Below are 255,813 nucleotides of genomic sequence, written 5' to 3' on the forward strand. Positions count from 1 at the left end.
TAGGACGCTATTCCGACGTAATTTTGCGAGAAGAATCGATTGGGCGCAGTCCCAATACGCTGCGAGCAACGGATCAAAAGTTACAGACAAAAAACTGCAGATTTTCATCGTCATTTCTCTGCTGTTGGTCCTACGCTTTTTTTAATGTGTTTTTTGAGTTCCTGGGGTTCCAATTAGCCTAGAAACGCTCATACAAATCAATTCGGAGCCCAGAAATTTTCGGCTCCAAAAATCGCAAAAAAAGTAAGGCTAACCCCTTTGTATTTTTGGCGAAAATTTCGACGACTTTGAAAAGTGCTGCAATTAATTCTGTAGGGCACTATTCCGACGCAATTTTGCGAGAGGAATCGATTAGGCGCAGTCCCAATACGCTGCGAGCAACGGATCAAAAGTTACAGCAGAAAAACTGCAGATTTTCATCGTCATTTCTCTGCTGTTGGTCCTACGCTTTTTTTAATGTGTTTTTTGAGTTCCTGGGGTTACAATTAGCCTAGAAACGCTCATACAAATCAATTCGGAGACCAGAAATTTTCGGCTTCAAAAATCGCAAAAAAAGTAAGGCTAACCCCTTTGGATTTTTGGCGAAAATTTCGACGACTTTGAAAAGTGCTGCAATTAATTCTTTAGGGCACTATTCCGACGTAATTTTGCGAGAGGAATCGTTGAGGCGCAGTCCCAATACGCTGCGAGCAACGGATCAAAAGTTACAGGCAAAAAACTGCAGATTCTCATCGTCATTTCTCTGCTGTTGGTCCTACGCTTTTTTTAATGTGTTTTTTGAGTTCCTGGGGTTCCAATTAGCCTAGAAACGCTCATACAAATTAATTCGGAGACCACAAATTTTCGGCTCCGAAAATCGCAAAAAAAGTAAGGCTAACCCCTTTGGAATTTTGGCGAAAATTTCGACGACTTTGAAAAGTGCTGCAATTAATTCTTTAGGGCACTATTCGGACGTAATTTTGCGAGAGGAATCGATTAGGCGCAGTCCCAATACGCTGCGAGCAACAGATCAAAAGTTACAGCAGAAAAACTGCAGATTTTCATCGTCATTTCTCTGCTGTTGGTCCTACGCTTTTTTTAATGTGTTTTTTGAGTTCCTGGGGTTCCAATTAGCCTAGAAACGCTCATACAAATCAATTCGGAGACCAGAAATTTTCGGCTTCAAAAATCGCAAAAAAAGTAAGGCTAACCCCTTTGGATTTTTGGTGAAAATTTCGACGACTTTGAAAAGTGCTGCAATTAATTCTTTAAGGCACTATTCCGACGTAATTTTGCGAAAGGAATCGATTAGGCGCAGTCCCAATACGCTGCGAGCAACAGATCAAAAGTTACAGCAGAAAAACTGCAGATTTTCATCGTCATTTCTCTGCTGTTGGTCCTACGCTTTTTTTAATGTGTTTTTTGAGTTCCTGGGGTTCCAATTAGCCTAGAAACGCTCATACAAATCAATTCGGAGACCAGAAATTTTCGGCTTCAAAAATCGCAAAAAAAGTAAGGCTAACCCCTTTGGATTTTTGGCGAAAATTTCGACGACTTTGAAAAGTGCTGCAATTAATTCTTTAGGGCACTATTCCGACGTAATTTTGCGAGAGGAATCGTTGAGGCGCAGTCCCAATACGCTGCGAGCAACGGATCAAAAGTTACAGCCAAAAAACTGCAGATTTTCATCGTCATTTCTCTGCTGTTGGTCCTACGCTTTTTTTAATGTGTTTTTTGAGTTCCTGGGGTTCCAATTAGCCTAGAGACGCTCATAGAAATCAATTCAGAGACCACAAATTTTCGGCTCCAAAAATCGCAAAAAAAGTAAGGCTAACCCCTTTGGATTCTTGGCGAAAATTTCGACGACTTTGAGAAGTGCTGCAATTAATTCTTTAGGGCACTATTCCGACGTAATTTTGCGAGAGGAATCGATTAGGCGCAGTCCCAATACGCTGCGAGCAACGGATCAAAAGTTACAGGCAAAAAACTGCAGATTTTCATCGTCATTTCTCTGCTGTTGGTCCTACGCTTTTTTTAATGTGTTTTTTGAGTTCCTGGGGTTCCAATTAGCCTAGAAACGCTCATACAAATTAATTCGGAGACCACAAATTTTCGGCTCCGAAAATCGCAAAAAAAGTAAGGCTAACCCCTTTGGAATTTTGGCGAAAATTTCGACGACTTTGAAAAGTGCTGCAATTAATTCTTTAGGGCACTATTCGGACGTAATTTTGCGAGAGGAATCGATTAGGCGCAGTCCCAATACGCTGCGAGCAACAGATCAAAAGTTACAGCAGAAAAACTGCAGATTTTCATCGTCATTTCTCTGCTGTTGGTCCTACGCTTTTTTTAATGTGTTTTTTGAGTTCCTGGGGTTCCAATTAGCCTAGAAACGCTCATACAAATCAATTCGGAGACCAGAAATTTTCGGCTTCAAAAATCGCAAAAAAAGTAAGGCTAACCCCTTTGGATTTTTGGTGAAAATTTCGACGACTTTGAAAAGTGCTGCAATTAATTCTTTAAGGCACTATTCCGACGTAATTTTGCGAAAGGAATCGATTAGGCGCAGTCCCAATACGCTGCGAGCAACAGATCAAAAGTTACAGCAGAAAAACTGCAGATTTTCATCGTCATTTCTCTGCTGTTGGTCCTACGCTTTTTTTAATGTGTTTTTTGAGTTCCTGGGGTTCCAATTAGCCTAGAAACGCTCATACAAATCAATTCGGAGACCAGAAATTTTCGGCTTCAAAAATCGCAAAAAAAGTAAGGCTAACCCCTTTGGATTTTTGGCGAAAATTTCGACGACTTTGAAAAGTGCTGCAATTAATTCTTTAGGGCACTATTCCGACGTAATTTTGCGAGAGGAATCGTTGAGGCGCAGTCCCAATACGCTGCGAGCAACGGATCAAAAGTTACAGCCAAAAAACTGCAGATTTTCATCGTCATTTCTCTGCTGTTGGTCCTACGCTTTTTTTAATGTGTTTTTTGAGTTCCTGGGGTTCCAATTAGCCTAGAGACGCTCATAGAAATCAATTCAGAGACCACAAATTTTCGGCTCCAAAAATCGCAAAAAAAGTAAGGCTAACCCCTTTGGATTCTTGGCGAAAATTTCGACGACTTTGAGAAGTGCTGCAATTAATTCTTTAGGGCACTATTCCGACGTAATTTTGCGAGAGGAATCGATTAGGCGCAGTCCCAATACGCTGCGAGCAACGGATCAAAAGTTACAGGCAAAAAACTGCAGATTTTCATCGTCATTTCTCTGCTGTTGGTCCTACGCTTTTTTTAATGTGTTTTTTGAGTTCCTGGGGTTCCAATTAGCCTAGAAACGCTCATACAAATCAATTCGGAGACCAGAAATTTTCGGCTTCAAAAATCGCAAAAAAAGTAAGGCTAACCCCTTTGGATTTTTGGCGAAAATTTCGACGACTTTGAAAAGTGCTGCAATTAATTCTTTAGGGCACTATTCCGACGTAATTTTGCGAGAGGAATCGTTGAGGCGCAGTCCCAATACGCTGCGAGCAACGGATCAAAAGTTACAGGCAAAAAACTGCAGATTTTCATCGTCATTTCTCTGCTGTTGGTCCTACGCTTTTTTTAATGTGTTTTTTGAGTTTCTGGGGTTCCAATTAGCCTAGAAACGCTCATACAAATCAATTCGGAGACCAGAAATTTTCGGCTTCAAAAATCGCAAAAAAAGTAAGGCTAACCCCTTTGGATTTTTGGCGAAAATTTCGACGACTTTGAAAAGTGCTGCAATTAATTCTTTAGGGCACTATTCCGACGTAATTTTGCGAGAGGAATCGTTGAGGCGCAGTCCCAATACGCTGCGAGCAACGGATCAAAAGTTACAGCCAAAAAACTGCAGATTTTCATCGTCATTTCTCTGCTGTTGGTCCTACGCTTTTTTGATGTGTTTTTTGAGTTCCTGGGGTTCCAATTAGCCTAGAAACGCTCATACAAATCAATTCGGAGACCAGAAATTTCCGGCTCCAAAAATCGGAAAAAAAGTAAGGCTAACCCCTTTGGATTTTTGGCGAAAATTTCGACGACTTTGAAAAGTGCTGCAATTAATTCTTTAGGGCACTATTCCGACGTAATTTTGCGAGAGGAATCGATTAGGCGCAGTCCCAATACGCTGCGAGCAACGGATCAAAAGTTACAGACAAAAAACTGCAGATTTTCATCGTCATTTCTCTGCTGTTGGTCCTACGCTTTTTTTAATGTGTTTTTTGAGTTCCTGGGGTTCCAATTAGCCTAGAAACGCTCATACAAATCAATTCGGAGCCCAGAAATTTTCGGCTCCAAAAATCGGAAAAAAAGTAAGGCTAACCCCTTTGTATTTTTGGCGAAAATTTCGACGACTTTGAAAAGTGCTGCAATTAATTCTGTAGGGCACTATTCCGACGTAATTTTGCGAGAGGAATCGATTAGGCGCAGTCCCAATACGCTGCGAGCAACGGATCAAAAGTTACAACCAAAAAACTGCAGATTTTCATCGTCATTTCTCTGCTGTTGGTCCTACGCTTTTTTTAATGTGTTTTTTGAGTTCCTGGGGTTCCAATTAGCCTAGAAACGCTCATACAAATCAATTCGGAGACCAGAAATTTTCGGCTCCAAAAATCGGAAAAAAAGTAAGGCTAACCCCTTTGGATTTTTGGCGAAAATTTTGACGACTTTGAAAAGTGCTGCAATTAATTCTTTGGGGCGCTATTCCGACGTAATTTTGCGAGAAGAATCGATTGGGCGCAGTCCCAATACGCTGCGAGCAACGGATCAAAAGTTACAGCAGAAAAACTGCAGATTTTCATCGTCATTTCTCTGCTGTTGGTCCTACGCTTTTTTTAATGTGTTTTTTGAGTTCCTGGGGTTCCAATTAGCCTAGAAACGCTCATACAAATCAATTCGGAGCCCAGAAATTTTCGGCTCCAAAAATCGCGAAAAAAGTAAGGCTAACCCCTTTGTATTTTTGGCGAAAATTTCGACGACTTTGAAAAGTGCTGCAATTAATCCTGTAGGGCACTATTCCGACGCAATTTTGCGAGAGGAATCGATTAGGCGCAGTCCCAATACGCTGCGAGCAACAGATCAAAAGTTACAGCAGAAAAACTGCAGATTTTCATCGTCATTTCTCTGCTGTTGGTCCTACGCTTTTTTTAATGTGTTTTTTGAGTTCCTGGGGTTCCAATTAGCCTAGAAACGCTCATACAAATCAATTCGGAGACCAGAAATTTTCGGCTTCAAAAATCGCAAAAAAAGTAAGGCTAACCCCTTTGGATTTTTGGCGAAAATTTCGACGACTTCGAAAAGTGCTGCAATTGATTCTTTAGGGCACTATTCCGACGTAATTTTGCGAGAGGAATCGTTGAGGCGCAGTCCCAATACGCTGCGAGCAACGGATCAAAAGTTACAGCCAAAAAACTGCAGATTTTCATCGTCATTTCTCTGCTGTTGGTCCTACGCTTTTTTGATGTGTTTTTTGAGTTCCTGGGGTTCCAATTAGCCTAGAAACGCTCATACAAATCAATTCGGAGACCAGAAATTTCCGGCTCCAAAAATCGGAAAAAAAGTAAGGCTAACCCCTTTGGATTTTTGGCGAAAATTCCGACGACTTTGAAAAGTGCTGCAATTAATTCTTTAGGGCACTATTCGGACGTAATTTTGCGAGAGGAATCGATTAGGCGCAGTCCCAATACGCTGCGAGCAACAGATCAAAAGTTACAGCAGAAAAACTGCAGATTTTCATCGTCATTTCTCTGCTGTTGGTCCTACGCTTTTTTTAATGTGTTTTTTGAGTTCCTGGGGTTCCAATTAGCCTAGAAACGCTCATACAAATCAATTCGGAGACCAGAAATTTTCGGCTTCAAAAATCGCAAAAAAAGTAAGGCTAACCCCTTTGGATTTTTGGCGAAAATTTCGACGACTTTGAAAAGTGCTGCAATTAATTCTTTAAGGCACTATTCCGACGTAATTTTGCGAAAGGAATCGATTAGGCGCAGTCCCAATACGCTGCGAGCAACAGATCAAAAGTTACAGCAGAAAAACTGCAGATTTTCATCGTCATTTCTCTGCTGTTGGTCCTACGCTTTTTTTAATGTGTTTTTTGAGTTCCTGGGGTTTCAATTAGCCTAGAAACGCTCATACAAATCAATTCGGAGACCAGAAATTTTCGGCTTCAAAAATCGCAAAAAAAGTAAGGCTAACCCCTTTGGATTTTTGGCGAAAATTTCGACGACTTTGAAAAGTGCTGCAATTAATTCTTTAGGGCACTATTCCGACGTAATTTTGCGAGAGGAATCGTTGAGGCGCAGTCCCAATACGCTGCGAGCAACGGATCAAAAGTTACAGCCAAAAAACTGCAGATTTTCATCGTCATTTCTCTGCTGTTGGTCCTACGCTTTTTTTAATGTGTTTTTTGAGTTCCTGGGGTTCCAATTAGCCTAGAGACGCTCATAGAAATCAATTCAGAGACCACAAATTTTCGGCTCCAAAAATCGCAAAAAAAGTAAGGCTAACCCCTTTGGATTCTTGGCGAAAATTTCGACGACTTTGAGAAGTGCTGCAATTAATTCTTTAGGGCACTATTCCGACGTAATTTTGCGAGAGGAATCGATTAGGCGCAGTCCCAATACGCTGCGAGCAACGGATCAAAAGTTACAGGCAAAAAACTGCAGATTTTCATCGTCATTTCTCTGCTGTTGGTCCTACGCTTTTTTTAATGTGTTTTTTGAGTTCCTGGGGTTCCAATTAGCCTAGAAACGCTCATACAAATCAATTCGGAGACCAGAAATTTTCGGCTTCAAAAATCGCAAAAAAAGTAAGGCTAACCCCTTTGGATTTTTGGCGAAAATTTCGACGACTTTGAAAAGTGCTGCAATTAATTCTTTAGGGCACTATTCCGACGTAATTTTGCGAGAGGAATCGTTGAGGCGCAGTCCCAATACGCTGCGAGCAACGGATCAAAAGTTACAGGCAAAAAACTGCAGATTTTCATCGTCATTTCTCTGCTGTTGGTCCTACGCTTTTTTTAATGTGTTTTTTGAGTTTCTGGGGTTCCAATTAGCCTAGAAACGCTCATACAAATCAATTCGGAGACCAGAAATTTTCGGCTTCAAAAATCGCAAAAAAAGTAAGGCTAACCCCTTTGGATTTTTGGCGAAAATTTCGACGACTTTGAAAAGTGCTGCAATTAATTCTTTAGGGCACTATTCCGACGTAATTTTGCGAGAGGAATCGTTGAGGCGCAGTCCCAATACGCTGCGAGCAACGGATCAAAAGTTACAGCCAAAAAACTGCAGATTTTCATCGTCATTTCTCTGCTGTTGGTCCTACGCTTTTTTGATGTGTTTTTTGAGTTCCTGGGGTTCCAATTAGCCTAGAAACGCTCATACAAATCAATTCGGAGACCAGAAATTTCCGGCTCCAAAAATCGGAAAAAAAGTAAGGCTAACCCCTTTGGATTTTTGGCGAAAATTTCGACGACTTTGAAAAGTGCTGCAATTAATTCTTTAGGGCACTATTTCGACGTAATTTTGCGAGAGGAATCGATTAGGCGCAGTCCCAATACGCTGCGAGCAACGGATCAAAAGTTACAGACAAAAAACTGCAGATTTTCATCGTCATTTCTCTGCTGTTGGTCCTACGCTTTTTTTAATGTGTTTTTTGAGTTCCTGGGGTTCCAATTAGCCTAGAAACGCTCATACAAATCAATTCGGAGCCCAGAAATTTTCGGCTCCAAAAATCGCAAAAAAAGTAAGGCTAACCCCTTTGTATTTTTGGCGAAAATTTCGACGACTTTGAAAAGTGCTGCAATTAATTCTGTAGGGCACTATTCCGACGTAATTTTGCGAGAGGAATCGATTAGGCGCGGTCCCAATACGCTGCGAGCAACGGATCAAAAGTTACAACCAAAAAACTGCAGATTTTCATCGTCATTTCTCTGCTGTTGGTCCTACGCTTTTTTTAATGTGTTTTTTGAGTTCCTGGGGTTCCAATTAGCCTAGAAACGCTCATACAAATCAATTCGGAGACCAGAAATTTTCGGCACCAAAAATCGGAAAAAAAGTAAGGCTAACCCCTTTGGATTTTTGGCGAAAATTTTGACGACTTTGAAAAGTGCTGCAATTAATTCTTTGGGGCGTTATTCCGACGTAATTTTGCGAGAAGAATCGATTGGGCGCAGTCCCAATACGCTGCGAGCAACGGATCAAAAGTTACAGCAGAAAAACTGCAGATTTTCATCGTCATTTCTCTGCTGTTGGTCCTACGCTTTTTTTAATGTGTTTTTTGAGTTCCTGGGGTTCCAATTAGCCTAGAAACGCTCATACAAATCAATTCGGAGCCCAGAAATTTTCGGCTCCAAAAATCGCGAAAAAAGTAAGGCTAACCCCTTTGTATTTTTGGCGAAAATTTCGACGACTTTGAAAAGTGCTGCAATTAATTCTGTAGGGCACTATTCCGACGCAATTTTGCGAGAGGAATCGATTAGGCGCAGTCCCAATACGCTGCGAGCAACAGATCAAAAGTTACAGCAGAAAAACTGCAGATTTTCATCGTCATTTCTCTGCTGTTGGTCCTACGCTTTTTTTAATGTGTTTTTCGAGTTCCTGGGGTTCCAATTAGCCTAGAAACGCTCATACAAATCAATTCGGAGACCAGAAATTTTCGGCTTCAAAAATCGCAAAAAAAGTAAGGCTAACCCCTTTGGATTTTTGGCGAAAATTTCGACGACTTTGAAAAGTGCTGCAATTAATTCTTTAGGGCACTATTCCGACGTAATTTTGCGAGAGGAATCGTTGGGGCGCAGTCCCAATACGCTGCGAGCAACGGATCAAAAGTTACAGCCAAAAAACTGCAGATTTTCATCGTCATTTCTCTGCTGTTGGTCCTACGCTTTTTTGATGTGTTTTTTGAGTTCCTGGGGTTCCAATTAGCCTAGAAACGCTCATACAAATCAATTCGGAGACCAGAAATTTCCGGCTCCAAAAATCGGAAAAAAAGTAAGGCTAACCCCTTTGGATTTTTGGCGAAAATTCCGACGACTTTGAAAAGTGCTGCAATTAATTCTTTAGGGCACTATTCCGACGTAATTTTGCGAGAGGAATCGATTAGGCGCAGTCCCAATACGCTGCGAGCAACGGATCAAAAGTTACAGACAAAAAACTGCAGATTTTCATCGTCATTTCTCTGCTGTTGGTCCTACGCTTTTTTTAATGTGTTTTTTGAGTTCCTGGGGTTCCAATTAGCCTAGAAACGCTCATACAAATTAATTCGGAGACCACAAATTTTCGGCTCCGAAAATCGCAAAAAAAGTAAGGCTAACCCCTTTGGATTTTTGGCGAAAATTTCGACGACTTTGAAAAGTGCTGCAATTAATTCTTTAGGGCACTATTCGTACGTAATTTTGCGAGAGGAATCGATTAGGCGCAGTCCCAATACGCTGCGAGCAACAGATCAAAAGTTACAGCAGAAAAACTGCAGATTTTCATCGTCATTTCTCTGCTGTTGGTCCTACGCTTTTTTTAATGTGTTTTTTGAGTTCCTGGGGTTCCAATTAGCCTAGAAACGCTCATACAAATCAATTCGGAGACCAGAAATTTTCGGCTTCAAAAATCGCAAAAAAAGTAAGGCTAACCCCTTTGGATTTTTGGCGAAAATTTCGACGACTTTGAAAAGTGCTGCAATTAATTCTTTAGGGCGCTATTCCGACGTAATTTTGCGAGAAGAATCGATTGGGCGCAGTCCCAATACGCTGCGAGCAACGGATCAAAAGTTACAGACAAAAAACTGCAGATTTTCATCGTCATTTCTCTGCTGTTGGTCCTACGCTTTTTTTAATGTGTTTTTTGAGTTCCTGGGGTTCCAATTAGCCTAGAAACGCTCATACAAATCAATTCGGAGCCCAGAAATTTTCGGCTCCGAAATTGCAAAAAAAGTAAGGCTAACCCCTTTGTATTTTTGGCGAAAATTTCGACGACTTTGAAAAGTGCTGCAATTAATTCTGTAGGGCACTATTCCGACGCAATTTTGCGAGAGGAATCGATTAGGCGCAGTCCCAATACGCTGCGAGCAACAGATCAAAAGTTACAGCAGAAAAACTGCAGATTTTCATCGTCATTTCTCTGCTGTTGGTCCTACGCTTTTTTTAATGTGTTTTTCGAGTTCCTGGGGTTCCAATTAGCCTAGAAACGCTCATACAAATCAATTCGGAGACCAGAAATTTTCGGCTTCAAAAATCGCAAAAAAAGTAAGGCTAACCCCTTTGGATTTTTGGCGAAAATTTCGACGACTTTGAAAAGTGCTGCAATTAATTCTTTAGGGCACTATTCCGACGTAATTTTGCGAGAGGAATCGTTGGGGCGCAGTCCCAATACGCTGCGAGCAACGGATCAAAAGTTACAGCCAAAAAACTGCAGATTTTCATCGTCATTTCTCTGCTGTTGGTCCTACGCTTTTTTGATGTGTTTTTTGAGTTCCTGGGGTTCCAATTAGCCTAGAAACGCTCATACAAATCAATTCGGAGACCAGAAATTTCCGGCTCCAAAAATCGGAAAAAAAGTAAGGCTAACCCCTTTGGATTTTTGGCGAAAATTCCGACGACTTTGAAAAGTGCTGCAATTAATTCTTTAGGGCACTATTCCGACGTAATTTTGCGAGAGGAATCGATTAGGCGCAGTCCCAATACGCTGCGAGCAACGGATCAAAAGTTACAGACAAAAAACTGCAGATTTTCATCGTCATTTCTCTGCTGTTGGTCCTACGCTTTTTTTAATGTGTTTTTTGAGTTCCTGGGGTTCCAATTAGCCTAGAAACGCTCATACAAATTAATTCGGAGACCACAAATTTTCGGCTCCGAAAATCGCAAAAAAAGTAAGGCTAACCCCTTTGGATTTTTGGCGAAAATTTCGACGACTTTGAAAAGTGCTGCAATTAATTCTTTAGGGCACTATTCGTACGTAATTTTGCGAGAGGAATCGATTAGGCGCAGTCCCAATACGCTGCGAGCAACAGATCAAAAGTTACAGCAGAAAAACTGCAGATTTTCATCGTCATTTCTCTGCTGTTGGTCCTACGCTTTTTTTAATGTGTTTTTTGAGTTCCTGGGGTTCCAATTAGCCTAGAAACGCTCATACAAATCAATTCGGAGACCAGAAATTTTCGGCTTCAAAAATCGCAAAAAAAGTAAGGCTAACCCCTTTGGATTTTTGGCGAAAATTTCGACGACTTTGAAAAGTGCTGCAATTAATTCTTTAGGGCGCTATTCCGACGTAATTTTGCGAGAAGAATCGATTGGGCGCAGTCCCAATACGCTGCGAGCAACGGATCAAAAGTTACAGACAAAAAACTGCAGATTTTCATCGTCATTTCTCTGCTGTTGGTCCTACGCTTTTTTTAATGTGTTTTTTGAGTTCCTGGGGTTCCAATTAGCCTAGAAACGCTCATACAAATTAATTCGGAGAACACAAATTTTCGGCTCCGAAAATCGCAAAAAAAGTAAGGCTAACCCCTTTGGATTTTTGGCGAAAATTTCGACGACTTTGAAAAGTGCTGCAATTAATTCTTTAGGGCACTATTCGGACGTAATTTTGCGAGAGGAATCGATTAGGCGCAGTCCCAATACGCTGCGAGCAACAGATCAAAAGTTACAGACAAAAAACTGCAGATTTTCATCGTCATTTCTCTGCTGTTGGTCCTACGCTTTTTTTAATGTGTTTTTTGAGTTCCAGGGGTTCCAATTAGCCTAGAAACGCTCATACAAATCAATTCGGAGCCCAGAAATTTTCGGCTCCAAAAATCGCAAAAAAAGTAAGGCTAACCCCTTTGTATTTTTGGCGAAGATTTCGACGACTTTGAAAAGTGCTGCAATTAATTCTGTAGGGCACTATTCCGACGTAATTTTGCGAGAGGAATCGATTAGGCGCAGTCCCAATACGCTGCGAGCAACGGATCAAAAGTTACAACCAAAAAACTGCAGATTTTCATCGTCATTTCTCTGCTGTTGGTCCTACGCTTTTTTTAATGTGTTTTTTGAGTTCCTGGGGTTCCAATTAGCCTAGAAACGCTCATACAAATCAATTCGGAGACCAGAAATTTTCGGCTCCAAAAATCGGAAAAAAAGTAAGGCTAACCCCTTTGGATTTTTGGCGAAAATTTTGACGACTTTGAAAAGTGCTGCAATTAATTCTTTGGGGCGCTATTCCGACGTAATTTTGCGAGAAGAATCGATTGGGCGCAGTCCCAATACGCTGCGAGCAACGGATCAAAAGTTACAGACAAAAAACTGCAGATTTTCATCGTCATTTCTCTGCTGTTGGTCCTACGCTTTTTTTAATGTGTTTTTTGAGTTCCTGGGGTTCCAATTAGCCTAGAAACGCTCATACAAATCAATTCGGAGCCCAGAAACTTTCGGCTCCAAAAATCGCGAAAAAAGTAAGGCTAACCCCTTTGTATTTTTGGCGAAAATTTCGACGACTTTGAAAAGTGCTGCAATTAATTCTGTAGGGCACTATTCCGACGCAATTTTGCGAGAGGAATCGATTAGGCGCAGTCCCAATACGCTGCGAGCAACAGATCAAAAGTTACAGCAGAAAAACTGCAGATTTTCATCGTCATTTCTCTGCTGTTGGTCCTACGCTTTTTTTAATGTGTTTTTTGAGTTCCTGGGGTTCCAATTAGCCTAGAAACGCTCATACAAATCAATTCGGAGACCAGAAATTTTCGGCTTCAAAAATCGCAAAAAAAGTAAGGCTAACCCCTTTGGATTTTTGGCGAAAATTTCGACGACTTTGAAAAGTGCTGCAATTATATCTTTAGGGCACTATTCCGACGTAATTTTGCGAGAGGAATCGTTGAGGCGCAGTCCCAATACGCTGCGAGCAACGGATCAAAAGTTACAGCCAAAAAACTGCAGATTTTCATCGTCATTTCTCTGCTGTTGGTCCTACGCTTTTTTGATGTGTTTTTTGAGTTCCTGGGGTTCCAATTAGCCTAGAAACGCTCATACAAATCAATTCGGAGACCAGAAATTTCCGGCTCCAAAAATCGGAAAAAAAGTAAGGCTAACCCCTTTGGATTTTTGGCGAAAATTCCGACGACTTTGAAAAGTGCTGCAATTAATTCTTTAGGGCACTATTCCGACGTAATTTTGCGAGAGGAATCGATTAGGCGCAGTCCCAATACGCTGCGAGCAACGGATCAAAAGTTACAGACAAAAAACTGCAGATTTTCATCGTCATTTCTCTGCTGTTGGTCCTACGCTTTTTTTAATGTGTTTTTTGAGTTCCTGGGGTTCCAATTAGCCTAGAGACGCTCATAGAAATCAATTCAGAGACCACAAATTTTCGGCTCCAAAAATCGCAAAAAAAGTAAGGCTAACCCCTTTGGATTCTTGGCGAAAATTTCGACGACTTTGAGAAGTGCTGCAATTAATTCTTTAGGGCACTATTCCGACGTAATTTTGCGAGAGGAATCGATTAGGCGCAGTCCCAATACGCTGCGAGCAACGGATCAAAAGTTACAGGCAAAAAACTGCAGATTTGCATCGTCATTTCTCTGCTGTTGGTCCTACGCTTTTTTTAATGTGTTTTTTGAGTTCCTGGGGTTCCAATTAGCCTAGAAACGCTCATACAAATCAATTCGGAGACCACAAATTTTCGGCTCCAAAAATCGCAAAAAAAGTAAGGCTCACCCCTTTGGATTCTTGGCGAAAATTTCGACGACTTTGAGAAGTGCTGCAATTAATTCTTTAGGGCACTATTCCGACGTAATTTTGCGAGAGGAATCGATTAGGCGCAGTCCCAATACGCTGCGAGCAACGGATCAAAAGTTACAGGCAAAAAACTGCAGATTTTCATCGTCATTTCTCTGCTGTTGGTCCTACGCTTTTTTTAATGTGTTTTTTGAGTTCCTGGGGTTCCAATTAGCCTAGAAACGCTCATACAAATCAATTCGGATACCAGAAATTTTCGGCTTCAAAAATCGCAAAAAAAGTAAGGCTAACCCCTTTGGATTTTTGGCGAAAATTTCGACGACTTTGAAAAGTGCTGCAATTAATTCTTTAGGGCACTATTCCGACGTAATTTTGCGAGAGGAATCGTTGAGGCGCAGTCCCAATACGCTGCGAGCAACGGATCAAAAGTTACAGGCAAAAAACTGCAGATTTTCATCGTCATTTCTCTGCTGTTGGTCCTACGCTTTTTTTAATGTGTTTTTTGAGTTCCTGGGGTTCCAATTAGCCTAGAAACGCTCATACAAATCAATTCGGAGACCAGAAATTTTCGGCTTCAAAAATCGCAAAAAAAGTAAGGCTAACCCCTTTGGATTTTTGGCGAAAATTTCGACGACTTTGAAAAAAGCTGCAATTAATTCTTTAGGGCACTATTCCGACGTAATTTTGCGAGAGGAATCGTTGAGGCGCAGTCCCAATACGCTGCGAGCAACGGATCAAAAGTTACAGCCAAAAAACTGCAGATTTTCATCGTCATTTCTCTGCTGTTGGTCCTACGCTTTTTTTGATGTGTTTTTTGAGTTCCTGGGGTTCCAATTAGCCTAGAAACGCTCATACAAATCAATTCGGAGACCAGAAATTTCCGGCTCCAAAAATCGGAAAAAAAGTAAGGCTAACCCCTTTGGATTTTTGGCGAAAATTTCGACGACTTTGAAAAGTGCTGCAATTAATTCTTTAGGGCACTATTCCGACGTAATTTTGCGAGAGGAATCGATTAGGCGCAGTCCCAATACGCTGCGAGCAACGGATCAAAAGTTACAACCAAAAAACTGCAGATTTTCATCGTCATTTCTCTGCTGTTGGTCCTACGCTTTTTTTAATGTGTTTTTTGAGTTCCTGGGGTTCCAATTAGCCTAGAAACGCTCATACAAATCAATTCGGAGACCAGAAATTTTCGGCTCCAAAAATCGGAAAAAAAGTAAGGCTAACCCCTTTGTATTTTTGGCGAAAATTTCGACGACTTTGAAAAGTGCTGCAAATAATTCTTTAGGGCACTATTCCGACGTAATTTTGCGAGAGAAATCGATTAGGCGCAGTCCCAATACGCTGCGAGCAACGGATCAAAAGTTACAGACAAAAAACTGCAGATTTTCATCGTCATTTCTCTGCTGTCGGTCCTACGCTTTTTTTAATGTGTTTTTTGAGTTCCTGGGGTTCCAATTAGCCTAGAAACGCTCATACAAATCAATTCGGAGACCAGAAATTTTCGGCTTCAAAAATCGCAAAAAAAGTAAGGCTAACCCCTTTGGATTTTTGGCGAAAATTTCGACGACTTTGAAAAGTGCTGCAATTAATTCTGTAGGGCACTATTCCGACGCAATTTTGCGAGAGGAATCGATTAGGCGCAGTCCCAATACGCTGCGAGCAACAGATCAAAAGTTACAGCAGAAAAACTGCAGATTTTCATCGTCATTTCTCTGCTGTCGGTCCTACGCTTTTTTTAATGTGTTTTTCGAGTTCCTGGGGTTCCAATTAGCCTAGAAACGCCTATACAAATTAATTCGGAGACCACAAATTTTCGGCTCCAAAAATCGGAAAAAAAGTAAGGCTAACCCCTTTGGATTTTTGGCGAAAATTTCGACGACTTTGAAAAGTGCTGCAAATAATTCTTTAGGGCACTATTCCGACGTAATTTTGCGGGAGAAATCGATTAGGCGCAGTCCCAATACGCTGCGAGCAACGGATCAAAAGTTACAGACAAAAAACTGCAGATTTTCATCGTCATTTCTCTGCTGTCGGTCCTACGCTTTTTTTAATGTGTTTTTCGAGTTCCTGGGGTTCCAATTAGCCTAGAAACGCTCATACAAATCAATTCGGAGACCAGAAATTTTCGGCTTCAAAAATCGCAAAAAAAGTAAGGCTAACCCCTTTGGATTTTTGGCGAAAATTTCGACGACTTTGAAAAGTGCTGCAATTAATTCTTTAGGGCACTATTCCGACGTAATTTTGCGAGAGGAATCGATGAGGCGCAGTCCCAATACGCTGCGAGCAACGGATCAAAAGTTTCAGCCAAAAAACTGCAGATTTTCATCGTCATTTCTCTGCTGTTGGTCCTACGCTTCTTTTAATGTGTTTTTTGAGTTCCTGGGGTTCCAATTAGCCTAGAAACGCTCATACAAATCAATTCAGAGACCAGAAATTTTCGGCTCCAAAAATCGGAAAAAAAGTAAGGCTAACCCCTTTGGATTTTAGGCGAAAATTTCGACGACTTTGAAAAGTGCTGCAATTAATTCTTTAGGGCACTATTCCGACGTAATTTTGCGAGAGAAATCGATTAGGCGCAGTCCCAATACGCTGCGAGCAACAGATCAAAAGTTACAGACAAAAAACTGCAGATTTTCATCGTCATTTCTCTGCTGTCGGTCCTACGCTTTTTTTAATGTGTTTTTTGAGTTCCTGGGGTTCCAATTAGCCTAGAAACGCTCATACAAATCAATTCGGAGCCCAGAAATTTTCGGCTCCAAAAATCGCAAAAAAAGTAAGGCTAACCCCTTTGTATTTTTGGCGAAAATTTCGACGACTTTGAAAAGTGCTGCAATTAATTCTGTAGGGCACTATTCCGACGCAATTTTGCGAGAGGAATCGATTAGGCGCAGTCCCAATACGCTGCGAGCAACAGATCAAAAGTTACAGCAGAAAAACTGCAGATTTTCATCGTCATTTCTCTGCTGTTGGTCCTACGCTTTTTTAAATGTGTTTTTTGAGTTCCTGGGGTTCCAATTAGCCTAGAAACGCTCATACAAATTAGTTCGGAGACCACAAATTTTCGGCTCCAAAAATCGGAAAAAAAGTAAGGCTAACCCCTTTGGATTTTTGGCGAAAATTTCGACGACTTTGAAAAGTGCTGCAAATAATTCTTCAGGGCACTATTCCGACGTAATTTTGCGAGAGAAATCGATTAGGCGTAGTCCCAATACGCTGCGAGCAACGGATTAAAAGTTACAGACAAAAAACTGCAGATTTTCATCGTCATTTCTCTGCTGTCGGTCCTACGCTTTTTTTAATGTGTTTTTCGAGTTCCTGGGGTTCCAATTAGCCTAGAAACGCTCATACAAATCAATTCGGAGACCAGAAATTTTCGGCTTCAAAAATCGCAAAAAAAGTAATGCTAACCCCTTTGGATTTTTGGCGAAAATTTCGACGACTTTGAAAAGTGCTGCAATTAATTCTTGAGGGCACTATTCCGACGTAATTTTGCGAGAGGAATCGATGAGGCGCAGTCCCAATACGCTGCGAGCAACGGATCAAAAGTTTCAGCCAAAAAACTGCAGATTTGCATCGTCATTTCTCTGCTGTTGGTCCTACGCTTTTTTTAATGTGTTTTTTGAGTTCCTGGGGTTCCAATTAGCCTAGAAACGCTCATACAAATCAATTCAGAGACCAGAAATTTTCGGCTTCAAAAATCGCAAAAAAAGTAAGGCTAACCCCTTTGGATTTTTAGCGAAAATTTCGACGACTTTGAAAAGTGCTGCAATTAATTCTTTAGGGCACTATTCCGACGTAATTTTGCGAGAGGAATCGATTAGGCGCAGTCCCAATACGCTGCGAGCAACAGATCAAAAGTTACAGCAGAAAGACTGCAGATTTTCATCGTCATTTCTCTGCTGTTGGTCCTACGCTTTTTTTAATGTGTTTTTTGAGTTCCTGGGGTTCCAATTAGCCTAGAAACGCTCATACAAATCAATTCGGAGCCCAGAAATTTTCGGCTCCAAAAATCGCAAAAAAAATAAGGCTAACCCCTTTGTATTTTTGGCGAAAATTTCGACGACTTTGAAAAGTGCTGCAATTAATTCTGTAGGGCACTATTCCGACGCAATTTTGCGAGAGGAATCGATTAGGCGCAGTCCCAATACGCTGCGAGCAACAGATCAAAAGTTACAGCAGAAAAACTGCAGATTTTCATCGTCATTTCTCTGCTGTTGGTCCTACGCTTTTTTGAATGTGTTTTTTGAGTTCCTGGGGTTCCAATTAGCCTAGAAACGCTCATACAAATTAATTCGGAGACCACAAATTTTCGGCTCCAAAAATCGGAAAAAAAGTAAGGCTAACCCCTTTGGATTTTTGGCGAAAATTTCGACGACTTTGAAAAGTGCTGCAATTAATTCTTTAGGGCACTATTCCGACGTAATTTTGCGAGAGGAATCGATGAGGCGCAGTCCCAATACGCTGCGAGCAACGGATCAAAAGTTTCAGCCAAAAAACTGCAGATTTGCATCGTCATTTCTCTGCTGTTGGTCCTACGCTTTTTTTAATGTGTTTTTTGAGTTCCTGGGGTTCCAATTAGCCTAGAAACGCTCATACAAATCAATTCAGAGACCAGAAATTTTCGGCTCCAAAAATCGGAAAAAAAGTAAGGCTAACCCCTTTGGATTTTTGGCGAAAATTTCGACGACTTTGAAAAGTGCTGCAAATAATTCTTTAGGGCACTATTCCGACGTAATTTTGCGAGAGAAATCGATTAGGCGCAGTCCCAATACGCTGCGAGCAACGGATCAAAAGTTACAGACAAAAAACTGCAGATTTTCATCGTCATTTCTCTGCTGTCGGTCCTACGCTTTTTTTAATGTGTTTTTCGAGTTCCTGGGGTTCCAATTAGCCTAGAAACGCTCATACAAATCAATTCGGAGACCAGAAATTTTCGGCTTCAAAAATCGCAAAAAAAGTAAGGCTAACCCCTTTGGATTTTTGGCGAAAATTTCGACGACTTTGAAAAGTGCTGCAATTATATCTTTAGGGCACTATTCCGACGTAATTTTGCGAGAGAAATCGATTAGGCGCAGTCCCAATACGCTGCGAGCAACGGATCAAAAGTTACAGACAAAAAACTGCAGATTTTCATCGTCATTTCTCTGCTGTCGGTCCTACGCTTTTTTTAATGTGTTTTTTGAGTTCCTGGGGTTCCAATTAGCCTAGAAACGCTCATACAAATCAATTCGGAGACCAGAAATTTTCGGCTTCAAAAATCGCAAAAAAAGTAAGGCTAACCCCTTTGGATTTTTGGCGAAAATTTCGACGACTTTGAAAAGTGCTGCAATTAATTCTTTAGGGCACTATTCCGACGTAATTTTGCGAGAGGAATCGATTAGGCGCAGTCCCAATACGCTGCGAGCAACAGATCAAAAGTTACAGCAGAAAAACTGCAGATTTTCATCGTCATTTCTCTGCTGTTGGTCCTACGCTTTTTTAAATGTGTTTTTTGAGTTCCTGGGGTTCCAATTAGCCTAGAAACGCTCATACAAATTAATTCGGAGACCACAAATTTTCGGCTCCAAAAATCGGAAAAAAAGTAAGGCTAACCCCTTTGGATTTTTGGCGAAAATTTCGACGACTTTGAAAAGTGCTGCAATTAATTCTTTAGGGCACTATTCCGACGTAATTTTGCGAGAGAAATCGATTAGGCGCAGTCCCAATACGCTGCGAGCAACGGATCAAAAGTTACAGACAAAAAACTGCAGATTTTCATCGTCATTTCTCTGCTGTCGGTCCTACGCTTTTTTTAATGTGTTTTTCGAGTTCCTGGGGTTTCAATTAGCCTAGAAACGCTCATACAAATCAATTCGGAGACCAGAAATTTTCGGCTTCAAAAATCGCAAAAAAAGTAAGGCTAACCCCTTTGGATTTTTGGCGAAAATTTCGACGACTTTGAAAAGTGCTGCAATTAATTCTTTAGGGCACTATTCCGACGTAATTTTGCGAGAGGAATCGATGAGGCGCAGTCCCAATACGCTGCGAGCAACGGATCAAAAGTTTCAGCCAAAAAACTGCAGATTTTCATCGTCATTTCTCTGCTGTTGGTCCTACGCTTCTTTTAATGTGTTTTTTGAGTTCCTGGGGTTCCAATTAGCCTAGAAACGCTCATACAAATCAATTCAGAGACCAGAAATTTTCGGCTCCAAAAATCGGAAAAAAAGTAAGGCTAACCCCTTTGGATTTTAGGCGAAAATTTCGACGACTTTGAAAAGTGCTGCAATTAATTCTTTAGGGCACTATTCCGACGTAATTTTGCGAGAGAAATCGATTAGGCGCAGTCCCAATACGCTGCGAGCAACAGATCAAAAGTTACAGACAAAAAACTGCAGATTTTCATCGTCATTTCTCTGCTGTCGGTCCTACGCTTTTTTTAATGTGTTTTTTGAGTTCCTGGGGTTCCAATTAGCCTAGAAACGCTCATACAAATCAATTCGGAGCCCAGAAATTTTCGGCTCCAAAAATCGCAAAAAAAGTAAGGCTAACCCCTTTGTATTTTTGGCGAAAATTTCGACGACTTTGAAAAGTGCTGCAATTAATTCTGTAGGGCACTATTCCGACGCAATTTTGCGAGAGGAATCGATTAGGCGCAGTCCCAATACGCTGCGAGCAACAGATCAAAAGTTACAGCAGAAAAACTGCAGATTTTCATCGTCATTTCTCTGCTGTTGGTCCTACGCTTTTTTAAATGTGTTTTTTGAGTTCCTGGGGTTCCAATTAGCCTAGAAACGCTCATACAAATTAGTTCGGAGACCACAAATTTTCGGCTCCAAAAATCGGAAAAAAAGTAAGGCTAACCCCTTTGGATTTTTGGCGAAAATTTCGACGACTTTGAAAAGTGCTGCAAATAATTCTTCAGGGCACTATTCCGACGTAATTTTGCGAGAGAAATCGATTAGGCGTAGTCCCAATACGCTGCGAGCAACGGATTAAAAGTTACAGACAAAAAACTGCAGATTTTCATCGTCATTTCTCTGCTGTCGGTCCTACGCTTTTTTTAATGTGTTTTTCGAGTTCCTGGGGTTCCAATTAGCCTAGAAACGCTCATACAAATCAATTCGGAGACCAGAAATTTTCGGCTTCAAAAATCGCAAAAAAAGTAATGCTAACCCCTTTGGATTTTTGGCGAAAATTTCGACGACTTTGAAAAGTGCTGCAATTAATTCTTTAGGGCACTATTCCGACGTAATTTTGCGAGAGGAATCGATGAGGCGCAGTCCCAATACGCTGCGAGCAACGGATCAAAAGTTTCAGCCAAAAAACTGCAGATTTGCATCGTCATTTCTCTGCTGTTGGTCCTACGCTTTTTTTAATGTGTTTTTTGAGTTCCTGGGGTTCCAATTAGCCTAGAAACGCTCATACAAATCAATTCAGAGACCAGAAATTTTCGGCTTCAAAAATCGCAAAAAAAGTAAGGCTAACCCCTTTGGATTTTTAGCGAAAATTTCGACGACTTTGAAAAGTGCTGCAATTAATTCTTTAGGGCACTATTCCGACGTAATTTTGCGAGAGGAATCGATTAGGCGCAGTCCCAATACGCTGCGAGCAACAGATCAAAAGTTACAGCAGAAAGACTGCAGATTTTCATCGTCATTTCTCTGCTGTTGGTCCTACGCTTTTTTTAATGTGTTTTTTGAGTTCCTGGGGTTCCAATTAGCCTAGAAACGCTCATACAAATCAATTCGGAGCCCAGAAATTTTCGGCTCCAAAAATCGCAAAAAAAATAAGGCTAACCCCTTTGTATTTTTGGCGAAAATTTCGACGACTTTGAAAAGTGCTGCAATTAATTCTGTAGGGCACTATTCCGACGCAATTTTGCGAGAGGAATCGATTAGGCGCAGTCCCAATACGCTGCGAGCAACAGATCAAAAGTTACAGCAGAAAAACTGCAGATTTTCATCGTCATTTCTCTGCTGTTGGTCCTACGCTTTTTTGAATGTGTTTTTTGAGTTCCTGGGGTTCCAATTAGCCTAGAAACGCTCATACAAATTAATTCGGAGACCACAAATTTTCGGCTCCAAAAATCGGAAAAAAAGTAAGGCTAACCCCTTTGGATTTTTGGCGAAAATTTCGACGACTTTGAAAAGTGCTGCAATTAATTCTTTAGGGCACTATTCCGACGTAATTTTGCGAGAGGAATCGATGAGGCGCAGTCCCAATACGCTGCGAGCAACGGATCAAAAGTTTCAGCCAAAAAACTGCAGATTTGCATCGTCATTTCTCTGCTGTTGGTCCTACGCTTTTTTTAATGTGTTTTTTGAGTTCCTGGGGTTCCAATTAGCCTAGAAACGCTCATACAAATCAATTCAGAGACCAGAAATTTTCGGCTCCAAAAATCGGAAAAAAAGTAAGGCTAACCCCTTTGGATTTTTGGCGAAAATTTCGACGACTTTGAAAAGTGCTGCAAATAATTCTTTAGGGCACTATTCCGACGTAATTTTGCGAGAGAAATCGATTAGGCGCAGTCCCAATACGCTGCGAGCAACGGATCAAAAGTTACAGACAAAAAACTGCAGATTTTCATCGTCATTTCTCTGCTGTCGGTCCTACGCTTTTTTTAATGTGTTTTTCGAGTTCCTGGGGTTCCAATTAGCCTAGAAACGCTCATACAAATCAATTCGGAGACCAGAAATTTTCGGCTTCAAAAATCGCAAAAAAAGTAAGGCTAACCCCTTTGGATTTTTGGCGAAAATTTCGACGACTTTGAAAAGTGCTGCAATTATATCTTTAGGGCACTATTCCGACGTAATTTTGCGAGAGAAATCGATTAGGCGCAGTCCCAATACGCTGCGAGCAACGGATCAAAAGTTACAGACAAAAAACTGCAGATTTTCATCGTCATTTCTCTGCTGTCGGTCCTACGCTTTTTTTAATGTGTTTTTTGAGTTCCTGGGGTTCCAATTAGCCTAGAAACGCTCATACAAATCAATTCGGAGACCAGAAATTTTCGGCTTCAAAAATCGCAAAAAAAGTAAGGCTAACCCCTTTGGATTTTTGGCGAAAATTTCGACGACTTTGAAAAGTGCTGCAATTAATTCTTTAGGGCACTATTCCGACGTAATTTTGCGAGAGAAATCGATTAGGCGCAGTCCCAATACGCTGCGAGCAACAGATCAAAAGTTACAGCAGAAAAACTGCAGATTTTCATCGTCATTTCTCTGCTGTTGGTCCTACGCTTTTTTTAATGTGTTTTTTGAGTTCCTGGGGTTCCAATTAGCCTAGAAACGCTCATACAAATCAATTCGGAGCCCAGAAATTTTCGGCTCCAAAAATCGCAAAAAAAGTAAGGCTAACCCCTTTGTATTTTTGGCGAAAATTTCGACGACTTTGAAAAGTGCTGCAATTAATTCTGTAGGGCACTATTCCGACGCAATTTTGCGAGAGGAATCGATTAGGCGCAGTCCCAATACGCTGCGAGCAACAGATCAAAAGTTACAGCAGAAAAACTGCAGATTTTCATCGTCATTTCTCTGCTGTTGGTCCTACGCTTTTTTAAATGTGTTTTTTGAGTTCCTGGGGTTCCAATTAGCCTAGAAACGCTCATACAAATTAATTCGGAGACCACAAATTTTCGGCTCCAAAAATCGGAAAAAAAGTAAGGCTAACCCCTTTGGATTTTTGGCGAAAATATCGACGACTTTGAAAAGTGCTGCAATTAATTCTTTAGGGCACTATTCCGACGTAATTTTGCGAGAGAAATCGATTAGGCGCAGTCCCAATACGCTGCGAGCAACGGATCAAAAGTTACAGACAAAAAACTGCAGATTTTCATCGTCATTTCTCTGCTGTCGGTCCTACGCTTTTTTTAATGTGTTTTTTGAGTTCCTGGGGTTCCAATTAGCCTAGAAACGCTCATACAAATCAATTCGGAGACCAGAAATTTTCGGCTTCAAAAATCGCAAAAAAAGTAAGGCTAACCCCTTTGGATTTTTGGCGAAAATTTCGACGACTTTGAAAAGTGCTGCAATTAATTCTTTAGGGCACTATTCCGACGTAATTTTGCGAGAGGAATCGATTAGGCGCAGTCCCAATACGCTGCGAGCAACAGATCAAAAGTTACAGCAGAAAAACTGCAGATTTTCATCGTCATTTCTCTGCTGTTGGTCCTACGCTTTTTTTAATGTGTTTTTTGAGTTCCTGGGGTTCCAATTAGCCTAGAAACGCTCATACAAATCAATTCGGAGCCCAGAAATTTTCGGCTCCAAAAATCGCAAAAAAAGTAAGGCTAACCCCTTTGTATTTTTGGCGAAAATTTCGACGACTTTGAAAAGTGCTGCAATTAATTCTGTAGGGCACTATTCCGACGCAATTTTGCGAGAGGAATCGATTAGGCGCAGTCCCAATACGCTGCGAGCAACAGATCAAAAGTTACAGCAGAAAATCTGCAGATTTTCATCGTCATTTCTCTGCTGTTGGTCCTACGCTTTTTTAAATGTGTTTTTTGAGTTCCTGGGGTTCCAATTAGCCTAGAAACGCTCATACAAATTAATTCGGAGACCACAAATTTTCGGCTCCAAAAATCGGAAAAAAAGTAAGGCTAACCCCTTTGGATTTTTGGCGAAAATTTCGACGACTTTGAAAAGTGCTGCAATTAATTCTTTAGGGCACTATTCCGACGTAATTTTGCGAGAGAAATCGATTAGGCGCAGTCCCAATACGCTGCGAGCAACGGATCAAAAGTTACAGACAAAAAACTGCAGATTTTCATCGTCATTTCTCTGCTGTCGGTCCTACGCTTTTTTTAATGTGTTTTTCGAGTTCCTGGGGTTCCAATTAGCCTAGAAACGCTCATACAAATCAATTCGGAGACCAGAAATTTTCGGCTTCAAAAATCGCAAAAAAAGTAAGGCTAACCCCTTTGGATTTTTGGCGAAAATTTCGACGACTTCGAAAAGTGCTGCAATTAATTCTTTAGGGCACTATTCCGACGTAATTTTGCGAGAGAAATCGATTAGGCGCAGTCCCAATACGCTGCGAGCAACGGATCAAAAGTTACAGACAAAAAACTGCAGATTTTTATCGTCATTTCTCTGCTGTCGGTCCTACGCTTTTTTTAATGTGTTTTTTGAGTTCCTGGGGTTCCAATTAGCCTAGAAACGCTCATACAAATCAATTCGGAGACCAGAAATTTTCGGCTTCAAAAATCGCAAAAAAAGTAAGGCTAACCCCTTTGGATTTTTGGCGAAAATTTCGACGACTTTGAAAAGTGCTGCAATTAATTCTTTAGGGCACTATTCCGACGTAATTTTGCGAGAGGAATCGATGAGGCGCAGTCACAATACGCTGCGAGCAACGGATCAAAAGTTACAGCCAAAAAACTGCAGATTTTCATCGTCAATTCTCTGCTGTTGGTCCTACGCTTTTTATAATGTGTTTTTTGAGTTCCTGGGGTTCCAATTAGCCTAGAAACGCTCATACAAATCAATTCGGAGACCAGAAATTTTCGGCTTCAAAAATCGCAAAAAAAGTAAGGCTAACCCCTTTGGATTTTTGGCGAAATCTTCGACGACTTTGAAAAGTGCTGCAATTAATTCTTTAGGGCACTATTCCGACGTAATTTTGCGAGAGGAATCGATGAGGCGCAGTCACAATACGCTGCGAGCAACGGATCAAAAGTTACAGCCAAAAAACTGCAGATTTTCATCGTCAATTCTCTGCTGTTGGTCCTACGCTTTTTTTAATGTGTTTTTTGAGTTCCTGGGGTTCCAATTAGCCTAGAAACGCTCATACAAATCAATTCGGATACCAGAAATTTTCGGCTTCAAAAATCGCAAAAAAAGTAAGGCTAACCCCTTTGGATTTTTGGCGAAAATTTCGACGACTTCGAAAAGTGCTGCAATGAATTCTTTAGGGCACTATTCCGACGTAATTTTGCGAGAGAAATCGATTAGGCGCAGTCCCAATACGCTGCGAGCAACGGATCAAAAGTTACAGACAAAAAACTGCAGATTTTCATCGTCATTTCTCTGCTGTTGGTCCTACGCTTTTTTAAATGTGTTTTTTGAGTTCCTGGGGTTCCAATTAGCCAAGAAACGCTCATACAAATCAATTCGAAGACCACAAATTTTCGGCTCCAAAAATCGGAAAAAAAGTGAGGCTAACCCCTTTGGATTTTTGGCGAAAATTTCGACGACTTTGAAAAGTGCTGCAATTAATTCTGTAGGGCACTATTCCGACGTAATTTTGCGAGAGAAATCGATTAGGCGCAGTCCCAATACGCTGCGAGCAACGGATCAAAAGTTACAGACAAAAAACTGCAGATTTTCATCGTCATTTCTCTGCTGTCGGTCCTACGCTTTTTTTAATGTGTTTTTTGAGTTCCTGGGGTTCCAATTAGCCTAGAAACGCTCATACAAATCAATTCGGAGGCCAGAAATTTTCGGCTTCAAAAATCGCAAAAAAAGTAAGGCTAACCCCTTTGGATTTTTGGCGAAAATTTCGACGACTTTGAAAAGTGCTGCAATTAATTCTTTAGGGCACTATTCCGACGTAATTTTGCGAGAGAAATCGATTAGGCGCAGTCCCAATACGCTGCGAGCAACGGATCAAAAGTTACAGACAAAAAACTGCAGATTTTCATCGTCATTTCTCTGCTGTCGGTCCTACGCTTTTTTTAATGTGTTTTTCGAGTTCCTGGGGTTCCAATTAGCCTAGAAACGCTCATACAAATCAATTCGGAGACCAGAAATTTTCGGCTTCAAAAATCGCAAAAAAAGTAAGGCTAACCCCTTTGGATTTTTGGCGAAAATTTCGACGACTTCGAAAAGTGCTGCAATCAATTCTTTAGGGCACTATTCCGACGTAATTTTGCGAGAGAAATCGATTAGGCGCAGTCCCAATACGCTGCGAGCAACGGATCAAAAGTTACAGACAAAAAACTGCAGATTTTCATCGTCATTTCTCTGCTGTCGGTCCTACGCTTTTTTTAATGTGTTTTTTGAGTTCCTGGGGTTCCAATTAGCCTAGAAACGCTCATACAAATCAATTCGGAGACCAGAAATTTTCGGCTTCAAAAATCGCAAAAAAAGTAAGGCTAACCCCTTTGGATTTTTGGCGAAAATTTCGACGACTTTGAAAAGTGCTGCAATTAATTCTTTAGGGCACTATTCCGACGTAATTTTGCGAGAGGAATCGATGAGGCGCAGTCACAATACGCTGCGAGCAACGGATCAAAAGTTACAGCCAAAAAACTGCAGATTTTCATCGTCAATTCTCTGCTGTTGGTCCTACGCTTTTTATAATGTGTTTTTTGAGTTCCTGGGGTTCCAATTAGCCTAGAAACGCTCATACAAATCAATTTGGAGACCAGAAATTTTCGGCTTCAAAAATCGCAAAAAAAGTAAGGCTAACCCCTCTGGATTATTGGCGAAATCTTCGACGACTTTGAAAAGTGCTGCAATTAATTCTTTAGGGCACTATTCCGACGTAATTTTGCGAGAGGAATCGATGAGGCGCAGTCACAATACGCTGCGAGCAACGGATCAAAAGTTACAGCCAAAAAACTGCAGATTTTCATCGTCAATTCTCTGCTGTTGGTCCTACGCTTTTTTTAATGTGTTTTTCGAGTTCCTGGGGTTCCAATTAGCCTAGAAACGCTCATACAAATCAATTCGGAGACCAGAAATTTTCGGCTTCAAAAATCGCAAAAAAAGTAAGGCTAACCCCTTTGGATTTTTGGCGAAAATTTCGACGACTTCGAAAAGTGCTGCAATTAATTCTTTAGGGCACTATTCCGACGTAATTTTGCGAGAGAAATCGATTAGGCGCAGTCCCAATACGCTGCGAGCAACGGATCAAAAGTTACAGACAAAAAACTGCAGATTTTCATCGTCATTTCTCTGCTGTCGGTCCTACGCTTTTTTTAATGTGTTTTTTGAGTTCCTGGGGTTCCAATTAGCCTAGAAACGCTCATACAAATCAATTCGGAGACCAGAAATTTTCGGCTTCAAAAATCGCAAAAAAAGTAAGGCTAACCCCTTTGGATTTTTGGCGAAAATTTCGACGACTTTGAAAAGTGCTGCAATTAATTCTTTAGGGCACTATTCCGACGTAATTTTGCGAGAGAAATCGATTAGGCGCAGTCCCAATACGCTGCGAGCAACGGATCAAAAGTTACAGACAAAAAACTGCAGATTTTCATCGTCATTTCTCTGCTGTCGGTCCTACGCTTTTTTTAATGTGTTTTTCGAGTTCCTGGGGTTCCAATTAGCCTAGAAACGCTCATACAAATCAATTCGGAGACCAGAAATTTTCGGCTTCAAAAATCGCAAAAAAAGTAAGGCTAACCCCTTTGGATTTTTGGCGAAAATTTCGACGACTTCGAAAAGTGCTGCAATCAATTCTTTAGGGCACTATTCCGACGTAATTTTGCGAGAGAAATCGATTAGGCGCAGTCCCAATACGCTGCGAGCAACGGATCAAAAGTTACAGACAAAAAACTGCAGATTTTCATCGTCATTTCTCTGCTGTCGGTCCTACGCTTTTTTTAATGTGTTTTTTGAGTTCCTGGGGTTCCAATTAGCCTAGAAACGCTCATACAAATCAATTCGGAGACCAGAAATTTTCGGCTTCAAAAATCGCAAAAAAAGTAAGGCTAACCCCTTTGGATTTTTGGCGAAAATTTCGACGACTTTGAAAAGTGCTGCAATTAATTCTTTAGGGCACTATTCCGACGTAATTTTGCGAGAGGAATCGATGAGGCGCAGTCACAATACGCTGCGAGCAACGGATCAAAAGTTACAGCCAAAAAACTGCAGATTTTCATCGTCAATTCTCTGCTGTTGGTCCTACGCTTTTTATAATGTGTTTTTTGAGTTCCTGGGGTTCCAATTAGCCTAGAAACGCTCATACAAATCAATTCGGAGACCAGAAATTTTCGGCTTCAAAAATCGCAAAAAAAGTAAGGCTAACCCCTTTGGATTTTTGGCGAAATCTTCGACGACTTTGAAAAGTGCTGCAATTAATTCTTTAGGGCACTATTCCGACGTAATTTTGCGAGAGGAATCGATGAGGCGCAGTCACAATACGCTGCGAGCAACGGATCAAAAGTTACAGCCAAAAAACTGCAGATTTTCATCGTCAATTCTCTGCTGTTGGTCCTACGCTTTTTTTAATGTGTTTTTTGAGTTCCTAGGGTTCCAATTAGCCTAGAAACGCTCATACAAATCAATTCGGAGACCAGAAATTTTCGGCTCCAAAAATCGGAAAAAAAGTAAATCTAACCCCTTTGGATTTTTGGCGAAAATTTCGACGACTTTGAAAAGTGCTGCAATTAATTCTGTAGGGCACTATTCCGACGTAATTTTGCGAGAGGAATCGATTAGGCGCAGTCCCAATACGCTGCGAGCAACAGATCAAAAGTTACAGCAGAAAAACTGCAGATTTTCATCGTCATTTCTCTGCTGTTGGTCCTACGCTTTTTTAAATGTGTTTTTTGAGTTCCTGGGGTTCCAATTAGCCAAGAAACGCTCATACAAATCAATTCGAAGACCACAAATTTTCGGCTCCAAAAATCGGAAAAAAAGTGAGGCTAACCCCTTTGGATTTTTGGCGAAAATTTCGACGACTTTGAAAAGTGCTGCAATTAATTCTGTAGGGCACTATTCCGACGTAATTTTGCGAGAGGAATCGATTAGGCGCAGTCCCAATACGCTGCGAGCAACAGATCAAAAGTTACAGCAGAAGAACTGCAGATTTTCATCGTCATTTCTCTGCTGTTGGTCCTACGCTTTTTTAAATGTGTTTTTTGAGTTCCTGGGAATCCAATTAGCCAAGAAACGCTCATACAAATCAATTCGGAGACCAGAAATTTTCGGCTCCAAAAATCGGAAAAAAAGTAAGGCTAACCCCTTTGGATTTTTGGCGAAAATTTCGACGACTTTGAAAAGTGCTGCAATTAATTCTGTAGGGCACTATTCCGACGTAATTTTGCGAGAGGAATCGATTAGGCGCAGTCCCAATACGCTGCGAGCAACAGATCAAAAGTTACAGCAGAAAAACTGCAGATTTTCATCGTCATTTCTCTGCTGTTGGTCCTACGCTTTTTTAAATGTGTTTTTTGAGTTCCTGGGGTTCCAATTAGCCAAGAAACGCTCATACAAATCAATTCGGAGACCAGAAATTTTCGGCTCCAAAAATCGGAAAAAAAGTAAGGCTAACCCCTTTGGATTTTTGGCGAAAATTTCGACGACTTTGAAAAGTGCTGCAATTAATTCTTTATGGCACTATTCCGACGTAATTTTGCGAGAGGAATCGATGAGGCGCAGTCCCAATACGCTGCGAGCAACGGATCAAAAGTTACAGCCAAAAAACTGCAGATTTTCATCGTCATTTCTCTGCTGTTGGTCCTACGCTTTTTTTTAATGTGTTTTTTGAGTTCCTGGGGTTCCAATTAGCCAAGAAACGCTCATACAAATCAATTCGAAGACCACAAATTTTCGGCTCCAAAAATCGGAAAAAAAGTGAGGCTAACCCCTTTGGATTTTTGGCGAAAATTTCGACGACTCTGAAAAGTGCTGCAATTAATTCTGTAGGGCACTATTCCGACGTAATTTTGCGAGAGGAATCGATTAGGCGCAGTCCCAATACGCTGCGAGCAACAGATCAAAAGTTACAGCAGAAGAACTGCAGATTTTCATCGTCATTTCTCTGCTGTTGGTCCTACGCTTTTTTAAATGTGTTTTTTGAGTTCCTGGGAATCCAATTAGCCAAGAAACGCTCATACAAATCAATTCGGAGACAGAAATTTTCGGCTCCAAAAATCGGAAAAAAAGTAAGGCTAACCCCTTTGGATTTTTGGCGAAAATTTCGACGACTTTGAAAAGTGCTGCAATTAATTCTGTAGGGCACTATTCCGACGTAATTTTGCGAGAGGAATCGATTAGGCGCAGTCCCAATACGCTGCGAGCAACAGATCAAAAGTTACAGCAGAAAAACTGCAGATTTTCATCGTCATTTCTCTGCTGTTGGTCCTACGCTTTTTTAAATGTGTTTTTTGAGTTCCTGGGGTTCCAATTAGCCAAGAAACGCTCATACAAATCAATTCGGAGACCAGAAATTTTCGGCTCCAAAAATCGGAAAAAAAGTAAGGCTAACCCCTTTGGATTTTTGGCGAAAATTTCGACGACTTTGAAAAGTGCTGCAATTAATTCTTTATGGCACTATTCCGACGTAATTTTGCGAGAGGAATCGATGAGGCGCAGTCCCAATACGCTGCGAGCAACGGATCAAAAGTTACAGCCAAAAAACTGCAGATTTTCATCGTCATTTCTCTGCTGTTGGTCCTACGCTTTTTTTAATGTGTTTTTTGAGTTCCTGGGGTTCCAATTAGCCTAGAAACGCTCATACAAATCAATTCGGAGACCAGAAATTTTCGGCTTCAAAAATCGCAAAAAAAGTAAGGCTAACCCCTTTGGATTTTTGGCGCAAATTTCGACGACTCTGAAAAGTGCTGCAATTAATTCTTTATGGCACTATTCCGACGTAATTTTGCGAGAGGAATCGATGAGGCGCAGTCCCAATACGCTGCGAGCAACGGATCAAAAGTTACAGCCAAAAAACTGCAGATTTTCATCGTCATTTCTCTGCTGTTGGTCCTACGCTTTTTTTAATGTGTTTTTCGAGTTCCTGGCGTTCCAATTAGCCTAGAAACGCTCATACAAATCAATTCGGAGACCAGAAATTTTCGGCTCCAAAAATCGGAAAAAAAGTAAGGCTAACCCCTTTGGATTTTTGGCGAAAATTTCGACGACTTCGAAAAGTGCTGCAATTAATTCTTCAGGGCACTATTCCGACGTAATTTTGCGAGAGGAATCGATTAGGCGCAGTCCCAATACGCTGCGAGCAACGGATCAAAAGTTACAGACAAAAAACTGCAGATTTTCATCGTCATTTCTCTGCTGTTGGTCCTACGCTTTTTTCAATGTGTTTTTTGAGTTCCTGGGGTTTCAATTAGCCTAGAAACGCTCATACAAATCAATTCGGAGCCCAGAAATTTTCGACTCCAAAAATCGCAAAAAAAGTAAGGCTAACCCCTTTGGTTTTTTGGCGAAAATTTCGACGACTTTGAAAAGTGCTGCAATTAATTCTTTAGGGCACTATTCCGACGTAATTTTGCGAGAGGAATCGATGAGGCGCAGTCCCAATACGCTGCGAGCAACGGATCAAAAGTTAGAATTAAAAATAGAAAGACGCATTTTTTAAATTTTCCTGCTACTGATCTCCGCCTCGCAATTTCTTTACTGTAGGTCCCACTGTATTCAAACTTTTCCATCGTAGCTTGAGAGACGATATCGATGAGCGTTCGGGACGTCCAAAAATAGCAACATCTGACGATAATATCGCGAAAGTTCATCAAACGATGTTAAGGGGTTACATCTAGTCATCGGCCGAAAAAAAGGCGTATTTTGTCATTTTTTGGGGGGGAAAATGGTTACAGGTTTCGAATTTTTCTTTCCATAGTAAGGGGGATATCTTTGAGTATGTTTTAGAATTTTTCCATTGGAAAAATTAATAAATGGTAATTTTACAGTGTATCCGTACGGACGCTGTTCAAAAAAGGCCTTCAGCGGTGACCACTGCAACTGCCGAACCAATCATCTGAAATCAAATAATCAAACAAATTTAGTTCTCTGTATAGTATTATCTAGTCTTTAATCTTAGGATTTGACAAAATATGAATTTTTGAAAAAATGGTCGCTAATCGAAAGTGGTACTCCAAATTCCGGTCAAAGAATCACTCTATTTTCCTTGATATTGAAAAAAGTATGAATGGAAAAAAAATCCTCCCATTAAAGACTGCCTTCAGATATAAAAAAATGTATGCAAAATTTCAGACAAATCGTTCCACTCGTTTTTGAGATATCGTGGTCACAGATTTCTAAACGAGAGTCGAAATAAAGTAAGAAAGATAGCACAGGCTGTGAATACATCTAAAGACCGTGTTTGTCACGTATTGAATCAAGCCTTAGGCATGAGTAACCTGTTTGTGCATTGGGTGCCGCCTGTGTTCACGTTCAACCAAAAACTTGTTTGAATGAACATTTCCAATGCTCTGTTGACGCAGTTCGGGTGCAATAAAACACAGTTTTGGCGCCAATTAATTACTGTACACGAAACTTGGATATACCTTCATACACTTTAACCAAGAGTACAGTCAAAACAGCGGATTGCGAAGGGAAAATCAGCTTCAAAAAAACAAAAACTGTTTTTTCGGCTAGGAAAGTGATGGTGATTTTTTTTTGGCATAGTTGAGGACTCATCTTAATCGATGCTATTTTATTTTGTAGGGCAAAATGCTCGCTGCTACTTCAAAGTCGTTAACTCCTCGAGCCTCCTTTTAGTGAATGCCACATGTAGACCTTAGAGCATATAATACATAAAGGTAACCAAACCTATCCTGTCCCATAAACGGTGAGTGAAGAAAGGATAGGTATCGAAGCTTGAGTACCTTTCTCTCTCACAAAATGTGATTGGCCGGTTTAAAATAGTCACGTGGCTATGTCAGAACTGCACCAAGCGATGCGATAAGGGAGCAGACTGCGGAAATAGAAAATGACAAATCAAATTGTTCGAGCGTTAATTTTCACAAGGAAGGGATATTAGAAACTGTATGGGTCAGGTTACTGTTCACATTCCCTTCGGAATCAGTTTCTCACATATATTTGATATTACACAGATTACCAGCGATACACGAAATACGTTCCTTTCAATCATGAATAAGTATTATATAATATAAGCGCTAACCAGTAATTCCTCCATGTTTATTCTTAATTATCGCTGATATTGAGTTTTCATTAAACATAAGTACTGATAATATATTTATTCTAAGTGCTCAGTTAGTAGCGATATAAGTAAAGTAAGGTACTAAGTTAAGTGTACAGTTTAATAAACTATGGTCAAAGTGCCATTGTATGAATAGAACTATCATGTTTTGGCACAGTTAATGCATTAGCACATCAATGATTTCTTCAAACCCAAAATCTCAAAAATTCGATCCAAATACCAAATTCGTAAAGCAATTAGTTCTCTTTCGAACAAAAACTATCCTTTTTTGTTACAATTTTATTGTGATGAATTCTTAAGTGTAAATTTAATATAATATGCTAATATAGAATTGCATTCGGTTTTGAGTTTTACGAGATATTAAATGGGACAATATCGGAAGTCATACATTTTCTTTACAGTTAATTTTTTCATTGAACATCATCTGCAGTTCCAACAAAAGACTAACGATAAAGTAATTGAGCTCGTAAATACTAAACAATCAACTTGTTATGTACAACAGCATGATATTTTTTTAATTGCAGGCATTAATGAGTATCACATTTACATATGGACTCATTAAAATAAAGTTCAAAATTTACCGATAAAAAATGAGTGAAAAATATAAACCTATATATTGCGATGTTATAAACTTGTAGATATTTTCTGTGCAAATACGTGGTGAAGGGGCGGATATTATATGTATGGATATGATATCCACCCATGAGATAATTGATCGTAAAAATGTATGACCCTGACTACAAATGTAAAATGTATATTTTCAGACGATGAATCATTTTCGTTGACTACTTTGTTGAATTGAAGGAAAAACAAATGAACTGATTTCGCAATAATTGATATTTGCAAGCTCAGTTTAATAAATATTTGTTGCGTTAATAAGTCTCTTGTTTCTATTTACAGTATTGATTTCTCCTTCCATATTGTGCATTTCATATATTGCAGCCGTATGGATGCTAAGATGGTGAGAAATGACTATATAATCTTCCGATATCTTATATGCTCTGCTTTTTACAGCGGTTTCAATATGACCAACGTTTTGTTCAAAACAGCATGAGAAGTTAGTGGAAACAGTACTCTAAGCGTATTTTAGACGCACGGTACCTCGCAAGGTACGAAGACTTGTCAATATTCGCAAGATTTGCTGACAGATCAGTTTCTTAGGCTCTATATGTACAGTTGTCAAGATAATATCTGTTATACTTTGAAAATTGTTTTTTTTTTAATGTAAAATGTTCAAAACAATCGGGGTACAGCGCTTTTCATAGAATAGAACGTTTACTTGACTTTATTATTTTCAGTATACACAAAAATTAACAACCGTTTTTATCAAGTTATCACTGAAGTATGTCGGAGGTCAACGCAATTACTAAATTTCCGACATTCCAGTACGAAGACAAAGACTTCAACTTTGTCGTCACGGCGGGTCACGGATTAAAATCCAGATTTGATTCGCTCCTCACAGAGAAATGGAAAGATGCAAAAGAAAACGGAATATTGTGGATGAATTTAAACATTGCAAAAGAGAGAACTTTGCCAGGAAATTACGGTCTCCTAGTCCAAGTAAGTTTTCTGACAAAAAAGTATAACTTGCAGGTGCAAATATCATTCTATACTTCGAATCATTTACTTGATTTCACACAATACATGTTAACATACACTGCAGCTGCATCCGGATAAAGGGAAAAAACGACGCAAGCTCCAAATTATCAAGTCGATATTACAACCCTTCGATTCCAAGGAATTCAATTTTGCGAATTTGCCAAATGAGGAGATCTTGTTTGACGTTGGCAATGGAGATGGGAATGATATCGTAGCTGTGAACGTCAGCCCTTCTGGAAACTACCACAGCTTACTGATTGTCGAGCGATTTAAATGCTTACCGCAAAGAGCTACCAAGCATAGTATCAGAAAAGCTGTTGATTTGATGCTCCTGAGTAACTCACCGTAAATACGATGCTGCGTCATGTGTTATTATTTACGTCCAGTTACAGTGTTAATTAAAATTGCATGTACACTCGCGTTAATCATCGAAGCTAAATTTACGAACTGAGGCTATCTTATTTCCATTTTCAGGTACTTCAGAATAATTTTCAACAGTTCATGTGCGCGTGCATCTATCAATCACTTACACTGGCATTTGTACTATTTGAAACGTGACATGCCGCTTGAATCCATAGTGAGTGAATTTTTTTGGCCTTAATGAAATTTGACAATAAGTACCATTTTGGTCGGAACGAATAACAGGTGTTCGATAATTTCAGAAACTCGACCATCTTCGAGGTCCCGTGTTTATGCTGAAGGAATTTCCAGCCAAAGGATTTTGCTTGAAGTTGTCCTCATTTTCGGATTCCAACGCGATCTGCGATTTAGTTTCGTGGACGTACCTCATCATAGATTGTCTCCACAAGTCCGAAATTCCTTACAGTATCTACTTAACCAGAGCCAAGGAAAATGTTGGCGATAAAGCTTATGAGGATATTCGGGTTTATATTTGGGGACGAAAGCCTGAAACTGTGGTGACAAACCGCCACGATTTTGTGCCATCTGTGTGCGAGTTTTTCGGACATTTCATAGTCACAAGTAAGTATTATAAAGATAAGACGAATGTTACTTGTGACGATTAGTCAGGAGCATTCAGATTCTATTTTATTTCAATCTGGTATGCTATTTTCTTATTTACCAGGTCGACAATTGTACGACGACTTAACCGAAGAATTGGCGGATGAAATTTTAAACGACCTCACTTCAGACAGCTTCTTGGCTGTGAGAGATCATGTATTAGGAATGGATCTGAATGGGAGGGGATTGGTAATGACTCTATGAACAAAATTAAGTGGAAACGAGGTTCCTGTAACATCCCATAATATTGCGCAGTAACATTCTTTGTAACGCACTTGCAACATTTGCGCAACATCTTGGTAACCACGAAAGCACCCCTCATTCACATTTCATTTGTAACGTTTCAGAACATCCCAATAACAGAAACTATATTTCAACGACGTTTACTAATAGTTTGATTAAAATCCCTAATGTCAAATTTCTCTGGTGTTTTTTGTGTTCTGCAAAAATTTCAACAATATTTATATATTCCAATAGAATCTTACATATTTCTATTCTAGTTCTATTATAACGAAATTTGTATATTTCAATAAAACAAAACGTAGTACATGAAATTTTTTGGATATAGTTAATAACGTTCTTTCGTTTTATGTCAAGAACACTGAGATATAGTAATAGTGGAAAGCGCACTGTGCACAAGAGATGGGTCGCCAGTCTATCTCCACTATCACGTATATTCCAGTTCCTAGCATTCTTTTTTTTCGCTCAAACATTATAATCACAGTTGTTGTGTCAGGCGAGACTAACGTGTCACGTAGGCACTTATTATGGGATTTTCCTATCAATAAAGTGCGCGGAGTAAAATTTATCGTATGAAACCTACCATATTTATAATAGTAAGTCCAATGAAATTTGTGTTTGAATTATAATTCATGTTAAATTCGTTCTAATATTTCATTGGTACTCGTACAAAACGTACGCAAGTCGAACTACCATATTTTTTCTGTGGGTTGTACGATAAACTTTTCTCCTTGCATTAGTACATAAATATGGAAGCCTACCGTAATATACAACAACGAACCGATAACTATGAAACAATTTGAAATCATAAATTGAGAATACGTCATAATTGCGATACACATTGTAAAACGTATAAAACAAGATTTCGCTGTAGTGAGGAACTAATTAATGAAGACATAAAATCGAGAAACAGGAGATGATTATATTTGCAAAATACATTGCAAAATCCTACTTCAAAACCAAACAATCATGCACTTTGGATCCACGCAGATTTTTGAAAAAATATATCCATACAAATTTCTGCATTCGTATTTTAATATTACATACTTGTTACATCGACTGAAGAAATCTTTGCGACTTGATATTTAGGTAAAAGGTAGATATCCAAAAACTGAGGCATTCGGTGTTTACAAAAAGTATGCACTATTTATTCATACACAATACTCTGTAACATGGCTTGCACAGCACGTCCCAAACGTACTGTATAAGCTTACAATTAAATAAAGAACTCGAAATAAGTGATAGCAGAATCAGATACTGTCGTAGTATAATTTGAGCAGAAGTTCCTCTAAATTTATGAATCGTTACACGCTACAGCTGCAGTCTACGCTCTTTCAGTGATCATATTCAATTTGAGTCAAACAAGACTGCACGTCATTTACTTAGGCAAATGCTGGGCAACAGGCCGGAAGCCGTCCTTGTCAGCTACGTAGGTTACCACATAGGTTTGCCCATCGAGACCAACGAAGGCGAAGCTGCCCTTTACAACCAAACTCTCTTCGTCGGTTCCCTCGTTCACCAATTCAGCTGTTTCTTCTTTTTTCTGGCCATCGCTCAACTCGTAGCTGTATTTGTAACCACTGACTCCGATGTTGTTCTGTTCTTCCTGTTGCACGATGGTTACTTCGTTCGGACTGCCCTGCGGCGCCGACACTACCGTCCCCAAAATAGCTGCGAAGACGAGAATCTGAAAATCAAAATTGCCCCGTGCTGCACAATCAGGTGGTACCATAACTACATTTCGGACCCTGGAATTCACAAGCGGTTACCTGGCGGTGATAAATGTGCCAGACTGACTGTCATGACCGCCGTGTTTAACCCTTTGAAGCAAACATTTTTTTTTTTTTTTTTATCAATTTATTTTTATGTTTGAAATATTTCCGTGAAACTTCATATAAGTCCAGGGGTTTTTGACAGCACTGATAACGAATCCGACATTACATTCTGAAAATGTGAACAATTGTAGGCCGCCATATTGAATTCACCAGCTTGGATGAGGAATTTTGAAAATTTAATGTCAGATTCGTTATCAATGCTCCCGAAAATCACATGGTATTGATTTTTAAGAAAAAATTCTGAAACGTTTCGTGAGAGATGTATTTCTCCGAAAAAATCACTTTTTGTTTGTAATTATTTCTCTATAAAACAATAACAATAAATATTTGTTTTTGATGGATAGTTTTTTTATATTCCGTAACATCTCAGCTACCAACAAAATGCAAAAGACTCGACAGAAATCCGTTAATTAGAGAATAAGTTGCCGAAAAGTAATGTAATTTAGGTGGTACTTCTCAGGGACCACCATGACGCAAAGGGTTAAAGTTTGAACCAATTTTTCGGCCCATGTTTTACTTTAGATTGAATCAATGTCATAAAAAGAAGCTAAATTTTGTCAACTGAGCATTCTACTAAACGTCAGAAATTAGTTGAACAATCAACAATCTCGTTCTTGAACACGGAATTCAACATAAGTTTGCCGTAGGTGGAATCGAGTTAGGTTATCATGTCAATTTTTTTCCAAAATGGTGGACGGTCTTTATCATGGCGGGAAATTTAAACCAGCCTCCAGAGACAGTAGAGTTTAAGCAATCGTCTTAGCATGAATAATATTCATTCTCCTGTATAAAAACGATAGAATAGCGCCGATGTGATCTAACGTGTCACAAAATGTCGTCTACACTTCCACTGTGTTGAGTAATAATATAAATTTCGAGAGAGTGCTATAATCCTATTATCCCAGAAGTGGGAATGAAGTTTGACTAAGGATAAGAATCCACCCCATTTCACGTAATCGATATCACCCACCGCTATCTTCATGATTAGACTGTTTTCTCTCGGTCCTAGCAGGTTTTCTTCTCGCAAAGATATTTCCTTGTATAGAATAGCGGCGACGATTATAACAAATCTCGGAGACCAGGATAAGTAATAAACGTGGAACTGATGATGCACTTTGCGAGTCCCTTTATATAGCCGGAAAATTGTCCTCTTCGCCTTACCCCTTCTTACCGGTTTCTGCTGGAAAAATGCGACATTGCAAGGACAGTGTGTATCTTCGCTAGATGCAACGACGCGACTGCATTGATGAACATACATACGCAAAGGTCCGTGAGGCCAACGAATCAGAAAAATATTTCCGATCAGGTCAGAGTTAACATTTTGCGTTGAAAATTATTTTCCGCACCGAATTTAACTCAGCTAGTTATCTAGTTTCAATAGCATTTTTGAACGTACCAACGTTTTATAATTTTATGCTCATATACAAAGCAAAAAAAAAAAAATACAAATATATATATATATATTATATATATACATATCACCTTAAATATTTGTATTGATCATTTGAGCATCCAAGAACTTAGTCGACAAGTAATAGCTGTATTTAACTTTCACCGGTTCTCGAGAAGAAAGGTTTGATGTATTGTGAAGATCTCACGTGGCTCTGATTGCTCGCGGGCATTATTACCTGAAAAAATGCTACATTGTATGTACACCGCAAATATTTCTATCTCGATTTATGATTATGAATTTTATGTTAATGAGAATTTATTGCAAGTTGTACTTCCGATGGTTTTAAATTCAATGTCTGGTTCTTGCATAATTATTTTGAAAATGCAAGTTTGTTTATGGACTTATATTAATAATAAACCCCTCGAGTGTATTTTAATTGGAATTCTTCTCAGTTATTTACACCCGACACGCACGAATGGGCTATAAATCTCATTGTCAGTATAAACTACGGGAGGCGACGCGACGTCTTCCAGCAAATTGTGAAAGTATAATCTGCAGTTTGATCTTTTCGTACCACGCATGGACCAAAATATATTCAGTTAAAAGGCTGACAATTTATGTCCAGGTCAGTCTTAAATCTTGAAAATTTTTTACATGAATACCGCGAATTTAATGCACAAGGCTTTACAGGTAATTCGGTACATGTACCCAATGAATGAGCGAATTGTACGCTAAAAGAATGGCTAATTTCGAGGCCCTTGGAGTCGGCAAGTGTGTCACGTTGTCGCTGGGGTGAATGAAAATTAAAAATATGCGCTCGCACCTGCGCGAAAATCGGCAATATTAGATCAGGATCCTTGAGGACACTTTCGCAGAAACATTGCAGCAACGTAACTTTGCAAAGTTTTAACATGTTTCAGTGAGCAACATTGCAGCAGCTTGTCTTCAAAGGGTTTAAAATGATGTTCAAGTTTCTACAATGTCGTAAGTGCAGTTTATGCCTCTCATTCGCAACGCATTCTTCCACACGTACTTCAGGCATTGAGTGGTCTGCATGACGTGGAAAGAGAGACGAACAGTACCGTTGCGCAAGATCGTCAGGCCCCGCAAAATGGGCCTCTGGACTTACGTTGCAAGACACGAGATATTCCTCAGGCGCATCTTCAAATGGCAAGGTCATATTCGACGTTATGTCAGCGAGGTTGTTTCGTACCTGCACGAAGCCAGTCTAAAACTAAATGTCACAATCAATTAAATCGTTGATTTGGGCCCGTTTACTTGCGAATTGCCGTTTGTTCTCTTTTTCAAACATCTTTGATTTCAGTCAAGGAGCCTCGACAACATCCACATCGAAAATGTCATGTGGCTTTCAAGCAATTCAAAAATTTCAAGAAGATGCGGTAATGACTCTCCATATTGTTTAACAGATTCCGTAATTTATTTATCCTTCATTCCACTTATCATTATACTTCTCTGCATACATCGGAGTCGGAAAACACATGTGATTGATACCGCACATCAATCGTTAATCACCACTCATATTATTTCAGGTAATTAAGGTATAATAATCAGGACATAAACCGGTTAGCTTTGCTGCATTTCTATCTCTCAAATGCATCTGAGTGCATCCGCAATTTGTTGTTGTAATTTTTTTAATAGCTACACAGTACAAGAAAAAAAAATAGCGAGTATTCTGAAACACGGCTTTGATCTACTATATTTATTCTAATATAATTCTGAAGGAAAGACTTTTTTTTCATTAATACAGAATCAGCTCAAGAAATCAAAAGTTTTATGTAGAAGAAAGACTTTTTTATTTTGCGATTAAGCAACATTGATAATAAAATTTTGTTCATTCTCCGTAACTGATTTTGCGAAAAGATCGGCAGAATATAAAGTGTGCTATTTTCTTCGTTGTATTATGCAATCATTATCGCTTTTTTATATAATATGTATAAAAATATATGTGTTACAACGCCGCCATTTATGACTCATTAATCAAATATAGAGACACAGCGGCAATTATTTTGCCGTATGAGTCTCCTTCGATTTTGTGTCAAGTGTTACCTCGCAAAGTAAAAGCATTTTGCAGTCTTGTCAGTTCTAGGTAACAGATCAGCAGTCAATTTGTAATGGAATAAAAATTTTCTGCTAGTCATGTCTATTCATCTATTAAATTTCGCAATTATATTCATGAACGTAAATTTATAACACATATCTTCTCGATTGGAATGGATTTCGTTACTGCTGGCCAAAGTTTAAAAAAAATCTTGCATAATCATTCAATTTTTTATTCGCAAAGTTTAGTACTTATTAATGTCACATTTCGATAAAATATTATAAATACGAAGAACTGTATGAGAAAATTACTCAGGCCTCAATTATTTTACTGAAAATTCATTGAAAATTGTTCAAAAATTGATAAACTCGACTTGAGAATTTTATGAATTAATTCAGGCAGTGTGATTGATTAGTATTGGTGTATTGCAGGCCATAAATTTTCCTCACCTTCTTAGGCGATGGATTTTTTACCTTTTTTTCCATACCTGCCGGCAGAGTTCGTGTCATCTATTGCCGCGTTCAGTGTCGCAATGGATTTAGCTGCCTGCTGAAAGGTCGTCTAGTCACATTTGCAGGTGACCTCAGCAGCCATTCTGCAGAGGAAAAGTGAAGTCCACGTATCTTAGCAACACAACCACCTGAGAAAGTGGACAGAAATTATGGATAAGTGGTTTAAAAAATGCAGCTTTATTTTCTCATTCTCGCTAAATGTGATAATTGAATTTCAGACCACTAAGAAATGCTTCAAGCGTTTAGAAACTCAGCATCTTGAAAGGTATCCAAATCACGCTGACCATGCAACCAGTCGAAATTCAACACGTGACGAGTTTTAAATAGAACCTTTCCGCTAGATAGATGTAATCGATTCCGTTGCAAGGATCGTGTAATGTCATTTACATACCTGCATTAATCAGTAACGGGTTTTCAACTGGGAAGGAACGTCGTTAGAAAAAAAAGTTCTAACCTTCGATTTTTTTATTTTCTAATGACCCTGCTTTCTGCGTCTAAAGAAAAACCAAAACGTAACAGATCGTTGACTTTTGATGGAATGGAAGTACACTGGCGTTAATGAAAAGTATAACTGTCATCGAAGTCTGAAATATTACTCAAATTGCGTAATTTTGAAAAGTTTGAAGTATTCCAGATACCTTAATTTCGCAATATTTCTGTAATGTTGCATACACAGTTTTACAGAGAGTACAATAACGCAAATTGCAATATAATTACTACAATATGGTTAGAATATTTCGTCCTCCAATAGGAAATTGGAACATTATCACATTATATTGTCAGTGATTTGAACGTATGCATAAAATTTTAATGTTCCTATAACGCGGGAGCTGGAATTTCAATAAATAAATATGATAGCCATTTGTCTACAGTATCGCGGGCTGAGAGTCTAATAAAATGCTAATGAATACCATCAAGAGCTATGCTTTTAACACGAAAATTAGCACGACAGTTTCATTGGATTGAAATGGAGAGCTGCTTAACACGTTCCTATAATATGCAGAATTGAATAATTCCATATGCATGAAGCAATCGCCAGACTTATAGGAAGCTGTTTTATCACGGTGAGCATGTAGGCTGAAATTGCCTGCAGCTCCTGAAGAAGATTTTCTCCGGTATGCAAACATTTCGTCAATACGTATCGTGATCTACGTGCAAGGTTATATAACTGGACTTTCTTCTGTGTCAGCGTATATTCGTTTAACGATTATGTTACCAAGAGAGATCGTTCGATGTCGCGGTGATGTCGAGTGGCTTAATGAATTCACCAATACTGTCAACGCATTTTTGTAATTACTGAATTCACGCCCCGAATTGAATGGAATGTCGAAGATTTTTCCTTGCTTGATAATTTCCATTTCGGTCAAGTAATCGGGTTGAAGTTTAATCAGGAAAATAAAATGAACGGGTAGAATTTTGCAATAGCTACTAAATGATAATCATGAGAAATGTCTATTTCTAATCTACTATTTCAAATCATTTGCGATTATTTGATCTAGTTTTTTTTCATTGCTATCAAGTGATAAATTACCAATCCATCGAACGGACCAAATGATCAATACCCGAATAATCGATGGTGCGAATTTCTATGTCCCCGAATATTATTGCAGGGTAACGGTAATCGGCGGGCATCGGGAAGCCCAGAAGTCTTCTTTGTAGGAAGTGTAAATGTATGTTTCGAAATTTTATTGCACCACAAGTAGTAGGCAAAGCCTAGAGGTTGCTACCGATGGTCGAAAAGTGGGGACAAGATTTTGGGTCTACTAGGAGTATAAATAATCGGCAAAGAAGATTTGTCTTCACAGTCTGATCACAGATCACAAGACACAGTCCCAAATTCTACCGACAACATGAAGATGGTGCGTTCAGTAATCGTGATTCACACACATAAATATAACCAAAATCGAGCTCTTCATCATTCGGTTCAAGCTACTTAGAACAGACTTCAAACTAATCATATTTTCACAAAAGCTACAAAAATCTGTAAAATCTTATCGACGATAAAATTTTTCGTTATTACAAACTGTTCAAATTGATTCAATCAAGTAAAGATTATTTATACATTGATTTGACCGGTACTGCAGATGTATTCATTAGAGTAATTCATTTGAAGATACAAGAAGCTAATCAAAGTGATAAAATGAGCTATGAAGTTTAATTTGAAAAACACTCAGAGTCGATGAAAAAACGTGTTTGAATTATTTTATCTCCGTGTTCGACATTGGCAGAAAATCGCTTTTTACTGTAGATCCATGAAACTCGAACGTGGTAGTAACAATTGGTAATAATTTGACCCATTGTGCGTTTCAGATAATCGCCTTCGCCGCCCTTGTGGCCGTCGCCATGAGCGCTTCAATCGATGCCGACCGCCTGGCTACGATCCAGGCTGAAGACCCCCAGGACAACACCGGGTTCTCAGACTACAAATATGGCTACCAACTATCGAACGGTGCGACCAGACAGGAGTCCGGCCAGCTGGTGAACCCCGGCAGCGAGGACGAGCACTACAATGTCGTTGGTAGCTACTCGTGGGTCGACCCGGTCACCAACGTGCAGTACGCCGTCAGATACACCGCTGACAAGGATGGTTTCCACCCCGAGGGCGACCATCTCCGAGCCTAATTTTCCGCCATGTAAACAATAAAAACATGTGCAGAATTTAAAAACCGATTTTCGTCATTTCGACTTCCCGCTTCGGTGTTTTCAGAGAAAGAGAAAAGAGGACAAGGAAATTGGTCATTGGAGTAATCCCGATCACGAAAAGTTGAATTTTCACTATATTTCCACGTTTTTGGGGTCTGAAGAATCATCTTCGTCGGTTTTCCCAGTACTTTTGCGATCTATTTCCTGTCTGGTGATATCTGGGGAATGATTTTGGTTTCAATCGACGCGGCTCTCCTAACCTTAAAACTGATTGTGAGTAGAGCTTGGATCTGATCGGTTCGGTGATTTTCGAGTTATTCCAATAACAAGATCGAACAAAAATTCAAATGACAATGTGTCGAGGACGAGTCAATGGATTTTTATCATCTTAACTCACAACTGATAACATTTTGGACTGATGGGTGCGTTATTTCTCAAGCTATTGCGAATACAAATATTTTAAGATAATCTTACATGATGATATGTCGAGAACGGCTCGAAGAATATTGATGATTTTCGTCTCTCAGTGATACGGTTTTTTTTAAATTCGAAGTGGTTAGATCTTGGGTCGAGTATAAGGTTCAACAGTATTTTAGTTGTTCAGAAAATCGATCTAAAATTTAATGAATGCGATATCTCGGCATCGTTTCAACGAATTCTTATGATTTTATGACTTATGATGACTTTAACGCGACAGAGTCTACAATAGACTTCGCAATTTGATCTACTAAGGATGTCAATTTCGTGTGGACTGAACGTTGATCGTAAGCATTTCTTACCCGTCTTACCTACTAGATAGTGCGGTATTCGAAAATCACTGATACATGTACGATAGGTACATATAAAATAGGCATTATATAATCGATGATTAAAGCAAGAGAGTTATATTAGACTGCACCATGGCCTTGACAATGGTGCGCTTTATCACGCAATGGGTTTACTTTCCAACGATCAGACACGTTCGAATAGCTCGTAGTTAGAAAGGTGCACGTGTCGACTGAACCCTGCCCACGCATTTGGCCAGCGATTAATGGGACTAATTAGATCTCAAGTTTCATCACTTTCTTCCTTAGGTTCACGGGCATCTTATTCATAAAAGTTTCATCATGATCTGCGGGGAAGGATAAATTCAAAACAGCTATCGGAAGTCCATGAATCTTACGCTACACACTGGGGTCATAACAACCCCACGGCATGTCTATCGTAAATTCCACATAAAAACCATCCAAAATAATCTGAATAATGAAATATCGCAAAAATCGTTAATTCATTCTTTTTACAAAAATTCAACTTCAATACCTTTTTTCGTCTCGCAATATCTGCATATTTTTTTCTTACATATCTGTATTGGAAATTCAGTGAGTTACGATATTTTGATTAGAATAATCTATTTTCCGGTATTTTGTTGCTTTATGAATTTATTTTCATATTCAAAATTTTAATTTCCCTTGAAATATAATAGTTAAGAATATCTCAGAATTTTTTTCAAGTTATTTGAATCGATATATATCCGTTTCTGCGTGATTAATGATCTTGCGTGTGGGGTCTCTAGCGACACCAGCGTGACACCAGTGTTATACAGGTGGTGTACAGACTAGAACTCTCATTCATTCCAGCCAGGACGATAGCTATAGTGTTGAGTGACGTGCTTCGATTACATGACTCATTCAATGTTTGCCGAACTGAAACGGTTTAAGTTGTAAGATAGTCGCTAAAAGCTAAATGTACATAGTATGAGAGTGTTAATGATTTTAATGGACTTGAGTAAACCTCACAAGTTGGTAAAAAAACTGTTAGATTTTAACGGTAATATGAATATGGAGTAGAAAGTCAATTTAAACTTTTAGAAAGTTATAATGAAAACCGTTTTTTTGCCCGATGTTAGATCCTCCAATTCATATGATAGGTTATGTTGTCCTGCTACTGATGAGGCTCTTTTTTTACATCCATCGATAATCGTCGTTGCTACCTGCATCACAGCCATGACGTAACGTTCATGTCATCCCATAATATCTCCTCTGAACAACATCGGAAGAGACGATTCCAACTTTGGTTACGCACTCTCCGACAGTCACGTTAGGCGAGAGTTTAACCAGGCCAAGAACGCTGATTCCAAAAATGAGATACTTGCTGTCGAAGAGGACTTTTTTCACGTTGACCCTGAGTCGATGATGAAAGTCAACGATAATTGTTTATTTTCATTCGGCATTTACTGCGCTTGCAAATTTAGTGGTAGATTGTCCCGTGACTTTTTGAAATGTCGTAACTCGTGAGTTTGCTCATAATCAAAAACATCAACGACCTTTTCGATCGCGCATTGGACGATGTCTGTGATTGTTTAAACTTTGAAAAGATATGCATCATTGCTATTCTGAAAGCTTCAAGTAGTTCGCTTCTCAACACTGCACGTTGCATATAGCTTCTTGACCTTTCTCAAAATCGAGGTTCTTAAACACATATTATATGTATATGACATTCCACTCCAAACTGACCTACGTCTGACGTCCATTATCGATGATTTTTTTTATTCTTAAGTATGGTGTACAAAAAGAACATCTTTCATCGGGTCTTAGATTTTTTGGTCCACAGGTTTTATTTTACTGCTCCTAAAACATGGAAACCCAATTATAGAATCGAGAGCCCAATCAATTGGCTTCAAGTTTTTCTTATAAATTCTTTGTTACACAGCAAAAATTTTGAGAGTAAGGTGAAAGTGGGCAAGGTTTTGGTTTAGAAGCTGCAGTGATTAAAAAACAAATGATTGAAAAGTGAGAAACATCGAATTAAATTTAAATTTTAAAAATACAAATTCGTGTTCTATTCGATTTGTCTTCATTTCCATTTTGGTCTAAAAATATTCGTTCGTTAACAAATAATCTATCTAAGTCATTCCATTTAAGCTATCGATTCGATAATTGGGTTTTCATGTTTCAGCAAGTAGTGAAATCAAATCCGTGGTCTAAAAAATTTTAATCTCAGTGAAAGATGTTTTTATACAATACAAAAAATCGCCGATGAGGAGGGTCAGATGTAGATCGGTTTGGTGTGGAATGCCTCATATATAATTAAGGAATACCTCTAAGCTATGCTAATTTTCATAAATTAAGTTCATGCGTGTATAATGTAATATTGTGATGAGTTGAAAGTCGAGCTGGAGTATGGATGTAAATGTAAGCATTACTGGAATCCTTGGATTTTTACTGATATTAGCAGTTGCGTAATTCATACCTTGAAGACCATAAAAGAAGAGTTCGATATTTATACTTACAAGGAACATCAGTTTGGTGGTCCCCTTCTGATTTCGTTGAGACTCATGTATGTTATAGAACATTGAAAACTGAGAGACACGATTTTTTTTATCTGCGGAAAAACGATTTAGAGGGGTGAAAACGATCCCCAAAAATGGGGACCCAACGACGTGATTTCCTGATGCGTGTGATGCATTTTTGCTATTTTCAAAGCTCAATAAATTATGGCATTAATACCGATTTACAGGAGACTTTTAAGACTAATTGGACTTTCGGGAACTCGAATAAAACAGCTAGAACGCCGTACTATCAACACCTACGGAAGTAGGACTAAATTTTCTCATTTTTTGGTTCTAAATTTCGTAAAGTTAAAAAAAAAAAGAAGAGACAAAATTTTCTCGCTTGTCGAATGGGTCTCGCAAATGCGTATTTTAATCGAGTTGAGACTCTTCTCAGTTATTGCCCTTCTCAAAATAACCCAGTTGATATCGGTGTATTTTTATTTTTTTATTTTTGTAACACTTATCGTTAGTTGAAAATCAAAAGCCATGATCATCCTTATGGTGTTTCATTGACTAAAAATCATTTGTTCCCAGCATCTTATGAAATTTCCTCAACTGTCATGTGTAAATCTCTTTATATATAAAAATCCCGTGTCACGATGTTTGTTTACAATGAACTCCAAAAACCCTGAACCAATTTTGATGAAATTTCGCAAATGTATATTTCTTGGTTCAACTTGAGAGGCAGGATAGTTTGTATCCGGATAAGTGACTCTCAATATTTTTTATTGCAACTTTAAGGACTGTTCATAGGACTAAAGGGTAGTAAGTCATTTACAAGTTCCGTAAGTGTTTAATAGGTGGCGGTGTAAGTTAATCTGTCGAGTTCCATGAGTTTTTAATAGATGGCGGTGTGAGTCAATCTATTGACATCTGTATTAAGCATCTATCACCGCACTCAACATCCTGTTTTATCTAGTTTGTGTAAGTGTTTTTCATATAGTTGCATATCGGGGGCTTAGATTAGGTTCGGCTATAGGTTAGGTCATGAAGTTTGTACGAGGACGAAGCCGCTACGGGTCAGCTAATATACTATATATTTAATAGTATGTATAGCTTATCAAAATATAAATACACCCTAAAGGATCAAGTATTGATCGACAAAATCTGTTCTCTGCTTTATTGTCCCAGATAAGGTTACAGTCCTTGAATGTTGAGCAATCCAGTAAAATTTTGAGCTCACAAATGTTAATTTCGTCAATTTTCACGAAATATCTGATTAATCCCATTTAGTTTGGCATGACTTATCTTGTCTTGCGTCGATTCTGCAAAACAAAAGCGCGAATTTTTACGAAACTCAAACAGCTTATTGTTGGTTCATAAATAACAATAAATTGAATTCTGTAAGTACATTAGATATCAAAGTTAAAAATTGACTACTGCAAAGTCACCGACTAAATGTTCGATTCTATCTTTGCAATTTGGCGTGAATTGTATCGAAATAAATAATAATAGTAAAAATCACAGTGTAGACCAGCTCAGTTACATAAACCTGCTACCATATTATCGCTAATCCAGGTTTGCAATATATTAGTTATATAATCGTATGGAGTCGCATTCGCCTCATTGATATTGACAGTCGAACAATTCTCTGAACCGTTCACTTCTAACTACCGACAGATAGTAAGACAGCAAGAAATGCAAGTATAACAAAAGTACTGTAAGTTTACTGACAGTTTGAAGCGTTGCAGCTGGCTTTCCGGATAAATGCGATGGTGATTTTGGCGACGAGTCGATCTTCTTTACCGTTTGAGACTGTACAAAAGATTTCAAAGGATTATGTTATAAAGTAATAAGATTAGAACAAATTCATGTGGATTACTTTCCTCGGACAGATGCTAATTAATGACACTAAAGGATTAATGTAACATATCATACCTTTACATTCTGAGATGCCAACGTTTTTGGCCCACTCGATCGACTCAGAGATTTTGCTGAAACGGAATGTACGTTTCACAGTATGCAATATTGTGGAAATATTTCTGAAATATCAATATTTTGCAACGACAGCTTCTAGAATCATTGCATCAATATTGCTTTTTGTATATGCAAAAAAGTAAACACCAAAATGTTTCTACTGGGTACGTGCAACATTTTGGAAACGTTGCTGGAATGTTTCTGAAATATTTCGTAATGTGTCTGAAAGATTTTTAAATTTGCAAAGTTACGTTACTAAAATGTTTCAAGAATGTTACGCCCGAAATTTTTCAATGTTTGCCCAGTCGCGTTACTACGATGTTTCTGTAATATCGCACAAATTATGTCAAATATTGCGAAAATTGCAAAATTACGTTGTTGCAATGTTTCTGCATTATAATATGCAGTTTGGTTCTAAAATCTGTTCCTCTGTAGTCAAGTTTCTGTTCTTACGCAAATGGCAACAGGAGAAGCCGATATTATCCTTAGGAACGATTGGCCTCCGTGGTTGTGTTGGGTCGTGTTTTGGTCTTCGAATGTTGCTAATTCCGATGTCTGGCAACTGAAAAATATTGCAAGTATCAGCTTTAACAGTAATTAAACAATAAGAGGACAAAAAGCATTCAATTGATAATTACTACTACAAAATGGGTATAACAGTGAAAACTTTCGTACCGTTGATTTGAACCGCGTTTTTCCACTTGGCACGATGCGTTTCTCAGATTCCCCTATAAACAATTATGAATTAACTGCCGATGTCTGTGTGTTCGATAAAAAAATCGGCGCCAAGCGCCATGAGATCGACATCATCAGAATTCTTTTCAAACTGTGAAAATTACCGAAAAAGTCCACATTGCCTTTAGTCATCATTGATTTAACTCCTTCGATTTTTAACCTTCCACCCGTGTTCGAACGACTTCGAATCTATGTAGTAACAAAATAACGACAATGAGTTAAAAATTAGCACTAGTAGTTACTGCAATTATGGCGTGTATATAAACGCAGTAAAATTTTCTAAAACCATGAATTTTCATGCGAAGAAAAATTCTTTTAAATGCAAGCTGTTCGAATTGTGCGAACTATTTTACGCCCAATAAGCAAAAGCGCACACACACCTTGTGTCGTGTCACCTGGCAGCCATCTTCGCCAGCTCGTAATCGGACTTGTCTGATTTCCATGTCTTCTGTATGTTGATTATACGCGTGATTAATCTCTATTTCACCAAAACCAAGTTATTTAGACAAGAAATACTCAGTACAGAAGAAAACCATAAAACTTTTCTTCTATAAATAAAATAGTTACTGTTTATGTGTCGACAGGAATTTTCTAAATTGTCTTCGGGAGCATCACACCTGCCTCTTCCAGTTATCTTCGTACTCGTGAGTTGTACTTTTTGATTCTCTGGTGAAAGCGAAACGTCCTGTGCGAAGAAAACTCACATGTAAATCAAGAGTTAAATTGAAGATCGTGATGAAGACCCCAGAAAGAGCGATGGAAAATTGAGCATTCGATATTCTTATAAAAACAACCGTCTTACGTTAAATTTGACATAAGTTTCGTCCGATGAGTCGTACTCCGATACTTCTGGAATATCCCGAAGCCTCATGCCTTCGACGCTGGGCAGACAGGCTATTCCAATGTTGTCTTTGGGTCCTGAATATCTTCGTCTTAGTCCCGTGAATTGCTCTGCATCTGTCAGTTCATTCCCTGAAATAGATATTTCTGAAAACTCGATCTTCAAAGTGCAGCCAACATCGCAGAAACATTGCGACGATATTTTGACATCATACTTGCAGCATCGAAATTGTAGAAATATTGCAGCAATATTTCAATTTTCAAAATTCGATTAGAAAGAAAGTACAATGCGTTTCGAATATTCGAAAAATTGCAAATTTACTTGGCTGCAATATTTCGGCAATATTTCAAATCTAGCAAAGATACGTAGTTACAATATTTGTCCAATATATCAAACTTTCCAAAATTCATGGCTGCAATGTTCCAAAAATATTTCCAACCCTGCAAAGTTACATAATTACTCCAATGTTTTGGCAATATTTTGTGCTTTGTGGGATATAAGGTGCGGATAAACAACATTTTTTCATCTAATATATAAAACTAACTTTATGTAGTATTCAGGGTAGTCGGTGAAGAGTAAAGGCATCTTACCTGCGGAAAACATACAGGAAATCCCAATATTGTCCCGGGGCTGGCAGATGCCACTTCTGAAGTGCACGCGTTTGGAACATTCGATGTCATTTGGCGGCGCCTTTGCATTTCTCACCATTGTGCAAAGAACTTAGCGCTGCACTATCCGAATCTCACAAGGGACGACTTCTGCCACTTCGATGTTGGTGATCGATCAGGATGAGAAGATATTTTCTCTGGAAAATTCTCTTTGACAAAAGTTCTGAAATGAAGTGTGCCGATCATGGAAACAGAATTGACGTAAAGTTGTAACACTGAAGTAATGCGATTAATCGAAACATTTTGTGACAATTATATATGAGAGTGGCTAACCCTAAAATTTTTCGAATAAATCACGAATAATTATCACTCTGGTAATGGTAATTTATTATAAAAAGAGAGCACCAACTTTCGTGCCAAATACTTAATGAAATACATTTACTATGCGGGTCAAAATATCATTTATCCTGATCAACTGTAATCAGCAAGGCGTATCACAGATTCCATGCCACCGAAGACAATTGCCGACCGATTGCTGTCCAAGGCTACGATTGCTTTATTTACATGAAAGGATCCCATTACCTGGATAAGAGTAAAAGAAAAATTGCCAAATACGGTATACTGAGGATAAGAAAACGAGCCACGAGTACTAACTTTTTTATCTTTAAGGCTGATAACTTCCACAGCACTGGTTCCGGAGCCACCGCATAAAACAGTGTCGCCGTATGGATCGCCGTCGAAGAATTGCACCGCGTAGAGAAACTCGCCGTCAAGTGTTGTCGGTCGGTTTTGGGGACTGATCGTCTCTATTAGCTTGCCGCTCGTCATATCCCAAAGCTGAAGACTGCCGCTGACGACCCAGGAGCCAGTTAGTATCCTAGAATCCTACTTAGCGAAATGGAAAACAGAAAAACATTACGGGTTCACTGAGCTGCAATAGTTTCGAAACTTACTCTGACATCTATGGCATCTCCGCAGATATGAGGTCCTTTTATGACCCTAACAGATCCCAGGGTTGCTCTGGTGTCCCAAATCTAAGGGCCGATCAATGTGAAAATGATGCGTGATGAGTCGTAAATTCATGCCTGAATGATTACCCTGACAGTGTCGTCCCAGCCACCGCTGATGAATACGTTTTGTTGCCCGTGGTGAAACCTCACAGCAAATACTCTCATTCTGTGATACTTGTTCACCTTGTCCTCTACCACGTCCGCCGCATTTTTTCTGTAGTTCGATATCATCTGGAAGAAATTTGAAGTTCGTAATTTGAGGTCCTTAGAAAATTGACATTAGAAATCACCTTTGCTGTTTCGATGTCGTATAGTCTTATCGCGGCATCCTTACCAGCTGATACTAAGTGTTCACCGGTAATATTCACGTCAATTGTGTTTATCTCGTTCTTTGGTTCTGGTGAAATAAATTGAAACGACGATATTGATGATTATCCCAATAGTTGTAATTATAGCTAGTCTGCAAACGCATGATACCCACAGAACACGAAATATTGCAGTAATATTAATGTTTCAGCAATATTGCGCGCTTTGTGATAACCCAAGGTTTCTCTAACCTACGATAAATCGAGAGAACTCGTAGGTGTTAGTAGTGCAGGTAAATATATTGCCGCAGGCACTGGACGCGTAAAATATTTCTGTTCGCGACGGATTAAATCGACAACACATCACGGGGAATGATGACTCCATACTGCTACGAAGTGTCGCTTTAAGATCACCAGTGTCACCATTTCGGACCTGCGGACACAGAAAATAATGGGTAACTTTTTTGAAGACACGTCAGAATATTTGAATTCTTCAGGATGCTATCTGCATTCACGATCTAAACGACACATATAACCATTTAAACGATTACTACCTGGATACCACCGGTGCCAAATGACGCCGCAAAGACTTCCCCGTTGGGAGAGAACCGTGCGCTGTAAAGGCCGTTGAAGGTTTCCGGAAACTTGACCTCGTTGGTTATCCGGCAGCGATTCTTCGATTGAGAAACACTGATTCTTGTCTTTTGGAGCCAGGTGTGTCGCCGCTGAAACTCAGCTGCGGTTATTCTCCGGTCGGTGTAGAAATTGGGCTGCTTCACAATGGACACGCCCTTCGCTCGTTGTTTGTCCTATCCGAAATTGAAATCAACCCAGCATTATACACCTTGACATGCCGGAGAATGAAGAAAGTTAGTAAGTCACAATTATTACCTTAGCGTCGCTGGGCTCAGATAAACTCGTCATTTGACCCTTTGATGACTTCCGCGTCTGGACGGCTGAGGTTTATGAAATGAAAGAAAAGGTCATAGCCCGAGAAATCTGCACGCAGTGCCAACATAACCTGCTGACTGAATTCTATAACCGCTGAAAAAACCGATTGCATCATACCTACTTCGGCAACTGGGATCTTGCCATCTTTATGGAGATGATGTTTGGGCTGTTTCCCGGTTAAAGCATCACCCATTTTCCGCTGAAATTTTTTTACGTTAATTAAGGACGTTTGTACTGATTTTCAGTTAATGCGGGAAAAACAACAGGAAATCCTGGCCCATTATTATAGCCATACAAACAGTTTTGAGTGTTATAGGGAAATCCGAGTGTGCTCAAAACGTACTTTATAAAACACCTACCGTCAATCAAGGCTGGTTCATTACGCTCGAGGCTCAAGGCTCAAAGTCAATTGCTATTGTTGTGACAAAATAAAATTGTGAAAAATGAGAGTCTATATTTCAAAATGAGTTTTTGTAGTCCACATGGACTAATTTTGTATGGTACGTATTAAGATGAGCACACTTCTCTTTCCAATTTAGGTGAATTCCAAAATTTTGCATATTAGGCGTACACATCAGTCTGATTTGTTTTTCATTTCTACGTGTGCCTCTGATCACGAACTTCACCCGCTGATTCCATAATTAACTCTTTTACAGACACAATTGAGATGGTTGACGACGGTTGTCCAAGGGACAGAGAGAGAGAAAGAGAGACAGAGAGATTGGTCAGCGTATCGCACACGTCTGTTAGCAGAACGACAACTGGATGAAAGAACAGTCTAATGACATCGGGCCAACGCTGCAGTCATGACAGAAAGTCTAGAACGCGTTAGCTTTCGGGCCAGAATTCTGATACTGTACGGAGTATTCAATTTTCTACCGCTCCAACAATGCAGTAATGTCAAACGTGAGTACTCTGATCCAAAAAAAACTCAACTTATATTTCCCGGCTTCAATGGAAACAAGCTTAGAGTAATTTTTTACCACTCCAACGGCTGAAGTATTTCTCAACATAAATTTTTTCAAATACAATGAAAGAAAATTCTGAAACTGAAGTATTTAATAAGAATCAAGTGCATGACAGTTTAAACTCCGTAGTAAGTTTCAAAAACTTTGATATTAACCATTTTGTTTCAACGACGGCAAGCCTTCGCGGTTTGTTTTATACTGCGATTTCAAATTTGTATTAATTCGTCCTTGTGGCGGGATATTTGATCGTGATAATTTCGTTTTCTTCTTTGGTAACCCCCATGCGTACTGTTATGAGAGTCGTAGATATCACAATTTAGCTTTGATGATGGCCACTTTGCATGGTCGAGCAAAACGGTCTCTTGTCCTCCAGCCAGTTATCCGACCAGCGATTATCCATTCAAGTGTTCCAATCAGTATAGAGTTGTCTAACAAGGTATCTCTGTTCAAACACTAGGCAGAAATTGCCGTTCAAATCAAAGAATGAAGTGTGCATCAGTTATTGGATTCGAATATTAATAATTATAACTTTGTGATGACCGATGAGTAGTAATTTGAGTATTTACTTAATCGAGTTCTCATCACTTGAACTTACAATTAAACACCATTAGCAAGTAGCAAAGACGAAGTTGATAGTCGAACATAATAAATTATGATATTTAACTGATCGCACGAAAAATCCTAACATGAAACAAGTGACGGTGACAGATGTGCCGGGAAAGCCAGTGTGGAACGAGACGTGGACAGATCACTTGAGAAAAGACCTCCTGCTGAATTATGACAAGTTCGCAAGACCAGCTCAGCACTTCAACACAACGACAGTCACAATTGATATCACAATTCGTCATGTCACTATTGTAAGCTTGTTCTATCAAATAACAATACCCTTGGCTGAAATTCGGCCCTTCAAAATAGCCAATTGTTGACAAACCGTTGATTGCGTCTCATTACAGGAAGACCTGAAGTCAATGATGACTGTGTACGCTTGGGTAAAAATGGTATGTTTCGATCCGGATAGATTTTCCTTTCTCAAACAATGCATTTACGGTTGTTCTAACTGGCTCGGCAATTTCAGTCCTGGACCGACGACAAGCTTAAATGGAATGCTTCGAACTACGGTGGTTTGACGCACCTTCATCTCGGAGATCATGAAGTCTGGCAGCCGGATATTGTTCTCTATAACAGGTACATGCTGCTACTACGACAGGATTGAAAGCATTGACTGCAGTCAATTCATTCATAACAGCTACTCCGTTTGTTTTGCAGTGCGGCTGGCAGTGCAATTGACCATTACGGAAATACACACTGCATAGTGAGCGAGGATGGAACTGTGCTCTGGGTTCCTCCGTCGCAATTCATGGTCTTCTGCGACCTCGATTTGCGCTTTTGGCCATTCGATACTCAAGTTTGTTTTCTGAAACTCGGCTCTTGGACATTCGACGGTGAACAGGTCGACCTACAATTTTCAGAGGTCGAGAATCAGGTTGGTAAACAGAATAATGATGGTTTCTCGTTCTGATGAAACCCTTCTCCCATAGCCAGACCTTTTGACACGCAACTCCGAGTGGCTACTGAAAGGTTTGACCCGTGAACGTAACGTCGCCTACTATCCATGCTGCCCTGAAGCCTACATCGATGTAACTTACAACCTCACCATGCAGAGACAATCCCCGAACTACGCGGCCATCGTAATGACTCCGGCGACTGGTAAGTTTGTTTTTACGGCATGTGCATTGAAAAGTCCACTTTTTGTGGCAGTTTTCTTTCCATAAAGTGACGCTTTATAGGGCAGCGAACAAAGTTGCGGAATAAAGTCTTTATTCCGCAGTTTTGATACGCAGTTCGAAGTGCGCATCCCAAACTACCAAATAAAGTATCTTCGTCGAACAGATCGTGACATAACCTCACTCTTCGTTTTGCTTTTCAATGCCCATACCGTAAAAAATATTGTATGTGGCATGCCCGTAAACCGTTTTTTGGCTCGGATAATTTCAGTACTCGCTTCCGGCTCGCCTTCAGCTCGTCCTGAAATCTTTATCCTTGCCAAAAAAACAGGTGGTTTACGGGCATGCCACATAAATAGCTATTGTTCACACCCTTTGCTTCAGTCATTGAGTCGTTCATTTTACAGCCATCGTGTTCCTGACGTTGGTCATCTTTTGGTTGCCTCCTCAGTCAGAGGACAGAATCACGGTCGCGGCTTGCACAATGGTTCTGATATCCTTGTTCCTGATTTATTTCAACCAGAAGTTACCAGCGACTGCTCATGACACGCCTCTAATCTGTGAGTGTATTAATTCTGAAAGCAAAATCTTTAGGTACTTACAAAATTTCAACTCTTGTGATTAACTTTCGAAGATTCGGATTGCACACTCAAAATTCCGAGTTCATTCTTGGGAACTGTGAAGACACTGTTTGAAGAATTGCACAGTAATATTATTTACGCTAATGATGGTAAATAGGAATAAGACATCCCAATCATGTGGTACAAATGAATTCATGCAAATTCTAATAACACAAGTTACAAGATGAGAACAGTTAAAAAAAATATTTTATAATTACAATGTTAAAAATAACTAAACTTTGGAGTTTTTCATCGGATATTAATAATTTGGGGCTTTTTTGTGCGCCATAGAGATCTCGAGAGATCGTCTCAAATTTTTTTTACAAACTGTTATCTCCAGAATTGGTAAAAATAGATTTATGTAAGTGCCGTACAACTAATGTTTGAAAAAAGTTATATTTCAGTGCTACGTGGGGGTGAATATGAACGAGCGGTGGTTACGATTGATTTAATAATACATCAGAAATGCTCCCAAGTAATACCGAATGAAAATTATAAAGGTGACCTACCCTGCAATAATCCAGTAAATGTTATAAATATAGTATATATAATATATGTGATTTCCTGAACTTCTTTCGGACAATTTATGGGGTCTCGCCAACGAGAAGAATAAGACAAAAAAATTTGAGAAACGAATGAAAAAATATCAAATTTCAATAGTTTAAAACGTTCTGATTGTCAAATATTCTTTTGAATTATTGATGTCTTAGCCTGTGTTATTCAAATTTGCTCAGCGTAATTTATATTACAAAATAGGGAAGTGATTTCATTCCTCTTTACTATCCCTGACGTAAATAACATTCCCCTTTCCGCAACTTTTGGTTCTGACTATGGTTCGGCCCTCAACTTTGAGAACAAACCCTAAACATTTTGAGGTCAACACGGAAATGGGAGGGGGGGGGGGGGGTTGGAGAGCTGTCAACTCACCCCAAAGTTGAAAGTGAATTTCAGAGTCAATTCGCGTTTTTCGTAAGAAAATACTAACACCCGAAATTAGTATCTCAACCTGGGATGCAAGTTTACCAACCTTACCATTTCAAATTCCTCCACAGTGCATTTTTACAACTGTAGCCTGTACTTGGTTAGTATATCACTGATAATCTCGGTGATGGTGATCAATATGTCCAAGAGGTCAAACTCAAGACGGCTGCCCTGGAGAGTAAAGCAGTTCCTAGTAGGTCAGCTGGGGAAAATTCTTTGGCTCGATGAGATGGTCCAATTGGTGAGCAAGATATGAAGAAGACTAGAGACCAGGAGACCGAACTCCTATTCGAACCCGCAGTTTGAAGTGAATGGCAGCCGCTTGGCGGTGCTGCTAAGCGTAGAATACTTGCGCAATCCGATACTGCGCATCTCCACATTCATCTGTTTCGAGGTGGGGGGGGGGGCTCGAATTATTTTGAATTATTTGATTGCGCAGTACCGCATTGCGCAAGTGTTGCGCGCTTAGCAGAGCTGCCAGATACAGACCTACCCCCACCACTAGACTTCGGTCTCCTGGTCTTCAGTTTTCTTGCAAGATATATTTACCGCATGCAAAATTCCCAGAATTAATAGGTAATTTATAACTTCAAAATAACAGGTTAAAGTACAGAGAGCGAATGCTGGCGAGGAGATGCGAGAAGGCAACGTCACCGATGCGAATCAGTCGATTTCCGGAACACTCGGCACTTCTAGTCTCAACGATGGCGACCGGCAGAATATCCTCACTCCACCAAAATCCACTCAACTTGAGTGGACTCTGGCTGCCATGGTACTCGATCGAATTGCCTTTTTGTTCTACTGCTTTGTCTTCGTTATTCTCGCAATACGCTGCTCGGTCTGAGAAAAAATCTCGTTTTACAAAAACAAGAAAAGAAAATAAATATATATAAACTTTAATAATAATAATAATAACGTGTTGGTCGTTCCACTTCTTTTCCTTCGTTTTCTTCTTATTATTGGAGAAATTTATTCACAGGAATAGTCATAACTGATTATTATTGTATATGAGTGTATAGATTATCTGTTATAATATAAATGTTCCTTCTGGTTTATTATGGCTTTTCAGAAAATGCTTTACGACTACTAGAAAATAGATTATACATTATAAAAAATATTTTTACATCATGCTACATTAAGCAAAGTTAAAAGCTATACAGAGTATAATTAATTCAATAAAATTTATTTTGTTATTGATTGGTTTTTTGATGTGTTTTTTTCCCCCTCTAATATCGCACAGCTGCTAAAAATACGGTACAACGTTAAAAAGCGTATAAATGGCTAGATAAAATTATAAACAGATGATTAAATGAAATGAAGATGTAATGTGAAAATTAGGATCTTCGCAATTGAGAAGAAAAATCTTATTGGGTGTATAGAAGAACAAATATAGATCCCAATTTTCATCTCATTTGTCTTTTTTGTTCGTTATACTATTATTCTATTTTTTTCTCTTTTTTTTTTTTTTTTCTTTTTTTGGTATGTAAAAATGAGCAATCAAATCTGCAGTATTGAAATAAACAATTCACCGACAGCTATTCGCAGAATATAGAAGAGAAAAAATATAATACATAAAAAAATACTCCACCCAATTATGGAGATTAGAAACTTGTATCAACTTGACATGAATTAAAAAACGAGAAAAAAAAATAGAATAATAATCTACTCTTTGAATAGTCGGTGAAATATTATACTTCAATCTTGTGTATTGTTGATTCGTTTCGTTTAAATTCGCTTTTTCATTAATATTTTCGGTTTTGAGTTTCTTCTTATAATCAAGCAATTCTGAGTTGCACATGATGGAATGAATTCGAGCATTTTGCACGGAGCAAAATCTGTTTAAACCAGCCCGTCGAAGGTACGTGAATATGAATCTATATGTACATAAATACGCAGAGTCAAAATGCCGGATGGCTGAAAATTTTGACTTATGGACTTGCCCTCTTAATAGTTACAGATAAAGCTTCTTTGGCGAAAGGAATATTTAGGTCTTATCTACGATGCGACAGACTCTAGGGTGTGTGCGTGACGTAGAGTTCGTATATGACAACGTCACCGCAGATCTTGATGGTGTCGATACTCTCGAGGGAAACTCTATGTCTGAATTCGCCGATCATTTTGCTCCCCAACCATATAGTATAAGCTTCGTACTCGCACGCCAAGCTGTATAAAAAATCGTACAAGAAATCAGCTGCGAAGAGACTGAAAACAACTTACAGATTGATAATTCGAAACAGAATTCTTACGTTAATACGAATTCTCGACCTGGTCCCCAAGACAGAACGCCTTCGTGTCGTTCTTCGTGTTCCCAGCTACCGTTTTTCCAACAATTCATAACAACGCACGGCTCCGCGCTACCGAAGAGAAACCGAGGGTTCAAGTGCAGCCCGATTTCCGGATGAGGATATATCGTTCGCCCTTTTTGCAAATTGAGGTAAAATCTGTCGGGAAATAAGAAGATGAGTGATTAATCTGGCTGATTCTGACGCCCCAGCCTATGAATTTTTCGCTCAGATGCGTTTCAAGCTCAGAAAACATTATTGAATTAAACGATGGCTTTTTTCCATGTTTTATTCAACTGACTTAAAAACTACTGACCCGATCAAATTCCAAATCTTAATAGTTCTATATTGAGAAGAGCCGTGTTGATTGGGACCAAAATCATTGAAATTAAGTAACTCAATTTTCCATATTTGGAGGGATTACAATAACTTCTCATACAGAAGAGTGGAAGTTAGGAAATACGAAATACACTAAATATTAGATCTTGAGTCTGACTTACGAGTGAGGAAGCAGCTTCAGTCGCCCTTTGACGGATATACGAGTCCCGACTGTGATGCCTTCCGGAATGGAAACGGTGACTGGAATATCCTGAAGATCATGACACACGAGAATTAGCTCGTTTGTGACTTCATTAAAGCGCTCAATATGATCGGCTCACCAAGTTGTTATTCAACGGTTTGTCGGTAAAAAGTTCGAGGTTGTGTTTCGGCGGGTAAAGTTCTGAGTCTGGGTATTCTTTGAAGGTCGTCACCCTGGTTCTTACATCTTCGACGTCCCCCTGAACCTGAAGTACGGTCACAGCAGCTAAGGGGATTCGGTATGCGAATGAGCAAAAGTGCTCACCGTCGATGGCTATCTGCGAAAATACAGGCGAATAGCAATAAGACGTTGAAGAGAGTTTTCGGTTCATTTAACGCATAATCAAGCCTCGGAAAACCTCATGCAGACTGTCATGTTTCCATTATGTCACATCGAATTGATTAATGCCAGAAAGGGGTAAGGAACAAAGTTTTTAAAATTAAATATGTGATGGCGTCGGCCGACATTTTGGTTTCCATCCAAATATGTCACGTAAGAAAAAAATTTGTACCTGGTATTCGTTCGGAGTGCAAAATATCATTAGATGAAAGTAAGTATCTCGGTGAAACAGAAATCCGCTCCGGCCGGAAGACGAACATCTTTCTTCTTCCTGCCATTGATTTCGCAGCTTTGAATTCCTGACTACGTAGCCCCTCTGCAGCCGTGGATTGAAATGTAGAGCCACATTATCCGCAGATGAATTGCACGATAGATTCACCGAAAATCTATCACCAGAAAAAATACTGATATTAACTTCAACGTAGCTTTTCGGTCTCTATACGATTTCAGTTTATCCACTTTGCTTTACCATAAATGGAAAAAAAAATTTCACGAGGAGCTGGTATTTTGAGCCGGGCCATTGCATCTGCCTATCAGATTTATATTGTTGCAGCTATCTTACGTTTTGATTTTTCAGTTGTTTAATAAATTCATAGGAGCGAGCGTAGAAGTGATTGAGTGGCGTCGCAACATTCTATGAAAATGATACAGCGAAAATGAATAATCTCCGAAACGATGCTGCGTAGCAGATTGTTTCTTCGAGGTTCGATAATTTATGAATAAACGAAGTGCTGAAAATAATCGAAATGTAGAAAAATTTACTTTTTCACGTGTACGTGTCACTTATTTTTCAAACTCAATGATGATAGCCCAATTCTATATTCAATGCTGAACACGGATATCCAAAAATGATTGATTTTCATGCAATAATCACACCGTGAAAGAAGAACCTGTAATTTATAATAATTGATTCACGATCTTATAGAATTCACGAGTCTCGGAGGCTCGCATGACAGTTTTACCGACGGATTTAGTGTATTTGATTGACGTGTACTCTGACTACATACGAAAGTAATTTTTCCTTGATTTCGATGATTTTTGTGATTTCGTTAAATCCTATTACACATGAATCATCGAATCCAAAAGAAGCAACCCGCTACGCAGCATCGTTTCGGAGATATATTCATTTTCCGTCAAACTGGAACTTCCTGAAGGGATAGAAATCCCCAAGAGAAAAGCGTTGCTTCTAACAATATACCTCCTAATGACGGAGATTCCCAATAACGGACGCGCACTCTGACGGGGATGCATTTTTCCACGAAAAAACTTCATAAGATACTCTCGTAAATTTCGACGTTAACGCATATATCTTCAAATATCGAACTCCACATATCTCAAACGAGGAAAAGGTCTCAACAGCCCCACTCTATACATAATTCTAAACAAAAATACTCCAACACATTTTCATTCGAAGCAGAAATAAAGAAATGGCACGGATTCTACGAAATGGTAAAAGTAAATTCGCAGAATTCATGCCACTTCTTTATTTTTGCGTTGAATGAAATTGCAATTGAAATTGGAGTGTTTGGGTTCAGAATTATGTAAAGAATGGGGCTGTTAAGCCTTTTCGGCGATTGAGGTCGAACGTGACACGTTTGCAAAATTTTCAGCTTGTTCAGGGTTTTCTGAACTCTTGGCTGTTGATGGGTCGTCGCGCACGTTGGGGTTTGCTACATATGTATATAAATACAGCACATGTGTGCAATAAAAAATGAGCCATTTTCTGCATAACGGAAACTTCTCAATAGCGGACAAGATTTCCGGTCCCGAAGGTGTCCGCTATTGGGAAGTTTCATTGTATAACCAATTCCAGAACTCAATATAGGTACACATATGTAGATTCATAAATGGGTTTGATTCAATGAGTGTCTTAGGATAGTCTAGAATATGGTGAGCCAAATAATCACACTGAATCAATACAATCCATCAAAGTCTAAGGTGCAGTGGTAGTTACTCGTTGCGAATTTGCAATAAGGCGTTCGAAAATTTTAAACCGACTACTCACCTAATCGCATTGAAGGGTATGTATCCAGTGATGATTACGGCTGTGCCAGGACTCAAACGAATTTCCTGTCCAGGAGACGAGGGAGACTGAAGCATCGAAACAATGTAATGAAACTGAGTTACAAAATGGTGGATGCAATGATGCGAAGAATTGAAAAAAAATGATATCATATTAGGAACACATGAGCCGGTTTGATCCACTCCGAATAATCCCGCAATATTACGAAAACATTGTAGCAACGTGATTCTGCAAAGGTTCAAACAGTTTCAAATATTCTGCAGTCTGGAAAAATTCCTGAAAAATTTGGATGTCTTCTTTTTTATGTATACTTGCTATACCGATGAAAAAATTGCAGCTAATTGAAATATTTTTGCAACGTGGCAGCTCCGATTACGATACATAAAATTACATTTTAGCAATATGGTTTCTGTATGCATAGATTATCCCGAGTGGCAGCAACCGGGTCTCGGGATGATTCATAAGGATTGGTAAGGATCCGTACATAAAGGAGAGTCAAGGTGGAAATCACGCCCGCGGTCATTGACCTCGGGCCCGTTTAACGAAACTATTCGCATCCGAGCGTAGGGGTGCATTTCTGGATCAGTTTTTTGGAGCTGTGCGCTCCGCCAGGTCATCCTCGATAGTTTTTCGTACACTCCACGACGGATCCGCAGTGTTTCTGAAAAGCATTGATTCGCATGTTTTCTCTTCTCGAATGCAGTACAATTTTTCAATGATATTCAATATCCGACTAGGCTATCGAGTTCCGAACTCAGAAGTTAGCAGAGAAGCCTTTTTGTTCACGAAGTGTATTATATGTCGTAGGAAAGTAGTGACTTTTATTGATCTAGGAATAGAGTTGCGTGCGTCGCACCTACGACATCGTCAATTTAACACGTATACAATAAGAATAACAGTATTCTCTCGTATAAGGTGAGACCATATGCGCCCACTATTGGCCAACTGAAATGATCATCAACACTGTATTTCAGTGACGTTAACCGACAAGTGGACATGTAAAATTGCTTTATGTTGTGCGCTGCGTTTTTTTCCAAACAGTAGAATTATTATTGAGACCTAAAGCCAGGGACACTTACAAATTCTCAAACACCGGTGATTCTAACTTTTAATTAGAGTATGTAAATTTCAATTATATCCACATGTTTTGCAAATTGCACAAGTGCTAATGCCACGATGAATAAGGGGCGGATAGCGATGTGATAAAAATAGCCTTTCTGTCTGCGACAAATTCAAACACTGCAGACGGATAATGTGAATACAGAGTACACTTACAGAAATTCATGTACATCTGAGGATCATCGGGAAAATTCAATTGGAGAAAATTCAATCATTTTTCAAAATCTTCTACGAGCTAGCAGAACTTGACAATTTTATGCACATCGTATTCAATCGGTTGCTTCGGATTTTGACTGCAATATTGTTTTATCGAAAGACATTCGACGCGCGATTATACCGACGTTCGTTATTACAAAACTACACCAGGGCCGTACATATCGAGGAATTACCCCGACAAAAATTAGAATTCAACGCTAGTCTTAAACCATGTACAAAACACTAGTTATCTTCAATTTGTCACGATAAACTATAATATCTAGAATTTTATTATAAAAAGATATGTCACGTGTGATTGGATATGCGCATCGTATAACACCACTCTTTGATTTGTAAACAATTGATTTGGGAGCGAGACGACCCATGATTCATGCTTCTAATTTTGTACCTTCAACGAACACACTTTCTCAATCAAAAACGGTATAGCATAAATTGAAACAAATTAATGATAACCACATCTTAAAGCGTCAGGATAATTTGATAACATTTACATATAGGTGACCTGACCTGGTGTTAATCATACTCTAAAGCGTCATCATAAGTCGAATAGCATTTCAACCCGAGCAATGGTCAAGCTTCTCAATAACAAAATAAAACTGACAAGGAGACCGTAGGGTAGTCGGATCTCAGAATATCTCCATACTTATCGTGGAGGAAGGTTACCTCTTGACTATTAATCGCAAAAAGCCATTGGGCTAGATAGCAAAGAATACCCGAGAAAAAAAAAAAAAAAAAATGACTTAGAATAAGATTTTTTTTTCAATTTCAAGTCGAAAACATTGTACCAAAAGACAGAAAAAAGATGCTATCTATGTTTCGGCTCCCAATATTATTATTTAGAGGTACCTCATGGCGATTTTCTAGTTCCCATACCCGAGATGGAGATATTATGAGACACGATTACCCTACGATCTCCTTGTGAGTATTATATATGAATACATTCGACCATTTTTTACTTGCCGAGTGTCACGAAAGGTGTTCGAACGAGTTTTGCAAACAGTTGAAGAAGATTGAGAATGTGTTGTGACACTTTCACGAACTTACCCGAGGTTGCTCGACCCGAACCGATCGTTCGGTGATCAATTTTCGTGGATAAATCCCAGGAAAACAGCATTCGAACCAGCGGCACATCGTGTAAATACTGGCAAGTTGCTGCTAAATAACAGAGACGCGTTGATCGGTGTAATTTACTTACTAGCGTGACGGTATCTCTGTCGAACAGCTCGAACCTCTCAAAGGCCTTCGCCTTTCCCAGTCGGACGTTAAAGCATTCTACATATGACGGCAGCATCGCCGATTTGCACGACATAATTACTTCGTAGAAAACACCCACGTCGCCCCGCCACCTCAACACAATGTCAACACTGATATTGCCGATATGTTCTGCGGCTGCGTTTGTGCTGCAGTATATTTATTAGTCCAGACTAATCGTGAGCAAGCGGCGCACCATTGAGCATACAAATTGTTAGTGCCATGCAAAGGCTGACCATTCGAATTATGCTTGGAAATCGAAGGAACTCTGCTAACGATAAGGCGAATGTTGCACGCTGGATGACTTGTCACGAAGTGAGAATAGAACTCTGTAATTCGCACGATCGAAACTCGCGGCGATTGAACGATTCTCACTTCTAGCATGGCTGCATATTGGTTCAACGGCTGACAATGAGACGTTCGTAAACAGAGTTTTCCGAACTTCAGAACCACACTCTCAGTGAACTTGGGAGGGATTATTATGCTTTTACTATCGATATGTAGTTGAGGGGTTATACCAACGATTCAACATTTGTTTAGGTTGGAAAGGTGTGCTCTCGAATCTCGATCGCGTATAAATAGTTTTACACTGATTCTGCTTTTACCTTACAACCGTACGGACTGATATCGAGATTAGGTTATACACGAGCGAAGCTGCGTAGTGTACCAAATTTCTTATCTCAAATATCAGACTCAAGCTTATTTTTCCTACTGAAAATTATTCCATGATAAATTACATAACTTCTATATTATCATGTAATTTAACATGTGAATACGACTTAATACATAACAAAACACGTAATAAATCAGAAAAGCATATAGATTTTAATAGGCAGAATACATAAGAAATTCTATGACAAATCATAAGTTTCGGTATGTGATTTGTTATGTATTAGATCGTATTCACATGTTGAATTGCATGATAAAATGCATCCGAATTTTGGTCACAACGTTAAATAATTTTAATAGTGTTGATAATGAGCCTTATCAACGAGCTTTTGCGCAACTATCTATTCAAAACAATTAACCTCTTCATTTTTCAGCAAATTTGAAAAAAAATTGATCATCCAGTTACCAGAGGTCTTTAGAGGTCGTTTTACGTGGGTTTAGAATTTGAAATTAGGTATTTATTACACAGATAAGATATATATTTCACTTACTTGTATATTGGAAGTAAATTTCAAATTCTCGAAGAAGAGAAGTTGGAAAACATGTTCCAAGGGTCGCAGCAAATGGCGAAAATTCTGTAGCAACGATACAATTTATTTTGATAGGAGCAGCTGGCCCACATTCATACGAAAATGGCACTTGAACACAATGTTAATAATTAACTGATGAATATAATATTTCGATAGTGTATAATTTAACATATAATTATATATATATATATGTATCTATATAACATCATACGAATGTGATTTATCCGGGTTGATTGCTTAATCGAAATACCAGCTGTACGAGAGCATTGAAAATTGATGTATACCCTCAGGGCAACAATTAAGTGTAGTAAACAATATCCATGTACTAAACACTATAATCCTTAAGTAAGTAACAATACGATCAAAATTTCGTTGCGACAAATTGATTCTGATTTCAATTCATCACTTTTGAAGATTTGGAAAACTGGTCATTTTATCGCCATGTTTTCAGCAATTCACTATACGACGTAGTTATACAATAAGAGTTACATTTGCAAATTACACATTGATAGAGAGATTTTATTAGCCCCCTTACTAGATGAGCTACGATACTTTGTGCTTTCTAACGTTTCTCTTCTTTTCATTCATTCGTCTTTTCAACACGTTTCATTACTACGTACAACATAAAAAATTTTACTATCAATTGCATTTGCGTCCTTGAGGTACGAATTTTATATATTTAATCATCTAATAACATGCACTGTTAAAATATTTGAATAAAAATAAAGTTATTATCTCTGATCAACTGTGTGTTATTTTGAAACTATTATTAATCTTCTTCTCGAAAGTTAACAAATTTCCTTTTATATACACAAGGTATATGCGCGAATAAGGAACTACTAGATAAGAGCTGACACCTGAGAGAATTGGCAACGATCGTTGTTTCTCATCTGCGAGTGTAATCGCGATGTTGAAAAAGAGACCGCAGTTCAGGTATCGCGGTGTACATACAAAGTGAATGAATGTTTCAGAATTGAACGAGGAGGTGGCAGTCTAGAAAATTCACCGAATTTCCCAATCTGTATAGTTGATAATTTTCTTCGTTTAAATATCACGTGGCTCATTCGGCGGCGGGAGTTTTTGCCAAGTCGGTTCAACGCCCCAAATCTCACGAGCGTATTCTTCGATTGTTCTGTCCGACGAAAACTTGCCCGACGATGCAATATTATGAATTGCCATTTCCACCCACTTGCTCTCGTCCTGAAAATCGGCGACATTGTGAATTCAGTGTTTACAATGTGTATTCAAAGAAGTGTGATTGGTCTAAACTTGAAGATCGAAATAATTCGGCGATAGCGATTCAGAAACTTGAAAAATTGAGCATAATGGCGAAACAAGTTACTGGAACTACATATAAACTATTTCAGCAGATTGGTTTGCATGGATTAACAGTGCATTAATCTATAATAAATTGAACGGACCTGGTAAACTTTGGAGACAAGATCCTGAGCTTTAATGTAGGCTTCATAATCGGCAAGAAGCAGGAACCTGTCCCACTTCAGCAAAACATCAGTGATATCCTTGAACTCGTCAGGATTACTTGGACTGAAGAATCCACCCTGAATCTGATCGATGCACTGCTTTGCTTCGGGTAATTTGTTGTAGTAGTCATAAGCGTTGTAGCCCTTCCTCTTCAAGTCTTCAACCTCGTCAACTGTCATGCCGAAAATGAAGATATTCTCGTTGCCCATTTCTTCGGCCATCTCGACGTTCGCACCGTCCAAAGTTCCGATTGTTAAAGCACCATTCAACTGCAACCAAGTTTACATAATATTGAATGTGAATAACTGTAAAAAGCCATAATTTCGGGATAATTCTGGAAAAGCAATTATTTTTCTTTCAAACGTCGTGAGATTACTGCGCTATTTCTGCAATATTTCAAATTTACAAAGTTACGTTGTTGAAACCTTAACTGGAATATTTCAAGCTTTATTAAATGACGTTGCTGTGCCAAGTTTTCGCCATATTGTAGACTGCAAAATTTTTCTGCATCAATTTTTACTCAACTCTTCAAAGTCTTCAACAATTTTGTTACTGCAGTCGTGTCGCAATATTGGAAACGTAACAAAATTAGGTTGCTGCAATGTTTTCGGAATATTTAGAACCTCGCAAAATTACGTTACTGCAATGTTCCCGCAAAAATCTGTGCTGTACACACCATAAACTTCATGTTTCCAGTTCCCGAAGCCTCAGTGCCAGCCGTTGAGATTTGTTCGCTAAGGTCAGCAGCTGGAATAATCTGTTCAGCCAAAGTGACTCTGTAGTTTTCGAGGAAAATCACTTTGAGCTTATCACCAACGATCGGATCGTTGTTCACAACATTACCAACGCTGCAAATCAGCTTAATGATCTTCTTCGCCATGTGATAACCAGGGGCAGCTTTACCACCGATCATAATTGTCCGCGGCACAAATGGCGCCGATGGATCCCTCTTGATTCGATTGTAGAGGGTTATTATATGCAGGCAGTTCAACAGCTGCCTTTTGTACTCGTGAATACGTTTCACCTGAACACAAATTGCAAATATTTTAAGATTCCGGCTTCTTACTCCAAGCATGAAAAACCATAATCGCCAACTTGGCTTACCTGAATATCAAATATCGAGGCTGGGTTAATTTTCACCCCATAATCCTTTTCCAGCAATTGTGCCAATCGCAGTTTGTTCTCCTGCTTGACCTTGTTTATGCTGCGCTGGAAGCCCGGATCCTTTGCCCACTGTTTGAGCTGTGCAAGTTGGTCCAAATGGACGGTCCATTCGTCTCCAATTTTCTGCAATAGCAATTAGCGTCGCATTGGAAGTAACGTTTAAATCATAAGCATTCCTAAGACTGTCGTTATTCACAATCATCTACCTCGGCAATTAGATCAGACAACGTTGGATTGCACAAAAGCAGCCACCTTCTCGGAGTAATACCGTTAGTTTTGTTCTGGAATTTCTCCGGTGTCATGGCGTAAAAGTCGCGGAACCTGAAAACAAAAGGGCAGTGAATGATGGCCGTCTGCCGGTGAAATTAAAATTCCAACTCACACGACGTCTTTGATGATTTCCGAATGAATGCGAGCAACTCCATTGACAGCGTGGCTTCCAACAATGGAAAGATGAGCCATGTTGACGCGTTTCTCGCCGTCTTCTTCGATGAGAGACATGCGGCGAATGCGTTCCAAATCGCCGTTGAAGAAGGCCTTGACCTTCTCGAGATGCAAGAAGTTTATGTGATAAATAATCTGCATGTGGCGAGGCAGAATGCTCTCCAACAAACTGGTTGGCCAACGTTCCAGGGCCTCTGGAAGAACAGTGTGATTCGTGTAGGCGCAGGTGCGAACGGTGATGTCCCATGCCTAGACGAAAAGAAAACGGAAATTCACGACCCGAATGCTTCACGGTGCTCCACTAAATCCAGGTTTTTTTTTTGTAAGAGACTTCACAGTCCAAAATATACCTTTTCCCACGGCAGACCCTCCACATCAAGCAAGACCCTCATCAGCTCGGGAATCGCCAGCGAAGGGTGAGTGTCGTTCAACTGGATCGCGACCTTATCCGGAAAGGCGTCAAAGTCGGTTCTATGATGATCTCGTGAGCCGAATTTGCTCGACTTGTAGCGACGAATAATGTCTTGAAGTGTCGCGGCGCACATGAAGTACTCCTGTTTCAAACGCAGCTCCTTGCCTTCAAAGAAATTATCATTGGGGTACAAAACCCTCGAGATATTCTCCGCCAAGTTGCGATCGATCACCGCCTGGATGTAATCACCGTCGTTAACTGAAATTGGAACAAAAGCAATATAATAATGTAGGAAATTTGTCTAGAATAAAAACATCTAATATTGTCATAAAATGAGAGACGTAGCCTGCAATAATGATAAGACTATTTGTATTCAGTGAATGGACGACACTCTCATGACACAATAATCAGGGAACAGTGTAACCAAAAACTTTCGACAGCCATACGTGAGCTCGTCGACCCAAAAACGGCGAGGAGAAAATTAGTCACGAGGTGACAATTTCATATGCAATCAAGTAGCTCCAAGGTGACCCGAAGACAAGTACTCACAGAATTTGAGATTGAATTCAACGGGCGACTTTGCTGACCAGAGCCTTAGAGTGTTAACGTAGTTGTTGTTGTATCCAGGGATCGGGCTGTCGTAAGGCATGGCGAAGACGACCTAGAAAGAAAAGAAAATTGCAGGTCAGTAACTCTTCAACCGCATGAATTTCTGGTTGGATGTCGCAGGAATACACACTTGCGTGTTGACCCATTTCTTTCCTTCGGGGGTGTCGATCACGTGCCCGTAAAAGTTCACTGGAAGCATGAATTCGGGCCGAGCTTTTTCCCAAGGGTTGCCGTACCGCAGCCAGTCGTCAGGCTCCTCCGTCTGTTCACCGTTCTTGATCTTCTGCGCAAAAATTCCGTATTCGTACCTTATGCCATACCCGTAGGCAGCCAAACCCAGAGTCGCCATGCTGTCCAAAAAGCAGGCCGCCAAACGCCCTAGTCCTCCATTGCCGAGTCCAGCATCCTCCTCAAGCTCCTCCAACTCCTCAATGTTCAAGCCCATCTGCATCAATCATTCAACGGGTCATTACGCAACTTGCGGGGGTCAAATAGACCTCAATTTCGTTGTTACACTTACGAAAGAAAAACCAAATTTCTGGTACACCCTCAAAGTTTCGGAGGTTACCTTCAGCCAAAGCTTTGAGGATAACCCCGAAGTCGATGGTTACACCCAACTATTTTTAATTTTGGGTTTAACGCTCAACCCTGAGAATAAGACTGATTTCATGGTTACATCCAATCCTTTTTCAGGGTAGACTCTTATTTTATGGGCAACTCCTGAACTCAATGGTTACACCCAACTATCTTAAGGAAGAACTCTCAACATTTCCGGGTTTATTCTCGAGGTTGCTGGTGAATTTGTACCACCAATTGGATTCAATTGGGGTAAGCTTTTAAGTTGGGGCTGTATATTTACCCTCAAAGTTAAGCGTGAATTAAAATTTTTCTTTTTCTTAAGAGTAAAGCTTTCCTATTAGTATTCCTTACTTGGTACATGGCTTCGTCGCAAGCTCCTTGGATCCCCAAGTTGATCATTGTGTTTTGTAGGGATCTACCCATGTAGTATTCAAGAGACAGGTAGTAGACCCTCTGGAAAAAAGCAGAAACAAATTTGAAGTCTGTGCACCCAATTGAATATATGTATATTTTAGTCCAATATTTTCTATGATCATCTTAACATCTGACCTACACTACATCGAAATCAAGGCTAATTGTATGCAGTTTTTCACTTGTACATGAATTGTGGATCAATTGTCTTCTGTTCTAAGAAGCCCTATATTAAGAATAGCCTGCACGATACTCCGATAATGATTATAATAGTCGTCATGATAATTTGACGTAGTTTAACATATTTGCCAATCAAGAACCGCTATAAACTATTACGCAATTACGTTTATACAGCGTATTAACAGGCTCGGATCGTGCATTACTATTTGTTATAGCGAGGGTTTATTACGGACGCCAAGTGCATTTGAAAAATCTATCGGGTGTGCAGTGAAATTTTATAAAAAAAATTTATAGAACCAGCAGAAGTGATGGAATAAAGATTATTTTTGAAATGCACAATTACAGAAGTAATTACGAAAAATATTTTGAAAGCACAGTTTTTGTTTGAGATAGTTCTGAGAATTTTATCCGTTTTATTTTGTTTCTAGCTTCATTGCCAAATACATGAAAAAGAAATCTTGTCAAAAATTTTTGCGATTTTGATGACCTTACAGTTTTGTAAAACAAACTCATACCAAGTAAACCATCATCTCTTCGAACAATTTACAGGGATCAGTTTATGAATTTCATATAATATAGGCATTCGTCGTGGGAAAATTTCCACTTTACATTAAAAGCTGTGCATTCGGTTATACTCGGGAAACTGGAACCGATCCAAAAACGGTCGGTCGGCAGCTGTTTCAAATTCACAGGTCTTGCCTTTACATAACTTGACAATTCGCGCCGAATCATTACATGAAATAAACATGAGAAAAGATATAAAATATTTATTTTTAATCTTTCAACAACTTGTCATTTTTCTGGAGTTACATTTCAATTGAAATATGGATAAAATTATATCTATGGTATTCTGTCACTCATTCCAACCATTATTGGACCTATCGCAGGTGTATTAGAAGAGACTGTTGCACCTTGGCACACATTTCGATTTGTTGTCACACACATTGTGCTGCATGCGATATAGTTATCACAGTTACGTAGACCAGGAGAAGGTAGGGCAGACCCTGTTTATAGTTTTATTTCGTTGCACAACCGATGGAAAAAGAACTCAACGCGCTTTTGCATCTTTCTGTAATCCATTCACTCTAATTTCGAGACCACATAAAACCATATCGTATCATTGTAATGGTTTTTGGAAAAATTCGAGTCACTGTCAGTCACACGTTGACGAAATCTGATAGATGTATATATCACATGTACGCATGTACTAGATCGATTCTATATGATCTAGTGCGATGCAAACCACGCCTTGTTTCTCGTATATAACTGACAGAGGTTTGACCTTCACGGTTCCGGTCAAGGTCATCGAACTTCAATCCCAACTTGAATAATTTTTTCAGAGAAATATATGTGACATAATCGAGTGATCGTGAAATTTGAATTGTGTTGGCGAAAGCTTGCACAGTAATTACAGATCGTCTTGGTGTGTTAATATTCCTTAACACTTAACGGAAGACGGATTATAATTAGGTATGCGGAAAGTTGTTTACTTCAATAGTTTAATTAATCCCGAATCAGCGCACGTAAAAGTTCAACGACACGTAATCAGAAGTTAATCGTCTATCATCAAACTCGTATCGCTAATACAGACGCAAATGAAACTAAGTTAATTGATTTGCATAGTACAGAGTGTAAAATAGATTCCGCGACTTATTGAAAAGGCAATCACCTCAGACAACAGTTATCCTGAAATACCGCATCTTTACCTTCGATCACTGCTAATGGGGTCCTAAGTGAGTTTTGACTGTTTGATGACAGTTTGTAAAAAAACTTCCGAGCACCGATCGTTGATCGTTAGTCTAAAGAACGGTTTTTTTAAGACTGTACCTGCAAGTAGTCCCAAATTTTCGTAAAGTAAATCATGTATCGATACCCTGGCTTTGGTATAAATAAAAGTTACCTCCGTTTAGCATAAATTGCGTGTAATCTGCATATGCCATCACGTCAACAGAGGAGTTTTATTTTTAACTTAAAATTGGCATCACCAAAGTCAGCATAAACAATTTTGATTGACGACTCGACTGTCAAACGCAAGAGAGAGAGAGAGAAGACGTATCCTCAAAAAAGGGCCGAAGCGTATTGTTAGGCCAAAGCGAATGGCTTTTCTTCGCCGATGTAAGGACTTTACCTGTGTATAATAGTCAGGTAAAACTCCTGGTCAGAGGCACCCATCTGTCTTTCCGAATCGGTTTCTATATGCCGTCAAAACGTATCTGGCTACAGTCCTGCTGTCGTATCTGTTATAAAATAACTTCTTTCTTATCTATAACGTGGCGACTATCGTGAACTCCGAATGTCACTGTTATTATATGTTTTTCTTTTCCGACTACTTTTCCTATACTTATGATTTCCTAAAGAAAAAATGTATTAAGTAAAGTTTGTTTTATCGTTGTGATCTTGTAATGATATACAATTTTACACTAGGAAAGAGTGCTAGTGACGATTGTGTCACTGTCAATTGTTGTTTGTCACATACGGTTCCTGACATTTGTATTATATTACCGATGCTCTGATACATGTACTTGGCCAATTGGCGACCAAGGTCAGGACGGTGTTTTGACTAACGACCTCTTCATAGTTCATAGGGCACAAGTTTAACCGCCCGAATTCTGATCATTAAAGATGTGAATCCAACCGAATTTGTGATCTTGAGACTGGCAGGGGGTAGAGAACATCGATCGATCAAGCTTCTTCTAAGACTCTGATAGAAATATATTGAAGAGTAAACGGTGAGAATGGTGATCTATCCATGAGCCAGATGAGTATTTGTGAGTTTGGTCTGACAAGTCAGGATCATAAGTGAAAACTTTAGCTGTCGATCAAACCCGATCGATCAAAACTCCCGATACATGAATGACGAGCTTGGGATTGGGTTTGGATAAGTAGTTGTTAGGATGTTCCACGGTTGAGTTGGTTCTTGGAAATAGATAAATTGAGGGGATGCTCACCTTGGGGTCCTTTTCGTAGTAATACTGCTGAGTGCGAATCCATCTGGAGACTAAATTGTCCTTGACACTGTGGGCGAGGGCGAAGTAATAGTCCCTGGATGTGGCGACGTTGCGATCCTTGACAAGGGTGTAGTGGAGGTGTCGGTTGAAAGTCTTCTTGAAGTTAGCAACATTCTCGACATCAACGATCTCCCGAACTGATATCTGCTTCCTCTTCTCATGATCCACATCTGACATGGACATTTTCCAGTCAGGCTTTATCGCGGTGGCTCGGATTCGGAAGACGGATCTGCACAGCTCTTAGGTCGGTATTAGATCTGACGCCGCCGACACGCGAGAAGCGAATGATATGCCGGCTAAACCGAGATGGAGACGGTCACCTTCCGCAAGGTCGCGCATGCGCCTTCAAAGACATCATCGGCTAAAACGTCGCGCGCAAATTCGATGCCACAACTATGACAATGAGAGAGAGAGAGAGTTGTTACAGACAATTGATGGTGCAGCTCACCAAAACCTAGTGTCCATAGACCGTTACCCATTCCGATAACGTTCGACGGTGATTTTCAAACTGAGGCTAAAGAATGGCACTATGAATCGATTATTACAAACTGAACGATTTCGTTTAAATTAAGAAATGTTGTGAGTTTTTCTATTTTAAAGACAAACAGCATTAAATTTTTTAGAATTTTTCTTTTAACGTTCACTCAAATCAACACAATTTACTTATTGTGGATTGAATTTGGTTAATAGTGCTCATATTTATTATTACACTGAATTGAAAATACCTTTTTGCTTCTTTTTCAACCTGCAACGGAAAGGAAAATGCGTTTCTATTTACAGAGCTTCTTCTCCTCTCCAGTTTCATTTGGGCTGCAATCTCTTGATAGTTAATTTCCAATATAATTTCATTTTGATTATTAACGAGTAAAATAAAAAAATAGAAATACGGCATAGATATAGAAGAAACACTTTCAAACTAAATTTTATCGTAGATTTCGGTATATTGAACATCCTATTTTGTGGGCATGATAAATGAGCAATTATTTGCAGATTTATAGATCCATCCGAGAATTATTGTACATGTTTATTGCTCTCCACGATCGTTGATTGTGGAAACTCACCGAATGGCAAGATGAAACTAAAACGGTTTCGACATGTTTGCGTTTTTGAAATCATTTGAAAAAAATTTGACAAGTATCGACAATACGCGATCGGAAAATTCAGCTTTGTGCAAAAAAATCAAATTACACAGTCCAAGGTTGAACAATACCGCGAAATTTTTTTTCTTCAAATGACCCGAGATCGTACACTTGAACTGTACAATTATATCTTTGGATATTAGAACACACAGCTTACACAGAAAAATCAACTTATTAGGTACGGTGTATGATAAATATAACAATATGTTATTGCAACAAAAGCAGCGTGAATTCTCGTTACTCAACTATACTAGACTAATTTCGCTCTTCTGCTTTCAGCCGGTTTGATCTACCACTTAGAACTTTGGATATTTGTATGATATCGCTATATGTCTTAAAGCTTTTTATTCTGTTTCTTTAAATTTGTGAGTAATTTTCATTGGTGGCTCTTATTAATTTTTAGGTAAAAATATAATCTAAAACGTAAAATATCAAGTAGGAGTTTTGAATTTGTTGCTGTAATTTTGAATTTTAAACTGATCACAGTCGGTTAGAATACAACAATTGAGGAAAATGATAAAATACAGTATTGTTATAGAGTTCCAATCTTTTTCCGGATCCGATGTTAAAGTTCTTGACAAGGTTGTTCGAGCGACCTTAAGTGACCTCTGACAGCCTCGGCTCATCCTCGAGGGATACACCGTTGAATGAATTTCATCGGTTTATGTGACCTGAATATATCAGTACTTAAATATAGAAATATATTCTAAATTTAATTACTTTCGCTGAATTCAGCGCCGCGTCGCGTTGACTGCGAGAATATAAGTTTGTTGAAACTGCGAAGAAATGCGAGATCAATTTGTGCGATATTACCAGAGACACAAGATCAAATCACACAAATAGACATCGTTCGTTTTCAACACGCGGGTCATTGCACCCACTAATCAGCACTCGACTCCATACTTCTAAAACAAACGTATCAGGCACAAATTGTGCAACAATCTATTGTAAAGTTTATACGCCGAGACTAACGACATTCAAATTTCATAGTAGGTGGTACCACAGCCTCCGAAATAAAACGAGTATCTGAAAAGCGATACCCGAAATTGCAGGTTCAAGAATTAGCTTCCTCATAAAAATTTCAGGATTGTTTTTTTGTTATTCCGTTACCTTTGGAATTACCGATACATATTAAACAGCCGTAGAGAATGAAAAGATATTTTTTTTATACAATAATAATAATAATATTAGTAATTGCAGCCATCGTTATTATTAATATCGTTTATTTGTAAATTAATCGTGCAGATGCAGATGCAATAATGAGACGTCAAGAAGCAGTACGCGCATTACAATGCAAATTCTTATAACACTTTGCTGTAAACTTTTTTTTTCTTTTCTTCTTCTTATTTTTCTTCCATCAAAACACGTGGTCGCAACATTATTATACATAAATAGTAAATTAACTTATACATATACATATGTGTATATATATATGTATATATTATAAAGTTGTGTCTTCATCGTTCACAGTAATAAATATATGTATATACATATGTATATACATGTTTATTTTTTTTCGATATAATTCAGTATTTAATTCATTTATATATTACGTGCGTATAACTATAGTAATATTATTAATAATAATAATAATCATTTTCACCATAATTCATAATAATAATAAAAACTATTATCCGCAACGTTCATTATGTAATAAAGATGACGATGATAATAATAATAATAATAATAATAATAATGTATATAAGGAAATATATTTACTCGCAAATTTTTCGTTCCTTTCAAATTCATTTTGTTTATTTACTCGTGTTTTCTTTCTCGTTATAACAAATAAAACTTGGTGACGCTCGATCGATATATAATATAATGCCTTAACAACTACCGATAAAAATTAGGAAAAAAAAAGAGGAAAAAAAACCTAAATTTCGTCAAGCGCGTTTACGCTGGATTTCGATCATATAATAAGATGGAAACGTATATATTTAACACAGTTGCGGGCGCGTAGCATGCTGCAAAAGCTTTTCATGTATACAACGCGTCAATGTATATATATATATATATATATATATATATATATACATACATATGTATATATATACATATATAAATATATATATAGTGACACAATAATCATAATTCTCCTAAGTTTAAATAGCTTCTTTTATTTGCGTAAAAAGGAGTGTACTTAACTTTCTTATATATCATCTTATAATACATGATTATTTGTTTAAATTTTTTTCCATTTTTTTTTTTCCTCTTCAAGTGGTCGTAATGGTTACGATGAATTTATTATGAGGGATGCAGGGTGGAAAGAAGGAGTAGTGAGGGAATTTGGTTACAGTGTGTAAGAGTAATAAGAAGTAGGAACGGAGAGTAGCAAGGGAAGAAAGAAAATAAGATGTTTTCGAAGTAGGACAGATAATAAAATCTGATAATAATAATTTCATCAATTAAAAATTATCGCAAAATTAGGGTTTCTACCCTGTATTAAGGAAGATAAAATCGTTCAAGAAGACATATTGTATAATTATTGAAATTATCCCCAACCGCAGTTTACAGCTCTCTAATTTTATACACACACACTACATGTACATGTATTGTGTGTGTATAAAATTAGGTATATATATATATACCTATATATATATAAATATCATGTTTTACCACCATAACAACGAATAAGTGTTGATAATTAATTAATCAATTAATTAATGAATCGCTACGATACTTCATTACATGTTATAATTTAATTTTTTCTTTAGTCACATATTCTTCAAGGAATATACATATGTATACATATATTTAGATAACGTATATATGCGCACGCCGAAAGAACTTTGACTCGGCTGCATTCTTCTTCTGCCCCCCCTCGCCCTCCCCGCCAGTTTTTTCGATATATCAGCATTCGCCTTAATGGGTTAAACCATTAACGTTTCTCACGAATTTCTTCCTTAATATTATCTTCTTCGATCCACTCTTTTCCTCCATCTACTGCCCAAGCATTGCTGATTGTTCTTGATCGTTGGAGCCCCAACTTCACGTTTTCCAAGTTCTCTTCCCCGCTTTTTCTCGCACCCGCACATACATTCACACAAGCATACACGCAACACACAACGCACACTTAGCGACTCCTTCGTTTGAATTCGCATTCTCGATGAATTATTCTCCCCCCTTCAATTCATTACTCCTCCTTCGTTGGCTCGGACTTCTTGCCAATGGGGATGGCTGCCTTCACTCTGTAAGAGAATAAAAATCAACTTGATAAGGGTTGGCAAGACTTGGTGCAGGTGCAAGTTTCCTAACAACTAATAGACCGTCATTATTTTTACAAAAATTATCTTCAACTTGACGAAACTATGAAACTTGAAAACACAATCAGTCAGTTCAATTTGGCCTACGAGAACGTAAAATGGTGGAACAAATGGCCTACTCGTCGTCGCACAACTTCGCCGTAGTAATCAGGCGGTTGAAGGCCGCTGTCATCTGCTTCTGAAAAACCCGATCAACGCTTTGGCAAAGGATATCTTTTTCATCATGACTGGTGAGTGGCGAAGAATTTTCTTCAAGGTTCTCAGCCAATGAGAAAATGGATGTTGATAGGAAGGAAACGGGAGGGTTGGAATCCTCGGGATTTTGTGAAGTTAGATTATCGCTGGAACCGAACACGTGTCTGTACGTTGTATTCCACCTATGCAGGAAGATTTTGATTCGTGATACCGATTTTAAAAAGCTTTTAACGTCCAGTGAAAAAAAATGAAGAGAGAGTATGTAGATTCGTAATCAAATAAAATGACTTCAAGTATTGATAGGTTAACTTTTCTAGATTAAACTTATGAAATATCTTTCGAATTTAGAGAAAGCAAGGCAAAACGTCTTTTCCTTCATGCCCAATTCCACGCAGGGTCCCACCGTGGCCCCAGACTCTCATTTTGCCCCACTTTCACCGAAGCGTGGGTTCCCAAAAACTCGGCTCATGTTTCTATCAGATTCTTACCGATCACAGTGATGATAGTTGTAAGATGGATTGTCTTAATCTCACTGAACTGAACAAGTACTAACTAAACAGAAGTATACACAAAAATTTGCCATACCACTTGGTATAACCTTAATTCATTCAAGGTGAAGTACAAGAGTTCGAAGAAGGATACGTACTTGGAAGTTAAATCGTTAATTTTTCCACGAACAAGGTCGATGTTCTGGTCGATCTGTGTCTTGTTCGTCTCATAGACTTTCGGGAGCGTGAACAGAGCAACCACACCTGAAAAAACGTATAAAACGATATAAAATTAGTGTGTCAACTTTACATTGTTTTCACAACGATCCAAGTCAAGTGTATCTTAGATATATATGTTTAATACATTTGTACATGTTTGTACTTGAAAAAAACATTTTCCTCTGGACTTGGTAATAAAGTTAACAGTAAATACAGTACATCGTCGACTATTTCAACCGTGGATTATTATCCAAGCAACTGTGCCTTGCATACATTCGTTTTCCGCTGGCAGTTTTCATCCGTTGCAAAGCTGTGGCAAAAACGAGACTTGAGATGGAATTTAAAATTTTATTATGCAGGAGCTGACGTTGTGAAGCGGAAGAATATCGTCGTCTTTGTCTTAAAGAAATAGAGAAAATGTACTATCGACACATCAATCGGTTTTAAATAAACATATTCCATCACTTTTATCGAATCAGCGTTTTTTTCGATTATCCGGTCCCAATTAGTTCCGATAATCGATTCTCTAAATCTCTACTGTAATCATTTAGTTTCGAGTGGCAAAAAGCACCAATGGATGATGTCGTTCCAACTCACCGATGATGATAAGGGTCATGCCATTGAACCAAGCACCAAGGTAAGTGAGGCACCACAAAAGAACACCGAACTTGAGGGAATCGACCAGATCCTCGACTAGGAAAAGTCTGCGCAATTCAGCGATGGCGGCATTTGCGTGAGCGACTGCAACGTCAGCGATGTCGTGGACCTTCTCAGCTGGCAGATTGAGGTCGACATCCAACACGTCCCTGGAAAAAGGAGTCTTTTAATATATTCCATTCCACTGCAGGAATTCCCTCCCTAAGTTAAATCAACCGATTTCGAAGCTCACTTGAACGGATGCCCATCTGATGTCTTCTGAACTGCTTGCAGGACAGTTTTGTAAACGCGGAAAGCGACTGTACCGGTCAGGGTGATGAGGGAGAGATAGGCCAGCACGCTGATTAGACTGAAGTAGGCCAGAGACAGGAGCACCCCTAGAGTCACGCCGAATACGGTTCCAGACTTCTTAGGGTCACGCCAGTAGATCAGGGCCTCAACTGAAAATGAAAACACAATATTTTACGATCAATATTCAAGTTAATTGGACTCGTTTTGAGTTAGCAATGCTTCTTCAACTCGTCCCAATTGCTATCGCGTTCGACTTTCCATGTTCCCGTTTATCTCACATAATTGCAACGTTTCGCTGATCAAGCAATTGTTCAAGTGTTCGAATGGTCGTGATAAATAGTAACAGGTCGCAAAAGTGAAAAGTTTATATCGACAGACCGATAAGTAATCTTGCAATTTGTATGGCCGCAATTTCGAATCATGCTCTTTGAACTGCAACGTCGTAACAAAACCGAAAATGAATCGCGTCACGAATCAAACGATTATTGTTACGTATGCCTTAGAGAGAAAGAGGTGCATGGCTTGACAGCTTCAACCATATATTGAAAGGGTTCGCTTGTCAACCAAAAATTTAATATTTTCAAAATACCCTTTTCATTGAGTTTTTAAAGTGGCATACCCTAAAAAGTTTGTTCAAGTTAAGAGAAAGATTAAAAGATGAGCGTTTTACGTTATGTGGAAGATTGTGCTAGTTTGATTTTAAATTTTTTACATTTTTCTCAATTTATGAAGAATAATGAATAAAACTTATTTTTTATTGCTTACAACAATCGTAATGTCAATTTACGTCGAAAAGACGACTCGTACTTGTAATATTAAGTCTCCAGTTGATGTTTTTGAAACGTGTCTGAGGACTCTTTTATCAATTATCAATTAAATCTCATAAAATAGTGATAATTTAATACGAACTTTTAATTTATGAGAGTAAAAATATGAAAAAAAGAACAAATCAATTGAGCCCGATCTTCCACATAACGTAGAACGCACACTTTTGACAGAATCTTTCTTTTAACCCGAACAAACTTTTCAGGGGATTCCACGGTGGAAAATCGTAATTATTTTTTTCTAAAACCCCCTAGTGTATAATGTTATTTACTTATTTTTTGATGTCCGTTACACTCAAAGTTCGTTTGAAAACATTTCAGCGAGAGCTGAAGAAAATTTTAGCATTAAAAATTCGTCTATATTTCTGTGAATTAGAATTTATTCCGTGCTGTTATGACTCTCTGCCATAACTATTCTACTGCTTATAATACCAAGCCAATGAATATCCTTCAGGAATGACGTAACACGTGCTCCACACGTGGCCCTAGTTTTACAGTCTGCAGGTGACATCAGCTACCGGATGCAAAGTTCCAGAATTATCTTTCGGTACTCAGAGTCTGTCTATTAAACGAATATCTTCTTTTTTTGTTTTTTTGTTTAGATTTTTTTTCTTTTTCTCATTTTTAATGACTCCTTGAAACACTTAAATTGATGCGAAATATTTCAGTACGATTGAGTTAAGTTGACTAATCGTGCGTCTCCCTAAATAAAACTACAGAAGCGCTCAAAGATTGAGTCACCGATTGTTCTTTCAGACCCAACCAAAAAGCCTGGATGTTTTTTGTCGCCGGTAAGTTATCTACAGGAATATTTCCTCCTGGGGGACGCCGACGTGCAGTCGCCCACGTTGGTTGGTATTAGACGAAACGAACTGCCGGGACGCTGAAGGCGTCGCAAGGTCGAATCGTCGGCGGTATTTTGAGACCCAGCGAGAGTAGACTAATAGCAACTTTACCTCGCTATAAGCACAGCCCAGTTAATTGTCAACAGAACTGTCTAATAAGGTCTTTGTCGTAGAACCGATTAGTTGTCTAAGGGAGGGACGAAATAAAAGATGATCGGATTTTGAATACTCTTTAAATTTCCGTTACCAGTTAACCAAAGTTGCTTGAAAATACCTAAAATATAATCAAACGTTTCCGAGTTTCATATGCATATAAAGTAATTTTGTATTCGTGTACTGACGTCAACGTTTCGCCAGCTGTAGACTTTAATCTTTCATTTCATTAATTTTATTTATTATAATTTTTGCTACTCATTTGGTTGGCATAATATTAAGTAAGAAGCTGCACGAATTGAACTGATGTACAAACTATTGTCAATATTATAAACATAATGATTGTTGGTTGAACTTCTATTCAGGATACATTTAGACGGTAGAAAATTATTGAGATTGATGAAATAAGCTTGTAACATATGGGAATCAAAGTGTATAATATATGCAATTGCTATATGTCTGCAGCGTATGGAGAAGTTCATTCGTAGCCGGTGGAACTGGTTCTCCAGTGTTCATAACGGTTTATCATTATAGTTGAGCCTGTATAATTCTCTTTATAGAATTTTATCGTCAGAATTGAGTATGTGACGTCACTTCGTTCGGAATTCGAATTAAACCATGCGAAGTAGAATTTTATTCGCAATTCTGGTTTCAATTCTGAGTTTTAATGATCGGTTTAAATAAAACAATTTTTGGAAACTCTAGGAATTGTTACAGTTTAAATGTCGTGAGGACGTGGAATATTAATAATAATAATCATGATGATGATGATGATGTTATATGCATTTTGAATAATCACTTAACCTGCGTCAAGAACAGACGATCTTGTTTATGCAGTAAATATAGAAGTTTTTGGTTTTCATTTTAGTCTCCCAGCAGTTGGCGAGTAATGAATGATCATAGTCAAAGATGAAATAAGTACTCAGAATTATCTGAGATGGATTAGGTTGCACCTAATCCTAATTCACCAATGTTACGATATACGAACTCTAAAATTTTTTAATCTAACACTTGATCTTCCGTTCCACCATTCATAATGCACAAATACGAGACGACCGTGAAGGCCGCAGAGCTCATGAGATCAAATAACTATTAGACAACCTAGATCAGTGCCACACGTGATGGTAACAATCAGTGAAAGTGAGACACCGTGAAATACGAGAATGCTGAAAAAGTTATCGTTTTTTACCAACAAATATGAATTACCTCATTCGAACGATTACGTATAAACAGACGGCAAGCTTCAACTGAGATTTGAGACTCAATTCTTTAAAAGTTTGAAAGAAATTTTTACCTTCGGCAACTTCCTGATGTATAATAAAAAAAAAAAAAAAAAAAAATGCTCGAAAATGACAAGTTCATACGAAATTGCAGGGTGAAAGCGAGAATTAGCAGAAAATATCCAGAAAAAAATATGAGAAGAAAAGTAACCGAACCAATCAATTATCGCAACTGACATGCGAAACTTGGTTTATAATTAGTGTATATTTACAAAGACTGCCTCAATTCACGTTCATAATGATCATTAACAGAATGTGCCAATTGCAAGGTTTTTGATCCCAACATATGTTACCAAGGTGTTATCTGTAGGGCAACTGTGAGAAGTTGATTTAGGAGTTGCGATGAAAAAGTAAAAGTGCAAGACATAAAATAATAATAAGCCTTACTTATCTTGTTGCGTCCATATTTAAGAGCTGTACAAAAAACAAACTCGGTATCAAATGTCAAATCCGTTTTCAAGTTTACCGAATATGCATACTGTGCAAAATCTTTGATATCAATTCATCGAACAGATTTTGAATTCTTGTATAAATCTAACTTTCGATGAAAGTTTTGAAATCAGAATAGTCAGAACTTCTGTTACTGTACCATAGAACGGTGAAAACTTCGATCTCAAGATTTGATTTTAGAACTGAATCGCTGCATAAATTGAAATCAGATGGACGAGTGGCAGGAGAAGTGGTTATCAATCAGGACGTTCGTCGTTGAAAAACGTTATCAAAGAAAGATTATAACGTGGATCGATCATTGATCACCATATGTTCCAACGCATAGCGCGTGAGAATGAAAGAAAGTGAATAAAAAGTAAGTGATCAGCCATTATGAAATGCCGGAGGACACGGAGTGCTGAGAAAACCAATCTAAAAAAGTTGAGGGAGGTATATAAAACGAAAGACACTCACCGGGTCCTCTTTCCGGCAAGACATGCACAGGCTGCCTGGAAACGTTCTTCCGCACCATGTCGACGCGGATTTAATGGACAAGAATAAATGATTCTACAAACACTACCGATCGTGGAGGTATGTAGAGAGACCAAATAGCCGGTCGGTGGAAACCGTGGTGTTGCTGGTTGACGGTCGGACCGCAAGTGACGACGCTGTTCATCGTCGAGCGCCCCACCCTTTGGCCGTTTCGAATCCGAACGTTCGAATTGTTCGACGTCAACGTTCGAAGCGGCGCCGGGGCGGTTGCATCGCGGTTCAAACGAACTGGGTCGACCGGTTGGCGTCACGTGGGCCACGTGTCTTTTTTACATCGTCACGTGACCCAGCTACGACCACGCGTCTCTGGATATACATTATACACCGGGTCTTGTCAGTTCCGGAATGAGTGCATGAGCAAAATCTTTTCGCGTCGTGGAGGTAATTGTCAGTGGTACGATTTTTCTGTGACACTTTTACATCTTGCCTGAAGCAGTATAAACGAACTTGGAGAAAATAAATATTCGACCTCATTTAGAAAACGAAACGTCAAAGAGGAAAAAAATTACTGACGATGAAATTTGAATATTCAATTCACGTTGGGAACTAGCTCGTCAATTATTTACAAAGATTGCAGATTACGTAGAATTTATTACAACATCGAGAAAAAATAGTTTATTATTTGAAATACTGGCTATTTTACTTTCAATTGGGTTTCATTCGAATTTGCACCTGTATTTAACTAAAGGGATAATTTCAAAACAGTATATCGTTGCATTTCTCGTAAAACGATTGAACAAAAAAAATCCTATTTTAACGATTTGATATAAGGAACATAACCCCAAAAGTACTAATATTTATATAAAATATTGGTTTATGCCATTAACCAAAAGTTTGATTAATTCATGTATGGATATTCAGGGTTTCCAGCGATATCGGAATTCAAAATTCCCAGGTTTTTTTTTCAAAATTCCCGTATATTCGTATGTAATGCTTTCTACAGCGTTTGTGCGTTATCATGATGCAATCAACACTGAACACCGTATTTTTAAAAATTCAATTTTCAACAGGTGAATGCAGAAACGGCAATTGAGCACGAATTCCCGATTGCTTTAAGAAATTCCCGTAAAAGTCCCGTATTTTCAAGGGCACTTTGAAATTCCTGGTTGCTGGACACCCTGATATTGTAAATGGAATCGTGAAAAAGTCAGAATATATTTTATCGACTTGTGTCGGAGATAATGAATAATGTGGAGGAAAAAAAAATGTTTATGCTTTTGTGCACAGTAGCTCAAGACACGTGATTGCGCGACTATAATAAAACCTCCGTTATAATTAAATGGGTCCGAGAACTGAGTTGAAAATGTGTTAATATAACGTAACTGCGTTTTTCAATGCGTGTTTTCCGTACAGAAAGTACCCTTTCTATGACGGTCGAGTGAGTATGCGAATGCGCATGCGTAGAGCACTGAAAAGACCACTTTTAAGGCCCCACTGACCTGGCGTGTCATATACATATTTCGTGACGTCAGAAACGAAGAAATTTTCTTGTCGAATCGTGCAAGAACGGGGCTACGAATCTGACTAGGAAATTTTTTTAAATGTAGTTTGAATAAAAATGTACGTCCCTATCTCAGTATTGCTAACGTAAGTCGTTGATGATGTATATTATGAATAATGGCAAAATAAATAATGTCACGACACATCAAACATGGCCGATCGGCATTACCAACTTGTTGAATATTTACCGCTTCTACAATTTCAGAATTTCTTTCACTTCCGACAGGGAGATAAAGATGTGCAAATGCGCACACGTAATCCGGAAAAATCTATACCATCAGTTAGCTTTCCGTAAATATGGCACGATTCTATTATGAAATTTTCAGGTGACAGGAGCCCGTTCATGATCCACATGAAGTCTGTCTCGACTTGTAAGTGATTTCATTGGTCGAATATAACGGAACGGGCCAATGAAATCAGCGACTTTAGTTCAACTTTGAACGACCAGGAGCGCTGTAAGTGCTTATGACGTCACGAAATTCATATTTAAAGCCAGGTCAGGAGCGACTTAAGTTGTAGGAGTTAGAACAAAGACGTTCGTCGTAAAATTATCAACCTTACAGGGGTGAAGAAGAAATAGCAAAAAATGTCAAACCCAGTGTTTCAAAGGTTGACACCACGAGGTGCGATTTTTGATATTTTCGAATTGGTACTCGTTTAACAAAGAACAAGTATTTGAAAAATTATTTTTGGCAAAGGTTGAGTATAACGTTTATTTCAACAATAAGGGATTCAGATTAAGATTTAGAAGATTTAAAGACTGATACACGACCCGAAGACTCAAGTCAGCTGTATCAATGTGACGACGACAGCTAATATCCGTGTCCTGCACATGATACGGCTCAAATTTGCTGCGCAGATAAAACAATGTATTGAGTACTTGACCTCCATACTGTAATCTCCTCTCCAATACGAAACAACACCGAGAACCCTGAATTGTTTCCTGCACTAGCTGGGAATTTGATTACAAGTCATATTACCTAAAAACGGGAGATTGTTTTGAAACCACGCACAAGTTTTTATTCTGGATATTCTTTTTCTGTGGGTAAAACTGAAGATTAACGTAACGCACTGTTTGCTCGACGATATGCAACTAAACTGACTGTATTAGTCAGTAATTCGATCGTTGATAGTTTTTTGCATTGGAAGTCGAATCTTCATTACCGACTGAGCACTGGCTAGACTTTCGCTATTAATAAACGCAATTAGAGCAATCGCGTTTGCTCTGTGTGGGAATACTTCAAGTTTCCTGGTTTGGCTGTGATCCAGCTCGAGACAACATTACACGTATAATCCTACGTATCACTCGAACAGCTGTAACAAATCTAATCTATCAATGACAATTCGAAATCCGATGTCATCAACTGATTTTCAACTCCAGTTTCTACCAAATTTAGACCCATCAATATATTTTGCGTCACGAAAACAACGGAAGAAATTATCCCACCTTTCAATAGTTCAATAATTCTGCAAAACGTAACTTTCAGGAAATAATGGTGAAGTCACTTGCAAAACGTTGATTAACTTGATAACCATACAGTCTAACCAACAAGAGGAGCAAAGCAGCTTTCTCTCAGACGTCAAAATGAAAAAAGATTCCTCTACACCTCTGCCACGATTTAAGCACGTGAATTAGACCGGGCTCTAAGTCTGTTCAGCTTCTGCAGTTATAGGTTAGCCGTGTTATATAAGAGCGGTAGCTTCTGTAGGGTCCCCAAAATAAACGAAGTAAAATTGAAAATGTTTAATCGTGCAAAAGCAAAAATAGACGGTGTAAAAAGTGGCGAGACAAGTAATTGACAAAAATGGTTCGCGTAGTTATTCAATGACGAGGAGCCCATTCAGATAGCGAGATTCTTTCCAACACTTGGGATCTCTAATCCTCTTTGCTCGCTACCGTGGCCTGCTCATAACCTGAAGCCATACGCCATCAACGACGAAATCAAAAAACGACGATATTTCAGCTTGCATGGCAGCCATCAGATCCTCAGTACAGTAACTTAATGCAGGTGGAGAGACAATTGTTACAACAAAGGCCTTTGTTCATACCAAAAGTACGTACATTTTGTAGTGTCGATTCCATGCCATTGAGAAATCGATACGATTCAACTCCAACGAGATCTATTTTGGTCCACGATTATTGTCTGGTAACGAGTACAAACGTTCCATTATTACAGACGGAAAACTCAGAACCCAGTACTCTGTAGAACCGCATCTAGAGTACTACCTAATTTCTATCCAACTATGATCTCATCAACGGATCCTATTCAATGAATCATGATTGGAATGGTCATGAGAAGGAAAGAGGCCTAGAACAAAGGGCACGTAGGGGAATAGAAGTGAAGAAATAAACGTTCTACCGTATAATCTGAGGATTGATAAGCGTATAAAATAATCTGTTCACACCACAGTTTCAACGAGAATTGTTGCTGCGCCATAAAAGTTTACAAAGCAAGAATCAAGAATATGAAGATGGTATTACTTACGCTCCGTTTTAGTGATAGCCATGTCGAAGGCACGAAACTGCACAAAATGAATTTTCTCACAATGGTACAGGAATATGGATAATACAGTCTTTCACGAGCAATTTCCGGCTCGGAATTAGCAGCACCTCAACTTAAAAAACAAAGCCTAATAAGGCGTAGATTTCGAGCCACGGGCTGGGATCGACCGGCGGTGAAAAGCGACTCCCGGCAAAGAATTAGGCACCCCTAGTTTGATCCGCACGAGGAATTGGCAGATTACCAACGTTCCTGGTAACGTCGAGTTATATTTAGTTTAACCGAGGCGAGGCAAACCGACGCTAGAACTTTGGAATCCGCAGATTGCGAACGACACTTGCGAGCTTTACGGTCTTCTTCTACCTGCTGCAGCCCATCCGACACTGTCTGCGGCCGCCATTTGCCCAGGCCACGAACCTCTGCTAAGTCTCTTCTTTGCTAGTAGTGCGTGCGTGAACAAAACGATGGGCGGTGCTTGTTGGGGTTTGGGGCTAGAGTAAGACGAAGGTCCGGGTTCTCTTCTCCGGAAAACTTGGAGGCTATCTCAGAGGGTTGAAAATCGGAAATTATTTTGCTTCACGGGCGTATGGTCTGGTGTTTTTTTTTTTTTTTTTTTTTTTTTTTTCCCCCCTCAAGAAAATCGGAATTCCTGTAATCTAAATATAGTATTAATTTACAGATTATTATTTCTTGTAAGATGATGATAAGTAAACATTTATTTTACCGTTTACCGAAAGTTTCGTTACACTATTCATAACTACTGCTTCTTTATCGAGAAAATTTTATTTGTAATTTTCTGAAATACTTTTTCCAACTTTCTAGTTTTATAGATGATCGAGTATTTCGACTGGTGATAATTTATACGTTCAAGTAGGTAACACACGGTTTAATTATGAACCAAGTAACGATGTGATGAAGAACCAGGAACCTTGTTGATAAGACGTATGTTTCCTATTTTCGCAATTGTGCCTATCACGACAATAAACACGTCATCAAATTCTAAAACGATAACAAATTAATAAACCTACCCAAAATAATGATTTATATCAACATTCGGAAGTAACTCGCATAAGGAACTTTAGTTATTACTATTGTGAGTACAAGTCCGTCCTAACACAAATCATATGTCAGGTCTGTATTAGCAGGCGAGTGATTTGCCTGACCTTGATCATGGGGCAGCCTAAGCACTTTCCACCGGAATGCATTTCGATCTCATAAGACATAAGACTGAAATCAAGTGAAATATTTTTATATCATTAAAATAACTCGAAAACTACCAGACCAATCGAATCCAAAATATGATTAGTTGTAAACTAAGATCAATAGTTGCGTCGGTTGAGACCAAAATCGTCGAAATCCGTTGATCTATTGCCGAGACTTCATCTGAATATGGACTTCAATGGAAAATTCTCTAGACCTTAAAGACGCCTTAAAACGTCGACATTTAGTGAAAAATTAACGTTTCATTTTTAGGTTATTAGGATCGATAACCAAATCTGTCATAAGAACATTCAATAAATGTTGGAAAGACAAATTATTTACGAATATTATTATGTATACAAAATATTCCTGAGAAGTAAAAAAAAACTTCGCCTGTGTTCTGTCAGGTGGTAACGAAAGTGCAGGTAACAAATTAAATGTGAGTAACAAGATTGCCGAGAGAGCATATTATCTGAAGTCGTTTGGAATAACGCCAAGCGACTGAAGATGGCGCCACGACTCAATAAGCGTCGCAGCCATTGCGAAAACCAAATGTATGTATGTACGTCTGTAGTGCAACAATTTGTAAACTGAAACGATAATTATTGATTTTTATAAATGAATTTACAACTACTTGATTGTTACACTGCTTAATTAATTGAACTTGATTAATGCCTGCCATGCTGTATTTATTTGCCCAGACTTCACTGACGATGAGATAATAATACAATTCGTCTTTGAAACAAAAAACGGAATACAAAAAAACTTTCTGTTGATCTTTCCGGACTTCGCACGAGTGACCAATCCGATTACGTTACTTGCCCATTAGCATGCATAGCGACAATGACACTCATCATTGATAAACTAATCGCTCTGACTAAGCATGATAAAACGATGCTTGAATGCAAAGTTCGATGATGACAAAAAAAATTACAGGTATGTTGGTATTGTGTGGTTCAGTGAGGTGAAATTTCAATAGTACGATTTGAAAACAGAATTCACGATGCATCAGAATTGCTAACACCGGCAAAATTACGGATCGAAAATGGGCGAGAAATCGTATTTCAATCACTTCATCCTTTACGATCTTGTAAGATTTGGTTGTTATTCTGACGATGTTCCAATCTGCATTATCGACAATTTCAGGAATCAGTATCGATAATAATTGCACTGCTTGAGTCTAGCGACCTAGCGAATGATACTCTACCTACCCAATTTCAAGCTTATCGAAGATTCTGATTGAAACCAAAAAAGCAAAAAAAAAGTACGTACTCTACATTGATTAGAAATAATTTCTGTGTTTCAAGATTAATTAAAATCTGATAGTGAATTAGGCAAAAAACGTGCTATTAAAACCGCCATAAACTCACACTGCTCGATTATCTTACACGTGTCTGAACAGTGAAAAACTAGAATAATTGTGAAACTTTTGGATTTTCGAAATACCAATACAGCAACACAAACTGTCCATAAACTTCGTACAAGCTTAGTGAATTTTTTTTGTTTCAGTATTTGCTCTCCAATTCCTATTTTACATGGAAAAGAGAAATGAGCCATGCACGTGGAAAATAAAAATAGTGAACTTGTGGTTCACTAATGATACGTAAATACAGACTTAGAAATATATTGCACAGAAAAAGAAAGGTACTAAGATGTTCTAAGAGACACGCACAACACATATATCGTCGATTCTTACCTTTGGGGTTCAGTCTTTCTGGGTTAAACCATGCGTCTGTAAAGATAATATTAAATAGGTTAATTTAGCGAACTTTCCATCACCCTGAGATGAAATTTTTACATAGATATACAACTTAAAGGAAGAAAACGTTAATCGACCTGAGTCACGAATTTTTAGAACCGTAATTTTTTACCCGAAAATTGAATACCGTGAAATATTATTATTCACTGTACTTTGACTCACGACGATCAACGTTTTAACCTTCAGATTTTTTTAATTATAAAAAAGTTACCCTACATGTTAGCGAATAGTTCAAATTTCATATAATAGCGTTAATTTTCCATCTCTTGTAATATTTTTACAACAGCGATAGGTAGATCATTGTATAGGTGAACAAAAACGTAAGTATGCATAATATAATAGCCTGGGTTTAGTTTTAGAAATTCAAATTGTAGGATTAAAGTCCATTCCGTTGAATCCACAGAGCTGCGAGATTTATTGTCAAGTCGCTATTTCTATAAGTGTGTCAAATAAGTATAGAGATAGTGAGAAGTATATATACTAGAAGGTATGAGATTGCGTAACACTGGGGAAGCTATAGATAGCACGAATAATAGAATCATGTGTGTATAACCTATAACGTGACATTTATAGTTCCAAAGTTTCATTGCAAGTCAATGTATTTTCCTATTCTAATAAGTTCATTCATAAGAGAGTCGTTTATACACATATAATAGTGTAACTTGCTGCCAAATACGGAATAATTCATTACTTATTATACCTCAATAAATTATAAAAAAAAAAAATAAAAATTATCTGCAACAATTTAAAGAACGATAAAGCAGCTGCGAAAAAAATTTGCTTCAACGACATACTTTTGTTCTCATATTACCAGCAAAGAATAATAAGAAATATTCCGGAGATTCATACATAAGGTACTTGAGGTATAACCTATAAATCTGTCCCCAGCTTCTGAAAGCGAAGCCTGGTTAAACATACATACATACCGGCTGGTTTAAACATAGCTTTACTAACAATTAGCACTCGTCGGTAATAATAAGGCAGCAGCCGGGTCCTTTCTGTTTGCAGTTTCGTCACCAATTCATCTACGCTTCGAGTATAACACGGATCTTCATGAACATTATTTTCAGCTCGGATGCTGGATGTGAATGATATTTGGTATAAATTATTAACAGATTTCCGGAATGAGTTCAATGAAGCGTGTCCCGGTGATCGAACGAATTCGAAATTCGTAAGTGAGAAATATTGGCGCCATTAGGGAACGAAAGGTTATAGGTTAGGAATCAGTCAGTATAAAAAAGAATATATACAATAAGAGAAAGAAAAGTAGAAATAGAAATTGTAACGTTAAGCATAAATTTAAAACCGAAGAAAGAAGAGAAAAATACAAATCAAAACTTTTGTACCTACAAGTTGCAGCAATGAATCATCGTCGTAACGTTGCAATAACCGCAGATGGAAGTGGTAGAATAATAATAAAATTCAACTTACCCACTGTTCATAATTATTATACATATGTATGTAATTTTAATCAAACTGTATGCTTTTTTTATCAGATATAATATCATGTGAGGATTATTTAATGACGCAATTTACTTCATCGTAAGTATGTATGTATCTACGAGAAAATTAAAAACCGTATCAAATCGTTCACCAAAAGATTTGATCAGTAATCGTTATCTAGAAATACGTGCATATAATATTCTCACTGTTCTTGCTTTAAATTTTCTGGTAAAAACGGAGAACTGTTGTACATTCCAAAGGTTGGTACAGATAACTGAATTATCACTTAAAACACAATAGATCTGTTGTTGAATTATATAAAATAAAAAGACGAATAAAAATCAAGCACCGTAAAGCGAGTTACATCAACATGATGATTTGAAAAAATGTTGCTACGTCGAAACAAAATCGCGATAACACGATAAGAAAATGTGAAATAAAACTGTAAGTTGCAAAAATTTGTTTTATCATGAGATAAGTTATCCATAAATTGTGCCACACTCCTCGCGGAGCTTTTTACACTATCATTCATCACTAGGATTACAAATAAAACGACCGTTGATGGAGGTTATAATTACCATCTTGTGATAGGCATAAAATATATTCAGTTACATCTGTAACAAGTTGTGGTAGACACCACAGACAGTTTCAATGCCTTTCGTATAAGACGATCGGCTTATTGTTAAATCATCCTTCGCAAGCAAATATTTCATCCGAATCACGTGACCGATATAAATATTAAATATACTCTTTTACGTTCAATGCAGCGAAAGAGCGTTGAGGATATAATGTTTTGAATACCTCTTAGCAAGAGCAAGTTCTCATGAATCCGCTTGCATTTTCGTTAGTGCGTACGAATGAAATCAAAATTTAACAAATAACCTAAATCATCTCTGACTGACTGATCAATACTCTACGAATACTGACGTCTTTGGCTCAAAAATGCAGGCATTAGGCTATACAGTCGGGACTGAAACGTGGAACGTAGAACGTGTCCTAGGTTATGTTTCTCTGGTTACTTTTCTAGGTATGGTTATTTCGTTCAACAATCGAGGTGCGCTCTTTACAGAACTCGAAAAACCCGAAGTGCGAAACCTAGTCTGGGACTGTATCCCCTCATGGTGTGTGAAATTCTATGATTCGTTCTAACGATTGTATACAAAGTATTTACTACTTATTGTCTACCGATGGATAAATATCTACTTGTGGTATGTGGAACTAAACAGATAGGTTAAGTTAGGTTAGATCGAGAGCTCTCGCCTCTTCGCACCGGTTATTGCGTCGTGATGTAGACGAGTTTTTCTTGCACGTATATTGTGTTACAAAGCGGATGAGCATTGGTGCGCAATAACTGCGCGATGGTGGACTTGCAACTTGTTGTGAAACGGAGGCCTATTGATAGAAACCGATTCATTCAATTTATGTTTTCAAAGTGCATACACGCTGCGTAATTAAATGCAGATAAATAATTTACAATTGGCGTGGATTTTTGTATGTTTTGTATAATAAAAATTGCAAGACTTTCGAGGAAAGTAATTCACTCCGGAATCCTACATCAACTGTATTTTTTATCACTCCTGAAAGGACTCCATCGTAATGTAATATATGCCTGCCGTCTGAGACTACAGAATGAAAACAACTAGGGTCGAGTTCATGGATATAATCGTATAAAGGCACAACGACCGACGAAAGATAATGACTATGTAGATAATTGTAAGAACGATAAGTTTGCTTTTTCGCATACGAATGTTGTGATTCTGAACATATTTTTCATCGCTATTTTACCAAGTTTCCAAAATTTGACATTTAAACTGCGATATCCGTCGAAAATCTTTAGAACAATTGCATTTGGAACAAAATTTTCACAATTTGATTTTATACCAAACATTCCGATTCGCTCACGTGATATAAAAAGTCTTTTTCTAACCTTTAAGTTGCGAAGTTTCATCAGCCAGAAACTTTTGGCAAAGAAAGTAACGAACGAATTGACAAAAGCTCAACTTGGCTAAAGCAGCACAATAACGCCGTCATATCTTGAATACATCATACAACGGTTGTTTGCATCGTTTTACAAACATACCACAACAATAAGTCACAGCTAGCCTTGACTGAGGACTTTCTCCTGGCCGAGCAGCGTTTTTCGGTTATAAATGTGGCAACACTCGATGTTGTGCTAGTGCACGGAACTCTGGAGACAATACAAGATTAGCTGTGACCCTCAGTAACTATGACTAGTACAGAAGTGTTCGTTTCACATCTAGCACAATGACCAACTGCTACCAATTAGTGTAAACTTCCTCTTCGTTATCGCAAAGTAAAGAACTAGGCCCATACCGTTAAATCATATCAGTAACCACACGAACGATTGTGTCCCAAACAACAACAAAAAACTTGAAGGACCGACCGTTATTTCCATAAAATGAGTTTTCCTAAGCCATGAACAGGATAATATTCGAGCGGTGTGAAATTCGACGCCATAATTTGTACGGAGCTGGATCCGCATGCGCGATAAAAGGTTCCATTCGTGGCGTCAGACACCGCAGTGATGACTGCTATCACTATTTACAGGTGCTGTGATCCGGCACTAGAAAGTACGAGACGAGCAGATGAATTACGTGACTTTGCACCAACATTCAAAACCCGAACTAACAAAGAGCCACTGGTGACATAATGAGAGTTTTGACAAAAACCGAGCAAACCACTTCTACGCAACAAAAGAATCTGACAAACAGGTTGTAGGATGATTCAAAAAGACACGTGATCTGCATTTGAAAGCGTCAAATATCTTGGGCCAACTAAAAGCTGATCCTCCAATTGTGTCTTAAGTTTATAACTTGCGATTCATCCTCAAAAATTTTGGAATGATACATCAGTATAAGCTTGTTACTGTGCCATCGGTGTAATATCTCTGATGTGAGCAAAATAATGTAGAGAATCTATTACGACCTTGGACTCACGAGCTGTGTTAATTGCGGGAAATAGTATGGATGTGAAATAGTACAACGTCCAGTGACGACATGGCATAAAGGTAGTAGCTTTTGGACGAATATATAAGCTATACCATTTACCAATAGTAGCAATCTATTCCGAAATCGCATTACGGGTAGACCTTTGCATCGAGAAATGGAAACTTGATTGCTTCACGGGGCAGAGTCCGGGAGTTATTCAAGTTTGGAGGTGGAGAAACAGGATGATTGATGAGCATTGACTCGGCGCAAGCAAACTGCCAACAAGGCGGATGAGACCGATTAAGAATCCAAATTGGAGAAAATTAAACACCGAGGAGGAAGAGGAGGAGGAGGAGGACTTTGTTCTCACTCCATGAGTGATATGCAGAGGGTGTTGGTATTACCAATTACTTATTCCAACTGCATGCTGCAGCTTGATTGCCAATGTTCAATTCCCAATCACGTTACGTATTCCCTGATGACTTAATTCGGATGTTTGAACAAGTTACCCTTTCGGTACCACATCTATATCTCTTACTGGACGTATAAGTGAAAACTTTATATCCACACAGTTAATCACAGTCTAGGATAATTCTTTTGTCGTTAAATATGCGAACTGATGAAATTTCATTAGAATGCAAAGGCGACTTATTGTATTATAAATGAAGATTTGAGCTCGTCTTCAACCTGATTCAGGTTCAGTTTAATTCTTATACGAATTATACATAAGCATGATTTGTCATAGTGAAATCATTGTTGTATTCCAGAATTCATTAGTAATCCGTTCTTATAACGCACTGCGACAAACTGTAAAGGGAAGAAGATACTGCGCAATTCATTGAGATTAAATCTAACAATTACCTGATTATTTTAAAAACAGTATCGTCGGTTCATTGGTTTCAATTTCTCAAGGTTACGAAGTGTAGATGGTATTTGCTGGGTGAGAAGAATTTAGTATATGTATATAAGACTAAAAATAAAATGTTGTTTGACCGTATTCGGTATATCCGTGCGGTCATAATGATCAGTCAAGTCTCGTACAGGCTGCCATCCTTTAAACATGGTCACAGGAGTGAATTGTTACCTAACGGAGCAGGCGCGGCGTTGTCAACTTGAGTATATGTATACGTCGGTTCGAGAAGGTAAATTGATAATCAGGTTTTTCGTCGCCAAAAAAACGACGCGAAAATAAGGGAAGTCACCATAAAACGAGGCGCAGTGAAAATTAAAAAGAAACTGAAGAACGGAAGTGGGGGAAGTTGCATTATGCACTTAGAAAATTGCATAGCAAAATCAAAAAGGTATCTTACTAGGGTCGAGGATGTTCCATACACAGGGTGTGCCGTTCGAATTGGGCTTTGGGGTTGACGGAGGCCTCTTGCAGACGATGTCGGCTCCCTGATCCACCGCCTCCTTGACGAGGTTCGTAGCGGTTGATATAATTTCCGAATCCATCTCGAAGTGTTGCAGCACCTAAACCTCGCGCACTTAACACTGCTTAAACAATCGAACGCGCCCCTTCAGAACGTTTGGCGTCACGAAGAAAAGCACAAAGTACAAAACGACCGTCGTGTCCAACGCCCGATTTAAAATCGCTGGGAGGGACTCGGTATCGCTGCACTGTCGTCGATGCTGGTGCTCAACGCAAAGAGGACTGACGCTGATATCGACCCGAACCGAGCCTCCTGCAGTCCTCTACCTCCCAGCCCTCACACTCAGGGCGATCCGCGCGCCCCTGCCAGCTTTGCGGACACGTCGTCAACTACCTGAACCTCGAGTCCCGGGCGCCCTGACCTGACCCAGGAACTGGGAACCAGCAAGGCCTTCGACGCCCCGTAAGACCGAGACCTCAGATCCCTTGGCGATCTGAATCTAGAGGACGTCGGACCTTCCGGTTTAACCAACAAATTCGACGAATCTGGATGGGGATTGTTAACTTCCCAAAGTCATAGTGACCATTAGATCGAATACTATTAGTCGAAATTCGCAAGACTCCGAGTAGTTTGAATCACGAATGCTCGAAATTCCGAATAAACTAAGAAAAGTAGATCCCAATTTTGACCATTGGATTGGTTTTTGCTATTGGACAATTCTATTACCATTCAGAACTTTGAGTCTTCGGATTGAAGAAACCGTACTTATATAGATAAAGATCAATCTGCGCTTTGATAATTTGAAATCAATCTGACCTTCACCTGAATTTTAGAAAATGGTACTTTAGACTTATTTTACTAAACGATAAAGAAAGAATTGGGATTATCCTGGCGTCTCGCTCTGGTGATTGTGATGATTTTTTTATAGTCAAATATTCTACGAAGACTGCTTATTGTCGTCGGCTGAAAACTAGAAGATTTTGGGTACTCTGCACTAGGATCGACGATATGATCCTACGTATTTATGGAGACAATTTATCGGTCTAACTGTTACGAGACGTTTGTAAGAACTGCGATACAATATTGCCAAATTATTGTATGTCCTATGACTGACAATGAGTGATTCAGTTTAAAAGTATCGACGGTTTTAGCGTCGGTACCATGCACGGTGTATTTCGTCGAGTGTGATTCAAGAATCAATATACTCATTAAGTTTTTCTGGAACTTCTTTGCTTTGCAAAAATCATCAAGTCTACGTGCGTTTATCGATTCCGTCATTTGGACAAGCAAAAGATATGAAATTAGCTTTAGCTTTCAACTGTGTTTCCAAACTTGAAAGTTATACTGTCTCATCGAAGTTAGGTCACCATGAGTCTTTAGTTTTGGTATCTAGATGTCTAGAATGCGTTATGATCCAAGCGAAATTCACTGTTCGTTAACTGTCTATCTGTGCGACAAATCAAGTCACACTTTTGACATTCCATGAAACGCGTTGTCTGCACGTACCAGAATGACGACGTCTGCTTAAAATAGATTATTCTCGCATCCAGACGATAACGAAATCAGTTATGCGAATTATTAAATTGGATATAATTGGTCGAGGTGTAGATTCGTTATTGTATAACACTGGAGAACATGACGTGGCTTAAAAACTCTCTCTCTCCCTCTCTCTCTCTCTCTCTCTCTCTCTATCAACAAGAGCAGAAGCAAAATACTAATAATAGTAATTAGCGATTCCTATAGTCTAAGACTCGTCTAGACTCTTATAATACGAGTTTTGCATTACGAAGGCACTTATATCCGCGTCCAAAGATAAGATTTAGTGATGGAAACTTTGTAAAACACGATGCTAGTGCGTGATCTGACAGTATATTCTATATTCACGTTACATAGCCACGAAAAACTATATAAGTTCCGTAAATTATACACCAAGTTGCTCATCAGAAAATCAACAGTGAAGACTTTGAACTTGAAGAACCGATTCGTTCGTCACCCGCACGTCACAAGCATCGGTATGAACACGCTCCCACCAACTTCGGCAACTTAAACAAAATTTGTATATTCCTGGGTTATTATGGTCATTTAGTTGCTTACAGACAGCGTTACTTTAGTGTCTTTGCAGCACGATCCGTACTGTGTTTGAAACTTTGATTCGTCATCGTAGGTCAATACAAAAGATGGTACAAATTTCACGTTCAATTGTTGTTCATAAAATGATTGTGCAATGCTCATTTTTCGTTGAATAATTCTTTTAGTCCTTGCATGAGGAGAACAAATTGCGCTTTGCTACCAATTTTGAAGCAATTTAATTCCAACAATACCAATCAAGCCACAAAATTGAAGTTGAATAAGCATTTACAACGGCTCGCGCCTTCCAAACGTGCTTATAAGAATCGAATCTTATCGGGGACTTGTAGAGAGCTTTTCTTACGTTAGTCGAGATAAGATATAAGCTCTTTGGACACGAACCCTGTCATCCAAGTTATCGCGCTGTCTAGACAGCTGCCTTACACTAGTAAAAATAAAAAATAGACTAGGAACGATCAGGAATGATTTTCTTTATAGAAATTCCAATTCTACTCGTGCATTAAAAATAGGTAGTAGGTGCACTAACCTTTTTACTGAGGAGATCAAAACCCGACAAATTTTTCTTTGGAAAAATCTCCAAGACTGTTAGCTAATAATCTCTGTTGATTCTCATAGTGTTAGAGAAGGAAAGGGACAACGAATATGAATCGGCAGAAGGAAAACTAATGAAAAGGGGCACGCTGCAGGAAAACAAAGTTTTTGTTTCATAAAATCGTTATGATTGCGGTTTAGTTGTAGTTTTACCAAAAATTGGTTCATTACATCATACAGCAGGCGATTGGAGCTGTTAATGTAGTTTTTTCTTTTTTGTAAAAAGAATCTGAATGAAATCAGGACGACTTTACAATATGTTGCGTTGCGAGCTGATATTTCGCTAGCTGGGAATATGAAGAGAAGAAAAAAGTAGCTAATACACTCGTGATGTCGTAACAAAGAATAATGCAAGTGGTAAATACATACACCACACGTCCAAAGGGCTTGAGCCTGCTAACGAAGTCTGAATAACCACGCAGGTAGCCTGCAGGGTTGGTAGGTACACAATATACATACCTGAGTGACTATGTACAGCCGGGTGAAAGAGCGAGACTTTTTCGTGATTCTATTGCACTCAGAGACCCGCTTCAAGAATCTTTGCTGGACTGTACAGGCGCCAAGAGGGTTGGTTAGAATGTCGACAGACGACCTGGCGCCCACGCAAACCTCATAGGGATCGAAACCGCAGGTGAGTCAGCGTATTTCCAGACTATACTGATAAATGAGCCGAGAATAATAATCCACGAAATACACTTGTGTCATCGAAATTATTTATCGTTGTTTCCATGTGAGATGAGCAATGGAACGCGTCATCCTTTACTCTCAGACCGAGAGCTTTATTACTTCGGCAAGTGATCGAATGACACTTCAAAATACTTGACAGATTTCATTGGACTCCAGATATTTTACGTAATTGCAAAAGACGTCGTAAGACTTCAGGGGACTTCAGAGATTCATGGATTTCAAAGGGTTTCTAATAAATTCAAGGTTTTTTATGGTAGTTACTAGTAGTTCAGATTTTTTGGGCCTCGTTATACACCCTATTCTACTACTCTCATGTAGACGTAAGAGGGCATGATGGAAAGTCGGGAAAATCAATATTGCGGGGTATTAATAATTTACTACAAAACTGCAGTCAGGTGCCATATTTCCAGAGTCCAACGACCCATTGGTGTGTCAAGAGAAATATTCATCTGTGGCTAGGTAACTAGAGTTATGTAATTTGCAATGTTGCTGCGGATGCAATGCGAAAAGTCGTTTTTTTTTAACCTATGCAACAAATTTGCTCCAGCCGGTGAAAAATATCCTTTGCATTTGTCACCCATTGTTATGTAATCAAAATTCGTCGGTAGTAACGATTTCCGTTACGCGGAAGCTCGTCGACGCAATTCAATTAGCGACTTGTGTCAATTAACTGTCCAAATATGATCTGCAGTGGCGCATCGATGACATAACAACGATGCGACAAAACTGTCTGACACAAAATGATCATACAAGTATGGTATAATGGACTTTCATCGTGGCTTGAATGGTAACGATTGATTCACTGTCTGAATCATCCGAGTTCGATCGCGAAATTCGTCACGCTAGAAAACTGTCGCAGATTTAAATTTGCCGACATTTGTCCGTTTGGTGAATTCCAATGTTACTTTGTTTCCTCGATGTTGATATTTTGAATTACAGAAATGAGAAGATCTACCGAATACTTACTTGTGGAAGCAATCGGTTGATCGATGTAGCTAAATTTTCGAAGTGCAGAAATATGGTGAATTGAAAATATGGTGAATCTTGGAAAAATGAAAAATGCGTTTCACTTAGGCATCGCGATATAAAAAAAATTCTGCAGGTAAATAAACAAGCAGAAACGCGCAGAATACACATCGTTACGCGTCAGCTGTATAAAGTTCACCAAGTCCCTGCGGAAGAAGACGGCATTAACCTTTGCACGAGCATTGCAGGTCAGAACCCTAACGCATTATTCTAAATTTGTTACCCTCAGCCTCAGCCTTTGCCTGATTGAAAATGTTTCGCTGGATGATTATGTTGTCATAGTCACACTGAAGCGTATGGATTCCATTAATCATATTTATACTATCTTAAATTCTAAAAGTCTGAGAAAAGGAATTAAATCATTCTGAATACAAAAGAGAAAATAGAATGTAGAAAATGCTCAGTTTGAAACTTTGAACTCATCGTTAGGGGCTTCAATATCGGCGTCTGAAATTGCGCAACAAAGATAACAAATATGGCGCCATCTGTGTCATTTTCTACAGAATGATTCGGGCGACGCCCGCCAGGCGGTAACGTTGCTTCGTGCTTTAGCGCCAGCTGAAGTAAAGTCAGGGAAGCACACGGTAAAAGACTCGTCCACAATCCCCGCCGACTTTGAAACGCAATAAAATTCAGTCAACAATTGATAGATAAGTGATTGAACGAATTGAGGATTTTTTTTTTTGCACAAGCATATAGCGATGATTTCAATGAATCTCGATGAAAACTATTTTGACGAAGTCTTATCATCGTTTGGTTTGTCTTTTCGCCTCAGAAATTCAAATCGGGGCGAGCTAAATTTTTATTTACTTGCTTATTTAATTTGTGTTTAATATTTTTTCGAACCGAACTAAATGCTGTTTTAATGAAAATGTAATTTGGAGGAGCAGGAAAATGATCAGAGTATGTAAAGTACATTGAAAGTGAATTATTATGAACCGTTGGTTGAACAAGAAAAATAATTGTTTCGCGATTAATAAACACAAATTCAGTTAATGTTTCGTGCTCTAGCGCTGTTTTCAATTACTATAAAATTTGCAAATTAATACAGAAGGTAAGTGTAGCAGAGATGAGGTATTGAGCCTCGCCCGGTAAAACCACTAACGATAAGCGATATTCGAGATTCACGTGAACGATATAATGGCCAAGGCATTCAGCAGTACGGAGCTGATCTATATTTGTACGAACAAAATTATTCGCTCATTGCATAGGTCACGTGTCACCCGGACGTGAGCAGTGCTTTATACCCGTATAAAATGATGTAGAGGGGTCTTCCAATTTGGTTGATCGAATTCTTGGGAGTAAAAATTGTATCTGATATATATAATATGTATGAAATATTAAGTTTTCTAACCTGAGTAATATTTTTTCTACTCGTTGTAATAAACTGTTTGAATTACAGTATCTAAATGCAATATCGATCCTTCGATTTATAGTACATAACAAAGCTTATTGAACCAACCTTGATGGCTGATTGGCGTTAAACCCAAAAGAGAACACTTGGAATGTAAGGCTCATTATTATACGGTACAATTTGTAATGATGCAAGCCCCAACTTGGAAGTGGGTTGCGCAACTTCTGCCAACGCTGTGGAAAATTTTTCAGATCAATTAAAACCAATAAAACTTGAATATCCCAATTAGATTGCCGATTGTTTATATCGCAGATCTTGATTGATCTTGAATTATCACGCAAACCGTTCATGCAACGCTGACTCTTGCCGTTTGATATTGTGTCTCACATATATTGAGCAAATATCGACAGCTGAGTAAATGACAAAATTAAGAGGACTCGAAAAATAAGGTTTATTCAGTTTTTTGCGTCGGTTAATGTTGCGGAACTGCTGCAACGGGAAAAATTTTTCTTTCGAGATATTGGGAAATATTTGACAGGAATTCGGTTTCTGCCTCAAATATTTTAAACCTTCGTGACAACGTCTGAAAAATTCATGAGCCAGTTTTTAGTAGAATTTTGGCAGTTTTCCATGAATTAAAGCCCACCACACCCCTGTGCGAAACTAACCTGAATTTCATTAGGCTAATTACACTAGAGCGTAGACGAACCCTTTCTTCACACTAGCACATGAAGTCATCAATTTATGTAGTCTTTGAAGAAGTATGAGTTGTACCAAAAAAAAAAAAAACGACAAGCAACTTAATTCAAACTGCTGATTTTGTACATCTAGAACTTCTACGAAGGTTGGATTACACCCCGAACTCGAACTGAAACATTGATCGGAAAATCTAGCTGCGACAGTTGCTTATATACATAGAATCTTATTAGCGTCACCCGTTGACAAAAGGAAGAACAAAGTAAAAATGTCAAATACACCGATAAACGTTGAACAGAAGATTGCGAACTTTTAACGTTGCAAATTATTTTTGGTTCACTTGAAGTCTTCCCTAACCTACATTACGTGGATACTTAATTGTAAGTAGAACGATATCAAGTTTAAAAAGGGCATGTCAAATTTCTGCAACCAATTACACGTTCAAGAGCAGTAGTTATATAGGTGTCATCTTACGGCCAACCACCTGTTGGACAGGTTTTTAACCCTTTGAATTATAGTGGTAAGTATTCTTACTCCATATTTTATATCAATTTTTTTTGTATATTTAGAGTATTTTTCAACATATTTCTTTGCGGTTTTTTGCTGTTTCTGATGGTATACTAATAGATACTCACTGATCGAAAGTAATTATTGCGATATAATGTAAATAATTGTTGTTAGAAAGAAATTGATTGAACAAATCGTCAAAAAATTAAAGGAATAATTCATTTCCGAAAATGTTACCTCTCTACACGTTCACATGAATTATAAATTTTTGGGGTCACTGATGAAGAATCTGAAATCAGATTTTGAATATTAAGTATGGCTAATTAAACCAGTGACCCGGAAAATCCCTGCATAGAGTATTTTGACCGGATTCGATCAAATTTGAACTTTTCGTCCGTCATATTGGATGCGCCATATTGAATCCGCCATCTTGAATTTTTGAAATTTCATTTCAGATTTGTAATCAGCCACCCCAAAAACCACAGAATACTATATTGTTATAAAAGTTGACACAACATAATAATGTGTGACTCAAAGGATTAATCAAGGTTAAAGTTTTTCTGGACGGATGAGCAAAAATGGCGCTACGCTATATTGGCACCCACTAGAATACCGATAAAACAGAGCCCAGTTAATCACCTCCATCTTGGCCGCCATTTTCTGGCGAAACGAAATTGCAGGAAGTTTTAAACTAATATGACTGGGTAGAAAAATTGATGTTAATAAATAAACATCTTACAAACAATATTGTAATACGTTTTAAAACTTCCCATAATTTCGGTTCGTCAAAAAATGGCGGCCAAGGCGGAAGCGATTGACCGGATTCTATTATCCAGGATCTCTAACACCCGCCTAATCTGTAGACTAAACAAAAAGTGAGAAAAGAATATAACCGATCGGAAAACACTTACACTTACACTGTAAGATAGTGTGAAAACGTGAAGGTTATCTCATAAAACGTGCCTAAGCTTTATACTTGTGTAGGTAAAGGTTAGAACGATGCAGAGAAAGGTCCGCAGCGATCAATAAAGACAGGTCACCATCATGTACGCTGCTTTGGCCAACCCAGCTTTTCGACAACGCAATTTGCGCCTTTGCGAATGTAATTTTATTATTATTTGCATGAGGTTATCACGAGTACGCCCGATTTCGATTTTGGTTGGTGAAACAATGGTGAAAGCGATGCGACAATTAATGTGAAAACTGAAAGTTGTCATGGACAATTTGCTTTCAATTCCTCATGGGTTCCAAGTGTAATCCTAATTTCACTTCGTGACTGCAAAGAATCTTTGAGACTCTGACTATTGATTTAAAAATTTCTGGGCACCTTTATGAAGGCACGTCAAGATTGTTCAACGAATTTTTTTTACTCGGTTTCTGTGAAAGACAAGTGATGCAGTCTCAAGAGCAAGGCGAGTTTGACGTCCGGAGTTACCGACGGAGTTCAAACGGTTCGAACTGAAGTTGGCTGCGCCAAACTACTGCGACCTTCCCAACAAGTGATAGGTGGAATTTCGAAAGTAGGACGACGCAGTCTGACTGCATCGCAAGGATTCAGTTACTAACGAGTACAGCAGAGATCACATACGGCGTTAGATGACGATCGTCAAACTTTGTTATGGCGATAATGGCAATGAAGGACTTTGGAATCTAGGGATTTCGTACACAACTGCAGTTTTCGAGTTTATTGGAAGGATGAAACGCCCGAATGAAAAGTTGGGAGAGAGAGAGAGAAAAACTGTTAAAGTAATCTCCAGCGGTTTTATTTTTGCCAATGACGATAAACACGAATAAAATAACATCTCTATCATGTCACATAATTAATTCTGAGCAACTTCGAACGATACAAGCTAATATATCAGCAACTTAAGTAACGGTTTTACAATTCTTTTCAAAAGACTTAAGCTCAGATGTTTTTCGTCTGATTTTAATATTTTTTACTTATTTTGTTCTTCGAAATCATATTGAAATCAGTAACATTGAAATGATATTCTGCATTAGTAATCATTAGTAATCATCAGAAGTCTGTAATTATTGATTACTGTAATTATCGACTATGTACGCGAGCAAAATGAGCCTAGAAAAATCTCAATCAAATCAAAATATCCGAGTTTAATCATTTTGAACGATGCAATTATATAACCTTCTCTCAAATTGTCGATATCTTAGTTTCTACGAGTCTGAAAGTAGTAATATTATCGTAACGAAAAATTACTATTTTTCAAGTTTATGATGACTTCGAAGTAGTCGAGTTTTTTAAATACGAATACGTTTTGCCTTATCATGATTCACTGAATTTTCGACATTACTTTAATAGTGAAATAACGGTTTTTCCGAAACGTTAATCATCACAATACAGTTACTAACATTAGCGTCATTGGTTTCTGTAATTCGATTTTTCCCAAATTTATTTTCATTACTGAGGGATGTTGTTTCATGCGTTTTCACTATATATCGTAAGCTCAAATAACACAGCTGGAGATTTTCGTAATGTTTTTATCTTGTTTCTTAACTTTTCGTACCATATCCAGGGCCCATGCATCCTTAATTCGGTAACACATATCAGGAATCCGATGTGTTTTCGTCTCACTGATAGTCGACTTTTGAACTAGTGTAATTTTGGATCTGTTCTCTGTGCCACGATACAACTAAGGAGTCTATCATAAGACGTGAAGGTAACAGAATTTCCGAAATTATTTGATACAGATGTGAAAAAATTCGGCCTAGAACGTAGAATTTTTTTGCCAACCCAGGTTGCCTTGAGGAATTTTATCGACCATCGTATTCTGATTGTTCTAAATCGAAACAATTGTGTACTTTGTTTTATGCGTTTAATGCTCCACGATATGATATATCTGGATTACGATCGCTCCCTTATCACTAGTTACAGGAATGAATAATACACCGATAATGCAGGAAAGATAAGACGCTCAAATATCAGTAAACTTGATGCAATACCGAAGGTGAAATCTAAAAAACGTAGGGATTTGTGTACAAGTGCTAAAACAAATATTAACGGATTTGGTATTCTCAGTTCAGATGAAAAATACATATTCATGGTCATGTTGTGATTATGATTTGTCAAATATAGCTCACCTTTTCACACTAGCTTAAACGTAACACCAAATACCTGCCATGGCCGACAAAACTGTACCGAAAGTCGACGTTCCTTCTGTATTTGACGGACAGATACCAGATTTAAGATAATACAATGAAGAATAAAATAGACTATTATTAGACTATTAACGGATTATTTATTGCTTTGGTCAAAAGCATGCGGAATATTGTAAGCTGTTGATATTCGTCGCTGATAATACGGCATTGAAAAATTCTTCTTTGGATAGCCAAATCTGATATTCAAGATAATAGAAATGAAACTGAAATTCGATTTGAAATTTCAATTGATTTACGTTATTAGTACGTAAGATTTTCAACTTGAATATTCAATTCGGTTCTGTTTACCCAGCGATTGTGCCGATAAGTGATAAGATGGATCAGAATTAATATTGGATGTTATAATAAATTAGTTAATCAGAATGATTACAAGACTCATTTTTCGAATGTGTTAATACGACGATGTTACAACATCATGCAGCAAATTAATTCGTGAGTGAATTGATTAGATGAGTTAATTACGGTGCATGAATAAAAATGTTAGTTATCATAAACCGGAACTGTAACTCATGAATCGTTTCCCGTGGTTGGCGAATAAGCGCAATGATGCAATTACAAATCGGAATATACATATATTACAATGCACTGCATTTATTCACACCTTTGAAATCCAATGTGATTCATTTTTTTTTTCGTCTCCATTTCACTTGAATCTGAACTCGAAAATTCAAAATGGCGGATCCAATATGGCGGAAAAAATTTTGAAAAAATTCTATAAAATTTTTTGGTGTGTATTAAGTTTTCTTAAAAACTAGCTTTAGATTTTCATGGTAGATTAACAGAAAATACTTTTTTTTCATGGACTAGTACGAATTTCGACCATTTGTGTGCTGAAAAATGTGCTATTTTTGCAATAAATAAATAAATAAATTTCATATTTTTTTTCCACTTACGATTAGAAATATCTAAGAAACCATTTGGAACCAAAAAACTTCGTAGTTGATACCAAAAAAAGTAGTTTCCAGAGAAGCTGTGCCGACATATAATTTTTTTCGAATATCTGTTTGGGGTTTCGGTTTCTCTTCATCCTTTGTACGGATTTAATATTATCGTCCTTGACTATAATGTCCTACATATATTATACTTGCTGCAGCTCATTGCATAGCTAATTGTTAGCCATGTAACAACAACGAGCAATGGCAACCGCAAAGAAACAATTGGAACGCTGATGAAGGTCGAGGCAATTATATAACTCAGCTTAATGCTGGAATAGGTTTTTTCGTTTTATTTTTCTTTTTCTTTTTTTTTTTTATTACTTCCAGCAAGTATCGACCATATTAGAGTCAAGGAAAACAAAACTTTTTAGATCGATTGATCAAATCGATTCACGTGCTAACAATTGTGCCAATAATATGCTGTCGCACGATTCTGCAAGTTCTGATCACAACAGCTTCGGATTTAATTTGATAACAGCTAGAGTTAATATGTGAAATAAATATGAACATCAAATCAATGTTTTTCTCTCCTTATTACGATACGAACGCAGTAACACAACTCGTACTGTACAACTCTTATCAGCAGAGTAATAACGGTTCTGGAAAATATTCAACTTCATTTAGTAGCAATAACTATACTTGAGCCAATTTTTGTTAGAAAGTAATGCAAAATTATTGTGTTTTTGTACGGTGCAAAAATGGAAAAAATTTTTACCGAGAAACAACAAGACATCGATAACAGAAATAGAAAACTTGACTCGATTTTTGAATTGCCTAAGTAATGATATGATTAATAAATTTGTGGATGCAAAGAAAAATGATTTGAAATTCAAATTTAAAAAAAAACGTGTTAATGAATTGATAACAAATAAGGAAAAAAATATTTTTCTGGTAAATTCTGAATTTTATAGCCGATCGCGTCAATCCATAATCGTAAAAAAAAATTCCAGCGATATCCTCGGCCATTATTCGTAATATCTCGCTCGCAGAAACTCGAGGAAATGCAGTATCGAAAATTTTGAGCGAAGTCGTCTGAACGAAGGAAGAACTGCAGGCGAAAGGTAGAAATGTAAGTTGGAAATACTACGATTGAACACGAGACGAGGGTAATTGATAGGAGACAAACGCACACAGCTAATAACAGGAAATTTGTGTGTAGAAGTGTGCGTGGAAGTGTGCCTTCGGTGTGGTCACACAGTGTCGAGTCAGGCGGCACCAAGTGCGGTTCATTCTCGGTTCTACAAAAATTCCACTAATTATTTGTTCGATTCCGCGTTCTAGTCGTGCTTCACATTTGTTGAAATTCGAAATAGATTTTTTATTTTTACTGGTAAATTTTTATCAGTGCATTCTTCACTATTCTTATTTTATTTAACGAAGAAGAAGAAGAAGAAGAAGATAACGGTGAGTTTTGTTTTAAAAAATTTTTCTTCTGCTATTTTAACTCCATCAATGTGATTCATACTTTCGTTATTCCATCTCTTATCCCACATGATTTGCAACTATCTTGCAATTATTTTACAACTTGATGTACCACGTGGTTTGTGTCTATATGCAGATAAGGAAGACAAACATTATCTTCACACGATTGAGCAAAAAGATCATGTTTTACAAGATTAAAATATTGTACAATGAGGTCGAGAATAATTGTCGATTTTTTTAACATATTGAAATTAGTAAGGTTATCGTATCGATTCATGCTGACGAAAAACCATTATCTCGAGATTTTGGAATTGTTTGAAATTCGGTAAACCATATTAGTCAAATAAAACGCACTCATGTTTCGAAATCTTAGGTTATTCTTTAAAATCATTAAGAAAATAGTAATTTTTCTCCCAATGTTTCGTTACGATATTAACATTACTAACTTCAATCTCGTGATTTTTCGAACGCATCTTATGCACTGCTATTTGCAATTCAACGTGATTGAGTGAATTGAATAAACTGGTTTTTTGCCTTCTTCGTTTCAACTCATGATCATCGAAATGTTCCATGAACAATGTGACACAGGGTATCCATCAAGGTTTATTCACTTAAGGGTAAATTTTAGGGATAGAAATTTGTCTGACAGTCCAAGAGTGTAAAAAATTAGTGATGAGTCAACCAATTGCAAAGAAACAGCCACCATAATGTCGATGAGTAAAATTTAATCTGAGTTACCGAAAAGTAATCAAATTTCAGTAGAATGTACCCTAAATTGTATACATGCAAGGAAATTTACCATATAATCTGACATTGCTCCTGTAAATTCTCCACGAAATAACTGCATCCAAGTTTCTATTCGAAAGTATTGAATGTATGTACCTACATGATCGTCTTTGTCTTGACTTGTTAGCAGGCAAGTCCGCCTAAATTAGCCTGATTGTGAGCTAACTCTCGGTCGAGTATATATTTCAACTGATGCGTATTTGAATGGGAATTGTAATCAGCTTAAATTAATATGATCTAGAATTAGAAGAAGAATGTCTTCCCAATGTGATTCGTAAATCATGTCACGTTTCGCGTAGATCAAGTAAGTAATTCATGATGTGAACGAGGTATGTAATTAATTGTCTATAAGTTGTTTTTCAATTTATTGATACCGTGTGAACAGTGAAATTTTTCAATTTTCATCACATTTCATAATCAGAAATTTATCGGAGTTTTCCCGCTTCAGGAAATTTTTCGCGTTATTATTTCCTATGTAAACAATTGAATTACATAATCGGAATTCACGAAGCATTTCATAATACGTGTAGTACATGTATTTCACAATCATTTTTAATTACATGATACGATTGGTCATTAGTTGATATTCGGAACCCATTAATAAACATCCATTAGAAAGTCCATATTGCAGTCAGACTTGTTTTCGATGAACCGAAACTCAAACCACGTGTATTTTCCAACATCCAGATAATCACGTTCTACGATCGTAGAAATCAAAAGCCAAAATTTCAAGAGTAATTAATAATCGCTTTTGGAGCAGAAGAAAACAAAATTATACAATTAACTCTCCGCTTATGAAAAAAATCATTTTATTAATTCATTAGAAGAAAAATCTTAAAAATAAGATTGCATCGCAAGAAAAAAAAAAAAAAAAAACGAAATACAAAACTTTGATTGATCGGATTAGGACTAATTAAAAAAGTAGAAAAAAAAAAACAATCAGGAAAGGATCGCAAAAAGATTTACAACCATTTTGTATCAATAAATCGAAACTTTGATCGTAAGCTTGAAGAATTCTTTCATAATGTAATCATAAAGTGTACACTTGACATTGACAGATTAGTATTACGCGCTAGAGTTGTTGCCTTGAAAAATATCCGGAAAGCGGAATGTCGATCTGTTTCCACAAGGCGATAAGAAGAAAAAAAAACATTGGGCAACCGAACATTGAAGGTTATGTTTAAAAGATGAATGCAGAACATGGACTTGATGCAGAACTTTCATCAAAATCAATAACGAATAATGTATGTACTAATGCGATCATAACCAAATACCTTAAATAATAAATTTTGCAAAAACAAAATAGAAATAAGTCACATCAGTGTCATTTTTGAATAGATGTAAATTTTTCGGCGGGATAATAATAATGCCAAAACTAAGTTTAATTTTTTCAAAGATGCATTATTCGTCAAAGGTCGATACTTTCAAACGTATTTGTTAGACAACCTAGAATATATGATGGCATTTACATTTTCACGCTCTAGATTACCGACCACCGTCACTTCAAGTGTCGGTAAAACAGGACGACGAATACGCTGTGGTATCTGCTCTGATATACCTTCGACAGATCTTTATCGAAGTTATCTGTAACACTTCTTTGTCGCAGAATCGATCAAAACATCGAAACAATCGTAATCGGGACGATTGAACGAAACGATTTGCGTCATCGTTGAACCGTCGATACGGTCCAGCAGTAACCTAGAGACAGAAAAACTTTCTCTGCGTTGTGTTGGTCACAGTTCGATTTAATCACCCCAAACACCTGAGTCCTAATTACTCGACGAAATATTCTTTTGAGATAATATTCACCAAGAAAAGTTGTAAGTGTGATGCTTCAGGAAGACTTCAGCCTCAGTAATCGGTCTTCAATATTAGAAGTCCCGTTCATGGAAGGATGAAACAATGCAACGCATAGAGTAATAAGGAAAAAGTCAGTGAAACCGGAATCGCTCAGTTGGATCCTCGGGCTTATAAATCCTAAGACTCAGCAAACGAGTTAGCGAAAAACGTGAAATCACGCGTAAAAATAATTTATCTGTGCCAAAGAGCGCGGGGCAGGTCGAGCGAAGAATTCAACCGGGATTTCTCATTTCTCGAAGTAATTTTAGCCGCTCCGCTCAAATCTCCACACCAAGTTAATCCTGTTTATTCAGCGACGCGCACAGGATCCGTCGCCAAGCAAATTGGGGCAATAATTTGTTCCCAGTACTTTGTTCACGATCAGATGCCCGGTTTGCGGACAATTTGTCAAAGTATTTAATTTCTCTTATAAAATGTTAATCAGAGTATTCGTATATCGCTATGACAATATTGGGAAAATTGAATCAACCAGTGTTTTCAGAAAAAAATCAAGTATCGTCGAGATAATAACATGTAGCTGCTACTGACGTCATGTTTAAAACCACGAAATCCATATCAGTGAGTTCAATTTCGATATACACGATATACATACGCCCGTATTCAAGAATATCTTTCACATATAGCTTATAATAATTCTATACCCTGTAGTAACTGTATACGTTTCTCCTTGAGGAAATGTTCGCGTTAAACGTTCACTGAGATTTAGAACACACAGCAGAATTAACAAGACCGTGTTAAGCAGGGGAATCACTTCATAAACTTTCTGAACTTGTTTAGAAATAGGAATATCGATATTTTATTGAGCCCCGATAATTGAGATGAAATCATAAATTCATTACGGTATATTAAAGGTCCTTAACATCCAGCTGAAGAAGTTACCTGCACACTATCGTGAGAAACACTGAGAACTTTCCGATAGCGATCGGCGTTAACGAAAAGATAATAAGGAAGTTATTAAAATCATCGTTTTTCTACGGTCAAAATAACTTGTAAAATAGTCCTTAGACACGATATCGGATGTAGTAGGTCAATACGCAGAATTCTTTTTATTCCGGAAACTGTGGAAAGCTATAGAGACTCGACATTGGTAAAATACCAGAGGAAGGTGACTAGTAATAAAACGTGTCTGTTGCCTCCCCCAGGTCGTTGTGGCGGTTAAATTTCTCCCGTGCTTTTTCAAACGATCGATAAAGTGTACCTGGGTAGCTTTTCGCCCTTGCTAAGACTGCGGATTGCACCCTGATACCCAAGCATGCAACACGCGGCTGCTTAATATAAGGTATACTGCACCCCGTGTTTAAGTTTTTTACCTGCCCCCAGCATCAGGGCCGTAACAAGTAATTTGAAAAAAAAAAATGATGATATGTATCCAATGTTGTTATGCTTGTCGTGTGGCTCGTTTTTCTGTACATCGATTTACTTAAAATGAGTGCACATGATATTCATATTCCAGCTGGGCGAGGCCCAACCCATTACCGCAATGAGGAATATTCGTTAAGGGTGCGGTGGAAACTTACCACTATTATCTTTCTAGAAATGCGCAGTGACCGTTACTTGTGGACGAATATGACTACGGTTTATTAATACTGCAGTTGACTCTGGTCTCCAATTTTAGAATCGCTCATCTCGCACATCGTTCGGTTAATTTTTTACTCCCACCGCAATGTAGTGTAAGGTAAATGTTTATCGTATACCAAATCATTGCTATCCTTGAGGATTCAACGGTTAAGGAGGCTGAAGTTAGTAATGTGTATCGAAACGTTGAAAGAAAAATGACTATTTTTTGAATTTCGAATACCTGAAGCAGTTGGATTTACAAAATCTGAGTTTCTTGATACTGTAAACAGTTTACTAAATTTCAAGTAATCTTAAAACAATAAAATAACGACTTTTTCCAAAGATGCATCATTACATTAACGTTACAAACTTTAGTCTGATAATGGTTACGTGATATGATGACAAATGCACGTTTAACGGAATTTGTTATAGTGCCCGAAAGCCTCACAGCAAACTATATACAAATGCCAAAGTACTGTGATTCCAAGTTACTGATGGTTATTGACTATATGACTTAGCCAGAGCATTCCAGGGCAAATGTAAATCCTACAAGCACTAATTACCATAGCTCATTAATCTCCTGATGTATGTATCACTTGTATCTTTATACCGTTCATTATGTGTATGTACATGCCTATGTTTAAAAAGTTACGCTACAATTATCACGGTAAGCATGGATGCAGTCTGTAACGCTGGCGTGCTTATGAAGGTGCTCGAAGAGAGACTCCAGACGGTTGTTCTTGACATGTTCATGGTGTATAAGCCGTGTGCATTATACGTATGAATAGGTTATTACATGATTCAGAAGTTCAAGGGCTAGATTTACCGCTACGTTGCAGGTATTAAAGGGTCTGCAAGAGACATGAATAAAGTAAAAATAGAAAAAGAAGAATAATAGCCAACTAATTGTGTTAGAGTTACACCTTTACCGACCGGGTAATGGTCATTTTTTAGATAGTTAGACTAGCAGTTAGACATAGATGTAAGTTTCGAGTGAAGCACTAATGATATTATATATACATACTCTACGTTCACTACGTTTTTATTGATTGCTGCATTAGTGTATCAGGAAGTTGAAGACGCCACCAAAAATAAAGTCTAAAAATTTATAAAATAAATAAGTTAAAAACTGAGCACCTTTAAACCCAAATCCTAACAAATTGTATCATTTGACCGTGCGTGAGTAGCGTGAATCCGTAGAAGTAAATGAAGGCGGACGAGAAACAATATACGTAGAGCATAACTGAGAGGTTTTCCGAACGGCAGCGGCGAGAATCACCGGCTTGCAATCAACAAACCAGTATCCAAGCGGAAGTCTGAAAGTCGCGGACGACCTCGTTAGCGATGGAGTTCCTGCCACTTGTCCATTGATCCCATTACAGTATAGTTTCAAACCCCAAAATCAACTGCTACGTCACTAATGTGCAGTTCTCAAAGCTGTAACTGCAGTTTTAAAAATTCTCAAGTGTCATTAACCTACAGAGTGTCACTCTTCGATCCTTCAAACGGTACCTAAAAAATAGATGTCTATGTGCGTGATGAACGACGGTTCAAGTTAATGAATCGAACCTGCTTGAACATAAGAAAAACTACAGTCTCTGATACAGAAGCCCTTGGATAACAGAACTAAGAGCGATGGATAGAAGACAGACACTCGAGTGTCAGGAATAGCCTGCCGAGTTCATTCAGAATGAGATTAGGTTCATCGACACTAGAATTACGAATTTACATCAAGAAATGCAGGTGCCTATGGTTCTACGGTTGTGGGTCGCATTTTTTTACAGGTAGATGGATCGAGTAGTGGGGAAGTGACTCAATGCGTGACATATACTTCGAGATGGTTTAGTAACGTTTATTAATAGACTTTAATAATCAGCCCGGCAACTTGGAAAATTTCACTTATAGATTCGATTGATGTATCAACAGATTAAACTCCAATCAAGCCTAAACTACGAATGATAATAATAATTCTGTGGATCACCTTATCCTGATGCCCTTATAATTTACCATTCACATGAAGCGGCTAACGATAAGGTAGGTTAGTCTATAAATAGAGATTCCGCCTGCGGCGTAACCGGCTTGAACACAAGTTGAGGACTGACTGAATAGTGAATGTATGACTCATGATTACAGGTACATACATGCATATTTCCACCGTCTCCCAGTGTTCCTTCAAGTAGTTCGACCACTTTACTTGTGAATATCATTACGAAGTCGAGACGAACATAAATAGGTTTGAACCGATGTTTGCGCGATGAAAAAAACTACGCGTGCAGATGAGATGACGACGATGCGTTTGCGTCACAGTCATTTTACACGTGTACAGAGATGCTATGGGTATACAAGCAAAGACAAGCATTGTTCAGACACATCGATTTAATAATTATGGAGCTTCGTAATAAAACGATAAAATGACGTACCGGTCAACCGTTAAACGAATATCCAGAAATGTACCTCTCAAAAATACAAAAACGGTTTAGGAAAAAGTTTCGTGCGCGTTGAACTCGGCGAACCTGAACTATGAAGAAATAAATCTATATTTATCGTGTTAAAAAGAATCTAACAATAAGTCTGCAACTGCGTTCTTTAATCGCGGGGTGACGCATTGCATGTCATACCTACATGTTTATTTATACATATATTATATGGATATTTCACTCGTATAGATCATGCTATCAAAAATAAAAACGGCACGTATTCAAGTTAGGTGTTAGAGTTTGTTCCGGTTCGTCAGCTCAGCATTTCTACAGCAATTGATTCGCACAATGTAATAATAATCTCTACTTATTTTTTTGAATGAATCGATCAGACGTGCCACTTTCTTGCAGCATATAATCGTTTTCAATTAGTGGTGTCCTAAAATCGATTTCGACGTTGCCGTATATATCTATATATAAAAAAGGCTTGACAGCCCCGTTCTATACACAATTCTGAACAAAAACACTTCATTATATTTTCATTTGAAAAATAAATAAAGAAATGGCAGAAATTCTACGAATTTACTATTGTGATTTCATAGAAACCATGCCATGTGTTCATTTTTGCCTTAAATGATAATGTATTTAAGTGTTTTTGTGCTGAATTGCATATAGAATGGGGTTGTTGAGCTTTTTTTCGCGTTCGAGATACGTGGACTTCAATATGTGGAGATATATACGTCAACGTTGAGCATTTTTTGTCAAGCATCAAAACAATCCCTCAAGCCCCCCAAATTCGTCTACACTGCCTCACGTCAGGATATCATTTCTAACGATCTACTTCACGAACCTATTATCCTTGCATTCATGGTAAGGAAAAGTCTTTACTTCGCAACCTTATTAAGACTGTGTGAAATTTAATAGATCATCATAAATGAAACGTACTCATGTTTTGTACATACAGCCAATTCGTTAAAAGTAATTACAAAGTTGCATAATACTGTATTTCCCCCTGATGTTTTGTTACATTAACGTTACCAACTTCAGCCTCGTATTTTTTCTGTTATTTAAAGTAACACCAGTTAGCTCAGACTATATTTTAGACTTTTTTTATTCTCTCTGAAGTATGGATTAGTTAGATATGAACTGCAATAAGTGGACTCGTCGTTGTTCTTTGGTCGTAAACAAAAATAATCCTTTGTGACGGTAATAATTCATCGTGAATTACCGTTAACTTGCGTTTTGCAAAATATCGACAATGTAAGCGCAAGGAACAGAATTAGCACAGATAAATGTAACATTACATTTATACACATAGAAAAAATGACTCACCTAATCCCATTTCGCGGAAAATCTCTTTAGGAGCAATTTCTTCGACTGGATCTTTTCTGTAACAAACGCCCACAGCTGTGTCCGGTTTTTCCTGTTTTTTGAGCGGTTCCGTCTTCGTCGCAAACTCTGGTTGAGCCAGGCGAGACGGTGGCAATGGACATGATTCTGGATCCGATTCGAACTCCGAATCGCCTGTTTCGGCACCGGCTTGAAGGAACTTATTCTGCCCGCCACTTTCCGTCGCAATAAAATCAGAAGACAATTCGTATTTCTCTGGGGCCGAGGGTGCTCCTTTACCTACGAAACCTTGGAACGGTTCCGGGGTACCGGAGCTGATTGGTTCCGGTGACGCATCCCTCGGTATAGGTGGCAACGATTTGTTCGGTGGTTCCGGCGTTGGTTCCCGGTCATCGAACTTTTCCTGCAGGGGTTCGCACTTCTCAAATTTATCCGGCTTCTCTACGACGTTCCACGAATCATCCTCAAATGGTTGCTGTTGCACGTGTTTAACCGCCGTCTCTTTGGATATATCCTGGATAGAATCGTCCTTGAGGAAGTCGATCGTTGGTGGTTTTTGCGGCTCCGGTAATACGGAGGATTTTATCTCCCCCAAAAAGTCCTCCTCAGGTTTTTTCACCGTCTTAACTTCTACGTTGCCAAAATTCAAACCCTCCATAAGCTTCGCCGAGTTATCCTGCGTTGCCGGGGCCGCATCCGGTTTCTTAGCTTGTCCGTAAGCGTCGTTGTCTGGTCCAAACAGGTCACGCTCCAACGCTTCGTCACCGTGCATCCGATCGTCCTTGATGTCTTCTAGGCTGAAGAGGTCCTCCTTTGGATCGATGGTGTCCTGGATCTCTGGCATCTTCAATGCAGCCTGGGCGATATCCTCGAACAATTCTTCGAAAGATTCAGACTTCTCGGTGGCCTTGGGCTTTGCCTCGCCAACCCGGGCGTCCAGAGCGTGCTGGAGCTGGGATACCGGATCCTCTGTGACCGACTTGCCTACGCCAGGTGCAGACGTCTTCTCGGGTGTTATTTCCTTGATCAACGGGTCCTGGGCGGATAGATTTTCCTGGAGACGACTCTCAGCCGGTTTAACGTCTTTAGCTAAGGTCGGCTGCGGTGGGTTGTAAGCTTGTCGGGAACGTTCGCCGTCCATAAAGGCCAGAGACGCAGCCTTGGGGTCTGCACCTTGCGGGAGGGGTGTCGGGTGGAAAGGGTGGAAGGGTTTCGACGCCTGCGCAAAACTCGCAACTTCCCCGAGGATGTCATCGACGTCGTTGATTGGCTTGTCGAGAACTTCATCCAGGGTTCGTTTCGCAAAATCAGCCGAAGGGGGCGGAGTTGCAGGCGCAGGCTGCAGATAGACTTCGTCAGCTGGTAAGCTCGAGTCCAGCAGACTTCGTTGGGAGTTGGGCACAGCGTCGTGTTTATCGATTGAAGCAGGGTGCACCTCGCCGACGGCACGTGGCACGTCGGCGAACTGCGCCGGGACCGCCTGATCCTGCTGGCCCTGAAAACTGGCGGCCATATCCTTGCTCTCCTGAATGGGCGAGGTGTCGTGCTCCAGGTGTTCGAAGTCGTCGAGTGAGTGGTGATCTCGTTTTAGTTTGCTAGCCGCGTCGGCATCCCCCGGATGTAGAGGATTTTCTTTGACCTTGTCAACCATCTCCTTCGGTAATTCAAAGTTATCCATACTTATTGATTCGAGTTCTCACACCTAAAAACGACGTTTGATCACTTTCGCCGTCACAAATCTTCCTCCACAAAAGAAAAAGGAAAATTGTTCCTCTCCTTTCTAACGGAGCAAAGTATTCGCAACAACGCGCAATTGCGTATCAGCAACACCCTTTTGCTGAACCTGTACGTGTCAAAGTCGAACGGACACTGTGATATTGCTTTCCGAACGATCGCGTACCGCGAATGCCGCTATCATGGGCGAGAGCGATGTGGGAATATTTCTGGAAATCCGTTATTTATCAGAATAATAAATAAAATGATTTACGGAGAGGTTAACGCGATTAACCGTACGAAGAAAATCCCTTCTCGTTCTTGAATTTTTTCGCGTGTCTCAGCTGTCAAATGTCACAGACACGAGTGAACCGAGGAGAGAATGAAGAACAGGCAAAGAGCAGCGCACACAGCAACGCGCACAACGGGCAGTTAGTCAGACAGACAAGGCGAGGCAGCGGCACCAACAGCAGCCACTCGGATTTGCTACGCGGTCTCGTCGCCACGTCGATGTGGTAGTGCCGGTTCTCCCACCCGGTTGCCGGGTTTCCTACGTCCCCCTCCCTTACGTCGCAACGTCCCTCGTTCCAAGCCGGCCGGCAACCGGCACCTTCCTTTCGTTGCATTTTTTGCCCACCCCCGCCCCCGCCGAAGCGTGAAACTTACATCGAAGCAATTCCACAAAACGTTCGAAAACTCCCGGCAGGGGCGTTACGCGAAGGTGACCCTCGAATCCCGATCTTCTGCGAGGAGGTGAGATTGCCCTCGTTTTGATTCCCATGTTACACCCTATTGTACTAGGTACAGAAAACATTGCAGTTCCTATGGCTGCAGTTCTTCGTCTAACGGCTCAGAATCCCCGGTGAGCAGATAACGTCTTATTTCGATACAGTGATCAAGGTTGATCGCAATAAGTAAATATACACTTACCTGCCTTTATTTCCAATGCCGTTGATTGATAAGATGGTCGAAAGAATATCACACTTATATCGCATGTTCCTAACTTCACCTACCAGTATATCGAGTAAAAGACTTACCTCAGTGTAATGAAATTTACACAACTAGGCACTGTTTTGTTGGAATGCGGTACATTTTTTTTTTTTATTTGTGCCTTAACAGTTATGCGCCAAGTTTCTGTTGTTCATGAGTACATTGGATCATGTCCAAGGTATTGCTGATCAAACTAAAACGGTCTGATCAACAATACTTTTCGTAGTTATTTATAGATAGGGTAAATAATTTCAAGTTGGCAAAATCTATATCTCTGGGAGAATATTCATGCATTGACGACCCTGTTATCCCCACCAGACTGCAACGAGTCCGTCCGTGGGTGACTCATGCCGCTTTCGAACTCGCACCTCGTTAATTGTCGTGCGGTTTTTAACGTTCACACTGCAGGCGCAACGCACTATTCATATGAAAATAGTGACGATAATTAGTACATACCTGCGAATGTTCATAATGTTATAAATGACACAGCATTCTTACTGTTTTCGGTAAGGTTAGTTGGTCTATCGATATTGCAAATTACGTCATATCTAGATCAGTTTCAGAAATGTAAAATTAATCGTGTCTACGATAGCTGCCAAATAACGTGTTCCGTTTAATCTTCACACTGTGACTCAATCTCTCGTTGCACTATACAATTATATGCCTGTATCCAAGCCTACATTGTACGCGAAGCAAACCGGCTTCCGTAGACTGGTCAGCGGTTTATTTCTTTGAATTTATGACTGCAATGTTCCATCCTCCAGACCATACTTATTGCCCCAGACAACTCTTTACCCTAACTGGGTAAAACAGTTTCCCTGGAGGATCAAAAAATTGGATTGAAAGCAAACAATCTTTACAGGTCGGATAATTTTCAGGGACGGTAAAAAACGTAAAAACACAGAGAATCATATCTTTAAATCGTAGCATAAGTGCTTGAAGATCTCGTTTTGTATCGATTCAATGAACGGAGATTGTAAAAATAGAATGAACGAACACACGCAAAATCATGCTCTCTGGGAGTTACGATGGTGCGTTCAATTTTGGTTCTTCTTCGAAACAATTGAGTTTTCAAGGCACTTAAAGATCGCATGATTTTGAATTCTAGTTGAAACTAGGCGAGCTGGAAGTCTCATGTTCTTCCTGGAAGACTAATCAGTGCGTGGGGATTCAGAGTCAGACCGGCGAGTCAACGGGAGAGACACGTACGTGTATCACGCGATTGCGGTGATTGCGGAGTGCGGACACGCTAGAAAAGCGGGGAAGACATTGACGCGCAGGCGTCGGTACTGCAGGCATCGCGGTGGGAACTGCCGAGTGTCCAAAGCAGTGGCGGATAAGTATGCCTCTTGTGAACAACATGGCTACCACACGGTTTCGCGTTGCATTCGCCGCCACTCAGGATGAAGACCCGGAAATATCATTGAAAAACGGTATTTCCACCCACCCGGCTATTGGGAACGGGAAACTGAACGGTTACGCGAGTCTCGCGAACGATGTTCAAGTTCGGGTAAGTCATACTCCACCGTCACGTGTGCTCCAAAGACATTAGGGCATCGCTAATCGGAAGGTCATTTCACGCCTCGCTCTTGCAATAAATTCAAATTCACACGGTATACGCGACCAGCAAGAAGGTCGACGTAAAGCGTGATGCGCCCTGCTGTAATTGGCTTTCGACGATTGTATGCCTTATTCACCCCGGTAAATTGCCCCTCGACCCACACTGGCTGGTCATGCTTGCTTATGATAAGCTGTGAACGTCATTTATCACATTGGGTGTTCCTTCGAAATTCATGTTTGTGGCTTTCGCGGTCTCCCGATAAGATATTACTAGTTCAACTCTAGGCACACATTGTCACGATTCTAAACGAGTTCACGTTTCTACTTTCCCTAATGGGGATATTATTTCTCAAGTAGGTTCAGAGCTTGATGTTTACTTGATCACATTAATTTCCAGCAATATATGCTCTTGGCTAGGGCTATCATGCATTGTTCAGCAGTTCTGAAATCAAAGTTAAAACATCACAAATACCCTGAAATTAATGAACATGGGATTGAAATCTCTTTTTCTAAGTTATAACATACATTGTAACATGCACAATACGGATGGTTACAACATCTTAAAAGAATGCTGGATAATAAATTTTTTTTTTGACACTTCATTCCTTTTACCTTTTTCTTATTTTTTCTGTTTGCTATGACTGGTCAAGCAGGCTCGTTTTTTATCAGTCAGTGAGCTAGAAGCTGCTAAAAATGTAAAAACTTGAAAAAAAAAGACGTGCAGTGACTATTTCTCTGGTTTCTGAATTTTCAAGTATAATATTGCATGCCGGCGAAGAAATGACACAACTGAAAAATAGTCATCTATCAGTACAAGCAAATCACTGCGAGCGGAAGCATTGCATGCTTATGGAAGCTACCTGTTATTTTTTACTCTGTTACGGCCAATTTTTCAATTACAGAAATTTCACTTTTCAAGCTTATAGATTCAAACTTTGCAAATCCAAATATAATCTCAAGTCCAGAATGCAAATTTTTTAGTTGCGTCACTTTTGTCGCCGGTGTGCGATATATACTAACATTCTGATCCTCAACTCGTAATGTAACTAGATAAAATAGTAATGGGGGAAGGGAGGAACCATGGACAAAACTATATAACGTATTAATTCGACTCGCTAGTAGTAGTGCAATAGTCCTGTTTTCTAGTTGCTTCATCAAATGATTTTCTCCAATGTTAATAGTACCACAGTGCGTAATCATCACAGAATTTTTATGAATATTTATGGCTAAATACTATTCTTTTTTTTCAGAAAAGAAGAATTGTTGACACAACGAGAAGCTACAAGTCAAAAGAATCGTTCGAAAAAATACCTTTCATAACATCAGCTCTTACCCACCTTGGATTTTACTTTTTAATGTTCTTAGGCTTTGTTAATCAATTATTGTTCACGCCAAAAGTGGCTCAAGAACAAAACAGAAAGGTACAATAGTTTGAGTATTTATTCTGTAAAATAGCTTAAGTTCAATGATAGAACTAGAGCAATTTGCATTAGGTTGTTAATCGGTGTGCAATACAACTTGTTAAATGTTGATGTGAAACATCTTTCTGTATATCACTTAGCACCGCAGTCTGTGTCAAATGCTAACACTTCAGTGGCTCAACTGTTCGGAGATTAAATTTATGAGATGATTCGTTGAATCAGTTTTTAATTATCACAAATCATAATGCATTTTATTGCCTTATAATTTTCATAAGATGAAATCAAGTCTTCACTCTACCAGTTACTTCTTGTACGAAAGATTGATTCCATATATTTTTCTTTAGGGCTACGCTCCACTTTACGACCAATTTGAGGTGTTCTATCTTCGATATGTTTACCGGAGAATCCGTGACTGCTGGAATCGACCAATTTCCTCAGTACCTGGTGCAGAAGTTACGCTAAAAGACCGAGTTACCCACGATTACGGTTGGTCCTTTGAGTGAGTATTAATTACGTGCAACTGTTAGTAACCAGAAGAATTGAACTGTGAGTGTTGTGATCATGGAAACTTGCAGCTCCTATTAATTTTTTACCGTTACTCTTTGGTTGTTTATCATTCCCCGAAATCCTCAGCTATGAAACGGTTTCACAATGGGAAAAAAGGTGCGACCTACTTAACTCTTTTTGTCTCCATCTTGCATCCCTACGCCTTCTTGGCCTAGATATATTGGATACCCCAGTTTGTCTTGTGAGCTGATCAATAATGCCGAGCCGATGGTGATAATGAATTAATCACAAATGGTTACGATTTACTCTGACCGTAAATAATGAATTCATGGCTATACGCAACCTTTCATTTGTGGTTAATTAATACGTCTTAAGTGCCATGATTAACATCGAACATTTCATTAACTCACGAATCTGAACGATTGCCAAAACTGGCAGCACGCCCATGGCGTGAATTAATTTCTCGTTCACTGCATATTCACTTGGAATTTGTTTCAAACGTTATTGTTTTCGGTCCAAAATTTGCATTCACTCATTTGAATCATTGGTTACAGATTCACAGGAACGGAGACCCGGTGTATAAATTTGGGCTCATATAACTACCTCGGATTTGCAGAATCATCTGGGGCATGCGCAGAGCAAAGCATCGAGACGCTCAAGAAGTACGGCTGTGCCAGCTGCAGCACACGCCTGGAATTAGGTAAGAAGGTCAACAATAAAGTCATATTGATTTTGAGGATGGAGTCGAAGGATGAAAAAAAAAATAACACGACTGGCCTACTACGGTGTTATTTGTTTCAGGCAACTTGCCAATTCACAATGAACTGGAAAAATTAACTGCCAAATTTCTCGGGGTGGAAGATGCAATTGTATTTGGAATGGGATTTGCAACGAACTCTCTTAACCTGCCATCCCTAATTACCAAGGGGTGTCTAGTTCTCAGCGACGAGAAAAACCACGCCTCTCTTATCCTCGGACTTCGATTATCAGGTGCTGTTACAAAGGTCTTCAAACACAACAGTAAGTATTTCCTGATTCAAAGTTGAAGGGTATTAATTCGATACGCGGAAATGAAGTTTATGTAACACTATTATAATTGATGCATATTTTTTTACCTGCATTTTTGCGACAGTACACAAAAGGAACATTTGAATATAAAAAACACTTGTAAACCACACTTTTGTTACATAAAGTATTATCAGTACCATGAAGGCAAAGTATTCTTTACCACGCAAATTTGCAATATTCGTCTTCGATTTGCAGACACGATCACCTGACTCATATTACAAACTTATGCTAAAAGACTCACTCTGCCTTCTTGATGCACTATCTACTATTTTTGAACAAGTCAATTCTGATGAGCCTAACATTTTGATTTGTATTAACGAAAACTTGAAAAACCAGTAATGAACTGATTAATGTCTTGCCTAAGCTTTTACGAGCGTAAAATTTTATTTTCATTAGACTGTCCGCTTCGACCAGTTTCGCAATTCTGGCTCTAGTCCAGAATACCCCAGCGAAGTCGGATGGTCCGAAATACACAAAAGACTGTTACATTTCAGAATCGGGCTAGGTATAGAATTCTGAACTAGACTAAAGAGGAATGAACTGAAAAACTCCTGAAACACAAAGAGTTGTGCCTTACTCAAGGTGGCTGTAATTGCAGGTAACATGTCTAAAGCTTGTTCTAGATACAAATCATCTCGAAAGGTGTTTGCGAGAAGCAATTGTACATGGACAACCTGGTAGCGGAAAACCATGGAAAAAGATATTCATCGTTGTCGAGGGTATTTATTCTATGGAAGGCTCCATCGTTCACCTTCCTGATATTTTGAAACTGAAGAAAAAATACAAGGTGAGTTCTCTGCGAAATCCAGGTACTCTGATGACTTAATTCATAGCCAATCACTTCTGTCCTTAACTTGACAGGCCTATCTTTACCTTGACGAAGCACACAGCACTGGTGCTATGGGGGCCCATGGTAGAGGGGTTTGCGACTATTATGGAATCGATTCACGGCAGGTCGACATACTTATGGGAACTTTCACAAAGAGTTTTGGATCTGCTGGCGGGTACATAGCTGGAACTAAGGTGAGGTGCACTGACTATGAGATATTAAAATGATTAGATAATTATTGATGTTTGAACGAATTAGCCATGTAGTAATGCCTAAAGAGGATCTGAGCATCCTTCACGCCTGGAATTTGCTTCACTGTTCCAAATGACAAAATTCTTCTTTCAGGAACTTATTGATCATTTACGAGTACACAGTCACGGGCACACCTACGCCTCGTCAATGTCGCCGCCGGTGGCGCAACAAATTATCACTTCAATGCGTATCATTGCTGGAGAGGACGGCACAGACGCGGGACATAATCGCACCAAACAGCTTGCCAGAAACACGAGATATTTCAGACGCAGGCTCAATCAGATCGGTGTTATTACTTACGGTAACATGGATTCGCCTGTAGTGCCTATGATGGTTTATCTCTACTCAAAAATCGGGTAAGTTGGCTTTTGAGGAAGGTCCGTCGGTTGAAAATCAATCCTTTTTTCTTCATTTTATTGTGAGATGGTCTGATGTTGAGTATTTATCTAATTGATACATTCGTTAGCTACAATGGTTCTCCTAAAAAGGCAAAATAATTAACAAAGTTGTAAACTAGAGCTGAAATAGCGATTTTTCATCTAATCGATTTAAAACGCTCAAAAATCTGGAATATTCATTCGTTTTCATTCTGCGACGAGGCTTTTTTTATAGAAGATTATTTTATACAATTCCGACGTTTCCGAAATCTTCAATTTTTCAATACCGTGTTGATATACATTTTGATCAACAAATAATCATATTGAATTGACTATTGCGAGAAAAAAATCTAGTTCCGCGAATTCGTAAAAAAGATTTTCACACAAAATAAGCTATGCTCGAGTGAAATTTAACGAGCATGCTAAATATTTCAACGTTTTCAGACGATTCGAAATGAAAAATCGAAATCGCAGGTCTTCATAGTTTTGTCTTCTTTTTTTTTAAGGCTTTCCGAGATAATCGACGTAGCTTACAGATGTAACAGTTTGATGAACACTTAACGTGCGACCATCTCATAATGACATTACCAGCAAAGTATTGACATTCCACTGTACAACCTCCTTACCACCCCGTACTTTTAAAAAATCATGGCTATTAACACTACCATTGTGAACCAATTTTCAGAACCGTGGTGCGGACGCTGACAGCGCACGGAATCGCGACAGTTGGCGTCGGTTTTCCAGCAACTCCGCTCATGGCGGGCAGAATACGTTTCTGCCTATCAGCAGCGCATACAAAGGAACAGTTAGACTACGTGAGTAGTTGGAACAATCTATAATTGAACATCTGGCAGTATTTTGTGGAGCAGTACAGCATTCATATCTTGCTGTGTTCTCATTACAGGTTTTAAAAAATATCGAAGAAATTGCTGACACGCTTGGCCTTAAATATTCGAGGAAACCACGCGATCCTAATCCGATAGAATATTACTCAGACAGTGAAACCGAATGACCTGCCTCGTAGTCTCCACTGGTTACGACGTTCAATTTGAGGGTGAAATTTCTTGTGATGGCTAACGGGGTGGGTGTTACCTTATTCACTTAGACAGTACCCCAGGCCACTAACGGAAAAAGTCGGATGCACAGTAAGAGTTAAAAAAAATCACCCTCCTAATTGTTTATCTATATATTTATATAAGTACCGGCTAATACGCAGAGCGAAAATAAACAAAAACTCCTCCATCACATACACGAGAAAGCACATAGCGGAACTAACAGATCAAAAACGTTGAAAGTACGCGGGATCATTTTATCTTTCCTTGTAAGCCTGAATCTGGGGGAATATATTAACTAGTCAGAAGAATTTATCAAAGCTAATCAAACCGTCGATCTATCAAGTTGACTGCGACGAGTACGAAGTTTATTTTAGCCCAATCATGATGTGCTGGCACAAGCGATTGATTTCGAAAAATCGAAAGTAGCAATTGTAACAGTAGACGGATTTAAACCTAATGTGTAACTTAAGTGGACGGAGCCACTCAACGCAACTGTTACAAGTATAAAACCTGTAATGTTACACGACACATATCACAGTATCTATCAATTCGAGGTGCAGTTTGTAATTTCCAAATTTTACTCACGGTGCGAAACGGGTCATATATACAGTTCTTATCAAAGAAATAATATTAATTACCCTTTATCGGGTATTAAAGCGGCACATATGCCGAAACGCGCTTGTCCACTGAATAATTACCTGTATGTACATCGGACTTTGTAGGCAAAGAGAAATTCGATATTGATGTATGGAATTTTTTAGTGAACATCAACGTCGCCAAAGCTTTTAATCATAAACTTAATGTTGCCTTATAGACCAGCGCGCCTAGCGCGACGTGGTGCGACTTATTATCGTAGTATATAGTGGTAGGTATAAATTCTTATCTCCCTATTTTTTCACGCGATTTTTTCTGGAGGATATTATTAGTGATCCTGAGGTGACCTGGACGAACTTTTTAAAACCAATTAATTCCAGACACGCAACGCTCTATAATCATTCAACGCAAAATATAATGTACTCACTTTCCAAACCCTAAAGTTATTGATAATCATAATTATAGATAGCTATATAATCTAGTACTGAGTTCTAGTATAATTTCTGCAATGTTTTACAGAATTAGGAAGTACCTCGTCGAAGAAATCTGTTTGAAAAAAATTCTTATTTAAATAGTCTCCTAAAGTTGACGCATCCTTCATGTCGTTCAAATTGCTATACAATTAGTGAACCACTGTTTTGTTGGCTCTTTAACGTTAGACTTTAGTTCACGTGCATGTGTTAGTACACAGATTTATGATCATGCGCAAATCTATGTAAAAACGGGATCTTTCGATCTTCTATATCTTTTAAATTTCTAAATTAATAGATTATATCATTTGTATTATAGCTAAAATACGTTTCTTTTCCAATCAGGCAAAATACAAAATCCGGTAGGGCTTGATTGATTCATGTAGAATGAAAACAGTCTGAATGGTCAACACATTCATTGTGATCTGATAAATTTGTCAAATTGCAAATTAAAAGTAGAATTATAAATAAAGGCTCATTGTTTCAATCTACGTGAAGTAAGATGAACAGAAATCAAATCGATCGGTTTGTGTATAATATTTTATTTTCAAGTATAATATTCCTGTTGTAGTTACAATGACCGGCTCAGTTCAAATCACAAAAACGTTCAATTTATGTACCTACATTCGTATTATTAATACTTAATAAGATTTGTAATTATATGCTTACAAGAATCGATTAACCCCGAGAACTTCGGCTGGTAGAAAACGGGCCATTTGTTGTGCCATAAGTATATGTTATCGCCGTGTTTGGTCAAGTGTTATATCGCAACTCTTTGGCATGTTAGGTGAACAAATAATACTATACATAAATATATACATCATTATATCCAATTGCTGAGCTTTTAAAATACGATCAAGGCAAAAAACGGGTACGAGATTTTCGATAGTTTTAGAATATCAAATGGTCAATTTGGTCAAACCTATAATGCAGGATGTGAACCATTTCGGATTTATCTTCTGTCTATAAAAATTTTACTATCAATAATACGTACTGAATTTTAAATCGTACCATAAAATATCATGCTCTAAAGAAATAAATTGAAAATAAAATAATTATTCTATATAATAGCGGTAACTTTTTGCAATCTTTACCGTAAGAAAATACAAAAGATCGTACATACAGATGTATGATTTCAAAGTTCTTTAAAGAATGCACAGATTATATTAAACACATATCTCTTAATCGCAAACTTAAAGTACGCTACTATTATCTGTCTCTTTGCAAGTTCACACATTCCTGTCACAATTTTATTTTTGTATTAATTATTAATTAGTATTTAAAAAAAAAAAGTTGTATCTAAAATATAATATTAACATTATTATTACATAGATAAATTGTACGTTTTCTTGTACACAGGTACCCTGATTTTTTTCTTCATTTTATTTGTTTCTTTCATGTAACATATTGACATAAATATGATTATTACAGACTCAACGTTATCATGGGTATAGGTGTTTGGAAAGGTAAATATGCATAGATTAATCAGTTTCATTTTATTACACAAAGTAAAAAATATGTATTCCAGTATTTTGAAATACTTTTCTCCAGATTACTACAAACTAGTTGATTAAAAAATTGCAGAAATACAGCTAAGTTCTTGGTAATGCTCTGCTGTCATGTAAGAACGATTGTACATATATAGTTACACATAAATCTATATATGGATATACCTACGAACTAATCATCTCCAGTCTTAAAAAACTCTTTATTTTAATATGTTACTGATGGTGGGAGTCCATGAGAAGGTTTCCATCTTTGTCTTTGAGTCTTACTCTGCCACCGGCATATCGTGTCTCCTGGGAACCGTCTGGATAGACTAATTTTACTGTTCCATCCGGATACTCCCGCCTCTGATTGCAGGAAAACGATATTTTTCGTGAGTTTAGAAAACAAAAATTCTTAATTGAATATACTAGTGATATCTTTAGCGTAAATGAGAACAAATCAGCATTAAACAATAAAGAAGTAAATAATTGGTCAAACTGACGTCGAAAAAATATTCAGAGCAATTTATAAAAATTAACTGATCGATTTATAAATTATTACTTTGTGATCCTTTGTATGGACTTCCCGCTGGCCATTAGGCAAAATGAGGAGTTTTTCACCATCTGCTGAAGTTTCGGCTAAAGTTCCGTCCGGTAAGGCCCATTTTTCTGTCCCGTTGGACTGCAATATTCTGACGGAACCGTCGGGGAACGATACTTCTACAGTTCCATCCTTTGATCTCCTTTCCATCTGTCCACTGTGGCAAGCAAGATTTGCAAATAGTAAATAATAGAACTAATCTCGAATCTATGTGTAATCAGTAGATAGTGGGAAAAGATCAACACTGAAACTTCATCATACTCAGGAAATTCCAGGATTTCCAGTCCATCGGGCATTGTAGTGTGCCAGGTTCTTGTAGTGGCATAAAAGTATTTAACGCTTCCATCTTTTCTGCTCTCGCAAACATCTCCGTTGTAGTAAATCAACTTCGTGACCATCCCGTCAGCAGAAATTTTCTTGACATTACCATTTGGATACCAGAACTCCACACGACCATCTGCATGTTGCACTTCTTTTATACCTTGTTTGTCTACTTTCCCCCCATTCTTGACATTCGGCGACTTTTGGCTTTTCAAAGTACCTATGGTTTCCTTGCTGCTCACGGAAGTTTTCAGTGATGAATTCTTTTTGTTGGCATAATCTTCAATTCCATTTTCATTATCAATTTCAATTATTTCTCCAGTCATGCCTTCACTCTCACCTTTTGAAAGATTGTCTCCTTGCTCAAAATTGCTTCCATCAGATAAATCTCTTGCCTGATTTGCTTCGCGTAGAGGTCTTGTAATCAGCTCGTTACATTTGATTGAATTCTTTTCATTTTCCAATCCACGCACTGCCTTCTGCGTGGCTTCTTCGCTCTCTTTCAAGCCTATAGTTGCGTCTTTCAGTAGGTTTTCATACAAGTCTCGTTTCCTTGTAGTACAGTTTTTGCTATTCGATCCTAACTGGCTTCTGTCATAGACGATCATTTTGCTTCCATCAGAATTCACTTGGTCACAATTCTCATTTTCCAGATCATTCAAATGCATCGCCTCAATCATTGGTTGTACCAAAAATGCATCCTCGTCAGAAGACGAGTCCTGCTTTCGTGGCACATGCTTCTGAGAATCTAGCGCCTTGTTTATTCGATGTATAGCTTTGGTGTTTGAAGGTATAACACTTTTACTGTGAAGCCTCGATCGCGTTGTTGTTCTTCGCATATTTTGAAGTTTTTCAACTTCCTGCTTTAGCTTCGAATTCTCCGACTGTAAAATTCTCACCTGACTTCTGTGCCTGGCTTGAGCGGCATTCCATCTGCTTTCTTTCTGGTTCATTTCATCTCTCAATTCCTCTAATTGATCTTTCAGACTTTGTACTTCTTGCCGTTCCTGTTTGTTTTGTTGAGCTTTAACGTGTGCGTCTTTCAACCGATTCTCTAGAGCTGCTTTTTCTCTAGTTAATCTTTTCCTCTCCTCTTGGATAGCGTTCTCCAACCTTTGTTTACGTTCTTCAAAACAGGCTTCTTTTTCCTTCAAATTACGCTCCAATGCTTTTCGTTCCTCCTGCAACTTTTCTTTTAGAGTTTTTGCTGCTATATTTTCCTTTCTGAAGATCTCGATCTCCTGCTCCAATTCCAATAATCGAATTTTCAAAAGTTCCGATTTAAATATCAAGCCATTCTCTCCTCCCGTTTGCATTGAAGCCAACTCTTCTTCGATTAAAGTCGCATCTGCTAGTGATAAGCCTTCATTTTCAGCTTCTGAGTTATCATTTTTGTCGTAGTTCTCTGAAGCTGAATCAGAAATATTGATATCATCACCATGATGTTCTTCCGTAGACTGTTCAGCATTTAACTCTTGTTGCTGATTTTGATTCAAATCTGAAGCAAAATTGTCATTGTAATAATGATTTGTGTAATTGTTAGCATTCATGTGCCGTGGTTGGATAACTTTGGATGGCATTTCCATGGAGCGGTGACCCTCCAAGCTTGTAGCTCGATCGAACAAAGACTGATGATGATCATCATCTCCAATAACGGAAGTAGATTCCTGAGCATCCGAAGAATCCGTAGTGATCGAACAATCGCTCCACGCCCTCTGATCAGAATAATTTCGTGATGCTTCAGATACTGTTGATATAGTGGAAGTATCAGTCAAACCAATTGTCTTGTACTCGTTATATTCCGAAAATCGGACATGCAGGCTAGTGTTCTTTTCGTAATTGACTTGATGGTCAATATTTCTTTCGTTTTCACCATTAGCTTCCTCACTTATTTGATAGTCTGTACCGTAATTAGGATCAACGTCAGTACCATACGGAAGTTCACAGATATTTTCAGCAGAATTTTCATCAAAAATTTCAATCATCTCGTATTTATCAGTCGCCTGATTCTCCAAGTTTAATACGTCTCTTCTAGGTTGCGAATTTTCGGAAATTTCTCTTTGCTGATGTTTCATATAGGTGGCAGAATTATTGCTCTGCGTTGTGTAAACTATTTCGGCGAGTAGTAAATCTTCATTAATGTCGTGTTCTTTGCTTCTCCATTTCTGTGCCAACGTCGAAACTTTATTTTTGCTAACGCTTTTTGATTTAAGTGGCGTTGATTGAACGGATTGTTGCAGCAAGGCAACAACAGTGCTCGATGTTGAACAGAAACTAGAATTCTCAGCCTTCTCCTCAAGAAGTTCAAAAATTCTTACTTCTTCAAGCTCTCTTTTAGTCTTAGATTCAATGTCTGAAGTGTCATGTTTGGTAACATTCTCCAGTTGTGGTTCCCGCGGGTTGCACATCGATTTGCTACGAACCCTGACGGGTGGTTTCACGTTTTTCAGACTCAACCTGCTTTGAGCTCTGTTCGGAATATTAGGAGAACAATTCTTCTGTACTTGAACCTTCTTCTGGGCTACCTTCTTCATAGATTTTGAAATTTCACCAGGTTTATCGGAATGGGCTTTTACATTCTTCTTTACACTTTCCATTTTAACCGTACTAGGAAGTGACATAGTGCGTGGCCTCAAACGTTTTGAACTACTACATGCCGCTGCACCCAATTTGAATCTGGCCAATCCTTCACCTTTTTTTAAAAATGGTCTTTTCACCGATTTTTTAGCATTAGTACCATTGACCGACTTTTCATTTTCGACTGCGAGTTGAGATTCCCTTAATCTCTCCTCAAGCAAAGTGTGAAAATCCTTTTTTGGAGATGGTACGGGAATATCGTCGATGATAAAAGACTTCCTTTTAGGGTTATCTGGCGGCAATGGTTCTACACCTTCAATTAACAATTCTGGAATAATTTTACAAGCCTCCTTTAACTCTGTCCTAAAATTAACTTCACTGCTATCCTTTTTATCACTAGAAATGGCATCCAAATTATCTGAAGCATCTGATCGTGCAGTAACGCTCAATGAATCATCAATGCACAGGTCTAAAAGTTGTTTTTCAACATATTTTGACAACTGAGTAGCTTCAGGAGTTTCTGGACTTTTTTTTTCAGGTACAATATGTTGATGGGGTGAACTAAGACTAGAATCATAAGGCAATTCATGCTGCTTTTGAGATGGCAAGTGTTTTACATGGTCAGCGTTTGCAGGAAGAATTCTCAGGAGATTCTCATGCCTCTTTGTAGTTGTGTCAATCACACAGTTTTCTTCCAAGGAATCTTTGAATACAGGATCAATACTTCTATTTCCTTCACTGCTTATGTCATGAACAGACAAGCCCAGTGCTTGATACATGCGGACTTGTTCACGGCTCAAGGTTTCCCGTTGCTCTTGCTGGTGTTGAAGCAATCTTTCTTGCTGCTGAACTTGCCAGCGCCTTAATTCTTGGAGACGCTCCACTATTGATGCTTCCAAGGCCATCATTAAACCTACGTCGTAGGATCTACAAGAGAAATTGTTCATGCATTATCAATTGTATTTTAATAATTGTTATATTTATTTAGTTGACTATATTTGGTTCTACATTATTCTCTGGTAAGACTGGATTTTGACATCGATAATACTATCTACGATGCAGAAAAATGTTGGAAAACATTTCTAACACAAAATTTTTATAAAATGCCATCTAAATATGAAGATATAAGATTCTCAACATGATAATAAAATTCTGTGTGAGTTACTATACCGCTGTCAGGTAATTGCCATAGATTAAATACTAGATATGTGTTATTTATTGTGTACGATTTTTCACTTACTTTCTCTTATTAATTAGTATTTTTGAAACAAGAAAAAGTCTCTTAACGTTAGGCACATGAGGTACGCGTTATATTGACGGAAATTAAAGGTTTTCTGGCTGTTAGTTTTTTTTGTGTTTCAAATCAAACGCATAAACAGTGTTTTTCAATATAGAATTGAAATCTTGTAGGTGATAATGAAATATGAATGTACGTGGTTATATATATATTGAATACATTAATCGCAAATTGAATCCAACCGTCAAAAATACTGTTTCACCTCTTTCAAGTTAATGTCAGAATTATTTAGCCACTAACAAGCAATTATAATTCCGAAATTATGATTAAAGCTTTATTGACACCTTATTCTCAGAAATAATATTGCCATTAGCTACATTTTAGTGCTCGGTAAGCACAGATCCGTTATATTTTTAAAAACCGCATGCTGCTTGTTTACAGAATTACACACAGAAATGCCGCACTGGCGCACTGGCAAATGCCGAGTGAAGTTGGCGGGGTTCACAGACAATATTCAGTCAACGCAGTCTAAATAAGCCATACGATTTGCGTAGCTTTTCTAATACGTGTTGCGATTGGCTGATTTCCATTCGTATTTCTCACTTCGTCTCGATTCGAGTGAGCTGAGCGGTATCCAAGTGCCGTGAAGCCTAAGGGCTTATCCTCGTGTTTTTTGTGTCCCTGATTTAGTAGCATTTTCTCATGCGAAATAGATTTTTGATACTAATTTTCGAGGTGCTTAGGCGGTAGACACATGTCGGTAACCGACCAATAATCGGTTGTATTTAGCATCATTAAAGCAGTGAATGATGCTAAACATATCTATAGAAATCAGTAATCGAAACTGTGCGAATAACTAACGAAACAACAAACATCCACTGCCTCCATATTGTCAAAGGTGCGTTCCGAAATTTGCTGCCAGTGCTGTCAACCTTCTTTGATCTGTTTTGCGCTCCCGAGTTCCTGAGCAGCTCTGCCATCGACGTTGACTGCCATCGACATACAGTATGGATAAAGGACTTCGAAAAGTGTCCGCTAGAGTTAAACAAAGAGGGAACGAGGTGGAGGTCAATTGCTCTCTCTTTCTAGGAATTTTATTGGATTTTTATTTTATTTTAACAATCACGAATGGCCAAGAAACAATTTAAGGTGCGTTATTAAATGTTCTCGAACATTTTCGGATGAGAAACAAAAAATATACCAATACTTTTAATTTGTAATTTATGTCCATTTTTATTTTATCTTAACTTATAATCCTCAATATTTACTAAGAACATTGAGTTTCCATACAAATTTGAAGTTTTAAAATTTTGAAACTTTTTCCGTCGCGGGTCCATTTTTATTTTATCTTAACTTATAATCCTCAATATTTACTAAGAACACTGAGTTTCCATACAAATTTGAAGTTTTAAAATTTTGAAACTTTTTCCGTCGCGGGTCACAAAATTATCAATCGAGGATCCACCTGTTGCCAATCTCGACCTTCGAGCGACAAATCGACAAATCGATTGTTATTCCTTATGAAGCTCCCTTTTTTGTCATTAAAATTATGCTACCTGACAAAAAGGTGTGAGTGGAGGAGGATATGTGTGTGAGGTGTGTGTGAAGATATGTATCCTCAGTCAACGTCTTTGAGATGAGCCAAGCGTTGGGCACTTTAGTTCGACGTTTTCACGAGCGGAGCGCTGCGGCGCCAAATTAGCACCTGAGATCAGCCGGTTGCGAGCCGCCGCGCTGCGCATGCGCGGTGGCGAGTGAGCACGCGGCGCGAGGCTAGTTCAATGGGCGAGAAGCGAGCGGCGAGTTAGTCTGCGACTAAGCTCGGAGAGAGCAAGATAGAAAAAAGAGTGCGACAGCGACAAGGTTTTACTTATCTAACGATTGCTTGTGATCGAAATTACTTATTTGGGTCCTTACAAATTTGTTAATTTAATTAACGTTCATTTTATTGCAAATCCGAATACGCAGTGCGCGTGCCAAAATTTGTGTTGGCCCAGTGCGCAAAGCCCTAAATCATATTGCTACGCTCCTGAATAGAAAGAGACGGAGATTGACCTCCACCGGTCGTTATCTCTTTCTACCAGCCGGCCATATTCTCTCTGTCCTGTAGATTTGTTGTACCACAATTGGTACCCCCTGCTAGTTTTGGAACGCACTCTAAATACGGCAGACTTCGGGTCAGTTACTGACGAATGCTATTCAAGTGTCCGTTTTTGATTGAATATAATAAGTCCGGAATATAAGGAATAAAATAACGAACCCATTACCTAACCCCAAAACCGACAAAACACAAACGTATATGTTGTTTAATAGAGTGATAGTAAAATAATCATCACAGAATTTTAAGCACAAAAGATTCTTCAATCCCTTTCTAATATGACCAACGAAAATAAAGAAGATAAACAGTGAGTAGTTTTTGATGATGTTGAATAATACTGCTGGAAAAATTTTCCTTTTTCAATAGTAAAGATTTTTTAAATAGTTTGTTTTGCAATTTAACTCTGTACATTCAGGATTAAATTCCACATAGATTAGTTTGAGAATTTGTATCCAATATTTTTATGTTTTGTCATTTACAGATATGGACTTATTGTACCGAGCAAAAACCGACTCTCTGTACCTAAGCCTGGAAATGTTTTTGGGGAAGACAGTGGCTCTGATGCGGATGACGGATCAGATTGGGTCAGGAAAGCACTCAGAGCAGAGGGTGAAAAAAATTTGGTCAAAAAGCAAACGCAATTGACAATGAAACGTGCATTGAAAGAAGACCCAACAGTGTATCAGTATGATGAAGTTTATGACACTATCGAAAGATCTAAAATCGAAGAAAAGATAAATAAAAAAACAGTGGAAAAGAAAGCAAAGTACATCGAAAATCTGCTGAAGGCAGCAGAGCGCAGAAAACGAGAGCAGGAACACCGAGTCGAAAGAATGGTACAAAAAGAGCGTGAAGCAGAGGGTGCGATGTTCGCTGACAAAGAAAGTTTTGTTACGTCGGCTTATAGGGCAAAATTGGAAGAATTCAAGAAAATGGAGGAGGAAGAGAAGAGAATGGATAGGTTAGAGGCGATTGGCGACGTGACAAAACAGCAGGATATATCTGGATTTTACAGGCATTTGTATACACAAACTGTCGACGTTAACAGAAAAGACGCGGATGGAAAAGACAAGGAGGTCAAGAAAGACGCAGACTCAACAAACACAGAAATAACTGATGTCGAGAAGTCTAAGGAAAACAAAGATCATGTGGATAAAGATGACCCACTGACTACAGACTCGGAAAAGAATTCTGACCATGAAGATGAAAGTAATTTAGCCAAGGCACGGGAGTCTAGGAAAACCCTTGCAAAAGCAGGGAGTAACCGTCAGTACAGGAAGAGAGCTGCAGAAATATCTCAGTCAAGTTCAGAAGATGAATGCGATAATGAAAAAAATATGTTAAAAACAACAGTGGCTGAGACAAGTGAGGCACAAACGCCAGAAAAGCATACAAAATTATCATCCAATGATGGTAAAATAAAGACTAAGGACATTCCGACTGATACAAGCAAAGCACCCAGTGACACCAAACCTGAGGCAAACATATCTACTGCTGAAAATACCGCCAAACCATCTAACGATAAGCCAGACGTAGAGGATGGGGTGAAAAGATTGAAGAAAACAGAACCCGAAGCGCCGAAAATATCAATATGGGAAAAACGAACTGTTGGACCAATTTTCGAAGCTGCATTAGAAAGATATTATGCAAGAAAGGCCGCCAGATCTTCTGGGTAATGCAAATTACATCTGACGAAGAGTTACTTTCCTAAAATAAAAATTGTAAATAAATGTGAATTAAAGTTGTTGTACTTTTTAATTAATTCGAGAGAATAGTTTAATCTTTTTCCTCAAATCGTAAATCGTAAATACCTACACTCGTCAAGCATAAGAGAGTTTCTGTTTTCATTAACTGCGTGGTAATCATGTGACAATATACGGTCTTTACGAACTCGAAGCTTGTAGTTGTTTTTTAAACCTAAAATCGATAGAATCAAATTTTATTTGTTTGTATGTTTAGGCTACTCGTCACTAATAATCTTCAGTATTTTATTGATACGAGGATTTTAAATCTTGACGAGATGAACAGTTTCAACAAATTCCGCCCAAATACACCTAATACCAATGTATTTACTTGATATTTGAGGATATTTGCCTGCAGCTTCAACCTTCGTTGGTCAAAAAAAAAGTTGAACATGTAGCTACGTAAGATAAATCAGCGGAAAAACGGCAAGTCAATTCCCGTTTAGTTAATATGAAAAAGTCAAGGCGCGGATTCGCGAATTAACTGCCTTGGCCAGTCACACTCATTACATAGTAAGAAAATTCCTGATTGATCATCTGTCTGACTCAAAATTTGCAATCAATCTAGTATTTTAATTTAGGGCATAATGCTCCTTACCCTACTTTTATCGACCGAGTCGTTTCTTTTAAGATTTTTGAATTAAATTTACATGTATAGCAAATATGAATTTTATACATTATTTATGCCAGGAAAAGTAGACCATCGGGGCTGTGATTGTGAAGCTTAATTTTTGCCTCTCTTTGAGTGAAGGGAGTGAAGATTGCTCAAGAAATTATGCGGTGACATGTCATTTTACACCTTATTAATTCTGCAACATGTAAACAGCGTTCAGAAAAAAAGTAGCAAAATAGGAGAATCATTCGGTCGGTAAGTGAATCAGAATCGACAGATCTGATACAAATTCCTGTTAGGCAGATAGTTGACAATGATAGCGGCTCGATTATAAAGTCGATAACGCAATATAAAAGCAATGTGGGTGTTAAATGAAAACGCATACATATGTATATTGATTTTCGCGTTGGTGGTAAAATGGCCGTGTGACGTCACTACTTCACGTGGGTTTTGGGTTTCCCCCCACCGCGGAGCCACAATATGTTCTCTGCTGACGTCAGTCAAGCCTTCCGCTTAAAACGAGACGACAAGGGAGCTGGCCTGACACTGTGCTGTCAGCCCAATTTTCCCATTTTTCGCGTTAAGTTTCCCTTGCGAAAATGGAATTGTATAGTTTGTTAAAGTGTACCGCAAGTGTTGTTTTTTTGTTATTTATAATATCCCTACCGTGTGATGGATATTCGCTACGCGAAGCCGACGAAAGTGAGCAGGATATTAACGAGAATTTTATCACCCCGCATTACACGCACTATGATGAGCTTGTAGAGCTGCTAAAAAATCTAACCGAAAGTTATCCCAACTTGGCGAAAGTCCATTCGATCGGTAAATCCGTCGAGGGCAGGGACTTGCTGGTTTTCGAAATATCGGAAAACGTCAATAACCGTCGGCTCGGCGAGCCGATGGTCAAATATGTTGCTAACATGCACGGCGACGAGGCTGTTGGCAGACAATTACTCGTCTATCTCGCTCAGTACCTTTTACACAATTACGGGAAAAACGAGAGAGTCACTAAGCTCGTCAACAACACCGATATATACCTGATGCCGTCTATGAACCCCGACGGCTTCGAAAAATCTCAGGTATAAATGATCGCTCGTGCAACCTTTTTTTAGTTCCAAATTGACAAGTTACTCGTTGCAATAACCATCACAATTCCAAAGATACAGTTTTGTTTTTTTTCCTGCACATACTCGCAACGAATTTTATTAACTATATTCATATTTCAAAAACGATTTTCACGCCTAAATTTTGGCGACTATTTTTGTGAAGTCATACACCTATATTTAATATAAATTTCTACGGTTTTTTGCACATACTTTTTGAGATACAGAATTTTGAATTCTCTAGCGGATTTTCATAATGCAGCTCAAAAGCGTTTCAATAGCATTAAAACTACTCGTCAAAAGGCTTGACATCGATAACCTAGTGATTGGTTAATTACGTGCTAATGTCTACTGATAAGCCTGTATCAAATTCGAAACAATTTAGTGTGTTGTTTACGAATAGTAAGGAACAAAGAGAGAAGTAACAGAAGTCTGTCGAATGCGTTGCAGCACTGATAATGAGTGGTGTCCCCTTACCGTGCAGATCACTGATGGCTACCGTTACTTTTTGCGCGGAAAATTGGAAATTTTTTTAAAAATTGTTAATAAAAAAAAATTCTTCTTAGACGTATAGAATCTTTGATGTAATATCTCTGTATGCGTCAAATTAGACAGACCTAATTGTTTTTTTTAAACTTTTTCAGGAAGGATTGTGCGAATCTAAATCTCAATTTGTGGGACGTGAAAATGCGAATCACGTTGATTTGAATCGAGATTTTCCCGATCAATTCGATAGAAAATTGGCCGGTCAAAGGCGAGGCAGCATTACCAACGGAAGGCAGAATGAAACTGTTGCTATGATGACATGGATAGCCACAGAGCCGTTCGTTTTGTCTGGGAATCTTCACGGTGGTGCTGTTGTTGCTAGCTACCCCTACGACTCAGGGTGAGATTTCTAGTTGAATAAATTTTTTATACTTTTTGCCCAAGATCGATCGCAATACTTGAAACTGATGTTCAATTTGAGTTAGTCTTCATTAATCCCTGTTGAATTGTCAGATTGTTCATGGTGGAATCCAGCTCAACTTAACGACTCTGGAAACCTGAAATCTCTGATTTTTTTTCCCTTTTGGAACTTTGTTACATGACGTGACAGTGTCGCCCCTGTATCATTTCAAAAATTTTTCTCTGCTGTTTTTGGAGTTTTTGGATATTTGGATATCCGACTTACTCGGATCTGTCAGTTATGCAACATCAAATATGGATAGTTCAAATACCCGAATGGTTTGAGTAACCGGGTAATTCGGATATCTGGATAGACTGAGTATCCATTGCCGCGTGAATATATCTGAATGGCAAAATGACCCGCGTCAGCTACCTATAACATAATAACTAGTCACTAGAATCTCAAGGGATAAAATAATTTGAGACTAACTAAACAGTGATCAAATAACGAGTATTAAAATTTAGGAAAATAATATTTATTCGAACATTACTAGTGTATACAGCTTGAAAACGTAACAGAAAACCGTAGTTATAACATGTATAGGATACACGCAATCGATTTGGGTTTGGATGCGTTAGAACACTTCACTGATCCCACACACACCAAGAAACTGCATACAATGCAGAGGGGGTCATATTATCCCGTGATGTTTTGTCGTGAGATATTTTTGTCTGGTTATTTTGTCTCGTGATGTATTGTCTTGGGATGTTTTTGTCTACGGTTTTTTTTTTTTTTTTTTTTTTTTTTTTATATGAAGTTTGCTCGTCAGGAGGTTTTATATCGTGATGCTACTGTTTCGGTTATTACTGCAGGGGTTATTTTGACGAGATATTTTGTCACGGGGTTCAAAGTTGTAGGATATTATCACGTGGAACCAAATATCCGTATAGTTTGAGTATTCGCATAGTTATGATATCCAGAACAATTTGTGCAAAATTTGCAAATAAACTACATTCATTACTGCTCATGTTCTGCATGGAAAATCTGTAATAAATTCGCAACCATTTTCGATAGTATACATTTAATAGTAGTTATAAATAACACGTAATTGTAATATTTATGGTACAAGTATCTTAACACCAACCCTGCGCGGGAAACCAAAGTACTCATACTATTCAGATAATTCAAGTATTCAAATAAATCACGCGCTTTAACTATTCGAATAGTTCAGATTTTTCGGATACTACGCAACGTGTTTTAAGTGAAACCTTGATATGAACTCATTGTTTGCATTCATTCTTTAACGTTCAATCAGTAGGTAATAAACTCAATAGGCAATAGTTGGTCAACTTCTCAAGATGCAGATATTACTTGTAAAATTTTTTTGAATCGTGTAAATTGTGCAAATCATTATGGTTTCAATCAATACACCACTTTACCCACAGGACTAAATGTAAATTATCTAAGTCGTTGTTACCTTCGTTCTGATCGAATTTACATTATGTACTCAACCGCTTTCGACACGCTTGGCTCTGTTTTGTTAGTATAATACACAAAAAGACATTGGTGGTTACATTATGATAATACGCTCGGTCAATGCTTATCAGATCAACGAAGCCTGTGTGGCTGACAACCACTTCATCTTTGTGTCCTGCATGTTTTGAGTGGTATTAGGCTTATTCTATATCATGCAGTAATTGAGAATCCAAACGGGAATTTCTGCCTATTTCAGAATTCGCCGAGAATGCTGCATAGAGAGCAAATCTCCAGACGATGAATTGTTCAAACACCTTGCACACGTTTATGCGGACAATCATCCAACCATGCGTGAAGGAAATGCTTGTCCACCGGAGCGTTTTCCAGGTGGTGTTACAAACGGCGCGTATTGGTAAGTAAAGATTTTTTCCGACGCGTCACTGAACATGCAGTAAAGTTGACAGTAGTTGATGGGTTTCTTTTTCTCAACCTAAATTCAGGTATGAAGTTACTGGCGGGATGCAAGACTTCAATTATGTACGTTCCAATTCATTCGAAGTCACGTTTGAACTCAGCTGCTGCAAGTATCCGTCAGCCGAAGAAATGCTGGAAGAGTGGAGACTCAACAAGGAATCTTTGATCAAGTATCTTGAACAAGCGCACATTGGAATTAAAGGTATGTCAATTTGTTTAAATACACTGGTAAAAATGTTTATTTCTGGACCATAACTGAAAAATTGGTTCTTGGCATCAAAGGAAAATTAGTTTTTCAGCTATAACTAAAAATTTCATCTTCTGAATAATTTAGCCACATGTATGAAATTTTTTGTTTATCAGTGCGATAACTTGATGCTGGTGCAACAATAAATAGTCGTTAAGGTTTTACAATTCAACTGGAAACATTAACAAAAAATGTAATATTGACAACTCTAATTGTACTAAAAATTACTTGTAACACTTTTTTCTTGTATTTTTAAAAATATTTAAAACTTTATCGTAACGATACTTGACTTATAATAATTTCCTTCAACAAAGGGGAAAAAAAAAAAAAAAAAAAAAAAAAAAAAAAATTCTCAGTGTAGGGAAATGTTGATGCACAAAAAGGTTTGAATTAATACTCTTTCAATTTTAAGTCTGGTTCATTTGATTGCACAAAAAGATTATTTTTGTTAGAGGGACACTCAGTTTGATAAAAGAATGATTTTAACTAGAGTAGAAATCATTTTATTTTGCAATGTGCAGGTCTAGTCACAGATGCGGATGGTCAGCCAATCGAAGGGGCGAGTATAGTTGTCGCCGGAATAAAACACAATATCTCAACTACCAATCGTGGAGAATACTGGCGTCTTTTACTGCCTGGTACTTATTCCATCTACGCTGCTGCATGGGGGTGAGTTTGATTTTTTGTTTGGCCTGTTCGGTCACCAAACACATTTTGCATTGATAATCTGAGACATGTCCCTGATAAAGATGTTCTTATAAACTACTCATTCATTTCTTCTTCTCACTCTCTGCAATATACCATGTTTTTGAATATTTCTGCAAAGAATTTTGCATTCTTTCTGAACAAGTTTCAATTACATTGATAGTGGCTGAAGCATAGCAAAAATTTCCAGAGAGTTTTTGGAAAGAAGTCATATTCTTTTGAATATCCATTTTCTTTTGTTTAAAAACACCAAGTTCTTTAGTTTTTTACGATTTCCAATTACCAAGTCCAGTTAGAGTTGGAAATCGAATGAATTTCTGGTAAAAACTCAGATTCCTTCCGAACTTAATATTCTATCTCAAAAAGGCCAAGTTCTGATGTTCCCATTTATTGTCTGGAATAATGGCGTGATGGCAAACAGGAATGGATTTTTGAGAGAATTAGTCGTTTTTACGGAATGATTGAAATTAATTTTTGCTGAAATACAGCTGATGGGTCTACACATATCTGCAAAAGAATATTTTCAATACAACTAGAATTATGGAAAGCTGTACAGAAAGTTCCAAGATAATATTTCAAGTTTTTTCCATAATGCTGTTCAATAAAACTTTCTCTCAAAAAATTGAGACATTTTTACAAAATTCCGAGAAATCACAAAAAAATTATCATCGATTGTTCAGAAAACCTAAGAAATTTTAGAAAATTCACATTCAAAGTAAATTCGTAGTAATTTCTGATAGTTTCCGAAAATAATTTTTCCCAAAGACAGCTTCAACACTAGCCAAACAGAGAGAAAAATTTGAGCTTTATTTCCATCCCCATTTCTTGAGTCCAAGTTAAAAAATCATCTGAGCTGTGAATTGAAACGGTATTTTTAATATCCAAGATGTGGAAAATAATATGAAATGGAAAAATATACTAAAACTCTGTAATGAGAGAAAATCCATGTGAACCATAATTCATTTAAAGAAATATTTTGAGAAACAAAATAATTATATTACATGGCAAGAGTTTGAAGAAATTTCATTTTCTTCAGATATATGCTAAGCGAGCCGGTAGAGCTGACCGTAAACGCTGAAAATGGACCAACGATTTTTAACTTCACGTTGCGTAGCGACCCCGAAGCGTCTGACCAAGGTAAACTTGAGGTGGTAACTCAGTCGCGGTTTTCTCCACTGCGGAGAATGATCGCGTCTTTACGAGTAAGAGATGATTACTAAATCTAGATTCATCGTTCGTATTTCTTGAATTGTGTTTATTGTATATCGCTGTGAAGAATTTACGGAATATTGATTGATAATATCTGAATTTATCATATCTATACACTTTAATTTTATCAATGTATGTCTTATTATTGTTTTTTTTTTTTCTTTTCGCATTATCTAACAATTATCAACAAATTTGATTGAAATTATATTTATATAACATTTCAAGAAACCAATGTTATATATATATATATATTTAATAACAATGCTATAACAATGACTAAAAATAAAGCCACAAGATCAAATATCGCGTATAAGTTTGAATCTGGTACAGAATTCTAGGAAATTCATATTTCTTATTAGATCTGCAGAACTGTTATTGACTGTTAATTATGATCTGCCGAAGCAACATTCCATAACATGTTTACTTAATTTTAAATGCTTTACATTTTTTACTTGGGTACAACATTCTCAACATATTATAATAACAATGAGATCAATCTACTTTATAATTCATTATGATAATTATTATAATGTCATAAATTTTTTTCTCACAATCATCCATGTTATCCTCCTAATAATGCTTAAGGTTAATTTTATGGTGGAGGCGATTTATATTTACATTATTTGACAAGCACAAGGTATAGAAGAGTTAATTTGGTTACAGCTCAAAAGAATTTCCATTTTTCAATTGTTTTTTTCTCTGAATAAACTAGTTAGTGATTCGTGAATAATTAAAAATTACTGGTGACAAACATATCTCTCTTAATTATCTTTTTTAATTACATTCATTATTGCTATACATCTGTTTGTGTACAGCAGAAAATGATTAGAGATGTGCGGACACTACAACATTTTCATTTCAGATTATTTTTCTATCTTGAAGTCTTAATTTTTTTGACATGACTGTCTATTTGACAAAATCACTTTTTGTTTTTGACACATATTTTTTTCTCGTCTATGTTAACAATTCATTTCACCGATTTTGTGTTTGCACACTTGATGAATAAAACTTTCTTTGTGCAAACTAATTTTGTTTTGTGCATTGAATAGGAAGTATTTAAATTCCGTTAATTATGATTAAAAAATTGGTGCTATTTGAGGAAGTATTTATCTTCTATTATATTATATTTACTTAATTACATGAATCATTTGGAAAAGAAAACAAAATCTAAGTACAACTAGTTATACGTGTCATATGACAGGGCAGTTGCAATATTTTCGACCGTACTGCATGTTTATGATAAATTTTCAAAATAGTGAAAAAAGTAACTGAAACAAGTATTTAGTATTCTTTGACTGTAACTACATTATTATGTGTAGAATTATGTATTTGGTATCGTTGGTCTTTGAGATTTAACTATACCTATAATATATTGTATAATGCAATGTCAAAAAAAGAATAAAATATTATATTGTCTGTCATTTGTGTATTTAAATAAACACTTAACACCTAAAATCCCTGAATCCTGTTGCAAATACAATTTATTATTATTACTTGGATTTTATGTTTTTCTAATTCTCTGTACCTTGTGCTTTGTAGTATGTTAAGGAATGTTTCTCGTGTAATTTGCTTCTTTATTCTTACTTTTCATTTATTAATACCTCTAGATTCATTTTCTCAAACTTATTACGTTGCAGATCATTTTTTTAACCTAGTGGTACCTACTAATTTTATTATTCTAGTAATCGAGCTGAGTATCTTTATTGTAAAAATGAAAATTTATGGGGTGAAAGTTAAATGTATCTGGAAATTTATGGTGAGGGTCAAATCTTGGAAGGGTCAGTATTGCGAATCGCTGATATACGAGATTTCAAACATGTGAAAATAAAATAACGAAAGATGCATTGTTCGAAATCTTGAGTCACTGGTTAGTAGTCATTATAATTAGCGACACTTTCAAAAATTAAGATTTAAAACAATTCATATATCGTTACTTTATTTTCACGTGTTTGAAATTTCGATATTTTGGTTGTTCACAATACTGACTCTTCCAAGTTTTGACCCCGAAGACAAATTTAATACTTTATCAGGCTTTATCATTGCAATGGTGCATGCGATTTCCGAAACTAATGGAGGAGTTTTTTCGTTGAGAATGTATCTAGGTGAACATTTTTGAAAATGTCAAAAATTTTTTTCTTTCATTTTACCTATGCTAAAACATGTTTTATCTCAATAATGAAACCACGTCTGATTAATTAGTTGAGCATATTTTTCAATAACTAAAGGACGTTGTATGTGCCTCAAAACGTGAAAAGAAGATTGTATGTCTTTTTTCTTGTGTATTTTCAACATTTCTGGTACCCAACCTCAACTCACCAGGATTTTCTCCACAAAAAAAAACTCACTTTTTGAAATCCAGTTTTTTTTTATTATGATCTAACGAGGAAGTATCTCAGGTCGATCTCTCTAATTTGATTTCTTTTGTAATATGTTACAGTCGCTACTAAAAACCAAGCGACACGTTGACATGCCTGAGTTTGGAGGGTGGTTTCACACCCTTAAAACGTTTAATGGTAGATATAAAATTACGTGTCACTTACTTTTTAGTCTATTATAACGTATTACAAAAGAAATCAATTCCGAGAGATCGGCCTGGGATACCTTCCTTGTGAGACATATTATTATTATTGGGATAGAGCGTGGTTCAGGTATAAAAAAAAGTAAGAAATATTCATTTAAGGTTGATGAAATTTTAAATGCATTTATAAATCTCCACACCATAAATAATTTTAAGTTTTCGAGAAAATAATCATATTTTTCTTTCCTAACAAACAAAACTATTTGAATTTAGAAAGTCACATGCACTCTTGCAATGATTCAACATGTAAAAGTATTAAGTTTGCAAATGCATGGAAGTTCCACCTCATTGAAAATTGTATAAATCCTAATTTTTTAGTAATCCTTCTTTCTTTATGTATAATATTAGCATGAAATATTTCTAATCCACCACGTGTCTGTGCAGCACCATATATTTTCTGTTTATTTTCTTTTAGCCAGAAGTCAATTGCCGATTGCCGCCGAACTGGTTAGACCCCGTGACAACTTTGGATTTTTTCATCACGTCGATTTTAAACACCATAACTATGTTGAAATGGAAGATTTTTTGATCGACTTGCACAGCATGTATCCAAAATTAACGAATCTCTACCACGTTGGAACCTCGGTTCAAGGCAGAAAATTGTACGTAATGGAAGTGACGAAGGGTCCCGGTAAACATCGACCCGGAGTACCAGAAGTAAAGTTAGTGGCCAATATGCATGGCAACGAAGTTATTGGAAAAGAAATGTTGCTCTTGTTATTGCGATACTTGTGTGAAAATTATGGAAGTGACGAAAGGGTGTCGAAAATCATGAATACGACGAGACTACACGTAATGCCAAGCATGAACCCCGATGGGTACGAAGCCTCCAAAATTGGCGATGCTTACGGAATTCAAGGAAGAAGTAACGCTAATGGCATTGACCTCAACCGCGATTTCCCAGATCAATATACTCCGTCGAAGGTGAGTGATAAAACTCACTTAACACAAAGTATTTTGATAATATATTGCGGCACTCAATATTACAGAAACATTGTAGCATGCAATATTTTGAAAGCAATGGAGATAAGGCAGAACCAAATATACCAGAAGTAAATTACAGAAACATAATTTTACAAGTTCGAACGTATTTCAAAAAAATTGCAGTGATGCATTTTTCATTCATTTATTTATTCATAATATACGAGTAAATCCTTGGTACAAATCATACAAAAATTCTGAACCATAATAGAGCGTGTATAAATACTTAACAAATATCAAAGAAAGGAACAAAGCACAAGAAAGAAGATAAGAAATAAACTTACTCATATTTTAATTCCTCTTTCTTGAGATTCTATAACAGAAAAAAGATTACGATTGTATGGGTCAAACCAATTCGTTCACACAATTCTCAAATGTGTTCATTGCAAAGTGGTGACAGTCTATCAATGGGAGACATAAAATTAAAATCTGCTTTAATGAAGTGATATTTAAGCAATCTTTCTGCAATATTCTATGCTGCCTGCAGTCCGATGTAGTGAAATTGCTTGCTACTTTTATTCGTGCTTATTTGATTATCCAATTTTGTGATCGGTCAGCCCAACAACGTGAGACAGCCAGAAACGGTAGCAGTAATGAAGTGGATAGATGAAATTCCGTTCGTCTTATCAGCGAACCTGCACGGCGGTGCCCTGGTAGCAAATTATCCGTTCGATGATGCTCCAGGCCAGGCAAACAGCCGACCAAACTATAGTCCAGATGACAAGGTCTTCAAAATGATTGCGAGTACTTATTCGAACGCACACCCGCGGATGCATTTGGGCAAACCGTGCCCCTCGATGTTCGATGGGAGAAGCTTGCTAGAAGAAAGCTTCCCAGACGGAATAACAAACGGTGCTCGATGGTACGCAGTTGTCGGCGGAATGCAAGACTACAATTACATAAATAGCAACGCCTTTGAAATCACGCTGGAATTGGGCTGTACCAAGTTCCCAAAAGCCGAGACGCTCCCCACGTTTTGGCTCGAAAACCGCGAACCTCTGTTGGCATTCATCGAACTGGTGAGTCCTGTCGCCCTATGGTACTTACATTCCTTAGTATTTCTTCATTCTTCTATTTTTTTCAGGCACACAAAGGTGTGTATGGTTTCATTCGATCGTCCATCGGAAATCCCATCGCCAACGCGAGAATTCATGTCGAAGGAATTGAGCACGACATTTTTGCTGCCACCACTGGCGACTACTGGCGTCTTCTGGTCCCAGGTACATACAACATCACAGCCAGTGCTGCTGGATATGAATCTGAAACTCAAACTGTAATTGTACCTGATGCTAAACTTGGCGTTCCGCTCGATTTTACTCTGATGAGTAGCGACCCGAATCATTGGTAAGACTTTTTAACGGCTGCCCAGATTGAATCAAAATCAGAAAAATTCTCCATGATAGTGATGTAAACAGTATTTTTCAATAAACATTCTTCACTATATTCTTACGATTCGTGATTTGTATGATTGGCGTTGGTAGATTAGATGTTGTTAGTTAGTGCACAAAAATATAACTTGCAGGTCTTCCGCTTACGATTTTCGAATCATCACGAATATGGAAAAGGGTTTCCTTACGAATTCAGAGCTGAATACACGGCTAGCAAAGTTGGAGAATGCACAACCAGATGTTGCGGAATTTCAGGCTGGCGAATCTTCAGTCAGCATGGCTATTCATTCTCTCAAAGTGACGCACAACGTAAGTAGTTTTCCAGTATCATGTCTTATTTAACAAAAGTCCTAGAGTCAAAACGACAGTTTCCAGGAACAAATGTAGCTTGAAGTTTCAAAGGCTCAACGAAAAAGGACTCAGCATCATGCTTATATCCACAGGTAGGAGGACCAGAAGAAAATAAAATTCACATTGGATTGATCGGTGGTCTGTTCGCATCTCAACCAGCTGGTCGAGAAATCTTGGAGCGTTTAGCCAGACACGTGACGATTGGGAATCAAATTGGGAATCCACCAATAAAAAAACTTTTGGACAACGTTGTTCTGCATTTTGTGCCAGGAGTTGATCCGAAATTTGACAGTGTGTCAGACAGCTGCAATCCTTCGGTGAAAAACGAGATTGGCCAGAATTTGTTGGACAGTTTGAATGGAAAAAGTCAGAAAGTAGACGTAGTCACAAATGCACTCAAAGAAATGATGCGGACGGAAAATTTCGACGCTCTTATCATCATCGGCGGCGGTGCTAAGGATGTTAGGTGAGATAAATTCACCCAAAATCTAACTATTCGTACTTTTGCAAACTGATCATGCTTTTAAATTTTTTGATAATTTCTTTTTTATACAGTTCAACATCGGATGATTTCAATACTTACAATAATCTTGCTCGCCAGTATGCGGCTAAACTCCACAGAGAACATTGCGATAGCAATGCAGAGCCTGAAAACGTTTTCGAACTTCAAAATGCCATCAAGTTACAGTACAATATACCTGTTGTAAGTACTAATCAGATATTCATTTCTCTTTGATCGTTTCGACATTGCTCAACATGAAGAATATTACAATTGTAGATATCGCTGTTACTGTCCTGCTGCAAATATCCATCAGCCGATTCAGTTCTGTCGCTATGGCAGGAGAATTTACCGCCTCTGATGGAGCTTTTGCACGGTTTGGCAACGGGAATTCGTGCATCAGTTGCAAATAAAGAGGGAAGTCCACTGCGTGAAGCCAACGTAAAAATTGATTCTTCGTCATCTTTGTATCATCTAACGAAGAACATGGCATATTTCCAAATGATTTTGCCACCTGGCACCTATTCGCTGACCTTCTCGTGCAAAGGTTACAAGTCTAAATCACTTCCAGTCGTGGTTAATGCCAAAGAAATGACGAGCTTTAACGTTGTGCTAGAAAAGAATGAGATACCTGAGCACATCTTGGCAGATGCAGCTTATACCAGTTCAGATATCAATGTAAATAGCCTGCTGAACGATCTGAACGGAAAATATCCGAAGATATCTAAATTACACACGATCGGCAAGATGGGCAACGGTCGAACAGCAATGTCTTTGGAAATCGGAGCGCAGAATCAAGACGTTCAGCTCACGGGCGTTCCGTCGATCCTGTTTCTGTCCGGAGTCGAAGAAAATTCGCCAGCAGCTACCGAAGTGCTTGTCAAATTTGCCGAGCACCTACTGAGCAACTACAAAAAAGATCCAATTATCACAGGATACATTGACAAATTCGCTGTGCACATAGCTCCGAGCGTAAATGCGTTTGAAAAAGTGACGCAGAGTTGCATTCCACAGACTAACACCTCGCTGCAGTTTCCGATTGATGATCCGTTGTCGAATGATGCGAGTATTATTGCAAATTGGTTGAGAGAAGTGAATGCGATATTGGCCGTGAATCTATTGACTGGTTCTGTGCACGTCGAAATACCATTCGGCGACAAGCATGGAAAGTTCTTTAACAAAATCTACGAAACGGACGACGAAGAGCTACTGCAACGACTCGCAAAAACTTATGTTAGTCAACATCCAACGATGGCATCCAAAAACGCAAAATGTGAAACAAGCGTCAAAATGGATAGTCCAGGAGTCTCGCACAGTGGAACTACTTTTGATCAGCCAAAAGTCAACTCTCTGATCGATTATGTATACTTGAATACCAGCACTCTGATGCTGAATGCTTATGTTTCATGCTGCAACACCGATCACGTCTCGGACGTTTGGATGGAGAACGAAAAAAGCCTGCTAGCAATGATTGAGGCAGTTAATCAAGGGATTACAGGGTATGTAGTCAACGAAAGCAATGAGCCGATAACCGGGGCTAAGTTTTCGTACGACAATTCGTTGCACCGTGTGCGAAACGGAAAGACAGGAGCATACTGGATTTTACTGTTAGCTGGATCTCATACTGTGACAGCCCAAGCATCTGGCTATTTACCAGATACAAAGTTAATCGTCACACCTCATGTCGACAAGTTTACTCCACTAATGTTCAAATTACAACGGAATCAAGATGTATTTGGCATGCCGAGGATCGTTTTCATCATTTTAACTGGTCAGTGGTAATTGACAAGTAATTAAGTACATTCATTGAATTGTTGTAATGATAGAAAAACACATTGTTTTGCAGGCATAATCTGTCTCGGCATTGTTGTTTCCGGTGTTTGTTGTTACGCTGGATGTCAAACAATGAATCGACAGAAAAATGAAAACAAGAAAGGATATGCATTCAGTTTACTTCCTGATGGTACAAGCTTCTTCGACGATGACGAGAAAGAAGTCAGTATATTCAAAACGCCCCTGAGAGGTAATATTACATTTTCATATTTTTCATAGATCAAGTAAACAGGTACTATTTATTAATACGATAATTTACTTTTATTTTGAAAAACGAACAAAAAACAGGAAAACACGTTGACATAAACACGAAGCCGTATTTCGACCAACTTCACGCTTCGGATTCGGAAAACGAGAGCGATCTAGAATTTATCAGGCCAGAACGTGATTAAGAAGGGAAGTTGAAGATTTTAATAGTGATTATGATTAACTTCCAATGGGAATCGCCATGTCCAAAAATAAGGCTAAAGTACGCTACTAGCGTCAATTCTTTGTCCTTCGAATGGTTTCGTGATTTTTATATGGTATAAAATATACTAAACGCAGTAATCGCGATGTAAATAAAAATGTCTCAGTGTCATTATACATATGTTAAATAAAAACATTGAAGTTTCAAGGTGCATATACGAAAATGAAAATATTAAATATAAATATTGCATATTGTAACCAATCGTTGAAGTAACGCTAGTGGCAAAAAGTAGTATGTGCGAAGCCCATTGGAATAATGATGACATTTTCGTAGGCGTATGCTATTTTATCAAATAATATTCCATATTGCCGTTACATTGTTTTGTGAATATTCTATTTTTACAGTCTCACAATTACAATACATCCAATTTAAACTCTGGTAAAATCGTTGTTGTAGAGAACTTGCAGTTTGAGCTTCCAATATGATTTGATAAAACTATTCGAATTCAAAATATCAAAAGATGCCATTTGGCAGTAGAAATTTTTTTATGCCAACTAAGCACAGTTTCCTCATTTGATTTACAATTAGTCAGACTCTTCGCAGGGGTTTTTGGGTAATTTGAAATTCTCAATGTCATGTTGAAAATATTGGACTCGACGTTTCATACACTCTAATAACTTACACAGCACAAAATGTTACAAACTGTAACAATGACATTAAAATTATCATGTTAATTTTTAATTAAATTTTCAATGTTTTCATTACATTTCATTCTGTATTATCTCATTTGGTATTCTTTCAAAAGGTATTGTGAACATCTCAGCTGTCAATAGTTTTATAACATTACAAATATGTTTCAATCCCAATACTTTTCAAGTGATGTAATTACAATATCTTTATAATTTTCATTATTTTTTACATTGTGATATTTTTGTGACAGTTTAAAAACCTAACTAGAATAATCACAAAAACATGGAACAATATTATAGTTGTTATATTTCTATAACATATTTGTCATATGAATGTGCTGTGTGGAATTCGTGGTGTGTTTAGCTGAGGATGTATTTTCGACCTGACGACACTTTATGTGACGTAGGGTGCCATGTAAAAGAATAGACAAACTGTACTCTGATCTACTTATAAAAGACGTTTTCTACGTATATTTTACTTTTCATTAACTTATTGTTAGTGTCATAGATTTGCAGTCGCTTTCATGAAGTTCTCTGTACCTGTATGTTCCTACAATTTAGCCAAAATGATCAGCTGGTAACCAGTTGTGACGCCATATTATCGTTCAAGAAATATAGCGTTGCAACTATTAGTCAGCTGACGTTTCAATCAGAAAGTCATTCAGAAAAATCTTGAGGAACAAAAAAAATTCGTACAAAGACTCGAACTCTTCTTTTGTTAAAATGCATCGATACAGAGTAAAATGAACGTTGAAAAACCACTTTTATAATTTTAAATATACATCCTTGGTTAGTTTGGGACATGTGCTGCCGCCAGATGGAGTCTTTCGATGAGTTTTGATTTTGAATCGTTACAGAAATTAATTGAAGTATCGAAAATCGTTTGACATTGTATGAATTGATGCTGCGATTATTCCATATCAGAATTCTACACTTTACTTTAGTATCAAATCGAAAAAGGTATATTTCATATGCTTACAAATACAGTGCCGCGCAGGATAACGGCAAGTACATAATCTCTGAATTCTCATGTATTTGCACGATTGCTTATCGTCGGTGCTTATTAGATATCCTCAATAACCTGTGTAATTCAACCAGCATACATTTACGTATAAGTATTCCATCTATTGCATACTCTGAGTAAAATGTTTTAACATATCTTCTAGGACCCATCCATATCAATTTTATTTGTACGTATTAAGCAGTGTTCTATTTGTATATAAGGAATTCCGTGCCAGCCCAAGCTGCGATTGACCCTGACCACTTTTGATTCCATCAATATTGTTTCCATCTTTCAGAATTCATTAAAACCAGCACTCATATCATATTTTCAAATTTTCATTTCAATCTACTCTACAGCCATCAAATTTAAAAAAAATTTTGACCTTTAATTTCAAATGCTTATAAATCAGTGATAAAAAGAGATGTGTATTAACAAAAATAAGCATACCATTTTCGTTTTGAAACTTATTTTTACAAAAAAGTATTCGATATGTCATTTAAATAGATTTTATGGTTGTATGTTACTTTTGGGTGCTGAATGACGAAAAAAAATTAACCAAATCAAAAATGGTCATGGACAATCGTATGACGAGTTGACATGGCATGCCCTACACAAAAATCAATCAACTGAATTCCTGTAACTTTTATATGACATACATGACTTAGATTTGAGATACAGCGCTGATTTTCTAAAACTCTTTTTACATCTACAATCTTCTACAAATGGTAGAAGTTTGTTTATGCAAGTTTTAGGGTTTAGACACAGTGAAACAATAACATGATTACGAATCTAATATCTAACTTGCTGTAAAAGTTATACAGCGCTTTATAATTTTTATGTAAACTGATATTGAGATGATTTACTTACTGGTTGTGATGAACGTGCTTTGTTCCTGACAATTGAGCATCGTTTACTAATTCTCTATTTTCTTCTAGAAAATCTCTTATAAGAATTCCAAAATAGATGTACAATATTTACAGTTTGATGCATCTGATAATTTAATTGAAACTGTGATGAAAAATTTATATTAAGGCCTATACAATCTACATATCTTGTAACTATATAATGTATACTTTTACATCAAGTAAGCTTACAATCAATAACAATTTATTTTCAAATATGTATTTTAAATACAATGGACTTAGACGTGTCAAACAAACAAATTAGCGCACTGAAATTCCTAACAAAAGTTGGAACAAGACTTTTCTTTTTTGATAAGGATACAATTATGGTCTTTCAGTGTGCCAACTGTTTTTACGCCCAGGGTATAATAAAAAATTTATATATAATGAACGTGATCATTATAAATAAAAATATTATATCGGGAAATGAAACATACCTCAAAGATCTGAATAGGTGTGTTTTATTATATATTTATATATAAATAAACATACAAAATATACATACAATTATTGTATTCTTTGTAGTGTCATGATTATATGACGTAATTTTAGTTACGTTCAAGTTGTGCGCTTCATAGTACGATATAATAATTGATTTGAATGCAAATCTCATCATTTTATATAAGGCACATTTTAAAAAACGCCACACTTGTGATTTTTACAACTATTTACGTAATTTATTTATTTCTTACAAAGTTACCCTTCTTTTTTTGTTTTGTGTTTTACTTAGTTTTTTGGAGAACTGCATGCATCGTATTTGTACATATTGTTCATAATTTAAATAACTAATCTAGCTTAAGAGAAAAAAAAACTATAAATTATAGTACATACATTGTTACCTAGCAGATGAAACAGTAATACAAACCAGACAGCTAAAAGAACCACTTATAGGATGAGCTTGAAACATGTGTTTCAAAAATGAGGTAGTAATCACTATCTCTATATATATATTATTCTTTATCATGAAACATTTTGAATCAACTTGATGCAAACAACGGCTCAACAATAAGCGTAATCTAATAGCAATGTTGGCTGTATAATTAAATTGGCTCTTACATTTCACAGCTCAGTCACTTACTGCAAATTCAGAGTCAAAATATATAGTTCAAAGGTATACTATATATACATTATGCTGAGTGTAACTGAAAATAGAAACTAAAAAGATATCCTATGACAGTTTGCGCAGATTGTTTGTCGAAAAAGAAAAATACACATACATAAGGAATTTCACCTTTCATGATTTTATGGATTCTTACAATCAGCAGCAAAATTGAGATCCCTCTATGACCTAATCAACATTCAATAATCAATGGCAGTGATGGAATCGATTAAGTCATACAAATTCAGGACGAAAAATATTCCAGAGAATTGCGGCAGTCATGAGCCCAATGTATATAACGATGCTCGCCCACCACACAACCTTTTCCCACGTTTTAACTTCAAGATTACGGAGAATGTTGATGCCGACAAGCAAGCCTGCCACAGCACCGGCCAAATGCGCGACGTACCCAATTTGCTTCTCGACATCCAATATGTACCGGTTGTAAACTGCCTGGCCAACGTCAACGATAGCCAGCACAACAAAGACCAGCAGTTGAAGAATTGCGTACTCCATTTGAGACCAGTTCATGATTATCGTTGCGACGTGAGCAGTCATCAAAGCATAAACACCACCTGATGCACCTGCCAGCAAGACGTGTGGATCGGATACTGAAGTTCCCAATGACCCGGCGATGACACCGGCCAAATATATGGTGAGCACTCTCCACCACCTGTGCACCATCTCCAATGGCACTCCCAGCAATATTTGCACTAGCAGATTGACAACGAGATGAAAGACACTGCAAGTCAGAAAAAGGCAGAATGGTATCAACAAAAAAAATTATACACAGTGGCTTCTGTGACTGGTATAATATGCTGCAAGGAAATGGTGAGACTCAGCATGCTAACAACATGCAACAGACTGCACGTATGGAAAGTAACTGAGGTCTATTGGTTGGCGAGAGCGCAGCATGGCAATATTTTCGTCTGCAAGACGGGGAAGCCACCCTTCGAACGAGGTATGAGATGTCAAATTTTTCTGCGTTAAGTGGCGAATTGAAATTATGCTATCACGATGACTTGGAGAAGTCATCAGTTATCAGTTGGTAAACTACGAAAGTTTGCCAAGATTTTCTGAAATGCTATGTTAACTATTTGAGCCATGTTTGAAGATTAGGATGGCTAGCGTCCATCAAAATCTGACAAAACTTGCAGGTGCAGAGTCGGAGGCTAATCCATTAAGTCCCTCCGTTTCCTGTCAGTACGTTTTTTAACCAACGAATAAGTAGCTAATGATTACAAACGATTGACAGGCATTGTTAAAGTTACAGTTTTTTGGTATGAATTTGTAATGTTTGGAACGTAATTCAAAATGTTCCAAGAATTATATTGCAAGCTGCAAAAAAAATTTGGAATCTTTGGTCACGGATTTAACAAGATTTACAGCAATTTGAATTATTACAAACAAATTTTGATCGGAAACGATAAAAATAAAAGCACTACCATGATATTGTACCACATTTTGGAACTAAATTATTGCAGTATAAAAACAAAAAGGAATGAATGGAAATACAATTGTTCAAGATGTATTCGTACATCATTTCAATTGCATTTAAATATGTACACGAGAATCAAATGGGAATCGATAGAGACTACATTACATATTCCGTACAGGATTAAATTCAAATTGGATTACAAATCAAACATAAAAAAACCAAACCTATCGATGCACATGCAGAACAATAAAATGATTAATTTGGGTCAATTTGAGGAGCATCATGCAATCAGTTTTCTTCTAAAACTCAGATTGGTAGACATAAAAATAGACCTGCTTTGATATCTTTCAATTATTTTTTGTTTAGTGGGTAGTGTCGAGTGCTGAATGTGCAACTGAAATCGATTTATGAACTCGTGTTTCAAGTTTTTTAATACTTCATGAAAAGGCAGAAGCTCAAATTACACACCTCATTTGCATCCAAGTCAGGATGTGCAAGCACGTGTAAGAAAGCTTTCTCTCTCTGACTTTTTCTCTTTCTCCTATCAATAATTGGCAGAATAATTCTCTCATCTTGTTCTTCCCTTCTGTATACGTATATGGCTGTGGAATTTTCACCATCAAGTTATTGGCATAGTATAAGACTCACCTAATCAACAGAATCTAAGATAATATATGAAAACCTGTGTAATTCAGGATTGAATCAATCACATGAACAAGTTCAATTTTTACAATCGTCAAAAGTGCACTTTTTGTCATTTCAAAGTACATTTTTCCCCTTTATTATCTCCAGAGAACTCTCTTAACGTTTTGGAACTGCCTGAGTTTGATAAAGTAATAATATTCTATTTCACTGACTGTGAGCGTGTGTGTTTATTTTCGTTCCTCATAAGTGCTTGATCTGGCTTCTGTTTACGTAGGTGCATTTCAGATAGTTGATGTAAAAGAAGTTGTTTCAAGAAACTATTGTGAACAAAAATAAGCACAATACGGAGTTAATAGTAACTAATTTATGGAGAATGAATACAGTATCTTTTTATGTTTACCATAAGTTTTGTGACACTAAAGACTAGATCGAGTTTCTGAAATCACTGATTGAATGAGAGTATTTGAAAACTTGAAACATCAAAAATTAAACCCAAATATTTGTACACTGAGGTACAGAAAACTGATTAGCAAATAAATGTATCATACAAGATATGACTCATTGTGTAACTCTTAAACGCTATGTATTATCTCTATAATCTCTCTTATTCAAGGCCTGGAAAATAAAGGTGAAAAAAGATTATAAAAGTGTGTCGACTCACCCAACGTGGACAAACATATAAGTTACGTATCGCCACACCTCTCTCCGTTTTTCGGGATGGTAAATAAATAATTGCGCCGCCGGTCCTTCGACTGTGAGGGCTTTGTGTGCTATCGCATCGTAAAGGAATAAAGTAATCTCCAAAAGTGAGATGATCACCATGGCAATCGCCGGTGGGTTACAACTGTATTCTTCTTCATAGAGTCCGTCAGTTGTATCACTTGAATAGTGCGATGTTCGTGACACCTGTGATGCCAGTCGACGCTGTGGCACCATACAATGGACATAACGTTGCACATAATGTCCAAAGACACCTTGCATGTCTTTTCTATGAATCTGCAAGTGCAAAAATTTCATCGTAAGTTACATCAAAAAGAAATTTCTGATAATCTTTTTCATCAGACATGTGCTTGAGTATCTCTGTAAAAGTACCATAGCTATGAATTCTGGGTAATCTAAGTATCCAGAATCATCCAAATCTGCCTCGTGCATTATCATCTTGACAACACGAGTCGGTATGTCGTTCGTGTAAGCCGACCCTCGAATCATCGCTCTTAATTCATGATAAGATATTTTTCCATCTCCGTCCAAGTCATACTTTTCAAAAATCGACTTCCAGTGCTGCGTTGACATGAAAAAGAAAAATTCTTTTAATCAACATTAAAATGTGTACTTTATTATGAGGAAAATCCTACTTACAGCATCGTTGTACTGCAGAGGTATGGTGATACCACCCTCGGCATCTTGAGTACTAGCCATCCTTATTAGTTTGAAACTCCTATGTAAATTAAAACACCAAAATTAAACAAAGCACTAATTATAATGCAAATAAGTATCATTCTAAATTGATTCAACCAAATATTTACAAGAAAAAATACACAATTTATCTGTTTACAATAGTTTTTGAACAATCAATACATTTATTTATCAATAGTAGAATAAGACGACCTTGTAGCATGAAAATACAAAACTGTTTCACTGTTTATTCTAAGTCAATAAATATAGATCAATCAAATAATGTTGATAACAATCAACTCTTTTCATCCATAATCAACGACAGAATTATCTTCTTTATGACTCTGACATATTGGAATATGTTACACCATCTCTCTATACAATTCTATGTGAATAACAGAGCAAACAAATTTCAAAAACTTTTTTTCAAAGTATACGCGACTGTCCCATGGTTGAGTTAATTCAAAATGATTGGTGTTGATTAGCAAGATGGTGATGAATGAACTATGATAAGATGCAGAATTTGTTAACTATTTCTACTCAAAATTTTAAACAAAAACTTATTTATGCAATGCTTTTGTGTGCACTTGTTCTGCAATCAAGCTACCAAGTTTGATTAAGGAGGGTGATGAGCCACTGATCGGTGTTTTTTTATTTATTTTATTATAATATAATCGCAAATTGGATATTTATTGAATTAATACGTTTGTAAGCTACAATGATTTCGTCAAAAAAGCAAGATACTAAAAGAATAATGCTCAACAGCTTTGATATGCTTTTTTCATTTCAAGCTGCTTCAAAGTGAGGAAAAGTTTAGTACTGTTGTCAGATTTCACTCTATGATGAGTCATGTTATTTGTCAAACTTTTTTCTTTTAAAATTTTACTAGATGCCGTTTCTTTTCACTAGGCTATTGAGAATTTCCATTTTCCAATCACAAACACTATCTGATCAATGTTGTAAAATAAATTATTTAACAATGCTAACTTTAGAAAAAAGTGTTTCAATGCAATTGTAAAAAACAGTGTCCTGTGTAACATGAGCCAATGTAGGGTAAAGTGGAAGGAATCTGCTCAGTTTTTCATGACTTTCGAAGATTTAAATTGAACATTTATATCCATGCCTTTGTTTATGATTTCAGTATTTTGTAATATTGCATGTTTTTAAATGTATTAATTTTATAAATATTCAAAGTGCGACCATTTAATAATAATATTAGTTTATAATATTGACTTTTGGGTCAACAGCCTTCTTCGAAATCAAATGGGAAATGGGTCGTTGTTAACACAAATTACCCCTGAAGCTACAATTCAATTAATATGAAGTTGGTAACGTTAGTGTAACGATACATATTTAGGAGAAATCGTTGCTTTGCATAGGCTCATCTGAAATTTGGTTTTCTTGATGTTTCGTTACGTTAACGTTACTAACTTCTGCCTCGTGCAATTTTCCATAGTGGAGGGTAGATCAAGGTCAAATAACACAGGTCAACAAAAAGAAAATTTATATTTAGTTTATAATTAGGTAAATAAATTTTTATTCTAAACAGAGAATAATAACCGAAATTTTCATTTATTACTTATGAAGTTTGCTTTTGTCTATTTACATTGATAAATAAGTCCTTAAGTTTTTTGTTGATAGCTATAATCTGGGTGCCTGTTCAGAAGAACAACGAAAACATTTTCAACGAGATGTGATAGCCTTCGAACGACGTTGCCAGGTGCAGTATAAAGAGAACATGATGGGTGATAACCTTTGGGGTTCGATACGAGAAAGTCCAAACAAACATAGAAAAAGTACGAAAAATATTCATTTTTGAACTTTGTTTATCAATTTTTATCAATATTATCAATTATAATGTATTTGATTAAAAGTGATTTAAATGCGAAACTAAAGTTTGTTTAATTGTTGTTAACGATAAATATTTGAAAAAGTTGGTCAATTTTTTAAAATCATAAATATCGTTCCGGTTTCTACAAGAGCAAACTTTATCTATTAAAATAATTTCTTCTTCCATTAGTTACGTGGGAGGAATCAAAATTTGACATCTGGAACCCAGAGTCAAAATTCGTGTTGATTGGTGATAATACAAGATCGAAAAAATGAGGTTTTATATCTAATCGTCTTAAAACTGACTTAGTGAGTTAGCATAATCGGTGTCATACAGTTATGACAATAAAAAGTGAATATCGAGTACATACCCATGAGATTATTTCAAAAATGGAATGCAATGAATTTCAAATTTTCGTACGCGATACATTAACCGTTAGAATAAAAACAAAGAATATAAACTATTGAATTCATACCTCAACGATTCGGGCGCGCGTATCACAAGCGGAAGCTGAGCAGCAACTGTGTGTCAGGCAGAAGGCATTTACACGGAGTTACGTACTGAATGTGATGAAATCATTTTTCGCCGTTATCGTACAAGTGCAAATGGGTGCAGAGATAAGCGATGTGGAGATAGAGAGTTAAACCGGGACGTATCAATTTCGACAGCTGTAGCTTGTTGTGCACGTGGCCTTTATCCTCGGTGACAAATCACAATTATTAATGTGAATACCCAAGCGTGGAATCCCGTTAAGTATGATTGCTGACGTTACGTTGCCCGAGGTCGAATTGGGTTATGTTCAAGGCGACGAGAAGGTGCTGATCGAGTGGCTGCAGGACCCGACGATTTTACCTCGCGCTAAAAGGATCCCGCTCAATCCTAGGAGTCGATCGAAGCTGAAGGAGATGTGATTTCCCTGAGTTAAAATTAACCAGAAACCTATGACTCCATACACGAGGCTTCGGAGAAATTATTCGCTTATTTTAAACACCATCACCGTCGGAATGCGTCACGGAGAATTGCAACCATCGATTCGACCGGCTGTTCGCGTCGCTTGCCATGGCTGTCTGGCCTTTCCAATCTCCTTTAGACGCACGCGTTTCACTAGGGATTTGGGGAGACTCGATCACACACGTACATGAGTCATCGACACGCTAGGATACCGTGTAGCCTTGAACTTGTCCACTTTATTTCATGCCACAAGTTCGATAGTTCTTGTTTCAAATGTAGAATGAAAGTCTCGACCTTATTATCAATATGGGAAAACTGCGTTTTCCGCTCCAAAATTCGGACCAAACAGTTAAATATTTTTTACGCCGCCCCCCCTCCCCGGGTTGCGACGTTCCGTTACGTCGTTTGACCTTTGACGCTGAAAACGCAGTTTTCCCTCTTTTTCAAAAATGTGACATTCGATGTGCCAATTATAAAGTTAAGGATGGTTTGATCAAAATATAGTTAAAGAAGAGGAAAAACTCATGAATAATATCCGTTATTATACATAATTAGAACGTTAACAATAATTTGTTGTAAGTTATAGTCTTTCTAGTCCGATGCTAATCTTTTTGTGCTCATGTTACTCGCTCAACAGATCGTCACAAATTGTTTGAAAAACATTCAAGAAATCTTACACTTCGATATAATCATAACGCGAGAATATAATTATAATGACTAGAATCTATTATTCCGTATTTACAAGTATCTATTTTATCGAATCTGATGACAATTAATTATTAGCAATATTTATTCCAAGTGGTCGCTGGAGATTTCTATCGTAAAACAGTGAGCCCTACGTATTGAAATAGAATGAAAAATGTCCATCCCGGGAAAATATAATCGGATACGATCATATATAGAATCAACATATCTGTTCATATACGAGAAATAGGCCAGGCGTGACCATGTATGGTTATATTTACGCATGTATGTTTCTATATGGTCGTTTCAGATCATACATGAGTGAGTATAACGATACATCCCGTGAAAAAAACTTGTGACAATTTCTGATATAACTCATATATAAGAGAATTTCTTGTTAACTTCTACGTATACTAAACTTGAAATGTTACACCACTTACGAGTAAGAATATCATGGCTAAGACTCTGAACAACTCATTATTTATAAAACAATTTTTCTGTAAAACTGCATTTGGAAAATGCGAGTTGATTTTTGAAAGGTAAAATTATAGAGAATGGAAAAATTGTTTTCAGCTGAGTTTTTTTTATTCTTGATTAATAAATGACAATTTCCTTTCACCAGGGATGACTTTATATGGCCCGATATAGACATATATACCCTGATGCTCTCATATATTTCTATATCAGAAAATATTTGATCGGAATATGCAAAATTATATGCGGACATAAATGCGGCTGCATGTATTAACACTCGATTTTTTTTACATTTTCTGATAAGGACATATATTGAGATATCAGGTCATGTATGACCATATCAGAAGGTCCATTGGCGAGATAAAAAACCTATATATAGCTGATATATGTGGCCGGATGCGGCTGTAAATGCTTAAATTTCATTACGTGATATGGCCTTATGTAATTTAACCTACTGATATGACTACATATAGTCTGATATATACTGATATCAAAATGCAATTTCAGTAAAATATTTTCTGTTATAGACATATATGAGAATATCTCACGATATATCAGGGTATATATGTCTATATCAGGTCATATCAACCCATATCACACTATATACGGGCCTATCATAAATTTTTTTCACGGGTGTCGTTTGAACTTTGGGCATTTTTTTTTGTCCACAACAGAGCAGTGGTTTCATTCGTGATCACTATCATTGAATCCAATACCATTACTCGAGATTTGTAGAAAGGATTTTTTGCTTATCCTAAGTTTTAATTCAGACATCCCAGCCGATAGATTCTTAACAATGATTCTAGACTTATAATATGAATGGATAAGTGAATACATACATCTTTTGAATGCTTATAAATATATAATCACCCGGATCAAAACTGGTTTCGGTTATACTAGCTATGATTGACTTGAATGACAGGTATATACTTTTATCTCAGCTAAGGTATGGTACAGCATCCGCAATTATATAATACAGGAATGCAAGCTTCTTTACTAATAATGGATTTAATTGTATGTAACGCCTCAATTTTTCCTTTTATTATAATGAAATCGAGACACCTTTATGATTGCAGTCATTGATTATTATGAAAATCAATCAAACTAGATGAGTTTGAAGTCTGTTCAACCTTGACGCAACGTTCGAAATATATTTATATATATATAATATTCAAGTAGCTAGGTATTCCAACTACTTGCCGAAAGTTTAGGATGTAATAAGAAATATTGAGAAGAACAACTTCTTTCAGATCGACTCTAATTATTCGGTGATTCGCTAATTATCTTAATTCTGGCCTTGCAATTTTTTAGTTATTCTAACTTAACCGATTCTCCTCGTATTCGCTGCGTATAATTACATCGAGTTTCAATTCAATCATTTGTCAAACAATAATTCTAATTGCTTGAGAAGTGGGCAGAATTTTTTAATTCAAAGAGTAGACTCAAGCTTGTTTATATTTTAACAGTTCCCAGTAAACTTTGTATCAATTATCGTTGTTTGATCAATCAGTAGGATCAAAAGTGGTGCAAATATTAAAAGACGAGTGACTATATGTATATATACACTAAAAAAATGGTCGACGTACGAAAGTACAATATAATTAATGAAACTTGATAGCTGGCTTTGTTAGCTGATCCATAGTAAAGACGCCTGGAGTGATTACGCATTTGAAATAATGGCGGGAACTACATCGACGGTTGCTAAGCAACGAGTGTTGACAAACATTAAAGTAGAGAGACAAATGACCACGAGACGTTAAAAACATCACGTGTGAAATGTTGTGAATGGAATACCAAGAACCGAGTCTTCATAAAGCGAGTGATTATTTTTCCGAGTCAAAGGTGATTCAAGAATGTCGAAAAATACCGAGGGAAAAGCGAAAATAGCGAACACGTACCGCGTCAGCGAGCCGATTGTGAATTTCAAAATCAGGTAGGTGAATTAGCTAACAAAAATATTTAAAACTGTTATTCCGTTGGGTGGCCATCTGGCCAATGCGAAGCCCCCCGCCCTTCCGCCCCTGTCCGTACGATACCGTTTATTTCACTTTGGGTTTATTGTTTCAGAGTCAGAATTGCACAACAGAAATCCCGACTAGTTGAATTATTTAAAACGGAAGAAGAAACCAGAGATTCAAATTTTTTGGAATACGAGGAGAAGATTTTCTCCTGGCAGGAAAAAAGTTTCGGCCGTTTCGAGGCGCAGTTTTACGCGGACTCAAAAAACTGTGCGACCAAACAGCAGAAACAGTATCACGAAATGATAACCGAGCAAAATGTTACTGGGTCTCGCATATATACCTACGTTGACGACGATTCTTATTTTCCTAATAAGGATTTACTGACAAAGCCATACAAGTCGCACTTATCACAAAGAAACGCGTCAGCGTTACCAACTTTGCAAAACCGAAAACCCTTCGTTGAACGTTACAACAAAAAAGTTATCGACGATAATCCCGGAGATACTACAATTCGCACTAATCACTATCTCCACAAAGATTTCGCGACAATGTACATCATTGCCGATTTAATGCCGAACGCTAAGTCCAGTTCCTATAATTTTGATGACTCACAAATACTGCTGTGCACAATTACATTCGACAAAATTCATCGCTCTTTAACCGTCGATCCCGATTTCACCTACGAAGAGCCTTACGAAATACGCGGCACTGACATGAACTATGATTATTGGATCGAACATGCATCCGAAATTCAGTATCCTCAAGATTTGGAAATTGAAGTTGAAGATTTGCGTGGTGTAAGTGAAATTCTTTGAGGTTCTCTCAGAAAATCAAACCAGCATAGATCAACTTTAGATTAACACTAAGGTTTCGTTAACACTGCTTTAAATATACGTACCCAACATAGGAAATTTCAGATATCTGTCGCATCATTTTATGCGGGTAAAACACGTTCATCTTGTCGGTTTGTTTTTTTATAAATCCCAACTTTTTACTGTTTTTATTGTGAATCAATTTACACGACTGCACTGTGAATTACTCCGTAGTTTTATTACTTTCAGTTAAGTTCCGGTTTCCATGATTGGAACTGCACACATTTTATTTTATTTGAGAGTCAAGTTTTAATCAGTATAGGTTAGTAATTAAGTTTTATCACTGAATCTTACAAACAATATTTATATTTTATATTTCCACGAATCTGAACCACAAATAATCTGACTGATTCTTTAAGTAAAGAAACTGGCGATAGATAAAGTTAGTGTATCAGACCCACTGATCGTGACTGGTATACTGTCTGCAAATAACTGAATTGTGTAGCTCCTTGAATGTCAGCTTAAACATTCTCCCACACCAACTCCATATGTTTACGCTATCAAATCGCACACACGCGAGGTTCACAGTGTATAACAAACCCGACAAAATACTTTCACAATTTTATAATCCACATGCTCCACCTAGAAAGCGATCTGCATAGCCTTGTACCTTCAATGCTTGAAGTTGATCAACTCTTTTAGATTGTTTTGCTCTTACTTATTCTCCCCTTATACTTCCTGATCTGATTTTCAGTCGCCAGGAAAAGGCGAGTAATTTGAACCACGTGAGTACAATTTGTCACGCATTTTTTTTGCAATTTCTTCTCTGTGAGTATCGAGAAACAAATTTTTTTTCTATATAAAACAAAACAGTTTGTAGCTCAAAACAGTTGCCGATATTGAGAGATGAATCCGATTATCTACTCCAAACCCGAGAAGGTTGATCGGAGTTACTCGATTGGGCATTCTATTTTACTCTGAAGATTTGACTTTGAATACATTCACAGCAGGTAATGCAGAAGCTGATCCACAGGGAAGCAGAAATCTTTCCTCAAATTGGATTACCTCCAGCGAATCGCCTGCGTCTTTTTATCAATCTGGACATTATGTCTGCTCACAACTTTCCATACGATACTTTGTTCGTGACATATCACATTGAATTGCCTGAATATTGGAGCACAGATCATCCGGAACGTTTGACTGGTCGGACACAGCGATGTTCAATGATAAAAGGAAGTGCAAATTTCAGTTACGTAGCCGAACTTTGTATCGATTTAGATTCATCCCGGCTGAAAGATGAAAAATCTTCAATTGCCTGGCCGTGGATTCTCATTTCGGTAGCTTCTCTCGATAGCTGGACTAGGTAATTACATAAGTCGCTTGAATCTTTCCTCCCTATACCTGAAGATTTAAAACCCCGACTCGAGAATAACGTAAATCAATTCAAATCTTGAGTCATGCATGGTGTTAAAACGTAAGTCATCAATTGTAAGACGCTATTTCCTGGTAGTGAAATAACTAATTTAACTGTCTTAGCCATCATATTTCACTGATTTAAATCATCACTTTTGCTACCATATTGATAATTAGTATTGCATATTTGTAACTGACTTTCAATAAATTAGTGGTGAATTATGTTTGCTGAAAAGGTACCGAATCGAAGGGTATGCAGCTGAAGCTCTTCCAGCTAAGTCCGGATGTCATTACTTGACGTTGCATACTTGGCGACCAGTTGGTGACTTTTTAAACACCCTTCGCCGCTTCTTTACCGGCGGAACGTACGAGCTTCAGGACATGTCGTATTGTGGTATTCCCGCAATGTGTGACGAAACGAAATTGGAAAAAGCAAATTTGGAGACGGTGCCAAGCGGTCAGATTGAACTAAAATTGAACATCACCCAGCAGAGCCGATCTTTCATAGATGGCGGCTGCTTTAAACGTGACACTTTCGAACGGCTGAGTGCTGGGCGACTTATGAACAGTGTTAACAACGTTCTTGAACAATTTAAGGCTGCCAGAGAACGGATGATTAAAGCACGCATCATGAATTCGTGAAATTGTCTCTTGACACGTACGTTTCGGAGAATTGGAAATCAAGGAAAATACGTGACTTCAGACTTCAACGAAGAGTTCGCAAGGTGAATTCCTCTCAACTGCAGTTCTCCTGGTTACCTCAGAGACAATTTTTCTGAAATACACATATTACGCAATGTCGACGTTAATTTAAACGTGTCCTAACTGATGTTGCTAAATCTCGCTTGGGACTCCTTTTTAAGTACACCCTGCGACATGCAGCTGATCCGGAAAGTTATGCTTGACTTAAGTACTTCCGGGTTTACACGAATACTTGTATCATTTGCATATTTGTCAACAATAACTAACTGAGTATTGAATTATTTCTGTTGTGTTCTTATTTGTAATCTACTGATGTCAGAATATTCAATAAACTTATATGAACACTAGAGTGTTTAACAAAATATGAAAATAATTTTACGTTTCAAGCAGATTCAAAAGATCTATTTATGTATAAAAATTCGTCTATTAGTATATGAGTCCTTAATATTAACGTTAAGAGTTGTCAAATGAGAGAAAAGAGTTTCTTATGTTATTCTTATAGAAAATAGAAAGGTGCGATGTGCTTTTAATGTTATTATGAAGAGCTCAAATTTGAGTTCAGGGATATTTTTATACCTAAATGGCACTTTTTAACCCGTTTGGAATTTTCTTTTCTACACTCCTTAATGAATATTAGAACCATATTTAAATTTTTTAAGTTTTACTGTAGCTATAGAATCTACAATCGTTGTAACGTGATTAATCCCGAAGTGAATCACTCCTAAGTTAGTTCATCACATTCCTTATCAAAGTTATTTATCAATGAGCACCAGCTTAGCTTTTGCAATAACGGTGCTTTTGTATATCATCTTTATTATTCAATCAATGGTTGGTGAGAGACTGAATTGTTTCCTTGCGATGTGTATTATCATTTAGGTTTTTTTTAGAGCTGATCTTGCGTGTAAAATTTGAACGCCTGATTGTTTTCATCCGAAACCAGTTTGACTAGATTGAATGAAATGTTAATAGTGTACATTTTACGTCAGCAATCCGATTATTTAGTAATTTTAAAATGACGGCCAGAGAATAACAAACCAAAGTTCATTGTCGCGTTTTTTTTATACAACTAATTACAATTGAATTATATTTTAAAAACTTACTGGCCGCTAGAATGTCTACGGAAAAAATTTGAGGATCACATCAATCCCTGTAACACCGAGATCCATTCGAAATGTAAATTCAACATCACAACACGGATTGTTATTAAATAATACTATACGGAAAATAAAACATGTTCATTCAACTAACAGTTTAGCTAAAATTTCTGAGCTCATATTTTAATCAATACAGATGCTGAAATCATTTTCGACTGAAGTTTATCGATTCAAATTTATCATTTGTCCTTTCAGCCACCGTGGAGGCGAGCTGTCTAGAAATCGATCTACAAGTGTGTATTTAAAAATTAAAAAACCACAACAACTCGTTGCATTTTTTTTGCGTGTATTGATTCTCATTTATTTACATGCAATGAGAATATTTCACGGCCGAAATGTGACGGAATGAAACTACATTCACACAGTGCAGTTATCTGTCACAATTTTCTTCAGTGCTTTATACCAAATTCAAAATTTCGCCAGAGTAAAACAGTAACTATGCATTACTTTGTGCGAAAAATATTCGTTCGGTATTAGTGGTATATTTTTTTCTGCGCAATGGTAAGCCGAAGCAGTCCATTTGCTAGCGGAAATGCGCTTACGACAGATATTTCTGCTTGGAGATTTTCGATAAATACTTTGTGCTCGTTGCCACTGGACGAAATCAAGAATGATTGTACGCCGCGTCACGTCAGAATGGGAATATTCTCAGAAGTTAACCCCACGCCCCTTGTTCAAGATGAGGTTAAGCTCATCGCAGTGTCCAGAGATGTTCTCGTGAATGTGCTTGACATGGATCCTGCGATTTCTGACACGAATGGATTCGTTAAATTCGTATCCGGCTGTCCCGTTACAAACTCGACGCCGTTAGCCCATCGCTACGGCGGCCATCAATTTGGGAAGTGGTGCTCTCAGCTGGGCGATGGCAGGGCACACATTCTTGGAGAGTACATAAACGCGTGCGTCCATCCCTCTAGTAGCAATATTATGATCATAGCCCAGTCGAATTAGATAAAAAAAGGGGCTGACTTGGAAAAAATTGTGAGTAGCAATTTTCCTTCGGAAATCGTTGGGGGGGGGGGGGGGGGGGGTCACCGGCAGTCTACATTCCGGTTTTGGGGACTCGCTCCCCATTACTTCAGCCGCCATTTTGAATTTGAGGTCTTAATCGAAAAATATCGATTCTATGGAAAAATTGACGAGGACGAAAATTACAGGAAATTTAATTCCAAACAACTTTGGTGATTATTATTTTTCGTGTAAAATGGAAAATAAATGAGATATGCAGGATCGATATTTTTCGATTAAGGCCCGAAAAGAGGTTAGGGGGTGAACCTAAATATTGTATTATCTCGTTTAAATTAAATTTTCTATAATTTTTGTCCGTATTAATTTTTCTTTAGGATCAATATTTTCCGATTAGAACCTCAAATTCAATATGGTGGCTGAAGCAATGGGGTGCGAATCTCGATAACCGAAATGTAGAGAGTCAGTGCCCTCCCCCCCCCCCCCCCCAACGATTTTCGAAGGAAAATCGCAACTTACAATTTTTTCCATGTCAAATCCTAATTCGACTGGGCTCTCAGTTGTGTGTGCCAGGTTGATCGAATTATGCGTTCAACATGAACCATGCTTTGGTCATTTCACGCATTATAAATATGCTACATGTGGCTCGGCGGTTAATAATTAACAATACAAACTCTGTACAGGAAAGGTGAACGATGGGAATTACAACTGAAAGGATCCGGACTGACACCGTATTCTCGTGATTTGGATGGACGCGCCGTCCTCAGATCTTCCATTAGAGAATTTCTCTGCTCGGAGGCTATGTATTATTTGGGTAAGTTCAAACCTTGACTAACTTCATATTATACTCATCACTTCGGTTCATTTCTTTACAAATCATCTGAACAACTTACTACTGATTGCTAAGTACTGATCATTGAGATTCGTATAATTTTGGAATTCAGAAGGAGCCATCTAGTGACAGTAAATATACTACACCAATTAGTTCGTGCGTTGATATATCATTGAATTAATCTAAATCAGCTGACTAACCACTACGACGCTATTACTGTATACGCCATTACCACTATATTACCATAATTACCTTAGAGATCCGAATAAAGCAATATCTGCATATCGTGTTATAGTTCTGGAATGATATTCATACATTATTGATTATAATGATTTGCAAGATTGTCTCTCCGATAAAATATCACAGTAATGAACAAATTGACGTCACGCAGGAGTCGGGACGACACGAGCTGCAGCGCTCATCGTTAGCAGTGACGCAGTTTACAGAGATCAATTCTATTCTGGACAGATTCGAAGTGAGAGGGCAGCAATACTTTTAAGGGTGGCACCCTCTTGGTTCCGTTTCGGGTCCCTCGAAATCTTGGCACGTCAGGGCGAATTGTTGCACCTAAAGATGCTTGTGGATTATATCGTAGAAGTATACAGTCAAATGTCAAATTCCTCAAATTTTTGAGGTCTGCTATTGTTTGTGCTAGACATTTCAGTCATTCGATGCTTATAAATGGTAATTCAGAATCATTTCAACGACATCAACTTGCTGGAAGTGGAGAACCGTTACGTCGTGTTATTTGGCCGAATAGCGCACCGCACGGTCGAATTAGCTGTCCACTGGCAAAGTCTCGGATTTGCTCACGGTGTATTAAATACGGATAATATGAGTATTTTGGGACTAACGATTGATTATGGTCCATTTGGCTTCGTCGAAGCCTACGATTCGAAATTTGTCCCTAACAGGTCAGATAGAATCGGTAAATATTCGTTGGATAAGCAGTTGGATGTAAGTAATTTCATTGTTGTTACAGAGGTCATAAGTTGAAAAAATTAGACTGCTTTTAAAATTCGACCAATTCAATGAGTGAGCAAAACTCTTTACGTGTTTGTGTGGTTTTGTTTTACACGAATGTACAGGTTGTACTGTGGAATCTGGAAAAACTATCCGCAGCCTTTGAACCATTCTGGGATGAAAATCAAAGACTCTATGCATCTAACGTATTGAAAATGCTAGGCGGATACGGAAGAAGAAAATTAAGGTTGGCAATATTTCAGTGACCGATTCACATTTCACGTTACAAGAACTGTTGATACAAAGCGGGAGACTTTTATGAAAATGAATCAATTAATTTGTAAAAAATTCACTGCTATAATCGTTGAGCATTGAATGATTATCGGACTATTTCATGGCCCGTATTTGATTTCACGCGAACTTGACTCGCCATAATGACATTTGACGGCTGACTCAGATCAATTGTTACGACAGTGATTCAGCTAGTCAGAATTACTAGGAATCATATCACTTCTGTCTCTCTCTCTCACACGGTCATGCAATGTTACGTAACATATTCTGATATAATGAATTCAGAGTTGGGGTTTCACAGAGCTGACATTGAGAGGCGATGAGTAGTACAAGACATTTATATTTTAAGACTCTGTTCGAATCATACTCTGCAGTTATTATTCTCCGAGTATATCGGGTTTCAGATCAGTAATGAGATCAAAATTAGGTTTGACAACGGACGTTGAGGAGGACCAACAGTTGTTGGCAATGTTATTGTCGATGATGGAGGAAACTGGGGCTGATTACACGATGACATTTAGACAACTGGCATTGGTTCATCCTGACACTCTGATAGACTATGATGTAGTCAAAAATCATTGGTCTCTTTCTCGTCTGATGTGTCACGAATACTACGCCTCGTTTGCAGAATTCTATAGGCGACGTCTTTACTCGGAAGGAGGTAACAATATTTCTGGCTTATAGTCTGCGCAAGGCTGTTTTATGTGTGTGTACAATATACTTATGATATTGTGACAAGTATACATTACCATTTAATTCCAAGTATAACTTTCTCATTCAGTTTATAATGACGCGGAACGTAAGGAAAGAATGAATGCCGTGAATCCATTATACGTCCTGCGAAATTGGATGGCACAATCGGCGATTGAAAAAGCTGAACAGAACGACTTTTCCGAGGTTGGTTAGCTCACGACTTCGTTTTTACGACATGGGGAAAAGTAAACAATTTATCTATTGGGGTGTAGGTTGTGCTGATACAAAAAATACTGGAGACACCATACTCGGAACAAATTGAAGCTGAACAACATGGATATGCTGGCCCGCCACCGCCATTGGCTTACCGATTACGTATTAGTTGTTCCAGTTGATACATTAATAGTGTTGCATAGTCCTTAGAACATGGATCAGGACAGAAGTAGGAAATACCAACATTTTTGAATATCTCACGGCAGTGAATATGCATTATTTCTGTAGTATGCATGTACGTATATGTACGTACCTACTGCTAGTAAATATGATCTTACAACAGTGACAAACAGTTTAGCATTGATCCACCCAGGAAGCAATAGCGTCGCACATGCTAGAAATGTTGCGTCGTAAAGACACTGAAAATTTACGATCTATAAAAACAAAAAAAAAAATATATTCTCAATGTTCTAAAGCACCAAAGCCATAGAAGAAGCTGTAGATGGCTACCCTAAGGCTAGCCTGTTTATGCTATGCGTTAATTGAAAGCTTTTAAATGTACTGTGTAAGAAGCTCGGATCGCAAAGTTACCAAACATATTTCTTATGCATACTTTGAGTTCGGTATCGTCGTTCTGTGAAATTCAAGTTTTATATTTACCCTGATCTTTACACATTGTAACAAATGTAACTCATATACCATGACTTATTTAATATGACTTGACCGTTCACGATGGTTTACGCTTCAACAGATAAATTTTAGGATTTTAAACTTGCCATCTATAATTTCTATAAATTTTGCAATTTCCAATTACTCATATAAGCTAATTTCGAATCATCCAACCGGGTTGTCAGCAGTTGGTCTCAGAGCAAATCAAAGTCCGTCGACAAAAGAAGGTGACCAATCGCATGCACTCGGTAGCAGCGACCGGCTACAACCACTCTTGATTAAAAATCACCCTATACGTCGTTGATTTGAGATATGTAAAGACTGCTTATCTTATGGACTATAGGGAGCTGAAGGACTGGGGAAAGATTTTAGTGTTCTGCTATACTCGATTCAACATTTGCATGTCATAAGATGAGTCGATCTGTTGATGAGTGCAGAGTAATATAATTACGTCTGGACCATGCCCCCGGATCCATTGTCAGCCGGAGGGAATGTTAGCCCAGGGCTGAAAGTTTGAATATCCGAGTCAACGGGTAAGTATATACATACAAAGACTGTCAGTCCTGGGTTAATTTTTTCGCTACTGGTGTATCCCAGGGACTTTTCAGTGATCTGTAATTATTTTTCTTAAGAAGCTGTGCATCGTGTTCGGTAATGGATGAAATTGTTATGCCCCCGCATGGTCGTGGACGCACCAAATCCTACGTTAAATCTGTCGGACAAGAACCCATAAGGGTCTGAGGATAACATAGGGCTATTGCCTCATTGGCTACCAATATATTCTCCGTGAGAACCTGTGACTGACAATGGAACATTGACGATTCCTGTATGTCGTTCACGAATAACAGCGGTTTGAAATTGACCAATTCGGTAGCAACTGGTTGCTCGGAACAGAATTGAGAGATCGTCATTTGACCGTCATGTGCTCGGCAGCTGTTCTGCGCTATCAGATGATACCGGATATGCCCATTTCAAACGGCTGTAATTCGACAATGACAGATTTCCTATCAAAAGTAAAACACGTTCCAGTTACCGTTTTCTTGAAAAACACACGAATGTGTTCCTTATTGTCACACGGTGCGTACCTCACTGTTGAGACCTCTATAAGTATAGTCTCTGCTCGAGGTTTGGGCGGCATGCTTGGAATATGAGTGGGATAGTCAATGTGGAGAGGAGATTGAATAACATAAAATAAGTGTTTAATGAACGGATTTAATGAATTCTTCGTAAAATTGACTAATTTTTTTTTGTTTCTGTTTTCTTTCTTTGCATCAGCTATATGTTTTCGGCTGTATTGACGCATTGGCATATTGATATAAAATCTGATTACGTGTGCCAAAAAGTCCTCGGCATACACGTTTGTTTTTATATACTTTTTTTAACGGCAATATAATCCGGTCGCTTTTGTTTACTTACCGTTTGAGGCTATGTTTATCACTTTATAGTCACATGTATTTACGCATACATTCATAATCCGGGAGTAGCGACTACTAGCGCTTCAGCCATAATGACGATGCAATGTGGAACTAAGTGATGAAGCGGCGCGAATTTAACACGGCTGGCACACTGAAATATGATGGAGCTGACATAGGGAACTTGCCGGTTCTCTTAAACACGTCCGTCGTTGATTGAAGATATATTCAAGACTTACAGCCTGGGTTATTTTTTAGCAGCTTTAGGTATTATCAACCAAGGAACTGACCACGCTGGTAAAAGAAGTTGTTCATAACCAACAGCCATCGCGTGCAAAACGTTGCTAACATTCCGTCGTCATTGTGAAATTGAAGAATTGAGAAAATCGTGCACAAGAAATATGTACGCCGGAATTCTACGTCAGAAAAATAAATGTCAATAATATACACGAATTTATATCGTTTATGTTTACCTGAATATATCATACATTGTATAGGCGACAGTAGCATCTTTAAGATGATCAATTTATTTTTTCAAAGTTTTTTACAAAGTCAACTTTGGGCTGCATATATTTTGGAAAGACTTCGAACCACTTCGTTTTTAGTTCCAACCCTTTCAAAAATGTTTCAATGACAAATCTTTTCGATTTGTTGGGCAGTTTTAAAATAATGAATTTAAAAAATTCAACGTCTCAAGTTTTTGGGATATCCGAAAAATTCTAAAACACTTTTCTCTTTGATCGAAGCACGTTGAAGATGTGGAGAAGGCTGAACCTATTTTCTCAGTTTTTCCCAAAATTTGGAAGCGGTAATCGGGTTTTAACTAAGCAGATTACGCAGGAGCTTGAATAGATGTAAAAATGAGGAATGAAAATGTGTTACAAATTTATTTAATTTCAAGAAGTGAGAATTGACTATATAATTGTCACGCATCCGAAAGATGGAGTTCAACAGCTGAAGAGGCTGGTCCAAGAGAGATATGTGGTTTGTAGCCACCTGCCTTTTATGGATGGCAATCCTGTGAGGTTATGATTGAATTTGATCACTTTGTTACGAACTATGATCATCCTTATCTCATGGGATTATTTTTTTTGGAATATTTATCACAAGTGCGCGTGATAAATTTTTATCATTTTTCGGAAGGAGTGTGCTTGAATGACTGGCTGCAAAATCTTCAGAGGGCTTGGAGTTCTGTGGCGAATGATCCATTGCTCATACTTCTGAAAAATCATGAACGCTAGTTATTACCAGAGATATGTCGAAAACGCATATTTGTTTGCAAGGCTATACGAGAAATCTGAAGAAATCAGAGTCCTGCACTCAAAATATTCCTGAAATCATGACTCAAACTAATGAAATTGAAAATATTGACGAATTTCAAACCAATCAGCTTCCAGCAGCACATTTGGATGTGCAAATACGTGGTTTTAAAAACGGGTAAGGTGAAAAAAAAACTGTAGCCCAAAATTGACAACAGAAACGAAACTATTTCATCACGCTATTATTTTGCCGCTCAGAAGTATACTATTGTTCCATATTACAATAAGCGAATTTATGACTTATTCTTCATCAATGTGAATTCCGTAATTTATTTTCCCAGTTCCTATGTCTATGAAAGTATCAATTTGACAGTTTGACAAACCTCAGGATGACTTTCTACGGATAAAAGTTTCACCCTCAAGGGTGTTTTCTTTTAGGTAAAAGATGTATCGTTGTTATCCAATTGAATGACTACGTCCCTTTAATACTGATTCATTTTCTGGCCGTCCATTCCCTGCGTCGAGAATAAACGTCTGCAAATTTTTTGCTGAAAATAGTAAGGTCGACCCCTTTAGATTTTTGGCTAAAATTTCGGCGACTTTGGAAAGTGCTGCGGTTGATTCATTGAGGCACTGTTCCAAAGTAATTTTGCGATGTAATTAATGAGGCACAGCCCCGATACGCTGCAAGCAACAGATCATAAATTACAGCCAAAAAACGGAAGACGTATTTTCTCCATTTTTATGCTGCTGGACTTTGCGTCGGAATTTCTCTGCTGTTGGTCCTCCGCTTTTTTTCATGTGTTTTCTGAATTCCTAGGGTCCATTTACTCTAAAGATGGTCATACAAATCGATTCCGTAACGAGAAATTTTCAGCTCCGAAAATGACCAAAAAAGTAAGGCTAACCCCTTTGGATTTTTAGCGAAAATTTCGACGATTCTGAAAAGCGCTGCAATCAATTTCTTCAAGCACTATTCCGACGTAATTTGGCAAGAAGAATCGATTAAGCGCAGTCCCAATGCGCTGAGAGCAACGGATCAAGAGTTACAGCAAAAAAACTGAAAATTTTTATCGCCATTTCTCTGCTGTTGATCCGACGCTCTTTTTCATGTGTTTTCTGAGTTCCTGGGGGTCTAATTACTCGAGAGATGGTCATACAAATCGATTCCGAGACGAGAAATTTTCGGCTTCAAAAATGAGCAAAAAAGTAAGGCTATCCCCTTTGGATTTTTGGCGAAAATTTCAACGATTCTGAAAAGCGCTGCAATCAATTTCTCTAGGCACTATTCCGAAGTGATTTCGCGAGAGAAATCGATTAAGCGCAGTCTCAATGCGCTGCGAGCAACGGATCAGAAGTTACAGCAAAAAAACTGATGATTTTGATCGCCATTTCTCTGCTGTGGATCCGACGCTCTTTTTCATGTGTTTTCTGAGTTCCTGGGAGTCTAATTACTCTAAAGATGGTCATACTAATCGATTCCGAGACGAGAAATATTCGGCTCAAAAAATGAGCAAAAAAGTAAGGCTAACCCTTTTGGATTCTTGGCGAAAATTTCGACGATTCTGGAAAGCGCTGCAATCAATTTCTCCGGGCACTATTCCGACGTAATTTTGCGAGAGGAATCGATAAAGCGCAGTCCCAATGCGCTGCGAGCAACGGATCAAAAGTTACAGCAAAAAAACTGAAGATTTTGATCGCCATTTCTCTGCTGTTGATCCGACGCTCTTTTTCATGTGTTGACTGAGTTCCTGGGAGTCTAATTACTCTAAAGATGGTCATACTAATCGATTCCGAGACGAGAAATTTTCGGCTCAAAAAATGAGCAAAAAAGTAAGGCTAACCCCTTTGGATTTTTGGCGAAAATTTCGACGATTTTGAAAAGCGCTGCAATCAATTTCTCCAGGCACTATTCCGACGTAATTTTGCGAGAGGAATCGATTAGGCGCAGTCCCAATGCGCTGCGAGCAACAGATCAAAAGTTACAGCAAAAAAACTGAAGATTTTAATCGCCATTTCTCTGCTGTTGATCCGACGCTCTTTTTCATGTGTTTTCTGAGTTCCTGGGAGTCTAATTACTCTAAAGATGGTCATACAAATCGATTCCGAGTCGAGAAATTTTCGGCTCCAAAAATGAGCAAAAAAGTAAGGCTAACCCCTTTGGATTTTTGGCGAAAATTTCGACGATTCTGAAAAGCGCTGCAATCAATTTCTCCAGGCACTATTCCGACGTGATTTCGCGAGAGGAATCGATTAAGCGCAGTCCCAATGCGCTGCGAGCAACGGATCAAAAGTTACAGCAAAAAAACTGAAGATTTTGATCGCCATTTCTCTGCTGTTGATCCGACGCTCTTTTTCATGTGTTTTCTAAGTTCCTGGGAGTCTAATTACTCTAGAGATGGTCATACTAATCGATTCCGAGACGAGAAATTTTCGGCTCCAAAAATGAGCAAAAAAGTAAGGCTAACCCCTTTGGATTTTTGGCGAAAATTTCGACGATTCTGAAAAGCGCTGCAATCAATTTCTCCAGGCACTATTTCGACGTAATTTCGCGAGAGGAATCGATTAAGCGCAGTCCCAATGCGCTGCGAGCAACGGATCAAAAGTTACAGCAAAAAAACTGAAGATTTTGATCGCCATTTCTCTGCTGTTGATCCGACGCTCTTTTTCATGTGTTTTCTGAGTTCCTGGGAGTCTAATTACTCTAAAGATGGTCATACAAATCGATTCCGAGACGAGAAATTTTCGGCTTCAAAAATGAGCAAAAAAGTAAGGCTAACCCCTTTGGATTTTTGGCGAAAATTTCGACGATTCTGAAAAGCGCTGCAATCAATTTCTCCAGGCACTATTCCGACGTAATTTTGCGAGAGGAATCGATTAAGCGCAGTCCCAATGCGCTGCGAGCAACGGATCAAAAGTTACAGCAAAAAAACTGAAGATTTTGATCGCCATTTCTCTGCTGTTGATCCGACGCTCTTTTTCATGTGTTTTCTGAGTTCCTGGGAGTCTAATTACTCTAAAGATGGTCATACAAATCGATTCCGAGACGAGAAATTTTCGGCTCCAAAAATGAGCAAAAAAGTAAGGCTAACCCCTTTGGATTTTTGGCGAAAATTTCGACGATTCTGGAAAGCGCTGCAATCAATTTCTCCAGGCACTATTCCGACGTAATTTCGCGAGAGGAATCGATTAAGCGCAGTCCCAATGCGCTGCGAGCAACGGATCAAAAGTTACAGCCAAAAAACTGGAGATTTTGATCGCCATTTCTCTGCTGTTGATCCGACGCTCTTTTTCATAGGTTTTCTGAGTTCCTGGGAGTCTAATTACTCTAGAGATGGTCATACTAATCGATTCCGAGACGAGAAATTTTCGGCTCCAAAAATGAGCAAAAAAGTAAGGCTAACCCCTTTGGATTTTTGGCGAAAATTTCGACGATTCTGAAAAGCGCTGCAATCAATTTCTCCAGGCACTATTCCGACGTAATTTTGCGAGAGGAATCGATTAAGCGCAGTCCCAATGCGCTGCGAGCAACGGATCAAAAGTTACAGCAAAAAAACTGAAGATTTTGATCGCCATTTCTCTGCTGTTGATCCGACGCTCTTTTTCATGTGTTTTCTGAGTTCCTGGGAGTCTAATTACTCTAAAGATGGTCATACAAATCGATTCCGAGACGAGAAATTTTCGGCTTCAAAAATGAGCAAAAAAGTAAGGCTAACCCCTTTGGATTTTTGGCGAAAATTTCGACGATTCTGAAAAGCGCTGCAATCAATTTCTCCAGGCACTATTCCGACGTAATTTTGCGAGAGGAATCGATTAAGCGCAGTCCCAATGCGCTGCGAGCAACGGATCAAAAGTTACAGCAAAAAAACTGAAGATTTTGATCGCCATTTCTCTGCTGTTGATCCGACGCTCTTTTTCATGTGTTTTCTGAGTTCCTGGGAGTCTAATTACTCTAAAGATGGTCATACAAATCGATTCCGAGACGAGAAATTTTCGGCTCCAAAAATGAGCAAAAAAGTAAGGCTAACCCCTTTGGATTTTTGGCGAAAATTTCGACGATTCTGGAAAGCGCTGCAATCAATTTCTCCAGGCACTATTCCGACGTAATTTCGCGAGAGGAATCGATTAAGCGCAGTCCCAATGCGCTGCGAGCAACGGATCAAAAGTTACAGCCAAAAAACTGGAGATTTTGATCGCCATTTCTCTGCTGTTGATCCGACGCTCTTTTTCATAGGTTTTCTGAGTTCCTGGGAGTCTAATTACTCTAGAGATGGTCATACTAATCGATTCCGAGACGAGAAATTTTCGGCTCCAAAAATGAGCAAAAAAGTAAGGCTAACCCCTTTGGATTTTTGGCGAAAATTTCGACGATTCTGAAAAGCGCTGCAATCAATTTCTCCAGGCACTATTCCGACGTAATTTCGCGAGAGGAATCCATTGAGCGCAGTCCCAATGCGCTGCGAGCAACGGATCAAAAGTTACAGCAAAAAAACTGAAGATTTTGATCGCCATTTCTCTGCTGTTGATCCGACGCTCTTTTTCATGTGTTTTCTGAGTTCCTGGGAGTCTAATTACTCTAGAGATGGTCATACTAATCGATTCCGAGACGAGAAATTTTCGGCTCCAAAAATGAGCAAAAAAGTAAGGCTAACCCCTTTGGATTTTTGGCGAAAATTTCGACGATTCTGAAAAGCGCTGCAATCAATTTCTCCAGGCACTATTCCGACGTAATTTCGCGAGAGGAATCGATTAAGCGCAGTCCCAATGCGCTGCGAGCAACGGATCAAAAGTTACAGCAAAAAAACTGAAGATTTTGATCGCCATTTCTCTGCTGTTGATCCGACGCTCTTTTTCATGTGTTTTCTGAGTTCCTGGGAGTCTAATTACTCTAGAGATGGTCATACGAATCGATTCCGAGACGAGAAATTTTCGGCTCCAAAAATGAGCAAAAAAGTAAGGCTAACCCCTTTGGATTTTTGGCGAAAATTTCGACGATTCTGAAAAGCGCTGCAATCAATTTCTCCAGGCACTATTCCGACGTAATTTTGCGAGAGGAATCGATTAAGCGCAGTCCCAATGCGCTGCGAGCAACGGATCAAAAGTTACAGCAAAAAAACTAAAGATTTTGATCGCCATTTCTCTGCTGTTGATCCGACGCTCTTTTTCATGTGTTTTCTGAGTTCCTGGGAGTCTAATTACTCTAAAGATGGTCATACTAATCGATTCCGAGACTAGAAATTTTCGGCTCAAAAAATGAGCAAAAAAGTCAGGCTAACCCCTTTGGATTTTTGGCGAAAATTCCGACGATTCTGAAAAGCGCTGCAATCAATTTCTCCGGGCACTATTCCGACGTAATTTTGCGAGAGGAATCGATTAAGCGCAGTCCCAATGCGCTGCGAGCAACGGATCAAAAGTTACAGCCAAAAAACTGGAGATTTTGATCGCCATTTCTCTGCTGTTGATCCGACGCTCTTTTTCATGTGTTTTCTGAGTTCCTGGGAGTCTAATTACTCTAAAGATGGTCATACAAATCGATTCCGAGACGAGAAATTTTCGGCTCCAAAAATGAGCAAAAAAGTAAGGCTAACCCCTTTGGATTTTTGGCAAAAATTTCGACGATTCTGAAAAGCGCTGCAATCAATTTCTCCAGGCACTATTCCGACGTAATTTCGCGAGAGGAATCGATTAAGCGCAGTCCCAATGCGCTGCGAGCAACGGATCAAAAGTTACAGCAAAAAAACTGAAGATTTTGATCGCGATTTCTCTGCTGTTGATCCGACGCTCTTTTTCATGTGTTTTCTGAGTTCCTGGGAGTCTAATTACTCTGAAGATGGTCATACAAATCGAATCCGAGACGAGAAATTTTCGGCTCCAAAAATGAGCAAAAAAGTAAGGCTAACCCCTTTGGATTTTTGGCGAAAATTTCGACGATTCTGAAAAGCGCTGCAATCAATTTCTCCAGGCACTATTCCGACGTAATTTTGCGAGAGGAATCGGTTAAGCGCAGTCCCAATGCGCTGCGAGCAACGGATCAAAAGTTACAGCAAAAAAACTGAAGATTTTGATCGCTATTTCTCTGCTGTTGATCCGACGCTCTTTTTCATGTGTTTTCTGAGTTCCTGGGAGTCTAATTACTCTAAAGATGGTCATACAAATCGATTCCGAGACGAGAAATTCTCGGCTCCAAAAATGAGCAAAAAAGTAAGGCTAACCCCTTTGGATTTTTGGCAAAAATTTCGACGATTCTGAAAAGCGCTGCAATCAATTTCTCCAGGCACTATTCCGACGTAATTTTGCGAGAGGAATCGATTAAGCGCAGTCCCAATGCGCTGCGAGCAACGGATCAAAAGTTACAGCGAAAAAACTGAAGATTTTGATCGCCATTTCTCTGCTGTTGATCCGACGCTCTTTTTTATGTGTTTTCTGAGTTCCTGGGAGTCTAATTACTCTAAAGATGGTCATACAAATCGATTCCGAGACGAGAAATTTTCGGCTCCCAAAATGAGCAAAAAAGTAAGGCTAACCCCTTTGGATTTTTGGCGAAAATTTCGACGATTCTGAAAAGCGCTGCAATCAATTTCTCCAGGCACTATTCCGACGTAATTTCGCGAGAGGAATCGATTAAGCGCAGTCCCAATGCGCTGCGAGCAACGGATCAAAAGTTACAGCAAAAAAACTGAAGATTTTGATCGCGATTTCTCTGCTGTTGATCCGACGCTCTTTTTCATGTGTTTTCTGAGTTCCTGGGAGTCTAATTACTCTAAAGATGGTCATACAAATCGAATCCGAGACGAGAAATTTTCGGCTCCAAAAATGAGCAAAAAAGTAAGGCTAACCCCTTTGGATTTTTGGCGAAAATTTCGACGATTCTGAAAAGCGCTGCAATCAATTTCTCCAGGCACTATTCCGACGTAATTTTGCGAGAGGAATCGGTTAGGCGCAGTCCCAATGCGCTGCGAGCAACGGATCAAAAGTTACAGCAAAAAAACTGAAGATTTTGATCGCTATTTCTCTGCTGTTGATCCGACGCTCTTTTTCATGTGTTTTCTGAGTTCCTGGGAGTCTAATTACTCTAAAAATGGTCATACAAATCGATTCCGAGACGAGAAATTTTCGGCTCCAAGAATGAGCAAAAAAGTAAGGCTAACCCCTTTGGATTTTTGGCAAAAATTTCGACGATTCTGAAAAGCGCTGCAATCAATTTCTCCAGGCACTATTCCGACGTAATTTCGCGAGAGGAATCGATTAAGCGTAGTCCCAATGCGCTGCGAGCAACGGATCAAAAGTTACAGCAAAAAAACTGAAGATTTTGATCGCGATTTCTCTGCTGTTGATCCGACGCTCTTTTTCATGTGTTTTCTGAGTTCCTGGGAGTCTAATTACTCTAAAGATGGTCATACAAATCGAATCCGAGACGAGAAATTTTCGGCTCCAAAAATGAGCAAAAAAGTAAGGCTAACCCCTTTGGATTTTTGGCGAAAATTTCGACGATTCTGAAAAGCGCTGCAATCAATTTCTCCAGGCACTATTCCGACGTAATTTTGCGAGAGGAATCGGTTAAGCGCAGTCCCAATGCGCTGCGAGCAACGGATCAAAAGTTACAGCAAAAAAACTGAAGATTTTGATCGCTATTTCTCTGCTGTTGATCCGACGCTCTTTTTCATGTGTTTTCTGAGTTCCTGGGAGTCTAATTACTCTAAAGATGGTCATACAAATCGATTCCGAGACGAGAAATTTTCGGCTCCAAGAATGAGCAAAAAAGTAAGGCTAACCCCTTTGCATTTTTGGCAAAAATTTCGACGATTCTGAAAAGCGCTGCAATCAATTTCTCCAGGCACTATTCCGAAGTAATTTCGCGAGAGGAATCGATTAAGCGTAGTCCCAATGCGCTGCGAGCGACGGATCAAAAGTTACAGCAAAAAAACTGAAGATTTTGATCGCCATTTCTCTGCTGTTGATCCGACGCTCTTTTTCATGTGTTTTCTGAGTTCCTGGGAGTCTAATTACTCTAAAGATGGTCACACGAATCGATTCCGAGACGAGAAATTTTCGGCTTCAAAAATGAGCAAAAAAGTAAGGCTAACCCCTTTGGATTTTTGGCGAAAATTTCGACGATTCTGAAAAGCGCTGCAATCAATTTCTCCAGGCACTATTCCGACGTAATTTCGCGAGAGGAATCGATTAAGCGCAGTCCCAATGCGCTGCGAGCAACGGATCAAAAGTTACAGCAAAAAAACTGAAGATTTTGATCGCCATTTCTCTGCTGTTGATCCGACGCTCTTTTTCATGTGTTTTCTGAGTTCCTGGGAGTCTAATTACTCTAGAGATGGTCATACTAATCGATTCCGAGACGAGAAATTTTCGGCTCCAAAAATGAGCAAAAAAGTAAGGCTAACCCCTTTGGATTTTTGGCGAAAATTTCGACGATTCTGAAAAGCGCTGCAATCAATTTCTCCAGGCACTATTCCGACGTAATTTCGCGAGAGGAATCGATTAAGCGCAGTCCCAATGCGCTGCGAGCAACGGATCAAAAGTTACAGCAAAAAAACTGAAGATTTTGATCGCCATTTCTCTGCTGTTGATCCGACGCTCTTTTTCATGTGTTTTCTGAGTTCCTGGGAGTCTAATTACTCGAGAGATGGTCATACTAATCGATTCCGAGACGAGAAATTTTCGGCTTCAAAAATGAGCAAAAAAGTAAGGCTAACCCCTTTGGATTTTTGGCGAAAATTTCGACGATTCTGAAAAGCGCTGCAATCAATTTCTCCAGGCACTATTCCGACGTAATTTCGCGAGAGGAATCGATTAAGCGCAGTCCCAATGCGCTGCGAGCAACGGATCAAAAGTTACAGCAAAAAAACTGAAGATTTTGATCGCCATTTCTCTGCTGTTGATCCGACGCTCTTTTTCATGTGTTTTCTGAGTTCCTGGGAGTCTAATTACTCTAAAGATGGTCATACTAATCGATTCCGAGACGAGAAATTTTCGGCTCCAAAAATGAGCAAAAAAGTAAGGCTAACCCCTTTGGATTTTTGGCGAAAATTTCGACGATTCTGAAAAGCGCTGCAATCAATTTCTCCAGGCACTATTCCGACGTAATTTTGCGAGAGGAATCGATTAAGCGCAGTCCCAATGCGCTGCGAGCAACGGATCAAAAGTTACAGCAAAAAAACTGAAGATTTTGATCGCCATTTCTCTGCTGTTGATCCGACGCTCTTTTTCATGTGTTTTCTGAGTTCCTGGGAGTCTAATTACTCTAAAGATGGTCATACTAATCGATTCCGAGACTAGAAATTTTCGGCTCAAAAAATGAGCAAAAAAGTCAGGCTAACCCCTTTGGATTTTTGGCGAAAATTCCGACGATTCTGAAAAGCGCTGCAATCAATTTCTCCGGGCACTATTCCGACGTAATTTTGCAAGAGGAATCGATTAAGCGCAGTCCCAATGCACTGCGAGCAACGGATCAAAAGTTACAGCCAAAAAACTGGAGATTTTGATCGCCATTTCTCTGCTGTTGATCCGACGCTCTTTTTCATAGGTTTTCTGAGTTCCTGGGAGTCTAATTACTCAAGAGATGGTCATACTAATCGATTCCGAGACGAGAAATTTTCGGCTCCAAAAATGAGCAAAAAAGTAAGGCTAACCCCTTTGGATTTTTGGCGAAAATTTCGACGATTCTGAAAAGCGCTGCAATCAATTTCTCCAGGCACTATTCCGACGTAATTTCGCGAGAGGAATCGATTAAGCGCAGTCCCAATGCGCTGCGAGCAACGGATCAAAAGTTACAGCAAAAAAACTGAAGATTTTGATCGCCATTCCTCTGCTGTTGATCCGACGCTCTTTTTCATGTGTTTTCTGAGTTCCTGGGAGTCTAATTACTCTAGAGATGGTCATACTAATCGATTCCGAGACGAGAAATTTTCGGCTCCAAAAATGAGCAAAAAAGTAAGGCTAACCCCTTTGGATTTTTGGCGAAAATTTCGACGATTCTGAAAAGCGCTGCAATCAATTTCTCCAGGCACTATTCCGACGTAATTTCGCGAGAGGAATCGATTAAGCGCAGTCCCAATGCGCTGCGAGCAACGGATCAAAAGTTACAGCAAAAAAACTGAAGATTTTGATCGCCATTTCTCTGCTGTTGATCCGACGCTCTTTTTCATGTGTTTTCTGAGTTCCTGGGAGTCTAATTACTCTAGAGATGGTCATACTAATCGATTCCGAGACGAGAAATTTTCGGCTCAGAAAATGAGCAAAAAAGTAAGGCTAACCCCTTTGGATTTTTGGCGAAAATTTCGACGATTCTGAAAAGCGCTGCAATCAATTTCTCCAGGCACTATTCCGACGTAATTTTGCGAGAGGAATCGATTAAGCGCAGTCCCAATGCGCTCCGAGCAACGGATCAAAAGTTACAGCAAAAAAAAATGAAGATTTTGATCGCCATTTCTCTGCTGTTGATCCGACGCTCTTTTTCATGTGTTTTCTGAGTTCCTGGGAGTCTAATTACTCTAAAGATGGTCATACGAATCGATTCCGAGGCGAGAAATTTTCGGCTCCAAAAATGAGCAAAAAAGTAAGGCTAACCCCTTTGGATTTTTGGCGAAAATTCCGACGATTCTGAAAAGCGCTGCAATCAATTTCTCCAGGCACTATTCCGACGTAATTTCGCGAGAGGAATCGATTAAGCGCAGTCCCAATGCGCTGCGAGCAACGGATCAAAAGTTACAGCAAAAAAACTGAAGATTTTGATCGCCATTTCTCTGCTGTTGATCCGACGCTCTTTTTCATGTGTTTTCTGAGTTCCTGGGAGTCTAATTACTCGAGAGATGGTCATACTAATCGATTCCGAGACGAGAAATTTTCGGCTTCAAAAATGAGCAAAAAAGTAAGGCTAACCCCTTTGGATTTTTGGCGAAAATTTCGACGATTCTGAAAAGCGCTGCAATCAATTTCTCCAGGCACTATTCCGACGTAATTTCGCGAGAGGAATCGATTAAGCGCAGTCCCAATGCGCTGCGAGCAACGGATCAAAAGTTACAGCAAAAAAACTGAAGATTTTGATCGCCATTTCTCTGCTGTTGATCCGACGCTCTTTTTCATGTGTTTTCTGAGTTCCTGGGAGTCTAATTACTCTAGAGATGGTCATACTAATCGATTCCGAGACGAGAAATTTTCGGCTCCAAAAATGAGCAAAAAAGTAAGGCTAACCCCTTTGGATTTTTGGCGAAAATTTCGACGATTCTGAAAAGCGCTGCAATCAATTTCTCCAGGCACTATTCCGACGTAATTTTGCGAGAGGAATCGATTAAGCGCAGTCCCAATGCGCTGCGAGCAACGGATCAAAAGTTACAGCAAAAAAACTGAAGATTTTGATCGCCATTTCTCTGCTGTTGATCCGACGCTCTTTTTCATGTGTTTTCTGAGTTCCTGGGAGTCTAATTACTCTAAAGATGGTCATACTAATCGATTCCGAGACTAGAAATTTTCGGCTCAAAAAATGAGCAAAAAAGTCAGGCTAACCCCTTTGGATTTTTGGCGAAAATTCCGACGATTCTGAAAAGCGCTGCAATCAATTTCTCCGGGCACTATTCCGACGTAATTTTGCGAGAGGAATCGATTAAGCGCAGTCCCAATGCGCTGCGAGCAACGGATCAAAAGTTACAGCCAAAAAACTGGAGATTTTGATCGCCATTTCTCTGCTGTTGATCCGACGCTCTTTTTCATAGGTTTTCTGAGTTCCTGGGAGTCTAATTACTCGAGAGATGGTCATACTAATCGATTCCGAGACGAGAAATTTTCGGCTCCAAAAATGAGCAAAAAAGTAAGGCTAACCCCTTTGGATTTTTGGCGAAAATTTCGACGATTCTGAAAAGCGCTGCAATCAATTTCTCCAGGCACTATTCCGACGTAATTTCGCGAGAGGAATCGATTAAGCGCAGTCCCAATGCGCTGCGAGCAACGGATCAAAAGTTACAGCAAAAAAACTGAAGATTTTGATCGCCATTTCTCTGCTGTTGATCCGACGCTCTTTTTCATGTGTTTTCTGAGTTCCTGGGAGTCTAATTACTCTAGAGATGGTCATACTAATCGATTCCGAGACGAGAAATTTTCGGCTCCAAAAATGAGCAAAAAAGTAAGGCTAACCCCTTTGGATTTTTGGCGAAAATTTCGACGATTCTGAAAAGCGCTGCAATCAATTTCTCCAGGCACTATTCCGACGTAATTTCGCGAGAGGAATCGATTAAGCGCAGTCCCAATGCGCTGCGAGCAACGGATCAAAAGTTACAGCAAAAAAACTGAAGATTTTGATCGCCATTTCTCTGCTGTTGATCCGACGCTCTTTTTCATGTGTTTTCTGAGTTCCTGGGAGTCTAATTACTCTAGAGATGGTCATACTAATCGATTCCGAGACGAGAAATTTTCGGCTCAGAAAATGAGCAAAAAAGTAAGGCTAACCCCTTTGGATTTTTGGCGAAAATTTCGACAATTCTGAAAAGCGCTGCAATCAATTTCTCCAGGCACTATTCCGACGTAATTTTGCGAGAGGAATCGATTAAGCGCAGTCCCAATGCGCTCCGAGCAACGGATCAAAAGTTACAGCAAAAAAAATGAAGATTTTGATCGCCATTTCTCTGCTGTTGATCCGACGCTCTTTTTCATGTGTTTTCTGAGTTCCTGGGAGTCTAATTACTCTAAAGATGGTCATACGAATCGATTCCGAGGCGAGAAATTTTCGGCTCCAAAAATGAGCAAAAAAGTAAGGCTAACCCCTTTGGATTTTTGGCGAAAATTTCGACGATTCTGAAAAGCGCTGCAATCAATTTCTCCAGGCACTATTCCGACGTAATTTTGCGAGAGGAATCGATTAAGCGCAGTCCCAATGCGCTGCGAGCAACGGATCAAAAGTTACAGCAAAAAAACTGAAGATTTTGATCGCCATTTCTCTGCTGTTGATCCGACGCTCTTTTTCATGTGTTTTCTGAGTTCCTGAGAGTCTAATTACTCTAAAGATGGTCATACAAATCGATTCCGAGACGAGAAATTTTCGGCTCCAAAAATGAGCAAAAAAGTAAGGCTAACCCCTTTGGATTTTTGGCGAAAATTTCGACGATTCTGGAAAGCGCTGCAATCAATTTCTCCAGGCACTATTCCGACGTAATTTCGCGAGAGGAATCGATTAAGCGCAGTCCCAATGCGCTGCGAGCAACGGATCAAAAGTTACAGCAAAAAAACTGAAGATTTTGATCGCGATTTCTCTGCTGTTGATCCGACGCTCTTTTTCATGTGTTTTCTGAGTTCCTGGGAGTCTAATTACTCTAAAGATGGTCATACAAATCGATTCCGAGACGAGAAATTTTCGGCTCCAAGAATGAGCAAAAAAGTAAGGCTAACCCCTTTGGATTTTTGGCAAAAATTTCGACGATTCTGAAAAGCGCTGCAATCAATTTCTCCAGGCACTATTCCGACGTAATTTCGCGAGAGGAATCGATCAAGCGTAGTCCCAATGCGCTGCGAGCAACGGATCAAAAGTTACAGCAAAAAAACTGAAGATTTTGATCGCGATTTCTCTGCTGTTGATCCGACGCTCTTTTTCATGTGTTTTCTGAGTTCCTGGGAGTCTAATTACTCTAAAGATGGTCATACAAATCGAATCCGAGACGAGAACTTTTCGGCTCCAAAAATGAGCAAAAAAGTAAGGCTAACCCCTTTGGATTTTTGGTGAAAATTTCGACGATTCTGAAAAGCGCTGCAATCAATTCCTCCAGGCACTATTCCGACGTAATTTTGCGAGAGGAATCGGTTAAGCGCAGTCCCAATGCGCTGCGAGCAACGGATCAAAAGTTACAGCAAAAAAACTGAAGATTTTGATCGCTATTTCTCTGCTGTTGATCCGACGCTCTTTTTCATGTGTTTTCTGAGTTCCTGGGAGTCTAATTACTCTAAAGATGGTCATACAAATCGATTCCGAGACGAGAAATTTTCGGCTCCAAGAATGAGCAAAAAAGTAAGGCTAACCCTTTTGGATTTTTGGCGAAAATTTCGACGATTCTGAAAAGCGCTGCAATCAATTTCTCCAGGCACTATTTCGACGTAATTTTGCGAGAGGAATCGATTAAGCGCAGTCCCAATGCGCTGCGAGCAACGGATCAAAAGTTACAGCCAAAAAACTGAAGATTTTGATCGCCATTTCTCTGCTGTTGATCCGACGCTCTTTTTTATGTGTTTTCTGAGTTCCTGGGAGTCTAATTACTCGAGAGATGGTCATACTAATCGATTCCGAGACGAGAAATTTTCGGCTCCAAAAATGAGCGAAAAAGTAAGGCTAACCCCTTTGGATTTTTGGCGAAAATTTCGACGATTCTGAAAAGCGCTGCAATCAATTTCTCCAGGCACTATTCCGACGTAATTTTGCGAGAGGAATCGATTAAGCGCAGTCCCAATGCGCTGCGAGCAACGGATCAAAAGTTACAGCAAAAAAACTGAAGATTTTGATCGCCATTTCTCTGCTGTTGATCCGACGCTCTTTTTCATGTGTTTTCTGAGTTCCTGGGAGTCTAATTACTCTAAAGATGGTCATACGAATCGATTCCGAGACGAGAAATTTTCGGCTTCAAAAATGAGCAAAAAAGTAAGGCTAACCCCTTTGGATTTTTGGCGAAAATTTCGACGATTCTGAAAAGCGCTGCAATCAATTTCTCCAGGCACTATTCCGACGTAATTTTGCGAGAGGAATCGATTAAGCGCAGTCCCAATGCGCTGCGAGCAACGGATCAAAAGTTACAGCAAAAAAACTGAAGATTTTGATCGCCATTTCTCTGCTGTTGATCCGACGCTCTTTTTCATGTGTTTTCTGAGTTCCTGGGAGTCTAATTACTCTAAAGATGGTCATACAAATCGATTCCGAGACGAGAAATTTTCGGCTCCAAAAATGAGCAAAAAAGTAAGGCTAACCCCTTTGGATTTTTGGCGAAAATTTCGACGATTCTGAAAAGCGCTGCAATCAATTTCTCCAGGCACTATTCCGACGTAATTTCCCGAGAGGAATCGATTAAGCGCAGTCCTAATGCGCTGCGAGCAACGGATCAAAAGTTACAGCAAAAAAACTGAAGATTTTAATCGCTATTTCTCTGCTGTTGATCCGACGCTCTTTTTCATGTGTTTTCTGAGTTCCTGGGAGTCTAATTACTCTAAAGATGGTCATACGAAACGATTCCGAGACGAGAAATTTTCGGCTCCAAAAATGAGCAAAAAAGTAAGGCTAACCCCTTTGGATTTTTGGCGAAAATTTCGACGATTCTGAAAAGCGCTGCAATCAATTTCTCCAGGCACTATTCCGACGTAATTTTGCGAGAGGAATCGATTAAGCGCAGTCCCAATGCGCTGCGAGCAACGGATCAAAAGTTACAGCAAAAAAACTGAAGATTTTGATCGCCATTTCTCTGCTGTTGATCCGACGCTCTTTTTCATGTGTTTTCTGAGTTCCTGGGAGTCTAATCACTCCAAAGATGGTCATACTAATCGATTCCGAGACGAGAAGTTTTCGGCTCAAAAAATGAGCAAAAAAGTAAGGCTAACCCCTTTGGATTTTTGGCGAAAATTTCGACGATTCTGAAAAGCGCTGCAATCAATTTCTCCAGGCACTATTCCGACGTAATTTTGCGAGAGGAATCGATTAAGCGCAGTCCCAATGCGCTGCGAGCAACGGATCAAAAGTTACAGCAAAAAAACTGAAGATTTTGATCGCCATTTCTCTGCTGTTGATCCGACGCTCTTTTTCATGTGTTTTCTGAGTTCCTGGGAGTCTAATTACTCTAAAGATGGTCATACAAATCGATTCCGAGACGAGAAATTTTCGGCTCCAAAAATGAGCAAAAAAGTAAGGCTAACCCCTTTGGATTTTTGGCGAAAATTTCGACGATTCTGAAAAGCGCTGCAATCAATTTCTCCAGGCACTATTCCGACGTAATTTTGCGAGAGGAATCGATTAAGCGCAGTCCCAATGCGCTGCGAGCAACGGATCAAAAGTTACAGCAAAAAAACTGAAGATTTTGATCGCCATTTCTCTGCTGTTGATCCGACGCTATTTTTCATGTGTTTTCTGAGTTCCTGGAAGTCTAATTACTCTAGAGATGGTCATACTAATCGATTCCGAGACGAGAAATTTTCGGCTCCAAAAATGAGCAAAAAAGTAAGGCTAACCCCTTTGAATTTTTGGCGAAAATTTCGACGATTCTGAAAAGCGCTGCAATCAATTTCTCCAGGCACTATTCCGACGTAATTTCGCGAGAGGAATCGATTAAGCGCAGTCCCAATGCGCTGCGAGCAACGGATCAAAAGTTACAGCAAAAAAACTGAAGATTTTGATCGCCATTTCTCTGCTGTCGATCCGACGCTCTTTTTCATGTGTTTTCTGAGTTCCTGGGAGTCTAATTACTCTGAAGATGGTCATACGAATCGATTCCGAGACGAGAAATTTTCGGCTCAAAAAATGAGCAAAAAAGTAAGGCTAACCCCTTTGGATTTTTGGCGAAAATTTCGACGATTCTGAAAAGCGCTGCAATCAATTCCTCCAGGCACTATTCCGACGTAATTTTGCGAGAGGAATCGATTAAGCGCAGTCCCAATGCGCTGCGAGCAACGGATCAAAAGTTACAGCAAAAAAACTGAAGATTTTGATCGCCATTTCTCTGCTGTTGATCCGACGCTCTTTTTCATGTGTTTTCTGAGTTCCTGGGAGTCTAATTACTCTAAAGATGGTCATACAAATCGATTCCGAGACGAGAAATTTTCGGCTCCTAAAATGAGCAGAAAAGTGAGGCTAACCCCTTTGGATTTTTGGCAAAAATTTCGACGATTCTGAAAAGCGCTGCAATCAATTTCTCCAGGCACTATTCCGACGTAATTTCGCGAGAGGAATCGATTAAGCGCAGTCCCAACGCGCTGCGAGCAACGGATCAAAAGTTACAGCAAAAAAACTGAAGATTTTGATCGCGATTTCTCTGCTGTTGATCCGACGCTCTTTTTCATGTGTTTTCTGAGTTCCTGGGAGTCTAATTACTCTAAAGATGGTCATACAAATCGAATCCGAGACGAGAAATTTTCGGCTCCAAAAATGAGCAAAAAAGTAAGGCTAACCCCTTTGGATTTTTGGCGAAAATTTCGACGATTCTGAAAAGCGCTGCAATCAATTTCTCCAGGCACTATTCCGACGTAATTTTGCGAGAGGAATCGGTTAAGCGCAGTCCCAATGCGCTGCGAGCAACGGATCAAAAGTTACAGCAAAAAAACTGAAGATTTTGATCGCTATTTCTCTGCTGTTGATCCGACGCTCTTTTTCATGTGTTTTCTGAGTTCCTGGGAGTCTAATTACTCTAAAGATGGTCATACAAATCGATTCCGAGACGAGAAATTTTCGGCTCCAAGAATGAGCAAAAAAGTAAGGCTAACCCCTTTGGATTTTTGGCAAAAATTTCGACGATTCTGAAACGCGCTGCAATCAATTTCTCCAGGCACTATTTCGACGTAATTTCGCGAGAGGAATCGATTAAGCGCAGTCCCAATGCGCTGCGAGCAACGGATCGAAAGTTACAGCAAAAAAACTGAAGATTTTGATCGCCATTTCTCTGCTGTTGATCCGACGCTCTTTTTCATGTGTTTTCTGAGTTCCTGGGAGTCTAATTACTCTAGAGATGGTCATACTAATCGATTCCGAGACGAGAAATTTTCGGCTCAGAAAATGAGCAAAAAAGTAAGGCTAACCCCTTTGGATTTTTGGCGAAAATTTCGACGATTCTGAAAAGCGCTGCAATCAATTTCTCCAGGCACTATTCCGACGTAATTTTGCGAGAGGAATCGATTAAGCGCAGTCCCAATGCGCTCCGAGCAACGGATCAAAAGTTACAGCAAAAAAACTGAAGATTTTGATCGCCATTTCTCTGCTGTTGATCCGACGCTCTTTTTCATGTGTTTTCTGAGTTCCTGGGAGTCTAATTACTCTAAAGATGGTCATACGAATCGATTCCGAGGCGAGAAATTTTCAGCTCCAAAAATGAGCAAAAAAGTAAGGCTAACCCCTTTGGATTTTTGGCGAAAATTTCGACGATTCTGAAAAGCGCTGCAATCAATTTCTCCAGGCACTATTCCGACGTAATTTTGCGAGAGGAATCGATTAAGCGCAGTCCCAATGCGCTGCGAGCAACGGATCAAAAGTTACAGCAAAAAAACTGAAGATTTTGATCGCCATTTCTCTGCTGTTGATCCGACGCTCTTTTTCATGTGTTTTCTGAGTTCCTGAGAGTCTAATTACTCTAAAGATGGTCATACAAATCGATTCCGAGACGAGAAATTTTCGGCTCCAAAAATGAGCAAAAAAGTAAGGCTAACCCCTTTGGATTTTTGGCGAAAATTTCGACGATTCTGGAAAGCGCTGCAATCAATTTCTCCAGGCACTATTCCGACGTAATTTCGCGAGAGGAATCGATTAAGCGCAGTCCCAATGCGCTGCGAGCAACGGATCAAAAGTTACAGCAAAAAAACTGAAGATTTTGATCGCCATTTCTCTGCTGTCGATCCGACGCTCTTTTTCATGTGTTTTCTGAGTTCCTGGGAGTCTAATTACTCTGAAGATGGTCATACGAATCGATTCCGAGACGAGAAATTTTCGGCTCAAAAAATGAGCAAAAAAGTAAGGCTAACCCCTTTGGATTTTTGGCGAAAATTTCGACGATTCTGAAAAGCGCTGCAATCAATTCCTCCAGGCACTATTCCGACGTAATTTCGCGAGAGGAATCGATTAAGCGCAGTCCCAATGCGCTCCGAGCAACGGATCAAAAGTTACAGCAAAAAAACTGAAGATTTTGATCGCCATTTCTCTGCTGTTGATCCGACGCTCTTTTTCATGTGTTTTCTGAGTTCCTGAGAGTCTAATTACTCTAAAGATGGTCATACAAATCGATTCCGAGACGAGAAATTTTCGGCTCCAAAAATGAGCAAAAAAGTAAGGCTAACCCCTTTGGATTTTTGGCGAAAATTTCGACGATTCTGGAAAGCGCTGCAATCAATTTCTCCAGGCACTATTCCGACGTAATTTCGCGAGAGGAATCGATTAAGCGCAGTCCCAATGCGCTCCGAGCAACGGATCAAAAGTTACAGCAAAAAAACTGAAGATTTTGATCGCCATTTCTCTGCTGTTGATCCGACGCTCTTTTTCATGTGTTTTCTGAGTTCCTGGGAGTCTAATTACTCTAGAGATGGTCATACTAATCGATTCCGAGACGAGAAATTTTCGGCTTCAAAAATGAGCAAAAAAGTAAGGCTAACCCCTTTGGATTTTTGGCGAAAATTTCGACGATTCTGAAAAGCGCTGCAATCAATTCCTCCAGGCACTATTCCGACGTAATTTTGCGAGAGGAATCGATTGAGCGCAGTCCCAATGCGCTGCGAGCAACGGATCAAAAGTTACAGCAAAAAAACTGAAGATTTTGATCGCCATTTCTCTGCTGTTGATCCGACGCTCTTTTTCATGTGTTTTCTGAGTTTCTGGGAGTCTAATTACTCTAAAGATGGTCATACAAATCGATTCCGAGACGAGAAATTTTCGGCTCCAAAAATGAGCAAAAAAGTAAGGCTAACCCCTTCGGATTTTTGGCGAAAATTTCGACGATTCTGGTAAGCGCTGCAATCAATTTCTTCAGGCACTATTCCGACGTAATTTCGCGAGAGGAATCGATTAAGCGCAGTCATAATGCGCTGCGAGCAACGGATCAAAAGTTACAGCAAAAAAACTGAAGATTTTGATCGCCATCTCTCTGCTGTTGATCCGACGCTCTTTTTCATGTGTTTTCTGAGTTCCTGGGAGTCTAATTACTCTAAAGATGGTCATACAAATCGATTTCGAGACGAGAAATTTTCGGCTCCAAAAATGAGCAAAAAAGTAAGGCTAACCCCTTTGGATTTTTGGCGAAAATTTCGACGATTCTGAAAAGCGCTGCAATCAATTTCTCCAGGCACTATTCCGACGTAATTTCGCGAGAGGAATCGATTAAGCGCAGTCCCAATGCGCTGCGAGCAACGGATCAAAAGTTACAGCAAAAAAACTGAAGATTTTGATCGCCATTTCTCTGCTGTTGATCCGACGCTCTTTTTCATGTGTTTTCTGAGTTCCTGGGAGTCTAATTACTCTAGAGATGGTCATACTAATCGATTCCGAGACGAGAAATTTTCGGCTCAGAAAATGAGCAAAAAAGTAAGGCTAACCCCTTTGGATTTTTGGCGAAAATTTCGACGATTCTGAAAAGCGCTGCAATCAATTTCTCCAGGCACTATTCCGACGTAATTTTGCGAGAGGAATCGATTAAGCGCAGTCCCAATGCGCTGCGAGCAACGGATCAAAAGTTACAGCAAAAAAACTGAAGATTTTGATCGCCATTTCTCTGCTGTTGATCCGACGCTCTTTTTCATGTGTTTTCTGAGTTCCTGGGAGTCTAATTACTCTAAAGATGGTCATACGAATCGATTCCGAGGCGAGAAATTTTCAGCTCCAAAAATGAGCAAAAAAGTAAGGCTAACCCCTTTGGATTTTTGGCGAAAATTTCGACGATTCTGAAAAGCGCTGCAATCAATTTCTCCAGGCACTATTCCGACGTAATTTCGCGAGAGGAATCGATTAAGCGCAGTCCCAATGCGCTGCGAGCAACGGATCAAAAGTTACAGCAAAAAAACTGAAGATTTTGATCGCCATTTCTCTGCTGTTGATCCGACGCTCTTTTTCATGTGTTTTCTGAGTTCCTGGGAGTCTAATTACTCTAGAGATGGTCATACTAATCGATTCCGAGACGAGAAATTTTCGGCTCAGAAAATGAGCAAAAAAGTAAGGCTAACCCCTTTGGATTTTTGGCGAAAATTTCGACGATTCTGAAAAGCGCTGCAATCAATTTCTCCAGGCACTATTCCGACGTAATTTTGCGAGAGGAATCGATTAAGCGCAGTCCCAATGCGCTCCGAGCAACGGATCAAAAGTTACAGCAAAAAAACTGAAGATTTTGATCGCCATTTCTCTGCTGTTGATCCGACGCTCTTTTTCATGTGTTTTCTGAGTTCCTGGGAGTCTAATTACTCTAAAGATGGTCATACGAATCGATTCCGAGGCGAGAAATTTTCAGCTCCAAAAATGAGCAAAAAAGTAAGGCTAACCCCTTTGGATTTTTGGCGAAAATTTCGACGATTCTGAAAAGCGCTGCAATCAATTTCTCCAGGCACTATTCCGACGTAATTTCGCGACAGGAATCGATTAAGCGCAGTCCCAATGCGCTGCGAGCAACGGATCAAAAGTTACAGCAAAAAAACTGAAGATTTTGATCGCCATTTCTCTGCTGTTGATCCGACGCTCTTTTTCATGTGTTTTCTGAGTTCCTGAGAGTCTAATTACTCTAAAGATGGTCATACAAATCGATTCCGAGACGAGAAATTTTCGGCTCCAAAAATGAGCAAAAAAGTAAGGCTAACCCCTTTGGATTTTTGGCGAAAATTTCGACGATTCTGGAAAGCGCTGCAATCAATTTCTCCAGGCACTATTCCGACGTAATTTCGCGAGAGGAATCGATTAAGCGCAGTCCCAATGCGCTGCGAGCAACGGATCAAAAGTTACAGCAAAAAAACTGAAGATTTTGATCGCCATTTCTCTGCTGTTGATCCGACGCTCTTTTTCATGTGTTTTCTGAGTTCCTGGGAGTCTAATTACTCTAGAGATGGTCATACTAATCGATTCCGAGACGAGAAATTTTCGGCTCCAAAAATGAGCAAAAAAGTAAGGCTAACCCCTTTGGATTTTTGGCGAAAATTTCGACGATTCTGAAAAGCGCTGCAATCAATTTCTCCAGGCACTATTCCGACGTAATTTCGCGAGAGGAATCGATTAAGCGCAGTCCCAATGCGCTCCGAGCAACGGATCAAAAGTTACAGCAAAAAAACTGAAGATTTTGATCGCCATTTCTCTGCTGTTGATCCGACGCTCTTTTTCATGTGTTTTCTGAGTTCCTGAGAGTCTAATTACTCTAAAGATGGTCATACAAATCGATTCCGAGACGAGAAATTTTCGGCTCCAAAAATGAGCAAAAAAGTAAGGCTAACCCCTTTGGATTTTTGGCGAAAATTTCGACGATTCTGGAAAGCGCTGCAATCAATTTCTCCAGGCACTATTCCGACGTAATTTCGCGAGAGGAATCGATTAAGCGCAGTCCCAATGCGCTCCGAGCAACGGATCAAAAGTTACAGCAAAAAAACTGAAGATTTTGATCGCCATTTCTCTGCTGTTGATCCGACGCTCTTTTTCATGTGTTTTCTGAGTTCCTGGGAGTCTAATTACTCTAGAGATGGTCATACTAATCGATTCCGAGACGAGAAATTTTCGGCTTCAAAAATGAGCAAAAAAGTAAGGCTAACCCCTTTGGATTTTTGGCGAAAATTTCGACGATTCTGAAAAGCGCTGCAATCAATTCCTCCAGGCACTATTCCGACGTAATTTTGCGAGAGGAATCGATTGAGCGCAGTCCCAATGCGCTGCGAGCAACGGATCAAAAGTTACAGCAAAAAAACTGAAGATTTTGATCGCCATTTCTCTGCTGTTGATCCGACGCTCTTTTTCATGTGTTTTCTGAGTTTCTGGGAGTCTAATTACTCTAAAGATGGTCATACAAATCGATTCCGAGACGAGAAATTTTCGGCTCCAAAAATGAGCAAAAAAGTAAGACTAACCCCTTCGGATTTTTGGCGAAAATTTCGACGATTCTGGTAAGCGCTGCAATCAATTTCTTCAGGCACTATTCCGACGTAATTTCGCGAGAGGAATCGATTAAGCGCAGTCATAATGCGCTGCGAGCAACGGATCAAAAGTTACAGCAAAAAAACTGAAGATTTTGATCGCCATCTCTCTGCTGTTGATCCGACGCTCTTTTTCATGTGTTTTCTGAGTTCCTGGGAGTCTAATTACTCTAAAGATGGTCATACAAATCGATTCCGAGACGAGAAATTTTCGGCTCCAAAAATGAGCAAAAAAGTAAGGCTAACCCCTTTGGATTTTTGGCGAAAATTTCGACGATTCTGAAAAGCGCTGCAATCAATTTCTCCAGGCAATATTCCGACGTAATTTCGCGAGAGGAATCGATTAAGCGCAGTCCCAATGCGCTGCGAGCAACGGATCAAAAGTTACAGCAAAAAAACTGAAGATTTTGATCGCCATTTCTCTGCTCTTGATCCGACGCTCTTTTTCATGTGTTTTCTGAGTTCCTGGGAGTCTAATTACTCCAAAGATGGTCATACTAATCGATTCCCAGACGAGAAATTTTCGGCTCAAAAAATGAGCAAAAAAGTAAGGCTAACCCCTTTGGATTTTTGGCGAAAATTTCGACGATTCTGAAAAGCGCTGCAATCAATTTCTCCAGGCACTATTCCGACGTAATTCTGCGAGAGGAATCGATTAAGCGCAGTCCCAATGCGCTGCGAGCAACGGATCAAAAGTTACAGCAAAAAAACTGAAGATTTTGATCGCTATTTCTCTGCTGTTGATCCGACGCTCTTTTTCATGTGTTTTCTGAGTTCCTGGGAGTCTAATTACTCCAAAGATGGTCATACTAATCGATTCCGAGACGAGAAATTTTCGGCCCAAAAAATGAGCAAAAAAGTAAGGCTAACCCCTTTGGATTTTTGGCGAAAATTTCGACGATTCTGAAAAGCGCTGCAATCAATTTCTCCAGGCACTATTCCGACGTAATTTTGCGAGAGGAATCGATTAAGCGCAGTCCCAATGCGCTGCGAGCAACGGATCAAAAGTTACAGCAAAAAAACTAAAGATTTTTATCGCTATTTCTCTGCTGTTGATCCGACGCTCTTTTTCATGTGTTTCCTGAGTTCCTGGGAGTCTAATTACTCTAAAGATGGTCATACTAATCGATTCCGAGACGAGAAATTTTCGGCTCCAAAAATGAGCAAAAAAGTAAGGCTAACCCCTTTGGATTTTTGGCGAAAATTTCGACGATTCTGAAAAGCGCTGCAATCAATTTCTCCAGGCACTATTGCGACGTAATTTTGCGAGAGGAATCGATTAAGCGCAGTCCCAATGCGCTGCGAGCAACGGATCAAAAGTTACAGCAAAAAAACTGAAGATTTTGATCGCCATTTCTCTGCTGTTGATCCGACGCTCTTTTTCATGTGTTTTCTGAGTTCCTGGGAGTCTAATTACTCTAGAGATGGTCATACTAATCGATTCCGAGACGAGAAATTTTCGGCTCCAAAAATGAGCAAAAAAGTAAGGCTAACCCCTTTGGATTTTTGGCGAAAATTTCGACGATTCTGAAAAGCGCTGCAATCAATTTCTCCAGGCACTATTCCGACGTAATTTCGCGAGAGGAATCGATTAAGCGCAGTCCCAATGCGCTGCGAGCAACGGATCAAAAGTTACAGCAAAAAAACTGAAGATTTTGATCGCCATTTCTCTGCTGTTGATCCGACGCTCTTTTTCATGTGTTTTCTGAGTTCCTGGGAGTCTAATTACTCTAGAGATGGTCATACTAATCGATTCCGAGACGAGAAATTTTCGGCTCCAAAAATGAGCAAAAAAGTAAGGCTAACCCCTTTGGATTTTTGGCGAAAATTTCGACGATTCTGAAAAGCGCTGCAATCAATTTCTCCAGGCACTATTCCGACGTAATTTCGCGAGAGGAATCGATTAAGCGCAGTCCCAATGCGCTGCGAGCAACGGATCAAAAGTTACAGCAAAAAAACTGAAGATTTTGATCGCCATTTCTCTGCTGTTGATCCGACGCTCTTTTTCATGTGTTTTCTGAGTTTCTGGGAGTCTAATTACTCTAAAGATGGTCATACTAATCGATTCCTAAACGAGAAATTTTCGGCTCCAAAAATGAGCAAAAAAGTAAGGCTAACCCCTTTGGATTTTTGGCGAAAATTTCGACGATTCTGAAAAGTGCTGCAATCAATTTCTCCAGGCCCTATTCCGACGTAATTTTGCGAGAGGAATCGATTAAGCGCAGTCCCAATGCGCTGCGAGCAACGGATCAATAGCCAAAAAACGCAAGACGTATTTTCCCACTTTTCCTGCTGCTGGTGTTTGCGTCGTAATTTCCCTGCTGTCGGACCAACGCTTTTTATGAAGTGTTCTCATTGATCTGGGGGGTCCTTCCGGTTTCGAAAGGGTCATACAAATCGACCCCCGGACCAAAGATTTTTCACACAAAAAAAGCAACGCTGACTTCTTCTGCAGTCGTGACTCTGTGCGATCCATAGATCGAGAGGAACGGTCGCAAAACAATCAATCTGCACCAGATTATTAGAGAGATGGGGAAGGGACATAACGAATGCTTAGCTTGGAAGTTTAGTTTCAGTTCAGTTTCAGTATATTCATTACGCTACATATCTAGTACAAGTGTTCGGATGTCAGTGTATAATACGTAAACACGTTGATAAATAACTACACAATACACAAGTAGCATGTGAAATGTAGTGTATGAGATAATAACTATAATGAAGTCTTCGAGCATGTATAATAGGTTTCGCCCTGCACACAGGTGCAATGCACCTCCGCAGCATATGATTTGTATAACATTGTATTGTTACACACAGTCTGGGTTAAAATAAATGTATAAATAATTTTTATATGTTTTCTTTCTGTTTCCTCACCGGCGGTCTGTCGCTATTATGATGTCTTTCCCTCGCCTCTCAGGGTCCGATTTGTCTATAAAAGTTCATAGAAAACGATTCTGAAACAAAGGATTTTTTTCAACAAGTAAGGCTAAATCTTTATGGTTTTTGGTGGAAATTCCGTCGATTTTAAAATGCTGGGAGTAATTCTATGACGTACCACATCGATCACACCCTTGTCCAATTTCAATACAACCGTGAAGGGTCAACATTGCTGAATTTGGCCGCGAAATCAATTGCCTCGAATATTTTTACATGCCATGTTTACATTAGTTTTCGTAATCTTCACGTACCGATCGGTTACCGACTTGAGTCGCGCGACGCACAGTGACGCACAGAGCGTCGCATCTCGATGAATTCATCTCATTTATTTTCCGTTACGGCAAGCCCCATTAGGCTAGCGGTCTCTATCCATCTTCAGTCACCGACGCCCGTGGACTGGAGTACAGGAAGACAATCATCTGACACGAAATAACTTTTTGGAATTAATTATCGAGATGCATGGCCGGTAAACGCATGTCGGTAACTGACCAATACTCTGCCGTAATAAGCTTCAATCAGGAAACCATTGCACGATACGGAATACCTTCAAGCGGAGCAGTGGTATGCAGATCCAGATGCAGACACTATAGACGACAGGGTATTGGTCGGTCACCGATATCTGCTAGGCTTACCGACTATGCACCTCGTAAATTAGTTCGAAAACCTGTACGCAATTGGTGTAGGCTCACCGGGCCTAGAGAACGATCTACAATGTCCGGTAGTCGTAACCGTTACCGCTTCAGTGGGTAGCTGGCACGGTCCTACATATAGGTCTTGCAACGAAGCCAATTTTCTACAGAACGGCGTGGTTCTCTTGTTGTCCGTGTTTTAAGTGTTTGACATAGCCATGTCGCGGCGCTGCTATCTAGGGATGGTACGTGGGGTAGGGATGAAAATGTATTAATTATTAGGTTGGCGCTGCATTGCGCACGCGTTGATTATCCATCCCTCGATCACAACGCCGACCTGGCGGCCACAAAGTGAGATTAATAAGCGCCCGTGAAATGAGCCACCCCCACTACCTTCGTTGCAAGCCCTGTATGTAAGACCGTGGTAGCTGGAGGATAGGAAATCTATGTTATGGTCTCCAAGCCAATTGTCTCTCTCGTATAAGACCGTGATCATAGCACAAATTCCCTATCCTGCAACTTCGTACCGAAGCGGTTATGGTTACGGCTAAGGGCACGGTCTTTTACACGCTACGGAAATTGTAAATCGTCCTATACTCTGCGGGTAAGAGGATTAGTTCAGAATTTAGACGCTAGAGGCAGTGGCATCGCTGAACCATGGAGTGGCAATGTGGTGTAAATATGTAGGTATGATTAAATCCACACAGCCTAGGCCTTATTTTTCCAGTCAAACTTTGGCCGATTCTGAAAATTTGTTAAAATAATTCATTGATACACTACACTGATCTAATTTTGCAAGGGCTATCGATTGTGTGCAGGCCGAATACGCTGCGAGCAGCGTATTAAGATTTACGATCGAAAAATGAAAAATTTCTTTCGCAATTCCCTGCTATTGGTCCTACGCTCTTTTTGATGTCTTCTTCATATTTCCGAGTGTCCAATTAGTGGATGACGAACTGAGATGAAAAGTTTCCGACTTCTGTAAATCGCAAAAAAGCAAAGCCTTTGGATTGTTTCGGTCGAGTCCGAATACGGCATCAACTACAATTTCGGGGCGAATGATAAGTATGTCGATAACCGTAGAAAAACTCTGTACCGATGCTCACCGCATCGTCCCACGCCAACTTGCGCCGAGTTTCAAAACGCTCCACATAAGCTGGCTGTCTTTAGCAACTTTGAGTTAACGTTTCCATGCATTAGGATATGATTGGAATGTGTTCATCGGTATAACAAACCGGAGCTCATGGCTAGGGAAAAACAGCAGGTGCGAAAGTTTGACGTACTGTCAACGTGTTTTTTTAATTTGAAGTATACACGTAATTGACACTGCTATTGAATTGAGGATCATAGCTACAAAAAAGAAGAAGGAGAAGTGTACATATAACATTGGAATAAATTTCTTATGGAGTAATTGAAATGTCTCTACCATTGCGTTACATCGTTAATAAATTAGAGGATTATAAAGACCAAGATGTTTTTAAAGAAGTAATCGGCCAAAAGAAGGAACTTATGGAAATTGTACGTGAAATTGCGGCAAAGCAACCGGCCTCAGAATCCTCAGCTGATGGTGGCTTATATGTTGGAATAGCTGGGATAGCATACATGGGCTATCACCTTAGTCGAATAGGTCAACTACAGGAAGAAAGGAGCAACTTTGTCTTGTTCGGTCTTCAATATTTAGCACCTGCCTTGGAACGAGCTGATCGATGCAAAGACTCAAAAAAAGAGAAGTCTTCATTCCTGCTGGGCAATGCTGGGATTTATGCAGTCGCTGCTGTGCTTCACAAAGCAGCAAAAGATAGTGTCAAGGCTTCAGATTATGCTAAGCGATATCTTCAAGGAGCAAATAACTGCAAGCCAATAAATTTTTTGTCCTGCGGTGGAGACGAATTATTCGTTGGTCGCACAGGGTATCTTATCGGAGCGTTGTGGCTGAACAAGCATATGGACAGCCAGGTTGTCCCACTTAAAGAAATTCACGAAATAGCGCAAGCTATTCTACAATCTGGAAGGCAATATGCGACTGACCATGGAAGCCCTTGTCCATTGATGTATTCTTATTACGAAACTGAGTATCTGGGTGCTGCGCATGGATTGTCTTCCATTCTTCAAGTACTCATCCAAACACCAAAATTTCTAGAGTCAGACCCAGTTGCAGAAAAGCTTGTCCAAGCATCGGTGGATTATCTCCTTGGTTTACAGACAAAGTCGGGTAATTTTCCATGTGCCATGGATGAACTCGATCGAAGATCAAGATCGGAGATTGATGAGCTGGTTCACTGGTGTCACGGAGCACCTGGCGTTGTCTATCTAATGGCAGTTGCCTACTTATACTGGAAAGATGACCGGTACTTGCAATCGTGTTTGAAATGCGGAGAACTAACATGGAGGAAGGGCTTGCTTAAAAAGGGTCCAGGAATATGTCATGGGATTGCAGGAAGTGGTTATGTCTTCCTGTTGTTGTATCGTTTGACGCAGGATCCCAAGCACTGGCATCGAGCTGCAGCATTTGCCAATTTCTTAAAATCTGATGAATTTTATCAGAACGCCCGTAGACCTGATAGCCCTTATTCATTGTACGAAGGTTTTGCCGGAACTGCGTGCTTCTTAGCTGATCTGCTTGAACCAGAAAAAGCTCATTTTCCTTTCCAAGATGTATTTTAAATTAATTTTGTCATTGATTCCGTCAATCCTCCTTCTTTTGACTTTGCAACTGCAATGTATCCTGATTTGTGATAATTTATAGTCTCGAACAAAACACTGCATCCTAAGTGTAATAAAATGTTATATACATATATAATGATTATGTATGGTTGGTAAGTAATGAAACAAGTGATTCAGCAATAAATTTATTTATTGTAATTTGTCTCGTATTTTGAGTGAATGTGTATTCATTTTCCCTTTCATCGTTTTATTCATCTTTATCAATAAGTTTAAAAGAGATACATTCTTCTTTCTTATACAATTTCAATGCAATGCAGCTCTAAGCTCCCAGGTACACCTTTGTGTAATAGAATCATTAATGTAGTACAAGAATTACTAAACAGTATTTTCAACTCGGTGTGTAAATTTGAAACAGTAGAGTTCAATTGTTTCAGGAGTTCAAGGCTATCTGTTCGATATTTACTTTTGGACAGAGAGTCAAGTAAATGTAAATTTTCATCAACCGGTACATGAGCGCGCAATATGTATTTCAGGGTAGTTCATAGAAAGGTCATTTTTGAATTTCAAATCAGCTCCACAAAACTAGAAAATAATTCCACAACCACGGACTTATCCACAACTTTTTCAGATCTTCATCTCAATTCTAACCCGTGCCACAAAAAGGGTGGATTTCCCTTTCATTTCTTTCAGGGGCACATCAAATCTACCGAACGGACTTAGATGAAATTTGCATTGTATAGGGGGTGTTTTCGGTCGCTGATCACAAATCTGGTTATCTATCATGTAATTTTTCAAATTTCACATCCTCACATTTCCCACCAACTAAGCATTCTGATTTGTTCGCAAAGTTTAGTCAACCAATCAGAATGCTTGGATGGCGGGAAATGTGAAATGTGCAAACTTGCGTGGTAGATTTTTCGAACTCAAAATTTCAAAATAGCAGATTCAATATGGCGGATGAACATCCCGAAAGTCACTTGTTAATCTCATCATGAGGACTAGAGTAAAAGAGCTCTAACTCTGTACATCTAATCCGGTATCAAAAATCCATACAATAAAGCTTGCGCTGGCCGACGCTGAACGGCAATGATATCGCAAAGATGCGCCGAGTGGTGAGGAGATAGAAGCAATTTCGATGTTCATGTACATATATATTGTAACATATATCTGACCGCCCAGCTACAATTTCTTTCTTTTCTATTTCATAATGAATGCTGGACTTACCTTAAAGTCGCGAGATCCTCCTACAGAACCTTGATATTACCATAGTTATCTCCGAGCCCATTGAAAGTATAAATTAGCATTAATTAGAATCATAGATTAGAATCCTTAGAAAACCCCTAGAAAAGGTTTTCCGGGAGAGCATAGACCAACGCCGCATTATAGGCAACCTCACCTTACAACCTAAGCACAGTTCGAATTAATAAAACCAAATCGTCAAGCCGTGCTGTACCACCGTCAAGCCAACGCTGTGCTGCGGAGACCGAAATCTTAGCCTTGAGGGATATATTTAATCGTATATGAAAAAGCTTATCGGCCAATATTACGTTACCGTTAGTACCTAATATTAACTATTAACAATAAATCTCGAAGGTAAAGCAACTCCGTAAAATATTGCCATAGAAAATGGTACTCAATAAACTCCGAACACATGTTCAGTCTTACACATCAAGCCATACAATTATTATATTATACAATCATCCAACCGTAAAATGATCTAATTATAAGAATTTCCTGACTACGGGAATGATACAAATTTTACATAAAGCCACCAGCGAAAATATTCATTATCAAAAGTATTAAATATTATATGATACAGCAAGGCAAGCTTAGGCAGCAAGCTAGAAGTTAGCCGGATACGCGAAGCAAACTTTATAAGGTAACAACTGAGACACGAATTACGTCGATCTTGGTGCGAACCAATCGCAAAGCACCTACCCCCCCAAAAATTATCACTGATGACTCAATGTAATAAATTTTTTAACCGAAATTGTACAGGAGCATAGGTAACCTGTGCCCTATATAAACGGGTGCAGATCAAACTCGAAAAGCATTTTTAAATACAAGTTTCTAAACGATACATCGCTACTTAATTTTTTTGTAGAATTTCGGTTCGGTATTTTCGAGTTGAATTCTCCCTAGATTGTAATCCATTCTTGTCAACCCCGTTTTGAATCTTAAAATGAATATCAACGTTAAAAACAAAATTCAAATTCTTCATTAATTACAAAACCTGGAATTCATCAATCAATTCCTCAATTATTAACAACTTACCTACGGTTCCTTCGTCGCTTCACAAAGTCACCTTGCCGACTAGATATTCCGATTCCACCAAGCAATATAACTTGTATGTACTTCTCTTATTTAATACTTATAACAATTAAACTATAATTCCATTACGCGGGGTTTTGCTATCAGTGTTTAATCGATATTGGCGACCCAAACTAATAAGTGTACAGACGGCCCAGCTCATTTTCGCGATTCAATTTTGAGTCTAACTCTTAATTTTTCCGGTCAGGACGTTACAATATAGACAATTCTTACCACGGACCTAATTCTTACCATTCTTACCAATTTCACTTCTAAACTTCACGACAGCAGCGCTATTTTTGGTGAAATCTAAAACTACGGCACGACAAATTTTCTAAGACGAATTTCTCGTATGATCCCCATTAGAGTTGGGTCTCCTCATAGACTTATAGAGGGTCTTCTTTACCCTAGTCTCCGTGGTGACAGAGACTCTGCCGCGCGGCCATCTTGCGTCGATTTAGTCTGTGCCGAAACATTTGCGCTCTCTTTATGTGTCCAGCAGTCGCGCTTGCTGGATTTCTTTGACGAATTGAGTCGTGGACTGTGTCAAATCCAGTCACGAATTAGGGCATCCAGCAATTAGTGTTTATAAATATGGTTCAAAAGAAGGTACGGTTTCTATATTATACGAGTAAGTGAATAGTTTTCAGCCAAACCCTGGTATAGATTCAATTACTTGAGGTTATAAATCGGCGTGTTTTTACTGTTCTCGAACTATGCTAATGCACTCACGAGCCTTTCAGACAACAATTTCTTTTACAACTTTAAATTATCTGAAACTAATAAGTCCTAATCAGGGTGAGTGATGCTATAATTTTTTCTCTCATTCCCACATTGCGTAGCCCAAGAAGAAGGTCGGGAAGAAGGTAGCAGCAGCTCCACTCGCTGTGAAGAAGGTTGAGCCGAAGAAGCTGACGAACCCGCTCTTTGAAAAAAGGACGCGCAACTTTGGCATTGGCAAGCTATTGGAACAACTTTTTTCTGTACGCAGTTAATTCACACGATCATGACACTGCAATGCTCCGTTATTTCAGGCCAGGATATTCAGCCAGACCGGGACCTGAGTCGATTCGTCAAATGGCCCAAGTACATCCGCATCCAACGCCAGCGATCAGTCCTCCAAAAAAGGTTGAAGGTCCCACCACCGATCAACCAATTCACGCAGACACTTGATAAGCAGACAGGTAATAAGAAATTCCATGGTCATCATTGGCACTTGGTTGGTCTGGTACAGACTATAAAGTACATACAATTAATTTGGCTGCTCCGTTTGCCAGCTACACAGCTGTTCAAAATCCTGGAAAAGTATCGCCCAGAAAGTGCCGTTGCAAAGAAGCTGCGGCTGAAAGCCAGAGCTGAGGAGAAGGCGGCGAAAAAGGAAGACACTCCGACTAAGAGGCCCAACCAACTTCGCAGCGGCACAAACACTGTCACAACTTTGGTCGAGCAGAAGAAGGCACAGTTGGTTGTCATTGCTCACGATGTAGACCCAATTGAGGTAGCTCTTAAACTTCAAACTAACTTATTCTGTGATCAACCACATCATAATGATATTCATAAATTCAATCAGAATATTCAAACTGTAACATTTCCTTACTGTGATGTGAGAATTTCTTCACCTGAAGGCATAACTTACAATAATAATCGTTTTGTCTAGAGGATGAATGTTGACTCTGAGTTCCTTGTTATAGATTATTCCCATATTTCCAGATAATCAGAGTGGGCGTATAGTAACTTTTATTTTCCAGGTTGTTCTGTTCTTGCCCGCGTTGTGCCGTAAAATGGGAGTACCTTACTGTATCGTCAAAGGAAAATCACGTTTGGGAGCACTTGTCAGGCGCAAAACTTGCAGCGCTGTTGCTCTCACACAGGTTAGTTCATTTTCTATGTTATTAACTGTTATAGTACATATGAGAGAGAATTGTTAACTCGTTTTCGTGATGAAATAAAAAAGAGCCAATCCAATGATTGACCATGATTAGTTCTTAGTAATTAACTGATATTTTGTGTTAGGTTAGTGTACATGATCTAAGTAATCCTATAGATTGTCTAATTTCGTTTGACTGTTTCATTTCAGGTCGATTCTGGCGACCGCGCCAACTTCACCAAAGTGGTTGAGGCGATTAAGACCAATTTCAACGATCGTCATGACGAAATCAGACGCCACTGGGGTGGTGGTCTTCTTGGCAGCAAATCCGCTGCTAGAATTGCAAAACTGGAGAAGGCCAAAGCGAGGGAACTTGCGCAGAAACAAGGCTAATCATGCCGTAATGTACAATGAAAACTGTACATGCTTTTCCAACAAATAAAATAATATGAAAAATCTACATCCCAATGATAAATTAATAGTAAATACCTATCTAGCGCGTAGTCCTTATAAGTACATCAGAAACATTCGCAAGTAAGGCAGATTTTTTACAAATGAATCATTTTTTTTTCTTCATCAGGAATCCTAGAAATAAACTGTACGTCAAGGTTTTTCAGATTCAATTTTAAACAATCGATGCTGTAAGGTGAGTATGTGTCTAAGTAACGCATTTACGGTCATTATCGCAACAATTTTTTGAAATAATATTTTGCCACATTATCAAACAATGCGCGTCTGAACTAGTGACTTTTTATGCTAGATAAGGTATCAAACGCCGCTGTTGGACTCAATAGCGTTTACGCAACGCGTCTATATTCATTGTACAGAGATTTTTATCTCTGTTTGATATATTTCATACGTAAAAGGATGGTTAATTTGATACATTTTTAGGTGAATACTACGACACATTATCTATTATACACTTTGTTTGTAGAGCGAAAATAAACGTATGAAATATACTTCCATTAAAAGTAAATGAGGAGATACGTGTTTTAGAATTATATTCGGCGAATCATTTTACTATGCACAATTCGGAACTTGTAAACAACTCAAAATCTACGTATGGTAAAAACGTGAGTGTAATTGAACAGTGATTGAGTGTAATTATGATATTTTTCACGCGGTCCCAATTAGTTGAAGAGTCCAAACGAGCCGTACCTAGTACTTCAACGCTATCATGAAAGTGCTATTAGCACTGCATTACCTAATTGCGGTTATCTAATTCACTTTTGTCAGGTAAAAGCATTGTTTTCGCGTATTAATGTTTCTCCATGTAAGCCGTAAATTCATCTAAATGCAATTTAAAAATATCCTGATTCAATCAAACGAATTGTTTACAATTATTGTGATGCGTAATGACGCGTTGAGCAGTTATAATCTTATCGATGTCCAGCAGATCTTTGACGCGTTTATCAGATATAAACTGTATTGAGATATGTAAAGGTAACCAGTGCTGATCATTACTTGTAATACAGCGCTGGTTTGATCGTTGCAAATCCGAAGAAATACCGAGTTGAAAATGTATCATCCTTAAGCTCAAACGTCCTATCGAGCGGCCATATTCATTTGCGACTCTTGAATATCCATCTGTGCTAACGTGTCGAAGGGTAGAATATTAAAAAATCGAACAAATAATGTAGAAAATTCAGTTTATCCGAATCTAATGCATAAATAAAAACTGATAAGTAAGCAACGTTTTTCATTCAACATAAAATACCGCGTTTGAATTTTGCCATTCGGGAATAAGAGAATCCAGTGCCGTTTAATTTCCTTGGCATTATAATGAAACAGTGCCGGTGTCATCGAATGTGCAAGCACTGAAATTAAGTGTTGAAATGAAATGTTGTCGTGGCGAAAATTTAACTACTTCCTACATACAATAATAATACCAGTAATAATATTAACTAGCATTTTGTCAGTCGTAAATGCTGCTGACAATGTTTCAACGTTTGTTGGTGCTGCACGAAATTTAACTGTGAGGGTATTTGAATATTCTAATTATGGTGAAACCAACGATACGAATGGAAATAATCACGAAGGCTTGCTCAAACTTAACATATCGTGGCTTCCACCAATCGCTGGGAAAGATCCTGTTTCGTATAGGTGAATTTTGCAGATTTATTTTAAATAACATTCTTGATATCCAGTTCGGCCGGCTTATTTATAAGATTTTAAGTAAATTTTAAATAAGATTACAATCAACATTTGCCGAATTGATTTGTGGATACTAACCGAACTGGATGGATCGTGGTGACAAAAAATTTCAAGAAAAGTCTTTTTTGAAATATTTAAAGTGTGCAGTGTTTTCGTGCAGTTCTAAAGAAAATCCTGTGTTATTTCCCACGAAATTTGAATTATTCTACTAATTCTAGGCACCTTCGAGAAATTCGAGAGAGTTTCGCAGAAAAATACATATTCTATGAGAACATTTTACACTGAAAATTTGAAAAACCTTAAGTTTTTAATGCTCCGAGTGTTTCTCGTCAAGTTGAGTTTATGGTGAATATCGACTGAACTTCTTGGAACCTCGTTTTCTACTGCCAACCTGAAAAACTCTGTATTTTTAGAAACGTAGCTCAAAAAAATCTGAACACACCTGCATAAGAATATTTCCAATAAACCTAGAACTCTGAAAAATTTTCAGCAAATTTTGAAGAAATATCCAGGTTCTTCTATATGTATATCTGCAATGAGGAAATTAATTTGATCAGAGAAATTGAGATAATTCTTTTGAAAATGTTAGAAATAAAGAAAGAAAAAACTGAATTTTATCTTTTGAGTCAATCCTTAATAGTTTCTGAAAGATTACAAAAACAATTTTAGCTAAGGTGTACTTGCAGTGTTGTGAAAATTTTTCGCGGGAACTGGGATTACTGAGACATAATTATGGCGATAATTTATTTTTTACATTTATTTTTCAAATACACAGCATAGTGGTAACATCGGTCCAAAACGAATCGATCACAGAGTCGACAATCTGTCCGGAAGGAAGTCTGTATTACACCACGAAAAATGCGAGTCAACTGAGGGTTGAGTTACCCCAAGATCCTCTGATATATGGAATCCCAGAGTTGACTGTGACACCAGGATGCGTATACGACATTCAAGTCTACGCAAACCCACGGAGAGATCCGAGCGTGGTCCATCCAAATCTGTTTTACAAAGTGCCGAAATGCGTTGGTGTCAAATGCAGCTGCGCCGACGCCGAAGAAGATATGGCTTCGCCGGAAGTCGAGGTGCAGAGACTTTCCGACGACCGAATAATCGTCAAATGGAAATCGCTAACGGGGAACGACAACGTCAAGTCGTACATCATCAGGTGCGGCCTCCAATAAAGCGTGGCAAAGTTCAATTCCACGAAATTCTACTGATTTTCTTACTTTCTCGCTCGACTCTACGGTCAAACTACTCCTAGTAGAGAGCTCGGCCATTTGGCGACCGTTTCGTAAATCACAGCTAATTATTCACCAAGAATAAGACCACAGTAGAAAACTCATCTCCAACTATAGCTCCATTGTCTTCTCGGTAGAGAAGTAGAGTGATAATTTTGGAGAGGGTGTTCACCCTTTCATGCTTGATTTTCAAGTTAACTTTAATTGTAGGACTGTTGCTTTTGATGCGGAAATGTTCCCAAATATCCAACGACTATGCGGCCAGAAAGTACTACCTATATTTATTGAAGTTAAGACACCTTCAGCAGCTGCCAAACCTCGACTAGCCTAAAATTTTCACGTCATTGCGATATATTGACCAATATCGACACAAAAAACAAGGTGTTTTCAGGTTCAGCACACTCGTAATTAGTCAGAACTGGAAAATTTCATAACTCAAGGTATAATTATAGGTAATCGTTGGTGATTTACAAATCTTTCCGTATCAATATAGCACCTGTATTCAAAGTTGTTATCAAAATCAAGCACGAGAGGGTGACCACCCCCGTAATTGATTTCCAGATTTGGAGTGCCTGTTCTGATTTCTCGAGGTGGACTTCCAGTTTATAATACAACCGAAATTGCTCGCGTTTCGGCAAACAATCGTTCTTTCGTTTGGTTCAACGTTAGTTCAAATATTAATGGCGTCGTTCACGTCGTTGCTGAAGATTCGAACGGCTGCACTGGGCCCGAAGGAAGTTTTTCAGTCAACGCAAATGAACGCAATAATAGATACAAAGGACCCATGGTGCTTGAATATTCTCAGTCCAATATTGAAACTCACATGGAAAGTACGAGTCTTGAATTGACTATTTTTCGTTGCAGGTTATAATTATCGGGAGCATTATTGCCAGTGTGTTAATACTCGGAACTCTGAGCATTTTGTGGTCCCATGACAGGAATAGATACGAAATTGTCCTGTCCAACCCCAACGCGAAAAAGTAAGTTCTCTGAAAATGAGGATAATCCATCAACTAACTGTAACAAAATTTGACTAATGGCTTCGCTCTACAGCCCGCAGAGTTCTCCTGTTTCATTTTCACGAGGCCAAATTTTCGCCGACCGTCTTTCGTTGATGAAGCGAAATGCTTTTTACGTTGAACAAGAAATCGAGGTGATTATATTGACACGGTTTTTTTCTTAAGGAGGTGAAAAAATAACGGTAACCGATTCTCAGGAAGCAATTCAAAGCGGGAAGGCTGATGACCTGGAGATTTCGTACTCCCGTATCGGCTTCAAAGAGGAACTTGGGAAGGGCCAATTTGGGACGGTGTACCTCGCTGATATAAAAGGATTCGAGGCGGCGTTGTTTGCTGTTAAGATAACGAACAGTCTGACCTTCCACGGCGAAGTCGATGCCAGGAATCAACTGCTAGAGGAAATTGCAATGATGAAGACTGCTGGACAGCATCCGCACCTCGTCCAGTTGATCGGCTGTTGCACATTACCAGCGAATCCAGTTTGTGCCATTTTGGAGTACCTCGAAGGCGGCGATCTTCTTACCTACCTTCATAATATCAGAAAACGCATTTCTAGCAGCCTTGCGAGTCTCGCCACTGATCCAACGTCCGCATGCAGCCCAAGACCAAGTCTAACCGAAAGTATGAAACAGCCGAGGGGATAATCGCTCTTCAGTTTGTGTGTACATTAGATTTGAAGATTACACGATTTCAAAAGATTTCAATAAATTCGAATGATTTCATAGGTTTCAGTGAATTCAAATGATTTCATACGATTTCCGGGATATCATGTGATATCAAGGATTTCACAAGATTTTATACGATGCCAAATGATATCAAAGATTCTGAACGATCAGAGATGTATTATTTCATAAGATTTCATGACTGGTTCATCACGGAAACGACTGCCTGGCGGCTTCCGTCCCACTGAAATTGAACTGAATATCACTAATACCACAGATTTTATTATCCACTGAAAAAAAGACTCTAATGACACGGTGGGGCCAAATCCGCCAGGGCTCTGATCACTTGAAGCTAGTATCGATATTATTTGATTATTTCCTATGAAATTAGATGGCAACCAGTTTTCCAGAAGCCTGATTTAATATATATCTATCAAGTGATATGAGAATTACAAAAATTTTCCAGCTTTGTACACAACGTTGGGCAGCGAGCCACCAACAACACCGACGCTTGATACCTTCGGTGAAGATAATGCAGCAACTGGTTTGGAACACTCTCACAATTACGTGAACATCCCACACCAATCATCGAGCCAGCAACTCTCTAGAACGAGAGGAGACATCATTGGTCTTCAAAGTTATGAGTTTTTGAGATTTGCTGTAGAGATTGCAAAGGGCATGCAGCATCTCGAGGAAAAGGGAATCACCCACAGAGATCTCGCAGCTAGAAATATCCTCTTGGATGGAAATTTAACTCTCAAGGTGATTGTGTAAATATTTGTAACCAGTTTTGAACGTTCGACAATACGATTTATTGAAATTAATTTTGTCGATTGGAAAGAAGAAGCATTCGAAACTTATCCGGAGATACGAAAGATTTTTTTTTGCAGATTTGAGGTTACATTCGATTCGATAATTTTCCGGCATTCCGGTAATTTGTGATTTTAATAATGATTCTTAGGTGTCGGACTTCGGACTCTCAAGAAATGGAGTTTATGTGATAGCCGACGGCGGTGGGACGCGACGACTTCCAGTTCGCTGGATGTCACCGGAAGCGATGCGGGACCGAGAGTTTTCCTCGAAAAGTGATGTCTGGTCTTACGCAGTTGTTCTGTGGGAAATTGGAACGCTTGGCGCGTTTCCGTATCCCGATGTTCGCGATGATCAAATACTGCGCCACGTGGTTGTTGACGAAAAACGGCTTTCGAGACCGGAAGCCATTTCTGTTGAGATGTATACGGTGATGCAGGCCTGCTGGACATCCCGACCATCCGATAGACCCAATTTTTCTCAACTCTTATCCCGGCTCCTCGGACTCGGTGGTGAACCCTACTTTCCTTATGGAAAGAGCAACCCGTGTTACGCCACTTTGCCGCCGACTGAAGACGAACTACAAGACAGTCCGCCATTGAGTCCTCTGTAGCATAGTTTCAGTCTGTTAAATTCTTTATTCGTAACATAGATGTTATACCCAATTGTAAACTGCACGTAGTGTGATACCCTAATACATATAATACGTAGAGCATATGATACCCCTATATGCATGCTATGTAATGCAATATTTCCCGAATAAACTTTCAAGAATCAGTATTTTCAGTCAAATGCTTGTTTTATATCCCCCATAAAATATTTAAATGGGAAATTTGTAATGTAGGATGCGGGGATAATTTAGAAAATCTGGGAATGCTATTTCACACTTTGAAGAAAACTAGAAGTTACATTGTTTCGTTGTTGTTCGATTCGAGGCTATCAACATATATACTATAGACACTATCGTTTTCTCTATTTTTTTTATAAAATTTCATACTTCCTTTTTGCAATCTTCTGAGCCCAAAAACGTTTTATCTCACAATCGATTTGTAGAAGTATTTTTTCACTTATGTAACGCTTGGGAATTGACAAAACAGCCCAGATCTTTAGAAGATGGATGGCTAAGAAAATTCAACGAAATTTCTCAACTGTTTTGCTATCACCTTTGATGCGATGATCGCAACCATTGGAGACTATGCGCAATGGTCTATTTTGGCAAAATTGCATCTGAAAATAAAAAAGACTTCAATTATTTGATTTTAGAGTTTTTTAAACAACGGCAAAATTTCGCGAAAAGAATACAAAAGGATCAGCCTTTTTTTTGTGATGTTTGGAGCCTAAAAACTTTTCGTCTCAAACTAATTTGTAGGAGCCTTTTTCGACAAATTAGACCCTCAAGAAGACCGAATAGATATTTCTTGAAATATACATAAAAATTTTCTCATCTGTTGTCTGTATGTTTTGAATGCGCAATTTGATCCACTTTGAACAATGACATGAGACTGCGGGTGAATTCGTTTAATGTGCAACTTTGTAGAGTACTGGACCCTCTTCAGCGCCACTTTATTATATTAGCACATACAATATAAAAGTAAGATATTTCCATTATTCCTAACCATTAAACTTTCTTATAAATACAAAAAAACAAATTTTGTATTCATCTGGAATATTACGAATGTACAGAAAATTTTATAAATTTATTCAATTTTAATTTGCTAAGATATATGTTATATTATACCTAAAAGAAAGTTAATTATAATAATTACAAGTATGTAGGATGCTGATATTGAATCAGCATACGGATATAACTCTGTTTTGTATGATGATAAAGGTAGAACGAATTTTCAGCTATGCAAATCCTAAAACAGAGTTGAGAATTTCACAGCTCTATATTTGCAAATAATTATCCCAAGTCTAAAATAATAAACTTATAAGTTATAGGCAATGTTACTATATTCACACCTTCTGCCTCCATGATATGGTTTCTAATCGGTATTATATTGTTCCAGTATGAGCAGACCTTGAATTCTGCTACAGTATTTCAGGGTATTTTTCTTAGTTATGCATATAAAATGCGTCCGCGTATAAGAACGATTTTGGCGTGTGCTGTCAACAACCAAAAACCTTGCCTTGTTTTCGTTATTGTTGAAACGATTCTTCGTACAAATGAATATCTGGTTATTAAAAAATGGTGATATGAAATTCAATCACCAAAGAGTGCAAAGTTACTAGTCCAGAAGAGTCCGATCGTCAAACCCCGCAAAACCGACAAACTGTTCCTACAAATAAAGTAGGTAAATTTTCATAATTCCAACTTAAGAAATAAAGTCTTATTGAGTTGTCTGCGGCTTGGGGTGCGGAGAGTTTGCTTCTGACTTTTTCGGGCTAGAGTTAATTTCTTGTTGCTCTAAGCGACGGTGTCGCAGCATTGTTGATAACACCCCATTGAAACTTGCAGTCTTTTTCTTGGCACTACCTTTCGGAGTGCTTTCGCCAACTCGCCGAACTGGCATCCGCGGAGACGACATTTCATCCATAAAGTCAAAATCAGATTTCTCTTCAGTTCTAATGGATAAAACAAGAATAAATTTTTTCTTCCTACTTTCACACATCAATTAACTTTTCGCGTGCATTTGTAGAAAATAATACATTAGTCATATTATACTGCAAATTGTATTTATATGATTTTGACATAACAATCGTATTTTCATGTAATTTTATATAAAAATCATGATGTCAAATCATTCATATGTATATATTTTAATATAAGAATGATATAATATACGTTTATATTATGAGCTATTATTAATATAAAAAATTATGCTGCATGCTGTTGGGAATTACATTCTGACTTACTTATAATCCTGTGAGGTGTGATCTTGTTGGCGATTATTGGTGGGTACTGGTGAAGGACCTCGTCTTCCTGGACATTTCCATTCTAGTTCAAGAACGTGATGGTTTGCCTCCAATCCTTCAATCAATGTCATTATACTTTCTGGCTGCAGAGTCCATTCATTCTGTAGAATTAAAAGTTCGTTTTACAAACTTGACGATATCTCGAAAGCCTAGATTCGATTTTATAATTATGAATAATATGTACACAACTGGCCATACTTTGAATCTTGGAAAATTTACAATATTTCATTCCAACTCGGCTCGTTATAATTTATTGAAATTATTAGTAATAATAGTGTTATTAGTACCGCTGCAGTGGCCTCATATTTTTCATCGTCAGAGCATTCGACTGACCATTCCTCGTCGCTCTGTTCCATACTTATGAAGGATTTCAAAATTTTCAACAAGTCATATCCAGTGATTTAAGGTTAATCGCATCGTCCGAATCAAAACAGACGGAACAATTTATATTATTCTAAAGCATCCAGCGTTCAATGCAACTTTGGAGTTTGTTGCAAACCATAAAGATTGCCCTAGGTTACCTTATTTCTATTATAGACAAGTGTTCAATCGAACTTTGGATAACCGGATTACACTTGTCATATGTAACTTGTTACTTTATGTCACGTTACGTTACGCAAGGGCGTAGCCATGCCATGTCCATTTGCCGGCTTACTACTTTGCGGAGCGTCGTCTACTGATTGTGAAGTACAAAAGTAATATCATATGGAATCCACAGTCGTACGCAGAATTCAGAATGTGATATTCAAACCTGAGAGAATTTTCTTGTATTATTGAGAACAGTGCGAGATTTCCATAATCCGCAAGGAGAATTTAACAGTCAATGGCGTATGAAATAGTTCCATGTGATTCAACCTTCGGCATCACATAACGGCAACGTGGAGTCAAGTTGTGTTTATATCTCGGTTAACAATAAAACATATTGTGAAATTCGTGCTAATGGAAGCACTTGAAGAAATATCACAATTTTTAGACATTGGAACTCGGTTGGATTTAAAATCCATCGCTCTGCAGCACGTGCTGAGTAAGTTTATTACCTTTCTGACTATTCATTGGCCAATATCAATAGGTCTACATTAACCTAAAATTATCATATAGCATATTGTGATATTTCTGTCTTTGAGCTTGCAAGAAATTCACTATGACATTTGGAAAAAATACGTCAGGGTAAAAAATTATAACATGACAATTTAATTATCTTTTAATCGTTCAATGAATTCGTGGAGTTATTGTACGACCATATATCATCAGAGATTCAGTCACGCCACATGGAATTCAGATTCACCCGAGGTAGGCTTGAACACGAACAGGTATCTTCAGTATCGACTGAGACAGATGCAACAATTCTGTCTTTAACGACCGAGGTATTACTGCAATGAATCGTTGACTGAAGATTACTTTAGAGATAAGGCTACCAGATCTGAACTAAGTGCAGGATATTGCCATTACTGCCCCCCCCCCCCCCCCCCGCCCAACTAAGCCGCAATAACGCACGCACACAATCATTTAGTTCTTTTATTTTTGTATTCAATACAATGAAATAACTTATTACTTCAGCTCTGAGTTCAAAGCGCACAACAATTGGGTGGCGCAGTGCAGGAGCCGACGCGTATCGTACGCGGACCGACTCATTTCTGAGCTATTTGAATGATAACAGCTCGGTTTTATTACCATCAAACTACTAGCGCCATCTGTCAGCCCGTACTGGTTTGCCGAATCAATTTACTGTATGTCCGTATATTCGTAATGAGGGTATGTGACTATGTGACAGTGCTTGAGGCTTCTTGTCTCTCTATCGCGCCACATACCTATATTTATATGCATACTCGCGAACTTATACTTTTCCGAACTGTGGATTTTGCTCAAAATATTTTCAGACACGGTGCAGCAGATGCGTTGTTTCGGGTTGTATATCGACTCCTAATGAATATTTCTACGTTGGAAAAAAAAATTGTAATGAACTCGCATATAATCCGGGACATGCGAGACAATTTTTATAAATGCGGTACGAATTCGGGATGAAAACGACCGGGACACTTGACGCGACTTTCGAATTTCTCAAAATATTTTATACCAAATAATTACTTTCTAATTTCTCTTAATTCCTTTCTAACTTTTATTCTTAGTTTTCTCTCGGTTTTCGAGAAAATCGTACAAAAACCAAAACGCATTTCCGGCAGCCGCTAGATGTTTCGGGATTTTTCAGAATTCGCAGAATTTATGAAGAATTCATGTAACAAATAATGGCTCCTTAATTGCTCTTAATTGCTCCTTAACTTTTATTATTTGTTCCCACACGGTTTTCAAGAAGAACAAAAAAAAAAAAAAAAAAAAGAAACGTTTCGCGCGCTTGAGGCCGGTAAAATGGCGCCAAATTCAAACAAGTATTTAGAACAAACTAATCGTTATTCAAACGAAATGACGTTTGCTTTCAATTGCTCCTTAATTGTTCTCAATTATTTTCGTTAATTTTGACTTCATGGTTTTCGAATTAATCGAGAAAACCCGAAGCGGGGCTTTTCGCGAGACGAAGTGTGCTCGAATTCGATTTGATATATCGCCTAAACGAATGGAGATATGGGAAATCTGATAACTGCTACTAATTGCAATTTAAAAAATTTGTATAAATATTTATAAAATTCAAGTGTTTAATGGGCGTTTATGAATTAGACGAAAAGTCCTATAAGCGAGTCGATAAATGTAGGGCACTGCCTCATTCCCGCACCCGGCGTGGCTTATTGTTTGCTTGCAAAGGATTCCCGTGGCCGGCTGTCTTTATTTCAATGTTAATTGGGTTGGTGACAGTAGAAAATTGCCGTGACGAAGCTCTTCACTCTTCACTTTCCTACCTAGTTTCAAAAAGCCCCATTTATCTGGCTGTCGAAGATGTGACTATCAGCAATCTTCGGTAAACGAATGAATGCATGTTTTGATGGGTAAAGACGGAACCAGCTACATGCTCTTCATTATTCTATCATATGACGGACACGAAATATGAATTGACTAATTAGATTGACTATAGTTTTATTGTTCACGAATTATTGTTTCAGGTGTAACAGGCAGCAATGATGGAATTGAGCTGTTATTGAGCTTACCAGAAATAGTAAGACAACTTATTCTGCTGGTACAGGATAATTCAACGTCAGTCTGCAAGGATGCGGCTCTTTCATTGATTAACATATCAGCTTATGAAGCTGGAGCAAATGCATTGCTCGTTATATCAGAAACTTCGAAGATGAGACCAGATGAAAGGCCGAATGATAATTTAGTATATACTTGTCTTAGGTAGTAAATATACTTCTCACCAGATAATTGTAAAAATATAAAATTGTCTTCATCAGTTTTCAGTCAGCTAAACATAGAATATAACAAATTTATTTGTTGATAAAAAAAAGCAAAAAACAGAAGGACCTGCATAGGATTGTTATTCTTTCACCAGGCTAAAGCAAGAATTGCAGTTAGAAAGAGTAAACTATATCATACAGTGATTTTTTCAGTTTGTAATAAACCATCAATTTTCAAATTCTTTTCAATTAAATTGAAGTCATCAGATTAACTTTTTTCTACGTAACTTTTAGTAATCGAATAACAATTGAATAGGTGTGGTTTCTTTTAAGTTAAGTATAATAGAAAAATGAGTATAGATAGGAACTCAAAATTTCTTTCCAACTAATATTTCTATTTGTCATTTGCAGATGCATTTTGGATAAGCAGAACGACTTGGCTGACCCGTGTTGTATGATTCTGTCTAATTTAACGCGAGCGCATTCTTTGACAGAAAGAATTCTAGCGGTAGTTGATAACAGCGGGTATGCATGGGGTGCAATAATTGCAGCCTTTACGGCTCAAAAATATAACGAAAAGGGAGCCACCCTCCATTACTTAGGTCCTGTTTTCAGCAATCTTAGCCAATCTGTTACCATGCGAAGGTTTGTTCTCTGTACAAAGTAAAATGCTAACTATTTCTAAAGTTGCACAAAGTTACAAATCCTCTCCCGATATAAAGAAAACTGGTTAACACAGATCAGCTTACATTTTTCTATTCTTTTAGATATTTATTGGACAGAGAACATTGCGTCATTCAAAGACTTCTTCCGTTCACAGAATATGTTGAAAGCACGGTAAGACGAGGCGGGATTGTGGGCACATTGAAAAACTGTTGTTTTGATACGGAATATCATACCTGGTTATTAGGTCCTAAAGTGGACATTTTGCCCAGACTTTTATTGCCTCTTGCTGGTCCCGAAGAGTTTGACGACGATGACAATGACAAACTTCCGATAGAACTGCAGTATTTGCCTGAAAATAAAACCAGAGATCCCGATCCCGACATCAGGTAAGCTGGAGAAAAATACATTAAAGGAAAAACACAGTTTTGGGATTCTGTGATAACAAATTTCGTCTCATATTACCTTCAGAACAATGCTGTTGGAGGCTTTGGCCCAGCTCTGCGCAACGAGGGAAGGCCGTGAAATATTGAGGGATAAGAATGTATACGTTATCCTGAGAGAATTTCACAAGTGGGAAAAAGACAGAGCAGTTCTATTGGCGTGCGAAAACGTTGTGGATATATTGTTAAAGTTAGTTCTGATTTTTAGATGGTTTCTAATTTTTTTGGAAAACTGAAAAATTCTAGTAATTTCTCGAAATTTTGAAGACATTTCTCAATTCATATGCAAAAAATTAATGTCGGCAGATTTATGGAAAAATTTTTCTACGTTTCAAAACTGTCTGAAAACACTCTGTGATTCTAGTTTTTTTTTAATATATTCTTTTGTAAATGTGTCCAGATTTTCTCAGCTGCATTTCAGATGAATCAATTGCAACTGGTTCTCAAAAGTTTCTAATTATTTTCAGAAACCCAGTTTCTCATAACGCGTTACGGTTAGAAAATAATTTATAAACAAAAAAACAGACAGCTTCGAACAGAATCCGAGTTGTTATTGGAACAATTCAAAGTTTTCCCGAAAAAAACAACATTTTTTTCAAAACTATCCGAAAAAATGGTATATTTCTATGAAATATCTCCAAAAGACTATGAGAAATTACAATTTTTTTTCTACTAAGGCTATAATGAAACGATGAAACAGAAGAGTTGCTAAATATTTTTCAGAAAAGAGGAAGAGATCGGATTGGACAATTTGAGGGAAGTAAACATACCCGAGGAGTACGAGGAAAAATTCAAAAAAATGGACGAAGATTATATAAACGATTCATAGAAGAAATTTTATTCTTCCGAGGCGATCATTGAGTTAAAACATGAATCGTTCTACTTTGTTGTAATACGTAAATATGAAAACCTTATCACTAAAATTATTCTTCTATGAGTGAATAGTCAATTTTAGTGACCTGGGTTTACTCTAAAATATTGCACTTCCCCTTAAATCTTTGATAACATAATAAATCACTTAATTCGGTTTAAAAAAAAGTAAAAAGATCATCAGAAATTGACGAAATTTTAAGCATATAATGTAATCAATGACACTGTTATCCTGATATATTTCAGGTTTTTTTTTTAAACAAAAATAAACGGTGACAAAGAAATACTAGTACGATTTTATTATCCTATACTAACTTATGTTTCTCACTTGAAGCAGGTCAATCAGGGTAGGGAATTTCATACTGTTTTGCTATTAAATTATTTAAGAGTGACATGTTGTGACATTATCAACAATTCCAATACCCTGTAGATCGATATTTTTTTCGTGTATCCGTAGCGCGATCTGTCTAGAAAGTGCGACTTTCCGTGACAATTAGAGGTCATTCGATAAAGTGTTATAGCTGCATATTAATATCGTCTAAAAATTCTTCATATCTTATCTTATCACATATAGATACAATGTATACGCGTAAGAAATTCGACTATGGTCAAACTTGTCTGATTACAAGACTATAAAATTTTTATGTGAATACTTTTTCAGATCGAGACTCTTGTAGCCCGGATAAAATTTATCTTGCGGACCAATGTCTCAACTGATATACAATACGTTGGTAATAAAATTGGCAGTTGGATACCAGGTTAAAAAATATAATCCGGCTAAATGAAATTAGACAAGTTTAACTAAACATAATTATCAGCACTCGATCAACTCAAAAATGCGGTACATTTCTGAGAACTACGTTATACCCGCAGATTTTACTTATTAGTACGTTACATTATTGGCCCATGGGATCCTTCATAATATGGGCGTGATTAAGGCAATATGGTGTCACATTGGGTTATCAGCTGTTTGTTTTCGATGAATTTAACAAATATATGAAGGCACAAAATACATCGTGCAAGTTGTTGGCCTTCTATTTTTTGATAGTGAGTCAATACTGAGTAAAATAGATGTCAAGAAATAGGTTTTATGATTAAATATGGTTGCATGGCATTTGGTGTGGTACATTTATTGACACCGAATGAAGTTGCCAACACGCAGAGTAAACTCTTTTCGATATCTCCTATTACCCATACATCCTCGACAAAATCTCCTTCTAAATATTACCATAAACTGTTTCTAAAAGCGAGAAAATTCCATTTTTCCCCCATAAAGCCGATCTTGTGCTGGTAAGTCGTCGAATTTTCCATCTATACAAACTGGCATAATGCACGAATTTTCGTAGTATTATGTACAGAAAAATCGGCAATTATAATAGTAATTGCGTCAAGGTAGGTAACCAAGTCCAGCCTCCATGCTCGCTGAACTTTTCAAGCTCGACGCGTTGCTGGCTCTTCTCCCAACCTTAGCAGAACTGCCAAATACCGCGGCAATCTCGGCACTTTTTTTTATCGACAGTGCTTCGTGGTGCGCTCTCGATCTTCCAGTCTCACTGGCAGCAGCTCGCTTTCCTCTTCCGGTGCCTCCAACGTAGATTAAACGACCTTGCGGATCTCTTGCGCCGACTACCAACACCTTATCTCTGTTCGAAGATGTCGACCGAGGGTTTTTACCCGGACTGAAAAGGTCGTAGTCCAAAGCCAGATTATCTGAACTATTTGCCCTCGGGCGAATCTGGAAAAATAAGATCAAGTTCACACCTCACATGATCTCACGTGATCGTGGTGGGACAAAATGGCGCTGAAGTAACAGCCACTGATCGCTTTAGACATATTATGCCATTACCAAAACGAGGAAAAATTTACGCAAGCTGTAAAACTGCTATATTTTATCGCATTAAATTGATCGACAGTGAAAAACAGGGAATAAAACGATCTGTACAATATGAGGTCATCTAGTACTCCGACCCTTACTGACCGAGTAAATTCACTCTTTTTCTCGATATATTAAATAAACAAACAAACGAAAAGGGTTCAAAATTCGACGGTACATCGCTCTTCTGTAGCGGAATTCAGGACAGTTATACATACACCGAAAATCGTCAAAAAAAAATGCGTGGTTTTTTGACACATGTCACTATTCCCACGTTTCCCGAATTTCATTTCACTCCTAATTCTTTCCGCAATTGCGCAAAGTATTTCAGCTATGCACTTTTTGGCTTCCGAAATGCGGGAAACGTGGGAACACTAACAAGTGTCAAAACCACACATTTTTTCGACGATTTTCAAGGTATGAGTAACTTTCCTGAATTCTTCGAAGAAAGGTCGAATTTAAACCCTTTCTGTTCGTTTGTTTATTGATATAAGAATAAGAAGGGCGATTTTGCTCGGCCGGTAAGGCGGGAGCACCACGTGACCTTGATACGCCGCCATTTTCGAATTCTCACCTTATGGAATTCCAAGCTCCTGGATGAGGAGTAACTTTTGTTTGTTCTCACGGTTCTGACTACCTGCGGACTGCCAGCGCGACTCAAGGTGCTTTCCGACGGGACAATGCCGTGCTGTCTGAGTTGTTCGAGAATGGTCGGCTGTCGGACGGGCAGTTTTCGGGCGCAGTAGCACTTGTTGCTTTCCGAACAACTGTCCGTGTCACACGAACACATGACCGTTGCGACGGGAATTTCCGGCGCTGATACGCGACGCGACAAAGAACAGTAACATTTGTCCGCAGAGACGCACGTGCACGACTCTGAATCGTAGCTGCATTCACTGCAGCTCACGTATCCGCTGCTACTTCGGTTTGCTGCTACTATTCTGCCGAAACGTCTGCCTGTGAACATTCAAGAAAGCTATGAAATATAAAATATTATATATATATATATATAAAAATTTAAAGCGGGGAATCAAATTTAAACCTGAGTTCACTGCCAGGCTATCTATCATGTAACTTTTTAAATTTCACATTTCCCGCCATCCAAGCATTCTGATTGGTTAACTAAACTTTGTAAAACAATCAGAAGGCTAGGATGGTGGGAAATGTGAGAATGTAAAACGTGAAAAGTTACATGATAGATAGCCAGGTTTACCGTTATCTAGGCAGACACTGCATAATTTTTCGAATAATTACACTGTGTAACACTGTCAATGGTTTCCTAAAATCTCTGATTACTTTTAATTAAATCTGTTCTGATTTAAAAAGTTTGTCGAAACTTGAGAAGTATTCAACAGTTTCAGGAAGAAATGTCAATTCTGCATGTTTCAGGCGGTGCCCTGGTCGATTTCGACGTTGACGTCTATATCTCCAAATATCGGAATCCACTTATCTCAAACGTAAAAAAGGCTTCAACAGCCCAATTCTATGTGCAGTTTTGAAAAAAAAAAAACATTTTCATTTGATACAGAAATAAGGAAATGGCATGAATTCGACGAAATTGCGATAGTAAATTCGTAGAACTTATTCCTATATTTGGAGATATATACGACAACGTCGAAATCGATTAAGGCACCGCCTGAAGACGAAATGCCCCGACTAGCAATCTAAAAAACTGGTTTATATAGTTAGAATTATGTTCAGAATTATTAAACTCTGCTGCTTTTTATCCCGTTACAATATACATGAGTAGTTGTGCATTTTTGCCATCAAAGTAAGCTTACGTTATAAGAAACGGATGAAAAATATCAAAGTTCAATCGTATTCAGCTTTATAATCATAAATCTTTCTTCAAATTACTGGTACCTTAACTTGTGTTATTCGAATTTGCTCAGAATCGTATTTCTATAATAGCCCCGTAGTAGGGATGCTGTTCATTCTTATTCACCGTATGGGCACAAATAAGATTGCACAATAATACTTCAAGAAATCAAACAAGCTAAAAAGAAATGTGTCATTGAATATTGCACATTCATGAACAACAACTTCATTCCCTTACACGACGAAGTTTTTGTTGAATAAATTTTTCAAGAATCTAGTAAATTAAAAATTGGAAACGTCGTTTTAAAACTTCATTCATAAAAATTTTATGAATTTGGCGAGTACTTCGAAAAGTTTTATATACAGATTAGATATTAAATATTATACATAGGACTTCAAATCTTTCAAATAAACGATCAAAAGCGGTGTTTGTTTTGAAAACCATTATAATGTTTTCATTACAGCGTATAAGTGTGATCATTTTATTAGTCTGAGAACTAGAATATTATTCAAAGTATAAATATTGAATATATTGAAAGTTTATAATAAGATAGAAAAGAAAAAGTCTAAAATCGAAAAAAGTAGAGAATCAAGACCAGAAAAGCTGGAAAACTAGTGGGAGAATAGATCCACTTTTCTCCCGCTTATCAGGTCAAAAAAGTATAATACATTATCGTTGAGCCGGGAATAAAGTGTTTTTTCTCTCTTTCTTATAACTTTTGATTTCGACGGTACGGACCATTCATCCTCTTAAGATGGAAATAAAAGTGTGTTACACACATGAAACAACAGTTTTCAACTCACAAGTATCGCTGTCTTCGGAGGTTGTATGTCCAATGGCGGCCTTCGCACGGCATCTGGAAGATCTTTTGCGGTTTAGTTTACTGGTGAGGACTCGATTCCTGGTATTTCTGACGTCACAGGACGAACTGCTACCCAGACTGTCGTTCAATTTTCTCGCGGGAAAAATGACCGAGGTGAATTCCGTCGGACCGCCTTTCAGCCGGGAAACTGACCGCTTTATAGCCCGACCAAGTAGACAAGGGCGTCGCGACGCTCGACCTCGTTGCGGTCGACGACGCCTTCGCATTATACTCGCCGAACGTTCGTACAATTCGTCGCGTGTCAAGGTCGTAGCTAATTTCAGCAGGAACTCCTTATAGAGCGGCTTCAGATCGTTGAAGGACATTCCCTCAGGATCTGCAAAAAATCATTGAATGCATCATAAATTAAGAAATCGTTAAAAGTCTTCGCTGCAGACATACATAAAAGCGAGTCAGTGGAATTGTGAAATTGTCGAAAAAAAACAACAAAAAAAACAAAAAAAACATCAACCAGATGTGAAATATTTTATGCTTTGTTAAGTATTTATGAATATCGAAATAGCTGTAAATTCTCTCGAAACTGGGACTGAGAAGAGATGTAAGCATTGGGGAAAGAATTTACCACTAAATCGTTGACGTACTAAAAATACGACGACAGGCGAAACAGGTCAGAAAATTCCTTATCCGCCTTTCTCTGAGTGGGTACACTTGTTTTCTGATTAAGCTACGAGCCAAGTAAAAGATACCGAGATTCGTTATCGTTTGGTTTATATTTTGAAAACATAAATATGTCGATTTTCAGTTACACCGTGGAACATTCTTGCTTCGGAGCAAGTGTCACATTACGTTTTGCATATCTTATTAGCGGATACAGATTATTACTGCAAAATATTCCGAATATCGAGATCACATCTGCAGCTTCTGCGATTACACATAAGCGTGACGTCATTCCTTCAGCCGTTATTGCGGGGGCACGGTTAGTTTGAGGTATAGGTAATCGAAAACTAACGGTAAGTTTCTGAAAATAACCCGTTAATTACTCATACATCGAGGTTGGTTGGTCAATGTAATTTATATTTTATGATTCTGCGTTTATATTTACGGTTAATTTGCATCTCGATTAGACAGCTTTCATAGTTGAATTTTAGGTTGACTCTTTGGAGATCTGGCAACTCCACATCGTGTTCGAGATAATGTAAACCATAACGTATGTACAAACGCATAAGTTTCATTTGACACACATTTCTTTTGTTCTATTCATGTCTAAAACGTCGCTACTTATTTTTGCTTCACGGTTCGGGCTCTGAATTTAGGCTACCATCAACGGTGTAATGCTAATCAAACGAAGTATACTCTAATTCCCGTAAGAAGGAAACCTTAGAGGGAAGGAGGGACAAGTGACAAGACAAATTTATTTATTTACTTGCATCAGGAGATTTTTAACATCAAACTTTTCCTGGTCTTAGTAAAATATAGTTAATTTCATGTTGAAAATCTCCTGACGCAAGTGAATAAATGAATTTTTAATGTTCGTTGATTTGAAAAAAATCTACAAATTTTTGGGGGGTGGCATCTTTTGCACGCAACTTTCTAATTTTGCGGTAGACGAGCGTCTACGGTCAGATTTTAATTTTTTGTTTTAAATCAGAAGATTCAACGATTAAAATCTCAACTCGTGACATTATTTCCTTAATAGGACCACTTTGCCCACCTCTCGCCCATTTGAGTTAGAATCACGTTCACCTAATCTTGTTAATCTCCTTATCAATCATTAAAGTCACTACCGTTATTTGCAATTCACGTTAACTGCTTAAATTGGCAGGAACTTAAAAAGTAATCCTCAAAAAGTCTAATGGACACACTTGCAAGGGAAAATTATCAGCGCGCAGTTTTTATATCGTGGGAAATTTGATCAGCCAATTTTCTTGGAAGTATGTTGCTATACTCTAAATTTTAATTCGTTTGTCAAATATTGAGATCTCTAAATTGCACAAACTGTCGATACGTTCGTCGTGTTTAATTTTAAAACTGACTTGACATCGCACATTTTACTCTACATTATTGAATAAATGAAAATCTGACATTCTTCAGTCCTATCAAAAACAATCAGCTTATGACTACTGCCGACGCCATATTGATCATCCAGGCTCACGTCAAAGGGAACACTGCAGTGAAAGTTAATACAATGAGATGAAAATCTAAAAAAAATCAACCATAACCGAGTTGACAGGATAATTGAATTTTTTTTAAATAATAATATTGCCAAAAGTTGTCAATAAATTGTTTAAACAAAAATATGTTCAACAAATCTCTAGTGAAATCTGTTTTAGTTCATATAGAATGAATTCATTAATTTTTCAGAATACCTATGGATTTTTTGGAATCTTCGGCGATTTTGTAAAAACAGGTTTCGAGAATTTTTTCAACTTTTAAAAATGGATCAAAAGTCCTGAACTTTTGGATAGGTTTTTGTAAATGGTTGTACATTACACTCGAGAAATTTTAGAGGCATATAACGAATAGTTTTATACAGAGAACGTTAGAAAATTTTGGAAAACGGAATTATTCAAAATCGCTAAAGATTCCAAAAAAATTCATAGGTATTCAGAAAAATCATTGAATTCATTCTGTATAAAAAAAAAACAAATTTTATTACAGATTTGTTGCATGAATTTTTATTCAAACAATTGATCAACAACTTTTTGGCATTATTATTATTCAAAACGAATTACCTTATCGACTCGGTTACATTTGATTTTTTTCATATTTTCATCTTATCACCAAGTGTCTAATATTCTCACCGAGACTCATTTTTGGTTGGCAATATCCGTTCAATAAGACCTTAAGAGAGATCTACAGTAAAATTTTGATAACATTAAGATTTTGATTTTTGAATCGACTAAAAAAAATGCGATCAAAAATTCCTCCCAACAAATTTTAGATTGTACTAACACGTGTCCGGAAAAAAAATTTCTTCATATTACCATAACCTAAAATTTCTGATCGCATCTTTTTTAGTCCTTTTAAAAATCAAAATCTCGATATTATCAAAATTTCACTGCAGTCCACCCTCAAGGACCAGAATCAAAGAAATGAGCAACTAAACGGAGCAAACGATGGTAAAAACTCACCAATTATAGCTGCTAGTATATCGTCGACACTGGTGAGACCTTCCTGGTTCCGAAACTCGTCGAACAATTCTGTGAATCCTAGGGGAGTGCTGCCTTGAAATTTTTCGGGTTTCCTAGCGCTGCTATAGTTGAGAAAACTCCCTCTTCTGGGCAGTTCAACCCTAGTCAGCAAGTCGCCACCGTCCAAGTCGAGATCACTTTGTGCTTTCTTGAGTCGATTTTCCTGCTGCGTGGCGGAGGAAAACGCTGAATCATTTTCCACCCGACCGATTCTCGGAGGTTCACTGCCGGCTCTGCTGTTCCCTCGTGGTTTCGGCTGCGAATATTCCACAACGTTAGAACCGAGAATATTCTTGGATGCCGATTTCGTCAGCGAGACGTTCGACGCTGAAGATTGTCTTCCGCTGACTTTAGCTCCTTTAGTCTCTTGGCTATTTCGTCCTTTGTACACAACGGAGTTTCTCGAGTACCTGGACGTTCCTTTTTCGTTATACTCCTCATCTTCGTCCCGATTCAGAGTCAAAATCTTGTCGACGTCCCTGAAGTGCTCCTCGTACACTTGCCTCTGATCTTTACTGCGCTTGTTCGTCTCATTTTGATCATAGATGCTGTACGAACCCGATATTTGATTGTAGATCCCGTTCAAGTCACTCCTCTCGCTCGTCACACTGCCCGTCCGACTCTGATAATCCTGTTTCTTCGTCGGCTGCATATTCTCCTGATTCTGATTAACTACGCCGACGCGTTCCTCGCCGATACTGGAAGGCGGTCGTCTGATTCCGCTATTCAAGCGATCATCCTTGTCAACATATAGTTTCCTGTCATCCAACTTCCCGGGGGTTCGAGGACCAGGAATTTTCGCCTCAACTCCACTGTACGGAGAAGCGGAATGTCCTCGAGTGCGAAAGCTGTCCGTAATATCGTTTCGGCTGCTGTTTATTCTTTGGAATATTTCGTACTGATTCTCCTTCCGCCCTGAAGTCACCGACTTCGCATAGATCGAGTTGTTCTTATTGTTCTCCTGAAGAACCTTCTGACTGACGTAGTTATTCTCGACCGTAAGCGACAGCGGCAAAGCAGCGCTCAGGGCGACGGATGACCGGCGACTCCTGGCTTCCAATATGTCCTCCGGCTTGACCTCGACGACCTTTCCGTTTCTTTCGACCAAATTTTCGACACCACTCGAGCTCCCCTCGTCCTTGGATAGCGAATTCTTCTTTACCCTCGGAGGGCGAACGGGGTGCGGAGCCGTCGGTCTCGGTGGTGGAGGACCGAGGCGGCTTCTTCCGGTTGGCAGAGCGTCCCGGAAGACGCTGGAGGACAGCGAAGCTGCGGAAGCCAAGCTGACGCGACCGACGCCATTTGCTTGTCTGGGTCGCTGCCGATTCGCATCAAGATCGGCGAGCAGCGCCCGGTAAAGTGTGGCGGCTGCTGCCACAGCATCTTCCTCGACCTGACAGACGAAAGCGTGACATTCGAGCAGTCGCACAGCGCCAGGACGCCGCATGACGACAGCAAAAATCGGCGGACTGGATCGTGCGCCTCTTTTCAAACCCTTCATCGTCCGGTAGAGATCGGCGTGCTTGTCGTCCCCTCCGGACGGAGAAATCGCGTCGTCACCGACCAGCGGGACGAAGGCGAATTGAACCTCACCTGACCCCAGCCTCTTTGACCTCAAACGCAACGCGCTCCAGACCGCGATTCTCCGGAAGGGATTCGTCTTCTCCACCGCCTCGCTCGTTCGGAATGTCAGGCCTCGTCTTGAAACCTCCAGCTCAGCTGGCAGCGACTCTTCCAGCCGACCCAGAAGGTCTCGAAGGGGTTCCTGAAGACCGCGGACACTCGCTACTCTCCCTCCAACTGGCGCAGCTCCCAAGTATCTCACCTGTATTGGAGTGTTCGGTTGTTAGCAGGTTTGTTCACCAAGAAAATATACTTGCGATAATTAGTGTCACTTGTTTTGTTTTTTACTAACGCAAGGGAAAAGTTTTTTTTTTTTTCTTTTTTTTTGGTTTTTCAGTTTACATTCAACAGGTAATCTTTCTTCGTTAGGGTTCCGTAGATCAAAAGGAAATAACGGAACCCTTTTTGGATTACTTGGCTGCCCGTTTGTCAAAATTTTTTCTCAGGAACGAGTAGGGGTATCAAGTTGAAATTAATATTAATATTAATACTAAGATCCGTTCGAAGTGTAAGTGTTCGAAGGTCAAAACCTGTAGAGTACTTCCCGTTGACTTAGAATCATGAAATTTGGAGAGAAGCAAAGTCTCGCAGCACGAATAAAGGAAGAGTCCGAAAATAGTTAATCTGTAGTTACGGAATCCTCAGGGTGCGAGTTTTATTCGCACTTGTCCAGTTTTTTCACTTTCTTTCATTTGATGACACGAATTATTGCTTTGACCACTTTCTTGTTGGATCAAGTAATATGTCTTTGATACGAGGAAAGATTCCTTTCGCCATGTTTAAGATCGTCGCATTCGGTAAATTAGTAACTCCTTTCTCCGTGTGCAGCTTGCAATCAAAATACTTTTAGTGCAACCTCCGTAGGTTATAAAGCTTGTGAGGTTTTTCTGGCAACGAATCAATGACGTGATCCCTTTAACATCATTAATAATTGCGTTATCGTCATTAGAATTTCCAACTTTCATTTTTTTTTTTCTTTTTTTTTTTATGCCAAATAGATATTGGAATGAAAAATATGTCTGTGGCTGAGCAATATGACATCGCACTAAACGATAATAATTTTAGATAAGTGATATGAACATAAAGAGATAGAAGACTTCGTGCAAGTTGTTGAATTGTTGTTTTGTTAAGTACATTGAGTTGACGAAGAATGAAATGTATTAGTTAAAAAAAAAGTATCAATGAACATCCGACTCAGTTAATATATTAGTATAGTTGGTATTTCGGATTGCAATTATTTTAAACGAAATTCAAATCATTTGACTTCTTTCATCTCCAACGGTAAATTTATTATTTATCAACTAGCTTTGTATTCGCAGAATGTATTCGTTTTGTGCATTCTATTTTAGGATCGCGATTATTTCCAGATTCAGGTTTCATAAGATATGTAATACAGCACGGTGTGCTCTTCATTGAATGAATAAACCGATTTGCGGAAGAGAGTTTAAATTTTCACCTCTTCATTATACTATATATATATATATATATATATATGTATAGATATATCCGATGCTTTCGACTTTCTGCTTTATTTAAACGTTTATCTATCAGATATGGCATAAGGATATACACTTGAACTGTATAAAAATTTCGCACGTGACGCGGGTTTAAAGTAAAATGAAAGTGGTGCTTAAAAATTCCAACCAGTATAAACCAATACGCTGTAAAGAAAGTCGTGCTTTGATTATACGCGCATCGCTGTGTGTACTGTAAGCAAATACGCCATTAACGTTGCAGTTTCTTTTTTGTTTAAATATTTTGTTTTTCAATTATTCATTTATTTACGTATATGTCATATCGAAATCGACAAGTAAATGTTACTTCATGCATAATTAAATATTCAGAATTAAAATAAGTATCTATAGAGTTAACGGATTCGACGTGAAACAAAAAGAATTGGAAAATCGAGCTCGAAAGAATGAAATTTTTTTTTTACAGTTTGACATTCGCATCGAACAAAAATTGGACTGAAAATCTAATGTAGGTAGCGGAAATTCGGATGCACAACTGTAGGTCTTATAATTTCATCATGTCCTTCACAGTTCCATCGTTTTAAGCTCTACGGTCAAACCAATTGCGTTGCGGTTTCACTTATGTTAATTAAATTCATCTATTTCACCGTATACAGGAAAAGTCATTAGGGAACAACGAGTTGAATCCGTGGTTTATATTAGATGAATTTTTATGCGCTTGGCAGAGCGTGGACGGCACGCGATTCCCGGCAAAAAAAAAAAAGAAAACAAAACACACACATGGAAAAAAGAGGAAAACAAACAAAACAAACGACGAAGAAATAGCGCTTGAGAAGAGAGAAAATCTCCTCAATTTCATACATTAGAATTGTCTAAAAGGTTTAAAAAGCGAGAAACTGGAAAAGAGAACACTCACTGGCAATATGGCGGCGGCGCATTCCCCTGGGATTCCAGTCTCAGCTTCGACGGATGCGAACATGGCTTCGATTCGAGCTTGGACAGCGCTGTTGACTCGCTTCTGCTCTTCGGCACCTATTTCGTCCAAATTGTCTAACGTCATCGCGGGCAGATTCACCTCCGCGTACCAGTCTCCCAACGTGGAGCTGCAGACTGAACGCGTGTCTTCGAAGAGGGCGTCGATCCGCGCCTTGCTGGTCAGCGAAGATTCGGAAGGTGCCCCCGCCAACCGGAAACCGTCTTCGACGACTGACATCTCGCGAAATAAAGGGAAACCGTATTTCGCGATATTTGATTTATCACGTGAGTCGTTGGATCAAATCTCTTCAACTTCCAGTCGTAGGAAATTCCAAGCCCCTGTCATCACGGTCCGCGATATGTCAGGTCTCACTAAAAGCAAAAACGATAGTTTCTTAGGTCAAATATGTGCAATTAAAGAATATACGCTTCATTTTTCCTCTCTGTGATTAGATTCTACGGTAAAACCATTCCTGCAAGAGAGCGCAACCATCTGGTGGACGTTTCACGAACTACAGTTATTTAACCCTTTCAAGCATGGTGGTAATTCACGTTCTCACCTTGATTTTCTTGAATTTTTCTAATTTATTCACTTTTTTACATATTCAGATACCGTCTTTTGCACACTTTAGTTACTTTGGTAATGGAAGAATATAAAAATACAGTCTAATTAGCATAATTGTTTATAATGTAAGATTTATAAATAAATAAACTAAAAAAAATAACGTTTTTTTCGGAAAAATTCATTTTTGAGGAATCTGTCCAAGCAAATAACTTGAAATTTAGTGAAAGTGGGTTTTTGGGGTCGTTAATTACGAATCCGAACTCAGATTTTCACAATTCAAAATGGCGGATGCAAGACGGCGGCACAAAATTTAGGAAATTGTAGAATTTTGCTGAAAATGACACATAGAGGGTTTTTCGGGTCACTGATTACGAATCCGAACTCAGATTTTCAAAATTCAAAATTTCCTAAAATTTTCGGCGCCATCTTGAATTTCGCAAATCTGATAGCAAATTCGTAATCAGTAATCCCAAAAACCTCCGTGTGAAAATTTTCACGATCATACGATCGTTTAAAAAATGTATGCTTCAAAGGGTTAATCACGAAAAATAAATCTTGTGTTTTTTGATGTGTGGTACCTAGTCATATTTTTGAGGGGACATGATCATCCTTTTTGGCTTAATTCTTAAGTCAATTTTGAATAGTTTTTTTTCTACTACGAAATAGCTCGCAAATGATCAGAAATTATAAAGCTGAAACTTAGTAGTTCTATATTTATTTAAAGATATAAAAAGAAAATGTGATCCGTAATTGATTAACTTTGCACTCATTTTACTCGAAACGTTTTCCCACACTTTCCCCACGTTAACGTCGGAACCATTTGTAGCATTGTGATAAAACTTCGTACATGATTTTTGAATTTGATAAAATTCCCAAGAACCTACTGAATTTATCGAATTTTAGTTTTGTGTTACTTATAGCTCAGAGTCTAGTTCAAACACATATCGTTCTGATTTCTGCACCGACTACGTACGTATTAAAATAGGTAAAATTTATTCAAAATCTGATAAATATTAAATCAACCATAAATATAAATATTTTATAATTTTAAAAAATTTTTCAAATATCAAAGCTTGGAATGCACATATAATTGGTATTTTTTAGTCGTATAATTGTCCGTTATTAGCCCCCCCCCTCCCCCCTCCCCCGCTGACCAAACTCACACCCTTTAAGTACAACAATAAGTAATAATTCCGCAATGAAACAAAAAATTTTTCGATCAATTTCGGACTCTGTATGTTTATGTCTATATTCATAAACCTACATGCACGTGCAGGATAAGATTTATAACGGATGGATTCGAACTAAATAAATTATAATAATATTAGTGCCTAATTCCATTAATTCTCGCGCTAAAGGTATAATTTTCTGCTTTGCCATTTGGATTAATTATCTAGTAGGTTAATGATTACTTAAATACTTGTTATACGATTGAAAGGCATGGAAATATTTTAATCTTCGTATATACCTACTTACTATTAGCGAATCGAATGCACGGGTCACTGACACAGAAATTTACTCAGTCAAATGGCGAGACCCCGTTCATTATATGTTTTCTCGGTTCACAGACCCGAATACCATTTTCATTTAATACGCCTCATCACCATGTCGCAAGTTTCTATAGTAATTTTTTTTTTCATCCATTCCTCTCTTGATTATCAATCTTGAAATATTTTATCCGATTCTAAGTACGTGACCCAGCGATTGTACAATGATAAATAGTTTAATGTTCATAAGATCGGTACAAAGTACCGTCAGAGAAGTACACTGGGCATGATTAATTACCTTTACTGTTTCACAAACATTGACGTCGAGCATGCGTCAGGACGCCAGACTCCGTTATTCTGAATAACATTAATTTTTTAACATCAAATCAACACACTGTACTTAGACATAAAAGCATAAATCAAAGTAATCGAATCATGGTAGATTATGATATAACTCTGACACAGGTTAGGCTGTACACGTGTATATAATGTACATGATCCTATAGTTTCACCAAAGGGCATTGACATTCATCGCATATATATATCTATAATTAAACTTAACAGCACAGTGCTCAGCGATTAAATTTCGCGTCAATATACACGAAATTCATTATACCGTTTTCTGTAATTCTCGCTAAACGCTACACGCAAAATAGCGATTATGTGTTGAATTTTTTTATCGATTGGAATCAAACTAATCATCAGAGATATTTAATTACAGAATGAAATCAGATAAAAATTATAAACTTGGTTTGATTCCAATGAAACTAATCTTTAACTGAGAACAATTGGAGCCCATACCAAATCCACGTTCAAATTATATACGATCGTGAAAAATATTGATAAAAAGGAGATCAAATTTGCAACACTTGCTTTTGTGATACTTACGACAAATAGTGTAATTCCATACTTTGATTATCTTCATTATTGAAAACTGTTTAAATCCCCTCACTAAATTGTACAACATTAACGCACTGCATGAGTCACAATGTTATTGCTGAAACAACTCTGGTCTCGTCTAATTGAAATTTTTAACTTTTGTTGGAGTACCCCGGCTTGAGAGAATGATAAAAAATGAAAAGAAAAAAAAAAAAGAAACAATCAAAAAAAAAAAAAAGAAAAAAGAAATCCGCGAAATCTGCGAAATCAAAAGACTTCTTCAGGCGGATCAGGACTGGAAGCCGTGTGACGACGCGTGGTCCATCACTGCCGGGAAGGACGCGCGAGGATCGAAAGACTCGAGAGGGATCGACAGGACCGGAGGGAATACTCTTCTGGCTCTTCCGAGGTTGGCGCAACGGTAGCGAACAGTCGAGTAACGGTACCAAGACACGAAGACGGCACTGGCGGCCATTTTTCGCTGTGCCGTTCGCCTGCTGGCGCTCTGTTCACGGGCGAAGCTGTGCGGTCGATTCGAGGTACTGTTACTCCAACCACCTCGCTTGATTATGGCTGTCCGTTGCACGCTTGCCCGTTTTTCATCTCGACCCTTGGTGAACTCCCCTGCCGTAAACGGCCCCTCAAATTCGAATCGTTCCATTTGCGCAGCCGCAGACGCCAGGGTCAACCGTCGAATGAAGATCAGGCACTGCATGTGGGCTCTACCGATAAAACAGGAAAAACGGTTCGAACCGTGCAGTAAATATTTTGCAATACCGCTAGGTTGTCCAGACGATTGGCTGAGCGTCATTTTTTCACCTTTCGAACACGTTTCGACTTCGGATATCTGGTTTTTTTTCTGTTAGAATTATCTAGCTGTTGATATTCGTAATTAATGCTGCGTTTGATTTATCGGAAGGCACTTAAGTGTTATGTGCGCAGTATAATATTCAGATTATCTGTATAAAATTGAAATAATTAATTTTTTCTACAACTATGACTGCCTTTTTGTGATAACAAAACTATTGCCAATTTGATGAGGAAACTTTTTTTGAGAATTAGAAGATAAATATTTTTATTTTAAATTAAATTCAATAAGTTGACAGTAAGTTGTAAAACTGTTCAGCGCAAGCATTAAGAAAAACAAATTACGACTGTTGATCAATTTGACACGGAATTCTGTATACACCTTTTACCTATATTCCGAAATACTTAAATATGTGCAAGTCTCCGAATTAACACCAATGTTACTTAGTTATTGACCGCGTTCTTTGATGACCCTGTTACAGCTAAACCCAAAAATCAAGCATAGCTGAGCATTTTCTGCGGCATGCTTTTTTCAACTTTTATAGTATATTGATTGCATGTCTAGACCAATTTTTCGGGTTCCTAAAAATCGTTGCCTGCATAGATTACACATAAAATATACATATGTATAATAATTGACGCCATTGATGTCAGTTCACGACCCAATCAGATTAGGTATACATTTAATTTAAGATTATTCATATATAAGATATACTCAAAGAAACCGTCACGATTAGTCACACCAAAATATTAGGTACACTAGTTGTGGTACTTACACGAGTAAAGAATTATTGCACAGAATTTTGCAATTCCCATGCTATTTACCAATCGTCCTGTGAGTTTTCTCATAGCAAGTTAATTTGGCCTTGTGTCTTTATTCCCCGGTAATCTCCTAAGGAATAAACAATTCAAACCACAAAGTTGATTTCGACACGCTGTTGCAGCTCGATGTGACGAACAGGGGATAATCAAGCGAGAAATTGACTCGACCAAGAAAATAGTAATTGGAGCAAACAGACGAAATTAGTGAGAATACTCGTGGTAAACGTAAACAGTTATATGGAGAGCTGATATGTAACTAATGTGACGATTACTCGTAACGTGTTTGGTATTACTGACGAACAGTGGTTGTCAAACGGAATGAAACTATGGAATTTTATCTTCGTAGCGTATGTCGAAAAAGCCGGAAGCTGCAAAACGCTATACGAAAAATTGAGGAAAGTCATTCGAGAATCGAAATGGTCAATTTATACCTTGATATTGTTGAGGATCAGCCTCAGGCCTTGGAGACTCCGTGTAATGACGTGATATGAACCTGGGTCACGGTCCACCGATTTGAAATATGCTTTTCACGATCTTTTTCCCCATTCCTTTCATCACATCTCTGAAGGTCAGACAAAGCACCAAGCAATGCATAATCAAATAGTGAATAACTTTCTTACCTTAGATTTTGCTTAGAATCGGTGCTGTTGGAAGCTTCGATGGGATCAAGCAACCTTGCAAATTTCGAATCGATACATCAACCGGTTCGACTGGATTCGCGATCGTTGTTTGTAACGAAAATAGAGAAGAGTTTCTTCACCATTTTCAAGGCTCGTCATAACTCGAAAAAAGTTCGGTCAACTTCGTTTTAATTTTGAAAAACCAGCCGGAGCTTTGAATCATACAAATTTCAGTAATAGCTGTCGACTGGTTTAACAAATATGCACACTGAAAGAACGAGTCAGTTTTATTCAAAAAGCTCGTCGCATTTTTGCATGAGATACAATTGGACAGTGCTGGTTTGCCTGATATATTTACCGATGATAACGTAATTTAAATACAACTTTTTTTTTTTTTTATTTCCGTTAAAAGTGAAAATTACAAGTGTTACCGGCATTGGAATGTCGGTCGTTTGAGTGTATAAAGATATATCTTACCATGTGTGCCGTTATAACTCTGTCGTTTTCAATCCGTCGTATAAGCTATAATTTTTATTCAATTGTTGAAAAATATCGATGAATTCTATGGCAAAGGTTAGAGCGTAATTTGAAAATGAAAGTGACTAAGTAATAACGATTTCCGGTTCGAAACCAAAAGTATGATTGAGTTCAAAACCTTATTGGCACTTCTTCACTACAACAAAAACACAGTCCCAAATAAATTTTGTGAAAAAATTGTTTTCTGTGGCTCTGATTTTTTCCGTGAATTTTGGTGTTTGAGAACGAAGAATTTACGGGTAAAATCATGATTATATTAGAACCTCCCTCCCTCCTTCATTTTAATGAAGTCAAATCGTAATTCTTCGGGTTTCAAATTACTCGCGTCGCATAAATTAAGGAATCGTAATCGATAATTATACCTGTTCTATTATTCACACGAGAAAAAACACGGTCAGCCGTCAGCCTGGTTGCATTAGTTTGATTTTTATCCACCAGATGACGAATTGCAAAGTGACACTCTCAATATATATTTAATTTGTCGTAGTACTTATGATACTAAAAATTACTGAATACCATGTAATGAGAAATAAAGGAATATACCAAGTTATAGGATGAATTTTGGAAGTTCACTCGTTTGTCTATACATATGTATAGTTAATGCACGCTTTATGCAATTTCTTTGTGCAAAAGTTGGTGATTTTCATCTATGCGTACAGTTGCGCACAACGCTTACATACAGTAGAATATATATTGCATAACACTTGGTGAATTCAAAATCGTTGCCTAATATATTCTCCTGCAGGACAATAGTTTTCATAAGTTTCTTACTGTTCTTGCAGCATAGTTAGAAATCATTATACATATATCTCGCTTCGCTCCCGACTTGCACAACGCGAGTTGTTCACAACATCGTTTAACTTTTCACGATGTATTATACCAGCGCAACTGTATTCATATATGTTTACACTGCATTACCAACACATTCAGAATGAATCGTAGGTATATGAGTAGTGAACAGATTACAAGTGTCACGAAAATTAAACAAGTGTAGTAAAATCGCACAATGTTAACTTACGAAAATAAGTTGATGAAATCATTTCACTCACAATATAATAAAGCAATTCAATTATTTTGTAAAAATGTATATAACCAAGTAATTAGAAATGTTGACAGCAAGGTATTCAATATGGATGAAAGCTGACAGTGAATTGTTTGTTATAGAATAGCACAGGTTTCTATACATAGGATCAAGCTTTATGAATGGCTTCGATGATCGGTTTATTATACTATACGTTTATTATTGTCTCTTCATTGCCTGCATAACACGCATATATAATAATATATTCACATATATAATTATTATTATTAGTATAATTATTACCGTTATTATTATTGTTATAATTGTTATTATTGTTGTTGTTGATATTATTATTTCTTTAGATAACATTATTAGATGAGTCTTTTTCGCATACTGGATGGCACATTCCTATTGGTGCACGCTCTAACACATGTAACGAGAATATTAAGGCATTACTATTATACATAGATATATTATATTATGTACGTTGTGTATTTATATTTATTGATGCTTATTCGTGTATATCTATATGCATATATAATTTAGTGAAGATAGTCACATACTAATACAAGCGTAACTACTTCCATATATATAAGATCCTAATTTCTGCGAAAAAATTAGCAACAAATTAGCAATATATTCTACAGGCACAACAATAACCTTAATATTTAATATTGGAATAAAATATTGCGCACAAAGTTTTTTATAATCAATATTTCACGAGTTTTTAGCTTCGGGAAGACATAATATCGTCACAATTTATATTAAAGTAATTAGAATTCACTGACCAATCGTGTCAGTCAGAATTCGGTGCCGATACGCTTGTTAAGAAGTTGAAGAAAATTTTCAAATAGTAAACAAATGATGGAATATTCGCCTTCACGCGGAAGCACACAACTAAAACGCCTCAGGCACCCTGGAGCTAAGGGTTAAGCAGTTTTTACCTGCCTGCCAAACAGTTTCTATATTCATATCGCGGTCTAGCCTCGAACATAGTGAGAATATGGTTGCCGTAGAATCCGTTTGCCTAACGGAGCTTGACGTTAATGCTCGAACCTTACTTGAAAGTCATTGACTCCGGGAGTGGGGCAGAAAAAAGGTAACCGACATACCGAATAGTAAGTAATATAGGACTGTTTGTAATCGTCACGTAACTTCCTTTTCGTATTACCTGAAATGAATTTGAACGGTAAATCGAAGGGGTATTTTGCGAACGAACGCCTTTGCCATGTGTAACTTATAAATGCCACCGTTCTATCGGCGAATTAACAGTCCACATTCGATTTTCAGAATTGATTTTACTTAAACAGTAATCTCGCGGCCTAAAAGAATTCTTTTGACGAAATTAGAATGTGTCGAGAGTTCCGTTCCTGCGAACGTGTTGAATGCAAAATTGCATTGTTATGCAAATTACATCTAGTGAAATCCCACACTCTTCGTTCTGGAATATTTGACCGAATAAAATCGTGATGAGACTGAATTTCGAGAGTCGAAATTTATGCACAAGTGGATTTCATTGCGTGACGTAAATTTCCGGAAGAATTTATAAGTCGTTCACTTGTATTATGCTCAGTTCGATTTCAATCATCCGTTATTTTTCAAACTAACGGTCGAAGCAATGCGATTAAATATAAGTGATTAAGGAGATGGAAAATTTTGCAATTTGCAATTCACTCCGAGGTATATCCTCTTCGACTATTAACTGGTGTAATTGCTACAGCCACGGACGAATGCACGCAATCTTTAATAGTTCTTTCGTCTGCGGCGTAACCCGTGTTTCAGAGTAATAATTGCAGGGTGCCGCAACCGATTGGAATCGGATGTGAGCGAGTGTGAAATACAACGACTAGCATGAATTTCTTGTAATAATATCTAGAAATGAAATGCATAACTTGCTAACATCTCGTGGCATGCAGACTCGAGTGATCGGTATTACATTATAAAATCGGAATTTCTATCCGTCTGATAAAATTACGAGACGCTTGCGTGTTTCAGTGTGTAAATATTGTAACAGATGGAATCGCGTTTCATGTTCAAATACTACTTATATCTTTCTAGTCAAATAAGTTGTACGTATATGAAAAATATGAAAGCGGTTAGTTTTTGCAATTGAAAAATCATCGATGATTCACTTTTCTTCTTCTTTACCATACGAGGTACATTTCAGCCGGTTGAATTAGAGAAAAACAGTCTACTCTAATTAAGAGTAAACGTTATTTAATCGCTTAAAAATTCTTACGAACGTAAGAATTTAAAAGAAATATAATTTATAACCTAAACGATTTACCTCAAGATGCGATAATAATTATCATACAGAATGACGTATACGCTGCAGTGGCATTGACTAAAGAAGACGACGCATCACGATGCTATCACATGATCTTTTTTATTGAATCGTTCATCTTATAATGATCATATGCATACTGAGTAATGCGTGAATTGTATTCATCGTTCTCCGACGCTCTTCTTTGTACCGCAGAAAGCGTTGAAGAAGAATCTTAAGACATATTTGTTACAATATTGGCAATACAATAGACTCTGCGAATTCGATGTATAATTATTTGAATCAAACAATGCACCACGTTTTTGGGCCACACCGCACCCAGTGACGTTAACCAAACATTACGTAACGACACTCAACCCACAGCTACGTTATTCGTTGTCTTGCTCGCGGGAAAGATATTTTAATGGAATTCTAACAGGAGGTTAAAGTTTGTAATGTAAGTTAGAGTGAGAAACTATTGAAGAAAAATCAATATTTTGTAACCTTAGAATACCTTTGAAGGACTTTTATTTGCAGAGCTATGTGAGCATGCTTCACCCTGTTACAGTGAACTGAATCTCACATAATTCTAAAATCGCGAATCATCAAATTTTTAACGTTCCAAACTTCATACCTTATATATTCTAACGCTGCGTTAAACGAATACGCGGCGACACGACAAGTTTGATTGACGTCATCCACCGAAGACGAGACGACCCGTCCATGATGTTTATTATGTACACGAGTGTTGATTACACGTCGATGATGAAAACAGGAATCGCGTCTCACTTTAGCTCGAGATAATACAAGTGCTTAAATCGAAGTGCCGAGGTAGTGAGCGAGTCGTATTTTAAACTTTTTTTCTCCCCAGAGTAGGTTATAAAAAGCTTATTGTTAGAAACTTTGGCAAATGATGGTATTTGCGACAGTTGCGATAGTTGAGAAAAGTTTAAAAAAAAATTCACGAAAATACAATGAATATATAATACTTGCAGTTGATTTTTACTCGTTTTAAGGTTATGGACACCATTAATAATTCCATATTTTTCCTATCACGACATCAATTTTCGGTATTTTTCTCAAAGAGTACACTCTAAGCGCAACAACAAATGGCATCATTTCCCAAAGTTTAAAACTGTTTCGTCACTCTGGAGAGAGAATAAATGTAATGAAATACGACCAGCGATCACGTCTTTGGCACGCCGACACATCCCCTTAACAATACATGGATGGATCGAGTCTACAATCAGGTCTGCTGCACAATTTCTGCAAATATGTGCTAACGAGGCCTTGGCCTTGGTTGGGGCTGAGGATGTGAAGCGGGGCCAGGTACGCCCCTAGAATACGGCCCTGGGGGGTTCTGATGGTGGCCCCCCTTCTCAGGATTGTCGTCCAAATTCAGTCCAGCAACGAGCTGGGCAATTTCGCGGTCCTTTTTGTCCTCCTTGGGCAGAGTGGCGCCATTTTGAGCGCTGAAACCGAGGGATGCGAGGCTGCCGTGACTGCGACTCCGATGTTCGGCGCGAATGCTGTAGGAAAAAGCCCGTTCATTAAGGTGTCCCTTCCGGCGATAAATCCCAGTCCCAAACCGCGACTCCGTCTCCGCGTTGTCCTGGGGCTGCGGTTCGGGGGCGGTCAGATCGGCGTGAGAAGCTGCGAGCCTTCTAGCCGTCCCCAGAGTCGAATTGTCAACGTCCGGATGGCGTCGGGCCCCACGGTTCCCCATGGTGCCGTACGATCGTACGTCACCGTACATGGCGGCCTGTGGCGGCACCGGAAGCGGGGCGTAAATCGGCACGATCGGTGTTGCGGTGGGAATGGGCCTTACGCCACGGGGATGCGCGTGGTGAGCCTTTCTCGGCAAGGTCGCTGCCGGGACAAGAAGAACAGGTGCGGGTCTGCCGAGGGTTCCAGCGACGGATCGGCTGCTCTGCGGGACCGAGTGATGCGGGTGGTGGAAATGCTGCCGAACGGGGTGCCCAAGGGTGTGATGTCCGTGTCCGTTGGCGTAGACTTGATGGTGCTGGAGGAGTTGTTCCTCGTGGGCGCGGAGGTTCCGCTTCTTGAGTTTCCTGCTGGCGGTAGTCTTTCTCCTGGCGGTGGCTAGTTCCTCGTGGATGAGGGGCTGGGCAGGCGGTGGCGGCGGAGGCGGCGGGGGCGGCGCGACTAGTTGGCGGGGTCGCGAGCCTCGTGTGCTTCTCAGTGTGCCATGCTGATCCTGGTATCCAGCGTCGACCTCATCTCGACCCCGAGCCCAGACCTTGTGGTTCTCGTTGCCGTTGTAGAGGCTGAGATCGTCGGTCGACGCGTCGAGGCGAGGCGGCGACGGGCTGTCAAGGGTCGTGCTCGAGCCACCGAGGGTGTGATAGAGGCTACTGGCGGCTGGGAGCGCCGGGGCGACGTTAGCGGGGTCGAGGCCCTTGGCGTAGCTGCTGTCGGCGTAAGCGTGGAAGCAGCAGCGAACGAGGGCGTTGGCCGCCATGTCGCGTTTGCAGATGAACGCGTGACACTCGAGGACCTTGATTCCCGAGGTCCGTCGCAGCACGGCGGCGAAAAGGGGCGGGTGGTTGGCGCTAGGGGTTCTGGCGAAGGGCGAGTCTAGGGGCAGAAATCGCGTAGTCGAGGGCTCGCTGCCCCCGCCGCCCCCCCCTTTTACATGCCTAACCGCCGCGCAGTAGTGCAGAGCCTCGATCGGAAAGAATCGAGTGATCTTCTTACGGTGCTCGTCAACATTCTCGAGCAGAAGACCGTTGCTCCAAACGCTCAACCACGAATCTATACCCCGCGCCCCTAGCGCTCCTTGTTCCGGGTACAATTCCCGCAAGGGTTCCTGCACCCCCAGCAATCCCTCCTTACTAGCATGAGGCACCGAACTCCCGAGGTACAGGACTCGGCACCGGCAGTAAGGCGTAGCGTTGTCCTGATTGGCGCCTCTCATTTTGCGCCACGATCCTTTCCCCACCCCCACCACCACCCCCCTCCTCTTCGCCCCTTTTTTAGGTTACACGGAGATCTGTTAATAAACAAACTTTTGATTATGCAGATAATCTCTGCGTCTGCACGAAATAGACGAAAAACGTATAGTCGACTATTTGAAATTATACACGTTTTTTTATACACTCGATATACCTAGTTTTATTTACTTATACTTTACACACACTTCACTGTCTCGTTCACTTCTCGGCAGCAGCTGTAGCTCGCACAGCTCAGCCTCGGCCGCCTCTCGGCTGAGAAACGGTCAAACCATGATGGCCGCCGCTCCGGTAGTGTTTCCGTCTTTCTCGCTCACGACGGTATGCGGTCGCGTCTCCCCGCAGCGTTGGGAGCCTCTGCAACTGTGGGAATCGACTGTCTTGCTTGTGTTGGTGAAAGAATTCTTAGGTGCGGCACAGCAATCCGGTGTTGGTTCGCGGTTCCCTGCGCCGCGGCTTCTCGTCGTCTTTCACGAAGCCACGACTTGCTTCTGCGACGCCACTTCTGCTCTCACAAAACACCGACGAGACGGATTCGCGTAGTTTCAGGTAGCCACAGCCGGGCCGACGGACTGGGCTTCGCGCAGCTGAGAGACAGGCGGTTGAGAGGCTTAGGCGGTCGGGCCCGGACTGACTAAGCCGCGACACCGAGACTCCGGCGAACCGGCCCACCGCTGGGCCCCGCAAAACTCCTTCTGGGGCCCGCGATCCACAACGCAAGCCTTGACTGACGCTGTATTGTATTAAACATTTCTGCAGATACACCTTTGTAGTTTACCCTTTCACAGCGGAGATTCCAACTATGCGCTGCAGGGTCAGGTGCCCTTTATGGGACTGTAAGGTCAGGCGTTTGTTACTGTCGTACATCAAGTATTAAGGATGAAGGAGCCCCACTCTCTTAAACCAAAGTTAGGAGGGAAGAAAATATCGGTTAAAAATCTAAAGCAATGTTATTCACCCTAATGACAGTGAACGCGAATGAGGCAGAATCCCTACTATATGATAGATGTATGAATTCGAGAAAATTCGTATGACGTAAGCTGAAATACCAACGTCTTGAGACAAGGTTTAACTTTTAAAGTGCTATAACGTTTAAAGTGAATAATCTCTGATATTTTTCATTCGATTCTAATGTGTTTCGAATTGTTTTGATCACCATAGAGATTTCCAGAAATCGCTTCGAAATTTTTTCACAAACAGTCGTATTCAGAGTTAAGTAAAATAGATAAGTACTTGGTTATGTAAGATTTCTTGATTAAGCTTCAGACAACTCGTGGAAATCTAATGAGCGAGGAAAATGAGTCAAATAATATAAGAATAGGATGGAAAACATCCAAATTTAATCATTTCGAATGGTCTAATCATAAAATCTTATCTTAATTCATTAATAGCTTAGTTTACGACATTCGAATTCGTTCAGATTCATTGAAAAAAAATTGAAATACATCATTCGTCGTGTAACGTGATACTTAACGAAAAAAATTATAGTAGAATATTCGAAAAAATTTTATTCTAGAATTTTGGTCCTTCAGTTGAATAAGACACAAAAACATTTTTCACTCGATTTATATTTATTATCACAAGCGAGACCCTCAACGGCAAAAAAAATGTTTGTAATCATAAATTCTTATGTTTTGTCTAATCGAAAATATATGTTGGTATTTGTGACCATTTTTATGAAGAAAATGTCATAAAAAGAGAAAACTCAACGTTCAGAACAAATTCTCCGACTTGATATATAGGTATTTAACTATTTACAAAATATTACTCCCAATTGATTTTCCTTCTATTTCTTGCTTGATTTTATGAGAATAATAAGGTATTCTCGTATTAAATCAACACAATTGTATAAAGTAAAGCAATTATCATACATACTTACAATAAATAAATTCTCGGGGGCCAAATTACCTCGATCGAATATAACCTCGTGTTCAATTAATTCAAGCGTATATATATTATAGAATGTGACGAATAACGTGATGCGAATGAATGAATTATGGAGAGGATTACATATTTAATGAGGCCCGTGACTCCGTCAATTTTGGGCTACAGAGGTCTGAACGCACCTGTTCAAAGAACCTCGCGCAGTCTCTCTTATTCACCAGCATAGTTGTTGGTGGCGGCTAATTTTCTCATTATTCATTTCAGACGAGCTAAGTCTGCGGCCATCAGTAGACACAAATTCAACTACGCACTTTATGTTTTATGGAGAAAATAGTATAATTTGCTCATCCGTTGGACTAGCCTCAGGGAATTATTTTGCGAACCGAAAATTATCAACGAGTCTGGGTCAGTAGGTCGGTCGTATTAATTGCGAGAATCGCCACGGGTCATCATCCACTTCCGGGACTCTTGCCCATCTATGATCGAATCGCTTTTACCACGTGTGATCGATAAACACGAGGTGTTTGGTTTTGCGCTGATCGTTTGAAGTTCGTACCGTTTTTCAGAAGTTAGTTTCAGACAGTCATTATAACCTTGAACCGTTTGAGAGTAGTGAAAAATTTCGTTCTTGAACTTATTTCACCTCGACAGCTCGACGGTGGACTTTGTATTACGTGTAGAAAATATATATAACTATATTGTATAATACACACTTGAATAGCACTTATCATTTCAACTGTTTTACTGCATGTATATATAAGTATTATACAATGTTAGACCCTTCGATTTTACCCTACTTTTTTCGAACGGGAAGGACTTTCTCGACTCGAGCCGGTCGATCGATCTCTCAAGATTACTTGCATGTACCTGAGCGTATCCTTGTGTCGAGAATAGAACGTTTCTGGCTGTCCGACTATTCTGACACTCTAAAAGCCCTGCGGGGTGGCGGGAGACTTGAATGCCAGGAAAGCGATGCCTGCTCATTTCTACGTTACGCTGCAGCCAGTATATCTGTATATATGCGCATTGTTATGTGCGCCGCCGTTGCTAGGATAGATATACCTAAGATATATATATATACCGTCTGTGTTCACTTTTACCGTAGCTTCTTGAAGCGAAAACATCTTAGGTATAACAATATTAGTCCTGCGAACAGAATCAGGATTTATATTCACGGTTTGTTTTTACTTTTCCATTTTTGCTTTGCTAATCTTATTGTTAGTGAATATTGAAAAATAAAATTTACTTGACGATGATCGAAATATGAAAAATTTAAAAACATACAGGAGTGGGGAGAATTTGATTTTGATATTAGAAAAGAAGCACGAAAATTATTTCTGGTCTCGACTATTTTTTCCTTTCCTATATTATCGAGTGATTATTGATGAAGAAATGATTTTTCCCCTCTGAGAAATATTTAAGGGGGGACAAAGGTCTGCATATTTTTGTGATTTTTTTACAGAGTACCTTATTTATTAATATTTTAAAACTTATTGTACATTAGGTATTAAGCATTAATCTAAGAATATTCTCCTACATTTTCATTAAAAAAATATTGAAAATTCATTGGTGAGAACCGAGTCGGCTCAAAAAAAAGTTTCCAGCGGTTATCAAAATTTCGCGAAAATCTTCGGACCAATTTCGCCTAAACTTTGCACACTTCCTTTACATACTGAATACTAGTTTCTGAACGAAGGATTTTTTTTCAATTGCAACTTATTTTTTAATCAAACAAAAAGAGCAAATCAAAGTTTAAATCAGAGTTCTTTAATTGCACCTTCATGAAAAATTCAAAAATTAATATTTTGTTAATTCCTTCGTTCAAATTCAAGATAAACTTATGTACTAAAGAAATCCCTTTGGTTTTTTAATTTCAGATGAAGCAATCATGAGTTATCCTGACTACCGCATGGAAACTTTTTTTTTAAGTAACTCGGTTCTCACAGTACCACTGGCTGAATTTTCAATATTTTTCTGCATCAAAATGTAGAAAAATATTCTTATAATAATGCTTAATAATGTACAATAAGTTTAAAAATATCAATAAATAAAGGACTCATGAAAATGTAAAAAAAATCACAAAAATATGCTTCTTTTTGATACCTTAAACCCTTGTTCCCCCTTAATCATAACAATAGACCATTGCTGTACGCAGAGTTATAATTCAGAATGCGATTCGATAAAAACACGCAATTATTATGATACGGCAGGCTGCAGAGAGAGTTGAAGTAACTTTACGACTGTTTCTGAACCGTGAGCGAGTCATTCGACATTATTAAGATGATTAAAAGCGTACGATGCAGTGATTTGTTCAAAGAAAATGCAGCTGCATTCGGAGCTGCGAGCGCGCGCAACTTCCTCCGGTTCCAGTTCCTGTTTGACGTGATCGCGTTATACGGCTGTCCCTACATGCACATACGAGGTCACCGATTCCTGTCCAATGTTGCGGCTAAAGTACTCTGCACGCTTGCGTGAGCCCATTTACGCGTGTCGCGTTACGCCCGCGTGAAGCACGCCGCATGCGTGACATTAAAAGACGCAGCGACGACGCTATGCGGAAGCACGGCACCGCATCGCGTGCATCGTTCTATTCAATTGCGTACTGCAGTGAACAATTGCATAACTATGCATCATTATTCAACGGTAGTCACACTTATTCATTGATTTAAAATTGATCAAAGTTTATTTTTCGTTTTTTTTTACAGGGTGGGCAAAAATTTTTTAGAAAAAAATTCCCTCACAGATCTAGTAAGTTACTAAAATCTAAATCCTTCAGCTTATTAACTCTATATTCGGTTCAAATTCTATTCGGATTGAAGACAAATGTATATAATGTAACGTGTAAAAAAGTTGGTTTAAGCCAAATTCGTTTCTCGGTGCGAAAAAAAAGAAAATTTGTTACTTCAAAAATTGATTTCTAATTCCCACGATAAAAAACTAATATTCTGAGTTTTTTCCATCACCAAATTGGAAATCCTGTAAGAATTACGGGTTTTCCATTACCTCTAGGCTTTAAATACTATGAAATTTCCAGGTTTTTCCAGGTTTTTCCGGTATCTGGTCGCACTGTTTTATCATGTCTATAAGGCTAGGACCACCACAACGGAATTTCTTGATAAGAGCAATTTCATCTTTAAAGGCTCTTTAAGTGCTCCATTATCGCTTTTACGACTGCAGGACTTTCGCCGGAAATAGTAGCGCCAAAATG

The 255,813-nt window shown here is 38.5% G+C and overlaps 23 protein-coding genes across 36 annotated transcripts; 12 read left to right on the forward strand and 11 right to left on the reverse strand.

Annotated features, from left to right (window-relative positions):
- Positions 1 to 34,511: 34,511 nt before the first annotated feature.
- LOC124404243 (GDP-D-glucose phosphorylase 1-like) lies at positions 34,512 to 36,418 on the forward strand. 2 transcript variants are annotated; one of them, XM_046878222.1, is made up of 6 exons: positions 34,512 to 34,608; positions 34,810 to 35,071; positions 35,175 to 35,407; positions 35,585 to 35,687; positions 35,773 to 36,091; positions 36,195 to 36,418. In XM_046878222.1, exons 2-6 carry the CDS (start codon positions 34,856 to 34,858, stop codon positions 36,332 to 36,334), a joined length of 1,011 nt encoding a protein of 336 aa, XP_046734178.1. In that variant the 5' UTR covers positions 34,512 to 34,608; positions 34,810 to 34,855; the 3' UTR covers positions 36,335 to 36,418. The 2 variants fall into 2 exon arrangements, with proteins under 2 accessions (XP_046734178.1, XP_046734177.1); XM_046878221.1 differs by having other exon boundaries at positions 34,513 to 34,608; positions 35,175 to 35,455.
- Positions 36,419 to 37,662: 1,244 nt separating this feature from the next.
- LOC124404246 (flexible cuticle protein 12-like) lies at positions 37,663 to 39,320 on the reverse strand. The gene is made up of 2 exons (XM_046878226.1): positions 39,176 to 39,320; positions 37,663 to 38,057 (listed from the first exon to the last, which is right to left on the reverse strand). The coding sequence occupies exons 1-2, from the start codon at positions 39,185 to 39,187 to the stop codon at positions 37,749 to 37,751; spliced, it is 321 nt and encodes a 106-aa protein (XP_046734182.1). The 5' UTR covers positions 39,188 to 39,320; the 3' UTR covers positions 37,663 to 37,748.
- A 4,577-nt stretch (positions 39,321 to 43,897) lies between these two features.
- On the forward strand, positions 43,898 to 44,830 carry LOC124404245 (flexible cuticle protein 12-like). Its single transcript, XM_046878224.1, has 2 exons — positions 43,898 to 44,028; positions 44,480 to 44,830. The coding sequence occupies exons 1-2, from the start codon at positions 44,020 to 44,022 to the stop codon at positions 44,789 to 44,791; spliced, it is 321 nt and encodes a 106-aa protein (XP_046734180.1). The 5' UTR covers positions 43,898 to 44,019; the 3' UTR covers positions 44,792 to 44,830.
- A 4,476-nt stretch (positions 44,831 to 49,306) lies between these two features.
- On the reverse strand, positions 49,307 to 52,323 carry LOC124404244. The gene is made up of 10 exons (XM_046878223.1): positions 52,206 to 52,323; positions 51,577 to 51,746; positions 51,342 to 51,459; positions 51,155 to 51,222; positions 50,879 to 50,963; positions 50,715 to 50,767; positions 50,493 to 50,601; positions 50,001 to 50,056; positions 49,797 to 49,877; positions 49,307 to 49,387 (listed from the first exon to the last, which is right to left on the reverse strand). The coding sequence occupies exons 1-10, from the start codon at positions 52,321 to 52,323 to the stop codon at positions 49,367 to 49,369; spliced, it is 879 nt and encodes a 292-aa protein (XP_046734179.1). The 3' UTR covers positions 49,307 to 49,366.
- Positions 52,324 to 52,600: 277 nt separating this feature from the next.
- On the reverse strand, positions 52,601 to 54,868 carry LOC124404242 (guanine nucleotide-binding protein subunit beta-like). The gene is made up of 9 exons (XM_046878220.1): positions 54,607 to 54,868; positions 54,430 to 54,494; positions 54,093 to 54,347; positions 53,791 to 53,971; positions 53,524 to 53,630; positions 53,321 to 53,464; positions 53,177 to 53,257; positions 52,878 to 53,108; positions 52,601 to 52,805 (listed from the first exon to the last, which is right to left on the reverse strand). Exons 1-9 carry the CDS (start codon positions 54,680 to 54,682, stop codon positions 52,695 to 52,697), a joined length of 1,251 nt encoding a protein of 416 aa, XP_046734176.1. The 5' UTR covers positions 54,683 to 54,868; the 3' UTR covers positions 52,601 to 52,694.
- A 381-nt stretch (positions 54,869 to 55,249) lies between these two features.
- LOC124404222 (acetylcholine receptor subunit alpha-like 2) lies at positions 55,250 to 59,642 on the forward strand. Of its 3 annotated transcripts, none has more exons than XM_046878176.1 (9): positions 55,250 to 55,395; positions 56,154 to 56,314; positions 56,411 to 56,455; positions 56,533 to 56,642; positions 56,724 to 56,940; positions 56,996 to 57,164; positions 57,589 to 57,741; positions 58,854 to 59,023; positions 59,384 to 59,642. In XM_046878176.1, the coding sequence occupies exons 1-9, from the start codon at positions 55,296 to 55,298 to the stop codon at positions 59,624 to 59,626; spliced, it is 1,368 nt and encodes a 455-aa protein (XP_046734132.1). In that variant the 5' UTR covers positions 55,250 to 55,295; the 3' UTR covers positions 59,627 to 59,642. The 3 variants fall into 3 exon arrangements, with proteins under 3 accessions (XP_046734132.1, XP_046734133.1, XP_046734134.1); XM_046878177.1 differs by having other exon boundaries at positions 55,255 to 55,395; positions 56,166 to 56,314; XM_046878178.1 differs by having other exon boundaries at positions 55,281 to 55,395; positions 56,184 to 56,314.
- A 364-nt stretch (positions 59,643 to 60,006) lies between these two features.
- LOC124404223 (galectin-6-like) lies at positions 60,007 to 66,963 on the reverse strand. 2 transcript variants are annotated; one of them, XM_046878179.1, is made up of 7 exons: positions 66,537 to 66,963; positions 63,989 to 64,074; positions 62,156 to 62,369; positions 61,724 to 61,921; positions 61,565 to 61,653; positions 61,029 to 61,223; positions 60,007 to 60,945 (listed from the first exon to the last, which is right to left on the reverse strand). In XM_046878179.1, the coding sequence occupies exons 1-7, from the start codon at positions 66,648 to 66,650 to the stop codon at positions 60,795 to 60,797; spliced, it is 1,047 nt and encodes a 348-aa protein (XP_046734135.1). In that variant the 5' UTR covers positions 66,651 to 66,963; the 3' UTR covers positions 60,007 to 60,794. The 2 variants fall into 2 exon arrangements, with proteins under 2 accessions (XP_046734135.1, XP_046734136.1); XM_046878180.1 differs by lacking the exon at positions 66,537 to 66,963 and adding an exon at positions 66,386 to 66,526.
- An 874-nt stretch (positions 66,964 to 67,837) lies between these two features.
- On the reverse strand, positions 67,838 to 76,378 carry LOC124404220 (glycogen phosphorylase). The gene is made up of 11 exons (XM_046878168.1): positions 76,021 to 76,378; positions 72,833 to 72,934; positions 72,033 to 72,347; positions 71,843 to 71,954; positions 71,232 to 71,551; positions 70,820 to 71,130; positions 70,644 to 70,758; positions 70,378 to 70,560; positions 69,950 to 70,297; positions 69,213 to 69,542; positions 67,838 to 68,991 (listed from the first exon to the last, which is right to left on the reverse strand). The coding sequence occupies exons 1-11, from the start codon at positions 76,261 to 76,263 to the stop codon at positions 68,836 to 68,838; spliced, it is 2,535 nt and encodes an 844-aa protein (XP_046734124.1). The 5' UTR covers positions 76,264 to 76,378; the 3' UTR covers positions 67,838 to 68,835.
- A 3,524-nt stretch (positions 76,379 to 79,902) lies between these two features.
- On the reverse strand, positions 79,903 to 121,789 carry LOC124404221 (reticulon-1-A). Of its 6 annotated transcripts, none has more exons than XM_046878169.1 (6): positions 119,575 to 121,789; positions 93,316 to 93,351; positions 82,277 to 82,484; positions 81,985 to 82,193; positions 81,327 to 81,432; positions 79,903 to 80,410 (listed from the first exon to the last, which is right to left on the reverse strand). In XM_046878169.1, the coding sequence occupies exons 1-6, from the start codon at positions 121,268 to 121,270 to the stop codon at positions 80,356 to 80,358; spliced, it is 2,310 nt and encodes a 769-aa protein (XP_046734125.1). In that variant the 5' UTR covers positions 121,271 to 121,789; the 3' UTR covers positions 79,903 to 80,355. The 6 variants fall into 6 exon arrangements, with proteins under 6 accessions (XP_046734125.1, XP_046734127.1, XP_046734126.1 ...); XM_046878171.1 differs by lacking the exon at positions 119,575 to 121,789 and adding an exon at positions 99,080 to 99,426; XM_046878170.1 differs by lacking the exon at positions 93,316 to 93,351.
- A 414-nt stretch (positions 121,790 to 122,203) lies between these two features.
- LOC124404225 (serine palmitoyltransferase 2) lies at positions 122,204 to 132,269 on the forward strand. 2 transcript variants are annotated; one of them, XM_046878184.1, is made up of 12 exons: positions 122,204 to 122,219; positions 123,404 to 123,805; positions 125,106 to 125,276; positions 125,621 to 125,775; positions 126,338 to 126,483; positions 126,585 to 126,803; positions 127,475 to 127,638; positions 127,713 to 127,874; positions 128,026 to 128,288; positions 128,995 to 129,124; positions 129,214 to 129,356; positions 132,151 to 132,269. In XM_046878184.1, exons 2-11 carry the CDS (start codon positions 123,638 to 123,640, stop codon positions 129,319 to 129,321), a joined length of 1,686 nt encoding a protein of 561 aa, XP_046734140.1. In that variant the 5' UTR covers positions 122,204 to 122,219; positions 123,404 to 123,637; the 3' UTR covers positions 129,322 to 129,356; positions 132,151 to 132,269. The 2 variants fall into 2 exon arrangements, with proteins under 2 accessions (XP_046734140.1, XP_046734139.1); XM_046878183.1 differs by lacking the exon at positions 132,151 to 132,269 and having other exon boundaries at positions 129,214 to 129,533.
- Positions 131,912 to 137,126, reverse strand: LOC124404224 (centromere protein J). Its single transcript, XM_046878182.1, has 4 exons — positions 136,848 to 137,126; positions 132,778 to 136,341; positions 132,478 to 132,673; positions 131,912 to 132,281 (listed from the first exon to the last, which is right to left on the reverse strand). Exons 2-4 carry the CDS (start codon positions 136,320 to 136,322, stop codon positions 132,150 to 132,152), a joined length of 3,873 nt encoding a protein of 1,290 aa, XP_046734138.1. The 5' UTR covers positions 136,323 to 136,341; positions 136,848 to 137,126; the 3' UTR covers positions 131,912 to 132,149.
- Positions 137,127 to 138,869: 1,743 nt separating this feature from the next.
- Positions 138,870 to 140,507, forward strand: LOC124404235 (nuclear speckle splicing regulatory protein 1). Its single transcript, XM_046878211.1, has 2 exons — positions 138,870 to 139,056; positions 139,231 to 140,507. The coding sequence occupies exons 1-2, from the start codon at positions 139,028 to 139,030 to the stop codon at positions 140,423 to 140,425; spliced, it is 1,224 nt and encodes a 407-aa protein (XP_046734167.1). The 5' UTR covers positions 138,870 to 139,027; the 3' UTR covers positions 140,426 to 140,507.
- Positions 140,508 to 141,450: 943 nt separating this feature from the next.
- On the forward strand, positions 141,451 to 155,363 carry LOC124404882 (carboxypeptidase D). The gene is made up of 15 exons (XM_046879358.1): positions 141,451 to 142,183; positions 142,852 to 143,093; positions 144,826 to 144,981; positions 145,070 to 145,245; positions 145,812 to 145,959; positions 147,032 to 147,132; positions 150,198 to 150,706; positions 151,321 to 151,782; positions 151,848 to 152,107; positions 152,286 to 152,460; positions 152,595 to 152,968; positions 153,058 to 153,205; positions 153,281 to 154,772; positions 154,848 to 155,024; positions 155,123 to 155,363. Exons 1-15 carry the CDS (start codon positions 141,704 to 141,706, stop codon positions 155,224 to 155,226), a joined length of 5,004 nt encoding a protein of 1,667 aa, XP_046735314.1. The 5' UTR covers positions 141,451 to 141,703; the 3' UTR covers positions 155,227 to 155,363.
- A 3,719-nt stretch (positions 155,364 to 159,082) lies between these two features.
- LOC124404884 (rhomboid-related protein 2) lies at positions 159,083 to 169,868 on the reverse strand. 3 transcript variants are annotated; one of them, XM_046879362.1, is made up of 5 exons: positions 169,214 to 169,868; positions 162,379 to 162,457; positions 162,112 to 162,300; positions 161,681 to 162,015; positions 159,083 to 159,678 (listed from the first exon to the last, which is right to left on the reverse strand). In XM_046879362.1, exons 1-5 carry the CDS (start codon positions 169,270 to 169,272, stop codon positions 159,171 to 159,173), a joined length of 1,170 nt encoding a protein of 389 aa, XP_046735318.1. In that variant the 5' UTR covers positions 169,273 to 169,868; the 3' UTR covers positions 159,083 to 159,170. The 3 variants fall into 3 exon arrangements, with proteins under 3 accessions (XP_046735318.1, XP_046735320.1, XP_046735319.1); XM_046879364.1 differs by lacking the exon at positions 169,214 to 169,868 and adding an exon at positions 164,721 to 165,510; XM_046879363.1 differs by lacking the exon at positions 169,214 to 169,868 and adding an exon at positions 163,663 to 163,871.
- Positions 167,520 to 171,299, forward strand: LOC124404883 (Meckel syndrome type 1 protein). Of its 2 annotated transcripts, none has more exons than XM_046879359.1 (4): positions 167,520 to 168,287; positions 168,422 to 169,112; positions 170,135 to 170,490; positions 170,777 to 171,299. In XM_046879359.1, exons 1-4 carry the CDS (start codon positions 168,208 to 168,210, stop codon positions 171,180 to 171,182), a joined length of 1,533 nt encoding a protein of 510 aa, XP_046735315.1. In that variant the 5' UTR covers positions 167,520 to 168,207; the 3' UTR covers positions 171,183 to 171,299. The 2 variants fall into 2 exon arrangements, with proteins under 2 accessions (XP_046735315.1, XP_046735317.1); XM_046879361.1 differs by having other exon boundaries at positions 170,138 to 170,490.
- Positions 171,300 to 172,953: 1,654 nt separating this feature from the next.
- On the forward strand, positions 172,954 to 178,457 carry LOC124404047 (protein adenylyltransferase SelO-like). Its single transcript, XM_046877858.1, has 9 exons — positions 172,954 to 173,295; positions 174,046 to 174,176; positions 174,586 to 174,791; positions 174,888 to 175,151; positions 175,283 to 175,404; positions 175,853 to 176,109; positions 176,230 to 176,345; positions 176,414 to 176,548; positions 178,448 to 178,457. Exons 1-8 carry the CDS (start codon positions 173,033 to 173,035, stop codon positions 176,534 to 176,536), a joined length of 1,482 nt encoding a protein of 493 aa, XP_046733814.1. The 5' UTR covers positions 172,954 to 173,032; the 3' UTR covers positions 176,537 to 176,548; positions 178,448 to 178,457.
- A 28,794-nt stretch (positions 178,458 to 207,251) lies between these two features.
- On the forward strand, positions 207,252 to 208,899 carry LOC124404315 (lanC-like protein 3). Its single transcript, XM_046878349.1, has one exon. The coding sequence runs from the start codon at positions 207,489 to 207,491 to the stop codon at positions 208,734 to 208,736; it is 1,248 nt and encodes a 415-aa protein (XP_046734305.1). The 5' UTR covers positions 207,252 to 207,488; the 3' UTR covers positions 208,737 to 208,899.
- A 2,596-nt stretch (positions 208,900 to 211,495) lies between these two features.
- Positions 211,496 to 213,373, forward strand: LOC124404193 (60S ribosomal protein L7a). The gene is made up of 6 exons (XM_046878136.1): positions 211,496 to 211,655; positions 211,889 to 212,003; positions 212,081 to 212,230; positions 212,324 to 212,544; positions 212,795 to 212,917; positions 213,124 to 213,373. The coding sequence occupies exons 1-6, from the start codon at positions 211,641 to 211,643 to the stop codon at positions 213,304 to 213,306; spliced, it is 807 nt and encodes a 268-aa protein (XP_046734092.1). The 5' UTR covers positions 211,496 to 211,640; the 3' UTR covers positions 213,307 to 213,373.
- Positions 213,374 to 213,569: 196 nt separating this feature from the next.
- LOC124404316 (vascular endothelial growth factor receptor 2-like) lies at positions 213,570 to 219,576 on the forward strand. Its single transcript, XM_046878350.1, has 8 exons — positions 213,570 to 215,016; positions 215,843 to 216,232; positions 216,867 to 217,092; positions 217,170 to 217,285; positions 217,359 to 217,458; positions 217,522 to 217,945; positions 218,453 to 218,748; positions 218,948 to 219,576. The coding sequence occupies exons 1-8, from the start codon at positions 214,754 to 214,756 to the stop codon at positions 219,407 to 219,409; spliced, it is 2,277 nt and encodes a 758-aa protein (XP_046734306.1). The 5' UTR covers positions 213,570 to 214,753; the 3' UTR covers positions 219,410 to 219,576.
- A 1,110-nt stretch (positions 219,577 to 220,686) lies between these two features.
- LOC124404950 lies at positions 220,687 to 222,370 on the reverse strand. The gene is made up of 3 exons (XM_046879491.1): positions 222,000 to 222,370; positions 221,653 to 221,813; positions 220,687 to 221,361 (listed from the first exon to the last, which is right to left on the reverse strand). The coding sequence occupies exons 1-3, from the start codon at positions 222,066 to 222,068 to the stop codon at positions 221,127 to 221,129; spliced, it is 465 nt and encodes a 154-aa protein (XP_046735447.1). The 5' UTR covers positions 222,069 to 222,370; the 3' UTR covers positions 220,687 to 221,126.
- Positions 222,371 to 222,416: 46 nt separating this feature from the next.
- On the forward strand, positions 222,417 to 227,256 carry LOC124404949 (protein HGH1 homolog). Its single transcript, XM_046879490.1, has 6 exons — positions 222,417 to 222,736; positions 224,763 to 224,997; positions 225,408 to 225,641; positions 225,764 to 226,048; positions 226,131 to 226,292; positions 226,826 to 227,256. The coding sequence occupies exons 1-6, from the start codon at positions 222,652 to 222,654 to the stop codon at positions 226,929 to 226,931; spliced, it is 1,107 nt and encodes a 368-aa protein (XP_046735446.1). The 5' UTR covers positions 222,417 to 222,651; the 3' UTR covers positions 226,932 to 227,256.
- Positions 227,257 to 228,244: 988 nt separating this feature from the next.
- On the reverse strand, positions 228,245 to 241,881 carry LOC124404945. The gene is made up of 6 exons (XM_046879488.1): positions 241,689 to 241,881; positions 238,690 to 239,120; positions 234,619 to 236,503; positions 231,468 to 231,863; positions 229,420 to 229,802; positions 228,245 to 228,707 (listed from the first exon to the last, which is right to left on the reverse strand). The coding sequence occupies exons 2-6, from the start codon at positions 238,984 to 238,986 to the stop codon at positions 228,360 to 228,362; spliced, it is 3,309 nt and encodes a 1,102-aa protein (XP_046735444.1). The 5' UTR covers positions 238,987 to 239,120; positions 241,689 to 241,881; the 3' UTR covers positions 228,245 to 228,359.
- Positions 241,882 to 245,690: 3,809 nt separating this feature from the next.
- Positions 245,691 to 250,823, reverse strand: LOC124404948. Its single transcript, XM_046879489.1, has one exon. It carries the CDS (start codon positions 250,685 to 250,687, stop codon positions 249,029 to 249,031), a length of 1,659 nt encoding a protein of 552 aa, XP_046735445.1. The 5' UTR covers positions 250,688 to 250,823; the 3' UTR covers positions 245,691 to 249,028.
- Positions 250,824 to 255,813: the final 4,990 nt, after the last annotated feature.

This window comes from Diprion similis, chromosome 3, assembly GCF_021155765.1.
Source record: "Diprion similis isolate iyDipSimi1 chromosome 3, iyDipSimi1.1, whole genome shotgun sequence".
Taxonomy (NCBI): domain Eukaryota; kingdom Metazoa; phylum Arthropoda; class Insecta; order Hymenoptera; family Diprionidae; genus Diprion; species Diprion similis.

Excerpts from the sequence above, each read along its gene's own strand:
- LOC124404224 (XM_046878182.1), bottom strand. The coding sequence starts at position 136,322 with ATGATGGCCTTGGAAGCATCAATAGTGGAGCGTCTCCAAGAATTAAGG. Across the intron at positions 132,674-132,777 it reads GAAATCCTGGAATTTCCTGA|TGGACAGATGGAAAGGAGAT; the intron begins GTATGATGAAGT and ends TGCTTGCCACAG. Across the intron at positions 132,282-132,477 it reads TCCATACAAAGGATCACAAA|AGGCGGGAGTATCCGGATGG; the intron begins GTAATAATTTAT and ends TCCTGCAATCAG.
- LOC124404316 (XM_046878350.1), top strand. The coding sequence starts at position 214,754 with ATGTTGTCGTGGCGAAAATTTAACTACTTCCTACATACAATAATAATA. Across the intron at positions 217,286-217,358 it reads TCCAACCCCAACGCGAAAAA|CCCGCAGAGTTCTCCTGTTT; the intron begins GTAAGTTCTCTG and ends TTCGCTCTACAG. Across the intron at positions 218,749-218,947 it reads ATGGAAATTTAACTCTCAAG|GTGTCGGACTTCGGACTCTC; the intron begins GTGATTGTGTAA and ends AATGATTCTTAG.
- LOC124404242 (XM_046878220.1), bottom strand. The coding sequence starts at position 54,682 with ATGGGTGATGCTTTAACCGGGAAACAGCCCAAACATCATCTCCATAAA. Across the intron at positions 53,972-54,092 it reads TTGGCACCGGTGGTATCCAG|GTCCGAAATGGTGACACTGG; the intron begins GTAGTAATCGTT and ends CTGTGTCCGCAG. Across the intron at positions 53,631-53,790 it reads GTTCTCTCGATTTATCGTAG|AACCAAAGAACGAGATAAAC; the intron begins GTTAGAGAAACC and ends TTATTTCACCAG.
- LOC124404243 (XM_046878221.1), top strand. The coding sequence starts at position 34,856 with ATGTCGGAGGTCAACGCAATTACTAAATTTCCGACATTCCAGTACGAA. Across the intron at positions 35,072-35,174 it reads ATTACGGTCTCCTAGTCCAA|CTGCATCCGGATAAAGGGAA; the intron begins GTAAGTTTTCTG and ends CATACACTGCAG. Across the intron at positions 36,092-36,194 it reads CGGACATTTCATAGTCACAA|GTCGACAATTGTACGACGAC; the intron begins GTAAGTATTATA and ends CTTATTTACCAG.
- LOC124404945 (XM_046879488.1), bottom strand. The coding sequence starts at position 238,986 with ATGTCAGTCGTCGAAGACGGTTTCCGGTTGGCGGGGGCACCTTCCGAA. Across the intron at positions 236,504-238,689 it reads GCGCCGCCGCCATATTGCCA|GTGAGATACTTGGGAGCTGC; the intron begins GTGAGTGTTCTC and ends ACTCCAATACAG. Across the intron at positions 231,864-234,618 it reads TATACTAGCAGCTATAATTG|ATCCTGAGGGAATGTCCTTC; the intron begins GTGAGTTTTTAC and ends GATTTTTTGCAG.
- LOC124404193 (XM_046878136.1), top strand. Across the intron at positions 212,231-212,323 it reads GACACTTGATAAGCAGACAG|CTACACAGCTGTTCAAAATC; the intron begins GTAATAAGAAAT and ends TCCGTTTGCCAG. Across the intron at positions 212,918-213,123 it reads GCGCTGTTGCTCTCACACAG|GTCGATTCTGGCGACCGCGC; the intron begins GTTAGTTCATTT and ends GTTTCATTTCAG.
- LOC124404225 (XM_046878184.1), top strand. The coding sequence starts at position 123,638 with ATGCCTCTTGTGAACAACATGGCTACCACACGGTTTCGCGTTGCATTC. Across the intron at positions 125,277-125,620 it reads CTCAAGAACAAAACAGAAAG|GGCTACGCTCCACTTTACGA; the intron begins GTACAATAGTTT and ends ATTTTTCTTTAG. Across the intron at positions 127,639-127,712 it reads AACTGAAGAAAAAATACAAG|GCCTATCTTTACCTTGACGA; the intron begins GTGAGTTCTCTG and ends TTAACTTGACAG.
- LOC124404884 (XM_046879362.1), bottom strand. The coding sequence starts at position 169,272 with ATGAACGTGTTTTACCCGCATAAAATGATGCGACAGATATCTGAAATT. Across the intron at positions 162,458-169,213 it reads TCTGAAATTTCCTATGTTGG|GAGTTTCAAACTAATAAGGA; the intron begins GTACGTATATTT and ends TAATTTACATAG. Across the intron at positions 159,679-161,680 it reads TATATGTTTGTCCACGTTGG|TGTCTTTCATCTCGTTGTCA; the intron begins GTGAGTCGACAC and ends TCTGACTTGCAG.
- LOC124404883 (XM_046879359.1), top strand. The coding sequence starts at position 168,208 with ATGTCGAAAAATACCGAGGGAAAAGCGAAAATAGCGAACACGTACCGC. Across the intron at positions 169,113-170,134 it reads AAGTTGAAGATTTGCGTGGT|CAGGTAATGCAGAAGCTGAT; the intron begins GTAAGTGAAATT and ends ATACATTCACAG. Across the intron at positions 170,491-170,776 it reads TCTCTCGATAGCTGGACTAG|GTACCGAATCGAAGGGTATG; the intron begins GTAATTACATAA and ends TTTGCTGAAAAG.
- LOC124404221 (XM_046878169.1), bottom strand. The coding sequence starts at position 121,270 with ATGGATAACTTTGAATTACCGAAGGAGATGGTTGACAAGGTCAAAGAA. Across the intron at positions 82,194-82,276 it reads TCAGATGGGCATCCGTTCAA|GGACGTGTTGGATGTCGACC; the intron begins GTGAGCTTCGAA and ends TCCTTTTTCCAG. Across the intron at positions 80,411-81,326 it reads ATTAACGATTTAACTTCCAA|AGTGAAGGCAGCCATCCCCA; the intron begins GTACGTATCCTT and ends ATTCTCTTACAG.
- LOC124404950 (XM_046879491.1), bottom strand. The coding sequence starts at position 222,068 with ATGGAACAGAGCGACGAGGAATGGTCAGTCGAATGCTCTGACGATGAA. Across the intron at positions 221,814-221,999 it reads AATATGAGGCCACTGCAGCG|AATGAATGGACTCTGCAGCC; the intron begins GTACTAATAACA and ends TTAATTCTACAG. Across the intron at positions 221,362-221,652 it reads CACACCTCACAGGATTATAA|AACTGAAGAGAAATCTGATT; the intron begins GTAAGTCAGAAT and ends TTTATCCATTAG.
- LOC124404315 (XM_046878349.1), top strand. The coding sequence starts at position 207,489 with ATGTCTCTACCATTGCGTTACATCGTTAATAAATTAGAGGATTATAAA.
- LOC124404948 (XM_046879489.1), bottom strand. The coding sequence starts at position 250,687 with ATGAGAGGCGCCAATCAGGACAACGCTACGCCTTACTGCCGGTGCCGA.
- LOC124404882 (XM_046879358.1), top strand. The coding sequence starts at position 141,704 with ATGGAATTGTATAGTTTGTTAAAGTGTACCGCAAGTGTTGTTTTTTTG. Across the intron at positions 144,982-145,069 it reads GTTACAAACGGCGCGTATTG|GTATGAAGTTACTGGCGGGA; the intron begins GTAAGTAAAGAT and ends ACCTAAATTCAG. Across the intron at positions 152,108-152,285 it reads AGTAGCGACCCGAATCATTG|GTCTTCCGCTTACGATTTTC; the intron begins GTAAGACTTTTT and ends TATAACTTGCAG.
- LOC124404949 (XM_046879490.1), top strand. The coding sequence starts at position 222,652 with ATGGAAGCACTTGAAGAAATATCACAATTTTTAGACATTGGAACTCGG. Across the intron at positions 225,642-225,763 it reads CAATCTGTTACCATGCGAAG|ATATTTATTGGACAGAGAAC; the intron begins GTTTGTTCTCTG and ends CTATTCTTTTAG. Across the intron at positions 226,049-226,130 it reads GATCCCGATCCCGACATCAG|AACAATGCTGTTGGAGGCTT; the intron begins GTAAGCTGGAGA and ends TATTACCTTCAG.
- LOC124404223 (XM_046878179.1), bottom strand. The coding sequence starts at position 66,650 with ATGTCGTGCAAATCGGCGATGCTGCCGTCATATGTAGAATGCTTTAAC. Across the intron at positions 64,075-66,536 it reads ACAGAGATACCGTCACGCTA|TCTCCCTCGTCTCCTGGACA; the intron begins GTAAGTAAATTA and ends TCGATGCTTCAG. Across the intron at positions 61,224-61,564 it reads CTGAAGCTGCTTCCTCACTC|ATTTTACCTCAATTTGCAAA; the intron begins GTAAGTCAGACT and ends ATTTCCCGACAG.
- LOC124404222 (XM_046878176.1), top strand. The coding sequence starts at position 55,296 with ATGACAGAAAGTCTAGAACGCGTTAGCTTTCGGGCCAGAATTCTGATA. Across the intron at positions 56,315-56,410 it reads CAATTCGTCATGTCACTATT|GAAGACCTGAAGTCAATGAT; the intron begins GTAAGCTTGTTC and ends GTCTCATTACAG. Across the intron at positions 59,024-59,383 it reads TCGATGAGATGGTCCAATTG|GTTAAAGTACAGAGAGCGAA; the intron begins GTGAGCAAGATA and ends TCAAAATAACAG.
- LOC124404235 (XM_046878211.1), top strand. The coding sequence starts at position 139,028 with ATGACCAACGAAAATAAAGAAGATAAACA. Across the intron at positions 139,057-139,230 it reads GAAAATAAAGAAGATAAACA|ATATGGACTTATTGTACCGA; the intron begins GTGAGTAGTTTT and ends TGTCATTTACAG.
- LOC124404047 (XM_046877858.1), top strand. The coding sequence starts at position 173,033 with ATGGGAATATTCTCAGAAGTTAACCCCACGCCCCTTGTTCAAGATGAG. Across the intron at positions 174,792-174,887 it reads TTGTGGATTATATCGTAGAA|AATCATTTCAACGACATCAA; the intron begins GTATACAGTCAA and ends ATGGTAATTCAG. Across the intron at positions 176,110-176,229 it reads ACGTCTTTACTCGGAAGGAG|TTTATAATGACGCGGAACGT; the intron begins GTAACAATATTT and ends TTTCTCATTCAG.
- LOC124404220 (XM_046878168.1), bottom strand. The coding sequence starts at position 76,263 with ATGTCCATGTCAGATGTGGATCATGAGAAGAGGAAGCAGATATCAGTT. Across the intron at positions 70,759-70,819 it reads GAAATCATCAAAGACGTCGT|GTTCCGCGACTTTTACGCCA; the intron begins GTGAGTTGGAAT and ends TTTTGTTTTCAG. Across the intron at positions 69,543-69,949 it reads CTGGAAACATGAAGTTTATG|TTGAATGGTGCTTTAACAAT; the intron begins GTGTGTACAGCA and ends ACTTGGTTGCAG.
- LOC124404244 (XM_046878223.1), bottom strand. The coding sequence starts at position 52,323 with ATGGTGAGAAATGCAAAGGCGCCGCCAAATGACATCGAATGTTCCAAA. Across the intron at positions 50,964-51,154 it reads GCCAGGTGACACGACACAAG|ATTCGAAGTCGTTCGAACAC; the intron begins GTGTGTGTGCGC and ends GTTACTACATAG. Across the intron at positions 50,602-50,714 it reads AAACGCGGTTCAAATCAACG|TTGCCAGACATCGGAATTAG; the intron begins GTACGAAAGTTT and ends AATATTTTTCAG.